The 205,348-nt window shown below is 50.7% G+C and overlaps 15 protein-coding genes, 2 long non-coding RNA genes and 1 pseudogene across 44 annotated transcripts; 10 read left to right on the top strand and 8 right to left on the bottom strand.

The window, feature by feature from the left end:
* The first annotated feature begins 4,195 nt into the window (after window positions 1-4,195).
* LRFN3 (leucine rich repeat and fibronectin type III domain containing 3) lies at window positions 4,196-15,786 on the top strand. Of its 2 annotated transcripts, none has more exons than XM_025421615.3 (3): window positions 4,196-5,341; window positions 6,694-8,149; window positions 10,187-15,786. In XM_025421615.3, the coding sequence occupies exons 2-3, from the start codon at window positions 6,710-6,712 to the stop codon at window positions 10,568-10,570; spliced, it is 1,824 nt and encodes a 607-aa protein (XP_025277400.1). In that variant the 5' UTR covers window positions 4,196-5,341; window positions 6,694-6,709; the 3' UTR covers window positions 10,571-15,786. The 2 variants fall into 2 exon arrangements, with proteins under 2 accessions (XP_025277400.1, XP_025277399.1); XM_025421614.3 differs by having other exon boundaries at window positions 4,273-5,341; window positions 6,694-8,136.
* Window positions 15,787-17,440: 1,654 nt separating this feature from the next.
* Window positions 17,441-33,753, top strand: LOC112643563 (IgGFc-binding protein-like). The gene is made up of 7 exons (XM_035699883.2): window positions 17,441-17,495; window positions 18,008-19,318; window positions 23,305-24,215; window positions 28,044-28,599; window positions 29,208-29,809; window positions 31,538-32,126; window positions 32,706-33,753. The coding sequence occupies exons 1-7, from the start codon at window positions 17,441-17,443 to the stop codon at window positions 33,437-33,439; spliced, it is 4,758 nt and encodes a 1,585-aa protein (XP_035555776.2). The 3' UTR covers window positions 33,440-33,753.
* Window positions 33,725-40,715, top strand: LOC125755116 (IgGFc-binding protein-like). Its single transcript, XM_049110231.1, has 6 exons — window positions 33,725-33,798; window positions 34,064-34,917; window positions 36,869-37,068; window positions 37,235-37,376; window positions 37,498-38,186; window positions 39,726-40,715. The coding sequence occupies exons 1-6, from the start codon at window positions 33,725-33,727 to the stop codon at window positions 40,287-40,289; spliced, it is 2,523 nt and encodes an 840-aa protein (XP_048966188.1). The 3' UTR covers window positions 40,290-40,715.
* On the top strand, window positions 40,324-49,337 carry LOC112643725 (IgGFc-binding protein-like). Its single transcript, XM_025421869.1, has 7 exons — window positions 40,324-40,375; window positions 40,621-41,228; window positions 42,768-43,314; window positions 43,573-43,772; window positions 45,594-45,989; window positions 48,751-49,040; window positions 49,176-49,337. The coding sequence occupies exons 1-7, from the start codon at window positions 40,324-40,326 to the stop codon at window positions 49,252-49,254; spliced, it is 2,172 nt and encodes a 723-aa protein (XP_025277654.1). The 3' UTR covers window positions 49,255-49,337.
* Window positions 49,338-49,622: 285 nt separating this feature from the next.
* On the top strand, window positions 49,623-50,748 carry SDHAF1 (succinate dehydrogenase complex assembly factor 1). The gene has a single exon (XM_025421790.3). The coding sequence runs from the start codon at window positions 49,747-49,749 to the stop codon at window positions 50,101-50,103; it is 357 nt and encodes a 118-aa protein (XP_025277575.1). The 5' UTR covers window positions 49,623-49,746; the 3' UTR covers window positions 50,104-50,748.
* Window positions 50,749-58,339: 7,591 nt separating this feature from the next.
* Window positions 58,340-62,995, bottom strand: SYNE4 (spectrin repeat containing nuclear envelope family member 4). Of its 5 annotated transcripts, XM_049110552.1 has the most exons (9): window positions 62,349-62,537; window positions 62,106-62,243; window positions 61,777-61,828; window positions 61,136-61,279; window positions 60,727-60,921; window positions 60,406-60,654; window positions 59,452-59,556; window positions 58,652-58,707; window positions 58,340-58,558 (listed from the first exon to the last, which is right to left on the bottom strand). In XM_049110552.1, the coding sequence occupies exons 2-9, from the start codon at window positions 62,231-62,233 to the stop codon at window positions 58,381-58,383; spliced, it is 1,107 nt and encodes a 368-aa protein (XP_048966509.1). In that variant the 5' UTR covers window positions 62,234-62,243; window positions 62,349-62,537; the 3' UTR covers window positions 58,340-58,380. The 5 variants fall into 5 exon arrangements, with proteins under 5 accessions (XP_048966509.1, XP_035560107.1, XP_035560111.1 ...); XM_035704214.2 differs by lacking the exon at window positions 62,349-62,537 and adding an exon at window positions 62,857-62,995 and having other exon boundaries at window positions 59,452-59,529; window positions 60,406-60,921; XM_035704218.2 differs by having other exon boundaries at window positions 59,452-59,529; window positions 62,106-62,537.
* On the bottom strand, window positions 62,686-67,773 carry ALKBH6 (alkB homolog 6). Of its 12 annotated transcripts, none has more exons than XM_049110556.1 (8): window positions 67,707-67,773; window positions 67,035-67,060; window positions 66,839-66,917; window positions 66,490-66,558; window positions 64,939-64,999; window positions 64,424-64,575; window positions 64,014-64,218; window positions 62,686-63,126 (listed from the first exon to the last, which is right to left on the bottom strand). In XM_049110556.1, the coding sequence occupies exons 2-8, from the start codon at window positions 67,058-67,060 to the stop codon at window positions 62,825-62,827; spliced, it is 894 nt and encodes a 297-aa protein (XP_048966513.1). In that variant the 5' UTR covers window positions 67,707-67,773; the 3' UTR covers window positions 62,686-62,824. The 12 variants fall into 12 exon arrangements, with proteins under 12 accessions (XP_048966513.1, XP_048966529.1, XP_025277542.1 ...); XM_049110572.1 differs by having other exon boundaries at window positions 64,102-64,218; window positions 67,707-67,768; XM_025421757.3 differs by lacking the exon at window positions 67,035-67,060 and having other exon boundaries at window positions 64,102-64,218; window positions 67,682-67,768.
* A 386-nt stretch (window positions 67,774-68,159) lies between these two features.
* CLIP3 (CAP-Gly domain containing linker protein 3) lies at window positions 68,160-81,162 on the bottom strand. The gene is made up of 14 exons (XM_025421658.3): window positions 81,002-81,162; window positions 80,468-80,693; window positions 77,110-77,249; window positions 76,931-77,024; window positions 76,568-76,729; window positions 76,021-76,139; window positions 74,873-75,109; window positions 72,191-72,326; window positions 71,914-72,042; window positions 71,022-71,165; window positions 70,813-70,936; window positions 70,543-70,607; window positions 70,109-70,181; window positions 68,160-69,717 (listed from the first exon to the last, which is right to left on the bottom strand). The coding sequence occupies exons 2-14, from the start codon at window positions 80,631-80,633 to the stop codon at window positions 69,663-69,665; spliced, it is 1,644 nt and encodes a 547-aa protein (XP_025277443.1). The 5' UTR covers window positions 80,634-80,693; window positions 81,002-81,162; the 3' UTR covers window positions 68,160-69,662.
* On the top strand, window positions 69,716-73,665 carry LOC112643645 (uncharacterized). The gene is made up of 3 exons (XR_007410883.1): window positions 69,716-69,972; window positions 70,082-70,205; window positions 71,814-73,665. It is a non-coding gene; the product is annotated as an uncharacterized LOC112643645 (long non-coding RNA).
* Window positions 81,163-82,684: 1,522 nt separating the features above from the next.
* On the bottom strand, window positions 82,685-97,148 carry THAP8 (THAP domain containing 8). 6 transcript variants are annotated; one of them, XM_025421762.3, is made up of 5 exons: window positions 96,549-96,957; window positions 95,729-95,881; window positions 85,480-85,672; window positions 84,644-85,035; window positions 82,685-83,267 (listed from the first exon to the last, which is right to left on the bottom strand). In XM_025421762.3, exons 3-5 carry the CDS (start codon window positions 85,624-85,626, stop codon window positions 83,123-83,125), a joined length of 684 nt encoding a protein of 227 aa, XP_025277547.1. In that variant the 5' UTR covers window positions 85,627-85,672; window positions 95,729-95,881; window positions 96,549-96,957; the 3' UTR covers window positions 82,685-83,122. The 6 variants fall into 6 exon arrangements, with proteins under 6 accessions (XP_025277547.1, XP_025277545.1, XP_035560093.1 ...); XM_025421760.3 differs by having other exon boundaries at window positions 95,729-95,821; XM_035704200.2 differs by having other exon boundaries at window positions 95,729-95,798.
* Window positions 97,149-97,254: 106 nt separating this feature from the next.
* Window positions 97,255-144,689, top strand: WDR62 (WD repeat domain 62). The gene is made up of 32 exons (XM_025421494.2): window positions 97,255-97,554; window positions 100,432-100,523; window positions 102,389-102,451; window positions 105,376-105,433; window positions 105,656-105,826; window positions 106,613-106,750; window positions 107,161-107,343; window positions 108,857-109,017; window positions 110,371-110,560; window positions 121,287-121,424; window positions 123,547-123,725; window positions 124,906-124,997; window positions 126,591-126,716; window positions 129,382-129,449; window positions 129,530-129,651; window positions 130,970-131,045; window positions 131,827-131,938; window positions 132,040-132,103; window positions 132,765-132,893; window positions 134,352-134,485; window positions 136,852-136,904; window positions 139,295-139,513; window positions 140,558-140,685; window positions 140,931-141,034; window positions 141,384-141,488; window positions 141,800-141,934; window positions 142,221-142,332; window positions 142,442-142,583; window positions 142,666-142,726; window positions 142,911-143,558; window positions 144,074-144,231; window positions 144,337-144,689. Exons 1-32 carry the CDS (start codon window positions 97,378-97,380, stop codon window positions 144,601-144,603), a joined length of 4,605 nt encoding a protein of 1,534 aa, XP_025277279.1. The 5' UTR covers window positions 97,255-97,377; the 3' UTR covers window positions 144,604-144,689.
* A 154-nt stretch (window positions 144,690-144,843) lies between these two features.
* On the top strand, window positions 144,844-151,350 carry OVOL3 (ovo like zinc finger 3). The gene is made up of 5 exons (XM_025421786.3): window positions 144,844-145,828; window positions 149,361-149,532; window positions 149,608-149,672; window positions 150,426-150,627; window positions 151,119-151,350. The coding sequence occupies exons 2-5, from the start codon at window positions 149,439-149,441 to the stop codon at window positions 151,325-151,327; spliced, it is 570 nt and encodes a 189-aa protein (XP_025277571.1). The 5' UTR covers window positions 144,844-145,828; window positions 149,361-149,438; the 3' UTR covers window positions 151,328-151,350.
* Window positions 151,351-151,374: 24 nt separating this feature from the next.
* Window positions 151,375-152,672, bottom strand: POLR2I (RNA polymerase II subunit I). The gene is made up of 6 exons (XM_025421789.3): window positions 152,523-152,672; window positions 152,390-152,444; window positions 152,007-152,080; window positions 151,847-151,921; window positions 151,693-151,744; window positions 151,375-151,482 (listed from the first exon to the last, which is right to left on the bottom strand). Exons 1-6 carry the CDS (start codon window positions 152,579-152,581, stop codon window positions 151,420-151,422), a joined length of 378 nt encoding a protein of 125 aa, XP_025277574.1. The 5' UTR covers window positions 152,582-152,672; the 3' UTR covers window positions 151,375-151,419.
* Window positions 152,673-152,791: 119 nt separating this feature from the next.
* On the top strand, window positions 152,792-162,711 carry TBCB (tubulin folding cofactor B). 2 transcript variants are annotated; one of them, XM_025421774.3, is made up of 7 exons: window positions 152,792-152,930; window positions 153,230-153,354; window positions 153,877-154,020; window positions 157,708-157,804; window positions 158,348-158,539; window positions 162,207-162,279; window positions 162,439-162,711. In XM_025421774.3, the coding sequence occupies exons 1-7, from the start codon at window positions 152,918-152,920 to the stop codon at window positions 162,551-162,553; spliced, it is 759 nt and encodes a 252-aa protein (XP_025277559.2). In that variant the 5' UTR covers window positions 152,792-152,917; the 3' UTR covers window positions 162,554-162,711. The 2 variants fall into 2 exon arrangements, with proteins under 2 accessions (XP_025277559.2, XP_025277560.1); XM_025421775.3 differs by lacking the exons at window positions 152,792-152,930; window positions 153,230-153,354 and adding an exon at window positions 153,577-153,599.
* A 9,245-nt stretch (window positions 162,712-171,956) lies between these two features.
* LOC118351837 (deoxyribonuclease TATDN1-like) lies at window positions 171,957-174,142 on the bottom strand (annotated as a pseudogene).
* A 5,888-nt stretch (window positions 174,143-180,030) lies between these two features.
* Window positions 180,031-189,322, top strand: CAPNS1 (calpain small subunit 1). Of its 4 annotated transcripts, XM_025421770.3 has the most exons (11): window positions 180,031-180,169; window positions 181,077-181,291; window positions 182,154-182,187; window positions 182,461-182,550; window positions 182,706-182,763; window positions 182,862-182,926; window positions 185,409-185,477; window positions 185,569-185,647; window positions 185,789-185,905; window positions 188,519-188,577; window positions 188,756-189,322. In XM_025421770.3, the coding sequence occupies exons 2-11, from the start codon at window positions 181,095-181,097 to the stop codon at window positions 188,780-188,782; spliced, it is 795 nt and encodes a 264-aa protein (XP_025277555.1). In that variant the 5' UTR covers window positions 180,031-180,169; window positions 181,077-181,094; the 3' UTR covers window positions 188,783-189,322. The 4 variants fall into 4 exon arrangements, with proteins under 4 accessions (XP_025277555.1, XP_025277556.1, XP_025277558.1 ...); XM_025421771.3 differs by lacking the exons at window positions 180,031-180,169; window positions 181,077-181,291 and adding an exon at window positions 181,308-181,353; XM_025421773.2 differs by lacking the exons at window positions 180,031-180,169; window positions 181,077-181,291 and adding an exon at window positions 181,481-181,505.
* A 682-nt stretch (window positions 189,323-190,004) lies between these two features.
* On the bottom strand, window positions 190,005-191,823 carry LOC112643625 (cytochrome c oxidase subunit 7A1, mitochondrial). Of its 3 annotated transcripts, none has more exons than XM_025421805.3 (4): window positions 191,589-191,823; window positions 190,791-190,877; window positions 190,576-190,660; window positions 190,005-190,123 (listed from the first exon to the last, which is right to left on the bottom strand). In XM_025421805.3, exons 1-4 carry the CDS (start codon window positions 191,601-191,603, stop codon window positions 190,068-190,070), a joined length of 243 nt encoding a protein of 80 aa, XP_025277590.1. In that variant the 5' UTR covers window positions 191,604-191,823; the 3' UTR covers window positions 190,005-190,067. The 3 variants fall into 3 exon arrangements, with proteins under 3 accessions (XP_025277590.1, XP_048966433.1, XP_025277588.1); XM_049110476.1 differs by having other exon boundaries at window positions 190,485-190,660; window positions 191,589-191,743; XM_025421803.3 differs by having other exon boundaries at window positions 190,507-190,660; window positions 191,589-191,742.
* Window positions 191,824-195,849: 4,026 nt separating this feature from the next.
* Window positions 195,850-203,034, bottom strand: LOC125755142 (uncharacterized). The gene is made up of 2 exons (XR_007410867.1): window positions 201,393-203,034; window positions 195,850-199,706 (listed from the first exon to the last, which is right to left on the bottom strand). It is a non-coding gene; the product is annotated as an uncharacterized LOC125755142 (long non-coding RNA).
* Window positions 203,035-205,348: the final 2,314 nt, after the last annotated feature.

Raw genomic sequence — 205,348 nt, 5'->3', positions numbered from 1 at the left:
CATTCTGTGAAATGAACCTCTAATATTCAGTTGTGTTCAGGCTTTCATATAGCAGTTTCATATGGTGGCCCATATTTACTGATTTAAAGTTATCAGTATATTCCCCTCCATTCTTTGCAGGAATGTAAACTCTCCCCCATGTTCTTATGGAAGTCTTCTTCCAGGCTGACAGCTGGAAGTCATTAAAGCAGACCCTGAGGGTTGCGTTAGGTCTTCCACCATAGTTAAGCAAAGCCTCATACACAGGATGTTGTGGTTGCCCTGTAGAAGTCAGTGTTTGCCTGGAACCCATCAGTCTGATTTAGGGTGGTTAGTGTAAATGTTTTGGGGTGGGGAGCAAGCACTCATCTTCCTGTCCATCTCTTTTGACCCATCCATATGGGAATGCGCTTTCAGACCTAATCTTTTTTAAAAAGATTTATTTATTCATGAGAGACACACAGAGAAAGAGAGAGGCAGAGACACAGGCAGCATGCAGGGAGCCCAATGCGGGACTTGATCCTGAGACTCCTAGGCAGGCGCTAAACCACTGAGCCACCCAGGGATCCCAGACCTAATCTTTAAAGTGAGTTCCTAGGGGCGCCTGGGTGGCTCAGTCTGTTAAGTATCTGCCTTTGGCTCAGGTCATGATCTTGAGGTCCTGGGATGGAGCCTTGTGTCCTGTGTCAGGCTCCCCATTCAATGCAGACTCTGCTTCTGTCTTTCCCTCTGTCTCACCCCCCACACATATGCGCATGCACTCTCAAAAAAATCAAAGTGGGTTCCTGGTCCTCAGTACCAATTCGTGTGCTAATTACAAAGCTGAGCTAATTCCAGTGAACCCCACTGGCTGGACTTTGGTTAGTAGGTACTAGTTGAGGATAAGGGGACACCACCTCCATCCATAATTTCTCAAACAAACCCCAAGTATAAAGGGACCTAAATTTATAAAGTGACTTTTTGACAGACTGACTTCATTGATTTGAATGTCCATGTGCGTGTGTGAACGCACCTGTGTGTGTGTACCTCTCCCTTGCAGGTGTTTGATATGGCTTCCTGAATGTTTATGTATATGTGTGGGAATGTGGCTCACACGGGCATGCAAGAGAGAATCTATGCAGAGTGCTTCTACACATATGATCACTCACATCTGAGTGTGAGTCTGTGCATGTGTGTGTGTGACTAAGTGTGCACTTGTGTGTGTCCCCTGTATGTGAACGTGAAGCAGGTGTATATGTGTTCCATGCGCCTGCTGTGCCTCTGTTCTGATGAGCCTCTGAGTACGTGATGTGCATGTATGAATATGGATGTGTCCCCCGTGTGTATTTGTGTATATTCAGGCAGATTCTGCCTGTGCCTATGAGCAGTCCCCTTCCCCCTAAGGCCCCCTCAGCTCTCAGGCAATTCAACTTCATTCTTCCTGCCGTGGTTCTTTCCACTGCTTTTGTCCCCTTCTCCAGATGTTGTAATTAAGTAAATGCAGCAATTAAGCAGAGCCCCCCAAACCACCATCCCACCAGGATCCCCTTGCAGGAGCTAATGAGGGATTACAGCACATGCAGACACACGCACGGTACTATTCAGGCACTGCAGGGACCCCCGGGCTGTACATGCTGTAGCATGAGGGCACACAAACAACACAGAGGTTCCCCTTGCCCACCTGCTTTGTTAATACTCATCCTTCAGGTCTCAGCATACAGGTCCCTTCCTCCAGGAAGCCTCCCTGACTGGGGGCTGGTGGGGGGGTGGTGCTTAAAGGGTTGGACTCTGCCGTTTGGACCCCACACCCCTCTGATTCCCCCATCAGAGCCCTGACCACTCTGGCCTGTGCTTTGCCATCAAAACCCTTAATTACTTTGCCCTACGTGTCCCCTATCACACCCTGGCCACTGTGGCCTGGGCCTGTGTCATGCCAGTCCCAGGCTGTCTAGCCCAAGCTTCTCCCAGCCCAGCCCTGATCACTCTGAGCTGTATCTGTTTTGCTTTTGAAATTTGAGCTAAGTGAAAGCAGGACCTGACACTGCCTTGGTCACACTTCTGCTGCAGTGTCATTTAGCACACAACCATGGCCAGAGATCTACAGCAAATGTTGAACTAGCATCTTTGTCCTTCTCTGTTTCGGAACCCCTCTTTATGTCTCTAAATATGTTGGTTTCTCTGGCACGCACTTAGAATGCCAAACCCCCTCAGCCGCTTTTGGCACAGCTATAGTGGACAGTTCCATGCAAGTTGCAGATGTCCTTGGTTTAGCCCAGTGGTTCTCAAAGTGTGATCCCTGGACCAGCAGCATTAGCATCACTTGGGAACTTACTAGAAATGCAAATGTTTGGATCTCACCTAGAAGTACTGAACCAGAAACTCTGGGACTGGGGCCTGGAGATCTATAGTCAAGGTGATCCCATAAAGTGTGAGGACAGCATATTTAGTTCATGGGAGGCATTCCTCTCTGCTCTTCTGCCTCAGATCTCAGATAGCTCCCAGTTCCACCCCCTCCCACCAAAGAGACAGCCATCACCCAAAGGAATAAGAGCTAGTGTATAAATGTGGCTGCAGGGGGGAGAAATTTTGCAGGGCGGGGGAGGAAGGGGAGGAACCATAATTCAGATGTGTTCTACAAGGTTCCTTAATGTTCCCCAGCTGAACTGAGGCCCTGTTGCCCAGGGGGGTAATCTGCTCTTCACCTGAACCATCTATTAACTTTTTCCTCCCTTGCTTCATTCTCTCCCAATCCCTTGCCCATTTCCTGGGGTCACCCCCAAATCAGCCAGTTCCACTGAATTCTAATCCCAATTTGCTCTTGGACTGTCTCTAGGTATTTCTATCTCCCCACCTCCACCACTTCTGTAGTATCTCTGAGACTTCTGCAGCCTTTTTCTGAGTGTCTGAGTAACCACTATCCACTATGCTGGGCCAGAAGCACTGATGAACTTTGCTAATGATCTGGAAAGGCGTGCCCTAGAGCTGAGTTAATTTTAGCTGCAATTTTTCAATACACATGAGTGGAAGGAGCCAAAAGTCTGTTCTGAAACCTTCAGCAGAGCTAGGGATGCCAGGGTGATGTGCATGTATGTTCCTAGGCCCAACAAGGTTGCTTTGCTCCTCTACTGAGAAGAAGGGTGGTGTCCCTGGGGATGGTATGTGACCATTCAGTTTCCCCCAGGGTTAGAGCCATGACCAAAGAGCAAGACTGTGTTCCCTTCAGACCAGGGGGTCCCAAAGATCAGGTTCCCCATGTTGCTATAACCAAGTTCCCAGGGAAGGCTTGTAGACCACCACCCACATCCCTCTTCCTTCGGTACCATGTGCCAGGAGACATGTGGAACCCTCCACCGTCCCCTCCACTACCCTCTCACAATGGTTAGGACAGGCAGGCCCCACTCCTGATGAGTCCTGTGTTAGTACAGTTCTGTCAGAGTCCTCTATAGGGCCTCTGGGTCAATCTGTCCATCCCCCTGCTTCTGTCCCATTTCCTATCTTTTCCAACCCCCATGGGATATCCATCCAGTGCATCTTGAGGTCTAGCTGTAATTCCAGAGGGCACAGGTTCTGGGAGCCAAGTTTTCCCTTGCAGCCAGGGCAAGGAGGCTTGGGAAGGAGCAGAGTCTCCTCTCTGGACTGAAAGATCAGGCCTGTTGCTGCCCGGGGTCCAAGTAAGGAAGCTCCACCTAGGGAAGGACATTCCAGGGAGGTGGTGCTGAGACAAAGGAGCAGGTGACAGGCTTGGGGGCCAGAGGCTCTGGGATGGAAAGCCACATGCAAAGAACTGAACACACACACAAATACACATACCCATCCTCACAGATGAGTTGCCCCTGTTCAGTCTCTGCCACCCCCAGCCCACCCGTGTCTCTGTCTCTTTGACTTTCTCTATGTCTCTGTCTTTGTCTCTGTCTTGTCCTTGTCTCTCTCTCTCTGGGTTTCCCACCGTCTCTGTGTATTTCCATCTCTCCTTGAATACGTGTCTTTCTCTCTGCGTCTCTCATTCTACTCTTGTCTCTCCATCTAACCCTGCCCATTTTTTGTCTCTCTCTCAATTTGAGTGTCTCCTCGTCTCAGTCTCTGTGTCTCTCTGTATCCAAGGATTTTTTTTCTCTCTCCCAAGCAACGCCAGGGCCGCTCCAAGAGAGGTGGGGCCCGACGCGCGCCTTTGAGGGGGGTGCCTACACCTTTAAGCGCGGGCACGCGCGGGGCCTGCGCCTTTAAGCGCGGGCGCGCGCGAGGCCCTGGGTTCCCGGCGAGGAGGCCGCGGGAGCGCCCGGACCCGGCCCGCCTGCCCGGCCCCCGCCCGGCCCCCGCCCCGGCCCCGGCGGGGGAGGGGTCTCTGAGCGTGGCCCCTCCCCCCTGCGCCCCCACCTGCGCTGCGGTGCCTCCACCCCGCGTGTCCCTGCCTGTCCGTCTGTCCTCGCCCAGGCCTCGCCCCACCCCGGCCCCCGGGGCTGCCTTGCCACCCCCCAACCGCATCCGCCCCCCTCCCTCCGGCCAGTCCCCCGCCGCAGCCCAGGAAGCAAGCCGGGACCACGCCGCCCCAGACCCTGGGCCCGCACCCCGACACCGGGGGCCTGCACCCTGAGGTTGGATCCAGAGATCTGGAAACCTGAGCCTGAGACCCTGATCTGGGGCTGGGACCCCCAAGACCTGGAGCCCGAACACCTAGTGTCTGGGGCTGGAATCTCAACATCAGTCTCGGGAACCCCAAGACTTGGAATATGGACCCCCAGATTTGGAGCCTGAACCTCAAGATTTCGCATCTAAAACCCCAAATCTGGAACTGAACTCTGAATGCTGTGCCTGGGACCTTGAAATCTGGGACCAGATTCCCATATCTGTAACTGGAACCCACTAATTGGGGCCTGAACCCTGAGATTTAGGCTTCAAATTCCAAGATCTGAACCCTGGCATTCCAAGGGGCCTAAACCTGGGTTTGAGCCTGAAGTCCTTGCTGCAGACCCGAATGCTGAAATTGAGAGCTAGAGACCTCCAAATCTTGACTCGGAACCCCAATATCTGAACCCAGCACCCCAGTATTGGATCCCTGGACTGGGCTTGAGACTCAGACCCTCAGCTCTCCATTTGGCTGTTTAGTATCCCAAGCCCAGAGCTAGGAGACACTGGCTCTGATCAACCCAAACTGGAGCCTGGGTCTCTAAAATTGGACCCTAGAGGTCCTGTATTTAGAGATCTAGGACCCCAAGTAATAAGGTCTAAAGACTCCATGGCCACAGATCTGGGCTGAGACACAACACAGACCCTCTACAGAGGCCTTGGGGACAGAGAAGGCATGACCAGGCCCCCCCTCCAGAGCCCTGACCCCTGACCCCTTGGAGCTTGAGGACTCTGCTCCCTGGGGCGGCTTCCAGCTCAGGTAAGGCTATTGGGGGACCCCCATGGTGGGGAGGGACTTGGGAGGAACTTTGGGGCTGGGGGTGGAGGTAAGTGAGGACGAGGTCCCCCTGGGCACCCGTGGGGTTTGCCCAGGACACAGATATCCCGCCCCCCTCCTCCAAGGGTTTGCCTCCAGCTCCTGCTGTGCTTCACGTACTCTCTGGACATTTATTTGACCAGCACTGCCCCTCTCTGACCTCCTCTTCCCCAGTTGATGGCACCTCCAGGTCTCTGATCTCTCACTCTGTTCCCCAGTTTCTTCCCACCACCTATCTCATCTGACCGTCTCCAGACGCCTCTCCGGGCCACCGCTCCTCTCACTGACCGTCTCTGTCACTGACCATCTCTGTTCACCACTCCTGGCTCTGATCACCTTTGCCACTGCCATCCACCACCTCTCTCCCAGGCCACCTCTGTCTGCTGCTTCACTCAGTGACCACCTTTGGCATCTCTGCCCGCCCTACCTCTCTCTGATCATCTTCCACTAGCCCTCTTGCCCTTGCCCACCCCTGACTCTCTCAGCCCTGGCCTGCCTCTGACCATCTTTTCCCATTGCTCTCGGCCCCCTCCCTCTGCCTATCCTAACTGCCAGTCTACGACCATGCGACCATCTCTGACCCTTACTGACCACCTCTCTTCTCTCCGTCTCTCTTGAGCCCTGGAGTTCTCTAATCATTTCCAGTATCTCTGGCTGCCTTTCCTCCCTCTGATGACCTCTCCTGGCACCCACCATCCTGACAGCTGTCCTCATCTCCAACTGTTTCTGACATGTCCGTCCTTTCCTCCTCTATCTGACTACCTCTCTGGCTTTTGACCATCTCTGACCATCTCTCTCTTGGATCTGACCATCCCTGACCATGTCCCTTCCTCTGTCCACCTCTCATCTTCTGGACCACCTCTGACCACCTCCCTTCTCTGGTCATGTTTGACGACTTCTAATCATTCCCACCACACTGACCGCCTCTTCTCTCTGGCCGTCTTTCACCGTGTCTTTGACCACGTTTAAAGCCCTCTGGCTTCCCTTCTGCCCACTGATCAACCCTCCCAGGTCCTCTGTCTCTGACCATCTCTAATTACCTCCTTTCCTCTGACTGTCTTTGTTCATTTCTGCTCCCTCTGTCCCTCCACGACACCTCCCTCTGAGTCTTTGACCATCTCCTCTGCTTTTTGATCCTTCTGACCACTCCCACTCCTCTGCCTGACCATCTTTGACTCCACTGTTTTGCTCTCAGCCCACCGTGACCTTCCCTCCTGGCCTTGAGCCACCCTCATGCCCTCTGGCACCCCTCTTCTGGCCTCCGCCTGCCCTAATGCCCCCCTTCTTCCCTGTAGGCCGCCCCCGCCCGCAATGGCCGTCCTCCCACTGCTCCTGTGCCTGCTGCCGCTGGCCCCCGCCTCGTCTCCGTCCCAGCCAGCCACAGCCAGCCCGTGTCCCCGCCGCTGCCGCTGCCAGACGCAGTCGCTGCCCCTAAGTGTGCTGTGCCCGGGGGCCGGCCTTCTGTTCGTGCCCCCCTCGCTGGACCGCCGGGCAGCCGAGCTGCGCCTGGCGGACAACTTCATCGCGGCCGTGCGCCGCCGCGACCTGGCCAACATGACCGGCCTGCTGCATCTGAGCCTGTCGCGTAACACCATCCGCCACGTGGCAGCCGGCGCCTTTGCTGACCTGCGCGCCCTGCGCGCCCTGCACCTCGATGGAAACCGGCTGACCTCGCTGGGCGAGGGTCAGCTGCGCGGCCTGGTCAACTTGCGCCACCTCATCCTGAGCAACAACCAGCTGGCGGCCCTGGCGGCCGGTGCCCTGGACGACTGCGCCGAGACGCTCGAGGATCTCGACCTGTCCTACAACAACCTGGAGCAGCTGCCCTGGGAGGCCTTGGGCCGCCTGGGCAACGTCAACACGTTGGGCCTCGACCACAACCTGCTGGCCTCCGTGCCCGCCGGCGCCTTTTCCCGCCTGCACAAGTTGGCACGGCTGGACATGACCTCCAATCGCCTGACCACCATCCCGCCCGACCCGCTCTTCTCCCGCCTGCCGCTGCTGGCCAGGCCCCGCGGCTCCCCCGCCTCGGCGCTGGTGCTGGCCTTCGGCGGGAACCCCCTCCACTGCAACTGCGAGCTGGTGTGGCTGCGGCGGCTGGCCCGGGAGGACGACCTGGAGGCCTGCGCCTCCCCGCCGGCTCTGGGTGGCCGCTACTTCTGGGCTGTGGGTGAGGAGGAGTTCGTGTGCGAGCCCCCTGTGGTGACTCACCGCTCCCCGCCGCTGGCGGTGCCTGCGGGCCGGCCAGCTGCCCTGCGCTGCCGGGCTGTGGGGGACCCCGAGCCCCGCGTGCGCTGGGTGTCACCCCAGGGCCGGCTGGTGGGCAATTCGAGCCGTGCTCGTGCCTTCCCTAACGGGACGCTGGAGCTGCTGGTCACCGAGCCGGGCGATGGTGGCATTTTCACTTGCATTGCGGCCAATGCTGCTGGCGAGGCCACCGCTGCTGTTGAGTTGACTGTGGGTCCCCCCCCACCTCCCCAGCTAGCCAACAGCACCAGTTGTGACCCCCCGCGGGACGGGGATCCTGATGCCCTCACCCCGCCCTCTGCCGCCTCAGCCTCCGCCTCCGCCTCGGCCAAGGCAGCTGACACTGGGCCCCCTCCCGACCGTGGTGTCCAGGTGACTGAGCACGGGGCCACTGCTGCTCTTGTCCAGTGGCCGGATCAGCGGCCTATCCCAGGCATCCGCATGTACCAGATCCAGTACAACAGCTCAGCCGACGACATCCTCGTCTACAGGTGCAGGGTCCAGGTAGCGGGCAGCATGGGTGGCAGACTGAGTTGGAGGGAGGGTTGAAGATACATCTTGTTGACACCCCAGGCTGCAACACAGCTGAGAAAGGAAGCGGAAGGGTACAAAGGAAATCAGACAGCAAAAGTAAAAGAAATCAGGCAGAGAAGGTAAAAGAAATCTGGCAGTAGTGATAAAAAGAAATAAGGCAGCACAAGAAAATAGTAGCAGATATAAAAAAGTAATCAGTCCAGAAGAGTAAAAAGCTAATCAGGGGGCGGGGGAGCCAGGTTGGAGTCAAACTGAATATAAAGGTAAAGAGGAACCAGGTGTTTCCAGAGGCTAGGACTAGATGTAAGCTAAGTTGCGGGAAGGAAAGGAGATCAAATGGGAAGGTAGAGAGTTCATGGGGAAAATGAAATGAGGGGGCCGTGCTGCAAAGGAATTCAGACCAGAGGTTAGAAGGAAAATGAGGAGGAGGCTGAACAGAGATCAGGCTTCAAGTTTGTAAACTGCTCCACATGTTTAGAATTCTAATATGGTGACGTCTCAATTTTTTATTTTCTAAGTCAAATTATACCTAGGAACATTGAATTTGCCCACCCACTGTTAGTGATTCCCTTCTCTATTTAATTGTTGCAAATAGTAGAAGAAAATCTGGGGCTTATACACTCTGAGAGGTGGTCAATACTTCTTCTGCCCCCGAGCTGGAGAGCATTTGGAACATCTGCTGTGTCTGGCCACATGTGGTCAGTAGTGGTGGCTCTGATCCAGATGCTGCTGACATTTCTCACCCAAGTCTAACCTTGCATGGATGGCTGTGGATTGTTCGCTCTTGTCACTGCCAGGCGAGGCCAGGGGTGCAGTCCCCAAGGCCTGGCTGCAGAGGACTGGGCCTCCCAACACCTGGGCTGTACACCCTATAAATCCAGTACCTGGGTCCCCTTTCCTTCTTGAGGGGTCCACACCTTAAGAGATTATCAGTTGATTTCCTTTTTCAGTCCTGGAAATCTAGCAAGCTTATTCTGTTGCCTTTTTCAGATGGCAGTGCTCCCTGGAGGGGGAGTAGGCTCCATGGAGGGCCCACACCTGAAAATCCCACAAAGCCTGCCCACATTACCTGGCAGGGGATGAGACAAATGCTCTCCTAGGCAGCCACCTTCTCAGAGACAATCACAGAGTTCCCTGTAACTCCCTCATTAAAGCAGTTTAGGAATAAGATAGATTATAAAACAAGTTAAATCTCCAGCAGGGTGCTCTGCTGCAAGAGAAAATAAAGTGGAATGGGTGCTAAGGATAAAAGGAAATGGGAAAGGTAAGGATAAATAAAAACCAGGCAACAGATAAAAAAAAAAAAAAGGAATCGGGAATCGGAGCTGGAAGAAATAAGGCAACAGGGAGAAAAATCAGCTGTGATGGCTGAGGCACATCAGTTTCATGAGAGCAGAATCAGCTGAGGGCTCACTGGCTGTAGATACAGTAACCATAATAAGGCGATGGGGCTGGGGGGACATTCACTGGCAGGGGAGAAGGAAAGCAGGCAGCAGCCGTGTGGGGGTTCAGGAGGTCCGAGGAGGGAATGCTAGCTGTACACTTGAGGATAAGGGGGCAGCTGGAAAAGGGAAATCAGGCCCCAACTGAAGGAGAGGCGGCCCGGGAACTGGGGAAGGTGGGCAGGGGTCTAGTGGGAGACCTGGAGGTGGTATTGGAGGGAAAGTTGCACCTCAGGGAAGTGGGGCCGAGAGGCTGCGGTGAAACTGGGCGGCAGAGCAGAGATGCGGTGGGCAGCGGCCCTGGAGGGAATCTGGGCACTGGGCTAGGAGGAGATTAAACCGGGGGATTGAGCGGCAGGCGCCGGGATGCTAAGAAGACCCGCCGATGGGTTATCGCGCAAGAGGCTGACCAGGGAATTTGGGGCAGCGGTGGGCAGGAGCTCAGGGGCGAAGGGCGGGCTGGGGGGAAACCTGCCAACCAGCGAGGGGGCGCGGAGGTGGGGGCAGAGGGCAGGGTGCGGCCTGGGCAGCCAGAGACCTGACCCCCGCCCGCCTGTCCCCCCAGGATGATTCCCGCCGACAGCCGCTCCTTCTTGTTGTCGGACCTGGCGTCGGGCCGCACCTACGATCTGTGCGTGCTGGCGGTGTACGAGGACGGCGCCACCGGGCTGACGGCCACGCGGCCCGTGGGCTGCGCCCGCTTCTCCACCGAGCCGGCGCTGCGGCCCTGCGGGGCCCCGCACGCACCCTTCCTGGGCGGCACCATGATCATCGCCCTTGGCGGAGTCATCGTGGCCTCGGTACTGGTCTTCATCTTCGTGCTGCTCATGCGCTACAAGGTGCACGGCGGCCAGCCCCCGGGCAAGGCCAAGGCACCTGCACCCGTCAGCAGCGTTTGTTCGCAGACCAACGGCGCCCTGGGCCCCACGCCGGCGCCGCCCGCCCCTGAGCCCGCTGCGCCCAGGGCCCACACCGTGGTCCAACTGGACTGTGAGCCCTGGAGGCCCAGCCACGAACCCACGGGACCCTAGCCTCGGGCCCACCTCCACGGCCCTTCTGGCCCCAGGGGTGGGAGGACCCAGGCGCCCCGTGGGACCTGGCCTCAGACTCACCAAATCGCTCACGGTTTTTAAAACTCTGATGGGGAGGGTGTCGGGGGCACCGGGGCACAACAAGAAAGTCCTATTTTTCTAAGCTTGGGCCTGGGCCCTTGCCCTTGTCTCTGTCTGTGGGGGCTGGGGAGGGATCGTGCAGGGGTCTGGAGTTGGGAAGGCCTCCTCTGGGGAGAGACCACCACTCTGTTCTGTCTGAAGTTCCTGGGATGAGGCTGAGGATGGTCATCCATTCAGTCAACAGAATGCCAAGAGCATGCCTTCTGGGTGTGCCCTGTGCTGGGTGACTCAGATGGCCCCAAGCCCTGCTCGGACAGTGAAAGTTCATTGTGATCAGAGATGTGGTGATGAGGGATGCTTCGGAGGTTGTGGAAGCCCAGGAAAGGTGCCTGACTCAGCCTAGGGTGTGGTCAGGGAGGCTTCCTGGAGGAAGGATGAGATCTGAGCATGACATCAGAAGGAGATAATTGGGCAAAGAGCAAAGGGAAAGCTGTTCCAGGCAGAGGGCCCAGCACAAGCAAGAACTTAGTAAATGCCAGAGGCTGGGGGTCTGGTGGTAGAGGTAAGGCAGGAGGGGCAAGCAGGGTCCAGGAGCTCCAGGCTGAGGAGCTCAGACTCTGGCCTGATGATAGTACTGGGGAGCCATGGAGGGTTCTATGCAGGGGAGGGTCAGAGCCAGGAATGGGCTTTGGAGGATCTCTCTAGCTATCGTGAAGAGGATGGACCGGGGGGGAAACCGAAGCTAGGAGCCTGAGGGAAGCCAAGGTGGGTAAGGACAAGGACAAGGCAGGACCGGGCCACGGCTGGGGGAAAGGTGAGAGAAGTGAGTAGGGGGTAGGTGAGAGAGGAAGCTGAATGGATGGGTTATGGAGCTGAAGGGCTGTGGGGGAGGAAGGTATCCAGAGTGAGGCCCAGGGCTCTGGCCAGGGGTGGGGACTGTGGAACCATCTGATGCAGGACCAGGAAGGAGATACAGGTTAGGGAAGATGCTGAGGGCAATGGGGGACTTGGTGAATGGGGGTGGGCAGAGGATGTCCAGGAGGTGGTAGCCAGGAGGCAGGCCTCAGGACCCTGGTCTATGAAGAAAAGAAGGCTATTATCAGCAGAGATGGGGAATGAGGCCAATGGGGTGATGAGACAGCTTCTGGGACTTTCCATGTTTAAGGGACAGGCAAAGAAAAACCTGACAAAGACTAAATAGGAACAGCAGATGGAGGGACAGAGTGAAGCAAACCAGTCAGGTCAAACCCAAGTGACTATTGTGTTTAATGTATCAGGCCATGGTGACCTCCTCAGTGAGAGTGGTGTTAGGGGATTGGTTGGGTAGGTGCCAGATTCAGCTAATTTGAGATTTTTTTAAAATTTTTTTTAAATTTATTTATTTATGATAGTCACAGAGAGAGAGAGAGAGAGAGAGAAGCAGAGACATAGGCAGAGGGAGAAGCAGGCTCCATGCACTGGGAGCCCGACGTGGGATTCAATCCTGGGTCTCCAGGATCGCGCCCTGGGCCAAAGGCAGGCGCCAAACTGCTGCGCCACCCAGGGATCCCAGATTCAGCTAATTTGAGAGTAGGAGCTAAGAAAGTGTAAGTAGGGAGCATAGACCCTGTGATTCTGTGGGTCTAGGGCCTGGTTTTGGTTAATCTGGACCAATCAGCACTACATCTCTGCAAGGCTGGTCCTCACTCTGTCTTGGGCCGCCTTAGATCCCCCTCAGACACCAGACCTGGAGGTTTGGAAGACCAAACTCTGGGCCTTGGTAACACTGGGGCTCATTGGAGATCCAGGAATGGGATAGGCAGTAAGAAGAATAGTGTTCTCTGACCCTACGCCTCCTCTGGTGGTGGGTCCAGGGACAGAGAAGATGGGGATGGGGGAGATGGGCTTAAGTCCTGTGAGGGTTCTCTGGAGTGATGCTGGTGTGAGGGGCATGGTGAAGAGGGCCCAAGACTGGACTGGCCATTCTCAAGACCTGGTGCACATGACCTTGTCCTCATGGGATAACATCCTAGATTCTGCAACGGTTTTCTTGGTGGGTTGTAGGCTTTGAAAACGATCTTCCACCAGCTATAGGAACAATCTGAGTCCCAGGGACCTGGCCTGACTCCAGAGTCCTCCACAAGCATAATGAGGTCCTTCTTGTTTGTTACCCTTGGTGGCTGAGGTCAGGTGAAGCCATCAGGGTGAGGGAGGCGTCTTGGCAAAAGGGTAGGCGCCCTAGGGAGTGGGAAGATTGGAGATCTGGTGCCAATTTCAAAATGCCAATTGCTGCCACAAGGCGGAGACAGAGTGCACCATTCCTTAACCCTTATTTTTCAATTTGAACAATTTATTGTGTGCCTATTTGTGCAGCATGCTGGGAATTCAATACTGAGCTAATACAGGCACAGGTCCTGGCCTCACACATCTCACCATTTGGTGGGGAGACAAATGTTGAATAATCACACAAGCCAGTATAAAGCATCTGTGGCGAAGGCTGTTGTGGGGATGGAGCATGTAGGAGAGATACATGGGACTGGGAGACCCTATAACCAGGAGACCTGACCCGGGAACTGGCGTTGAGAGAGGCTTCCTGGAGGAAGTGACATCTCAGCTGAGCTGTGAAGGATGCTCAGGTTGGAGTTAACTGCACTGGGGGGAGGGGAGGTGGAAAGGGCATCCCATGCAAATGGAACAGAATGTGTAGAAGTTTAGGGGCTGGGAGAGGGCTGCTGAGATGGGGTGAGGGAAGGATGCAGTGTTGAGGCTGGAAAGGGGGCAGATGATACAGGACCCTGTAGGCTGCTGGGATTTTATTATAAGTGGCATGAGAAGCCACTGGAGGTTCTGAACAGTGAGGAGAATAGTGCTCCCTCCTCTTCAGGAAGCTCCAGTGGTCGGGTCGGTCTGTTTGCACGTGGGGGACGAAAGTGAAGAAGGGAGACCAGGGAAGGGGCTACTGCAATGGTCCAAGCAAAACACTGACCCCAAATGAGGTTGGGACCTGAAGTGGATGGGCTGGAGAGAGATTTGAGACTACCTCACCAGAGGCCTCTGTCCCCTATACAGAGGAGGACAGGGTGGACCACTATCCAATGATCTGGCTCTCAGGCAAGATTGCAGAGACTGGAAAGAAGAGCTGTGGGACCCCCCTGGTGTCTGATATCCAAGGATCCATCCATTAGATGAGGAAGCAACCGTCTCTGTAAGAACTTTTTCCAGGTTCAAGTACCGGGCAGATAGTGGATGTTGGTTCTGCAAAGCAGAGACTGCGGCTGATTGGGGAGAATGTGGACACAGGAAATGCAGGCCTGGAAGGGGGACACGCTAATTATATGTCTGGAAACAAGGAGTGTGGGAGGGGATACATGCGGGCAGGCTAGTTCCTCTAGCGTGGCCCCCTTGGCCTCCCCAACAGGGTGCCTGGATCATCCCTCACCCCCATGCAGGAACAATACTCCTATGGACATATGATCACATGTATCTCGAATTTAAAGTTAAAATCCAGCCCTGCCCAACGGAGTCCACCAATTTCCTGAGCCCCGGGAGCGCTACTGCTCCTTCCACGGTCCCTCCCCTGTGTGGCTTTGAGAATGCCTTTGCACATTTTTGAGGCCAGGTTTTCTGGAACCAAAGTTCCAGGCTACTGGAGCGTTTTCTCGAAGTAACCGTAGTCCTGATACCAGGATGCTCCCCTGTCTGCGCATTGCCACATCCCACCTGTGTGTCTGGGTGCGGCTAATCTGCCCCGGGGCCTGAGTGTCTCGGTGTCTGTGATCCCTTCCTTACAAGGCCTCAGCTAATGCCAAGGTTTCACAGCTCGTTTCCGTGGGCACATATGTGGGAGAGTCTGATAAAGGGGTCCTCCGGAAAGGGTTGCTTCTCTTCTGGGTTGAACCCGACCATGGCCTCTGCCTCTGATTCCTTCCTGGTGCCTGTGCCCTTTCATGCTTCCCAAAAGCAAGGACGGGTGTCAGTGCGTGGCGTTGCCCTGACTTGTACAGAGCAATGCTGGGAACACATCGGTGACCAACCCAGCCCCAGACCCCACCTTCACAGAGCTCCAGTCCAGTGGAGGAAATACATGCTCACCAAACAATGACACCCCAAAGGGGAGATGGCTGGGATAAGGGAAGCACAGGCAAGACTGATAAGGGGCTGTCTATGTGCAAGGGATTCTGGGAGCCCAGAATGGGCTCCTTACAGAGCCTGGCTTGGGAGGTGGGGTGAGTCCGTGATTTCCTGAATGCAGGGCCAGCTTCATGGCAGTGTGACCTGTACAGTCGCACAGCACCTCACATTAAGAAAGGCCCTGCGCTTGGTTGAATGCCCTGCTGTCGCCATCGTGAAATTCTTAATAATTTTTGAACAAAGGACTCCACATGTTCATTTTGCACTGTGCCCTGCATACTTCAGGGATGTACAGAAAGAGCCAGAGGAAGAGAGAGTCTTCCAAGGACAGAGAACATTGTGTGCCAAACACAAGAAAGGAAGAGAGGATCGTACCCTTGAAGAGCTGACCGCAGTTCTGTGTAGCTGGAGCACGGAGAGGAAGGAGGGTGTGAGTGAGGGGTGGGCTCAAGAAGTTGCTGGATGCCAGCTGCTGAGCTGACGGCTCACGAGTTGGGACTCCATTCCAGAGGCACTGGGGAGCCATGGTGGAGGGACAGGGTCAGGTTTGGACTTTAGAAAGATCCATCTGTCTATACTGGGGAAGGTGGCCAGGGGCACACGACCGAAAATAAGGTCGGGGTGGGAGGCTCGGCTGCCTGTGGGAAGGGTGAGAGTGTCTGGTCACTGTGGGAGGGCGTATGAAGAGCCTTGAATACTTGGGTGACAGACACCTAATACACCAGGAGACTGGCCGGGGGGGACCCAAAGCCACAGGCTGAATCCAGAGCTTCATTTTCACTTGAAGATTTTTCACTGTTGGGTGGGTGCACAAGGGTAGGTTAATGGGTGTCACTGGTAAGTACTTGAAAATCTTTATATGAGAACTCACATGGATAGACTGATGAAAGTGAATGCAAAATTGGCAAGAATTTAGAGTATAAAATGTAAGACTTCAAAGGACTTTATTCTGGGTATATTCTGGCTTCAACTCTGGAACCCCTGGAGTGCACTTCACTCCTCCCCAGTCCTCCGGATGAAACATCAGATCTTTGGGAACTTCTTCTTTATCCACAGCCCTAAATGCTGTGGCTGATGCCCCCAGGGCTAGGAACTGACCCCCTTCCTGCTCCTCCACTCACCTCCTTCTGAGGCAGCACCTCTCCACCTGCCCCCAGGCTTCTCTTTTCTTTCTCTGCTGAAGACCCCCATATATCTGTCCCCAGCACGGCCCCTCTCCCAAGCCTGGCTTCCCTCAGCTTCCAGGACAGCCCCAGGCCTCTCACATGGGGGGGGGGGGTTGCACATTGACCTTAGCTTCTTCCCATACCTGTCCCTCTTCCTGGGTCCCCTCAGAGCAACCCTCCACTCAGCCTCCTGGCAGCCCTTCCACTTAGCCTTGCTCCCTTCTCTGGCCCCAACCACCTGGGTCCCTGCATCTCCCCCGCACCCCCAGGGGTCCTGGCTTCAGTTTCCCACTCTGGTCCAGAGAATCTTCATAAAACCAAACTTGACCCTCCTCTGCATAGAACCCACCATGGCTCTCCTGGGTTCCTGGACAAAGCTCCAGCTCTTTAGCCTGGCTGTATAGGCCTTGCCTGCCCCCCACTTACCCCCAACTCCATCTCTAGCACATAGGAGATTAGCACTCCCTGAAAAGCCCACCCTTTTACACACCCACGTTGTTCCCTGTGCCCTCAGGGGAGCCTTCCTTCACCTCCTCTGCTTGTGTTGAAGAGCAGGGGAAGGATCTTAAGCAGGTGAGAAATGAAACTATTGAAAGAATTCCTTCTTGAATTCTCCCCCTACTCTCCGTACCAAAGGCAAAGGTTCTTGGGGGGGGGGGGTGAGAAGGGGCTGGAAATTGTATCCAAGGTCCCTTGCCTTTCCTTGTCTGGAGTCCCAGCCTGTCCTTTGTCCAGGATCCTCCAGGTAGGGTTCGACTCCATTGTTCTCCAGCTCAGGACGTTCTGGAAGGAGGAGAGTCATGTGGAAGCCATTGTCTTCTCTTGGGGCACTCCACCCCATATCCTCCAGGCCTCCTCATCCAGCACATGGTGTCCTCTCCTGCCTCTGTCTAGGAGATCAAGTCCCCAGTCCTTCCTCCCTCAGACACAGAAGTCCAGCGTCTCTTCCCCCTCCTTCCTCAGAACCCAGCGGTCCAGGCTTCTGGGCCCCTCCTTCCCAGGGCCCCAAAAGTTTAAGCCTGAAGCCTCTCTGTCCTTGGCAGGCTGTGGAGTCCTGTCCCGATTTCCTGGGAAACCGTGGTATTCTTGCCCCGCCCCCTTTGGTCTCCCGATTCACCTCCCCCTACCTGTCCCTCCCCCTCCGTCTCTGATTCTGTCCCGTCTCCCTGACCCCACCCACAGGATGAGGCCTCCTTACAATCAATGACATCTTGTCAGACTGGAACCAGTGCTAATGGGGACATCCGGTGCACTGACCCAGGGAGGTGAGGCCTCAGGCTCTGGGACTATAAATACTGGCACACAGTGGCCTCTGCACAGCCCCTGCAGGTGGGACACCCAGCCTTGCCTTTCCCCCTGCGCTCCTCTGCTCCTGCACTACAAGGGCTGGAGGCAGACTGGCAGGAGAGCCTGCCCACCCCCTCCCCAGCCATGGCTGCCCTCCCCCCTGCCCTGCTGTGCCTGGGTGCCCTGGACTTCCTGTGGGGTGAGTGATCCACGGGGCATGCAGAAGACTGGTGAGCTGGTCTGGATCTGCAGCAGGGGACTGGTTGTGCTGGCTGGGGCTTGGGGTCGCCTGGCATGGTTCTATCACAGGGGATTGGCCACGGTGGAGCTTCTGGGGACCGGGCCCCGGCCAGCTGGAACCAAGGACTATTTGGGTAGACTCTGGCCGGCGATTGGCCAAGCCAGTTGTGGGAAGGGGGCTGAGCAGGCCTTTCTGGGACACAGATGGTTCAGAGGAAGCAACTTTATTTTAAGTTAATATTTACCAGACATTGTTCCACGGCCTTTACATATATTATTTCATCTAATCTGTCACAGCTCTGCCAACACTCCCTTTTTACAGATGAAACTGAGGCCCGCAGGTGGTACCTTGCCCACGTAGACGTGGCTAGAGCGGGGCGGTCAGGATTAGAATCTGATGTGTCCGGCCTCAAAATCCAACAGATTATGCTGACTCCCTCCTCTCCCCCTCTCCCCTCCGGGTTCCCTCAGGCCCTGCGGTTGCCTTTGTGGATTTCCAGGGTCGTTACTTCGTCACCGCCTTCTTGGAGAATGGGGGCGCGGAGGAGCCCAGCTTCCGCCTGTACGTGTCGCCCCCGCCCAAGGGGCCCCCGACGGCGGTGCAAGTGAGGGCGCAGCCGGTGGGGGGACCGCCTTTCCGGCGCGCGCTGAGCCTGCAGCCGGGCGCCACCGCGTGGGTGCGCCTGCCCAGCGCCGTGGAGCTGCGGGGCTCGCGGCGGGCGGCGGGGGCCGCCGTGCGCTTGGCCGCGTCGCGACCCGTGGGAGTGACGGTGGTGAACGCGCGTGGGCGCACCTCCTTGGACACCGCGCTAGCGCTGCCGCGCCGCCTGCTGGGCACTCGCTACGTGGTGGTGACGCCGTCGCTGCGGCCCCACGACCGGCACAAGGAGTTTGCGGTGGTGGCCGGCGCTTGGCCCACGCGCCTGCGCCTCACGCCAGCGGTGCCCATCCTGCTGGATGGCGTCGAGCGCGCTGCCGGCCGGCCCTTCCTCGTGCGCCTGGAGCCCTTCCAGGCGCTGCAGGTGCAGAGCGCAGGCGACCTGTCGGGCACCCGCGTCGTGGCCACTCATCCCGTCGCGCTGCTGGCTGGCCACAGTTGCCTGCGAGCGAGAGATAAGGCCTGTGGCCACGTGTCCGAACAACTGCTGCCGCAGGATTACTGGGGCCGCGTCTATGCCATACCGCCGTTCGCGCCCGCGGCTCCCGGACCCAGAGACCAGGTGTTTGTGGCGGCGGACAGCCCCGGCAGCCTGAGCTTCTGGGGGGGCGGCGCCAATGGGGCGCGGGCCGTGCGCCCCGGAGCCGTGCTGCACTTCGCGGTGGACCCAGTGCGCCCCCTGGTGCTGCGCTCCTCCGCCCGCCTGCAGGTGCTTTTCCTGGCTGCAGCCGCGGCCCGCGGGGGCGTCGCCTACAATCCCTTCTTCGCTCTCTTGCCCCCGGTGGACGCGTTCAGCCGCAGCTTTGCGCTCACTGCGCAGCCGGGCTTTTCCAACGTAGCGGTGCTGCTGGCGCGCGAGCCCACCCCGGTGCTCCTAGATCGGCAGCCGCTGCCCAACCTGTACTGGCGCCTGATTCCCGGCGGCCCAGAGCCGCGTCACGGGCAGCATCCTGGTGAGAGCCGGGGCCCCGCTCAGGGTTTCGTCTGGACCGAGGTGGCATATGGGCCTGAGCCCGGAGTGGTGCATTTGCTGGAGACTCGCGGGATGCCGGTGGGCGTGCTTAGCTTCGGCACCGCCCCTGGAGCGGGCTTCGGGACCCAGGCCATGGGGCAGCCGAGCGAGGGTGAGCAGCGCTGGGGCCCGAGACACTGGGAAGATGAGCCGGCGATGGGATTCCAGATCAGGGACGGGGAAAATCATACTACCTGCAATTCCTCGCATAGAAGACCGAGAAGCAGGGTTGTTGTTGTTTTTTTTAAATGCAAATCATTCCCTCCTCCACTCAAAATCTTTCCACGCAGTTATTATTACACCCAGCAAAAGCAAAGTCCTTACAGTGTTTAATGAGGCCCCATACAATCTGCTCTCATTACCCCTCTGGTCTCATCTCTTCTCACTCTTGGCCTTCCTTCAGTCCATTCCAGCCACACTAGCCACACTTACTTTCTCCTCCCAGCTCCAGGGCCTTAACACTGACCATCCCCCTGATATCTTTATGGATCTCACCCTCATCTCCTTCAAGTCTTTGCTCAAATGCCATCTTCTTACTCAGGCCAAATTGACCACTCAATTTAAAATAGTAATTCCCCATCCGTTACAAACTCTAGCCCTTTCCTGCTTTTTTTTTTTTTTCATGGCTCATATCACTTTTTTAAAAGATTTTATTTATTTATTCATGAGAGGCACAGACAGAGAGAGAGAGAGAGAGAGAGGCAGAGACACAGGCAGAGGGAGAAGCAGGCTCCATGCAGGGAGCCGGACCTGGGGCCCGATCCCAGGACCCCAGGATCACGCCCTGGGCTGAAGGCGGCGCTAAACCCCTGAGCCACCCGGGCTGCCCTCATATCACTTTTTGCATGCTTATTCTCTTTCTCCCATCTGTTCCTTGAGGTCAATGCTTTTTTTTAAAAAATTTAAGGATGGCTAGGTGGCTCAGCAGTTGAGCGTCTGCCTTAGGCTCAGGGCCTGGTCCCAGGGTTCCGGGATTGAGTCCCCCATTGGGCTCCTCCGGCTCCTCGCAGGGAGCCTGCTTCTCCCTCTGCCTATGTCTCTGCCTCTCTGTGTGTGTCATAAATCAATCAATCTATCTTTTAAAAAATAATAAGTTTTAAGTAAGTTCTAAGATAGAGTTAATGCAATTTTAAAAAGATTTTATTTATTTATTCATGCGAAACACACAAAGAGAGGCAGAGACACAGGCAGAGGCAGAAGCAGTCTCCCTGCCAGGACAAATCCCAGAACTCTGGGATCATACCCTGAGCCGGAGACACTCAACTGCTGAGCCATCCAGGTGTCCTTAATTGTGCAATATTTAGGCATATAGCCTGATGAATTTTTGCATATATACATACACATTTGTAACCATCACCTAGATCAAATTATAGAATATTTCCATCACCCTAAATAGCCCTATGAGGTCAAATTTTTACAAAAATCTTTTGTTTACTGCAGAATCACCAGCTTCTAGGACAGTCCCCAACCCTTAGTAAATATTTGTGGAATGAATAATAATGGTTATAAGTTGTTAAATGTGCACCAAATCATATGCCAGGCACTGGGCTCAGAAAGGAAGTTATTGTTGAAGGTCACAAGTTCTTTTTCTTTACTACAGCTTAAAATATAAACAATGGGGTCAGGGGAAGGGATAAAATAGCGGCTGTTTCACCTTCCCACTTGTCTTTAAGGTTGACTGTATCACAGTATTGTAATAATTCCTTTTTCCTGGGGAGGGGAAGGGCTGGGAATCAAATCTTTTGCCAAGTTCACACAGCTGGAAAGTGGCTGAGCCAGGATTTGAACCCAAGTCTTGTTTCCAGAGCACAAGTTTTGTTTTTTTTTTTTTAAGATTTTATTTATTTATTAATGAAAGAATGGGGGTGGGCAGAGACACAGGCAGAGGGAGGAGCAGGCTCCATGCAGGGAGCCCACTGTGGGACTCGATCCCGGATCCCGGGATCATACCCTGAGCCAAAGGCAGATGCTCAACCACTGAGTCACCCAGGCATCCCCAGAGCACAAGTTTTTAGCCACTGTTTTGTTTTGTTTTATTTTGTACTGCTTCACACATAGTCTAGACTTATGTGCTAAGTGGTAAATACTTTTATATATAATGTATGTCCATTATGTAATGCATTCCTCACAGCCACTCTGGAGGTCTCTATTCTCCCCATTTTTCAAATTATTTATTCATTTATTTGAGAGAGAGAGAAAGAGAGTGGGGGGGGGAGAAGAGCTGAGGAAGAGAATTTTTTTTTTTTAAGATTTCATCCATTTATTCATGAGAGACAGAGAGAGAGAGGCAGAGACACAGGCAGAGAGAGAAGCAGGCCCCACCCCGGGAGCCTGATGTGGGACTCAACCCCGGGACTCCAGGATCACGCCGGGGCTGAAGGCAGGCACTAAACCGCTGAGCCACCCAGGGATCCCCTGAGGGAGAGAATCTTAATGCAGACTCCCTGCCCATTGGAGCTCCACTTGGGGCTCAATCTTAGGACCCACGAGATCATGCCCTGAGATGAACCCAAGGAGCTGGATGCTCAACTGACTGAGCTATCCGGGCACCGCTATTATCCCCATTTTATAGTAGAAGCAGTTAAAGGTTGAAGGCAAGAGATCGCCATCCAAAGCTACACAGTGAGCAAGCCGTAACTGCAAACGCAAAACTTGCTCAGGCTGCTGGGAAAGAGGCTGGTCGCCTGCCAGAGTGCAGCGCTATGCACAGCGGAGTAGCTGGACGCTGACCATGGTTCTGAATATAGTTTGCTACTGTGTAATCCTGGAATCAATCTCCTCCAGTTCCAAAAAAACAGTGGGAGACCAGGGAGATGAGAGAAAAGTGGGTATAGTCAGAGAGGCTAGGATTTCTTAGAAATGAAAACATGGACTTCAATTCGTTTATTAAAATTGGCTCACAGCTGGATTCTGGGGACAAAAGGCCTGGATTCAAATTCTACTATAAGCTGTGTGATCTTGGGCAAGCCATGTCATCTCTCTGAACCTCAACTTTCTCTTCTGCAAAGTGTGAATAATAATCTCAACAACTTCATAAGGCTGTTGGGACATTTTAAAAAATGAGTTAATAGAAGGGTGCTTGGCACGCAGTAAATGCTATTATTAATTTTCAACATTTTTTTTTTTTTTTAGATTTACTTCAGGCTAGGCCATTTCTAGGCACTGGAAATGCAACAAAGTACAACATACAAACATTCCTATCCTAGAGAGCTGATACTTTAATTCATATTCTAATCTATCCCGAAAGTGTGTATTATGTTTTGATAGAAAATATGCAAACCCCTGGGATCCCTGGGTGGCTCAGGGATCCCTGGGTGGCTCAGCTGTTTAGCGCCTACCTTTGGCCCAGGGTGTCATCCTGGGGTCCCGGGATTGAGTCCCTTATTGGGCTCCCTCTGTGGAGTCTGCTTTTCCCTCTGCCTGTGTCTCTGACTCTCTCTCTCTCTCTCTGTCTCTCATGAATAAATAAATAAAATCTTTTAAAAAAAAGAAAATATGCAAACCCCTACAGAACAAAGTTACCTCTTAAAAGTTCATTTTTTAGGTGTCTAGCATCATATATCAACAGCTATGAAAAAAAGCTCCCTTCCCTGGGAAATGGGGAAGTTATATCCCCACAGAACACACACACACACACACACACACACACACACATTCTTAAGGCTGCTTAACATGGCAAACTGGAAGTCCTCACTGGCCAAAATCAACCCACAGAAGTATTTAGACTTACTGGCTCACAGATTTTTTTTAAATCTTTTTTTTTTTTACTTTTTTATTTATTTATGATAGTCACACACAGAGAAAGAGAGAACAGATTTTTGTAATAACCAATATGGTGTCCTTAGAGTCTATGCTCTCCAGCTCATCACAGCCCTATTGTATACCCACACTGTGCTGACCATTTCTGTATTGTACTTCAGCCTCACCCTCTCTTTCTGATTATATGCGCCCACTTCATTTTAGATTGGGAACCATGCTAGCTTATGCACGTTGAGTCTCCAATGATCCTGGAGACCTAGGGCTTGGAGGCAGGAAAGGGCTGAGACCAAATTCTAGGATCCAGTTCTGTTGCATCATTTCATCTCATCTCATCTCCAGATATTCTGACTAAGGAAGATTGGAACCCTTCCACAGAATCCTATCCCCTGCTAGAGTCTTCCCTGATGATGCTACTCCAGCTCCCAGGATCCTGTAAAGACCATGCATGTTCCAATGGGACCATGTGTCACCTTGTGAAGCACAAACCTGAGTGTGTAGCCAGCACCCAGGCCACCGAGATCATGTTCAGTCCCAAGACAATCTCTCTCAAGGACTCCAAAACAGCATCCATCTTCAGCTCTAAAACCATGGCAATGACCAAACCAGGATCAGAGAGCACACCTGAAGCAGAACCAGGGCTTGTAACTGTGGCCATAAATGAACATCAGCCTGAATCTATGGTTTTGATTAAACCAGAATCTGAACCTCTGGCTGTAAAAGAACCAATTCCTGAAACCCTGGTCGTGTCTGAACCAGCACCTGCATCTTTCACCCTGACAGTACCCATAGCTGAACCTGAATCTGAACCCAAGACCGTGTCTAACGCTAGGTCAGAAACCATCTCAGTGGTCAAGCTGGGGCTCCAGGTGGTGGCAGTGACTGAACCAGGCTTGGAGGCTGTGACTACCATGGCAAAGCAAGAATTTGAAACTGTGTCTGACTCCAAAATGGTGTCTGAGGCCAAATCAGAGACAGAGGAGGTCCCTACTAAGGGTCAGGAGAGCATCACAGGAGGTACCTGCTGGGCTTCCGGGCTACCATACATCTACACTTTTGATGGCTACTCTTTCCCTGTGCCTGGGGGCTGTACCTACATTCTGAGCCATTGCCCCCAGGCCCTCCCTGGTGGCCTTCCTGCATTCCAGCTATGGATTGCCTGCTCTGGAGAGAGGCAGCCTATGCACTTTGTCACAATGCGCATCTTTGGAGTCACCATCACTGCTCTCAAGCATGAGTTTGGCTTTGTCCAGGTAAGAATCATTTTGTATGGAATCCTGGGAAACTGTATCCTTCTCTGTCCCTCATTTTTGTCAACTCTACAGTGGAGGCAATTATATAAGTCCACAATCCCTTATCCAGAATGCTTGGGGTCAGGTACATTTCAGATTTTGGAATTTCAAGTGGTCATATCATGCAAATGCTATATATTATAATAATCCCAATAAATCCCAATAGGTGTTACACAATTATAGACATTAATACCTCTGCAGTGAAATGTCTGACTATTCACACTAAGTAGGATAAACTAAGACGATAAGTAGCCATACCATGAGTTCAGGTCAGCTTTTGCTGCCAATTATGTTCTTTTTTTTTTTTTTTAAGATTTTATTTATTTATTTGACAGAGAGAGAGCGCAAGCAGGGGGAGCAGGAGAGGGAGAAGCAGGTTCCCTGCTGAGCAGAGACCCCAATGAGGGGCTCAATCCCAGGACCCTGGGATCATGACTTGAGCCGAAGGCAGGTACTTAACCGACTGAGCCACCCAGGTGCCCTGCCAGTTATGTTTTAACGTCAAATACACAAAACATCTTAGTCTTCAGACCACTTTTGCATTTGGGGATTGCGGATAAGGGATTATGGGTCTCTAGCACCTATGCTAACAGCTTCCTGTGCAGTGGGAATGAGTTAACAGTGTAGAAAGCACTTGGAACAGAGTCCATCTCATCATGCTAAGTGTCATCTGAGGAGTGTTTGCCATGTTTATTGTCCCCTAACACTGACAACTAGAACCTCTAAATTCTGCAAGCTTTGGACTTATCCTAGGACCACGTGCAGCCACTAGTATGTCAAAAATTTCTCCTCGGGGAAGTTTTGGATGCATTACTCTGGAAGGTTGTAGGGACTAGAATATGTTTAATCAGAGTTGCTAGAGGGAGCAAACCTATGAGGTTATGGATATACTAACACACTCCTCAGCACCACTATGGAAAGACAATGGACTCCGGAACCTGATGGCCTGAGTTCAGATCCTAAGTTGACCACCTGTGATCTGTGTGACCTTAGGCAAATTATTTACACTCTCTTGGTCTTAGTGTCTTCATCTGTGAAATCAGGTTGATGAAAAGATTGAACTCATCAGACTGGAGTGAGGATCAAATAGGCTAATATATAGAAAGCTCAGAAGTATAAGATGCTAGGACCTGATGAATAAGCCCATGATGCCCCATACTCCCCTCCACACACCTCTTGGGAGCTCACCCTGCCACTGCGGAGTCATCGAGTCTTCCAAGTGCTCTTATGGCTCCCCAGCAACAGCACCCCAACCCATAGCGCCTTTAAATTCTCAGGGCTCCAGATTTATACTCTTATCAAATGAACCCCTTTCTTCCAAGGACCCACCACTCCTGAGTTTCTTCATTGATTAAGAAATGTTTTATTGGGGATCCCTCGGTGGCTCAGTGGTTTAGTGCCTGCCTTTGGCCCAGGGTGCCATCCTGAAGTTCTGCATCAGGCTCCTGGCATGGAGCCTGCTTCTCCCTCTGCTTGTGTCTCTACCTCTCTCTCCCTCTCTATGTCTATCATGAATAAATTTTATTTTTTTATTTTTTATTTTTTTAAAGATTTTTATTTATTTATTTGTAGAGACAGAGAGAGAGAGAGAGAGAGAGAGCGAGAGGGAGAGAGGCAGAGACACAGGCAGAGAGCGACACAAGCAGGCTCCATGCAGGAAACCTGACACGGGAGGACTTGATCCCGGGTCTCCAGGACCATACCCCAGGCTGCAGGCGGCCCTAAACCGGGCCTAAACCGGGGGCTGCCCTATCATGAATAAATTAAAAAAAAAAAAAGAAATGTTTTATTAGTATATACCAGATCTTGCTTAAGGCCCTGAGGACACATCAATGACAGAGACAGACAAAATCCTTGTTTTCATGGTACTTATGCTCTAGTGGAGAGAGATCAGCAATAAATACAAATTATTATGTAGTGTGTTTGAAGGTGATACATGCTAAGGAGGAAAAAAATGGATCAAGAAAGTGGCATTGGGGGAGCACCTCAGTGGCTCAGTGGTTGAGTGTCTGCCTTTGGCTCAGGTTGTGATCCTGGGATACTGGGATCAAGCCCCACATCAGGCTCCCCATGGGGAGCCTGCTTCTCCCTCTGCTTATGTCTCTGCCTCTTTCTCTGTGTCTCTCATAAGTAAATAAATAAAATCTTTAAAAAAAAAAAAAAAAAAAAGGAAAGTGGCATCAAGATGTCTGAGAGTAGGGCAGCCTGGGTGGCTCAGCAGTTTAGCACCACTCTCAGCCCAGGGCAAAATCCTGGAGACCTGGGATCGAGTCCCATGTTAGGCTCCCTGCATGGCGCCTGCTTCTCCCTCTGCCTGTGTCTCTGCCTCTCTCTCTCTCTTTCTATCTCTCTCTCTGCCCCCTTTCTCTTGAATAAATAAATAAAATCTTTTAAAATACAGATGTCTGAGAGTATAGCTTTAAGTAAGAGGATCTCTCTGAGAAGATGAAACTTGAACAAATTTTTTTTTGAGCCAAGTTTTAAAGGAGGCGAGGGAGAGAGCCATGTGTACATCTGAGAGAAGAACATTCCAGGCAGCAGAAACAGCCAATGCCTAAGGTGGGAATCTGACAGTCACTTTAGAGGAACATCAAGAAACCCAGGCTGAAGTGGAAAGATTCTGATACAGAGGAGAAGGAGAGACCATGGGGATCACATTGTGTATCACCATATGGGCTCTTGCAACAACTTTGTCTTTTATTCTGTATGAGGTGGAAGCCAAGGAAAGATTGTGTGCAGAGGAGGGATGAAATATCACATGAGTGTTAACAGGATCCCTGCGGCCGCTGTGTGGGGAACAGACTATGGGGCTTGTGAAGGATGCACCAGGAGACCAATGAGGAGGTTGCTGCAATTGTCCAGGCAGGAGATGATGGTTGGACCAGGGTAAAGATGGTGAATGAGAGTAAAAGTGGGTTGGTAACCTTGGTGGGTGGAGGCAGAAAAATGGAAATCATGGAGATATATGATCTAGAAGCTCTTGGTGGAGGCTCTTGGTAATTGGGGATAAGACACTGGGGTCCTAGCTGAAGGCTCTCCTATTAAGTAACTGGAGACTCCTCAGTAGACTTACTTACCTAGATTCCTGAGGGAAGTCTTTTTTTTTTTAATATTTTTAAGTCAAGGATTTTTTTTTAAATTTTTAAAATTTTTATTTATTTATGATAGTCACAGAGAGAGAGAGAGAGAGGCAGAGACAGAAGCAGGCTCCATGCACCGGGAGCCTGACGTGGGATTCGATCCTGGGTCTCCAGGATCGCGCCCTGGGCCAAGGCAGGCGCCAAACCGCTGCGCCACCCAGGGATCCCTCCTGAGGGAAGTCTTCTGAATTTTGCATGAGGTTACATCTGGGTATTAGATATAAGACTCCTGGTTAAATAAATAAATAAATAAATAAATAAATAAATAAATAAATAGACTCCTGGTTAGTCCACAGAGTGACCTTCCAACCAGAACAATGCCTGTGGAGAACATTCCCTGAGAAGAAATTTCAGACATGCCAGTAACTGCATGTGGTCCTAGGATATGCTCAAAACTCACAGAATTTGGAGGTTCCAGATGTCAGTGTTAGGGGACAATAAGCATAGCAAACCCTCCTCACATGAACCATAAGGTGGACTCTATTCTAGGTGCTTTTCCTATGTTAACTCATTCCCACCTTACAGCCCCAAAGCCCCCACTCCCTCCTATCCCCAAATCCAACCCCTTCAGCTTCCATCCTCCATCCCTCCTCAAATGCTCAGGAACGCACCCTTTCTGGTGACTCCTGCTCTTGGGTCCCCCCTGCAGGTGAACCAGCAGCGGCTTCGGCTGCCGGCGACGCTGCAGGACGGGAGGCTGCGGTTGTATTTCCGCAGCTCCGAACTGTGGGCAGAGGTAGGGCTGGAGCAGGAGCCGCCCGCGCTGCGCCTAGTGTACGACTGGCAGCACGCGCTGTCTCTGCAAGTGAGCGACGGCTACCGGGCGCGTGTGGCGGGCCTGTGCGGCAACTTCAACCGGGACCCGGCAGACGACGTGGACGGTCCCGACCCGCGCGCCTTCCTGCGCTCTTGGGCCCTGCAGCCGCCCGGTGCCCCGTGCCACGCCCTCTGGGCGGCTCCCTGCGCCCAGCCAGCGTCCCCACCAGCGACCCCGGGGCCCTGCGCCGTCCTGGCTGCTCTGAACGGGCCGTTTAGCCCCTGCCACAACGTGCTGCTGCCTGCGCCCTTCGAGACCAGCTGCAGGGCTTGGATCTGCCCCTTTGCCAACTACCGAGCCGCGCTTTGCTTGACCCTCCGGGTCTACGCGCGTACATGTCAGCGCCTGGGTGTCAGCATGGACTCCTGGAGATTCCAGACTGGCTGCCGTGAGTGAGCCTTAGATAGAAAAGGCTATGGGCTACTGGGGAAGGGGATTCTGGGACTCAGGGAGTGGCACTCCTTGATGCTAGAATTGATTCTTGGGGCAAGCATGCAGGGTCCCTTGGGTGGGGCTGCAGAGTACCCAGAGATGGGGTTCCTTGGGTCTGGGGATGGAGACATTCCACCTTAGGGGTAGGATGGATTTCTGGTTTCTAGGAGCTGGAACACATACCTCACTTAGGCCTTTAGGGCCTAGGGTGAAGGCTTCCAGGCCCTGGGGTCCAGAATTAGTTAATTCTAAAAGTCAGGATTTCTGGATTTGGTGGATGGAAAAGTCCTCTAGGTGACAAGCCCTTCAGGGTCTGTGTCCCAGGGCAGACTTTTATATTGTGGAAAGGGGACTTCTGGCTTCTGATGATAGAAACTTCTTTACTCTGTGAGATGGAAATTGCTGGAAAGCCTCCATCTAGGGATCCTGGGGATGACTCTTGGAAGCTGAGGGTGAGGAGGTCTCCCTTCCAGGGGTTGCTGAATATTTAGTCTCTGAAACCAGACTGGGAGGTCCTGATGTGAACACTGTCTCTCCTCCACCTTCCTCTCCCCCTGCCCCCAGCCATCGAGTGCCCCCAAAACAGCCACTATGAGCCATGTGGCTCCTCCTGCCCAGAGACATGCCTGGGTCCGTTGGGAGCACCGTGCCCACTGCCCTGTGGGGAAACCTGTGCCTGTGATGCTGGCTATGTTCACAGCGGCCCAGCCTGCGTCCTGCGGCACCCAGGTCCTGGTGGCTGTGGCTGCACACACCAGGGACGCCTGCTGGCACCGGGTGAGACTTTATGGGAGGGCGTGGGCTGCACCCGCCGCTGCCTCTGCCCAGCCTCAGGAGGGAGCGTGATCTGCACTGAAGCTGATTGCAGGCCAGGCAAGCGCTGTGTTCTGTCACATGGCCTGCGCACATGTTTGCCCTTGAGCGTGGCCACGTGCGTGGTGGCCGGAGGAGGCCACTACATCACCTTCGACGGGCGCCGTTTTCGCTTCCCTGGCTCTTGCATGTACCTGCTGAGCGGCCTTCCTTCTCCAGCACTGGTGCCGCAGGAGCTCACTGACTTCCGTGTGCTCCTGGGCACTGGTCCTGATGGCGTCCCGAGTAGCCTTGAAGTGCACATGTCTGGATGTCACCTGAGGTTGGACCCCAAGGAACCCGGTCGTGTCCTGGTGAGAACATCCCACCCCTACCCACACATGCACCCAGGGATCCCACCTTATGACCTCTGACCCAGAGTCCTCACCTCCTCACCTCAAGATTCCCAATCCTGATCCCAAGATTCCCCTAACCTCACTCTAGGGTCCTTCCTTGAGTTTTTGTCTATGATACTGGACCCTCAACCCAAGGCTCCTACCTCCTTCCTCTTGCTGCCTGATCTCTGACCCAGCCACTTAACTTTAACCCCCTAAAGCTAACCTCCAAATTAGAACTCAATCCTTAACTCATTATGATGAAACCCTAAGTCCAGAAGCCCCTTACTCACTCCACCATAGCTTCTTGTGGCAAAGGAAAAGAGCTTGTAGTGCTGTTGGAAAGGCTACATGGAAGGCACTCATTAGGTGCCAATATCATCACGCATATTGCACAAGAGTCCTCATCTGGAAAATTGGCATTGCCATTTTCCAGATGAGGAAACTGTGACTCAGAGAGGTGAGGCCATTTGCCCAAGGTCACACAGCAGAGCCGATATTTAAACCTTGGCATTTTGGCTCCAAGGTCTGTTATGCTGTCTCTGCAAATGGTCAAAAAAATATATGACCTCAACTACCTCCTTTGTGAAACATAATTCAGAGTCCCCAGTGACTCTGACACTGCTTCAATGTGGCAAATTTTCTCAACAAGGTAGAAAAGTCTGGGAAGAGACACTGGGAGAGTACCTATGGGACTGTGGGGACGAGTATTCACTGACCAGAGGACAGGACCCAGACACTGTCAGTTATTTTACATCAGAAGTTTGCCTTGGCAATATTTTTAATTTGTTACTGAATTACAATTTTTTTCTTTTGAGAGGATTGCATTGAATCTATAACTCAAAGTGGGGAGACTATTGAGTTTGCCAGTCCACCAACATGGTATATTTTTGCTTTTCTAAGTCTTTTATTTTATTTTTTATTTTATTGCATTTAAGTTCGATTAACTAACATACAGTGTATTATTAGTTTATTAGAAGTAGAGTTCGGTGGGGCAGCCCCGGTGGCTCAGCGGTTAGCACCGCCTTTGGTTTTTCAGGGCTGATCCTGGGGACCCGGGATCAAGTTCCACGTCAGGCTCCCTGCATGGAACCTGCTTCTCCCTCTGCCTGTCTCTCTCTCTCTCTCTGTGTGTGTCTCTCATGAATAAATAAATAAAATCTGAAAAAGAAGTTCGGGGGCAGCCTGGGTGGCTCAGCGGTTTAAGCACCTGCCTTCCGCCCAGGGTGTGATCCTGGAGTCCTGGGATCGAGTCCCACATCGGGCTCCCTACGTGGAGCCTGCTCCTCCCTCTGCCTGTGTCTCTGCTTCTCTCTCTCTCTATGTCTATCATGAATAAATAAATAAAATCATTTAAAAGAAAAAGAAACATGTAGGGTCCACTTAACCGTGGATTCTTTTAAAAAAAAAAAAAAGAAGTTCGGTGATTCATCAGTTGTATATAACATCCAGTGCTCATTACATCACATGCCCTTCTTAATGCCCATCACACATCCCTCGACCCCCATTGACAGTTCTCACCAAGTATTTGTTGGAAAAAGTATCAGCACCATGGACAGCATCCCAAGCCGCTTTCAGGTCATTGTAGACAGACCCTTAGTCCCTCAACAAGGTCTTCTGGAGGCCCTGCTCTTACCTAGAGCCATAGGCATCCTTGGTACTGATACTGAGCCTAGAGCCCCAGCCTGACATACCCTCTTCACACAGGTGAATGGAGACTGGGAGAATCTACCATTCCAGGCTATGAACAGCAGTATGCTCATCTTTCGCCGTGGCTGGGACACTGTGGTCAGCTGCCCATTTGGCTTGCGTGTGACCTATGCCCCTGGGATCCGAGTGGTACTGGATCTTCCAGCAGCATATATGGGCCATGTGATGGGGCTGTGTGGTGACTACAATGGGGATCCCATGGATGACCTCCAGGTGCCTGGAATTGTGCTGGGCACCAAGCTGCCTGAGGATGCATTGGCTTGGGCCTTCGGCCATAGCTATCTGGTGGGTTCCCCGACTGGGTGCCTGAATGCTGCTGACAAGATGCCGCCACTGCCACCATCCTGTGTCACCCTGCTAACCACCAGCACCCCAGCCCACTTTGCCAACATCTGTGACATCCTCTTGGATCCCCTGGGTCCCTTCCAGCTGTGCCATGAGATGCTGGCACCAGGCCCCTATGTCCAAGATTGCATGGTGGATGTATGCCTAGGCATTGGACCCTGTCCCATGCTAAGCCTCTACTGTGAAACTTGCCAGCTGCTGGGTGGCGAAGTCTTCCCCTGGCGGAAGTCGACTCTGTGCAGTGAGTGCCTAGGGCTTCAGTCCAGCCTCTCCATCTTTGCTCCTCTGGGAAACCTGGCCCCACTCCTGACTGAGGCTCAGCTCCTTGGCTGCTACCCGTCCCAGAGTGCTAGCTCATCCCTGCATAATGTATCCCTGAGACCCTGTACTTCCCACTGCACCAGCCTCCACCCATCCCTCCACTCCCCACCAAACCCTTAACCTTTCTTTTGCCCATCCTAAAGTGTCAGGCCTACTCTGACAGAAGGCCAGCCCCCAGCTCTCATCCTTCCATCTTCTCAGCCCTGATTATGGTCCAACCCTTCAGCGCTTACCTCTCAGGGACTCCGATCTGTTCATAGCCCAGCCCCCAAGCCCTTACCCATCCCAAGCCTTACAGATTAGCTATTCCTCAGATCCACTGTTAGCCACCTGGTCTGTTGCTATCTGAAGGTTCCTGCTGCTCTGCCCAGGTAGAGCTTTACCCCTGCAAGGCCCCAGATGCCACATCGGAGCCCCAGAGGCTGGGGGGGCGGGGGACGTGAGATTCCCAACAGCACATGCCTGCCTTGAAGTAATCCTCCATTCCTTGTTCCCGCAGGCCCGCTGTGCCCCGCACACTCCCACTATGCGCTGTGCGCTCCTGGTTGCTCAGCCACTTGCGCAGGGCTGAAGCCACCACCTGGCTGCGACAGCGGGCTCTGCCGAGAGGGTTGCGTGTGCGACCCAGGCTTTGTGCTGAGCGGCGCCATCTGCGTGGCCCCGGCTCAGTGCGGCTGCCTGAGTGCCGGACGCTACTTGGAACCCGGCGTGCCGCTGCCGCCCCCTTCCCCCACCACTGGCCGCTGCTGCCGCTGTCACCCTGGTGGCCGAGTGGCCTGCAAACCCTGCCGCGCAGCCCCAGGTGGCCCAGGCTTCTGCCTCGCCTCAGAGGGACTCTGTTACCGCACCTTCGACGGCACCACCTTCCACCTCCGGGGCACCTGCACCTACTCATTGGTGGGCACGAGCAGGCGACGCCTTCCGGGTGTGTGGCCCTTGGAGGTGGTGCTGGAGAAAGGCCCAGGGACGCCCAAACTCCGCAGCGTGCTGCTCCGCGTGCTTGGCCACCGCTTCCGCCTAGCCTTGGAGGACCAGGGGTACATCACGGTGAGCCCCCGCACTGGGGTCCGCCTCCTCTGGCTGCCTCATAGTCTCTGTTCCCTTAGGATGCCGCCTGATGCCCTCCTCTCTCCCCAGCCTCATTGCCACTCTCCTCCTCCTCCCTTCTCCACTTCCTCCCTCTCCTGCCCCTTCCCCTTTCTTTTTTTTTTTTTAATTTTTATTTATTTATGATAGTCACAGAGAGAGAGAGAGAGAGAGAGAGAGAGAGAGAGAGAGGCAGAGACACAGGCAGAGGGAGAAGCAGGCTCCATGCACCAGGAGCCCGATGTGGGATTCGATCCTGGGTCTCCAGGATCGTGCCCTGGGCCAAAGGCAGGCGCCAAATCGCTGCGCCACCCAGGGATCCCTCCCCTTTCAATTCCTCTCTCAATAGTTGGGTCTGCGCCTCCGTGTTCCATGCGGCTCAAGCTCCCAGTCTCTCCCACTTCCCTCCTCTCTCTCTTCACTACCCACGCCATGCCCACCCCCCCCACCCCCATTGTCACCTCTGCCTTTCTCTCCTCTACCTGGATCTCCGTGGGCCCTCTCCTGCTCAGGATCTATCATTAGCTCTTCCCCAAGAGGCCCACTCAGCCTTCCCTGACCCCTGCTCCCTTCTTGGCTGACCCCCTCACTGGTGCCCCTGCCTCACCACTGCTTTTCCTCTCCAGGTCTCCCCCTTCTTTTCTCTCCCCCTCTCTCCTCCTCCTGTCCCCACATCCCCTCCCTCCTCTTAGCCGGCTCCACAGACCTCTGCTGCCTCCCATTCCCCAGGTCCGTGGATGCTCTCAGGTGTCTCTCCAGCCCCTGAGCCAGAGGTTTCCCCTCTACCGGGACTCCAGGCCCACCTCACCACTCTCCTTCCCCTCACTCTCCTTCCCCTGCCAAGTCTCCACACACCTCCCCAGATACCTACTCCCAGGCACTGCCTTCAACGCCCCTCGACTCCTCTCCTTCACCCCACGCCCCTCATCTCACCCCAGCAGTCCCAGTCCACTCTTCCCCTGTTTTGGCACACCACCTCTCTTCCCCTTGGCACACCCCCCCACCGCCGCTTCACCGCTCCCCCCACCCCCCAGTCTTCCCCCAGTTCTCTCCAGACCCGGACCTCCCCCCTCACTCTAGGCTGCCCCACCCCTGCCCGCAGGTGGACGGCGTGCGGCGCTCCCTGCCCTTCGCGCTGACCAGGGGCCGGGTGTGCGCCTTCGCGCGGGGCGCCTCGGTGGTGCTCGCCGTGCGGGGGGGCCCGCGCCTGCTTTTCGGGCCCGGCGGCCACCTGAGCGTGCAGCTGCCTGCGGCCTACCGCGGCCTCACGCGCGGCCTCTGTGGCAACTTCAACGGCGACGCCGCGGATGACCTGCAGCTGCCGAGCCCGGGGCCCTGCGCCGCGCCAAGTCCCTGCCCCGGTTCGGGCTGTCCACCGGCCGCGGAGCACGCGGGCGCAGACGCAGCGGGGCGGGGCGCTTGCGGCCTCCTGCGGGAGCCCACCGGCCCCCTGGAGCCCTGCCACGCGCTCCTGCCGCCCGAGCCCTTCTTCCAGGCCTGCGTGGCCGACGTGGGCCGCGCCCGCGGGAACCGCAAAGCGCTCTGTGCCTCCCTGCAAGCCTACGTGGCTGCCTGCCAGACGGCTGGTGCGGATATGCGGCCCTGGAGGGCTCCCAGCTTTTGCCGTATGTGCCCCCTCCAGAGGGCTTTCAGAGCTGGCCCGGGGGTGAGGGGGGCCCGGGGCGGGGCACCTCGGTCTGGTCTTCACTCATAACACACGCGTTAGTTGAGGACCTACTATGTGTCGGGCCCACGCTAAAGATCCAGCATCAAACAGGACAGAGTCCTGCACACATTATGGTTGGGAAAACAGATTTGATTTTATCCCTTAGCTAACATTTACAAAGCACTCATTCAATATCAGGTGCTGTGTTAAAATTGTTCTCTCTGGACCAGCAGCATCGGCAGTACTCAGGGCTTGTTTACAATGCAAACTCTGGCCCTGTCCCAGACTTACTGAATCAAAAACTCTGGAGTTTTAACAAGCCCTGGGGGGAGACCTGGACCTAAGCTGGGTCTGAGAACCTGTTTTACCTGCTTTTAAGTCAGCTCACTCCATCTGTGAATTGCTCTAGGAGATAGGCACCACTGTCTGCCTCCTGTAATTGAGGACACTGAGGCACAGAGAATTTTCCAGATCTCACAGCCCATAGAGCAGAACTGGCCTTTCCACCTGGTTTCACCATCCTCTCTCTGATGCCCTATGCTATAATTTGTCTCCCAACAATAATGTAAAAATTGTTCCAGTAATAACATGAAAAGAACAGGTGACTTTACTGTGTATATGCTCGGTGCTAAGCCCTGAATTCTACCAACAGCCCCATTAGGCAAGAACATTTTGTGGATGAGGGAAACCAAGGCATAGATGGCTAAGGAATTTGCCCAGCATCACACACCTAGAAAATGACTTAGTAGCGGGCATCTGAATATTTGTTTATTTAACAAATTCTCATCAACTTCAAATTTCTCCGTCCACACGTATCCTCCAGATCCTCATGGACTCTCAGCCCCATCTTGACTTATCATTGTGGTGTCAGTATCTATCTCTCTCTGACCTCTTTCTGCCTCTAGTTTCAAATGATCCTGGAGGGAATCTGTAGGATTGTTCTTTACTTACAGACCCTCCCCCTCTGTCTGTCATGCTCATTTATCCAGCTCTGGCCCGACCAGCTGGTCATGGATATACAATGTGGCCACTGTATCAAGCAAGACTTTTAATGGCAATGTCAGAATCCTAGCTCAAACTGAAGAAAGAATGAAGGATCTGGAGCACATATAACTGCAAAGACTGAGGGTATTTCTATCCTCAGGCTTAGCTGGATTAAGAATTTTCAACTGTCCATTTTTCTCTTTCAAACCATCCATCTCATTCTTCCCTTCCATCCTCTCTCTCTGTTAGCTTTATTCTCAAGCAGATTCTCCTCTTGTGGTAGCAGCAAGGCTTTGGCAACTTCAGGCTGACAATTCAACCAGCATCAAAGCCTTTGCAAAAATGTAATACCCTTTTCCCAGCAAAACTCCCAGGGTCACTACCCACAGGCTTTGCCTGTCCAGTTATTGTGATCCAGAGGAGGGAAGAATGATCTGATTAGCCAGCCCTGGGTTCCGTACACATCCCTGGAACCTGGATGTGAAATCACCTCAGTCTACAAGTTGAAAGTAAGGATGGGTAGTTGCCAAAAAGCAAGTGGAGGTATTATTATTATTAGAAGGGTAGAGAGGGCAAGAAACGACATGTACCACCAGAATCCATCGACAGGTTCCTACAGACCCAAACAAGCAGGATAGGAGGTGGAATCATTTGGTGGTTCGAGTAATGGTCAACCCCTTCAGCAGGGTCTGGGATCGGGAGGGAACACCCCACAAAAGATAAAGAGCAGGGAAGCCGTGTTAGTCACATCTAGGATACATTAAAGTAGGTAGCACACTGCATGTATGCAGACACTGCTCAGTCACTGCTGGTTGTTTTTGCTGTTGTGATTAATCCAGAAGGGGGAGGTCTGCAATCTGCTGGTGCTGGGTAAGCGGAGAACACGCTCCTGGCTTGCCCGAGTCCGACAAGCCACCTCTCCACAGCCATGCGGTGCCCCCCCAACAGCCACTACAGCCTGTGTGTGAACCCCTGCCCTGCGGCCTGTCCTGGTGTTCAGGAGGTGGTGCAGCTCCCCACTCCCTGCGCCGAGGGCTGCGAGTGTGATGATGGATTCTTCCCGGCCGGGCGTGACTGCGTCCCTGTGGACCACTGTTCTTGCTTCCACAATGGCCAGTACTTCCCTGTGAGCATCCTCTTGGGTCCTTGTGAGAGCTTCATTTTTTCTTCTCTTCCTTCCACTTTGCCTCTGATTTCCATGCACTTCCTATATGGGTCTCCTCTCAGAACCTCTGGCTGCACCTCCCCTTCGATGCTATCTCACTTTTCACCCTCCCTTCCTTCCTCCACAGCCTGGCCAGACTCTCCTCCTCAAGAACTGCTCCTCCTCCTGTACCTGCCAACTAGGGGAGGGTGTGGCCTGTGTCCCCTTCAGCTGCCCTATGAAGGAGGTCTGTGGCATCACAGATGGAGTCCTAGGCTGTCGATTGCAAGGTGCCTAGGGCTGTGGTCTGAGGGGTCAGAGATTGGGGGCATGACTCCTAAGTCCTGGGAAGGAGAGGACTGGTGACCCAGACTCCTAAGACTCATAGGTGCCTGATCTCTCTCCCCACAGCCACCTTGGCCCCTGCCTTGAGCTCTGTGGCCTCACCACTGGTTTCTCCACCTTCCCCACCCCTCCCCAGCCCCAGCCCCCAGTGCCCAGAAAATTCCCACTTTGTTCCATGTGGCTCTGCATGTCCAGCCACATGTGCCAACCCCTCAGCCCCAGAGCACTGTAGCCACCCCTGTGCTCCTACTTGCCAGTGCCTACCTGGCCACCTGCTGCTAGAGGGCCAGTGTGTGCCCCATGCCCACTGCTTCTGCTTCCTGCACCAAGGCCGTGCTTTCTGGACAGATAACTGTACTCAGCAATGCCACTGCCCAACCCTTGGGGTCCTGGCGAGCAAGCTTCCCCAGTGTTGGCCTGACAAGTGCCATGGTCACTGCAAGGCCTCCACGGGTGGTTGGTACCATTGCCTGTTAGCCCAGCCCCCACCCAGGCCCACTGTCCTGGAGAAGTCACTGGTCTGCATTGCGACTGGAGACTTCCACTTCCATACATTTGGAGGAACCCACTATGAATTCCCTGGCTCCTGTGTCTACCGCTTAGTGGGTCTCTGTGGCACAGCCCATGCCAACCTTGAGCCCTTCAGCCTGGATTTGACCCCACTGCTGCGGCCACGTGGCTGGACCAAGGCCCTGACCCTCTTAGCCTGTGGCCTGAGGCTGGACATGAGTCCAAAAGATCTCAACCGCATCCAGGTAAGTTTTCAAAGGCTCCAGATCAACCTACTATTCCTTACCGTCCCCACTACCCACACGTAATGTGTAGTGACCCCTTTTCCTGCTGATGAACCTTTTATCGACCTTGACTGGTCCTCAAGAATGCCCTCCAATTTCCTGGTGGCCCATTGACTTGCCTGTTGACCCCTTCCCACAGACTCTCTATTTGAGACTCCTATTATCTTTGAGTCTCCTATTACCCTCTCATTAACCCTCCACTGAGTCCTCAGTTGGCTTCCTTTTAATCACCCTCAGCCCTGATGTTCCCATTGATCCTTCCTTTCTCCCCCATTGAATATCCCTGGAACCCATTCATTGCTTCTCCCCAACTGATCCTACAACTGTTATGTTGACTTGTCCATTAATCCTATTTACTGTCCTCTTGACCACCCCACACCCCACAGTTCTGTACTGAGCAAGCAATCAGTTGATCTTCCTACTAATCTACTGACTGGCCCATTAATGTCATTTATGTCTCTATGCATCTTCCCATTGAGCTCCCACGCCCTTCCAATTCTCCCATTGAGCTTCCTATTGCTATTGACTCCTCCATTGAATCTCAGGGCTTTCTATTAACCAAGTGAGCCTGTCTTTGACTCCTAGTCTCACCCACTGAGACTTCCTTAGGCTGTCCCATTAAAATTCATTGACACACCTTCTGATTCTACCCCCATTTCCCCACCTGCTGAATCTCCCCATTGCCACCCAAAGCCACCTAAGCATTTTTATTTATTTATTTATTTATTTATTTATTTATTTATTTATTTATTTATGAGAGACACACACAGAGAGAGAGAGAGGCAGGGACACAGGCAGAGGGAGAAACAGGCTCCATGCAGGAAGCCTGATGCGGGACTTGATCCCAGGTCTCCAGGGTCACTCCCCGGGCTGAAGGCGGTGCTAAACTGCTGCGGCACCCAGGCTGCCCACACCTAAGCATTTTCTTGATCTTCAGTACTCCTTGTATTTGTCCATCCACTTCATCCAATTATCCTTCTTGATCCTCCCATTGATTCCTCTCTACTGACTCCCTAGTTATTCTTTTTACCCTTCATTGGTCTCCCACTGACCCCTCATTGACTCTTATCTAATCACTCTACCGTTGACCTCCCCACCCCCATGCAATGAATCCTTCACTGACACTCCATTTACCCTCCACGGATGGTCACTGAATCCCCTTATGATTCCTTTTTTTTTTTTTAATTTTTATTTATTTATGATAGTTACAGAGAGAGAGAGAGAGAGAGAGAGGCAGAGACATAGGCAGAGGGAGAAGCAGGCTCCATGCACCAGGAGCCGGATGTGGGATTCGATCCCGGGTCTCCAGGATCGCGCCCTGGGCCAAAGGCAGGCGCCAAACCGCTGCGCCACCCAGGGATCCCCTGATTCCTAATGACTATGCAGGTTAACCAATATTTCCCTTGATCCTTCTCTGATCCTTCATTAACATTTCCAAGAATTTCTACTGACAGCCACTACTTCTCCCGCTGTTCTCCCACCTGCATGCCCTCCCTGTAGGTGGATGGAATTCTGGAATCCCTGCCCTTCTTTCATGGCCGCTGCCTCCGAGCCTACTACCAAGGCCGCCAGCTCTGCATAGACACGGCCTTCGGCCTCTCACTGACCTACGATTGGGACAGCCTGGCTCTTGTAACACTGCCCAGGTCCTACGGACCCTACTTGTGTGGACTCTGTGGCCAACAGGGCCCAAGCAGCCCCACCGTGCAGGTGCCCGACACCTGGAAGGTGGCAGAAGTGCCGGGCTGTGGTCCAATCTGCGGCCCCCTTTGTCCCGGCCCGTGCCCCGGGGCCAGGCGCACTCGATTCGCTGGAGACGAGTACTGCGGCCTGCTGGCGGCGGCCGACGGCCCCTTCAGCCCATGCTACGCCGCGCTGGACCCGCTCCCGTTCATGGACAACTGCCTGGACGACGCGTGCCGCCACTACGGCGCTCGTCACATCGTCTGCCGAGCCCTGGCCGCCTTCGCTGTCGCCTGTCAGGCTCTGGGCGTGCACCTGCGCCCCTGGAGGACGCCTGACTTCTGTCGTGAGTGCGCGGGACTTCGCAGGGATAGCGGGTGAAGCTGGCAAGAGCTAGAATTTGGGACCCCAGGGGATGGAGGGGAGCGGGGGCGGGGGAGGCCCAACGGAGAAGTTCAGGCCTGGGGGTGGCGCCAGGAGGAGGGGGTGGGGCTTGCAGGGGAGTCAGACGTGGAGGGCCTGCAGCCCAAGTAACGACACTCCTGGCTGGTGCCCGTCTCACTCTCTGTCCCCCTCTCTGTGCCCCACTACCTCACCTCGGGGTCCCATTCTCTGTCCCTCGTTGTCTCCCCGCCGTGTGGCTGCCCCGTCCGTCTGTTCCTCTCTCCCGGCTTGCCCCTTTGTCCCTCTGTCTGTCTGTCTCTCCCCGCAGCTTTGCGGTGTCCGCCGCACTCGCACTACGAGCTGTGCGGCCCGTGCTGCCCAGCCACGTGCGCGGGCAGAGACAGCTGCGCCGGCCGAGGCGCCCGGGGCAGCCGCTGCTGTGAGGGCTGCGCGTGCGACGCGGGCTTCGTGCTGAGCGGCGCCGCCTGCGTGCCCCTGGCCCGGTGCGGCTGCTTCCGCGGCGGCCGCTACCGAGCTCCGGGGGCCGCGTGGTACCCGGGGCCCGGCTGCGCTCGCCGCTGCCACTGCGGCGCGGGGGGCGCGGTGACGTGCGCGCCGCGGCCGTGCGGGCGCGGGCGGGTGTGCGGCCTGCGCGGGGGCGAGCGCCGCTGCCTGCCCGAGGGCCGAGGCGCCTGCGCACTCGCCGGGCCCGCGCACGTGCTCGCCTTCGACGGCCGCGTGCTGCCGCTGCCCCCGCTCCCGCGCGCGCCCTTCCGGCCGGAGCGCTGCGAGCAGGTGCTGGCGCGCGCTGCGAGCCGGGGGCCCTGTCGCTTCGGCGTAGTGGTGGCCCGCGACGGGGCCGGGCCGCTCAGTCTGCACCTCAACCTCTCCGGGCACCTCCTGCAGCTAGACCGCTCCCGCGTGGGCGTCATCACGGTACGCGCCCCCGGGCCCCGCCTCTTCCCCTGGAAGTGCCTCAGTTTCCCCCACCCGATGGAAAATGGGCGTGTCTGTCCCTCGAGCCTTAAGAGATGGTGCCAGTATGTGACCGGGTAGAAGCATTGCCGGGAACACAGCAGCGGCCCACTAAAGCGTAGCTGTTAGATACGCGTTCTCACCTCCTACCCGGGAGTGGGTAAAATCAGTCGTTCGGGAGGGATCATTGCGGTGAATTGTATGGAGGGTCTCTCCGAGGTCCAGGAAAGCCTTGAAGGATTTGATGGTGGGCAGGTCCTGGGCGAGCTCACATTCGTCCCAGGGAAACAGGTGGTAAGTAAATAAATGAGGACAATAAGTGGCACATCAGATGATGGGTTTAAGAACTACAAAGAAAAATAAAACAAGGAAGAGAGAGAATACAAAAACAGAATAGTGACGTTTAGAAATTTTTTTTAAGATTTTTATTTATCTATTCATGAGAGACAGAGAGAGAACGTGAAAGGCAGAGACACAGGCAGAGGAGAAGCAGGCTCCACGCAGGGAGCCTGAGGTGGGACTGGATCCCGCGTCTCCAGGATCAGGCCCTGGGCTGAAGACGGCGCTAAACTGCTGAGCCACCCGAGCTGCCCTAGAATTTTAAATAAGGAGGAAGAACCCACTGAGAAAGTAACATTTGAGTCAAGATCTGAAGGAGGCCATGTGGATATGCCATGTGGATATCTGGGAAGGAGTAAACCAGGCAGAGGGAACACAAAATGTAAAGGTCAGGGAAATGGGATGGTGCCTGGTGTGTTGGAGGAACAGGTGGTCAGTGTAGCTTTGTGCTAGGTGAGCGAGTAAGAGAGGGGTTGAGGAGGAGATGGTGACCTCAGAAAGGTGATGGGGCCTAATCGATCACTAGGGCCTTATAGGGTGGGCTGTGGTGAAAACTTAGGCAAAGCAGATGCAGGGAAATCAGGAGTGCAGTGAGATTCAGCAGCTAATAGTAGAGAGAGGCTTAAAAAGCAGTGTGGTGAGACTTCATGGGAAGATACAGCCAGAGAAAGGGCCCTGGGATTTATGTGGTGCTTATTATGATGCTGGCACTGTTCTGAGCACTACGTGTACGATCTCATTTAATCTTTATAGCAACTATAGCAACTGTATTAGTCAGCTAATGCTGCATAGCAAACAAACAACAACAACAAAAAACAAAACCCAAAAACTTACCCCAACCAGCTTTCTCAGTCACATGTCTATGAGTTGACTGGCATTTGGGTGACCTTGGCGCAGGTCATAAGCACTTATCTTATGCTGAGTATTGTTCTAAGCACTTTTTGTTCATTCATTTAATTCTCCCAACGACCCTATGAAGTAGGTACTTTTATCCTCTCATTTTACAAACGGAGAAACTGAAGTTCGGAGAGGCAAAGTTCCTCCACCCAACTCTCACAGCTCATTTGTGGAACAGCTGGGAGGGATATCCAGGTTACTGGGAGACATGGGAGCAGGGTCAGCCTTCATAGCCCCGATCCTGATCCCTTTCCTCCTCCACAGGTGGATGGTGAACACTGCCGGCTGCCCTGGGTACTGCCAGGGGGCAAGGCCTGGGCCACATTGGAGGGCCGCCATGTGGTGGTACACACAGCCTGCGGACTACATCTTATGTATGACTGGGGCAGCCAGGTGCACCTAACTGTGCCTTCCACCTTCCACGGCCAGCTGGTGGGGATCTGTGGGGCCTTTGGTGGCAAAGATGGCCCCCTTGACCCCCCTCTAGACAAAAGATCTTGGTTCAAGGGCCTCATCACTAACCCCTGCCCACTACCCCAGCCCAATCTTGACTTTACCATCAGCTGCCCCACGCAACCTCCGCAGATCTACAATGCCCCCAAACTGTGTAGACTTCTACAGGCACCAGATGGTCCCTTTGGCCGCTGCCTGGACCATATCAGCCCTAAGCCTTTCCTCAGGATATGTCTGCAAAATATATGTCATACCCATGGCCAGCACCTGGGTCTCTGTGATGCCCTCACAGCCTATACTGCAGCCTGTCAGGAAGCTGGCATCCCTGTGAAGCTCTGGAGGGGCCCCAAGCTTTGCCGTGAGTGCTCTGGCTGGGTCTGGAATGCATTTGGGGCAGGTTGCAGACCCCTTATGGGGATCAGAGAAGTCCTGACATAGATGGAATTTGTTAAGTAGAGTATGTGGGGAAGGGCAGCCAAGGGAAAGAGAACTGTAACTGCAAATGAGTGAAGATTGGAAAATACCAAAGGGAAGCTAGCCTGACTGGGGCAAGAGGCAACAGGATTGGAGAGGGAAACTCAAATCCTAAGCACTGGCCTTTGCCATTCACCTGCAGCCCTGACTTGTCCACCCCGAAGCCACTACAGCATCTGTGCACGGACCTGCGATGGGGGCTGTGTCCAGCCTACCAGCCCCGCTCACTGTTCTACCCAGTGCTATGAGGGTTGTGAGTGTGACCCTGGACTCATTTTTGATGGCAGAGACTGTGTGTCTCAGGACCGCTGTGGCTGCTTTTACAGTGGACGCTACATCCCTGTAAGAGAGGTCCCCAGGCATGGGCGGATGGGTGCAGAGTTTCCCATAGCTTGTCATAAAATGTTCCCTGGACCACACTGTATCAGTCAGCATTTGCAGTTGTAAATGATGCCAAATACCTTAAATACAACAAAGATATATCTACTTTTAATTGCTTAAATTTGAGGCCTTCAGGCATGGCTGGATCCAGGGACTTAAATGATATCACTAAGACCCAAGTTTCTTCCTGTCTTTCATCCCTGCCTTTTTCCTTTTTCTCTATTAAGTAGGCTGTGGGTCCAAATGCTCTAACAGAGGCTCAAAATTACAGTGGCTTAAACTCGATAGAAACTTATTTCTCTCTCAAGAACAGTCCAAGAATAACCAGGTTGGCTCCTCCAAGTCAGGGACACAGGCTCCTTCTATCATGTGGTTCTGCCTCCCCTATCGTATTGAGATTACCTGCTTCCCACCACATCTACATTCAAGCAAAATGGCCAGGAAAAGAGCGGACAGGGAGGTCAGGCCTCCTCTCTTTAAGGGGATAACCCACAAGTAGCATACACATCCCATTGGTCAGAATTTCACAGAAGGACACCATCTGGTTGAAGCCAGAGGGTAGGTATACCATCCAGCAAACCCCACAGACTAAAAGTGGGGCTAGTTCCCAAAAGAAAGCAGAGGCTTGAGGATCTCTGGGTAGCTCAGTGGTTTGGTGCCTGCCTTTGGCCCAGGACGCGATCCTGGAGTCCCGGGATCGAGTCCCACGTCGGTCTCCCAGCATGGAGCCTGCTTCTTTCTCCCTCTGTCTCTGTCTCTCTCTTTATGTCTATCATGAAGAAATAAATAAATCTTAAAAAAAAAAAAAAAAGCAGAGGCTTTTACCAGAAGACCATGGTTGGACCCTCAGCAGGCAAAGCATTCCCTTCAAGGTTTGGAGCTCTTGGAGTCCAGTCAGAAGTAAAGGAAGGACCTCCAGGATGACTGACATAGTTGTCTTAGAGATTAGGGGCCACTGGATAGGAAAAAACATGAACGTTTAAACCCCAGACCAACCCTGGAAATGAAGAGATGCCCACACCGGGAGGAACAGGGCATAAGACCTGATACATCTGCCATTGCATGTCCGCTCCACACCAGCACTGACACTAGCCACTTATCAGAATTTGCAGAGAGCTCCGTAAGGCTTTTCACACACCAATGAAAGGCAGGGGGGTTGTCCTAGAATAAAAGAGACTAAAAAATCACAATAGTCAAATGAAGTACACAAAGCTCGATTAGATCCTAATTCCAAAAGTACAGTTAATAGATATTTGGAGAGACAATTGGAGAAACTCATCAAACTTTTTTACTTGTGCCTATCTCATAGAGGAAGAAAGACCTCAATGGATTTTTTTATTTGTATTTTCTTATTAGATGTTGAGCATCTTTTCAAATGCCTAAGAAACATTTGTATCCCTTTTTTAAAAATTAACTTTCTGAATAGCCTCTGCCCATGTTTTTTAAGATTTTATTTATTCATGAAAGACATACAGAGAGAGGCAAAGACATAGGCAGAAGGAGAAGCAGACCCTCTGCAGGGAGCCCTATGTGGGACTCAATCCCAGGACCTTGGGATCATACTCTGAGGTGAAGGCAGACATTCAACCACTGAGCCAACTCAGGCATCCCTGTCCATGTTTTTATATAGATTTATCAGGTTTTTTTCTTTTTGATTTCTGGGAACTCTTTATATATTAGGGAACTTAGTATTTCATGATGTGTTTTACACATGTGTTTTGTGGATTGTTGATATTCATAATGGTTTTTTGAATCTGATTTTGAGTCTGTCTGTCTCTGCAGGTGGGGGATGCACTGGTCCTGCCTGGCTGCCAGGAACGCTGTATGTGCTTGCGTGGTCAAGGCCTCCAGTGCCAGCCCTTTTCCTGCCCACAGGGCACAGGCTGCATTCTGGATGGCGGTGTGCGGTGCTGTGAGGCTGGGGAGGGTGCTACATGCCGCCTAGAGCTGGGGGGCCTCTTTACCACCTTTGATGGCTTCAGTGGGCTCACACCCATGCCTGTTATGTCCTCTGCCTATGAGCTAGCCACATTGGTGGGTTCCAGGCCTGAGGATCCCGACTGGTTCCATGTCATTGTTGACTTCCTGCCCTGTCCTGGCTGTACTGCTCTCAAACCACGAGTGATTGTTGGCTTCAGGGATGGCTGTGCAGCTGTGGGAACCAATCAGGAAATATGGGTAAGGGACTTCCTTAATTCTATCAAGACTCTTTTGTAACCCGGCTGATCCCTGGGGCCTTTTGATCCTTCATTGGTCTTCCATAACCTTTTATCATAGAACTCTCCCATCACCCTGATCTCACATTGACCTCCATTTGGCTATATGTGCCATGACTCTCTAGACCCCACATAAACCTCACCCTGGACTTCCCAGGACCCACTGACTCCACCCTGACTCAAGTCCTGCTGAACTCCTGGGAACTACTGACTGAGTGATCAGAGCTCTAATAGGGGAAGCCCAGACAGAGGTATCAGGGCTGGAATGGGGGAAGCACAGGTAAACAGTGGAAGCCCAGAGGAGGTACCCTCAGTTTAGGAGACCACTGAAGGCTTTTGGAGAAGGTGACAAATGAGTGGAAACCTGATGTTAGGCTGGGGAAGAGAGCAGGGAGGAGTGTTGCAGAACAAGGCCAGAGAAAAGGAGGGACCATATTTGGGGAATGGTGGTAAAAAATCAACTACTGGGATCCCTGGGTGGCGTAGCGGTTTGGCGCCTGCCTTTGGCCCAGGGCGCGGTCCTGGAGACCTGGGATCGAATCCCACATCAGGCTCCCGGTGCATGGAGCCTGCTTCTCCCTCTGCCTGTGTCTCTGCCTCTCTCTCTCTCTCTGTGACTATCATAAATAAATAAATTAATTAAAAAAATCAACTACTAAGTTTATTATATTTTTTTAAGATTTGAGAGAGAAAGTGAGTGAGAGAGAGCAAGAGCTGTAGGGAGGGGTGGGGGGAGCAGACTCCCCACTGAGTAGGAAGCCCTATGCTGGGCTCAGTCCCAGGAGCCTGGGATCATGACCTGTGCTGAAAGCACTTAACCAACTGAGCCACCCAGGACCCCCAACTATTGAGTTTCAAATAGCCCACTAAATGTCCCTGGGCTTAGGGCCAAGGAGGTTGTTAGTAACTTAAGATCACATCAGGGGGGCAGCTCCTGGATTGCAGGTTTGAGGAATACCAGGAATACACACCTCTCTTGATGAGTTATACATACAAACTCCCCTTGCCAAACAGATGAGACTAGAGATAAGCCAGGAAGAGGCAGAGGGCAGAGCTATCTTAGAACTGATTTACCACTATGATGTTGTTATGGGAGAAACTGAGGGATGTTTAGGTGTGATGGGAAGAAGCCAAATAAGGAGAGGTTGGAAATCCAGCAGAGAGAGATGCCCAAGTGGAGAACCCCTGGCTCTCCAAAGGAACAAGGAAGCAGGAGAGCAGCAGAATTGGAATCTGGGCAAATGGTTAGTGCTTATAAGAGGAAATCGAACCTGAAACCCCATGCTGAGAAACAGAATACAGCTGTGCGGTGGAGGCTAAATGTAAGAGTGGGAGGATGATCCAGGAAGAGAACTGGGATATCTGCCATAAGCTGGCAAGTAAGCTAAGCCAGAGCCTTTGGTTAAAGGGTCAAGGACTCCATGTGTCTCCTAAACTTCTAAGGTAACTATGGGCAAGTGACTCAGCCTCTCTATACCTCAGTTTGCTCAACCACAAAAAGTGCCAAGAATAGTACTCACCACCTAGGGTAGCTGTGAGGATTCCTGCAAAGTGTGTGGCATCTACTAAGGGTTCAGTAAATAGAAGCTGTCTTTAGGGCATCTGGCTGGCTCAGTCAGAAGAACTTGAAACTCTTGAACTTGGGGTCATGAGTTTGAGTCCCACGTTGAGTGTAGAGATTACTTAAAAGTAAATAAACGTAAAATTTTAAAGCTGCGATTGTTCCTGCAGCCACTTTTATGTTATTAATGGAGAGACAGTACATATAGTAGAATGGTTAAGACCATAGGTCATGAAATCACTCCTTTGGTTCAAAACTGGCTCTGCCACTTACCAGCTATGTGAACCTAGGCAAACTGCGGTACTTCTCCGGGTCGCAGTTTCCTAATCAGTAAAAGGCAAGGGGCATATAGGCATATAGTACCGATATACCTTGTCAAAGTGTTAGTGAGAATTTAATATAGTTTAAATAATTTAATATCGGCCAGCCTCGGTGGCGCAGCGGCTTAGCGCCCCCTGCAGCCCGGGGTGTGATCCTGGAGACCCGGGATGGAGTCCCACGTCGGGCTTCCTGCGTGGAGCCTGCTTCCCTCTGCCTCTCTCTCTCTCTCTGAGTAAATAGTTAAAAAAAATCTTTAAAAATATTTTTAAAAATAAATATCAATTACATAAAATAATAAAAATTAGGTGACAATATATTAAAATATCTATTGCATCACATACTGCAATATACTGTCACACATTATCTTATAAATAACCAAATATTATTTGTTTACTTGGAATAGTGCCTGGCACACAGTATATGTAAACAGTTGTTAGACTGTGAAGACACAGGTGATAGAGATGCGACAAGTTCCAGAGGCTTTTTGTTCTCTAAAGCTCCCTTTTAGGAAAGAGTTTATTATGGAAAATCTCAAGCATCGAAAGAGAAGAGAGAGGGGTGTTATGAAACGCTGTTACAGTTACAAATATTTTGCCATGCTTGCTTTCATCTTTTCCTCCCACTCTTTTTTGCTTTGTTCGCGCTGGAGGGTTTTTTTTTTTTTTTTTTTTTTTTTTTTTTTGCTGGAGGGTTTTAAAGCAAATCCCAGACCTTATTCCTCTAGCGAAGACCTGGATGAGCGTTTGTGATAGAGACGCGCAGCAGGATTCACCGCGGCTTCGGAGCCGCAGCCTGGGACTCAAGCCCTAATCCCCGCCCCTGATCCGCCTCCCCTCTGCAGGTGAACGGGCGACCCGCGCGGCTCCCAGCCCAAGTGTGCGCGGGCGTGGTCGCACGCTGGGCTGAGGGCTCCCGGGTTGTCATCGAGCGGCCCCCCACGCTGCGGGTGCTGGTGGGGCCCGAGGGTGCCGTGGCCTTACGGGCCTCTCCCGCGCTGCGAGGACGCCTCCGGGCGGCCTGCGGGGACTACAACGGAGTTGCAGCCGACGACCTGATGCTCCCAGGACGACTCCGGGGTGCCAGCCTAATCGACGTGTTCCAGGCGTGCCGGGCTCCGGGCTTCAACAACTGGTGGGGACCCTCCGTTCTCCTGCCCGGGTACCTGGCTCACATCGGCAGAGGGCGCGATCCACGTAACTCCCTGCGCCCCACGCTGCCTCGGGGCACTTGGGGGCTCACACCCTCGCTCTGGTGGTCTTCCCACAGCGCCGAGAAGCTGGTTACTCCAGCCGTGACCCAACACTTCACCGGCCGACGCCGTCCCTCTGAACGTCCCCATGGCTAGGACCTCCCGACGCACACCTGCCCTGGCGATGGGAACCCACGGACCTTCCCGAGATTGTTTGAATAAATAACTTAACGACCAAACCTGCTTGTGCCTGTATCTTCCCAGTGGCCCCCCCCCCGCGCCCCGGGGACGCAAAGTCCCAACCTCTAGTTCCCCGTCTCCCAGGGTCCGGGAGTGAGGTCGGGATCCTGGTCCCTTCCGACCCAAAATCTGACCCCAGCGCCTCGCCCCGCTCCCCCTCCGCGCAGTCGGCTCAAGGACACGGACTCCCCGCGGGGCAGGCCTGGGAACCAGCAGCCCCGCCCCTGAGCCGCAGCGTTGTGACGTAACTGCATCGACAGCCAATGGGACAACGAAGGAGGAGGCGGAAGTCTGGGAGTGCGCGGGCCGGAAGTGCCTGTTGCCGGGCTCGGCCGTTAGGCCCGGGGGCGTCGCTGGGCCGCTGCTCGCGGGGCGTCCCCTGCGGGCGCCCGCGGCCCAGCCGCTACCATGAGCCGGCCCAGCCGCCTGCAGAGGCAAGTTTTGAGCTTGTACCGCGAGCTGCTGCGCGCTGGGCGGGGGAAGCCGGGCGCCGAGGCGCGAGTGCGGGCCGAGTTCCGGCAGCACGCCTCGTTGCCACGCTCCGACGTGCTGCGGATCGAGTACCTGTACCGCCGCGGGCGGCGCCAGCTGCAGCTGCTACGCTCGGGCCACGCCAAGGCCATGGGTGCTTTCGTGCGCCCGCAGGGGCCACCCGAGGAGTCCAGCGGCGCGGGGGCCTCGGGAGCCCAGCCTGACGATGGTGGTGGTCTGAGAAGCCCCCTCGACAGCATGGGGTCACCAGAGACCCCTCCCGATGGGCGGTGACAGGCCGAGGAGCTCACCCGGTAGCACAGGGGAAGCGGGGGCCCTCCTGACTGCGTGGGGGGACCAGGGAACCCACTTGCTGGAAGGGGAGATGTCTTGAGAAGACCAGCTCGATGGATTGGGTGAATTGGAGAGCCCTCCTCGGGACGTGAGGTCCTAGAGACCCCGATGATGGATGCTGAGAGGTGCCTGACCTTGCCCGATCCATGATAACGGGTCGAACTCTCCCCGTGAGGGTTTGGGGCGGCTTGGTTGCCGGCTGGCTGAGCTGTGTCAAGCTGAGAGCTACTTAACCCTAAAGCATGGGGAACCAGGACGCCCGCCGTCAGACAGAAGACGCCCTTCTCCTGACCCCGGGCCCCCCTCTCTTGTGTTTAACTCTGAAAAGAGCAGACTTTTTGCCGAGAACTTTGAGAAGATACCCTGATGGATGGTGAGAAGCCCCGAATCCCCCTTTGGAAAACTTTCTTCCCATTAATTGAGGCAGTCTAGGACCTGGGAGGAAGGGGCTGGGGTATCTTAGCTCCTCTGATCAACTAATGACCCCTCAAGACCTGTACTTGATAGTTCTAATGGGGAACGCTGACTCCTGCACCCTTCTTCCAGGACTGTTGGACAAAAAGAATAAAATTGGGGATGTGATTACTTCCCTGTTGATGGTCTTAAAGATTTCACATGTTTGGGGATTGTTGGAAAGGGCCTCACACACCAGGAAGTGGCTCTCTGGGAGGGATAGGTGTGGAGAGCTGTCTCTTCCTCGCTGGAGCCCTCTAGACTAGAAAATTGGTTGAAGGAGCCTAGTTCTTGCTCCTGGGCAAATCCTTGGGACCTGCCTGGTTTGGGACCACCCTGGTTTGACCCCAAAGAAACCCCAGTTGACCCCCTAATAGAAGGTAGTGAGAGGGGAGAGAAAATGGTGGAGCTGAGGAGACCTGACTAGTAACCCCTGAGGCAGTACTGAGGACCTCAAACCTGGCTGAAGAGTCCAGCCTCAGATACACGCTAGGGTCTTTGTTAGCAAGGCCCGGGGTGGGAGAGGAGAGATGGCCCCATAGACCCCAGGCATACCTCCTCCCCTATCCCTGTATTGATCTTCCCTAGACATTCTCTGGGATACTGCATTTTGCAGCACTGAACTGTATTTGCCACCATGTCGGTTACGTAAATGGAAAGCAGACGAATTCTTAGCAAACGCCATTGGTAAGAGGAGGGGAGCCCAGACCTCTGACCAATGAGAGGATAGATGGAAGAGAAACATGACTGCTCTAATCCCCATAGGGGAAGCAGGTGCACCAAGAGTTATGAAATGGAGTTGAAATTTGAAGAATTATAAGGAGTTTCCCAGATGGTAGGGTTAGGCTTCTAAGCAGGAGGACCAGTGTGGTCAAAGGCCTGGAGGAAAGAAAGGCAGGGTCCCAGCAGGCACCTGGAGTGCCCCCAGAGCATAGGCTGTGTGGCTTGCACACCTGGTTTCCACTACAGCTGTCTCGGCTTGCTCATCTCTCTTCAGCCTCAGTTTTTTTTTTTTTTCTTTTATTTATTATTTATGATAGTCACAGAGAGAGAGAGAGGCAGAGACACAGGCAGAGGGAGAAGCAGGCTCCAAGCACCGGGAGCCCGACGTGGGATTCGATCCTGGGTCTCCAGGATCGCGCCCTGGGCCAAAGGCAGGCGCCAAACTGCTGCGCCACCCAGGGATCCCAGGTTTTTTTTTTTTTTTTTCATCACGGTGTTCCTGTTAATCTGGGTCTGACTTCATCTCTCTCTGTCCCCCCCCCTTTTTTTTTTAAGATTTTATTTATTAATCATAAGAGACACAGAGAGAGAGGCAGAGACACAGGCAGAGAGGCTCCATGCAGGGAGCCTGACGTGGGACTTGATCCCAGGTCTCCAGGATCAGGCCCTGAGCCAAAGGCAGGCGCTCAACCACTGAGCCATCCAGGCATCCCTGACTTCACCTCAGTAAAAGCCAAAGTCATGAAGTGGCTGATAGGTTCCTACCATCCAGCCCTGTATCACTCACCTCTCCCTCTTGCTCACTCCTGGCTCTGAGGATTTGAGTCCTAAGAAGCTCCAGGATGGGAGCTCCTGGCAGAGCCATAGGGTAGTGAGCAAGTTCCCACTGGAGCTGGGTGACCTGGGAGGGGAGACATTCTACCCAGGTATACAGATGGGTAGAGTTTGTATGGTAGAGGGAATGAGAGGGGAGTGCCTGATTCGAGGGAGGAGATTGTAGGTCATTGGTGATTAAGAGCATGGACTCTGGACCTAGAATGCCTAAGTTTGGATCCCAACTCCAACATTTACTGACCATATGATCATGGGCCTGTGATTTAACCTCTGTTCCTCAGTGCCCTTATCTGTGAAATGGGCATCATACTAGGGCCTCCCTCATGTAGCTGTTACAGTGGATTAAATATGTGGCGTGGCAGCAAATGATGTCCGAACTCCGTGACCCTCTTGCCTAGTTGGGTCCACTTGGAGCTGAAGAAGTGGGATCCCAGGAGACTGCCAGCTTCCTGCCCTGAGTCTATCTCTGCGCCTTTGCCCGAAGGCTTTCTGGGGGTTATGGGTTAACACCCTTGGGGGCAGTCCTTCAGCCTGTGAAAGGACAGCAGTCACTGCATGAGTGCAGCAGCCTTCCTGTTTGGTGAGACAATTGCAATGTCTTTTCACAAGGTGCCTCAGCAGTCCCACTATGGGATTGTGCCCAGTTGCCCACAGCAGTTACCAGTCCATAAGCACCTTTAAAAAAAAAAAAAAAAAGAGTCAATTTATTTATTTATGAGAGACACAGAGACACAGGCAGAGGGAGAAGCAGGCTCCTGGCAGAGAGCCTAATACAAGACTCGATCCCAAGACCGCAGGATTACGACCTGAGCCAAAGGCAGACACTCAACCACTGAGCCACCTGGGTGTCTCCCAGAATCATCTTTTTTGGCATGCCCCCTAGCCTGTCTCACTCCCCCCTACTCCAGGAGTCTCCAAGAGACTCCTGTCTCTTGGGATCATGTCCCACAGAAACCTTCCTGAAGTCCTTGGCTCAGAGTATGCCAATATTTACACATGGTTGATACTCTCTGTGTAATAGTTTACTCTGCTAAGGCACAGGGTCAGTGCTTCTCAACCCCCTGGCCCCGTCAAACAGGAATCTCCTGATCTAAGAAAGTGGCTATAAGGGACTGACGGATAATTTGGAGTCTGTATTGTGGATTAATAACAGAATTGAATGGGGATGCCTGGGTGATTCAGTGGTTGAGCGTCTCTGCCTTAGGCTCAGGGTGTGATCCCGAGGTCCTGGGATGCAGTCGCACATCAGGCTCCCTGCAGGGAGCCTCTCTCCCTCTTGTCTCATGAATAAATAAATAAAATCCTTAAAAAAAAAAAAAATTCAATGGAGTTGATTTTCCAGATTCTGATAACTGTACTCTAGTGTAAGAGAATGCTTTTGTTCTTAAGAATTATATACAAAGTGGGACGCCTGATTGAGCATGATTGAGCATCTGTCTTTGTGGGTTTTTTTTGTTTTTTTGTTTTGTTTTGTTTTGAGCATCTGTCTTTGGCTCAGGGCAGGATCCCTGTGCCAGGATCGAGTCCCACATCAGGTTCCTGCGAGTAATCTTCTTCTCTGCCTATGTCTCTGCCTCTCTCTGTGTATCTCTCATGAATAAATAAATAAAATCTAAAAAAAAAATTATACAGAGTATTTAGGAGTAAGGAGTCTCATGTCTACAACTTAGTCTCAAATGGGTCTAGAATATATGTACATAAATAAATATATTAGCAAGAGTGAGAGTGGTGAAGCACCTCTGGTAAAATGTTACCATTTGGTGAATCTGGGTAAAAGGGTCTATGGAAGTTTGCTGAATAAGTCTTAAAAGTTTTCAGCAATTTGCAACAAAGTTACAAAAAAATTAAATGTCAGTGGTCATTCATATTTGGGCACTAGAGATCTTTATACACAGGGCACATTTTTACAAGAGATTTAAAATCTGTAAAGCCTGTTTTCTGAGACTATGCATCTTTTTAAAAACAGATTTTATTTATCTATTAGAGAGAATACAAGTAGGGGGAAGTCTGGGAAACTCACAGTACCTGATGAGGAGCCACTAGCCACACCAGCAGGTTACCAACACTTTTTTTTTTAAGATTTTAAGTAATCTCTACCCAACGTGGGGCTCAAACTTACAGCCCCAAGATCAAGAGTCACATGCTCTACCAACTGAGGCAGCCAGGCACTCCACATTACCACCACTCTTGCTCAGCTCCCTCCCTCAGACAGCATTGGATGGCCCTGGATATGAATGATAGGGAAGAATGATTAGGATTTTCTTTAGAGCATAAAAGTACTGTGATTTGATTCTAAAACAGTCCTAGGGCAGCCCGGGTGGCTCAGCGGTTTAGCACAGCCTTCAGCCCTGGGCGTGATCCTGGAGACCCGGGATGGAGTCCCACGTCTGGCTCCCCGCATGGAGCCTGCTTCTCCCTCTGCCTGTCTCTGACTCTGTCTCTCATGAATAAATAAATAATCTTAAAAAAATAATAATCCTGATCTGGAGATTTCACAAATTGCTCATGAGTAAAAGGATATGATGCCTAGGATTGGCTTCAAAGTAATCTAAGGAGAGGGGAGTGGGTGCCTAGGAGGATTAAACAGGATTGGCTCTAAGTTGATAATGACTAGAACTGGTGATGATTCCATAGAGACTTGTAATAGTGTCCCTTCTCCTTTTGTACAAGTTCAAAAAGTATCATATTAAAGTTGGGAAAACAAAACAAAATGTAGTGGTCTGGGGGACCTAACACGGATCAGAAGCCTCACCTGATCTGGCCCCATCACCTCTCACCTCATCTCTTCCCACACTCCCCCTTCATGACTCATGCTCCAGCCACATTGGCTTCCCCCATGCTCGGCACACTTCTACCTCAAGGCCTTTGCACTTTTCCCCTCTACCTGGAATGCTCTTCCTTCCTGTCTCCACTGTCCAGTATGATAATGGGGAGCAACTTGGGATGTATTTGAAATGTGATGACTCAGAAGAGCACATGACTCTTGATCTTGGGATCGTAAGTTCAAGCCCCACACTGAATGTAGACATAACCTAAATAAATAAATTTTTTTAAAATGTGATTAGGGACTAAGGAATTTTTAAAATTTTTAAATTTTTTAAAAGTTTTATTTATTTGACAGAGAGAGAGAGCACACAAGCAGGGGGAACAGCAGAGGGAGAGGGAGAAGCAAGCTATTTGCCAAGCAGGTTGCCCAATGTGAGGTTTGATCCGAGGACCCTGGGATCATGACCTGAGCCGAAGGCAGATGCTTAACCGATTGAGCCACCCAGGCGCCCCTTATTTAGTAGAAATTTGAAAATTAAAGCAACTACTGAAGATGGATATTTGGGCAGCTACTCTGCCCAAATGCCAGAGATTTGTCATTGTCCATCAGGACAGGGGTTTGGGGGTATGCTGGTGGTGCGCGGTGTAGAGGCTGCTTTTAGGCAACAGGCTTGAGCAATGAAAACTGGAGCAAGGCAAAAGGGCCCACTATGGCCCCCAAGCTGAATGCAAAAAGGCTCATTAAGCAACCCCCCTGGAAATAATCATAGGCCCTCCCTGACCAGTGGGCTGCCCTCAACCAGGCCCAGTTACCAAGAGGGGAGAATGCCATACATTCCCATAATGCCTCACTCTGTCCTGTAACTAGAGCCCTGCACCACCGCCTCTTGGTGGACAGTCTCCTTTCCTGTCCTGCCCACTGTTCCCTTGTGTAGTCAGTAAACTTCTATTTCCTTTAAAAAATATATAATAATAAAATTATATTTGTGCCTCACATTATATCTGTCTTAGCACTACTCTAGGAGTCCTGGGGCTTGTTTCCTCACTGCAATTTACTATAATCACATAATGACAATATCATGACCTAATTGTCTCCCTGATGCCTTCTCCAGCCACCCTAATTAAATTGTGTCCCCTTTCCTTTTGCCTACTTCCGTTGTCTCCTTGGTGCTTAATCACCATCTGACCTATAACATTTTACCTAGTCCTCTTATTTACTGCCGATCTCCATTAGAGTGTCTGCCCCACCCCCATGGGGACAAGGATTTTTAGCTTGGCATGTTCACTGTCATAGCCCTGGTCTTTGACCAGTAACTGACCCAAAGCAGACACTCAACTTTGAAAGAATGAATGAATGAATGAATGAATGGCACAGATCTGTTCCATTACCCAGTCGGTTGGGTTAGCATTGGCAGGACTCTGCCCACCCTGTTTGTAGTGACTCTGGGGAGACCATGGCTCTTCCTTGGTTGGGACAGAGACTTGGTGCGGAAACAGGACAGACCCAGGTTTGCATTCTGGTTTTTCCCTGAACCTGGGGTCTCAGGATCTGCTGCTTCCTGCCTCCCTCCCTCTGTCCATTCCCCCTTCTGGTGACAGCTCCCTGGTTTCTTTGGAGACCCACCCCTCCCCCATTTCCAGTACACATGATCCAGGCAGGGCTGACAGCAGCTGCCAAGGAAGCAAGTGACACTGGCCAAGGGAGCCAGCTTGGGGACTTTGGTGGGAACTGTAAGGGAAGGGTGACTGTTGTATTGGCTGCTCAATTGGTGGGGTGCTTAGAGGCTTTGAGGGGCACTCGGGCTACCATTAGATAAGAAGCCAAACCAGTGGACAGAACTGAGAGATGGAGATTCCGTGTGTGTTCCTAGCTCAGCTGGGCTTGCAGCCTGAACTTTTCAGTTATCCACAAAAATCAGTTCCCACTTCGGCTTAGATCAGTGGGAATTGGGCTTCAGCTGCTTGCTCCCTGTGTGGCCTTGAGCCATGGCTTCCCCTCTGGAGTTTCAGTTTCCCATTAAGCAGGGACACACCATTGGGTGGTCGTGAGCTTTAAAGAAGGGACATGGGGATCCCTGGGTGGCTCAGTGGTTTGGCGCCTGCCTTCGGCCCAGGGTGTGATCCTGGAGTCCCGGGATCGAGTCCCACATCAGGCTCCCTGCATGGAGCCTGCTTCTCCCTTAGCCTGTGTCTCTGCCTCTCTCTCTCTCTCTGTGTCTCTCATGAATGAATGAATAAAATCTTAAAAAAAATAATAAAATAAAGAAGGGACGTGTGTTTAGTGCACATCCAGGAGCCTAGCACAGGGCTCTTGTTCTTGAATCTAGTCCTGTTCCTCTTGTCCTGATTGCATACACTCTGAGGAGAGGGTAAGCTTAGACACCTCAGGCTGAGGACTGGACTCAGGACACAGCCCTGGCAATTCAGCTTGGTGAGGTCAAGACCCTGGGGAAAGGAGGATTTCGCTATCCTATGCCAGGGACGGCCCAGCCTGAGAGACTTGCAGAATGTTTGGCAGTGCACCTGTATGCCTGCCAGACAGGGGCCTTAGCAGGTGTTGGCAGCTCCCCCACATTGCCTGCATCCTTCCCTACACACCCCTAGCTTCCTGGTGCAAGCACCCATGCCTCTTTGCCTGAGAAGCCTTGACAGACAGGAGAGGCTGGAAGTGTAGGGGAGTTAGCATCTCCAGGAATAGTCCCCATTCCAATGAGATATGGAAGCTGGAGCATAAATGTCACAACTTCTTCACCCTTTGGTTGTATTCTCCCAGAGGCCCCTAGTGGGGTGGAACCCCAGGAGCCCAGAGCAGCAACCAGCTCATTAGCTGCCTTCCCTGGCTCACTTCCTCACTCCCCTGTTAATCTGCCTAGGGGGTCACCTCCCTAATGAACTACTTGTGCTAGAATCTTTGTCTCCGGGATCCCAATCCAAGATGGGGTGATTCAGTTCTGTGTTGTACACTCAAAGCGAAGGGATCTGTGGAGGGGGCTGTCCAGACATCAGAGCTGGATCCCAAATTCTGAACTCACACACCTAATATCCTCACGCATTCCGCTGTGGTCTGTATGTTTGTGCCCCCTCAACCTTCATGTTGAAATCCTAACCCCCAATGTGATAGTATTAGGAGGTGAGGCCTTTAGGAAGTGATCAGGTCATGATGGTGGAACCCTCATGGAAGGGACTTAGATCCCTTATAAAAGAGAGAACCCTGATCCTTCTGTCACATGAGGAGACGGCGAGAAGGCGACCATCTGTGAAGCAGGAAGCCGATCTTCATCTGCTGGCACTGTGACCTTGGACTTCCCAGCCTCCAGGACTGTGAGAAACGAACTTCTATTGTTTATAAGCTACCCAGTCTGTTATTTTGTTAGCAGGCCCAATGGACTAAGACACGTCCTTTGACAGTGACCATTTATTACATATTTCCGGGCTGTGTACTCAGATTGGTGGGGGGCCATTGACGTAGCTGAGCACCAGGTAAGGTGTCCTGGCCAGTCGGGCAGGAGAGCAGCAGGACCCTCCTGTCAGTGGCAGGAGCAATGTGGCACCCACCAGGAGAAAGAGGAGGAAGAGAAGGAGGAAGGTCAGGGACTGCCTGGAGGCAGGAGGACGGGCTCTGTGGAGGGAAATATGGTGTGAAATGCAGTGTTAAACTGCCACCTTGAGCCCTGTACCCCACACCCCCAGAGCCATCTCCCAAGCATCTCACCCAGGGTCTACCTCCAACATCACATCCTGGAGACTGGGAGGCGTTTGCTTCTTGTCCTAAGAGGAGACAGCAGCCAGCAGCAGAATGGATGGAAGTAGCACTTAGTCTGGATCCTTCTTTACTATAACAGACCTACAGGGCTGAGTTTATTTTTCCTCCTTTCCTGGCACGTCCTGAACCCTCAGGACCCAACCACATGGACTTGGAACATCTCCTAGTGTGGTGGGTATCTGTGTCTGCCCTCCATCCAGTCTTCCTGTTCCTGATGACAGTGGCTTAATGAGGGCAGGGGCTGGAGGCCATCCTGCCTTCCCACCCACAGGCCTTTGGGTGCTTGAGTAGCTGACCCCACACGACTCCACTTCCATGACTGGGCATGTAAGCCAGATCTGGCCAATGAGAGCACTCCATCAGCTTGGCCACCGTGATTGTTTCAGGGTGTAGGCCATGACCCAAGCTGGCCAAGTGGGAATCAGCCCTGGACTTCACTGCCAGTAGGTCGGTGGCACTCTGCTTCTCCTCGGGTGGGTAAACCAGTGGGATGTGAGTGTTTAGCTGCTGGGCAGCCATTTGCTGAGAAGAAAACCACCTTGGAGAAATAGAGCCCAAGAGAGGGAAGGGCTGAGCCCTGGATAGCACCTGAGATCTTCTCAGCAGCACCTGGACTTTTCAGTTACCTGGACTTTACCAGTTTACCAAAAAAATATCATCCATTTTTTTGTGTAATTCAATTTGGGTTAGGTTTCTGTCACTTGCCATCAAGATTCTCGAGTGATACCCCTGGCTGAGGACCAGCTCACCTGAGACTTCCGGAGCAGGGAGCGTCTTCGGTGACCTGCTAAGTGTTTCCGGTGGCTGAAGCCCGACATGAGCATGTCCTGCGGGGAAAGAGAGGTGGGGGGGTCCTTGGAGAACTAGCAACAGACAAAATTGGTCAAGGGCCAAGATGGGCTTGTCATAGAGATGAGATTCTGGGGGAAGAAAAAGGTCTCAGGGAGAGATGAAGACAGGGGCAGAGACGAAGAAACCAAGAGAGAAGAGATATTACTTATTCATTCATTCAACAAATATTTAATGAGCGTCCATTACATGCCAGGCACTGTTCTAGAATCTATAAACTGGCAAAGTCCTGGTGTCCATAGAACTTATTTTCTAGCAGAGAGACCACACATTCATAAATAAATGTACAATGTCAAGATGCGATAAGTGCTGCTAGGAAATAAAGAGCTTACGGAGTGATCATGTCTGGAGATCAGGGCAGGCCTCTCTGAGGAGGTGACATTTCGGAGGGCACCTGGCTGGCTCAGTTGGCAGAGCATGTGAGTTCAAGACCCATGTTGGGCATAAAACTCAGTTAAAAAAGTAATAAAATTTAAAAATTTTTAAAAAGGTGATATTTGAGGAAAGACTGGAATGAAGTGAGGAGATGAGGGAGGCATGAGTCTGGGAGCTTTGGGAGTGGGAGTGAACTGGGAATGTTTAAAAACCAAGAGGTTAATGTGGCTGCAGAGTGGAGAGTAAGGAAGAGGGAAAGGAAATGAGGACACGCAGATAGAGACCATAAGAGGGAAACAGAGATAGAGAAGTCCCAGAGATCAAGAGACAGGAGGAGGGAGGGAGGACAACACTGAGACAGCAAGAGAGAAAGAGACCCAGAGAGACAGAGCCACCAAGACCCCCTTGAAAGGGAAGTACCCCAAAAGAGGCGTCCCAAGGGTGCCTGTGGGGGAGGGGTATCCCCCACCTGCTCTCACCTCAAGGTCTTGTCCCCTGCCCTGGGGGCCTCTATGGCCACACAGCTCACAAGGAGCTCCTGGCATCCAGGCTGTCTTTCGCCCCAAGGGCCTGAGGCCTCCAACATCCCCTGCTGGGTCCCACTCCAACTCTGCGGGAATGGGGAGGCTACTTGGCGCCCAGGGTCCCCACACCCCACTAGGTCCTGGTCCATCCACGTCGCCCTCGACTTCCAAGTCCTGGTCCAGTGGGTTGGCTTCCTCAAATACCTGGGCAGAGGACAGAGTCATGGGGGTTGTGGAATTGGTTCCTGGAGCGGGGACTGCCAGGGTGGGCCATACCAGGCTATAGGTGACCAGCTGGGCCTGCAGCCACCACAGTCGCCGAAAGATGCTGCCTCGGTGGGCTCTGAGGGCCCTCAGGACCTGCTCCAGGGACGCCCGGGCCTGAGGCTCACTCCGCTGTGCTAGCCCCTCACCAAATGCCAGCAGTGCATCCACACGCTCAGCTGCCCCACGTAGGTCTGCCTGTAGGGTCTGGGGGGCACAAGGTTAGACACCCCCACACACACACAACATACCCATACCCACACACAGCAGGAGCTCCAGAGATCTGGGACTTGGAATTACATCCCTTCTCTCCTACCCAGACATCTGGAACATGGAATAAACCCATTTCCCACCCTAGGAAGCTGGTACCCATTCGAGAGGCCCTGCCCTCCCTCCCACATTTTGGCCTCCCGCTGCCCACCTGCAGCTGGACCATCCTGCTCTGGGCTGATGCCCAGGGCCCCAGGCCTTGCTCTAGGTCCTGCAGCCGGAGGCCCAGCCCCAACAGGCATAGCGATAGACTGTCCTGCTCAGCCTCCAATACCTCCTGGCCAGAGATGAGATGCTGGGGAACACAAGGGGCGGAGTTAGGGCTGGTAGGCTAACAAAGACCTTGCCCCTACTCCCATTGCCACCCATCTCCTGCAGGCTCCTCCTGTAGCAGCGTCCCTCCCTGGGTCTGTACCAGGGCGGCTCCCACCTGGAATCCTTCCTGGTGGAACCAGGCCTGAAGACCTCTAGTTCAAAGCCTCCAGGTTTTCAAGGCTCCTAGAAACATGGACATACGGGGTCTGGGGGCCCAGACAGGGAGGGGTGATGGTGATGGAGCTGGATATCCCCACAAGGAATAGGACTGTACAGGGTCAATGATGAAACCATTCTCTCCCAGTCGGTAAAATAATGAAGTGATTATAGTGATTGGTAAAGAATAATTTCCTAGAACATTCCCCTCACCCCCACCCCCAGATGCCCAATGCTTTCCCAGACTCATCATCTCATCCCCAGATTCTGGGGGAGAGAAAATGGGGGCTGGCCCAAGGGCCCTGGATCACCTCAGCTTACCTCCCGGTGTCTGCCTCCAGCTGGGTCCTCACTGGAAGAGGGTGTTGGCCATCTGAGAGGACCAACAGTAGGCTCAGTGCCCCTCAACCCACCCTGGAAGTATTTGGGAGGATCCAAGGAGTCTGACCCGTTTCTGGGCTGGAGGTATGAAGCACTGACAGGCCTCTGTGTGAGCCGAGGTGCCCGTCATCCACCCTACCTACCCCTGTCCCCAGCTCCCTCTGCCATGTCCCTCGGTGATTACAGCCACAGTACCTCTCCCCCTCAAAATGCCTCTGCTACTGCCCCCACCCTTTTGGGGCCCAAGTTTCAGAAACCCCAGCCCCTACCTGATTCTCTCCTCTCCAGATGCAGAGCAGATGGTGCATCCAGCAACGTCCAGTTCCCTAGGGGCTCCAGGGGGGTGGCTGAGGGGCTCTGAGGGGAGTCTAGGGCCCAGGGATGGGGGCAGGGCCATAGCTGGGAGCCTGAGGACAGAGTCAGTGAGGATCCCCAGTGAGAGCTCTTTTTCTGGCCAGGGGTATCCCCCCAGACCTCCTCAGTAGGACTTACCCAGGCAGGTAAGTCCTTACCTTAGGCCGGAGGCAGCCAGAGGCCCAGGAGCAGGCTCAGCTCCACCTCCTTACCAGTGGAACCTGGACTCAGGTAATTTGATGCCCAGCTCAGGTGAGAGCAGCATTTAACTCCTTCCTCTCTAGCGGGCCAGTTGGCTGAACCTCCCAGGCTCACCCCATTCATCCCACCTAAGGGGTTTCCACATAGGACCCTGACCCCTCAAGAGCCCTGGACTCCACCCCACTCAATGACCCCCATACACCCAGACCCAGGGCCCACACCATCCAAGGTCCCAGACGCAGTGCCCCTCAGGAACTCATGCATCTGCCCCTCTACCCAATCCAAGACCAAGGAAAGATTTTTGCTGGTTTATTTGAAATGGGACCTCTTCCTGTAGTTCCCACAAAGTTACTGGGAAAATATATAACCCTGGGAATGGGGGAGAGGGGAGCCGCCTCTGCCCCAGGGTTCCAAGGTCACAGGGTCGCAGATATCAGGAGGCGGAGAGCCCCAGAATGAGTCCACCTGGCATCACTTGCTGAGCAGGAGGCCGGTGCGCAGCACGCGGGGCACGCGGCGGATGGTCAGCGAGACGCGCGTGCCACGGACCAGGCTGGCTCCGGGCCGCGCTGACGGGCAGGCGGCGGCGTTGGGTGGCAGGGAGGTGGCGTCCAGCGCGTCTACGCGGGCAGCTGCGATGCCGTGGAGGAGGCGCGTGTAGGCGGTGCCTCGGAGCACCAGCAGGCTGCGCGGTTCCAGCAGCAGCGAGGTGGCTGGCCGGGGCGGGGCCCGAGGCTGCGGGGCGGGCTCAAGGTCAGCGGGTCCCCAGAAGTCAGGGGGCTAGGTTGGGGGTGGGGAGGGGTTAGTGAGTTCTAGGGGCAAAGGCTGAGGGGCAAGCGTGCTCCCAGGGATAAGCTCTGGAGTGCAAATCCTACGGGGGTCTTGGCTAGTCGGGGAGGATGGAGGGCAAGACCAGCAGGCCCTTGGAAGTGGGCATAAAGTTGGCTGCAGCTTGCACCCAGGGATCAGCAGCCCTAGGAACTGGATGGAACTGGACTGAGGGCTTGGCCAAAGTTAGGAAGTGGGGCTAGAGGGATGAACACAGGCGACGAGGGTCTGGTGTGGTCTGGGTCTGTCTGCAGACATCAGGATGTTTGAGGACACCAGCACAGTAGAAGGGGGTGTCAGCCTACCCAGGAGCATGTAGGGCTAAAAAGGAGCAGCTGGGTTTCCTAGGGAGTTTCTGTGAACCGTGTGGTGTCAGAAATGCATTACTCAAAGGTCTGGGAAGCTGCAGTCATGCGCAGTCCTCGCAAAGGGAGTCAGTGTATCTGGGGCGTCCTTGAGCAATGAGTCATGGGTTGACTCCCCAAGGAGAATCTGAAGTGTCCTACCAGGCGGATCTACACTATTGGAGTGGCAGAGAGGTCTGTGTCGGGGTGCCCTGTGCAGTGGGCAAAGAGGATGCCTAAAAGGAATATCAGAGACACCCCTGAGTAAATGGTGTTGAGGAATCTGAGGATATCAGTTATCTACTGGACTGTTGGGGAGTCCTGCATAAGGTATATGGACCTTGGGCTATTGGGGGCACTCCGAATATGTGGGGCCAGGGGATCTGTAGGGCATCGGGGGATCCACTTTGAGGGGACTGGGGAAGGTGTCTGGGAAAGTATCAGGGGTACCTTGCAAGTAGGAGGGGTTGGGGCCCTCTTGGAGGATGTGGATTGTCAGAATGCCCACGAGTGGCTGGGGCAGGGTCTCAGGGCCCACCTGCTCGGCAGGGTCATCATCCTTTGGCTGCCGCGGCTCGTAGAGGTCCAGCATGGTGTGGGAGCCCAGGCTGATGGTGCTGACGGTCGGGTAGTAGAGTGGCCCGTCCTCGTGGGGCTAGGGAGTGGGCACCAGGGCTGGACAGGGCAGGAGTCCACACCCCCCACCCTCTGGGGCTCAAGGAGGGCGCCCCAGCTTGGGATGGGGAGGTGAATGCCTGCTGGAGGTACGTGGCTACTGAATGAGTAGAGGTGGGTCAACATGATGCCCTGTCCCATGGTGGATCAGAGGTCTGGGGATTAGGGTGAAGGTGTGTGGTTACCATGATGCCCTCCCCAGGCAGATACTGGTTCACAAGGACGTGGTTGGCTGGGAGACCCCCAAAAAGGCTGAGGTCAGATACTTTGTCCACGTAGCGCTGGAGCCACAGAGGCAGCCGCTCAGGAACCATCCCCCGGGGATGGGGGAGCCCACCTGGGAGAGGGCAATGGGGTCCTGAGGACACCCAACCAAGGAGCCCTGGCACCTGGAGTCCCCATTAGGGATATCCCAGTGGCTGGAAGCACTCTGACCCTGGGGAACCTCCGACTCTGGAGATCACTACCCGATGCTTCCAAGGTGTCTTGACTTCTTTAAACTTCTGGACACTGCGAGATATCCCCAACTCATCAGGAAATCCCTAGTCTCTCAGAATTTCCACTCACCCCTCAGAATCCTCCTGGCCTTTTGAATCCCTTTAACCCTCAAGAACCCACCCAGTGCCTTGAGTATCCAATCTGAGCCACCTGCCCCAGTGTATATCCCCAAATTGCCCATGCCCCTGGTAGGGACACTTACCCCAGTTCTGTAACTTCCTCCCTGAGAGCTGGGTCCACTTTGGCTTTGGGGCATTGAAGACCTAGGAGGTTGGGAGGGGTCAGTCCTTTTTCAGGATCACCCTCACTGATTCTCGCACCCAGGTCAACATAGGGCCCTCTACCTGGGGTTGAAATGGGTCATCTCAAAGTCTGTGGGATTGTTCTCTGATACAGTGTTCCCAGGCCTGTGTTATTTGCCCTCTTCCCTGTGTCCAAGATCAGGAAAGGACCCACAGCTACACAATCGTGGTCTGAATCTACTGAGAGCTCTGGGCTAGACTGAGCTCTTTTAATCCAGCAAATAGTGTGCACTCTGTAATTTCCTGAATCCTGGGCTCTCTCAGCACAGCCTGACTTCTGGAACCTCTTTGTTCCCAGCACCCGGGGGGAGGAAATGTGCTAGGCTGGGCTATCTCAGCATAGCAAAGAGAGTACTTTGAAAATTCTCCACTGCCAAGATCCTGTGGGTCTCGAATGGGCAATCTCCAAGAAGTCTGTACTCCACTCAATAATCTCATTTCTTTCATGGTTATGGGGCTGGAATGGGCTATCTCAGCACACGAGTGTGTTCTGTGGGGGACCTGGGTGGCTCAGTTGGTTAAGCACCCGACTGATTTCAGCTCAGGTCATGATCTCAGGGTCCTGCATCAGTCTCTGTGCTCTCCCTCTGCCCCGCCCTCTCCCCCCGCCCCCCACCACCCCGCTCAGGCGCTCACTATCTCTCCCTCTCAAATAAATAAACAAAATCTTTTAAAAACAACAACAACAAAAAGTCTGTGCTCTGCAGCTAACTTATTCCTGGGACTCAAACTAGACAAGATTACTTGGGGTAGCACAAGGAAGCTCTGTGCTCTGTAACTAAGTCTCTGAAGCTGCAAAAGCTCTGAGCTTTATAAATTCTATCCCCCACCCCCCACCCCGAATCTTAAGAATAGAATATAGAATACTGGGCCATTTCAGCACAGGTGATCTGTGCTTGGTAACCTTGTTACCAAGACTTTGGGTCTATGCTGAGCTATTTCAGCAGAGGGAAGAGGTTACCCTGTAGCATTCTGATGCCTGGGTTATGTCAGCACAGAAAACTGAAACTGCAAAGTCTTAATTCCCCAAACCTCAAGGGCCTGAACTGGGCTATCTCAGTCTATATGTATAATCCCCCTTTCTCTATGATAGCAGGATTGGGCTCTCTTAGTAGAGAGGGTATGAGGTTTCTAACTTCCTTGTTTCTAGCATAAGGAATCTGTTTTTAGCAATAACATCTGTTTGGAGGCCATACTGGGCTATCCCAGCACAGGGAGTCTGAGCTGCATAATAACTACCTTTCTAAGAATCAGTTTGGTTTCCCCTAAGCTGCCTGGGAAAGGCTCTTTCTGATAGACCCAGCAGGTCCTGCGAGAGCAGCAAGTAGGGAAGAGGAGGGATGGGTGCTGGGTGGCACTCTCCTTCCTGCCAAGATCTTCACTGTAGCCTTAGGGGTTGGGGAGGGATCTGAGAAGGAGGGAAAAACACGACAGAAGGGTGTTGAGGTTACCTGTCGAAGCAAATACTCTTCCTCTTCCTTGGAGATGAAGTCAGGGACATAGTAGATTACAGGTGGTGCCTAGGATAGAGAACCCCTTGAAAGTGCGGCCCTTCAACCTACATAGGAGCCCTAGTAGCACTGAGCAGACCCTCCCTCTAAGAGAGGCTCCAGATGTTTGTTCCCAGACAGATCAGGGCCTGGCGTCAAAGGACTAATGCCCATTTGGGGGGTGGGAAGTGGGGAGTGGGAAGCGAGCAGTCCCAGCCCACAAACCCAGGAGTCAGCCTATCTATCCCCACTCTTACTCTCCCACCCTCTAGTCCCCACCTTCACCCTCTGCACCCCCAGTCCTGACAACCTGCTCCACCCTGTACGGTTCCAGGGCGGGGACCCTGGCGTCCTGATCTTCCATCGACACCAACTCCATGCACCCAGTCCTGTGGGGAAGGGGAGGACACTCTGAAGTCACCAAGCTTCCCACCCTCAGGCTATGACCCCATTTTCGGCTTTATCAAGGGCCAGGGCCTCACCTCAGCTCTACAGGGAATACTCACTTGGTTTCCACCTGAGTCCTCGGCATCTCGAAAGCCACCCAGACACAGTGAGCACCCAGAACATTGCCCCGCTGCCCCAAACTCCATCCACAACGTCTCATCCAACGGCACACATTTTTGCCCTCTTAAGCCTCTCACGGAGAACATCCTCTGACCTCACTGGGAGCCGTTCTCAAGAGCTCCACGCAGGGCCTCCAGGGCTGCACCCCAAAGCCCCTTCAAAGAGTTTGAGACTCCCTCCTAACAACTTCAGACTTGCAACCATGAGTCTGGGTCTCCAACAGTATTCACGGTCACCATGCGCCCTCCTCCTGCCTCCAGCCCTTCAGACGCCCCATTCTGAACACCCGCGTGCCCCCGATCCGAGTCTCAGGAAGGCCCACTCTCCGTCTCCTCGGATCCCCCCATTCTGGACCCCTTCACACTTCTCCTCCCGAGCGCCCCTTCCCTGCAGCAACCTTAGGCCTTTAGTCTGAAGCCTGGCTCCTCTCCAACCTTCTCTACCTGAACCCCTTAGACTCCCCACACCGAGTCTTCTAGAATCCCACGCTCTGAGCTTCCCTGGAATTCCCACCTGAGCTTCCCCAGGTCCCCGTTCTCAGCCCTCTCGGACCCCATCTCCGTCCCCAGCCACCCCCAAAACTGACCGTCCACCAGCGGCCCCTCCAATACCCGAATTAAACACCCCCATTCCCTTCCCAGCCACTTCCGCCCACGTTCCTGACGCAGTTTCCTCAAACCAACGGGAATTCTCAAAGGTCCTGAGGGTCCGCCTTCCACCCAATCGGCGCTCTCGCCCTGTATTGTCCCGCCCCCCCACCCTCGCTCAGTGATAGGCCGCGCCTCCCGGGCTCTGAGCCAATGGGGATCCTCCGGAGACGGGTCTTTATCTAGCACCGACCAATCAGGCTCCAGAACCTGCGCAGTGGGCCCAGATGGGAGGGGAAGCCTTCGAAGAGCCCAGATGGGAGGGGACGCGGCAGGAAGAAGCCGGATTGTTAGAAGGACTTCCCGCAGGCGGAATCATTCAATGCGCATTGATGGAAGCACTTCCTTTCTCGTCCTCTGTAGTAAGGGCTACACAGGCAGGCCCGTAACTCCCCAAATATTGACCTGACGCAGACAAGCCATAGAAACATCTTTATTGAAGGGGATAGGGGTCATGCTGAGTTCGGGGACATGCAGTGAAGGGGCAGTCGTGAGCTGTCCTTGGTGGTCAGGGCCCCAGGTCCACCCTAGACCCCCTGGGCCTTCAGGTTCTCCCTCAGGCTGTTGGTCTGGCCCGGGTGCTGTGAAGTCCTTTGGGGCCAGTGACTCAGATTTGGTGTTTTGGACCTGTGACCAGAACGTAGCTTGAAATAGGGTTCTAGGATTTGGGATCCCCTCAAGGCCTTGGGGCCCTTCATGTATTAGAGATGGAGGCTTTAGGATTTGGGGTTCCCTGGGGGCTGGGGCTCTTTGCATTTGGGTGTCTTGAGATCCATCGACTCAGGGCATTGAAGTACTCCGGTTTCCAGGGATGAGAATTCCTGTTTGGGGTCTCCTGGTGCCTACCAATAGGGCTTGAGGTGCCCTGGGAGCCCGGGATGCATATCCTGACTGCAATTTCCTCCATCCCAGGCACAAGGACCTCCATGATTGGGGTTTCCTGGGGGCTTAGGATTTAATTTTTAAATTTGGGATTCCCTGGGGATTTGGGGATTCTATGATTTGAGGATCCTGGGAATTAGGGCCTTGGGGTCCTCTAGGGGCTGTAGGACTTGGGAACATGGGGGAATTTGGGACATGTACTCTGGAGCTTAGTATCCCCAGAGTCCCAGAATGGGGCCTCCAAATTTTGGGGTCCCCCAAAGGGGGAAGTCGTTACTTAAAAAATAGAGAATTTTCTGGGAGCCTGGCCAGCACAAGGGCTGTGGGCCGTGTCGGGTGGGCTTCATACAAGGCACTGGGGGTTTCTTGAGGGCGCAGAGGGCAGGAAGACATAGGGGTCCTGTAATTAGCACTTCCAGGACTGTTTTGGTGTCTGTATATTGGGGGTGACAGTGGGCTGGTTAATGTGGGTCTCTTCTTGAGGGGTAAGAGTAGGGATTTGTTAATGTAGGGTGTCTCTGATTGCAGTGTAAGCTTTTGGGGTGACCATGGGGGTCACAACATCTTGAGGGGACTGATGTTAAATGTAGATCTGTTACTCTTGCTCTGGAGGTAAGACCTGTGTTTATTTCAAGGGGACTTGATGTGGGGGGGGGAAGGGTCTTTGTTAATGGGGGAGGATTCTGATCCAGTGATGAATGACTCAGGAATGTTCTGCTCTGGAGCTTTATGTAGAGGTCACCATTATTTGAGGTGATGTGGAAATGTTATTGGGAGTCTGCTCTGAGGGGTTGGGGACAGGAACTAGCCTGAAGGTGCTACACTCAGGGAATCTCTTTCTGGGTACCATGGGGTCTGTATTTGGGGGTTATCATGAGGGAATCTGTTAATAATGGGGCCTCAGTGATCGAGGGCTGGCTAATGGGGTCTCTATTCTGGATGTGTTACTGGGAATCTCTATCTCAGGGTGACTTGGGGGCTCCTGTGTCAGGAGATGCTAGAGGGGACTCTTTGACTCTCTGTCAGATATCCAGGCCTCTAAGACTGCATCTCCGCCCTCAGCATCCAGGGAAACCAGCAGCAGAAGAGCAACCTGGAAAGGAGAATCATGTCTGTCACACCTTGATGCAGGATGTGGGGACATCTGGGCTCTTCACCCCCCACCCCACCCCTGCTTCTCCCCAAGTGTTTGGGATTTGGCCTTTCTGAATTCTGCCTCTACCTATCCAGCTATGCCTTCTCAGGCTCATGTGAAATAGAAGCTATTTTGCCTCCTTTACCTGCCCCTTAAGAGTGGAAGGCACCAGAATTCATTGTGGGGACCTCACTCCCTAAGAACTGTTTCTGGGTAAGCTGACTAGTCACAAGTTTTCCTAACCTCTATTTCCGGCCCCAACCAGAAGTCCAGATCCCTGTGTCCAGTGGCCCTGTGCAACCTCTCCCTGAATATCCCACAGGACGTAGGTCAAGGGTTGGCTACCCACCTGGAGATGGAGTTCTCTGATGCGATGTCCTTTGGGGTCCGGACTGTCGTGAAAGTGCGTTTGGGCTGTGTCACTAAAGGGGAAGGCAAGATCTCAGGTGAGGGGATGACAGACCCTCAATACCCAACTAGTCTCCTTGTCATTGATACTCATCCATGTCCCCAATACCTACCTGGACCCCACATTCCAATACCCATCTGGATCTCTTGTAATATTCCGTGTCCCCCAATACCTACCCATGTCCCCAGTGCCTGCCCAGAGCCTTGTCGCTAACATCCTCATACCCCATGGCACCTATCCTCATCATTTTCCTGGACTCTGTGTTCCCTATTAAATACTGTCACCAACACATACCTGAGAACCCATGACCTCTCCTCCTGTCCCCAAACCCTTACTCCTCCTCCTCTATCTCCTACACCTCAGTCCCAACTCACTTGTCACTTGATGCACTTTTTTGGCTCCGACATTGTCCCCAGGGGGGTCAGTGGATCCACCAATCCTAGGGAGACATAAGAAGAATGGGAGGAGTCAGAGTCACAAGATCCCAGGGGAGCTGAACCCACAGGTCCCACGCAGAGAGAGCTAGGGTGTGGAGGTGGGTATCCACACCGTCCTGCTGGTCTGAGAGGGAGAGACACCTGAAAGGGGGGCAGGGATCAGGGTTCTGGGAGGTCCCCTGGGTTGGGGTCGGGGTTTGGGCTCACCTCTGAATTCGGGATGCTGGCGCAAAGACTCCATGCCGTGGGGGGCAGGTGAAGTACCGGACACCGAAGACAGAGCCATCATGCTTGCCAGTTGGCTGGTCTAGCTCAATGCCATACCAGTAACCTGTGGCAGTGGGGTGTCAGCATGCCTCAAGTCCCGCCTGCCCACCCCATCCCCCACCTCCCACCCCCCAGATCACTGTCCTCACCCGGGGCAAAGTCTGTCTTCCCATAGAAGCGCACAATCCCTTGCTTCTGGCCGGCAACAAGGACTTGGTCTCCGACCTCAGCCTTGGCTCCCTCCCGCTGCTGCAGGCTGCCCAGAGACGGGGAGGACGGGGGCTTCTTCTTGCCTAGGGTAAAGGGTATAAGGGGAGGGAGTGGGGCCCCCAGATGCCAGCCCTGGGGACCTCATGCTACCCAGAAAGACCAAAGGTAGAAACTCTGTCCTGTCTCTAATCAGGAACCCTAGAGCATTCCTCAGAACCGGGGTGTGTGGGGGGGTGGGGGGGCAAAAAAATCAATTAATTAATTTTTAAAATTAATTAACTAATTAATTTTTTAAAAAAGAACCAGGAAGGCTTTGGGCTTGGAAGGAAACAACCTCAACTGCCAGAAAACTGGGGGGGGGGGGGGGGGGGGGGCGGCAAGGCCTGAGGGGAAACTGAGTCAAGAACCTGGAGAACCCAAAATCCTTTCTCAAAGCTGAGGTTATTTAGGCCAAAGGAAAAACTGAGTCACAGAAGTCAGGAGCCCAGAAATTCTCCTTTTAAAATGAAGGAAGGAGTTGGGTGTGAAGATAAATCAAGTCCTTAAAGCCAGGAACCCCATAGATTCTTTCCTAAAACTGGGGGGAACCCCTTGGACCTGAGGGGAAACTTAGTCATAGAAGGCAGAGAACACACAGATCCTTTCAAGAACTGGGTGGGGGGCCAGTACTAAGTCAAAGGAGAAATTGAGTCATAGAAGTGAAGAACTCAGAGATTGTCCTCTTAACACAGGGACCTGAGGAGAAACTGAGTCACCAAAGTTGGGCTACCCACAGAAAATCCTCAAATTGGCTCTCCTCACCCTCCTCACCCAGAAGACCCCCGCTCTGACCTTTGTGTTCCCTGCGGCCTTTGCCAGTGACACGGGAAAAGTCCATCCGAGGAGTCCGAGGTGTGGAGGTGACAGAGGAGGGGGGTGCGTCCACTACCTTGGAGATCTTGGACACAGAGGCAAAGAGACCTGGGGGGACAAAGCCTGGGCTGGGAATTGTCCAAGCCTCTGCCCTCTGCCCGGCTATCGTCTCCCCTGCCCCATCACCTAGTCAACAGCATCAGAACCACTGAATAGACACCACCCCCACCCCTTTTGAGCCCCAGGTGGGACTGACCCTGCTTGGGAGGGCAGATGAAGTACCGGACGCCCCCAACACTGCCATCATTCTTGCCCTCAGGTTCATCCAGCTCCACGCCCACCCACTGGCCACTGGCGAACTCCGTGGTCCCGCAGAACCGAAGTGTGCCCGTCTGAGGAAATAAGGGAGGATATGGTTTGGGTGGGTGAGTGGGGAGTGGTCCTTGAGAGGCCATGATAGATGACTGGCACACAGGCAGCATGGAGAGAGGATGAGGGAGCCCTAAACTCAAATCTATTTGGACATCACCATTTACTGGCTATGTGACTTAAGTCACTGTGTCTCTGTGTCCTCATCTATGAAATAGAACTAGAAATCACACCTACCTTAGAAGTTGGTTATAGAACTACCCTGTCCAATGCAGTAAACGGCCATTAGCCACATATAACAATTTAAATTAACTGAAATTAAATTTAAATTTAATTTCCCTGGTTGCACTCACCCCATTTCAAGGGCTCAATAGCCACATATGGCTTATGGCTATTTTGTTGGGCAACACAGACCCAGAATATTTCCACCACCACAGATGGAAAGATCCATTGGACAGGGCTGTGACAGCCTCAGAAGAGGGCCTGGGGCTGAGTGAGGGATCAGTGAGTGCTGACTATTAGTATCTTGCACTTTGGTCAAATGACCTTTTGGGCCTCAGCTTCATCTGTAAAATGGAGATAGCAAAGCACTTCATAGGCTGGCTGTCTGATCGAAACATTTGGAATATATGTAAGTTCATTTGGTTGCAGTGATAACAGCCTCAGTGAGTATGGCTGTTATCGTGTGAGGCTGCTTCACTCTCTAAGGCTCAGTTCCTTATCTATAAAATGGATGAATAGTGCCAACTCTGGAGGCTTGGTGTAGAGATCAGAATAGTGCCTGGCACACAGAAGAGCATTTGTGATGCACCAAGCCCTATTCTAAGGGCTTTACTGATTTTAATTAATTTAAGCCTCATACGACTACTTGAGGTGGGTACCATTATTAGCCCCATTTTAGAGATGAAGAAACTGATTCCTCAGAGATGTGGAATCAGCCCCATTTTAGAGATGAAGAAACTGATTCCTCAGAGATGTGGAATCAGTGGCCCCAGGTACCACAGCTAGAAAATAGCAAAGCTGAGATTTGCCTGAGCTCGTAACCACTGTGCTATGCTGTTTCTCTAAGGGGCAGGTTGTTACTATTGTTCTTATCTTCAGACAAAAGGTTTCGCCTCTTACAGTCTTCTGGGTTGTAAAATGGGGAGAATCAACCCATTTTGCTTTCAAAATTGTCATGTAGGGGATGGCTGGGTGGCTCAGTGGTTAAGCGTCTGCCTTTGGCTCAGGGCGTGATCCCAGGGTCCCAGGATCGAGTCCCACATCGGGCTTCCTGCAAGAAGCCTGCTTCTCCCTCTGCCTATGTCTCTGTGGCTCTGTGTGTGTCTCTCATGAATAAATAAATAAAGTAGTGAAAAAGAATTGTCATGTGGATTTGATCAGATCATGTACAGAAAGTATTACAGATGGGGCTGATGTATGCAAAACTCTTGATCAGAAAACAATGTGATTTTTATGGTTTCTCACTGTACAAGCAACAAAATTCAAATTCCTTCCGGTGGCCTGCAGGTCTGGTGTGATCCAGCCACTGCTGTCCTCTCCACTTCCCCCTCCAGTCACACTACCCCTTCTCTCCTCCTGGGCTCTATACCACCATTTCCTCTGTCTCCATGTTGTTGCAGGTGAGCTCCTTCCCCTCTTGGCTCAGACATCAGCTTCTCACAGAAACCTCTGGAACACCCAGGGGCAATTTACTAAATCCAAGCTTTTTTTTAAGTCAAAAAAATTTTTTTAAAGTAATCTCAAAAAAATAAAAAATAATAAAAATAAACAAAAACAAAGTAATCTCAATGTCCAATGTGAGGCTCAAATTCACAACCTTGAGATCAAAAGTCCCATGCTCTACTGACTGAGCCAGCCAGGTACCCCTAAATCCAAGCATCTAATGGTTTTCAAAGCCCTGGTTGCTACCAGGTTTATCTTAACTATGGGTTTACTTTATTGGCTGTGTCTTCTTCATTAGAAAAAAGCTCCATGAAAGTGGGTCTGGGCTCACACAGCCCTTTATTCCCAAGGATGGGCTGGGCCCAGCATGGAGACTGAGGGACATCTGATAAATAAACCAAAGTTGGAATACCTGGATGAATAAAGATTCTCTCTGCCCTCTGAGCATTTACCTGCTCCCTCTACATGGGACTTCCCTCCTCCTTTTATTCTTCTGGCTCATCCTTCCTATCTTCAAGCGGGTGCATCCGTCCTATCACACCCTTGACTGTTGTGATCTGTCCTTTTTGTCTCAAAGTACTAAGCACTGTGGGAGCAGAGGTGGGCCCTGAGTGGGGATCACAAAGCCCCAGGGAACTCAAGTGCAGAGCTGCCTTGATCAATCTGCTTATGCTTCCTCATAACAGCCATGACTGTCCTGGGCTGTCACTGTCAGGTGATAGATCTGTCTTCCCCCCCTGCACTGACAGCTCAGCCCAGGGTGGGACACAAAGGAAACAGAACAACTGTGGGAATGCCTGGGAGGGTGGGTAGCCAAAGGAGAGTGTCTACGCTGTGCCTGAGGACCCAGCTCTGAGGCGTGAGGGCTGAGTCCTGCCCTCCCCTCCTCTCCCCAGTCTCTGACCTTCTGGCCATCCAGCAGCACGCGGTCTCCCAGACGCAGGCCCAATGCACTGAGCATCAGATTGCCTGGGACGTTGTCATAGTTCGGTAGTGTGACCTTGGGGAGGGCACAGGAGAGTGGCACGGCCTCCTCCAGCAGTGTTCGCAGCTCCTTGGCCACCAGTGCTGCCTCTGCCTTGTCCAGGGACATGTCCATGGGGTCTGGGACCACCTCTGCTGGCACTTGACCCTTTCGGTTCTGGGGCCAATGGGAAGAAAGGAAGTGAGGATTCAGTGGCACAGGCTCTGCCTTCACTGAGCCTATGCTTCCAGAGACCCCTAGTCTAGGTAAAGCAAAGGTAGAACTAGGTCATACCCTAGGCCAATATGGGAATAAGAAGGGGTGAGGCATTAGGATATAGCCCATGTCCCCATGTCCCCTGGGACATCCACCCTAAATCTCAGGCTGGGGATTTCAAGTAATTGAGGGTGGATCTATGGGTAGAGCCAAGGGAATAAAGGTCACACTTCAGTCTATAGGTCATGCCCTTAGGGAGGCCATGCCCCAGGAGATCCCAAGCCTGGAATGAGACCATGTGAGGGATGAACCCTGAAGATGGTCTCCTGTGGTCCTGGGTCAGGGTCCAACTGGACCAAAGGAGAATGAGGAGAGGCAGGGCTTCAGAAACACAGGCCATGTCCCCCAAGATATCTGGGCCTGGAATAATGCACAGTAATTGGTGTTAGGAATAGGATCTGGAAATGGATGAGTTGGAGGTCAAAGATCATGTTTTGGGCTTATGGGGGGGACCCACTCTTCTCATTCACTGAGAGTCTCAATTCTTTTCACGATCTTGAAATATTGTCTACATACAACCCAGGGTCAGTCAGCATTGAGAGAAGGTATTCCTTGCTGAGTAACCCTGGAAATATCACTCTCTTTGCCTCAGTTTCTTCATTGTAAAACAGGGTTCATAATAGAGTTCACCTGATACATCATGAACCCTAAGTAAATACCAGCTGTCACTTCACTTGTTGAATGTACAGGTGATTTTTGTAATGAGCTCCCAGAAACGCAAGTGGTCCTAGAACCCCCTCATCCTCTGCTGGCCCTAAAAGGGGTGGGAAAGGAAGAAGGAAGACACCGGGGGCTGGGCCAGGGTGCAGTACCCGCAGCGCAGGGTTGGCACCATGCTCCAGCAAACATTTGGCGGCACCCAGGCACAGGTTGGAGGCTGCGATGTGCAGGGCTGAGCCGTGGTTGAAGTCACTGCACGTGGAGTTCACCACTGGGTTGTGGGTGAGAGGAGGGTTTCTGGTGAGTGGCCTCAGCACCCTGCCTCCTCGCCACCCTCCTAACCCACGCCGCCACCACTGCCTTACAGCCTCCCCCAATCTATCTCTTAACCCACAGGCCCCAATGTTCCCCACAGGCGGCAAGCGGAGCCCCACCCCTCCCTCCCCTTCCCTTCCCCTCCTCCCCACTAGGCCCCGCCCCTCCCAAACCGGCCCTGCCCAGCCCTGGGGATGGGTCCTGGATGTCTGGGCCCCATCACCTGCACCTCCTGTCTCCAACCTACCACTGTCTTCTCGGATCCCGGCCCCCTCTCCCCTCATTCACCACCCCACAACACACATCCAGGGCACCCTCCTCTTGCTTCCAGCCTCCTCCTTAGCCTGGGTCCCATCCCCTCCCAGCCCGGACTCTCCAGCTCACCTCTCGGCCGAGCACCCTTAAGCAGCACTCGCACGAGGTCGGGCACGTCGAAGTAGGCAGCGTAGTGAAGCGCATTCATGTTGGTCCAACGGCTGCGCAGTGTTACGTCGGCGCCCAACGCCAGCAGCTGCTGCGAAAGGCGCACAGCCGCAGCGGGGTCCCCTGCGCAACAGCCCAGGTCAGCTTGCGTCCCCTCCTCCAAAGCCTGGGCCCAAGGCATAGGGAAGGCCCTGTGCCTTGGGGACTGTGCTTTGGCATCTTAGGCTGCGGGCTCAGGGTGGGCCAGGATTCTGAATGGTTTTGAGTGTGTCCAGTCCGGGGCCGGATGTGTCAGGGCTAGTGGTTTTGGGGTTGGGACCTTACCAACTCCGTGGGCCCCAGCCTTGCACGCGTAGTGGAGCAGTGTCATGTCGGTCAGCCCATCTCGATCATTCACGTGGCAGCCTCGACGCAGAATCTGGGAATACCAGGGGACCAGGGAGGTTTACCCAAACATGTGAGGGACCCTGTCCTCTCCCTCCCTGGCTTCCCAAGCATCTTACCTCGTTGCCAATAACATCGATCTTGTGCTGGACTTGGGGCACCCACTGGCGCACAATGGCGAACAGTTCAGGGATGGTGGTCTGGGGGTCAAAAAGAATCTCCTGGCACGCCGGGTCATTGGGATCGAAGAATGTGAAGGCTAGGGTAGTAAGAGGTCCAGAGTCACCCCAGGCAAGCTGAAGCCCTCTTTCCATCCTGAGGCAGGGCAGCTCTAGGCCTTTGCCTTTAAGATCCTCTATTGCATGGTCTCAAACCATGGTGCAAGGACCACAGACATTTTCTGTGTGGCCAGCATGAGGCTTCAGAATCAGGAGGTTTCACATAAAACTCCAGATGCCCAGTGTGTCTTGAAAAGTTGGCAGATCCAGCAATCCTACAGAGCAACAAACTCCACTCCTTGATACTAGAGTGTGGAAGCAGCACAATACCTTGAATCTGCATGCCCCCCGGGGTTGGGGGCAGCGGAGCTGCTAGTGCTTCTAACACATTGCTGCCCTGGTAAGTATGGGCACAGTCTGGCTAAATCTCAAGTGAAAGAAAGAAAAGAAAGAAAAGAAAGAAAAGAAAAGAAAGAAAGGAAAGAAAGGAAGAAAGAGAAAGAAAAAAGAAAAATGAAAAGCCAGAAAACTCGGTTTTTAAGAGAAATCTCAATTTTTCAAATACTGTGCAGGACACATGAAAGTACCCATGGGCAAGGTGAGGCCAAGAGGAATTTCCATCTGCCCCTATTAGGCTCTGATGGGTGCTGCTCCTGTAGTATTGCCAACTGCCAGCACAGGGCCTGGCACATGGCAGGAGCTCAGTGCATACTGAATGAATGAGTAAATGAACACCCAGATAGATGACACCTGGCTGGGAAAGTGGCACAGACAGAGCGTCTCCAGGAATCAGCCTGTGTGCTCCTTTTTATACCCCAGTCACGCCACAGCCCTCCTTGGCTCAGAACCCCACCCTGGCTCCCACCCCACTGTCCTCCTCACATCCCACGAGCCCTGCACAAACTGGCCTCGTCTGTCCTCTCCCCCTCATTCATTCTACCCAGCCACACTGGCTCCTTCTGTCCTTCTAACACGCCGGGCAAATTCCTGTCTCAGTGGCTTTGCACTTGCTGTTTTCCTTGCCTGGGCTGGTCTTCACCCAAGCCTTCTCAAGGCTTTGCAGGTTTTCCACAAACGTCACCTCTTCGCAGAGGCCTCCCAGACCACCCTGTGTAAATCAGCACCTGTGCCCTTCTCCATCTTGGGCCCTTTTTCCTTTCTTTCACCACAGCACATACTATTTAACATTAACTTTTTTAAAAAAAGATTTTATATTAAAAAAAAAAAGATTTTATATATTTATTTGACAGAGAGAAAAGACGAGTGGGGGAGGGGCAGGGGAGAAGCAGACTCCCCACTGAGCAGGGAGCCCCAAGTGGGGCTGGATCCTAGGACCCTGGGGTTGTGACCTGAGTCAAAGGCAGATGCTTAACTACTGAGCCACCCAGGCACCCACACTTAACATTAACTTGTTTACTCTCCCTTCCCTTTCTCCTTCCCTTTCCTTTGTTTCTCTTCTTCCCTCTTTTTTCTTCTTTTTCTCTCTCACTTGCCTCCCTCACTAGGATGAAAGCACTAGGTTTCTGTGCTGCCCATTCGCTCCCTTCTCCCCAGGGACCAGCATAGCAGCTGGCATGCAGTAGGTGCTCAATCCATCTCTACTGAGTTAATGGCACACATTTAATACACAAATACACAAGTTCTCCTTGGAGTCCACCTTAGCCCTCTCTCTCTTCTAGACCACATTTCCAGATTCCTTCACGTTCTGTGACTAAACCCTCCTTGTTCTACAAACAAGATTCTGAGGGAGGCAGGGGTGGGGCAGAGAGGCAGCCTGCACCCTCTGACTTCCCACCAGGCCACAGGCCCCAGCCCCATCTAGCCACATTTCCAAAAGAAATTTTCCAGTTTCCTGGGGTGGATTCCTCACACCAGACACCCAGATAACCTTCTTATTTTTCTATCAGACTGAGCTCAATTTGTAGCCTCTCTGACCCACCTCTAGTGGGTGACTTGGCCACAGATGCCATTCTCCAGCCCTATCCTACTGATGCCTACTCTTTGAATCTGATGTCTAGTTTCTAAACTTACAGCTGCTGGGGACTCCCAGCCAACACCTTCTAAAAGCCCCCTCCACCTCTGTAACCAGTAGCCAGAGGGAGCTTTTAAAAATAGAAATCAAAAATACAAATCAGATCCACCACTCCTCTGCTTTTAAATATCTTCCCACCAACTGCTCTCCTCTCATCACACTTATTCAAAGTTCTCACCATAGCCCCTAAGGGGCCAGTATCTAGTCACGGCCAAACCTTCACCTTAACTCTCATCACTCCCTAACTACAGCTCCAGGATTGTCTTCTGTTCCTGCCTCAGGGCTTTTGCACATGCTGCTCACAGCCTGGAACTTTCTTTCTCCAGCTCTCTCACAGCTGATTCCTCATGCTCTGGGTCTCAGCCTAAATGCCACCTCATCAGAAAGACCCCCTCGGACCACTCCATCTCAAGGTGCTGCCCCCTAACCCCCCCCCCATTATAATGTCCATCTTTTAGTTCTTTCATAGCATTCACTCTATCTGAACTTATCTGATTTAACTGTTACTTGCTCTCTCCTAAGAGTAGGGGTCATGCATGCCTGGATCACTCACCATTAAATCTCTATCACCCAGAGTAGTACCAATGGATAAATATGCTTGGTGAATGATTAGACACTTTCAGTTTCTCCAAAAAGCCACCTTCCCAGCTCCACAACTTCCTACCTTGGAGCCTTTACTCCTGAAGTTATCCCTCTGGGTATTCCCTTCCCCTCGCCCTTTTGCTTGTTAAACCCCAACTCATCCTTGGGTCTTCCTCAGATGTTACCTCCGCACGGAAACCGTGTCTTAAAAAGCTCCTGCAGCATCCTATTCTTGGCAAACACAATTCTCATCATGTCTTGCAATTATACATTTATATTATGTTACATTGTTATCTGTGTAGGTTGTCACTGAGGCCTGTAAGTTCTCTCAGGGCAAAGACTCCGTCTGGCTCCATGCTTTGCCCCAGGCTCCTAGCATTGAACCAGGTCCAAGACAGCCTTTTCAGTAAATGTTTGTTGAATGACTAAATGATTGAATGATGTGTCATGAATCAAAGGTTAGGCTTATGCTAATTCCATTCTCCAATGGGTGAATGAATAAATTAACGAAGGGGGCATCCAAGGGCCAAGACTCCCCCAGACCACTTTCAAAGTGAATCAACCCACCATCACCATCAGAGCTCAGCCCAACCTCCCTGGCCACCCAAGGCTCCAGACCAAACGCAGGGTGGGGAGGGTGGTTACCGTAGTCCTTGGGGAGGGGGGCAGGTGCCGAGGGGTGCACAACAGGCTTCTGCCGGCGCTCCTGGGTGGGGCTGGGGGCCTCGGGGACCAGCTCATCCTCCTCCTCCTCTTCTTCTTCCTCCCCCCGGAGTGGAGGGGCCATCGGAGCGGGATCTGTCTTAGTCATGGTCTTCAGTGGCCCTCCGGGGGGCGGGTGCAGAGTTGGGGGGCGGCTTTCAGGCAAATCCTGAAGACAGCGGTCAGTTAGAGAGGGCGCCCCATGGGGTCCAGGGTGTGAGCCCCCAGAAGCCACCCCAGCGGCTCCCACGCCCCCAGCTCCGGATTTTGGGAATCACAGCGACGACCATTACCCCTCGGAGGACCCCGGCGTGTGGGCCCAGCGCCCAGCACGTCCCCCAGGTCCAGCCCCCATTCTTCTCCTCCCCGCGTCAGGCCCCTCGGTCTAGGCCGCCCCCTCCCCGGGTTTGTTTATCTCGGGATGCAGGATGCTTCGCCCCTCCCCTTCCCCGCGGGCCTCCCCTCTGCCCACCTCACCTCGGCCGATGGGGCTGGAGACCAAAGCTGAGCCTGGGGAGCCTGGAGTACTGGGGTGTCTGTGTCGGGGGAAGTGATGCGGGAGGAGAGGGAGACAGAGGGGGACGAGGCCCAGACGCCGACTGGGGATGGGGGTGGAGAGGGAGGGGCGCTGACGGCGCATGCGCAATGGTACCCCCAACCAGGCGCGGGGGCGGAGATACTGGGAGGCTCCTCGCTTTGATGAAAAGGCTCGAGGCAGCGTCGTGAAGGGGACAGACACGGAGGATGGAGAGAGAAAGGAGACGTGGCCACAGAAAGGGATGTGAGGCATCAAAAGAGAGATGAAGCAGAGACAAGGGGAAAAGGAGAGGGATGGGAAAGCATCCCCGACATAGAGCCTTCCCGCAGGCCCAGAACCAGGCCAGCCAGGGCAGGGGTCTCTGTGGTGGCGGTGGTGTTTTCTCTCTCCGATCTCAGACCTAACCCCTTCTCCGTGCTCGCCGTCTATCAGGGTGTCTCAGAGTCGTGATTCTGTAGACTCTGTCCATCCTCTGCGGCCACCAGTCATCGTGGGTAGCACCACAGTGCTCACAGAGCACATACCAGGCTCAGAGAGGTTAAGCCACTTGCCCAAGGGCACACAGCAAATAGGGGATGGAGCTGACTTGAAACCCGACAGCCTGGCTGGAGAGTCAGGGCTTTTAATCACCATGAGACATGGCGGTAGCAGTGTCTAGGGTACAGATCTGCCAATGAATGCCTCCAACCCTATCTGAACCTGTATCTCCCCTAAGAAGACCTGGAGCCAGCCCAGGGTCCAGGCCTTCCTGGCTCCATCATCCTGGTCTGGCTGTCATGCCTGCCTGGCTGTGGCCTGCACTGCCCAAAACCCCAGCCCAAAGAGGACTGGGTTGACTTTGCCTTCCATCCTTCAACCTTCTAATGATCAAGCCTGGTGATTCCATCTCCAAAATATTCCCAGAATTTCATGCCCCACCCCACACCCAGGTCCTCATCCTGGTCTTTCATCTTCTCCCACCTGGACTATGGCAGCAGCCTCTTTCCCGTTCTCCCTCCTCCTCTTTACCCCACAACTTGCTCTCTGTAATGCATCCATAGGGACCTAACACATACCCCATCAGGGCCCTCCTCAATTTGGAGACATCTGCTTGCTGCATCTCATTCTAGATTTTTAAAAACCCATGTTGTCAACTGCAGCCCACAAGGCCCTAGGTGAACTTTCCCTGATCATCTCCAGCCTCTCCTCTTCTCTCTCTCCCCCACATTCATTGTACTACACTGGCTCCTTGCTCCTCCTCAGTGCAGCACCTTTACACTGGCTGTTCCTTCTGCCCAGAATGCTCCTCTCCCAGATACCTGGTTCCCTCTCTCCCCTCATTTTTTACTTATTGGCACCTTTTCAGTGAGACCTCCGCTCTATCTAAAATCGCACCTCCCCCCACACACACACTCCCTTCCCCGCTTCAGTTTTTGCCATAGCAACACTGCCCTCCTCCAGCTGACACCCTAGGTGTTGGGCATTTGCAGGGGCTGTTCTCCACGGAGGATCCAGCCCATATGCCTTCCAGGCCAGCTCATCCTGGAGTCTGCGCACACGTTGTCTCCTTAAAGAGTCCTCTTCATTCATTCATCCATCCACCACCCCCGCCCCATCACATTTTCATTTAGTCTTTTCAGCACTTATCACAATCTGACATTATCTTGTTTATTAGTTTACTAGTTTATCTTCCACTTAAGCAGAATAGGAGCACCATGAGGGCAGGATTTTGTCAGCTGTGTTCACTGCTGTATTATTCCCAGCTTGGCACCAGACTTGGCCAATGGTATGAGGTACCAGGTACAATTTTCCCCCAAATAAACAATCCTTGTTCTGCTCTGAAACTGCTTTACTGACTACAAAAGTTCAAGTGAGGAGTAGCAGGGACCTGGCATCAAGGGAAATAAGCACTGATGTGGCTTGGGCCCAGGTCAACCCCAAGGTTCAAAGGGTCCGTAGAAGGAGGAGCCGCAATGGCCCAGGCACGGGTAGTGGGACAAGGCAGGCCCATGTTTGATGAGTATCTCTTCCTCTGTTTTCTTTTTTTTCTTCTTCTGTTTTCTATCATCTGTCCCACGACATTATCTATCCTGGTCCTTAGCACTGGGGGTCTCAGTGTCCAGGAGCTCAGGCTTGGCATCCAGTGTGGGAGGTGTAGGCCTCTGGGCAATGACCACAGCTATGTCAGGCCCTCCACAGATGATGGGATTCCTCACATCCAGGAAGCTGGGCAGTCCCAAAGTGACAGAGATGGAACACATAAGGGAAAGAGGGAAGAGAAGGAGAGAGGGAAGGAAGGATGAGGGGGAGAAATGGTGAGGAACAGGAAGGCCGAGGTGGAAGGGGGACATCAAGAGACACAGAGAGATTTGTGGGGAGACAGGAAGAGATGTGGAGCCAGAAAGACATTCATGGGGGAGTAAAGAGGTACAGGGAAACAGAGGAAAATGTGGGGGACATGGAAAGACAGATATGGGGACAGGCCAAACAGGGGAATACAGAGGGCCAGTGATATGAGGGACACAGAAAGATGCAAGTGAAGAGAGACGTGAGGAAATGGGGAGACAGATGGGGGGGGCAGAGAGACAGGGTAGCAGAAATATAGAGGTGGAGATGGGAAGAAAGAAGGACATTGAGAGATGGTGATTGAATGGGTCAGGAGAGGCAGGGAGAGACACTGTCAGCCCAGGGGCCCTGGTGGGCTTCAGGAAGAGTCCTAGGCCTGTCCTGCTCTTCTGTACACTTCCCTGAGCCCCAGCATAGTCAGGCCCTAGTCTCAAACATAGAGCCTCCAGGGGTAGCCACACTGCCATCCCAGCTACCTGCCACGAACTGTGAATATGGACCCAGTGCTGCTAGATCTGCTGAGCTTCCAGGAAAGACCAAAAATGACTATAAAACACTGTTGAGGCCAGAAAAAATCAGATCTCTGAGCCATGTGCAACCCACTGGTTGTCAGACTGAGAAACCTTAGCTACAGGGCTACTTCAGAGAGGCTCCTTTCTGAAACCCCTTCCCACTTCCTTGTCCAGCTGGGGCTGAGAGCTATGGGACCCCAAACTTGGTCCTGGGGTCTTAAGCAGGGAAACGGCCTGATCAAATTGATTTTTCAAGACATGATACCCTCCTCCAATACTTGGTAGTAAAACATAGGGGCAAAAGGGCCTTTAGATGGGGCTGGGGAGACTCTGTGAGGTAGGCTGCAAACTCAAGCTCTATTAGGATTCAGGCAAGGAGCTCTCCAAAAGGAGAGCACTGGCCTCCTGCGGAGTCAGACACCTGGTTTGAATGTTGACTGGCTGCCTGACTTTGGGCAAGTCACTGTAGCATCCTGGTGCCTGTTTTTTCATCTGAAAAATGGGGACCACAGCCACATCAAGGTCATATGAGTTTTAAGTTATTAACTCTGTCTGGCACAGAGTAAGGGCAGCCATTACCATGCTCTGACCAATAGTTGGTAGGCGTTGACAGATTGACTTTTTTTCCCCCAAGAAAACTCAGAAGTTTGGAAACATGAGTGAAATGTTCTGACTTTTAAATACTGGACCCTAGCACTGAAAATGAAAATACATGTGCTCTGGGGGCCAGGTGGCCACACTCACCAGGCATAGCAGGCCCTGGAGCGCCTAGCTGGCAGGCCCTCCTTGCACAGCTGCTGTACCAGCTGTTCTAGGGCCTGCAGCTGCACCTGATGCTGCTCATGGTGCCGCTGCAGCCTCCACACCCGCTTCTGCAGTGCTCCCAGGACACTGCCCAGCCCAGCCAGGGAGTTCTGGGCCTGGACTCCAGGCTGTGGCCTGGCAGGAGCAGGAGGAGGGGGCAGGGAGGTCAGGAACATGGTGGCCGTGGCTTCAGGGCCTCCAGATGCTGACCCCAGTACCGCAAGATGCATAGGGCCAGAGGCTGAGACAGTTGGATCCGGAGACAGGGGCATGGCCTCTGGTGAAGAGGGAGACTCGACTGGCTTCTCAGTGCTTCGGGAACTCTGCTGCCTCTGGAAGAAAAGGCATGGGATGAGAGGCATCAGGGTCAGACTTTAAGGGGTACTGTCCTCAGGGATCCCTGGGTGGCGCAGCGGTTTGGCGCCTGCCTTTGGCCCAGGGCGCGATCCTGGAGACCCAGGATCGAATCCCACGTCCGGCTCCCGGTTCATGGAGCCTGCTTCTCCCTCTGCCTCTGTCTCTCCCTCTCTCTCTCTCTCTCTCTCTCTCTGTGTGACTATCGTAAATAAATAAATAAATTAAAAAAAAAAAAAAAGGGGTACTGTCCTCAGATAAGGCCAGACCTCAAGGAGGAACTTCCTTGAGGGGAGGGCTGAGGGTCAGACTGCAGCAGGGACTTCCCTCAGGAGAGGAGGGCTGAGGATCAGACTCCACAGGTCATTTCCAGGTGGGGAAGACAGGGTCAGACTCCAACAGTGGGACCTCCTTTTGCTCACCTTAGCAGGTGGTGCTGGGGAGAAAATGGATGGCACTGCATCAGGCCGCAGGTAGCGCACACCCCAGCGCCACTGGAAGCAGGAAGGTGTGAAGTGCTCACTGCACAGATGGTGGTGGCAGCTGGGCACCCAGTCCTCATGGCCCATGTGCCTCAGCCAGGCCTGCAGCCGGGGGCCATCCTTCAGTGGGAACCTGCCAGGGACAGTGGGGTTACAGGGTCAGCAATATCAGGTCAGTCCCACCTCTCTCTGGGGACATGCACACTCAGAGGTCCCTGGGCTCCAAACTTCTGTCTACCTAGGCCAGAAACTGGCCCTGCCTCTTACCCAGAGTCTCTCTACCACCAACCTACATCCCAACCTTCAGCTTCACCATTCATTCATTCATTTTAAAGATTTTATTTATTTATTCATGAGAGACACAGAAAGAGAGGCAGAGACATAGGCAGAGGGAGAAGCAGGCTTCCTGTGGGGAGTCTGATGCCGGACTCTATCCCAGGACCCCAGGTTATGCTGTGTCAAAGGTAGACACTTAACCATTGGGTAGACCCAGCACCCCAAGAGCCACCCAGGGATCCCTTTTTATTTTTTATAATGAATTTATCTGAGACAGAGAAAGAGAGAACACTTGCCTGTGCGTGAGAGCACGCACAAGTGGGGGGAGAGGCAGACGGAGAGGAAGAAGGAGACTCCTCACTGAGCAGGAAATCGGAAGTGGGGCTCAATCCCAGGATCATGACCTGAGCAGAAAGCAGATGCTTAACTGACTGAGCCACCCTGGTGCCCTCAGCTCCAGCTTTTTTTTTGTTTTTTTAAAGATTTCATTTATTTATTCATGAAAGACAGAGAGAGAGAGAGAGGCAGAGACACAAGGCAGAGGGAGAAGCAGGCTCCATGCAGGGAACCTGATGTGGGACTTGATCCGAGGCCTCCAGGATCACACCCTGGTCTGAAGGCAGCGCCAAACCACTGAGCCACCCAGGCTGCCCAGCTCCAGCTTTTAAACACCCAACATCGGCCTACCTCTCCCACCTCTGCTGCCCCTCCCTTCCAGCATCCATACTCTCCTGACTGGACTTTTACAGCAGCCTCTTTCCCAATCTCCCGACCCATAGCCACAATCTGTTATGAAACTGGGCAAATCTAGAATGTGTCCACATTCATGGGGACGGGATGGGGATGGGGGGGAGTAGGGTGGGGTTATAGATTAAAAGAAATGTAAGAAACATCCAATTGCAGATTGTGGTCCTCATCTGCAACAAACCATTTCATAAAAAGACATTTTAACACAGTAGGGAGAAAACTGAACATAAATTGGGTATTGGATAGCTGTAAGAAACTAATCTTGCTAGGTATGATAATTGTATTGGTTTATGCTTCTAAAATAGTCATCCGTTGGAAAAACATTCTGAATATTTATGGGTAAAAGAACTAATATCTAGGATTTACTTTAAAATCATGCATTAGGGATCCCTGGGTGGCGCAGCGGTTTAGCGCCTGCCTTTGGCCCAGGGTGCGATCCTGGAGACCCGGGATCGAATCCCACATCGGGCTCCCGGTGCATGGAGCCTGCTTCTCCCTCTGCCTGTGTCTCTGCCTCTGTCTCTCTCTCTCTCTCTGTATGACTATCATAAATAAATAAAAATTTAAAAAAAAATAAAATAAAATCATGCATTAAGGGACACCTGGGTGGCTCAGTGGTTGAGTGCCTGCTTTTGGCCCAGGGTGTGATCCTGGGGTCCCAGGATTGAATCCTGCATTGGGTTCCCTGTATGGAGTCTGCTTCTCTCTCTGCCTGTGTCTCTGCCTCTCATTATCTCTCTCTCTCTCTCTTCTCTCTCTGTGTGTGTGTGTCTCTCGTGAATAAATAAAATCTTTTTTAAAAATCATGCATTACAGGGTGGGAGCAGATAAAAAAGATTAGCAAAATGTTGACAATTGGTGAATCTGAGTGACTATGCATGAGAATCCATTCATATAACTTTTTTAAAAAGATTTTTATTTACTTATTCATGAGAGACACAGAGAAAAAAAGAGGCAGAGACACAGGGAGAGGGAGAAGCAGGCTCCCTGTGGGGAGTCCAATGTGGGATTCAATCCCAGAATCCTGAGCCAAAAGCAGACACTCAACCACTCAGCCACCCACTGTCCCCATATAACTCTATTTTTTGCGTATGCTTGAAAACAATCGTTAAAAGGTTCTTGAACTCAACAACAAAAGTAACACCATTAAAAATGGGCAAAGGACTAGAACAGATATTTCTCCAAAGAAGATATACAAATGGCCAACGAGCATATGAAAAGATACTCAATATCAGTAATCATTAGGGAAATGCAAATTGAAACCATCAGGTATCACCTCATAACCATTAGAATGGCCACTATGAAAAACAAAACAAGGGGCCCTGCGGGGCTCAGTAGGTTGAGCATCTGACTTCAGCTCAAGTTATGATCTCCAGGTCCTGGGAGATCAGCTTCCATACACAGCGAGGAATCTGCTTGTCCCTCTCCTGTTGCACACCCTCTCCCCCAGCTTGTGCTCATGCTCACGCACGCTCTCTCTCTCTCTCTCTCAAATAAATAAATAAAATCTTTTTAAAAAATAATAAAAATTAAGGGCCCCTGGGTGGCGCAGTTGGTTAGGCGTCTAACTCTTGGTTTCTGCTCAGGTCAAGATCTCAGAGTCGTGAGATCAAGCTCCATGTTGGACTTTGAACTCAGCGAGAGGTCTGCTAAAAGTTTCCCTCTCCTGGGATCCCTGGGTGGCGTAGCGGTTTGGTGCCTGCCTTTGGCCCAGGGCACGATCCTGGAGACCCGGGATCGAATCCCACGCCGGGCTCCCGGTGCATGGAGCCTGCTTCTCCCTCTGTCTATGTCTCTGCCTCTCTTTCTCTGTGTGTGACTATCATAAAGAAATAAAAATTAAAAAAAAAAGTTTCCCTCTCCCTCTATCCTCCCTATACTCAAGCACATACACGTGTGCTCTCTCAAATAAATAAATCTTTTTTTAAAAAAGATTTTATTTCATTCATGAGAGATAGAGAGAGAGAGAGAGAGAGAGAGGGAGAGGCAGAGACAGAGGCAGAGGGATAAGCAGGCTCCTTGCAGGGAACCCGACATGGGACTTGGTCCCAGGTCTCCAGGATCACACCCTGAGCCAAAGGCAGGCGCTAAACCTCTGAGCCACCCAGGGATTCCCCATAAATAAATCTTTTAAAAATAAATAAAATAATAAAAAATATAAATATAAATATAATAATATATAATATAAATAAATAAAATAAAAATTAAAACCAAACGTGTTGGTGAGCATGTGCTGAAACTGGAACCCGATGCACTATTGGAGGGAAATGTAACATGGTGCAGCCACTATGGAAAACGATACAGTACCTCATCAAAAAAATTAAAAATAGAATTTATGATTCAGCAATTCTATTTCTAGGTATGTACCTGAAAGAACTGAAAGTTGGGTCTTGAAAAGATATTTGCACACTAATGTTCATTACTGCATTATTCACAACAGCCAAAAGCCAATATTCATCAATGAATGAATAGGTAAGGAAAATGTGGCATATGCATACAATAGAATATTATTTAGTCTTAAAAAGGAAATTCTGACACATGCTATAACATGAGTGACCTTCAAGACATTATGGAAAGTGAAGTAAGCCAGTTACATACACACGAAATACCACTTATATGAATTATCGAGTTATCAAATTCATAGAAAAAGAAATAGAATGGTGGTTTCCAGCAGCTGGAGGGAATAGGAAATTTGAGTTTGTTGTTCAATGCGCATGGAGTTTGTTTCGCATGATGACAAAGTTCTGAAGATTGGGTTGCACAATAATGTGAATATCCTTAATATTACTGAACTGCATATTCAAAAATAGTTACAATGGTAGATTTTATACGTATGTTACAATTTTTTTTAATTCTTTTTTTTTAAGATTTTATTTATCTATTCATGAGAGACACAGAGAGAAAGGCAGAGACACAGGCAGAGAGAGGAGAAGCAGGCTCCCTGCAGGGAGCCTGATGTGGGACTGGATCCCAGGACTCCAAGATCCTGCCCTGAGCCAAAGGCAGACGCTCAACCACTGAGCCACCCAGGCGTCCCTATATGTTACAATTAAAAATTAAAGTTAAAAAAAATGAACTGAATAAAAGATTTCCCTGTGGGAATGAGTGGGGATTATCTGAGACTCAAGACTGTCCACAATGAAGACCTCATTTTCCGGCTTCCTTTGCAGCCAGGGGTGGTCACATAATTGAGTTCTGACCGGTCTGTCATGCAGCAGCAGTCAGAAACTGTGACACATTAACTGTTTAAGTGGTTAAACTTTGAGATGGTTTGTTATGTAGCATTAAATAACTAATATAGTCAGTCATCCACACTCCATCTGCACAGTGTCTTCCATATCTGTCACATTATATACTTAATATTTTTCTTAAAATTGACCAACTTTAAGTATGAAACAAAGATACCTCGAAGAGAAACTTTACACCACAACTGAAAATGGAAAACCAGTTACCAATTCCAGGAACAGAAGTTGACCAAAAAAACAGCTGGATACTTTCTTCTGCTGAGGGCTCTGAGGCCTCTGTCTGTTAAAAGGGCAGAGTAAGGGGTGCTAGAGCGGAGGATAACACCATCTATAGGAGACAAGGTAACAAACCCAGGCACAGGCACACAAAGGAATACCATACAGCCCTAAAACAGAATATGGAGGCACTCTATGAACTGATGTGCTATTTTCAGGCACATGTATTACCTGAAAAAAAAAGGTGCAAACAGCTTTTAGTAACTGTGGCAGGCTCAGTAATGGCCCCCCAAAGATATCCATGTTCAAATCCCTGGAATCTGCAAATACTATGTTGCATGACAAAAGATGAGATTAAGTTAAGGATCCTGAGATGAGGAAGTCATCTTAGAACATTCATTTGGGCCCTACATCCAATCCCAAGTATCCTTGCGAGAGGGAGGCAAAGTGGACATTACCACAGATGAAAGCAGAGAAGGTGATGTGACCACAAAGGCAGAGATTGGAGTGATGTGGCCCCCAGAAGCTGGAAGAGTCAAGAAACAGATTCTCTCCTACAGCCAGCCTCACTGGGAATGCCATCCTGCCAACACCTTGGTTCTGGCCCAGTAAAACTGACTTGCACTTCTGGTCTCCAGAACTGGGAGAGAATAATTTCTGCTATTTTAAGCCATCAAGTTTGTTTCAACATTCACAGGAAACTAATATAGCAATAGAGGGGAAATTAGAACATGTATTCAGATTTGCTCATATCTGTATAAAGAAACTTTTGGAAAAGACACGTTAAGAAAGGAGGTGGGCAGGATGAACAGAGATGGGTGCAGGAGCAGGACTTCCCAGCCCAAAGGCAGACAGACAGGGCAGGTGGGGGTGGGGTACAGCTGGTAAAAGGACACGGGCTGACTCAGAAGAGCTGTGGCACCCAAAGAGCAGAACCCCAGGGCACCCAGCCAGGAGCTCTGGCTGCTGTAGTCCCTTTCGCCTCTGTTTGGGATCCAAATCTTCTCATCAACCCCATTCTGCCTGGACACACACAAGAACTCTCTCGCAGCAGCATTCCCCAGCCCCTCCTCCTTGGCAGAGACTGACAACTGACCACTCCACATCCCCTTTCTTTCTTCCTTACTAACAAAACTCCAACTTTAGTTGAGGTCATGATGTGCCTCGCTAGAAGACTGTTTCCCAGGTTCCTTTGTGTAGGTGGGGCCACGTAACTAAGTTCGGGCCAGTGAATACTTTTGTGTCGTGTGAGAAATCTGGCAGGGTTCCTTAAAAATGCGAAGGGTCCTCAAATGGATCAGGGCACCTCAAGGGGCAAAGGAGGAAAATATCATGAAAAACTTCTTCCTTGGGCGCCTGCATGGCTGAGTTGGTTAAGTGTCTGCCTTGGCTCAGGTCATGATCCAGGGGTCCTGGGATCAAGTCCTGCGTCAGGCTACCTGCTCAGCGGGGAGTCTGCTTCTCTCTCTGCTCTTGCCCCCTGCTCGTGATCTCTCTCTCTCTCAAATAAATAAAACCTTAAAAAAAAAAAAAAAAACCCACCTCTTCTTCACTTGGTCTTTTTCTTACTCTCTTTTGTTCTTCTGGATGGCAACACATTTACAATGGCCTCTCTAAAAATCTACTTTAAGTAGTCAGTGTCCTCCTTTTCTCTAGAATTGTTTAGTCTTGTTGGTCATCCTTCTAGATCATACACTGCTAGAAATTCTTCTTTAAAAATGGGTGTGTGGGGTAGCCCTGGTGGCGCAGCGGTTTGGTGCCACCTGCAGCCTGGGGTGTGATCCTGGAGACCTGGAATCGAGTCCCACATCGGGCTTCCTGCATGGAGCCTGCTTCTCCCTCTCCCTCTGCCTGTGTCTCTGCCTCTCTCTCTGTGTCCATGAATAAATAAATAAAATCTTTTAAAAAAATGGGTGTGTGTGTGTTATTTTCTGGAGCTCCTGGGTGGCTTATTCGGTTAAGGATCTGCCTTTGGCTCCAGTTATGATCCGAGAGTCCTGGCATTGAGCTCCACATCCGGCTCCCTGGTCTGAGAGGAGCCTGCTTCTCTCTCTGTCCGCTGCTCTGTCTGCTTGTGCATGCGCACACTTTCTCTCTCGTTCTGTCAAATAAATAAAATCTGTTTTTTAAAAGTTATTTTCTTCCTTATTAACAATGAATTCAAAATTTCTTCAGGGTGGTTAAATGCCCTGCTAAATTATCCTTTGTAGTTGGGTTGACCAATGATGAAGAACTCACCATCAGGTGGGGTTTCTGGGAAGGATTTATAAGGGGCTAACTCCACTCATGGTTAGAGCCCCTTTTGCTCTTCCTTCCTTCTCTTTTCTTACCAGGAATGGTGGGCCTTGATGGTTGGGGCACTTGGCAGCCATCTTGCATGGGACTGCATGCTAAGGATGATAGCACAGAAAAATAGGAATCTCAACCCTAATGATTTGTGGGCCTGCCACGCCAGTGCTGGTCTGTCAACCTCTGTATGTGTGTGTGTGTGGTTTTTTTTTTTTTTAAGATTTTATTTATTTATTCATAGAGACAGAGAGAGAGAGAGAGAGGCAGAGACACAGGCAGAGAGAGAAGCAGGATCCATGCAGAGAGCCTGACGTGGGAGTCGATCCAGGGTCTCCAGGATCATGCCCTGGGCTGCAGGCGGTGCTAAACCACTGCACCACCGGGGCTACCCTCTGTATGTGTTTTATTCAAGAGAAAAATAAACCCTTAGTGGATTCTATTATTGTTCAAGATATTTGCTGCCCTTCCCCACATGAAGATCACATATCTCTACTGCACTGACCCGAGGCTTGCCACAGACTTGCTTTGGCCAAAGGACTGAAAGTGATGTGGGCCACTTCTAAATATAGAATTTATGAGGAGCCATTGGGTGATTCTCCCTATTTTCACTTTTACCCCTTCTACAAGACCAGAAGTTTCCATGTAGGGGAGGCTCCTTCAGCCTGAGTCTCGGGTTAGGATACTATAGAGTAGGTCCATAAATGGTCTGCAAAGGACATATTGTGAATGAGAAATAAACTTTTGTTGCAGTATGAGATTTTGTGTCTGTTATTGCAGCTATATCCTATAAACTCCATAATTTTTTTAAAGCCAATAATATTTCAGGACTTTCTTACTGCCAGCCAAATGCAATTCCTAACTTCCCATTAGACGGCTTCCCATTAGAGCTGACTCTGATTTTCCTGAAAGGGCCAAAAACAAATGAATGTTTCCTCTGGCTGCCTGGCAGGCCCTTACGTTATTCCCCTGCAGCTACTTCCCTCTATATGATTCACCTTGTTCCTTCTTGCCATCCACACCTTCTCCTGAATCTCCTTTGCAAACAGCTCCTCACCAAACTCTTAACTATGTGGCTTCTGCAAGACTGACTCAGGGATGAGCCTTGAGGAAGAAATGGGTTAGCTTGTGTGAAGGACGGTCTGGAAGCCACTGGTGGGATTTAAACAACACAGACAAGAACTAATTTTTTATAAAATCATCTGGATGCTCTGTACAGTTGTTATTGTTCTCATTACTATAGGTGAGGCACTTAGAACAGTGCCTGGCATAAGTGCTCTCTAAATAAGTTGTTCTTGTTGCTCTTGTCAGGGACACAGAAGCGTAGGCAGGGAGGCCAGCAAGCAGCTATCACAATGTTTCATTGACAGATGATGGCAGCCTGAACTACACCATGAGAACGGAGGTAATATGAAGTAGGCTGGAAATGTAGAGCTTTTTGTTGTTGTGGTTATTTCCTAATAGTTTAGTTAGGATTTTCCCATTTGCATTTATAACTCTACTGCCAAGGTATGAAGGATTTTGTTGTGATTGTCACAGGGTGGGGATGTGTTTGGAGGATAAAGTCAAAGGATGGGTTGATGGACTGACTGACAGCAGCAGTGCTGAAGAAAAATTGGGAGTGACTCCCAGGTTGTGTGTTCAGTTCTTCAGTATTTTTTTTTTTTTTTTTTTTTTTTTTTGGTTCTTCAGTGTTTGATGCTTTACCTATCCATGAGCTTTGTCCGGACAGGACCTGTCAGGATCCTCTGTGTCTAGCAGGGGCTTCCATACTCCAGGAGACACTCAGAGTTGCTGAATTAATAAACACTGCCAGAGCAATGTATCTTTAAAAAAAAAAAAAGCAAATCTGGACACACCGATTTAGGTTTAAAGACTCCTCTGCATTACTCTTACTCTGCACCAGGGTCCCTTCAAGGGACAGGGATTGCTGAGTTTCCTGGGGGAGGCCATCTGAAATGCATTAATGAAATTCAGCCAACAAATATTGCACTCCCTATGCAACAGGCATTATTTTAGGGTTGGGGAAATGACAAAAAAAAAAAAAAAATTCACTGACATTCTAGTGGAGAAGACAATAAATGAATACATCAAATATGTGATATGCCAAATAGTGATAAGCGTCAAAAGGATAAGTAAAGGGATCCCTGGGTGGCTCAGCAGTTTAGTGCCTGCCTTCGGCCCAAGGTGTGATCCTGGAGACCCGGGATCGAGACCCATGTCAGGTTCCCTGTGTGGAGCCTGCTTCTCTCTCTGCCTGTGGCTCTGCCTCTCACTCTCTCTCCCTCTCTCTCTCTCTCTCTCTCTCATGAATAAATAAATAAAATCTTTTTTTTTAAAAGGATAAGTAAAACAGGAGGTAAATAGGGAGAATACCTACAGATCTGGGAGAGGATTATCGTTTTACATAGAGTAGTGGTCATAAAGGTAAGACCTTTCCAGGTAGAGGAAAAAGCACAAGCAAAGTCCCAGGGGCAACAATGTGCCTGGAGTGCTAGGGGAACAGCATGTTGCCAGTGACACTAGAGCACAGTATTAAGGGACAGGAGGAAGGAAATGAGGTCATACAGATACTGGGGATCCAGCCCCTGTAGGGCTTTCTGTCTACTCCAGTCTCACCTTCTTATCTTGTATAGAGTGAGGTGGGAACCAGGAGAGAATCTGAACAGAGGAGGACTCTGATCTGACTCAGGGGTACACAGATACCTTGTGTCTGTGTATGGGGATCAGAGTGTGGGAGCGACTTGACTAATGAAGAGGCTACTAAAATAATGCAGTTAGGAGGTGGTAATGACCAGAACCTGAATGGAGGCAGAGAAGGTTAGAAGTGGTCAATTCTGGATAGATTTTAAAGGAAGAGCCAACAGGATCTGCTGATGGGCTGGATGAGGAATGTGTCCTACCCCATTTAGACTAAGGCCAACAGGGATACACCTGTCATCCCAAAGAGTCAGGTTTATTTACCATGGTGATGAGGAAAATTGCACACCAGAAATACCAGAAGTGAGGAGTCTCAACAAAGGAAAAGACAGGGTTATTACTTGAGTTTGGGAGAAGGGTGAATTTTAGGTGAAATGTAAATGAAACTGTTTGGATAGGCTTAAAGCAAAGCAGACCTGGGTGTAAAGGGATAGATACTAGGTTTGGGTTGTGAAAGTGAGTCCAGGGTCCTGTCTCCTTGAAAGCAATAAAGTTGGGATGCCTGCGTGGTTCAGCGGTTGAGCATCTGCCTTCGTCTCGGGGTGTGATCTTGGGTTCTGGGGATCAAGTCCTGCATCAGGCTCCCTGCGATGAGCCTGCTTCTCCCTCCCCCTGTGTCTCTGCTTCACTCTGTCTCTCATGAATGAATAAAATCTTTTTTTTTTTAAAGCAGTAAAGTTTAGGTAGATGTGGAAAAACTACATCCAGAAACGCCTTACCTGAAGCTCTGCACCTGGGCAGAGCAACTGAGGTTGCTTCCCTGTGTCAAAGCGACAACTCTTCCAGGTGCTAAGCGAGATGCTTCATTATTACTGATAGAATTCCAAATGACAAAGTTTATGATAGTCTACGATTTTAGACAACAAAGTTTCCTAGCAAAAAAGCAGCAGTCAGTCAAAGAAGAAGGATTATTTTTCACTTTATATCTGCAGCATCTGAGAAAAATAGAAATATTTTCTCTTATTAACTCTTCAGTCAAATTTTCCTGTGTCTTTTATTCCAGCTGGGGAATAATAAGTGGGAGGACAGATTTTTTTTCCTTCCCTTTTTTTTTTTTTTTTTTAACAGTTCAAGCTCATTTTTACTTTCCCCAATGTGAGGAAAGAAAAGAGGTAGGTATGACTCTTAAGATTTCCTGCCTGAACAACAGGAAAGATGGAGCGAGCTCTTAACTGAAATAGGAAAGGCTGTGGAAAGTTTGGGAGAGAGACAAGATCAGGAGCTCAATTTTGGATGTTTTGCATTTGAGATAAATTCGTGGAGATAACAAGTGGGCAGTTTTAGGGTCCTTCCCCTACACAGTCCCACTTCTCATGCTCGCTGCTTTCACTACCTGTAGTTTATCTTCCACCCCTGCGTTTTAACACTTCTGCACCTCTGCGTGTGCTGTGTTTAGGGCTGAGAACACCGTCTCTTCACTTTGCTAGCCCTGCTTCCAGACACCTGCAAGCTGGACCAGGCGCGCGGGCACAGCTGCAGTTACCCTCGGGCTCCGCCCCCAGCCCCGCCCCCCGAGCCCCGCCCCGCGCTTGCGCTCACTTGTAGAAGCTCACGGGGCGGTTGTCAGCGCCCAGTCGGCCCGCAGTGTTGGAGCAGTTCGGAGCCCGGCAGTACTTGGGCATGGCTGTTCCACCCCGTTGAGTCCTGCCCAGTCTGCAGCCGCACTTTGATCCTCGCCGGGCGCCGCCGAACCCCACCCTGCCCGCTCTCCGCCGACCTCACGTGACGGCCCTTGATGCCTCATCACGTGCAGGGGAGGGAAGAGAGCGCCTGCGCACTACGCGCCCAGCCGCGTTACCACAGTTACGCCCTGGTCACGTGGCGAGCGGGGAAGCGCGAGGACGTCGGCGCAAAGCCAGTTCTTAGGCATCCGGACCTTACCACGTGTTGGGGGGGAGAGAGGGGGGAGTCGCGGCTTTTCTGAGCATGCGCCGAGTGGTCGGTCTCTTTGGACTCCACCCCATCTTACATCCGGGCGACTGCCAGCCACTGCGTGGGTAGTTGCTGGGGGTGGGGAGTGCGGCAAAAAGCGAACTGGAGGCTTTGATCTTCGCTACGTAAAAAGTTAACACCTAAATGCTTGTTAATGGTGAAAACAGACCGCGTTAAAAACGCCACTTCCTTGATCAGGCATCAAGTAGAGGAGCTCCGGTTCCACCCGGCCGTAGGCTTCGCTCCGCCTCTCGGCCCTCATTGGTCAAAACCGCCTCCCGGCAGCCCTGACATTGGCCAGACCCGGGCCTGCCGCGTCCAATGGGCGGCGGCGCCGGCTTTCCCGCGGCCGTTTGCTCTTCCAGTGGGTCGTGGAGGCGGCGGCGGCGGCGGCAGCGGTTGAGGAGCCTAACGGTTGCCCGGCTCCGGCGCGTCGATGGCGGCCTTGGGGCCCGGAGGCTACGCGCGCAACGATGCAGTGGAGAAGCTGCCGTCCGGCGCGGCGGGGGTTCCGGCGCGGAGGGGCCAGTGCTCTCCGCCCCCCGCCCCGCCGCTCTGTCTCCGGCGGCGGACACGACTCTCGACGGCGCCGGAGGACACGGTGCAGAACCGGGTGAGGAGCTGTTTGCCCTGCCCACCCCAGTCCCGGGGTTCGGCGGCCGCCCCCGGCCCCGCCCCCGGATCGCCGGCCCCGCCTCAGCCCTCGGCTCGGCCCCTCGGACTCCGGTCTGGCCCGCGGCGTCTCGCAGGCCCCTCCCACCCTCCCGTCTCCTCTCCCTCAGGCACTGCCCTTCAGACCCGTCCCAGCTCTCCCTTCCCTCGGAGGGTATTTTAGTTCTGATCACCCTCGCCCTCCTTCCTGCCTCTCCCTTCAGTCACCGTTAGATGTCTCTCTGGCCCTTCATTTTTGTTGACCCCGCCCTACGCTGGATCTTTAGGGTCCCCACCAGTCAGTGTGCAGTCCCGAGCGCTACCCACCTCGTCTGTCCCTCAGCTCATTCCACCTTCTCGCCCCACCTGCCCGCCCTTTCCTTCCACCCTTACCGACGTGGAATTCTTGGCGCATGTTGCCACCCCAGGTTACGGACACTGTGTGAGTAAATGTAAAACCTCAGCAGTGCTTCCGAAGTGGGGGTTGACATACAGAATAGTCCCCGACGTCCTTAGATAGAAAATCAAAGACGATTTTAGAGTAGGTACAAGGAATTCTCTTAGCACACCAGCGATTTAAGAAAATGGTTCTCCAGCTCTCCGAGCTACAAAGTCTATTTTTATAAAAGAGAAGTTGACAGTAATCATGCCACGGAGTTGCAGGGAGCAGAGATGAAATCGTGACCATGACCTGCTCTTGGCAGAGGCCAGATAGAGGGTGGAAACACGGTAGATCCTGGTGGATCTTGTTTCTGCCACCTGGCGTCCTGCTGCACTCTGATTATATCACCCATTCCTGGCTGCAAGGCCTAGCTAGGCAAGTGGCCCCTCCCCACCTCTCTGGCTGTACCTCCGTTGTCCTCTCTTTTTATCAGTGTTAGGTCACATTAGCCAGCTGTTTTCCCGAGGCTCCCCAAGCTCTTTACCTCCTCCCAAGTGTTTGCTGAGTCTTTTGGGCTTTTTTGCTGCAGTCCACCTGGCTGGGTCCTCATTCCTCAAATCTCAGCCTGAATATCCCTAGCCTGAGCCGCCTTTTTGAACCCCCCCACCTAAGATAGACACCTACTTTAATCTCTTACCTAGCATGCTGTACTTCATAGCATTTCTCTTGTATGTTCCTGAAAGTACTTGTGAGCTCTAAACTGTGTGTAACATAAAGGAATAGCAATGGGGATTTCAGAGAGACAGCAACGTGGTTAAGCGGCCTCTGGACCCAGACTGCCTGGGCTTAAACCTTAATTCTGTTCTTGTTATGAACTTTTCTGTGCCTCAGTTTCCTCATCTGTCAAATGATGATAATAATATAAATATTCCCTTGCAGGGTATTTGTGAGGATTAAGTGAACTCACGTATCTTAAGCATTAGAACAATACCTGGCACATTGCAAGTACTCTTATTAGTGGTAGCTACTACTGCTTTGATTGTGTAACTTGGATAATTGGTGTCATTTATTTATTCTTGTTTGGTGGCACAGAGTCCATCTGGCTTACAAAAGATGTACTCTAAAAATGACCATTATATTATATTAATGCCCAGTAATGCTGGTTGACAGATAGAAAAACAATGTGAGTGCCATTGTTTGATTGTTTGGAATAGAGTCCTGCTGCTGCTCCTTCCTGGGTGGGTTACCTCTCTGGGCCCCTTTATAGCCTCATCTGTAAGATGGAGATGATGATGATGATGATAATGACCGCAGGGTTATTGTGAGCATAAGTCAGTACAGGTATTTAAACAGTGCCTGGCTCCTGGTAAATGCTCAAGAAGAGCTAGTTATTATTATCCTATGTTTGCCTCTCATTTCTAAAGCCAAGGACTTGCTTGAGAATGTTTTGCTTTATAATAATTTGAAACTAGGGGATCCCTGGGTGGCTCAGCAGTTTGGCGCCTGCCTTCGGCCCAGGGCGTGATCCTGGGGTCCTGGGGTCGGGTCCCATATCGGGCTCCCTGTGTGGAGCCTGTTTCTCCCTCTGCCTGTGTCTCTGCCTCTCTCTCTCTCTCTCTGTGTGTGTGTGTCTCTCTCATGAATAAATACAATCTTTAAATTTAAAAAAATAATAATAATTTGAAACTAGTATATTCAAAATATGAAAATACAATTCTAATAGTTCATATTCTAAACAGTTTCAATCAACCATGATAGTGACTTGTTCATTTAAATTACTTTGCTTAGAGAATTTTAAAATTTTAAGTGTGACTATTCATTTGTTTCTTTACTTGTTGAACCTCTAGACTATGAATTTGCTGAGGGAACAGATGGTGTCCACTCTTGCTCACTGCTGTGTCTCTCCTTCAGGGCCCAAGGTACTGGCTTTGGAGCCAGAGACTAGCTGGGTTTGTATCCCAACCTTGCCATTCCACAGGTGTGGGGATTTTGAGGCTCAATGACCTCGCCTCAAAATCCCCACACCTGTGGAGTGATGACAGTTGTGCCTTCTTCCTTGGGTTGTGGGATTTCAAATCTTTAATCCATATAAAATACTTAGAAATGTACTCAGAGGCCGCCTTCTCAGTGAGGCCTCTCCTTCCCCTATACTCCCAATCTTCTTCCCTGCTTTATTTTTCTCTCTTGCTCCTATCATCATCTGACATCTATTTTACATATTTGTTCTGTATATTTTTTATGTCCTCCATCCCATCTCCACTAGGGCAGGGATTTTTGTCTGTCTTCCTCACCATTCTGTGTCTTTCAAAGGAATCTCGAGAACAAATGTTAGGTGTTGGTGGCATGACTGTAGAAGCTCAGTGTTGTATGTAACAGGCACTGAATGGGTGGCTGAGGCACTGGTGCCACAAAGGACCTATTGGGAAGGTTCTTCTGACCTGGGCTTTTTCCCCACAGGTGTCACTCGAGAAGGTACTTGGCATCACAGCCCAGAACAGCAGTGGCCTAACCTGTGACCCCAACACAGGCCATGTGGCCTACCTAGCAGGGTGAGTGAATGAATGGGACTTGGTTTTTCCATCTGTAGAATGCAGATGAGCTCTCTACCCCTGAGGGCTGTGGAGAGGATTCCACAGGCCCATCTGTGTCTAGAACAGTACTGGCTTGTGGTGAGCACTATGAAAGCCCTACTGTAACTGCAGGTGGCATGTGGCAATGATTCTCGGAAAGACCCAAGCCATGGTGTCAGACAGCCTGAATTTGTGTCCCAGCTTCAACATGTACTCTTCTGCGAATACCTCCTTTTCCTTTTTCTTTTTCTTTTTTAAGATTTTTATTTATTTATTTATTTATGAGACACATAGGCAGAGAGAGAAGCAGGCTCCTCACAGGGAACCTAATGTGGGACTTGATCCCAGGACCCCATATCATGCCCTGAGCCAAAGACAGATGCACAACTGCTGAGCCACCCAGGTGCCCCAGCACCTCCTTTTTCATTCATAAAACAGAACTAATGATATCTTCCTCTTAGGTGGTTGAGAGGACTGAAAGATATCCTCCTACTGTTTATTCCACAAATACTGACCTAGTCTATTCTAGGGCATGACAGACCTGTGGTCATTCCTGATGAATTGTATCTGTTATTCAGTCTTTGGGATGCCGTCTAGGGGTGGACTCTTAAATCTGATAGGTGTGGATTCATATTCCCACTCTGTCCCCGACCTGCTGGTAGCCCTGGGCAAAGGATTTTCCCTCTCTGGTTTTCAAGTTTCCTCATCTCTAAAAGGGAGACTAAGATGTCCAGCTTCACCTGGTAATTGTCACAGGATTTTTTTATTTTTTTAAAGATTTTATCTGGGATGCCTAGGTGGCTCAGCAGTTGAGCGTCTGCCTTCGGCTCGGGGCATGGTCCTGGGATCCGGGATCGAGTCCCGCGTCGGGATCCCTGCAGGGGTCCTGCTTCTCCCTCTGCCTGTGTCTCTGCCTTTCTCTCTCTGTGTGTCTCTCGTGAATAAATAAATGAATCGTTTTTTTAAAAAAATAAAGATTTGATCTATTTATTCACGAGAGACCGAGAGAGATTGGCAGAGACACAGGCAGAGGGAGAAGCAGGCTTCCTGAAGGGAGCCTGATGCAGGACTCAATCCCAGACCCCAGGATCACGACCAGAGCCAAAGGCAGATGCTCAGCCACTGAGCCACCGAGGTGCCCCAATTGTGAGGATTTAAAGAGATGGTGCACATAGATCTTTAGGAGCCTAGGGCCTGACAGAGGAAATGTTGGTTTTTATTTAAGAATATATTATTTAGGGCAGCCCGGGTGGCTCAGCGGTTTAGTGCCGCCTTCAGTCTAGGGCCTGATCCTGAAGACCCAGGATCGAGTCCCACATCCAGCTCCCTGCATGGAGCCAGTGTCTCCCTCTGCTTGTGTCTCTGCCCCCCCCCCTCTCTCTCTCTCGTCTCTCATGAATAAATAAATAAATAAATAAATAAATAAAAATAAAAATAATTATTAAAAAAAAGAATATATTATTTAGGGGTGCCTGGGTGGCTCAGTCAGTTAAGCATCTGCCTTTGGTTCGGGTTATGATCTCAGGGTCCTGGGATCAAGCCCCACATCGGGCTCCCTGCTCAGGGGAGAGCCTGCTTCTCTCTCTCCCTCTGCCTGCTGCTCCCCCTGCTTGTTCTCTCTCTCTCTCTCTCTCTCTCTCTCTCTCTGTCAAATAAAAAAAAAATCTGTAAAATAGAATATATAGTACTCTAGAATTCTCAGCATAAATACCTGGAGGGAGAAGAGAGAATCTTCTGTCCAGAGGGAGCCTTATTTATATATGGGCTCTTTTGTTGGGAAGAGAATCATCCCTGGACCCCCATTACTTCCCTTAGTTTTGACACATTTTCCTCTTTCTCCCCAGCTGTGTGGTGGTGATTTTGAACCCCAAGGAGAACAAGCAGCAGCACATTTTTAACACTGCCAGGTATGCTGGGGCCTGGGCATTGGGTAGCGGTGGGACTGGGGTCCTGGCGCATGCCCCCTTCCCCATGTTGCTTGGAAGCTTGAGGTGGGTGACTAACTCATTCACTGACACATGGGTTCGGCGACATTCTGTTGCCTTGTGCTAGGTAGTGATCCAGTGCTCATGATAGCGAACAGAAAAAACTGAGAATCTCTGCTCTTGTAGGGCTGACAGCTCATCGTTGGAGACAGACTAAACCAGTTGGCAAACTACTAGCTAACTTTGACCATTGCTGTGGAGGAAATGATGAGGATTAGGGCAGGTGTGCGGGCACTGACCAGTGGGGGAGAAGGGAGCCACGTCGGAGGGCCCAGGGAGGGCCTCTCGGAGGCTGAGACCTGAGAGGAGTAAGGAGGTGACCCTTGTGCAAGTGTGGGGAGAGTGTTCCAGGTAGAGGGAGCAGCAAGGGCAAAGGCCCTATAGTGGTTACAAATCTTGAGTTTTTTGAGGAGCAGCCCAGGGATTCCTGTGCCTGGAATGGAGGAGTGAGTGAAGGCGAGGTGAAGCAGAAACAGAAACCACTGCTGGGTATTGGCAATTTTTTGACTTTTTATATTGCAATAGTTTTAGACTTTAACGAACCGTACAAAGAGTGCCTGTATAACCATCTATATAGGTAATTTTTTTTCCCAAACCATTTGAGAGTAAGCCGCCGACAGGATGCCCCTGTACCTCTGAATGTTTCAGTGTATATTTCCAGGGAGGGAGGGGTTACCATTCAAAACCACAATACACTCACCAAAAGCAGGAAATTAAAATTGGTACATCACTACCATCTAGGTCTCTTTCGAGTTTTGCCATGTATCCCAAGAACGTTCTTTTTTTTTTTTTTTTTTTAAGATTTCATTTATTCATGACACACACAGAGAGAGAGGGGGGCAGAGACACAGAGGGAGAAGCAGGCTCCACGGGGACTGTATCCCGGGTCTCCAGGATCACGCCCCAGGCTGAAGGCCCCGCTAAACCGCTGGGCCACTGGGGCTGCCCCCAGGAACATTCTTTATAGCAAAAGTATTCTGTCCAGAATCACGTGTTTTATTTAGTGGTCTCTTTAGTCTTTTTCAGACTGAAGCAGTTTTTTCATCTGTCCTTGACATTCCTGACCATGACACCTGAGGAGTATGGGCCAGGTATTTTGTAGAATGCCCCAGCCTTCGGTGTGTCTGATGTTTCCTCATAAACTGAGGTTCTGCAGCAGAAGGAGTGCTACTTTCTCCTTAGTGCATTCTAGCGGGAGTGGCATGGTACTGGTATCTCCTGTGACCAGTGGTGTTCACTTGGGCCCCTGACAAAGGTGGCATCTGCTTTCCCATCGTGGGGCTTTCCCACCGGGAAGCCTCTCTTTTCTTCCAGTGATTAGCGAGCATCTTGTGGGGAGCTTCTGTGAAACTGCAGATACTACCCTGTTCCTCCCCAGACTTTTGTTTACTGGTCATAGCACGGCTTTGACATATTTCAAGGCTCTGCAGAGAATTCTGATGTGTGAACAGTGCACTGCCCTGTCAGGTTAGATAACTTGGGCAGGACTTCCCTGTGTTGAGGTCTCTTCACCTCAAAACTGACTCAGAGTCCTGACTTCGAGAACGCGTCTGAGGAATCAGTGCAGCGATGCCCATATAGCATTTTGCAGAGGGCCGGGCATAGGGTCAGGGCATGCGACAGGTTAGGAGTGGCTGCACACAACAGAAACCCACAACAATCATGGCTTCAGACACAAGGGCATACTCTTCTTGCACAATGGTGGGCACCCAGATGGCTGGTGTCTCTGTAAGCATCAGGAACCCCAGTGTGCCTGTCTTTCTGTTCCACCATGCCTGTTGTGAGGCTTCTTGAGGTTGTCTCATGGTCCAAGATGGAGTTCTGGCTGTCACGTCCAGAAGGAGAACAACTGGGGATCAGATCGAAGAATCCCCTTTGAGAAGCTTTTCAGGAAATCCCACCCAGCATTTCAGCTTACCTCTCACTGGACAGAATAAATCAGGTAGCTGTGTAGCTGCAAGAGAGGTGAGGAATGTACTCCTGCTGGGGACACTGCCATCCTAATTAAAATTTGGGTTCTGATCCAAATTGGACAAGGAGGGGCAAGTGGCTATCCCATAGGCAGCTTGCCTTGTCTGCCGCTGGAGGAGTGATGGGAAGCCACCAGAGAGTTGAGGGGATGCTGATAAATGTTCTATGAGGTTGTCAAAGCTTAGAGCATTTACTTAATTATCTGCACACTAATTAACTCATGTGAGGGAGACAATCATTGGACAATTAACATAGATAAAAGGGAGAGGGAAGAGGAAAACAACAGTGTAGTCTGGGAACCATGAAACTTGCTGCCAAGAAAACGTGCAAACTAGTCTAGTCATTCAGCCCTTGTGCAGGCTGGAGAGAAACATGTTGATTGTTCATGGGTTTTCCAGAATACCTTGTGTATTTAGCAATGGAGCACATGCTGCAGGCTGTCTCCTGTGCTGTCTGCCAGGCTCCTCCCCTTAGTGCCACTCCCATCATTAGGCCAGATCCGTACCATTTCCTCCTGAATTTCTCAGGGATACAGGATGGGTGGGGTCTCAGGGAGCCCACCCCCTGCTGAGGGAGAGAAAAGGAAGGTCCCTGTACAGTGACCACCCTATCTGGGTTTGGGGCCTTTGCTTTTTCCCCCATTTCCCTTTGCCACTGCCCCCCTACTGGCAGCAGGTAAAGCAAGGAACACACTGTGTGCTGTGCTGAGCACACAGGCAGCATTGGCTCTATGGGAGCTGCTGGCACTCCCCTCTCCTGGCCTCTTTCAAGGCTTGGGAGCAAAAGGTGGGCAGAGTTGTAGGAGCACAGCCAGATGGGAGTCTGGCTGCCTGTCCTCCTTGAAACCAGTGACCAACCCCTTTCCTTACCCCCAGGAAGTCTCTGAGTGCTCTGGCCTTCTCCCCTGATGGGAAGTACATAGTGACAGGGGAGGTGAGTTGTGATGGTGATTGGGTGGGAAGGGATCTTGGGACCGCTCCTTATACCCCTGCCTTATACCCTAGAATAGCTTCTTCCCAGGCCAGAAAGCCCCTTGGCAGTTGGGGGTGGTGGCTTTTGGGCATGTCCTGGGGCAATGCCAATTTCAGCCCTAATAGCCCTTCTAGCCCTGCCTGGTACACAACTTATCAGCAGTAATGGCCCCACCTTCCCCAGAACGGGCACAGGCCTGCTGTGCGCATCTGGGACGTGGATGAGAAGAGTCAGGTGGCAGAGATGCTGGGCCACAAGTACGGCGTGGCCTGTGTGGCCTTCTCCCCCAATATGAAGCACATTGTGTCCATGGGCTACCAGCACGACATGGTACTCAACGTCTGGGACTGGAAGGTGAGATGGCCGGTGGGAGTATGGGCAGGTAACCAGCTGCCAGAGCACCCTGAGGCTCAGGCATTCAGCAAACGAAATGAGATAATTTGGTAAAGTGTTCATTTATCCAGAAAATATTTATTGAACACCTACTGGATGCTGGTCCCTGTTCTAGACATTGTGAGGCATGTGATGAGCTCTCAACTAGTGGAATTACATATTTATTTTCATGTCAACCAGCTGTGACCTTGAGCAAATGATTTGACTTCTCTGTGAGTCATCCTCATGTGTAAAATGGATATACTAGTATCTACCTTATCGAGTTCTGAGAATTCAAGAAGTTGATACAAACTGGAAGACTGGATGTTGGAACAGCTAGGGGAGGACTTGGAGGTGCAGAAATGGGTACCAAGTCCTGGCTCTCCTCATAATCTAGTGTGTGATCTTGAGCACATGACTCCACCTCTCTGAGCCTGGAAGAGGTGGGGAGAAGCACCTTCCTAGCATCTAGGACTATTGAGAGGATTACATCCTGTGAAGGCTCAGCCATGTATGAGCTATAGAGGTTGGACTCTTGGGGAGAGCTCTGGAACTTACACGTGGAAACCTTTCCAAGCCTCAGTGTCCTCTGTATTGGGAATGATATGAGTGCCACACATAGGTTTTCCCATAAAGCAGCTCACTGGAGGACTCAAAGAAAAATGACTTGGAGCAGGGGAGGGTGGGGAGATGCAGGGCTGAGGGCAAAGGCACAAACGATCCAATGGGTAGGTGCTAGAGTGAACTTCTCTGCATTGATTCTTCCAGAAAGACATCGTGGTGGCTTCCAACAAAGTATCATGCAGGGTCATTGCTCTCTCCTTCTCAGAGGACAGCAGCTATTTTGTCACCGTAGGGAACCGACACGTGAGGTTCTGGTTCTTGGAAGTCTCCACAGAAGCAAAGGTAGGTTTCTGCCCCTGCCCCCTTAGCCAAGCCTGGGGAGTAACCACTGAGGGCAGTATGGACTCCTGTTTCTACCTGAGATTTAGAGGCTGTGGTCTCAGAGGCTTTCTGGCCTCCGGTTCAGCTTCTGCTTCTGGGCCTCTCTTCAGGTGCTGTGGGGCCCTGCTGGGAAATATCTTCCCCACCCACTGACCCTGGGACCAGACCTCTTTCCTAGACTGCTGCCTTCCAGCCACTCTGCCTGGAAGTGTGTGCTGTTTTTTCTTTCCTTCTCTCCCATTTGGCAGAATGTCTCAGAGTCCTTCTATTTAGCTATGTGTCATATTCTCTGGTCGGGAGAGTTCCATGGTGACCTTGCTGGGGTCTAGGCCATGTGGACAGTGTCTTACTGTGCCCTGTTATGCCTCCAGGTGACGGGCACAGTTCCCCTCATAGGGCGTTCGGGCATCCTGGGTGAGCTGCACAACAACATCTTCTGTGGCGTGGCTTGTGGCCGGGGCAAGATGGCAGGCAACACCTTCTGTGTGTCCTACTCGGGCCTCCTTTGCCAGTTCAATGAGAAGAGAGTGCTGGAGAAGTGGATCGACTTGAAGGTACACCACCCTCCCTCCTTGCCATCAGTGGGGAAAACACTCTTCCCAGGACATGTCTCAAGGGACACTCAATGATATCCCTACCTGGTAGTTGGTCCCACTAGCTCTGGGTTTGACTGCTCAGAAGTTGTGCTTGTGAGACTCTGGGTGAGTGAGTTTCCCTCCCTGGGACTCAGGTTCCTCATCTGTAAAATGGAAAATGTAAGACACTTAGCACAGGTTCCTCATCTGTAATCTGTAAAATGTAAGGTGCTTAGCACAGTACCTGGTACCCTATAATGGGGTCAAGGCTATAATTGCTCTCCCATGACTATTAGATCCAGTTCCCATTTCTCTTCACTGAGTTCTCTTAGCTGGTGGGATGACCTGATTGATTGATTGATTGGATGACCGCATTTACAAAACAAACTAAGGGGGGATCCCTGGGTGGCTCAGTGGTTTGGTGCCTGCCTTCAGGCCAGGGCATGATCCTGGAGTCCTGGGATGTCCCACATGGTGTTCCCTGCATGGAGCCTGCTTCTCCCTCTGCCTGTGTCTCTGCCCCGCCCCACCATGAATAAGTAAATACATAAAAATATTAAAAAAAAAACAAAACTAAGGTATTATTGACTTAATGTTTCAGTCAAAAAAGACTATTAAAATATGTAACATTTTCTTTTTTTAAACATTTTAAATTAAAGACTGGATATATCTCTAAATTGCAGAACCACATTTCTTCAGGATCTGAGGGTTTGAATCCACACTTTTCTTGTGTTCCCTCCTTTTCCTACTCCTGCTCTTGTGGCTCTCTTCCAGAACTCACCTTTAGGGCTAATGGCACGGTGTCAGGCCTGTGGAAGAATTTGAAATTTCGTCTGTTTTTCCTAGTTGGTTAAACATCATTTTTTTTTTCTCATTTGAATCTTCTTTTTAGAACTTTAGCAGCTCAAGCAAGTCCAAAGCTTCCAACAGATGGACGGTTAGCCCCTGAGCAGTTGTCTTAAATGACTTATAAATTAAATCCCTCTAGATTTGGAAAAGCTCCTCTAATCTGTGTCCAGAGGTCTGGCACTTCCTGCCCCTTCCATCTGTGTATCCTGGCGGGATAGATAGTCTGATAGTCTTTTCTGTATATAGTAACATTTTTCTGTGTTGCTTTGAAGTATCTCTATGAAGTTGTTTTTAAACAGTAGGGGAAAAACATAAGCCTCAAATTCAACCCTGGTACTGCATGTTACCTATCTGAAGTCACAAATTGCTGAACAGATTATTTTCCACAGACAGCTGAGTTCCTCTGTAGACCGTGATAACAGTTCTGTCACAGTTTGTGCCTCTGTCTGCCTACTGGCACGTTTTCTCCAATAGTGACTGCCATCTCCTGACTTCAGAAGTTTAAAATTTGCCAAAATGGGCTCCTCAAACCCAAGGAACTCTAAGGCTTCTCAGAGGCTGAATTCTGCTCTGTTAGTCCCTATGTCTCTGAACTGGGCCACATGCAGCACCAAGTCCACTTGAGTCCCCTTTGCCCCCACAGGTCTCCTTATCTTCATGCCTCTGTGTCAGCCAGGAGCTCATCTTCTGCGGCTGCACAGATGGGATCGTCCGCATGTTCCAGGCCCACAGCCTGCAATACCTTGCAAACCTGCCAAAACCACACTACCTTGGGGTGGACGTGGCCCAGGCTCTGGAGCCCAGGTACGGCCTAGCACAGGGTAGGAGAGGGGCCCACGCAGAGTCTGTCTCCCGACATCCATTCGTGCATCAAGCTTCATGTACCTATCTGGCTGGCCCTGCACTAGAAGGATAGAGCTATTACAAGGCAGCAAAATCTCTGCCACCATGAAGTCTGCAGTCTAGTGAGGGAGCTTGATGCCAAACAAGTTTACAAACAAGGTCATTTGAGATCGTCATAAATGCTTGGGTGAAATAAACCAGGAACTCAGGAAGGAAAGTGCCTAGGGGTCGGGCTATGTTGATTGGGAGCCAGAGGAAGTCTCTGGTGAGGAGGAGCCAGCTATGTGGAGAGGTAGGTCCTAATAGCAAGTATAAAGACCTGAAGGGGAAAGTGCCCTGGGCTTGGCGTGTTGCAGGTACAACTAGAGGCTGCATGGCCAGAGCCCAGTGTGCCAGGGAGAATGTTAGGAGACTGGTCTGAACATTGATGGAAGCCTGCAGGGGAGCTTATAGTCTTTTCTGGGGTCATTGGGCAGCCACTGGAGATTGCAGGCATTGGCATCAGTTATATGGTTGGCCTTAAGCATTAAATCTGTCTGGCTGCCATGTTGAAAGCAGGTTGAAGGGCTGAGCTATGGTGTATCTTCCCCTTTGTTGTAAGGCTATTGGGGGCAAGGGCTACCTAACTGGGTGCTGGGTGCCTGGGGCTGCCTGTTTGTAAATTGCTGGACACTACCTCCTGGGTACCTTTTCTGAGTGACACACAGTGTTGTGTTATAGTGACCAGGCTGCCCAGCCCCCCTGCCACCTTCGCCGTGTGTGCTTTAGTTTTCTCATCTGTGAAATATAGTACCTACCTCTCGTGGATACCAAGGATTCGGTAGCTAAAGCTCTCTAATCGTCGCGTAGTAAGTGCTCAGTAAACTATAGCCTTTGTAGGGAGGCCCTAGGCCAGGGGACAGCACCCCAGCCCTGGCATAGGGACTTTTGGTCATGTGTTGGTGAGGCCAGTGTGAGAGAACTAAGGTACATACATGCCCATTATCCTTCCATGCTCAGAAAAAGGATGGAGCTTGGGTTGGGTGAGATGAGGGAAGGTGAAAATTCAGATGTTCTCAGGGGCCAGGCAGGAACTTCCAGTTAACAACCACTGTACTAGAAGCAAAAGCAAAAGAAGAAGGAGAGAAGAAGTAGAGTTGGAGTGGGAGATGAACCACACCTCAATTATAAGGGATGGCATTGCCAGGCAAGAGGCAGCTTGAGTGTCCCCAGAGGCAGCTGTCATTGATGGCAGCTTGAGTGTCACCAGAGGCAGCTGTCATTGATACTCACACTGCCATTGATGGCGACTGATAACCCATGTGGCCTTGTTAGCTTCCTCTTCTGCAGGAAGGCAGAAGCAGTCTACCCAGATACAGTGGCGCTGACCTTCGACCCCATCCATCAGTGGCTGTCCTGCGTGTATAAGGACCACAGCATCTACATCTGGGACGTCAAAGACATCAACAAAGTAGGCAAGATGTGGTCGGAGCTCTTCCACAGCTCCTACGTCTGGAACGTGGAGGTGAGCCCCTCTTCCTCTCTGCCCCTGCTCAGCTCCCATCCGGGGCTCAGCTGGGGAAAGCTTCTGCAGTTTGGGGAACCCATTCAGCCATTCCTTCACAGGATACTCATGGGCCCCAACTTGGTGCCACGTGCTGTTCTAGGTGCTGGGGACATTCGTTGGGAAGGAAACTGACAAATGTCCTGCCGTGGTGGAGCTCACATTTGGGTGGGAGAGTAATCTCATACACATCATCAGTGACAGCCAAGCAGCACTACCTCTCCAAAGAAAAATAAAACCAGGGGAAGAGAGACCAGGGGTGCTCTCTGAGAACTTGACCTTCAAGCAGAGACCTGCAGGGAGTGAGGGGCAGAGGCATGCAGCCACTTGGGAGGACCGTGGCAGGAGCGTGTATACCTCATAGAGCTTGCTGTGGAGAGCTATTTGTGTAGGTTAGTGCTCTTTAAAGTGTTGAAATTTTCGGAGAATGAGTCTTTGGGGGTGTTTTCATTCTCTAAAGCTGTTCTAAGTTTTCCTTGCAGATAAGACAACTGGTGGGGAAATAATTGTATTCTACCTCTTTTCCCTCCTGAAAATTTCATACTGTGAGGAACATTTGTCCTAGAGAAATTATGTTTTCAGTGGCCCAGTTCAGAATTAGGAGAAATAACTCGATCCTTTTCAACAACCATTATTCAGCCCTTTGTTCGGATCCATCTGCCTTTCATAGATCGGACATTTCTGTTGATAGCACTTTACTCAACAAGAATGTTTTTTAAGTAACTTTAAAATTTTATATATAAATATATTCTCCTTGAAAAAAGGGTGAAATGTTTCAAAGCTAAAGTCTGTTTTGATCTGCCCACCCCCCAATCCTGTTCACTTTCACCCTCACCTTTGTTATTAGTTTATTATGTTTTCTTTCAGTTCTTTTCCTTTGCATTTGCCTATTATTTATGTGTATCTTTCTCCTCAACAAAAATATCTGTGGGTGCATCTTTTTATCAGTTCTGGAAAGAACAGCCAGTACAGATTTAAAAATTGCCTCTACCCCATTCTTTCTCTTCTTCTGCAACTCCTAATGTCCTAACCCTCTTTGTCCTTCAATTTTTTTTTTAAATAACAGATCTAGAAAATCACACAAAGGAAATGTACAGTTTATTGATAATTGTTAGGAGCTATTGATGCTCAATGCCTAGATCCATCTATTCCTTGGGGGTTGCAATATGGTGATATTCTAATTCTATCATTTCTTTTTATTAGTTGGACTACTTATATGAAGAAACACTTCCCCTCATCTACCATTTGGTCACCCAGTGGTACACTTCATATAGGAAAGGCAGGATAAATGCTTGATTCTTTCCCTTTATTTACCAGTTTTCAAGATAATGAATTGGTTCCCTGTCCTCTAAAGGTAACTAGTTGTTTTTATTTAATATCATTATACACTCATATGTAAATATATTGGATATATTTTAATCCATTGCAATTATTAACATTATGGAAGCTCAAATTGTCCCATCTTTGACCATTGGGAGCCTCTTCAAGTTGGCTTCTGAGTCCTCTGGACATGACCCTTGTAGTCTTTCTTTGGTAGCTACCTTTTGTTTTTTGAGATGACAAGATATTCCAGCTTCATCTTGTACATTTCCTATCCCAGACTGGAATCAATCATTTCTTAAAGAAGCCCTAAGTTTTGATTTCAAGTTGAATTGGTACTTCAAATTCATAGTCTGAGTGTTGGGGATGCTCATAGGTATTAGACTGATCCTTCCAGAATGCTAAAGACACGGGGGATGATGGAATTAGAATATCCCCGTTAATCATTTATTTATTCTCACATTATGTGTACAACAGTCTAAGAATGACAATTACTCAATTTTAAAAAGAGTTAAAACAATTTTTTTGTATATGTTCTCCATTCTCTCCCAATTTTAAAAAATAGTTATTCAACATCTATGTGACCTGCTCTTGTAGCCATTATATACCATGTTCTCTTCCTTCTGACCCCATTTATTTAGGGGAGTGTAAGTGTACATATGTATTGTGTTAAAATACAGATAGCATAAAATTTGCCATTTAATTTACTTGTTTTGAGAGAGCGTATGCATGCATGCATGCACGTGCAGGTTCAGGGGAAGGAGCAGAGGGAGAGTGAGAGAGAAAATCTTAAGCAAACTGCAGGATCAGTGTAGAGCCCAATGTAGGGCTCAATCTCACGACACTGAGATCACAACCTAAAACAAAATTAAGAGTCAGACACTTAACTGACTGACCCACCCAGACCCCCCTAAATCATTTTAAAATGTACAATTCAGTGGCATTTAGTACACTCATAGTGTTGTACAACCATCCCTATTATCTAGTTCTAGAACATTTTCATCACTCTAAAAGGAAACTCTGTACCCATTAACCAATCACTCCCTATTCCCATTCCCCCAGCCCTAACCTGCTTTCTATTGGTATGGATTTGCTTGTTCTAAATATTTCATACAAATGGAATGATAGAATATGTGGACTTTGTGTCTGGCTTCTTTTCTTTAGTATGTTTTCAAAGTTTTGGGTCTTGGTTTTTAAGACTTTTAATTATTTGAGAGAGAGAGCACAAGCAAGGAGAGGAGCAGAGGGAGAAGCAGACTCCCCACTGATCAGGCAGCCCGATGTGGGGCTCAATCTCAGGACTCTAAGGCCATGGCCTGAGCTGAAGGCAGACACTTAACCAACTGAGCCACCCAGACACCTCTCTTTTTAAGGTTTATCTGTGTTGTAATGTTTCAGTACTTTATAAGGTTGAATAATATTCCATTGTGCAGATACACCACATTTTATTCATCTGTTCATCAGTTGGTGGACATTTGTGTTGTTTCTACCTTTTGGCTATTATGAATAGTACTGCTATGAATGTTCATGTATAAGGTTTGAATATCTGGTTTCAGTTCTTTTGGGTATATACCCATGAGCAGAATTGCTGGGCCATATGGTAAATCTTGTTAGCTTTTTGAGGAACCATCAGGGTATATACCCATGAGCAGAATTGCTGGGTCATATGGTAAATCTTGTTAGCTTTTTGAGGAACCATCAAACTTTTCCATAGCAACTGCACCATTTTACATTCCTTTTTTTTTTATTTATATATTTAAATAATCTCTGTACCCCAATGGGGTTCAAACTCACGGCCCTGAGATTAAGAGTCATACACTTCCTTTTTTCTTTTTAAAGATTTCATTTATTCATGAGAGACAGAGACAGAGGACCAGAGACAGAGGCAGAGGAAGACACAGGCTTCCTGCAAGGAGCCTGATGTGGGACTCAATCCTGGATCCCAGGATCATGCCCTGAGCCGAAAGTAGATGCCCAATTGCTGAGCCACCAAGGCATCCCAAGAGTGATACACTTCCAACTGAGCCAGCCAGGCACCCCTCACCATTTTACATTACCACCAGTGATGTAGGAGAATTCCAATTTCTCTACATCCTTACCAGCACGAGTTTTTTTGATTTTTGCTTTAAATTATAGCTATCTTAGTGTTTGTGAAGTGGTACTATATTGTAGTTTTGACTTGCATTTCCCTAATGGTTAGTGATGTTGAACCTCTTTTTTTTTTTTTTTAACCTCTTTCATATACTAGTTGGTAATTTGTATATCTTTGAAGAAATGTGTATTCAAATTTTTTGCCCATTTTTTACTTGGGTTGTTTGTCTTCTTCCTGTTGAATTGTAAGAGTTCTTTATATATTCTGGATACTAGACCCTATTAGATATATGCTTTGCAAATATTTTCTCTCATTTTTTGTTATCTTTTCACTTTTTTTGATGGTATCCTTTGATGTACAGAGGTTTTTAATTTTTTTTTTTTAAATCCCAGGGATCCCATAGGTTTTTAATTTTGATGAAGTCTAATTTATCTATTTTTTTCTTTTGTTGCTTGTATCTTTGGTGTCATAGCTATAAAGAACCGTTGCTAAATCCACAATCATGAAGATTTGCTTTTCTTTTAAGAGTTTTATTGTTTTAGGGGCTCCTGGGTGGCTCAGTCAGTTAAAAGTGTCTGACTCTATGTCTCAGCTCAGGTCTTGATCTCAGCGTTAGGAGTTCAGGTCCCATGTTGGGCTCCATGCTGGAGCACTTAAAAAAAAAAAAGTTTGGGGGATCCCTGGGTGGCTCAGTGGTTTAGTGCCTGCCTTTGGTCCAGGGCGTGATCCTGGAGTCCCGGGATCAAGTCCCACATTAGGCTCCCTGCATGGAGCCTGCTTCTCCCTCTGCCTATCTCTCTCTGTCTGTCTCTCTCTCTCTCTTCCTCTCTGTCTCTCATGAATAAATAAATAAATAAATCTTCAAAAAAATAAATAAAAAGTTTCATTGTTTTAGCTCTTCCATTTATGTCTTTGATCTCTTTTGAGTTAATTTTTTTTTTTTAAGATTTTATTTATTTATTCATGAGAGACACACAGAGAGGTGAAGACACAGGCAGAGGGAGAAGCAGGCTCCATGCAGGGAGCCTGATGTGGGACTCGATCCCAGGTCTCTAAGATCATGCCCTGGGATGAAGACAGCGCTAAACTGCTGAGCCACTGGGGCTGCCCCTTGAGTTAATTTTTGTATATACTTGATGCAGAGGTCCAACTTCATTATTTTGCATTTGTTTTGTTTTTTAAGATTTTATTTATTTATTCAGGAGAGACACACAGAGAGAGAGGCAGAGACATAGGCAGAGGGAGAAGCAGGCTCCCTGCAGGGAGTCTGATGCAGGACTCCGTCCCCAGATAGGAATCACACCCTGAGCCAAAGGCAGCTGCTCAACCACTGAACCACCCAGGTGTCCCTAACAACTTTGGGATTTGTTTGTTTGATCAATATTCATTTGAGTATTTGGGATCTCTTACAATTCCATATGAATTTTATTTTTATTTAATTTTTTAATTTTTTTTCCATATGAATTTTAGGATCATGTTTTCCATTTCTGGGGAAAAGAAAAAAGACTGTTTATCTCCATTGTAATCTTTATTTTCTTCTTCCTTATAGCTTTTGGTTTAGTTTGCTATTGTTTTTCTGGTTTCTTAAGGTGAGACATTCTTGATTTAAGATCTTTTTTTTTAAGATTTTTTTTGATTTTGAGAGAGTGCACACACAATGGGAGGGGAACAGAGGGAGGGATAATCCCAGAGGAAAGGAGAATCTCTGGGCCAATTGTGGAGCTCAACATGAGGCTCCATCCCATGACCCCAAGATCACAATCTGAGCCAAAACCAAGAGTTGAACATTTAACTGTGCCACCCAGGCGCACCTGAGATGATGATGATGATGATGATGATGATAACCATTATCTTTTTTTTAAGATGGGATTTTTTTAAAGATTTTGTTTTTTTATTTGAGAGAGAGAAAGAGAAAGCATGGGCAGGGAGAGGGGCAGAGGGAGAAGCAGACTCCTAACTGAGCATGGAGCCCAGTGAGGAGCTCAGTCCCAGGACTCTGGGGTCATGACCTGAGCCAAAGACAGACACTTAACCAACTGAGCCACCCAGATGCCTGTTTTAAAAAAAAAATTTTTTTTAATTCATTAGAGAGAATGAGCTAGGGAGGGGCAGAGGGAGAAGCAGAACCCTGCTGAACAAGGAGTGGACCCAGGACTCTGGGATCATGACCTAAGCTGAGGTAGACACTTAACCAACTGAGCACCCAGGAGCCCCAATCTGCTTTTTTTTAAAGATTATTTATTATTTATTCATAAGAGACACAGAGAGGCAGAGACATAAGCAGAGGGAGAAGCAGGCTCCATGCAGGAAGCCCAATGTGGGACTCGATCCCAGGACTCCAGGATCACATTCTGAGCCAAAGACAGACACTCAACTGCTGAGCCTCCTAGGCGTCCTGTCAACCTGCTTTTCTAATGTAGGCATTTAGAGCTGTAAGTTTCTCTCTGAGCGTTGCTTTTGCTGCATGCCATAATTTTGGTATATTGTGTTTTCATTATCATTTGTCTCACAGTATTTTCTGATTTCTCTTTGATTGCTTCTTTGACCCATTGATTGTGTAAAAGTGTATGGTTTAATATTTATGTATTTGTTAATTCTCCAAATTTCCTACTGTTATTTGTAATTTCATTCCAATTGTGGTTGGAGAAGATTGTATGATTACAGTTTTTTTAAATGTATTGACTTATTTTGTTACCTAATGTGTGGTCTGTTCTGGAGAATGCCCCATGTTCACTTGAGAACATGGATTTTGCTGTTATTGGGTGGCATAGTCTTTATACATTTGTTAATCTGTTTGGTTTATAGTGTTTTTTGCAGGCCTCTGTTTCCTTATTGATAATTTCCCTAGAGCTGTCTTTTTTTTTTTTTTTTTTTTAAGATTTTATTTATTTATTTATGAGAGACAGAGAGAGAGAGAGAGGCAGAGTCACAGGCAGAGAGAGAAGCAGGCTCCATGCAGGGAGCCCGATGTGGGCCTCCATCCCGGGACTCTGGGATCACTCTGGGATCCGAAGGCAGATGCTAAACCGCTGAGCCACCCAGGGATCCCAAAACTTTTTTTTTTTTTTTAAGGATTTTATTTATTCATGAGACACACAGAGAGAGGCAGAGATATAGGCAGAGGAAGAAGCAGGCTCCCTGCAGGGAGTCTGATGTGGGACTCAGTCCCCAGATAGGGATCACACCCTGAGCCAAAGGCAGACACTTAACCAACTGAGCCACCTAGGTTCCCCCTCTCCTTCATGTTTATTTTTTTTTATTTTTATTTTTTAAGATTTATTTATTCATGAGAGACACAGAGAGAGAGAGGCAGAGGGAGAAGCAGGGTCCATGCAGGGAGCCCGATGTGGGACTCGATCCTGGGTCTCCAGGATCATGCCCTGGGCCGAAGGTGGCGCTAAACCGCTGAGCCACCTGGGCTGCCCGCTCCTTCAGGTTTATTTTATTTTTTTTTTAAGATTTATTTATTTATTTATGATAGACATAGAGAGAGACAGAGAGGTGCAGACACAGGAGGAGGGAGAAGCAGGCTCCATGCCGGGAGCCCGACGTGGGACTCGATCCTGGGACTCCAGGATCGCGCCCTGGGCCAAAGGCAGGCGCCAAACCGCTGAGCCACCCAGGGATCCCTGCTCCTTCATGTTTAAAGGGTAGTTTTGGAAGGGAGAAGAAATGTGTGGGAAATATCAGAAAGGGAGGCAGAACATAAAGACTCCTAACTTTGAGAAACGAACTAGGGGTGGTGGAAGGGGGGTGGAGGTGAATGGGTGACGGGCACTGAGGGGGGCACTTGACGGGATGAGCACTGGGTGTTATTCTGTATGTTGGCAAATTGAACATCAATAAAAAATAAATTTATTATAAAAAAATCTAAAGGGTAGTTTTGCTAGGTACAGAATTCTTGGTTAACAATTTTTTCTCTGTAGTACTTTAAATATGTTGTCCCACTGCCTTCTGGTTTCTATGGTTTCTGTTGAGACACCAACTGTTAATTTTATTGAAGATCCTTTGTATGGAATAAGTCATCTATCTCTTGTTGCTTTCAAGATTTTGTCTGGCTTTTGGCTTTCAGTAATTTGTGATGTGTCTTGACATGAATCTTTTTTAGTCTGTTTATCCTGCTTGGAGTTTTTTCAGCTTCTTGAATGTGTTGATACATGTCTTACATCAAATTTGAGAAGTTTTAGCCTCTATTTTTTCAAATATTTTTTGTGCCTCTTTCTTTCTAGACTTCTATGTGTGTATGTTGATGTTCTCTGTGGTCTTCTATAGGTTCCTTAGGTTCTACTCATTTTTCTTAAAATTTTTTCATTCTGATCCTTAGACTGGGTAATTTCAATTGACCTATTTTTGCTTCACTGATTCATTCTTATGCTCACTATATTTGCAGTTGAACCCTACTGAATTTTTATTTTAGTTATTATACTTTACAGCTCTAGATTTCTATTTGGTTCCTTTTTATAATTTTTTTATTGATATTCCATATTTGATGTGACATTGTTCTTCTGGTTTCCTTTAGTCCTTTGTCCACAATTTCCTTGATCTTTTTCAGTATATTTAAGACAGTTGATTTAAATTCTTTGTTTAATAAGTCCAATCTGGGCTTCCTCAGGCAGTTTCTCTTAATTTCTGTTTTCCTGTGAATGGGCTGTGCTTTCTTCTTTTCTTCTCTTTCATTATTTTTTGTTGAAAACTGGGTATTTCGACTATTATAATGTGATAACTCTGGCAATCAAATTCTCCTCCCTGCTAGGGTTTGTTATGTGGGTTGTAATTGTTTAGTGATTTTTCTGAACTACTTTTGTAAAGATTGTATTCTTTTTCTTTTTTTTCTTTTTTTTCTTTATGATAGTCACAGAGAGAGAGAGAGAGGCAGAGACACAGGCAGAGGGAGAAGCAGGCTCCATGCACTGGGAGCCCGACGTGGGACTCGATCCCGGGTCTCCAGGATTGCACCCTGGGCCAAAGGCAGGCGCCAAACCGCTGCGCCACCCAGGGTTCCCTGTATTCTTTTTCATGTGTGGTCACTGAAGTCTCTTTTCCATTATCTGAGTAGTCAGCTAATGATTTGACAGTAGTTTCCTTAAATGTCAAAATTCAGCAGCTTCTTTCTTTTTTAAGCTCCTCCTGGTTATTGTAAGTTAGATTCGGGGTTCTGAAAAAGTTGATTCTGATAGTTTTTTTCCAGCTTAAGGTTGCTTTGGTGGAGGGATAGTTTTTGGAGTTCCCTACTGTGCCATTTTCAGTGATGTCACTTGACCCATATTTATTCTTTGTTCTACAAGTAACAGATATTTACATATAGACATTTGTTGACATCTCCAGTTGTTTTTGTAGTTCAGAGTTCATTCTTTGGAAGACTTGTCAGGAACAGTTCATGAGCCACCCAGGGATCCTTTATTTCTGGTTTTTCTAATTGTGATTTAGGTTGCTATCCATATCTCAGATCATTTTCTTAATGTCTTCTAGCTTATCTTGAAATAGTAAGTTACAGTTTTGATTTGTTTTGTGGAAATATGTTTCTGGTGTGCTTTCTTTCTTTTCCTTTTGTTTTAACTTTGGGACTTGAGTTTGGTCCTTTTTTTGTTTTCCTTTTTATGTAACACTAGTTTTTCTGAATTTTTAGAAGTTGGTATAGTTTGTGGCATGCCTGGCATGAGACTTCATCTGGGGATTGTGAGGTTGAGCTCCATCTTGGGTATAGACATTCCTTAAAAAAAAAAAAAAAAAAAAAACACACAGAAGTTGGTGTTCAAAACATTTTCCTACTTCTCAGGAAAAAATTCCATCTTCCATGATTTTTATACTGTTTAAAAAAATATGGCAGCTTGCCTTTTGATATTTCCTTGTTATGTTCCTGTTTATGTGTACCTCTACTTTGTTCTAAGCCTCCCCTTTACTCTGGCTCTCCTGGCTCTCTCTTGATCAGTTTTGTTTCCACTCAGTAGTTTGCCCTCAGGATAGGCCTTTGTCCTCAAAGAGAGCCCTGGCAGGTCAGTTTTGAGAGTTTATGGGCTTCACTGCTCCAGACTTCTAAATGCCAAACCTAGCACTCAACTACTATTGAAGAAGATGAAACCCTCCTGATTTGATTCACATCTTAGCTCCTAAAAGCTCCCTCACTGACCTAGCAATATCAACTATTTCTTCAAACTCCCCTTCAGACCTAACTGCCAAACCTTGCAGTTAAACCACTATTGGAGAGGATAAAACCCTCCCAATTTAAACTGTTCAGTTTGGCCTGTTGTACCTTCCCATGAATACCTGTTGGCTACTTTGGGTTATCCTTTGTTGGATCTGTCAGGGTCTTCATTGCTTCCCTCTACTTTCTCTCATACACATGATGATGTGTAGATCTTATGACTAGAGGTAGTTTGTCCCTACCTGCTTATCTTTTGGGAGTTAAGAGAATATCTTATCACCTAGTTTTGCTGTATTGTTGTTCATGTGGTTTTGGTCACTCATTTTTATGTGGGGATTTTTTAAATTTAATCATTTAGAGAGTGCATGTGTGCAAGTTGAGGGAGGGACAGAGGGAGAGAATCTTCAAGCAGACTCAGGCTGAGTGCAGAGTCTGAGGCGGGGCTCGGCCCTATGACCCTGAGATCATGACCTGAGCCAAAACCAAGAGTCGAATGTTTAACCAACTGAGCCACCTAGGTGCCTTGTGTGGGTTTTTTAGATTAAAAAAAATCTATGCTGCTGCTATTATCATCTCAGAACTCAGTGTTCCATATTTTGAAATTCCTTTATATGTTATTTCTCTGACTCTCTGAGCTGTATTTTGTTTTTAGAAATAGTTTTGTTCTTTTTCAGGTTTGCTTAGTTATTCTTTCTAGTTTATGGTTGACTACTCTTACTTTTGTCAAAGTTCTTCTATTTCTTTAAACACATTAAACAGAGTTATTTTATATTCTGTCTGATTTTCCAGTATTTGAAGGTGGACTGTTTTTTCTGCTGCTTCTTGCCCATGGTACCTTGTTTCCTTTTTTGCTTAGTGATTTTTGACTGGGCTGCCCATTTGCCTTGGAAATTTATGTGCGAGGATGTTTCATGACCTGGGCTGAAGATGGTGCATGGACAACATATGGTAGCATGTAGTGTCTTTTTTTTCTTGTTTATTTTTAACATAGAAGACATTACACTATGCCTATTTATCTGCAACATGCCTTTTTTTTTTTTTTTTCCCCCACCAAAATACAATAGAATATCCCAGTGCTGTCATGGAAATGGTTGTAATGAATCACTCTTTGCCTTATTCTCTGGGAACTGTAGGTGTATCCTGAGTTTGAAGATCAGAGAGCTTGTCTGCCATCAGGATCTTTTCTTACTTGTTCCTCAGACAACACCATCCGCTTTTGGAACATGGATAGCAGTCCCGACTCTGAATGGCAGAAGAATATCTTCAGTAACGTGAGTGGCTTAATTGTGAACCATATTTTAGGAGAAACAGAGATGTGCTTTAAGCTAGGATAGAGGGGTAGGAGAGAATCCTATGGACCTTGGTGTTAAGCTTCCCTGGATGCAGGGACCAGGAAGCACTCTGTGTCTCCCTCTCTCGTTTCTCTCTCTCTCCTTTTTTTTCTTTCTGAAGTAGCATGGTCTCTCCTCTTCCAGTCAGCTCCTGCCCTCCAGGTATGTGTCAACACAGCTACTCCAGGCAACTTGCCATATTCAATAGAAATGAAATTGTTCCCTAAGTGTTAAGTCAGAACTTCCTGGAAGAGCACCTGGTGGACCAAACCAGGGAGAGGCTTCCCCTGTCTACCTTACTGCCAAACTGTGAAGCCTTGGGTGAGGGTGCTGGCAGGACCCCAAAGAGAGCCATGATGGGAGAATATAGAGAAAATTTTGCTGAAGAAATAGTTGATATTGCTAGGTCGGTGAGGGAGCTTCTCTTAGGAGCTGAGATGTGAATTGTGCATTCATCTTCTCTGCAGATGCTTATTAAGATCTGCACTATGGGGCAGCCTGGGTGGCTCAGCAGTTTAGTGCCGCCTTCAGCCCAGGGTGTGATTCTGGAGACCCAGGATCGAGTCCCGCATCAGGCTTCCTGTATGGAGCCTGCTTCTCCCTCTGCTTTTCTCTCTCTCTCTCTGTGTCTCTCATGAATAAATAAATAAAATCTTAAAAAAAAAAATCTATGCTAAGCACTGTGCAGTGAACTAGTAACTGTACAAATTATGATATAATCATTTTTAAAGATTTTATTATCTAAGAGAGAGAGAGAAAGAGAATAGGCAGGGGAGGGGCAGAGGGAGAAGCAAACTCCCCACTGAGCAGGGAGCCCAACGTGTGGCTCGATCCCAGGACCCGGGGACCATGACCTGAGCCAAAGGCAGTTACTTAATCGACTGAGCCACGCAAACACCCCATAAATAATCATTTAAAAAAATATTTATTTGAGAGGAAGAGTGATAAGGGGCAGAGGGAGAGAATCTTCAAACAGACTCCTCACTGACCGCAGCACTCAGTCTCACAACCCTGAAATCATAACCTGAGCCAAAATCAAGAGTCAGACACTTAACCCACTGAGCCGCCCGGGCGCCGCCCCTATGATATGATCACAAACATGATAATCACCATGAAAGAAAATTGCGAAATGCTAGTAGGATATATAAGTGTCATCTGATTTTACCTGTGGTGTCAAGGGCAGCTTCCTAGAGGAAGAGGCAACTGAGATATGGAGGATTGGAATGAGTAAAGAGGGCAGGGGAGAGTGTCCAAGCCAAGGGACTAGCCTGTGCAAAGGCCCTGAGGTGGAAAAGAGTCTGATGAGTTGAAAAACCTGAATGGTCAGTTTGGCTGACCCTTATGCAGGGTGTGTATAGCAGGTGCCCCTTTACTCCCCTCATCCCCTTCACCTAGTATTACTAACTTCTTTTCCATACCTGTGATATGTTACATTTAGGTGCATACAACGGAAAAATCCAAAATAAGAGGTAAACGTTTGGTTTTCTGACTCCTAAATAGCCTGGAGGTAACCAGTCCAAGCTGTTTTGGCAGCTATAGGAAGTCCTTAGAGACCCAAGAGCCTTCAGCTCTCCACTCTGTCATTTTGGAGTAGCCCTTGACCATGTCATCCAATATGGCTGCTAGAGCTCCAGGTAGAAGAACAAAGGAAAAGGAAGCAGAAGGGTTCTCACTTGTTTTATATCTCATTGACCAGAATTTATTCACAGAGCCTCATCTAGCTGCAGGGGAGGGTAGGAAACAGTTATTCTCAGTAGAGAAGGTTAAATTTGGAGTTCTGGGGGCTCCTGGGTGCTCAGTGGTTGAGTGTCTGCCTTTGGTTTGGGGCGTGGTCCCGGGGTCCTGAGATTGAGTCCCACGTCGGGCTCCCTGCAGGGAGCCTGCTTCTCCCTCTGCCTATGTCTGCTGCTCTCTGTGTCTCTCATGAATAAATAAATAAAATATTTTTAAAAAATGGAGTTCTGTTACTATGAAGAATGAGAGCCTGGCTATTGGGAGACAGAATTGCAGATGTGCTTCAGACCTTCCCAGAGCACTGACCTCAGCCCTCTCCTCCCTGCAGACCCTGCTGAAGGTAGTGTATGTAGAGAATGACATCCAGCACCTGCAGGACATGTCCCACTTCCCAGACCGAGGGAGTGAGAATGGAACACCTGTGGATGTGAAGGCTGGGGTCCGAGTCATGCAGGTCAGTCCTGATGGCCAGCACTTGGCTTCAGGCGACCGAAGTGGAAATCTGAGGCAAGTAAGCCCTGGCAGATGACTAATGTATCTTCCCAGCTCAGGCTTGGGTCCTGAGGGTGGTGTGAAGGAGCCCTGACTTGGGCACCTCTGCTTCCCCACTGAGAATGAGGGACTGTGAATGGCAGTCTGGAAACCAGCCATCCCTGAGAACGTAAGCTAAGCAGTGTCTTCCAGAGGGCTGAGATAGTGTAGCTCCAGGACCTCAGCAGCTGGGGCTTGCAAATAGTGCCTGCATTGTAGATGGGCAAACTTGCACAATTACAGACTAGGGTGACACTTTCACCAGCCATGTAATACTGGTGCTGAATAGTCAGAGGGGATGCCAGCTGGGGCATGAGGGGTCCTGGTGGCGCAGGAGGGGGGCCAGGAGGATGGGACATTGGAGAGCTCAGGCTGTTTACCCCCACTATGAGATTTTTTTAAGATGATACTGGCCCAGTAGCTGCTGACAGAATATGATGGCTGTGACCCCCTGGGTGCCGAGGCCGTTGAGGAATGGAAGGCCGTTGAGGGGGGGGAAGGTAGAGAGCACATGCTCCATGTGGCCTGATACTGCATCAACCAACGTAGTCATTTCACCCACCTCTGATGCAAGTGCTGGTATTAGCTCCATGTCCAGATAGGTTAATGACGCAGGAGAGGCCGGTGGCTAAGCTAAGGTCACACAGCTAGAGTGGAGGACCTGGGATAACTGGCTCTTATATCATCCTAGATAGCCTGTAGGTGGTTTGATTTCATTTGGAGAGAACGAGGAAAGTTTAGATTTGAGAGTCTTTAAGAATGAGAGATTGTAGTGAAGTATTCCCCACCCATAGGTCCTATCCTTAGTCTGACCTCTGACCTCTGACCCCCGGCCCCTCCCCCACCCCCAGGGATCTCCTCTGACACCACCCTGCTCCACTCCTCTTCCCCCAGAGGACTATCCTAGACCTGGCCCATGGAGCCATAAGTGTCTGGGTGCCCACCCACTGAGGTGGGCAAACCATTCTCAAACCTTTGAGAAAGGAGGTTTCTAGAGGAAAAGAATGGTTAGGCATCTCTCGACTAGCTGGCCAGGGCAGAGAGTCCCCCATGTTGCCTCGCGGGCAACATTCTGACATTCTCTAGCAGTGGCAGAGCACCTAGAGCCGAGGGGCGGGGGCTCTGGGTAGGGTACAGTGGACAGTATGTCTCCCAGGATCCACGAGCTACACTTCATGGATGAGCTGGTCAAAGTGGAAGCCCATGATGCTGAGGTGCTGTGCCTGGAGTACTCCAAGCCTGAGACAGGTAAACCTATACAGGGTAGAAGGGGGAAGGCAGGGGAGCAGGGCCCCCAGCAGAGCCATAGAAACGGGTAGTTGATGTCTGATGGGGCTGTGTAAGCGCCCCTGTTGCTGGGCCCTGAGTCAGGGTAGCTGGGATTCTAGAATACAAGAATCTGGAAGGCAGGACTGGGCTGGACTTGCCCTGGTTCTCAGCGCCCCAAACAGCGCTCAGGTTAAAGAGGTGAGTGCTGAATGAAAGAATGTGTGGATGAGCTCGTCCTCCACTGGAAAAGATAGATCAACAGTTATAGATCACATATCAAACATATTATTTTGAAAAAGTTTGATACCTACAGAAAAATCCCATGAGTACTAGAATGAATACCCATGTTCTCTTCACCCAGATTCCTCAGGGTTTTTTCTTTTCAATTCTGTATGACCCTATAACTGTGTGTATGACTTAATCTGCTTCCCCATCTCCATTTCTGTCTCTATGCATGTGTGTGTACATATACTCATGCTAATAGAATACTAGCATATTCATTTCTTTTTTTCTGCTGATTTCTTTGAGAGTAAAGACATGACCTTTCACTCTCCAGTGGGTCTGTGAGCATTTCTTAGGAATGAGGACATCCATTTACATGGCCATGTGCACATCAGTTGTGGAGGTTTCACTTTATCCTATAGTCCTCCCTTTTGTGGTCTTTATTCCTATTTTACTGGCTATCCCAGTATTGTCCTCTATAGCACCTTTCTTTTCCAGTCCAGGTTCACACTTGAGTTTTCATAGCTCTTTTGTCACCTTTTTTCTGGAACATTCCACAGCCTTAATTTGTCTTTATGACTTGGCTTTCTGCAGAGTATAGACCAGTCATTTTATGGAATTTCCTTCGATTTGAGTTTGTCTGTTTTCATCATGATTTCATTTCGCTGATACATTTTTGGCAGGAATAGAACTTAGGTGGAGTCGTGTCCTGATATGTTAGCAATCTTCCCACGCTCTTTCCTCCTCCATTTCCTCAAACACCCTGTTCCCCCACCCTCCGCAGTTCTTTAGATCTGTCTTCATTCAGTGCATCCTTCCCAAGCTCTCCTCTGCCTCCAGTCATGTGTTAGCCCTCAGACATGCCAGGCGACCAGGGTACCACTGTCTGAGGGGTGTACTGGCAGAAGTGTGGCAGCGGGTCATCAGTAAGACCTGGTCGAGACCCAGAGAGCCAGAGCTCCGGGAGTGAGGGAACAGTGTTCTGGGGAGCCTGAGAAGTTGGCAGGGCTTCACATGGGAAGCCAAAGAGTTGGACTTGACAAGAAGGAGCTCTGGGCTCTGCTAGGATATCTGCTATGGGTACAGGTGGCAGAGTGTCCGTATGTACGTGAAGATTCATCCTCCTGAACTGGTGGCATGGGGTGTGAAATGCCAGGGTTTGGGGGCCCTGGGGCAGGACTACAGATAGCTGAGGAAATTGTCCCTTCCTGGGTTTGGGGTAAGTTGGCTGCAGTTACAGAACCAAAGACCCCTTCTTCAAGGCTGGGGAAGCCCAGTCTCATTGCCATGTGGGAGGCCAAGGCATTGAGCAGCCTCCTGGGAACCCAAGGCTACCCTGTCCACTCACAGGGCTGACCTTGCTGGCCTCAGCCAGTCGGGACCGACTGATCCATGTGCTGAATGTGGAGAAGAACTACAACCTGGAGCAGACCCTGGATGACCACTCTTCCTCCATCACGGCCATCAAATTTGCTGGTGAGCCCCTCCCTTCCTGCTTCCTCCACCTTGTTTGGCGCACTCCTTTGGCTGCAAGTAACAACAGTAAGACTCCCTTTAGCTTAAACAAGAGGGGAAAGCAAGCTCTGGATTCAGGCCCAGCTGGATCCAAAGGTTGGTTGGTTTATTTGTTTATTTAACCTTTCAAGACTGCCTCTGTCAGCTGTGCCTTTCTGTGATGGGCAGCATCTTGGTTATCACTGTGCCACTGAAAAGAGATTTTCCCTCTTCCTGTCTATTTTGGCAGAAATTGGGAGCTCACTTCCCTTCTGCTGGCTTGAGGCACGTGCTCTTTTCAGAACAGCTCTCAGTGCCAGGGCTTTGGGATGTTTTCTTGGACCAGGTCTGACTCATGCACCCCCAGCCCATATCTGCCTCTGCCTCCAATCCAGGAGGACCGGAATTAGATGAATGTTGCTCCCCTAAAGGAAACCAGGGTGCCAATCCTGTGAGAGGGCAGGGTGGGCACCGGTGTCCTTGGCAGAAAAATAGGTGACCATGAAAATTGCTGGAAGCTAACTCTGTGCTGGGGAGGATCCTCGCACTTACAGCTGGAGTCACAGAGCCAGTGCGTGCAGGCTTAGGATATTGTGCAGGGCTGCTGACAAAGCCCACACTCAACTAGGAAATCAAAGGGATTTCCTCTGGACTCAAAGGATTCAGTATAGAGGTCCTTGGCCCTAAAGGATTCCAAGGGGAGGGGAGGTGGGTCCTGTAGGGTTAACTGATCAGAACCGAAGAGCATATTCAAAACGATGTTCCAGAAGAATATATTCATGGAGAGAATATACCCATGTACTTTTCTAAGTTCTTGACTATGAAGAGGTTTTTTTTACCTGTAATCTTATGACTGAGAATGTACTACTGTCCCTTGGTCCTCCCTACCTCCTGCCCTACCTCTCTGTAGCTAAAGTTAACAATGTTTGATGTGTCAATGAAGACAGCCAGATTTGACCAGCTAAAACTTCTCAGACATCTTTAAAAACCTATTCGTTCCACGGGATAGAGTTGGAATAAGTCAGCAAGTCTAGCAGTTTGGCCACCAGTGACCTCAGCTTTAACAAACAGTCTGGATCCGAGAGCAGTGATGATGACCCAAGGGGTAGCCCAGGAGTTGGTCCTTAAGGCCACCTTCTACATTACAGGGTGTAGGCTTTATCAGAGTTCCCAGCCAGTCTGACAGGACATGAATCCTAAACCCAGCTCTTGGGTGCTCTGTTCCAGCTGGGCTATGCTCACAACATGGACAATTTTATTGTCAGTATAAACTGGACTCTAGCTGGTCGAAACCTGATGGTCACTGCCATGCTAAAAAAGGATTCGGTCTTTAACAGTGTTATCTGAAACATATCCAAACAAATGAATACAATATGTGTAGTTTGCAGAATAATACGTTGAACTTCCCCATCAAGGTTCATAATCAGTGGGTATGAACTAGAACAGACACACCTATTGTTTATAACCAGTGACTGTTCTGATCGCTTGTGTTCTAACATTGCTAAGCATGTGGGCTCCCCACCCCAGGTTAAGAAGCAGAACATTACCAGTAACTTGCAGGCCTCTCTGGGTCCTTCCCAGGTCACGCTCCCTCCCCCACATGGGACTCATTCCCTTCTGTGGGCCAGTGACTCCTGCTTGAGTTATATCTTGTGTGTCAGGCCCAAGCTTCTCCGGTATCCTGCCATGAAGCAGCAGGTCTGTGGTACCAGGGCTCTAACTGTTTTATATCTGTTATGTCTTTACATCCTCAACACAACACTGAGGTATCTGTGCTGTTATTATTTTAATTCTATAAAGAAAAAAGAAGAAAGGCAAGAATATTTATAGTGCTAACCAGGTGGCAGCCACTGTTCCACAGGCTTCACAGAACTCCATGGGGTGGGGACTGTCAGGCCCTTTGTCTTTCTGACATGGCTTTCTGCAGGGTATAGACCAGTCATTTTATAGAATTTCCTTCAATTTTGTTTTCGTCACAATTTCATTCTGCTGATACATTCTTGGCAGGAATAGAACTTAGGTGGGGTCATGTCCTGACACATTAGCAATCTGGCCTGTTGGAATCAGAGGCATGGAGAGGAAGCCAGGGCTTAGAGCACAGTGGTTAGCCAGAAAACGTCTGGGTCTAATCCTGACCCTGTCCCGACTCTCCGTGCGCCCTGGGACCAGGACTGTGTGACTCTAAGCCCCTGGTTCACATTTGTACAATGGAGTGGGCTGTGAGCCGTCAAGGGGGAGGCACCTATGTTACGGGGCCTGGCCTGAGGTATGTGTGGATGCTCTGATTGCTCATGATGGCATGAACCTCCCAACAGTCTACCTGTCTTCACTTGTCCCCTGCTTTGGTCCCGCCTCCACTCTGTCACCCAAATCACCTTTCCAAATCCCAAATCAGAAGTGGTGCCCGTTCTGTGTCCCTGGCCTGTTTCCCTCTCTGCCCTTGGTCTGCAGAGGCCTGCCATGCCACTGCTCTATCTGTACCACCTCATGCACACAGCTCACATCTTAGGATACTACTTACACCTCCTCCAGGGATCCCTCCCCAGCAGAGTATACTTGCAGTAAGTTCCCTAACTAGGGACCCTGACCCCAGTCAGGCTCAGCAGTGGCCCAGCCTTGTCTAATGTACCACCTCCTTCTCCTCCAGGCAATAGAGACATCCAGATGATCAGCTGTGGGGCTGACAAGAGCATCTACTTTCGCAGTGCCCAGCGGGTAGAGTGGGTTTCCTCCTTAGGGGCTGGGGAGGGAAGCTTGTCATGGGTGTCCTCTGAAGGCCCTGCCTGTCCTGCCAGACCTCAGATGGACTACACTTTGTCCGTACCCACCATGTGGCAGAGAAGACCACCTTGTATGACATGGACATTGACATCACCCAGAAGTATGTGGCTGTAGCCTGCCAGGACCGCAATGTGAGGTAAGGAGCTGCCCTGGGCTCTTAGTCGGCCTGGCCTGGTTTCTTTTTTTTTTTTTTTTTTTTTTTTAAAGATTTTATTTATTTATTCATGAAAGACATGAGAGAAAGAGGCAGAGACACAGGCCAAGGGAAAAGCAGGCTCCATGCAGGGTGCCCGACATGGGACTCAATCCCAGGTCTCCAGGATCACGCCCTGGGCTGAAGGCGGCGCTAAACCCCTGAGCCACCTGGGCTTGCCCCTGGCCTGGTTTCTTTTTTTTTTTTTAAGATTTTATTTATTTATTCATGATAGTCACAGAGAGAGAGAGAGAGGCAGAGACACAGGCAGAGGGAGAAGCAGGCTCCATGCAGGGAGTCCGACGTGGGATTCGATCCCGAGTCTCCAGGATCGCGCCCTGGGCCAAAGGCAGGCGCCAAACCGCTGCGCCACCCAGGGATCCCCCTGGCCTGGTTTCTGAGTGGGACCCGTATGAGACCTAGTTGCGTCTGTGTGCTCATGAGGTGTCAAGTCTCTTTTCCCCTGCCCATTCGGTCCCTGAGGCAGCTGGGTTGGGTGGAAGGACCTAGTGGGTGTTTCTTAGGAACGGAGCTCACCCAGGCCTAAGCTCCAGGCCAGAAGGGGGTTCCTTTTGGCCCTCTGGAAGCCTATGTGGGGTGACTGAGAGGGGCTGATGTGGCTCAGATGCATCCATTCACCTACATTCCCTGAGCACCCATCTGGGATGGGTAGTATAGGAGACACAGCAGTGAGCAGGGCAGCCCCAGGCCCTGCCTTCACGGAGCTCACAGTCCAAGGAAGGAGAGATGGATGCCTCACTAGACAGTGACAGCATGGAGCGGTCAGGGCTGGGAGAGGCCGGGACTTGGGGGGTCCTAGGGAGATACCTGATCCTACCTGGGGATCAAGCAGGGCTTGATGGAGAGAACATCTGAAGTGAGACTGAGAAGGATGTGGAGTGAGCCAGGAGAGGGGAGAAAGGGAGTGTGCATGGGGAGAGCGTGTACAAAGAGGTTCTCCACCTCTTTGCCCTGCTCATTCAAGTTGAGTGCCAGCATCCTGCTTGCTCTGTAGCAGGGAAGACAGACATTAACTCAGCAGACAACTAACTCAGTGAATATCCAGTATGTAACCTCCATGACGTCAGCCTGAGACAGCATCATTCCCTGAGATGGGATTTCAGTCCAGGCATCAGATGGGGATAAGAGGTGACAAGGGGCTTCCAGGGGAGAGGAAGATGGTTGGTAGGGCTGGAACCACATGTAAGAGGGGGCAGGTGGGCAGGGCCGCGTTGGCCACGTTATGCTCCCACCTCCCCAGAGTCTACAACACCGTGAATGGAAAGCAGAAGAAGTGCTACAAAGGCTCCCAGGGTGACGAAGGGTCCCTGCTGAAGGTGAGTAGCTAGGATCTCTAGTGTGAAAACCACACATGTTCCCCCTGTCCGTCTGCCACCCTGATGGGCCACCTGAGACCTGTGGCCTCCTGGGCACCTGATCAAAGGATCACAAGCTGGCCAGCACCCAGTCTGGCCTAGCTGACCAAGATCGCTTGGGAGCTGAGGGCATCACAGACTGTTTTACCTTTATTTACTGAGCCCTTCCCCAAACGGGGACATTTAAGTGGTTTCTGTTTTGAGTGGCCGTAGTACGGTGGAAACAGTCAAAGAGGCCTGGGCTCCTTTACTAGGCTTGCCCCCTGCCACGTTTTCAGGACAAGGTTGGGGATCCTTCTCAGAGCCCCTGAAGTAAGGGAGTTGTTTTGAGTTTAGGCTTTAAGGTCAGACTCTTAATAGCTCTGTCTCAGGCGGTGACCTTGGGCAAGGGTCATCTCCTCTGAAGCCTGTTTCCTCATCTGTAAAATGCAGATAGAATCTCTTAAAAAAAAAAAAGAAAGAAAGAAAGAGTCTCTATCATAGGGTTCTTCTCTGGAAGAAATCAGTTTGCATGTGTACAATGCTTGGCACGGGGGGTGCTTGGTAATTTTTTCACCTGTGAAGTGGGAACAGGAGTTCCTATCCTAACCAGGGTGTATGTCCCGAGGGCTGCCTGGGACAAGTCAGGTGCCAAGTGTCCGGCATAAGAGGGTCATCCATCAGTGGAGGCTGTGATGTTTGACCCGGGCCTCACCACAGCGAGGAAGCAGCCGCACTGTCATGTGGGTCCTCTTCTTGGCAGGTCCATGTGGACCCCTCAGGCACCTTCCTGGCCACTAGCTGCTCCGACAAAAGCATCTCGGTGATTGACTTTTATTCAGGCGAGTGCATTGCCAAGATGTTTGGTCATTCAGGTGGGTGTGCCTCCCTCTGTGGCGGGAAGATACCTCCCCATGTGCCCCCACACAGCCTTCTGGGTCAGAAAGCCAGCACAGCTTCTCTGCTCTGCTTTCAGAAATTGTTACCAGCATGAAGTTCACCTATGACTGTCGTCACTTGATCACAGTATCTGGAGACAGGTGGGAAAGGCCTAGAGGCCACCCCTGGCTGGCCTCCCTCCAGTACCGGGCAAGACCAGATTGCTTTGGGGAGTGCAGGGGCTCAGACAGCAGGAACACCAAACTCCAAACCTGTCCGTTAAGAGAGCTCTACTATGGGTTCCAGCTTACTATTCTTTCCTTTGATGGCGTGTACCTCGGTGTCACACCAGCCCTGAGTTCCAATCCCAGATCTGCCTGCCATTTACTTAATTGGCACCTTGAGCAGGTCATTTCCCAGTGCTAAGCCTCAGTTTGCCCCTCTGTAAAAGATGACCCCCATGTCTTTGACAAACTGCAGTGAGGATCAAATAAGATAGTGTATAAAGTCCTTGACATGTGGCTGGTGCCCAAGGAAGTCCCTTTTGTCACTCCCTTTGATTTATTATGGTCCTTCCCCAGACCCCTTCCTTGAGTCTTGAGGTCTTCAGAACAGGTCCTGGTTTCCTGGGGTGCTCAGAACCCTGCCCAGGATGTAGACCCAGTGTGGCCTGGAGCCCTTGCACTAAGCTGCAGAGATTCGTTTTCCGGGAGGGGCCAGGGAATGAATGGGGTCTTGGCTGTGGTGACCTGGGTGGCTCCAGGTTCCGCTGGCCTCATGTTCACTGTTCTTGCTCCTTCCACATCTCTCTTTGGCCTCCAGCTGTGTGTTCATCTGGCATCTGGGCCCAGAGATCACTAACTGCATGAAGCAGCACTTGCTGGAGATTAACCACCGGGAGCAACAGCAGCAGCAGAACAGGAAGGACGAGAGGTGGAGCAGCCAGCCCAGGTCCTGTAGTCACTTGGCTGTCCCCCGTTTGTCTGCTAGAGAAAAGAAATGTCTTCCCGCCCTGGGCCCTGTGAGGACTAATGCTGAAGAAACAGCCGTGGCCAGGACAGCCTTAGGCCCTGCCTCTGCACACTCGCAGACTTTTGAGTACAAATTTATGATAATACATGTGAGAAGGGTTTTGAAGTAGAAAAACAGGGTGCCTGGAGAGCCTGTGCACACTGTGGTGGGGACACTCCAGGGGACTGTGGGGACCAAGGGGAGGCTCTGGACCCAGTGTGCAGTGGGGAGGGACAGAGTCGGAGAAGCATCCAGTGGAGTTGACGTGTCTTATTCCTCAAAGTCTTTCTGCTGCAAGACCGGTTTTATTTGGCATGAATTCATATTCTAATTTTTGTTAGGGATTTTAGTATAGAGGTCTAAGTTGAGGGGGAGATTTGGGGATTTATCCTCTCTTCTGCCTCTGGAGCCGTCCTTGTCCTCTGCTTTGAGGCTTTGCCACTGCCTCCCCACAGGGACCAGGCCAGGCCATGAGCCTCTTGTCCTATGTAGCATTGGAGGTCTTACAGAACTAGGTACCAAGGGAATGGGCGACTCCCCTTGGCTCCTGGTTTTGGGGCTTACACTCTGCCTTCGGTGTCCTCCACTGCCCACCTCTTGTCAAGCGTGTTTTAGGCTCCTGTACCCCAAAGAAGATAAAACCTCATTGCTACCCATCCTACCACGCACACTCACACTCACACACACACTTTCCAGAACAGAATGTGGCAGCTTAGTACTCAAGCCCCAATCTCTGCTTTGCTTTCAGTTACATTGCTATGGCCCTTAGAGAGTTTGTCTTATTTTTTGAGCCCAGGCTTTGTTATATCTTACTTATTGTGTTGGCATTTCCAGCAGAACAGATGTGGCAGGTGAGATCTCCCAGCACCATCATTTTTTTTTTTTAAGATTTTATTTATTTTTTTATTTTTTAAAGATTTTATTTATTCATGAGAGACACAGAGAGAAAGAGAGGCAGAGACACAGGCAGAGGGAGAAGCAGGCTCCATGCAGGGAGCCTGATGCGGCACTCGATCCTGGGACTCCAGGATCACGCCCCGGGTTGAAGGCAGGCGCCAAGCCACTGAGCCACCCAGGGATCCCTTTTTTTTTTTTTTTTAAGATTTTTATTTATTTATTTATTCATGAGAGACACAGAGAAGCAGAGACACAGGCAGAGGGAGAAGCAGGCTCCCCGCAGGACTCTATCCTAGGATCCCGGGATCATGACCTGAGCCAAAAGGAGATGCTCAATCTCTGAGCCACCCAGGTGCCCCTCCCAGCCCCATCCTGACCAGAAGTCTATAATATGTTCATATGGAAGCTAGCACAGGGCTCAGCCCTAGGCAGATCCCTATCCATCCCACCCCCACCCCATTTACCTATTTCTCTACTTGCTGCCCCCATTCCTGGCCTCAGGCAGGAGACCTATACATCCATGCCCAGCGAGATTTGCTCCTTAAGCCCTGGAGAGCAGACGGAGGAGGAGCTGGAGGAAGAGTGTGAATCGGAAGAGTTGCTGAAGACCCCGTCCAAAGACAGCTTGGACCCAGGTTGGGAAAGGCACCTATCCAAGGGGGCCCTATTTTGGACTCTCAGTGTAAGGATTGTTGCTGGGTTTCGCCTACTACTTGGCTTTCAGAGCCTGGAAATGTAGCTCAATAATCCTATCAGTCAGAACTCCTTCAGTGTAATAGCGACCAGACTCATTAGGGGAGAGAGAATTTATTGGTTCATGTACCTGAAAATCAGAGCATTGGCTTCAGGCAATGGCCAGATCCTGGTAGTCAGGTGATGTTGAAGGAATATATTTTTCTCTGTCTCATGGCTCTGCTTTTTTCCATGTTAGCTTTGCTTTCAGGCAGACTCTCCCTTTCCTGGGGGCAAAGATTACCCCAGCAGCTCTAGATAATAAAACTCGATAGAAAAAGGAGCATCTCTTTCCCAGTAGCTCAAGCAGAATCCTGGGCTTGTGACTCTTGGTTCCGGTGTGAGACATGGTGCCCAATTCTGAGCCAGTGGCTGTGATTGGCCAGGTCTAAGTCATGTGGTCTTCCTTGAAGGGGGAGGCTTGACTCAGCTCCACTGGGACCACCTGACCAAAGAGGGTGGGCGGGGGTGCAGGGGATGGCCCAGGGGAAAAACAGGGCGCTCTTCCCCCGAAGACAACAGATTCTGTTGTTCAGGCAAAAGGGAGAATAGGGGATCCCTGGGTGGCGCAGCAGTTTGGCGCCTGCCTTTGGCCCAGGGCGCGATCCTGGAGACCCGGGATCGAGTCCCACATCGGGCTCCCGGTGCATGGAGCCTGCTTCTGTCTCTGCCTCTCTCTCTCTCTCTCTCTCTCTCTCTCTGTGACTATCATTAAAAAAAAAAAGAGAATAGTAGTAACTCAATGACTTTGTAGCAGGCCAGGCTTTCTCTAAATTTCTGTCCTTCTGTACATCCCCTGGGCTTAGGCTTCATGGTTGCAAGATGGCTGCTGCTTGCATAGGATGGTCCATCCTATAGTCTCCTTTAGAGAGGAAACTTGCCCAGAAGCCCACTGCAGGCTTCTCTTGGGTCCCATTGGCCTTGATTCTCCAGCTGAGAGAGGCCAGGTGCTTCAGTGTGGAGTGGGGGCCTTGCCAATAGGAGCTGACTAGACAGTAGGCAACATGAATGTAAGTATTCAGCCTTGGGGGGGAAAAAAAAAAGAATTCAGCCTTGGAAAAAAATCAGAGTGAGTGAATTTTCTTTGTTGCCACCCTCACACCCAATCCCATGTCCTCTCCAGGGTGACCACTTCTTTCAGTTTGGTATGAATCCTTATAGGCCTTTTCCTGAACTTTTGTATACGTATGCACACAGCCTTCGGAACATGTCAGATTTAGGTACATAAATTATATTCTGCAGACATCATTCTGTATATTTTTTCTCTCAGAAATATGTTGTTGGGGGCCACCTGGGTGGCTCAGTCAGTCCAACTCTAGGTTTTGGCTCAGGTTGTAATATCAAGCTCTGTGTCACCCTCTGCGCTCAGTGTGGCGTGTGCTTGAGATACTTTTTCTCTTCCTCTCTCTCTGCCCTTCTCCATGTGTGTACCCTCGTGCTCGCTCTCTCTCTCATAGGTAGGTAGGTAGGTAGATAGATAAAATCTTTAAAAAAAAAAAAAAAAGAAAGAAAGAAACCTCAACCTGTATGTTAGTGGATACAAAACAGGGGCCTCCCTCTTTTTTTCTTTTTTTAAAAGATTTGATTGATTGATTGGTTGATTGATTTAGAGCAGGACCATGAGCAGAGGGAGGAGAGGGAATCTCAAGCAGACTCCCCACTGATCAGGAGTCTGACTCCCAACATGGGACTGGATCCCACGACCCTGAGTCACAACCTGAGCCAAAATCTAGAGTCAGATGCTCAACTGACTGAGCCCCCCAGACGCCCTAGAGGCCTCCCTCTTTCAACCAACAGCATATAGTAGGATATTTTAAGGTATTCACCTCTGGATGGACATTTAGGGTTTTGCCAACTGTACACCATTGTGAATACGGCCTTGTTGACTGCTCCTCGGCCTCCTCAGGCACACGTGAGAGTGTTTGTTCAGGACAGAGGCAAGGGCTGGCACTCCCAGGCCATGGGGTTAATACACACTTTATTTCAAAAGGGAACCCCAAGGACCCTCCAAATCCAGTTACTGCCCCACCTGGCAGTGTGAAGCCCTCTGTCCTGCCACGCTTTTGCCAATGCTTGGTAATATGAAGCATGTTAGTTTTGATGTCCTATGGAAATTTACATTTTCCTGACTGTTTGTAAGGCTGAGCATCGTTTATTATGTCTCTTGTTTTTTGTATTGTCTCTTTGGAGAATTGCCTGTTTATGTATGTTGCCCATTTGTCTTTTGGGTTGTTTAGTCTCTTTTCATGGATTCCATGTCTCTCTCCAGATCCTCAGTGTCTCCTGACCAATGGCAAACTGCCACTGTGGGCAAAGCGGCTGGTGAGTCTGCCCGGAGACCAGGACACTAGGGCTGGCAAAGTAGGGGTGCTGTCCTTCATGCTTTTCTTCTGGGAGCCCATATCCCTCTCCCTGTCTCTCATTTCCCTGGAGAGCCCCATCATCCTTCCAGTCTCAGCTTAGACACCCATTCATTCATGTGACACCTGTGCCAGGCTTGTTCTGACCCTTACATATGGTAGCAAGGCAGACATTTTCTAGTGTGGGAGATGGACAGCATCCATATTAAACAGGTAAGATGCATAGTATTTGGGAAGTTGATAAATGCTGCAGAGGAAAAAAAAATGAGAAGGAAAATAGCAAGGGTTGGGGGGAGGGGGCAACAACTTTAAGACAAACAAAAAAGGCCTCACTGAGATTATATTTGAACAGAGTTGAAACAAGGGAGAAATGCAGGTCCTGGGAAGGAATGTTCCAGGCAGAGAACAGTAAGCAAGACAAAGGCCATGAGGCAGATTGTGCTTATTAGCATGTTCGAAGTGCAGGGAGACCCAGCTGCCTGGGTTGAGTGTGAATGAGGGCAGGGTGGGGAGAGAGGGGCTTAGAGAGGTGATGGGGGCCAGATGGCATGGCACCATTTGGGCTGCACTGCGTTCCTCAAACACTCCTTATTGTCCTCCCCACTTATTTTTATCCCTGGCACTGAGTGAGATGGAGGCAAGGGAGGGCTCTGAGCTGAGGAAAGCCATGATCTAATGCAAAAGTGAACATGAGGGGCAAGCAGGGGTCCAGGGAGGAGGCTGTTAGGCTCATCCAGGAGATATTGGAGGCTGAGCTGGGTTGGGGTGTGGGCAGTAATGGGTGGAATTTTGGTGGATTTTGAGGGTGGAACCCAATGACTGGATGTGAGAGAAAGAAAGGGACGAAGATGATACTAGGATTGAATGAATAGTTGTTTACTTGGGGGAGGAGCAGGCTAGGAGCTGGTGGGTTAAAAGCTGACAGCAGAGTGGCAGCCGGGTGGCTCAGTCGTTTTGCATCTGCATTTAGCTCAGATCATGATCTCGGGGTCTGGGATCTAGCCCCGAATTGGGCTCCCTGCTCAGCAGGAAGTGTACCTCTCCCTCTGCTCCTCCCCGCTGCTCATGCACATGGTCTCTCTCTCTCTCTCTCACTCTCAAATAAAATCCTTAAAAAGAAGAAGCTGGCAGCAGAATCCTACATCCTAGGTTGGACAATTTATTTCAGTAACAGTGTTAGTCCTCAGATCAAAACCTTTCCCTCAGGGAAATCTCTGCCATCCGCTCCCCTGCAGACCAGGTCTCAAGACCTCAGGCTCCTCCTATCAGTGACTACAACAAGCGGAATTACAGCCAGTGAATATGCGTAGCACACTTGACTCTGTACAGGCTCTGTTCTAAGTCTTTTTTTTTTTTTTAAGATTTTATTTATTCATGAGAGACACAGAGAGAGAGGCAGAGACACAGGCAGAGGGAGAAGCAGGCTCCATGCAGGAAGCCCGATGTAGGACTCGATCCCGGGACTCTGGGATCATGCATTGAGCCAAAGGCAGACACTCAACCGCTGAGCTACCCAGGCATCCCAGTTCTAAGTCTTTTATGTGTATTATCTCACCTGATCCCTGTTTCACAGATGGAGAAACTGAGGCCCAGAGAGGTTAAGTAACTTGTCCAGGGTCACACAGGAATTAGTGAACAAGGGCTGCTCCAGAGCCTGAGTTCTCAGAAACACCCACCCTCCACTGTCTCTCAAGCCAGTCTTCTTCAGAGGCCACACTGGGCAGGACCAGGGTGAGAGAAGTAGCCATATCTTGGATGCTGTTGGGATAGCAGTGCTGAGAGAATTGCTGAAGAAATACAGTATGGAGTATGAGGGACAATAGAAGGATGAGAGGTGATCTCCAGGTTTAGGGCCCGAGCCACCAGTGGGAATAGGACAGAGAAGGCTGCAGCAGAAGCTGATCTGGGGGAAAGATCAGGAGTTGCTTTCAAATGCCTACTTTGAAGTATCACTAAGAATCCATATAGACGGAAAGCAGTTGCGTATGCACTTCTGTAATTGAACAGAGGTTCGGGCTGGAGACGTTTATCTGGAAGTTGTTGCTGAGTGCTATTTAAAGCCAAGAGACTAGGGACGCCTGGGTGGCTCAGCGGTTGAGCGTCTGCCTTTGTGATCCCGGGGTCCTGGGATCAAGTCCCGCATTGGGCTCTCTGCAGGGAGCCTGCTTCTCCTTTCTCCTATGTCTCTGCCTCTCTCTGTGTGTCTCCTGTGAATAAATAAAGTCTTAAAAAAATAATAAATAAATAAAAAATAAAGCCAAGAGACTGGATGGAGTCCATGCAGAGTCCCTGGGCCCCATTAGAGTTGGTGAGCTCTTGGCCAGCTGTCTGACCATCCCCTGTCACCCTCAGCTAGGAGACGACGATGTGACAGATGGCTCAGCCTTCCATGCCAAGCGCAGCTACAAGCCACATGGCCGCTGGGCAGAGCGGGCTGACCAGAAGCCCCTCAAGACCATCCTGGATGCCCAGGACCTGGATTGCTACTTCACCCCCATGAAGCTTGAGAGCCTGGAGGACTCTGTTCTGGATACAGTGGAGCCCCAGAGCCTGGCAGGCCTGCTGAGTGAGGTACAGATCGCCCAGCCCAGCCCACAGGCCCTGCACTGTGACTGCCCACCCTGGACTCGGGGCCTCGGCAGTCTCCTTTTGAAAATCAGGCTAACCCGTCCCACTCTAGGGGGTGAAAGATGATTACATGACATGGTTGGGGGCGAGAGGGTGAGGCCCTGGGCCTGGGGTAAGTGAGACTTCCCAGGGCAGACTAGGAGCCTGGGGGTGGGTCGCTTGAGGGTTAAAAGCTTGGGCCCGAGAACAGGCCTATACCTGGCTGGGGGCATTTGAGCGATAGAGCCCTGGCCCTACCCCTTCCTGGCTGTGTGGTGACTTGTCACAAGGCTTGTCTAGGCTTCTGCTGTTAAAAAAGAAATGGTCATTTAAAAAAAGATAACCAATATATATATAATATATATATTTCTAAAAAATAGTCATAAAAAGAAAGCCTTCAGAGGGCTTTGATAGGAATCCAGTGCTGAGAATAGGGCCTGGGCCCTCAGAAGTCCTGAAGCAACTTTAGCTCTTGTTCTGTTATTTTCCAAACAAAATTAGTTTTTATTCTGTTGTACAAACTTTCTTTTTTTATTATTGTGGAATAATACACATGCGCTTTTGTGTACCAACCCTAGGTATACAGCTTGGTGAATTATTACCTATGTATGCACCTATGTGCCCCCCACCCAGGCCAAAATATAGAGTCTTTTCTACCTCCTGGAAGACCCCCCCCCCCGTGCCCCTCCTCATCAGTACCCCCACCTGTGGTGAGCAGTCTTCTCATCTCTCACCAAGGATTAGTTTGTTCTTAAACGTCATTCAAACAGATTCTTGGAGGGTTGGAGCCATACCAATTCCTTACGTGTAAAGGGGCTGACTGATGGTCGTGCAGAAGGAGCACAGAATGAGCTCAAGATGAGCACATAAGGGGCCAGGCCCTGGCTTCCCGTGAGTGGCCAGCACATCTTTCCTGTTATTGTGGGTGTTGGTGGCCCATTTGCTGGCTTTCAAAGGGCCCCAGTTGCCATGGCTACCTTAGATGGCTGTGTTCTCTTCACCCCACAGTCGGAGAGCCCCCAGGAGAATGGCTGTGGGCACCCCTCCTTCTTGCCCCTACAGCGGGAGTCCTCTGAGGACAGTGAACTCATCATCTACTCCCTGGAGGCAGAGGTGACAGTCACAGGGACAGACAGGTGGGTGTCCTTTGCACCAAGGGAAGCCTTACGGTATTGGAGAGGGGAGGCCTGGGCTGATAGGCATGCCCTGGAAGAATTGCTCTCTGCACTCCCAGTAGGCCTGTGGGAGTGGAGTAGGCCTGGGTTGCGCAGGAGGCAGGAGAGGCGAGGCCGTGCTCCCAGTAGGAGCAGAGCACAGATGTCTGGGGGTTCAGGGTGGGGGCCAGCTCTTTACTACTAGTATGTTCTCACCCCCACTGCAGCGATTACTGCACAAAGGACATGAAGGGGAAGCCCAGAGACCAGCAGGGTGACTCCTACCTCAGAGGCTCCTCCATTAGCTCAAAGGATCGGAGCCCACCCGAAGGTGAGTGGGGATAGGCAGAGACCCTGCAGCAATCTGTTGGTCCAGCCAGGCCCCCTTCTGGGTGTTAATGGTGACCTGACTCCGTCTTCCTGAAGTTCAGAGTCTATCACAGAGACAGGCATGGGTCCCTTCTGTTACCTGAGGATTCTGGAGCCCTATTGCCCACTGGCAGGAGCCCAGCTCTGCCGCTTCCTCAAAGAACTTATTGGTCCATAAAAATGGAGAGAGGATATTATTAACCCCCGTTCTCCAGATGGGAAAATTGAAGCCCTGGGAAGCTGAGCCACTTACCTGACTCACCCAGTAAGGGCCTGGCTTTGGACTCCTGACTCCCGCTCTGCCCCTCCAGACTCGGGGGAGTCAGAGGCCGACTTGGAGTGCAGCTTCACCACCATCCATTCGTCCCCTCCCCGGCCAACCCCTCGGTTTAACATGATGATGCCCCGCACACCAGGTAAGCAGGGGCCAGATATGGGGAAGACGAGGTGTGGGACTGGCTGGGGGATGGTCATGAGGTATAATCACTTTCCCCACATCAGCCCTGTACTTGATGACCACTGAGCCTCCATTTCCTCGCTGGGGAGACAGAGCCATTAGCCTCTCCTCGGTCTAGTGGCAGCAGGGTGTGTGATGGGCCAGTCCAGCTCTCTCCATTGTTATGCGTCTAGCTTGTTTGTCTGGGCGGCTGCCATGACTCATGGTGTTGACGACTCTCTCCTGACTCTCTCCTGCCCGCCCCCTCGCCTCCCCTTCGCCTCTCCCCAGGATGCCCAGGTACCACAGAAGAGTTATCCCAGCCCGAGGTGCTGGGCATATCCAACGGCTCCCTGCCCCAGACCCCTGAGCAGGAGAAGTTCCTCCGCCACCACTTCGAGACACTTACTGACGCACACCCCGAGGGTAGGGCCCTGCCTGGGCAGGCCATCCAGTGCTGGGCAAAGCATGGGTGTTTCGGGTAGGGTGGGTAGGGCTTCCCTGCATGGCTAGCAAGGGTGGAGGAGGGCTTGCGTTTTATCCTCAGGACTGAGCCACGCAGGCTCTTCTCCATGCTGTGTTTGCTCCCCAGGCATGGGTGTGTGCTCTTGAGGGCGTTTCTGGGGATCCACCTGCTGGTCTGTGGGTCTTCCTGGGCTCAGGGCTGGGCGGCTGGAGGGATTCTGAGGGCTCCGTTGGCCTCTTCCTCTAGAGCTCTTCCATGGATCCCTGAGAGACTTGGAGGCCCCTGAGGCTGAAGACTTCTTCAATCCCCGGCTTAGCATTTCAGCTCAGTTCCTCTCACGTCTCCAGAAAACATCCAGGTAGGAGCAGGTGCCCCTCCTACCCAAGCTCGCTCTCTCTCGCAGGACAGGACTGTGTCCCCTCAGGAGCCCCCAGGCCAGCCACAAACCCCTGCTTTCCTTCCCACAGGTTTACCCACACCTTCCCTCCCCGACTGCCCCTGCACCTGGTGAAGTCCCCAGAGGTCAAATTCACGGACCTTGGGTGCAGCCAGCCCAGGGCAGAGCCTCTGAGAGTAGGCGCTGGCTACACCTCCCCAGGCAGAACCAGCGTGAGTATGGGGCCACTTCTTTCAGGATTTAGGGCTGGGAGCAGGAGGCCTTCTTGTCCCCACCTCCTGGTTGTGCTTGCAGGTCCTCACTGGGAAAAAGGCTGAGGAGCCCCTTGAGACACTGGAGGCCTGGTTCCCACTGAGTGAGTGCCCCCATCTGCAGATAAACAGCCCTGGGCATCTCAGCAAATGGCCCCGGTGCCCATCTGAACTATGGGGCAGTAGGGATGGGCAGAGGCCACTCAGCCCCTGCAGCCTCCTGGGGTGGGCCCCTCACATTGGCTCTCTGGCTGGGGTGTGAGAGTGAGCTGGCTGCTTCCTTTACAGCCCCCTGCCTCTCAGGCCTGGCATCCTGTGCCCCCTCCTCAGTGCTGCCTGCTGACAGGAAGCCTCTGACGCCCATAGCCCTGCCCACTCCAGGCTTGACTCAGGGTGTCCACAGCCCCTCCTCCCACTCCTACATGGCGGCTGCTGCGAGCTCCCGCGCCAAGATGTCACGCAGCATCTCCCTCGAGGACAGTGAGGGCCCCGTGCTGGCTGAGCTGGCCAGGCCCCTCCCCAGGCCGTCCTCCGTTGGGGAACTGGTGTCCCTGGGCCAGGAGCTCCAGGCCATCCCCACCGCGGCAGCACCGGGCTCTAACAGCGAGGGCCGAGAACCTGCCTTGCTCTCCTTAGGGGGCAACCACGAGGCCCGGGCCAGCCTGAAGCTGACCCTGTCAAGCATCTGCGACAGGCTCTTGTTGCCCCCTCCCCCGTTGGATCCTGTGGCCACCCAGCCCAGCGTCACAACAGCCACCTTCCCAGTCCCCAGCCCCGTGGATGCAAGCTCCCTGGGGCTCCACAGTTCCACCTTTCTCCCGAGGCTCCTGGTCCCTGAGTCCCCCAACACCCCTGCCCACCCCAACAGCACCTCACTTCCAGAGACCAGGCCCGGGGTCCCTGGCAGCGTCACCTCCCTCCTGGAGCCCGCCCCTGGTGAGTACCACTCTTAGGCAAGGCTCATCCCTTGTACAGCTGGCTTTGCTCCAACGGTGGGCACTTGACCTGGCCACGGGGGCTGCACCATTCGTTCACTTAAATCTTTAGCGAGCACTTCATACATGTTGGGCTTTGTTCTAGACCCTGGGCATTGGGGCACAGTGGTTAACAAGACCACAAAGAATTGACCCCTTAACTGGGAAGACAGCCAGACATGAAACAAAGTGTTTAGTGTGTCACGAAGGAGTATGTGCTAAGGACAGAAATAAGAGAGAGGGCTTAGGGAACAAGCAGGGGGGCAGTGGTTACAGTTTAGAGAAGGATAATGAGAAAAGTCTTCAATCTGGAGAAGGAGGGCACTTGAGCAGAGCGGGAGGAAAGTGAGCCTCAGGGGACCGAGGGAAGTGTTCCAGGCGGAGGGACAGCAGTTGAGAGCAGCCAGCCATCCTGGCCTTTCTGAGACCAGCTGGAAAGCGGAGGTGTCTTTCTCATTCCCTCCCCTCTAACCCCAGATGCGCTCAGTCTGGTCCAGGGCGGCCCTGGACACTGGGAGGACCCTGGGGGGCCATTGAGGTTCCTGCCCCCAACTCCCCTTGAACTAAGCAGTGTGAGCACCATCGTGCACAGACTGCAGACTGCCTTCCAAGAAGCCATGGACCTTTACAACCTGGTGAGCCGAGCCCCGGGGTCAGAGGCATGGGCCAGGGGGCTCCCTGGGACAGCCTGCCTGAGCTGGCTGGGTGGTGGCCCCTGACAAGGTCGGTACCCCTCGCAGGTGGTCTCCAACGACCAGATGAGCACTGATCAGCAGCGGCAGGCACGGACTGAGCTGGCCTCCACCTTCCTTTGGATCCATAGCCAGTTAGAGGCCAACAGCTGGCTGCTGAGGAGTGATGTGGCCCCACCCCAGGCCCAGCCTGGCCTGGGCTCCCCCTCCCCACCGACACTGTGCCCCCTGGCCAGCCCAGACTTGCACGCCCTGCTGGAACATTACTCAGAGCTGCTGGTGCAGGCTGTGCGGAGGAAGGCCCGGGGGCACTGAGGGCTGGCGCCTCCCCCCCACTCCCAAGACAGCCTGGCCACTTCAGAGGAAATCGGTGTCTGAAGCAAATAAACTGACAACTTTGAGGAATGGTTCCTGGTGCCTGTCAGGGTGCATCCGCAGAGCTCCCTCAGGCGGATGCGGGGAAGGAGGGCAGTGTGGACTGCCCAGGGAATACAGGTGGATAAACCCTGGAAGGGGTGAAATTTGTGTGCCGTAGGTGTTGGCTGCCCAGCATTGTACCCTCACCTGCTTGTCCCCTGCCTGTCTCCCCTGGAGGATGTCAGCCCCAGTGCCCTGCCTTGTTCCAGGACTCCGTCAATGGGACCAACATTCCCAAGAAATACAGGAACTGCAGTAATGATGATCCCAACAGCTGGATCCCATGTCTCCCATCTCTGCTGAGCCACTATGGGATCAGTTGTGGTCCTTGCTATTCCCCAAGGTGGGGCCTAACTATTCCCCAAGGAGAGGGCACACCCTTCCTCTGCCCCTTACCAGTGCCCCAGAATGTACTGGAGCCACTGCCGTCACCAGGTGCCAGACCCTGGCTCAGGACACACCTGCTACACCACTGCCAGGCCAAGCCCAGGCTTTTGTCTCCCATCTGTGACAGGGGGATTGAGAGACCAGCAAGCCCACTGACTGGACAGTCGGGCCGCATGCCCAGGCCATCCAGCAGCTGGGACAAATTCTTCTTTGTCCAGTGGGAAGACTACATCCAGATTCATCTCCTAAGCTGCCAGCTCTGGTACCAGCTTCCCCAGGCGGCTGGCATCTAGCCATGTGGCATGTCTGCCAAGAAGGCCACTCTTGTGACCACAAAAGCCCCCACTGCCCCAATTCTCTATGAAGAGGAACCCAGCAAGGGCAGGGCCCCCTCCTAAAACACAGCCTTGCCACGTGGCTTGCTGTGGCCTGAACCACTACTTGCCTGACTTCCTCTGCTCAGAGAGAGCCAGTCTTGCCCCGGATTCCACAGAGCTGAGACTCAAACCTGGACTTGCCTAGTGCCAGAGCCAGACCCTTCAGCATAAGAACATGGTCCTCTGCTGTCTCCCTAAACACTGACACACATCAGCACCAACTGTACGTTCAAAAAACTCTGCTGGGTACTTGTATCTGTCTACATCTACAGGATAAGGAACAAGACCAGCAAAGCATCTCCCCTCATGGCATTAGCCTTCTAGAGACCAAATAGGAATTAAAATATCTGTGGAACTGGGTAAGCTGAGGGAGTTAACTGCTGGTTGATGGGCCGGCGAAGGCCTCTCGGGGTGACCTTTGAGAGAAGGCACAGGTCACATAGACATCTTGGGGAAGTATCCAAGCAGACAATAGCCAATGCAACCGCATTGAGGGGGTCAAATGTATGTGACCGGAATGAAGAAGGCAAGAGAGGAGGTGGGAGGAAGAATGGGGTTCAAGGGGCGGGGTCTTCATTGCTTTATGACATTTAAATCCAAGAAACTTTCACAGCACAATTTCCCCCCCTAAATCAGATGCCTGATCTTGGTATTTAAGGAGATGCCCAGTATTATTTCCTGAAGTCCCTCTCCCTGCCCCACCGGAGACTCCCTGCCCAGCCCCACAGGTTACAGGCCACTGGGGACCCATTCTCCTTGCCCCTGTCTTGCCTGGCCACAGTCCTCTAAGATCCTTGAGGCAAGGCTTGGCATCTAGGCCCCTGAACACCCAGAAGACCATCTTGAGCCTTTGTGGAATGTACCCCTCCTCTCACCTGCATCCTTCGAGTCCCACGTAGCAAACAGCTGGCTTGGGGGGGGTCCAAGCTGTAGGGATACTTGTTATTCTTGATTATGTTCCTGCTTTGTTACCCTATGAGTTGGAGTTCCACCTCCAGCTTAGGCCCTCCTGGCCGCCATACGGCTGCCATACCAGCACTCAGCAGTACGCCCTCACCCAACCAGGCCCAAAGGAGGGCAGCTGCCAGGGTAGTGAGGAAAGTCCTAAGCCTTCCTAGACCCTTCCCCTTCTAGAGTAGTTGGGGGCAAAAAGAATGGAGATTGCTTTGACTTGCTTGGACCAGCCATCTGTCCTGGACATACCACTGTTCAAACAAAAGGGTTCTCAGCCCAAGAGGAGGGGGGCTTGTAGAGAGGACCCAGTGTGTCTACCGCTCTCCACTTAATACTAAGCTCTTCAGGGATCCCTGGGTGGCGCAGCGGTTTGGCGCCTGCCTTTGGCCCAGGGCGCGATCCTGGAGACCCGGGATCGAATCCCACGTCGGGCTCCCGGTGCATGGAGCCTGCTTCTCCCTCTGCCTGTGTCTCTGCCTCTCTCTCTGTGTGTGACTATCATAAATAAATTAATTAATTAAAAAAAAATACTAAGCTCTTCAGCCCTGGAAAGACCAGACTCTCCTTGGACAAATTGGTTAAGAAGCCACTGCTGATGAATGTGTGCGCGTGCAGTTTGGGGACCCAGGGTCCCAGCAGGAAGAGGCCAGCATGCTCACACGGGGTATTTTTTAAAGATTTTACTTATTCATGAGAAACACAGGAGAAAGGCAGAGAGAGAAGCAGGATCCATGCGGGGAGCCCGACGTGGGACTCGATACCGGGTCTCCAGGATCACGCCCTGGGCGGAAGGCGGTGCTAAACCGCTGAGCCACCCGGGCTGCCCCACACATGGGGTATTTCAAAGACAGTTTGGTGAAGGGATCATTTGCAAAGAAGTGGGCAGGGAACCAGGAAATCACAGGGCTGGTACAGTATCCTGGACTGGTACCCGGAGAGCTGGAGCCACAAGGGGGCAAAGTGGGACCCAGAAGAGCCAGGCCTGGAGAGCGGGCTGCCCTAAGGGGAGCCGAGTGCCTGGCAACTCCATAGGGAAAGAGTTGGGGGAATCTGCTCCCCCATCTTCTAGGGGGCTCCCCATTGTCCAAGTCCTCCTGGGAGCCAGGGGCATGGGAGCCCAGATGATGTGGCCCACCCCAGTCAGCCTCCCAGGATGCAGAGCGGGGAGGAATGGGACAGAGAGGGCCTGGGGGCAATCCAGCTCCCCAGCCCTGGATTTCTTCCCTAGTGTGTTTTCAGTATTATAGGAACCAGCTGCCCCAAGAGACATGGTGCTGGGCAGGGAGACCTGGGCACCTGGAAAGAGACAATGGCTCCCCCCAACCATTTGCCAGCTCATCAGTGTGACTTCCGCCCTGTGCTCCCACGCTGGACAGCCACGGCTGTGTGAAATCCACAGTTGTGAGATGGAGACACTTCAAACCCCATTTTCCAGATGGGCTGATTGAAACTCAGATGCTTGCCTAGCTACCCCTCAAGCCTTCCTAACAACCACCCTGTTCATATGCTGCATGCTAAGCATTCTCCCCACATGATCTACATGGATCTTTGACACAAACCAGTGATAGGGAGACACATTTGTCCCATTTTCCAGGCGAAGAAACTGAGGCTTAGCAAGAAGTGACTTGCCTGGGTCCTGTAGAGATAAAGTGGCAAAGCTCTGGGCTGATAGGCTGTCAGTTCTGCCTCCCTTGTTGCCCCAAATGAATCAGCAGGACTGACGCTTAGGGAGTGTGAAGAAATAACACTGCTCTCACCACTGAACCTTTGTCTAGACTGTTCCCTCTGCCTGGAACACCCTCCCCCTTTCACCAGAAACCTCATCCTCCAGAGCTACACCCCAGCAGTCATCTCTGAACATTTAGGCTGGATCAGGAGCCTCTTCTGGGCTCCCTTGAGCCCCATGAGTTTTCTCTATTGCAGTTGGAATCACTTTGCCTGTGTATCCCCCATCATAACCTGTCATTCTGGGCTGTTACTGGTGTGTCTCCCCCGTGGGCTAAGTTATGTGCTCGTTTTTAGTGCTGAGCTAGCCTGGCCCATAGTTGGAGCTCAGGAAATTGCTGACTGGATAAATGAGAGGAAGTAACTGCACAGAGAATATTAAAAATCCTTAACCACTGGTTAAGAAGTCAGACAACGATCAGTCTAGAACAAGACTCACTCGCTAGTGTGTGGGGGTGGGTTCTGGGAGGCCCTGGCTGTGTCAGGTGACCCCCTCTGGCTCCTGGACTGTGGGACAGTGGGGAAGTGGTGTGGCAGGCAAGCACTAGGAGCTGGGCTACTAACGCACCAATATTTTATTTATTTATTTTATTATTATTATTTTTTTAACGCACCAATATTTTAATACCTGCTACACCTCAACAGCTTCTGGCCTGAACGTCCGCTCTGGGCGTCTGAGAATCTGAGAAGTAGAGTCTCCTGTTGGAAGATGCATAGCCTCTATCCTCCCTTTGTCCTTACCTGCTGGACCCTACTGTCCCTCCACCCTCTGGGGCAAGCAATCACAGCACCCCACCCCACCCCCTCAGCTTCCTCAGACAGCTGCTGTGATTTGAATAACCAAGCAGGCTGTTGGATGTCCGATTGGCGGCTGATTTGCCTGGCAAACAGACCCTCAGGTCCTGGGCCCTGCTGCTACTTTGAGAAGACAGCCCCTCCCCCCCCCAGTCTCTTTTTTCCCCCTTCCAGGAGCTGTCTAGGCTCCAATCTTGCCCTTGCTTATGGTCTTGGGGGGTCCTAGCACTTGGCAGGCCCTTGGTGGCAGGAAAGTGCCCTCAGGAACCTGGTGTAGAAGGGAGAGGAACGGTGGGTCCTGGGGCAGAGGTAACTGGAGCCAGCTAAGTCAGCTCCCTGGGCTGGTCACAAAATTTGCATGGAGAGAATGAGGTTCCTCCAAGGCTCCCTCCTCCCTCCTTCCCTTCCCCCTCCTAGTCATCCTGGGGCTGAGGTGTGCCTGCAAGTGGAAGAGGCAGGCATCCGTCTAAGGCCATCTCACCATTCCTGGAGGTGATGCCCCGTGCCTTCCTGGTCAGGAGTCGGCGTCCACAGCCACCCAACTGGGGCCACCTGCCTGACCAGCTTCGAGGAGATGCCTATGTTCCAGGTGGGCCCCTCACTGGGCCTGGAGGTGAAGGGTAGGTGAAACACAAAGCATCACCATCTGGGTTTCTCTCCTCAGACTGCAGCAACCAGCAGGGCCCACCAGCACGCCAATCTCCTGGCCTCCGGGACTCTTGGGCGGCGGTGAGTCTGCAGCTGGACCACAGGACCCTGCTCAGTTTCATCCCTGCCCACTCTCAGCTAAGACAGAACCTGACTGCCCCTTACTTCCTGAGCCCATTTGCACATGCCTCTCCAGCCTCAGGACCTTTCCATCTATTGTTCTCTCTGCTGGAAATGCCTTTCCTTTCTTAATAGAGCTCACTGTTAGGCTTCAGCCCAGGCACCATTTCCTGAGCGGGCAGCCACATTTCCTACCCCCAGAGGTCTCTCTGTCCAGTGGGGCAAAACAAGATTCAAGCCAAGTGGATGGTGATTTGCTTTATGTCAGATCAGACAAAAGTGACAGGAACAAGATGGGGGGTGGGGGAAGGCTGGGGACCCTCTGAAGGGGTATTCAGCTGTGCATGACCTGGAAGAAGGAAAGCACTAGCCAGATTATATATGTGACTGAGATTATATCAGTATTTGTTGAAAGCCAGGAACGGCTTTCCTCAATGGATATTTACCAGGAATGAGACAAAAATTCATTCCTTCCTGGAGCTGGTGGGGGCTATAGCTATAGATAATAAAATTAGAAAAATATATATTATGTTGGAAGATGTGCTATGGAGAAATGTAAAGGCAATGGGGAAGGGCCAGGGAAGGCCTTGGAGAGAGCGTAGCATTTTCACACACAAAGAACAGTCTCGGGCCTTCCCAGACCTCCTTGGTTCCTGGTTCTAGGTATTCCGTTTGCCCCACCCAGGGGGTCTAACTCCCATGTGCCTCCCACAGCCGAGGCAGGGCAGTCTGGCCTCCAGTCCCAGGGGCCCCGGGACGCTTGGCTGCCCACTCTGCCCCAAGGCCTTCCCTTTGCAGCGCATGCTGACACGGCACCTCAAGTGCCACAGCCCTGCACGTCGCCATGTGTGCCGCTGTTGTGGCAAAGGCTTTCACGATGCCTTCGACCTCAAGCGTCACATGAGGACTCACACTGGTGAGGAGGGGCAGGGATAGGGAAAGGCGGTTGGGCCCCAGGAAGGTTGGGAACAAAATAGGGAGAAAGGTCCCCAGGATGTGGAGTTTCCAGCATTTGTGTTTTTGGGGTGGAGACTCAGCCACCAGGAGGCTTGGAAAACCTATTTAAGGATCCCAGCCAGTAGGTATAAGGTGGTGCCAGGGTAGCAGCCTGCTGAGGGGTACAGATGAAGACCGTAGTAGTTACATGATTTAAGTCCTAAACAGAAAGATGTAAGGCAAAGCGTCCTTCCTTCTACCCCCGGGGAAGGAAACTCCTGATGAGCAGAGGGGGAACACACGTGTCTGGCCCATGTTTGCACTGGGTGGAGGTAGCACACGGGACGTGAGCAGAGGAGTCTGGACAACTAGGATTAGGGATGCAGGAATGTTCCTGGAAGGCAGGGTGGGAAGGCTTTGGTTTGGAGGCCACTCCCCTGTCTGTCCTCCCCCCTCTGCCCTTCTGCACAGGGATCCGGCCGTTCCGCTGTGGAGCTTGCGGGAAAGCATTTACACAGCGCTGCTCCCTTGAAGCTCATCTCGCCAAGGTGCACGGGCAGCCGGCCAGCTATGCTTACCGTGAGCGCCGTGAGAAGCTGCATGTGTGTGAGGACTGTGGCTTCACCTGCTCGAGGCCCGACACCTACGTGCAGCACCGTGCTCTACATCACGCTGCCTGAGAATGTGCATCCCACACAACTCACGAGAGGCAAATAAATGCAGGAAATGCACGCACAAAACACAGTATTTATTACACACAGGGGAGGATAGTTCACTCGGTCCAGCGGTGGCCACAGTGTGGGGCCGTGCACACGTAGTACAAGCGCATGGCGTCCTGGCAGAAAGGTTGCAGTTAGGAAGGGTCTGGACCTCACAGAAGGGTACAACACAGAACATCCAGCAGACCCTCACTCCGAGATAACAGGCAAAGGGGCTTTCCCCATTGGGAAGGGGGACACCCGGAAGGGCAAGGTTCCCCCCAATACTGGCATCCCTGCCCGGGGAGGGCCAACCCTGCGACGCGCAAAGTCCTCCTGCCACTCACCTCAGCCCGGGCACTATGTGACTGGAAGAACACCGCCTCCTTGTGGCCACACCTGGGAGGACAGGCAGCCACTCAGCCTACCATACCCTCCCCTCCTCCGTCCACCCGTTAAGGACGAGCCGCTCTCCATCCCCAGCACCAACAGCGCGCTCACTTTTGGCACGGGTGGTCCTCGGTCCGCGGCAACGTGGGGTCCTGGGACACGTCGGCGATGATCTGGGTCAGTTCGCTGGGGGAGCAGAAGTGAATAGTTAGGCCCAGATGAGGCTCCCCAGCCAACAACCCCGTCCCCAGGCTCTAGTCCTGCCACTCACTCCACTTCGTGCGTGATCTTGTTGACATAGATGCAGCTGTTGTCGGCTTCCTGCTGGTAATCGCAATTCCGGCACTAGAGAGGGCGAGCGTGGCGGGAGGGGGTCACGGAGAGATCCGGGGGGGACTGGAAGGGAAGGCTGGGCCTTCCCCGGAGGCGATGACTAAATCACGGGGTCTCCAAGTTGGGGTAACGGAGTATGTTGGGAATCACCTCCGGGATGGGCCACACAAGAGACTAGGGTTCACCCAGGGGATAGAAAAGGAGACCAAAACACGAAGGGGGCGTAGAGAGGGGTAAGGGGCACGTGGAGTAGGTTGGGGCCACGCCGAGAACCGGGGACCGTTCTGGGGGGACCCCGTCGCCGCGGCCGCCCGCGCTCACCGCGTAGAGCAGGATGCGGTTCTCCTTGTCCTCCTTGGGATAAAGCATGTTGTTACTGCGGGGAGGAGGAAGCCAAAGGTCAGTCCTGGGGCCGTTACTTGCTCCCCTTGCGCACTCGCAGCCCCGGCCTCACCATTCCTGGCAGAATCGAATACCCACGAAACCGGGCTCGTAGGTCCCGTCTGGCTCCATAGCGACGCCGGGCCCGTCGAGCCCTGCGCCCTGGCTCCGCCGCGCGACGGGTCGCGGGAAGGGTCACGCCTAGTTGCTTCGCGCTACGGCGGGGCGGGGCTAACACGTGCACCGGCTCCCAGTGGCTTTGTGCTTGTCTCTCTGCGCCGAGGTTCCATTAACAACTTGCTTTAATTTTTCCGATATCCTGCGGTAATTGTTTCCGACTTTCGAGCCTCGCTTCCCCAGTTTGTAGAGCAGTATGGGACGAGAGCCAGGAACACGATGCTTCTCGTAATAAGCAAGGCGCGGAGCATGAATGAAGCCATTGCAGTCCCTGGCTGACGGCCAGTGCACATGCGCGGACGAGGTAACTCTTGCCAGTCCTTCCTGGGGGCTTCAGCCTCCGTCCGCCGGGCCGTTTCCCGGGCGGCTATTGGAAGAACTGTGCTCCATGGAAGGCCTCTCGGGATTGGCTGGGCCCACCCAAGAGCACGGGGGAGGCCTCTTCCTGGCGTGGAAAGGGACGGCGGCGATTGGCGGGCCCTGCTCGCGGGAGGGCGAGGATTGGCCGGGTCGGGAGCAGGGGGCGGGGCCGATATCCCAGAAGCGGCGGCGGCGGCTGCGGAGCCGGTGTGAGGCGACCGACCGGGCTGCGGACCCCGGCAGGGCGCGGCGAGATGGAGGTGACGGGCTTGTCGGCGCCCACCGTGACCGTGTTCATCAGCAGCTCTCTCAACAGCTTCCGCTCTGAAAAGCGGTACAGTCGCAGCCTCACCATAGCGGAGTTCAAGGTGTGGCCGTGGGGGCGGGGCCCGGGGGCGGGGCGTAGGTGTGAGGGGGCGGGGCGAGGAAGGCACGGAGGGGCTTCCCGACCGCGAGGAGGGGCCGGGACCAACCCGGGTTGAACCGCCTGGGGGCTGGGCCGCGGGCGGATGGGGCGGGGGCGAACCTGAAGTTCCAGAAATGGGGGGCGAAGCCAGGGAAAATTAGAGGTTGCATAGGGCGTGGCCAAGGATAACCGGGTGGCTCCTAAATGGTGGGTCCCTTGAAGGAGCGGGGATGGGGTGATGGTCGTTGCAAGGGGCGGACCCTCGGGGCGCCTGGCGGGCTCAGCTGGAAGAGCTGGCGATTCTCCATCTCGGCTCGTGAGTCCGAGGCCCGCGTTGGGCGTACAGTTTACTTTAAAAAATGTATAAATAAATAAATTCGCAAGTACAAACCTGCGAATGTATGTAGCGAGGGGTGGAGCCCCCGGGCAGAGGGTGGGGCCGCTGACGGCTTCCACCGGCTTCCACCGGCTGCTCCCCGCGCAGTGTAAACTAGAGCTGGTGGTGGGCAGTCCTGCGTCTTGCATGGAACTGGAGCTGTATGGAGCTGACGACAAGTTCTACAGCAAGCTGGACCAGGAGGATGCGCTGCTGGGTTCGTACCCCGTAGACGACGGCTGCCGCATCCACGTGAGACCCCCCTCATTCATTTATTTATTGAACAAATACTTGGCTGCACGTTGCTCTGTGTGATAACCAGGATAGGCCCTCCCCTCGTGGAGCCCCCAGTCCAGCAGGGAGAGACACCTAGCCATCTCTGGACAGTGACAAGCAGAGGGGGCCGATCCGGGCTGGGAAAGGCCCAGGGAACTGGGGGCGCCCAGAGAGGTGCCTGACACTCCTCCTAGAAGTATCAGAAGGGGCCTCCTGAAGGAAGGGATGCCTGAGCTGAGACCCGAAAGATGAGGAAAGGACAACTTAAGATAAGGAGCGGGAGGGGCATGCCAGGTGGAGGGAACAGCATAGAGTGTGAGGGGGGTCAGGGTAAGTGATGAGACTGGACCTGTTGGGAGAAGTTGGAACACGGAGGGCCTCTGCATGCATCAACTCACATCCTCCTCTCTGTCCCCCCCTTACTCCTCAGACATCCCAGTATCCCAGGTAACCTCCACCTTAGGGCCTTTGCATATGCTGTGTACCCCACACTCGCATCGTTCTTTTTTATATGGCTTCACATGGCTCACCCCACCCTTCCAGTCTTTTTTTTTTTTTTTTTCTTTAAGATTTATTTATTTGAGGGAGGGAGAGAAAGAGAAAGCATGAAAGCATGAGCAGATAGAGGGAGAAGGAGAAGCAGACTCCGTGCTGAGCAGGGGGCCAGATGTGGGGCTAGATCCAAGGACCCTGGGATCCTGACCCTAGCTGAATGCTTAACCAACTGAGCCACCCAGGCGCCCTCTCCACTAAATGTCACCCTCCAAATGTGAGGCCTTCATAGATCTCAGTATGAAATTTAAATCTTCTCTGTTTTCCACTTTACTTGATTTTTGTCCTTAGCTTCTAGCACCCTGTAACATACTGTACATTTCCGCCAGCAGCTGGAATAATGCCGAGGACAGAGAAGATGCTCAATGAATCATTGTTGAATACTGAACTGAATCCATAAAATAAGACTCAGAAAATGGTGTAATTAACTTCATTTTGCAAAATAAAAAACTTAATGAAATTTATTTTCCTAAGAATGAACTATAGTTAGAATTATCGCCTCAGTCTGCATGACTGTGGGAGTCAGTATGCTCAGAGAACTGGTTCCTTTTTTACCTCCTAGGTGTTTTTTGAGCATTTGTGTCATGCCAAAGGCCAAGTCTGAAGAGGTCTCTGTTTTTAGCTCTGTCCAGTGTGTGAGGTAGATGTTAGCAAGATATTCACAGGAAGAAATATGAAATGTCAGAGACACGGGGGCCATTAGGAAGAGATCACAGAGCCGAGAGAGCTGATACTGGGGGACTTGACCTATCAGTGAGGTCTGGGAGGACTTCCTGGAAGAGGTGATGCCTGAGCAGAGACCTGGAGAATAGGAAGAGTTAACTGAAGAAGAGAGGGATCCCTGGGTGGCGCAGTGGTTTGGCGCCTGCCTTTGGCCCAGGGTGCGATCCTGGAGACCCGGGATCGAATCCCACGTCGGGCTCCCGGTGCATGGAGCCTGCTTCTCCCTCTGCCTATGTCTCTGCCCCTCTCTCTCTCTCTCTCTCTCTCTCTCTCTCTGTGTGTGTGTGTGACTATCATAAATAAATAAAATTTAAAAAAATATTAAAAAAAAAAAAAAACTGAAGAAGAGACAAGAGCACTCCAGGAAAGGGCCCAGCATGTGCAAACATGGGGTGGAAGGGAGCTCAGTTAGGTACAGGGGCCTCTCCTCTGGCAGGGGGGAAGTGGGAACCAGGGGAGGCAGGGGAGGGCTCCGAGGCAGCAGAGTCCTGGCCTGACTCAGATGTTCGTAGGCTCCCTCTGACTGTGTGTGGGGAGCCGGCTACAGAAGACAAGAGGAGTAGGGAGACCTGGGAGGGGGCTGCTTCCACCGTCCAGGTGGTGCGGTGGGGCCTGGATCACAGTAGGAATGGGTCAGGATAGTGCTGGGCACAGGACGGAGTCCCTGGGCTGACCGGGGCAGCCTCAGCCTCTGCACGCTGGTGGGTCGGGTGTAGGTCATGGCATCCTCCAACAGGAGGTTTTCACACATGGATTCAGGTGTAGACATGCCTTTAACTTCTGAGGTCATTTGAGGAAGGTTTCCCAGAGGCAGAGCCTCTGGGGAGGTTTTTTTTGTTGTTTTAAATTCTTTTTCTGTTTATAAATATTACCTATATATTTGTTTTTGTTTGTTTGTTTGTTTTTTTACCTATATATTTGAAGTGCCAGACTGGCTCAGTTGGTAGAGCATGTGACTTGATCTCAGGGTTGTGAGTTCAGGCCCCATGTTGGACATAGAGATTATTTAAAATCAATTTAAAAAAAAAATCTTATTTATCTATTCATGAGAGAGAGAGAGAGGCAGAGACACAGGCAGAAGGAGAAGCAGGTTCCATGCAGGGAGCCCAAGGTGGGACTTGATCCCAGAACACCGGGATCACGCCCTGGGCCAAAGGCAGATGCTCAACCGCTGAGCCACCCAGGCGTCCCAACTTAAAAACAATTTTAAAATGTTTATATATATATATGTGTGTGTGTGTGTGTATATATTTATGTGTGTATATACACACACACGTATATAACGTATGTGTGTATATATATATATAACGTGTATATAACATTATCTACGTTTTTTGCTTATAATAATACCCACATCAAATTCACAAGATCTTTAATATAGAAAGTAGAAATTCTTAGTGATCCTGACTAGCACTCTTCTCCCCCACTGCCCCTGCCCTGGCCCAGCCTCCATCCTCTCACCCCTGGGCCCTCTGCAGTCTGCTCCCCAGAAGGAGCCTTTGATGCTCCGAGTTGGGTCAGGGAGCTCCTGGCTCAGCGCCTCCCTGGCTGCATCTCGATCTGGGTGAAAACCAAAGTCCACAGTGACCCGTTGTGTCTCCCACCTTCCCCTGGGTCTCCACTCCAGCTACGATGGCATCCCTGCTGTTTCTGAAAAGGGCTAAGGTCATTTCTGCACCAAGATTTGGTGCCTGTCCTTCCTTCTCGGCCTTTGGGCCTTGGCTCAGACATCCCCTCCCTTCGGAAACCTACTCTGACCACCCTCTCATGCTCTTGAGCCTCTTGGTGGTATTTATCTACGTAGCACCTTGTCATCTGGTGTTTAGTACGTGCATGTGTTTGTGGTCGGGCTGCCAGCAGATGAGCTTGTGTCCCTAGCACCCAGCATGGAGCCCAGCTGGAGCTACAGAAGAGCATAGCAGCAGTGAGTGAGTGAATATTGGGGGGACAGACAGGAAGAGATGCTTCAGGGGAGGCTGGAGGTTGGGTCCAGCTTAGGAGGGTCCCAGAGACTCAGAGAGGGACAGATGTGCTGCCCAGAAGTCTCATGAGCAAGACTTGAGCTCTGTCTTCCATTCCAACGATCTTGGACCACCAGTGATGTTGGCGGCAGCATGTGGGGATTGTCTGGGTCCAGATCCAGCCTCTGAGGGCTTGGATGGGGGCGAGGGAGGGGAGATGGCCAGTGTGGACATGTGTTCTCACCCCTTCTGCTGGGCTCAGGAGAGGAGAGGAGCCCTGGGTAAAGGTGAGGGTAGAGGAATATGGTCTTTCCTAGATGGAGAGACTTAAATCCCGGGAATGCTCCAGTGTGCAACCCCTGCCTCCAGCATCCCAAGCCTCCCAGGCCAGGCTGGATCCCCCCTGACATCGCTCCCCTCACTACAGGTCATTGACCACAGTGGTGCCCGCCTTGGGGAGTATGAGGATGTGTCCAAGGTGGAGAAATACCAGATCTCACAAGAAGCCTACGACCAGAGGCAAGGTACAGGCGCAGGAGGTTGGATGGGGGCCTGTGGGGGCCAGAAGGAGTCTGTGCCAGTGGACAGAGGTGGGGGGCAGACAGGGGAGGGGGGCCGGTGGTGTGGGCAGTGGGGACAGACAGACATGGCAGGTGGAGGGCGTGGGATGGGTTTGTTGTGGGTACAGATAGGGCTTGCAGGGGCACAGGGCGTGGGGTGTGAATGGGGGCTGGGAGGTGTGAGGGAGTGTGGGCAGGCAGAGGGAGCATGAGAGGGGAGTCTAGGGGGGTCACACGTAGCGGGGGAGTTAGTGTCACACGGTGGCATGAGCAGAACAGATCAGATGTGTAGCGGGTGAGACGAGAGGCTGGGTGGAGGGAATATGATGCTGAAGGGACGTGGGAAGGTGGGGTCATGGGAAGACAGGAGGCAGCATCTAGATTGTGGGGAGGCCCAGGGGGCCAGAACAGAAGAGTTTCTTCTGAATGTTGGCCCTGCGTGGGTGGCAAGTTGTCCCATGAGACCAGGGCAAGCAGTCTAAGCCTTGTCCCCCACCCCGCCCTCAGACTCCGTCCGCTCCTTCCTGAAGCGCAGCAAGCTGGGCCGGTACAACGAAGAGGAGCGGGCACAGCAGGAGGCCGAGGCCTCCCAGCGCCTGAACGAGGAGAAGACCCAGGCCAGTGCCATCCCCGTGGGTAGCCGCTGTGAAGTGCGGGCGCCTGGGCAGCCCCCTCGCCGGGGCACCGTCATGTATGTAGGTACGTGGCCCACTGAGGCCTTGTGCTCAGCCCTGAGGTGGGCGATGCTGGAGACTGGGCCCCTCAGGGAGATCCCAGGCCGGGCCGGTCAGGAAGACAGACCCAGCAATGACAGTGACGGCCCAGAGTGTTCCTGGCAGGGAAGTGGGGGGCAGAGGCAAAACAGTGGGGTTGTGAGAGGAGGTGGAGGCCAGAGGGGCTGGTTCTGAGGTGAATGGTGAATGCACAGGGTGCAGGGTCAGAGCTGAGATGGGGGAGGCAGGGGCCCGGGTGATGAGGGTGGGGCTGTGTGAGCTGAGCGGCAGCACCTGCTCTGCCCTGCCCTCCTGTGGGTGATGGGGGGAGCTTCCTGGGAGGGGGGGTGCTGTGTGAGAGAAAGGGTGAGGAGGGGGTCCAGTGCTCCCGCCAGAGGGCATGGTGAGTGCAGAGGCCCAGAGGCCCAGGAGCTAGGACAGGCTGGGCCTGGCTGGGCCCATCCAAGCGGGAGAGAGGAAGTCAGCGGGAGTGGGGAGGACATGGGGGGAGAGGTAAGACGTGAGGTCTGGGCAGGAGCACAGGCACGTGGACGTGCAGGGCCTTGAAGACAGTGGGGAGCAGGGAGGGGTTTGTTTTTATAACAGCTGCATTGAGGTGTAATTCAAATACCGTGAAACTTAAAGTATACAAGTCGTTGGTCTTTTTTTTTTTTTTTTTTTAATTTTTATTTATTTATGGTAGTCACAGAGAGAGAGAGAGAGGCAGAGACACAGGCAGAGGGAGAAGCAGGCTCCATGCACCAGGAGCCCGATGTGGGATTCGATCCCGGGTCTCCAGGATCACGCCCTGAGCCAAAGGCTGGCGCCAAACCGCTGCGCCACCCAGGGATCCCCAAGTCGTTGGTCTTACGTGTGCTCACAGAAGTGTGCAGCCGTCACCAGTCTTAGAACATTTCCATCTCCCCGGGAAGAAAGCCCATAACCATTAGCAGCCACTCCCCATTTCTGAAGCCTCGACTCCCCCAGTCCTGGGCAGCTACTAGTCGATGTTGACTCTGTAGACCTGCCTATTTTGGACGTTTCACATAAACTGAATCCTATAGTAGGCGGTCTTTCGTGACTGGCTTGTTTCACTTCGTTCTCAGGCTTCATCCGTGTTGTAGCCTATGTCAGGGTTTTGTCTCTCTCTTTTTTTTTTTTTTAAGATTTTATTTATTTATTCATGACACACACAGAGAGAGGCGGAGACACAGGCAGAGGGAGAAGCAGGCTCCATGCAGGGAGCCCGACCGATGTGGGACTCGAACCCGGGACTCCAGGATCATGCCCTGGGCCGAAGGGAGGCGCTCAACCGCTGAGCCACCCAGGCGTCCTGTTTTGTCTCTTTTTATAGCCAAATGATGCCGCATTGGTTGGGTACACCTCATTTTATACATTCGTTCATCAGCTGATGGATTTTTGAGTCCTTTCCACTTTTTTGTCTATTATGGATAATACTGCTATGGACATTCTTTTTTTTTTTTTAAGATTCTTATTTATTTATTCATAAGAGGCAGAGACATAGGCAGAGGGAGAAGCAGGCTCCCTGTGGGGAGCCCAGTGCGAGACTGGATCCCAGGACCCTGGAATCACAACCTGAGCCAAAGGTAGATGCTCAACCCCTGAGCCACCCAGGTGCCCCTGCTGTGGACACTGAATAGGTTTTTGTGCAGACACATATTTTCATTTCTCTGCAGAAGGAGTGGAATTGCTGGGTCACACGGTAGCTCTGTTTAACCTTTGGAGCAGCTGTACCACACCATAGTTCACCAGCAGTGTGTGAGGGCTCTGGTTTCTCCATGTCCTCATCAGCACTCTTCCCTCTGTGTGCAGGCACATCCCCGGTGTCTGTGTGTCCGAATTTCCTCTTTATAAAGACACCAATCAGATTGGATTATATCTCTCACCCTAATGGCTTCATTTTAACTTTACCACCTTTTTAAAGACCTTGTCTCCAAATACAGTCATATTCTGAAGTACTGGGGGTTAAGATATCATCGTGTAAGTTTTGGCAGACACAGTTCAGCCCTTACCTAGTTTTAAGAATTCTTTATATATTCTATTTTTTTAAAAAGATTTTATTTATTTATTCACGAGAGACACAGAGAGAGAGAGGCAGAGACACAGGCAGAGGGAGAAGCAGGCTCCATGCAGGGAGCCTGACGTGGGACTCGATCCCGGGTCTCCAGGGTCACGCCCTGGGCTGAAGGCAGACGCTCAACCACTGAGCCACCCGGGCTGCCCTCTTTATATATTCTAGATAAAACTCCCTTATCAAATATATGATTCACAAACATTTTCTCCCATTCCTTTTTTTTTTCCTGCCGTTCTGTGGGTTGGTTGTCTTTTTACTTTCTTGATCGTGTCCTTTGAAGCATAACATTTAAAATATTTTTGGGGGGGATCCCTGGGTGGCGCAGCGGTTTGGCGCCTGCCTTTGGCCCAGGGCGCGATCCTGGAGACCCGGGATCGAATCCCACATCGGGCTCCCGGTGCATGGAGCCTGCTTCTCCCTCTGCCTGTGTCTCTGCCTCTCTCTCTCTCTGTGTGACTATCATAAATAAATAAAGATTTAAAAAATAAATAAAAAAAAATAAATAAATAAAGTAAAATATTTTTGGGGGCAGCCCGGGTGGCTCAGCTGTTTGGCACCACCTTCAGCCCAGGGTGTGATCCCGGAGACCCAAGATTGAGTCCCACATCGGGCTCCCTGCACGGAGCTTGCTTCTCCCTCTGCCTCTCTCTCTCTCTCCCTCTCTCTCTCTCTCTCTCTCTGTGTCTCTCATGAATAAATACAATCTTTAAGAAAAAAAATTATTTTAAAGTCCCAATTTATTTTGTTGTTGTTGCTTACACTTTTGGTATTATATCTAAGAAGCCAGGGCCTAAGATAAGGTCACAGAGTTTTACTCCTGTATTTTCTTCTAAGAGTTTTATAGTGATGTGTTTTGCATATGGGTCTTAGACCTACTTTGAGTTAATTTGCATGTGTGACATGAGATAGGAATCCAACTTCCTTCTCTTGAGTGTGGATATCTAGTTGTCCTGGAACTATCTGTTGAAAAGGCTGTTCTTTCCTCATTGAACAGTCTTGGCACCCTTGTCAAAAATCATTTGATCGTAAGCAGTGTGGATTTTATGCCGAATGGGATGGGCGGCCTTTGAGGAATTTGAGGCAAGGTAGCAGTGCTGTTTCCTTTAAATTTTTACAAAACTCCTCTGAGTGAGGATGTTGAGTAAATAGCGATCCTGAGAAGGGCAGCCCGGGTGGCTCAGCAGTTTAGCACCCCTTCAGCCCAAGGCGTGATCCTGGAGTCTCAGGATCGAGTCCCACATCAGGCTCCCTGCGTGGAGCCTGCTTCTCCATCTGCCTGTGTCTCTGCCTCTCTCTGTCTCTCTCTCTCTCTCTCTCTCTCTCTGTGTCTTTCATGAATAAGTAAATAAAATCTTAAAAAAAAAAAAAAGTGGATCTGAGCTAGGAACAGTGAGACCAATGAAGGAGGCTATCATATTAGTCTGGGCAGGAGATGGAGGTGGCCCTGGGTGCTAGCAAGGAGTGGTTTTTGCCAGGATAGGCTTTATACTGAGTCAGTGGGCATGAATCTGGGATGAACTGCAGCTAGAAGTTTCATTGGGCTTTCCTCCCTGGACAGGACTCACAGATTTCAAGCCTGGCTACTGGATTGGCGTCCGCTATGATGAGCCCCTAGGGAAGAACGACGGCAGGTAATGAACGGTCCCATTCAGGCATCTATGTGTGCATACGTGTGCTTCTGCGTCTAAGTGCATTTGGATTGAGCCTGCCCATCCTGGCATCCCACCCATCCCTGGGTGGGAGCCGTGTTGGGGCCCCTCTGACCACTGCCTCCCCACGTTGCCCTGCAGTGTGAATGGGAAACGCTACTTCGAATGCCAGGCCAAGTACGGCGCCTTCGTCAAGCCATCGGTTGTGACAGTGGGGGACTTTCCTGAGGAAGACTACGGGTTGGATGAGATGTGACACCTGAGGAAAGGCATCCCCCAGCTCCAACTAACTGGCCTACTCATTGCCCCTCCCTGTGTGTGCCCATGGCCCTCTTCCCTGAGCCCGTTTTTATTTTATTCACCTTGCTATTGACTTTTGAGACTCATGCATTAAATTTCCTGGAAACCTGAGAAGTGTTGGAGGACTTGATGAATGTGGCGTGGGGGGTGGGGATAGGTGAGGGTGAAATAGGCTGGATGAGGTAGAGGTTGGGCAGGACGAGGCTTTATTCCTTACCTGATAGCTGGGGGCCCATGAGACTGTTTTTTGTCCTTTATTAGTTACTGTAATGCTTTGCGGCTGTAACAAAGGAGCCCACAATAATAGTGGCTTAAATAAGGCAGTTTATTTCTCATGTAAAGTCTCGTGTAACCACCAAGAGCTGGTATGGTGATCCCTCTGTGTCAGAGGCCAGTCTCCATACATGTATCTTGTTGCTCTTCCTTCTTGTAATTCCCACATCGTCAGCTCCAGGCAACATCGAGAGGGGAAGGGGAAGGACACCTCTTGCCCTTAAGAAATATGTGCAACTCAGAACATGTTTCTGTTTCCTTGGCCAGAATTTTGTCTCCTGGCCACTTGTAGACCGGGGAATGTAGTTTTTATTCTGGGCAGCCATGTTCCTCTCCAAATATCAGAAGTTCCTATATCGGGCAGCCCCGGTGGCTCAGTGGCTTAGTCCCGCCTTCAGCCCAGGGAGGGATCCTGGAGACCCGGGATTGAGTCCCACCGCAGTCTGCCTGCATGGAGCCTGCTTCTCCCTCTGCCTGTGTCTCAGACTCTTTCTCTCTCTATGTCTCCCATGAATAAATAAATAAAATCTTTAAAAAAAAAAAAAAGTTCCTATACCGCAGAAGCTGGGGAGAAGGAATATTGGGGGTCAGTAAGTAGTTCCACCACAGTTCCTGTGGGTGGGAGACCTTACCTGTTCATGTAATACTTTTATTTTTATTTTTTACAAAATATTTATTTGAGAGAAAGAGGCAGAGATAGGAAGAAAGAGCATGAGCAGGAAGGAGAGGGAGAAGCAGGCTCCCTGCTTAGCAGGGACATGGGGCTCCCTCCCAGGACCCTGGGATCAAGACCTGAGCTGAAGGCAGATGCTTAACTGACTGAGCCACCCAGGCGCCCCTTAATAATACTTTTAAAAAGAAAGAAATCAGAAGACTAGAAGTAGCATGAAGCCCCCCCTAGGATTATAGAGCTGGGCAAAGTATCTTGTGCCCTCAGCTGTGTGACTTGTTCGCAGGCAGTCCCTGCCCTCCGGGGAGCCTGAATCCCACTGTGTGTGTGTGTGTGTCTGTCTGCAAGGAGCCTCGTTAGCGCTTTAAAGTAATTCCCAGTGGGGTGGCTGTCTGGGAGATTCCACTTAATTGTTGCAATTAATTATAGCTTCTGGAGAGGGAGCTGGCAGCAGCAGGCGGGGCAGGCACAACCATGCTAGGAAGAATGAAGTTGAACTGTTTAAGGGCTGAGGGGATCCTGGGGGGGTACTGCTCACATCCTCAAACAGCCTGCTGTATATATACTCTGACGCCCTCTGTAATGCACACAGTTGCTTAGATACACAGAACACTCACACTCCTGGACTCACAGACCCTGGAGACACACACTGGAGGCTCACACTCAGACATGAGAGGTTACAGTGCACACAGTCTCACACAGGGAACACTGAGATTCACATCACACACCCACAGTAATAGATACACACCTGGACACACACACACATACATATCACTGAAATTTTCAATGTCAATGAGGAGCCTTAGGGGGAAGGTCCCCCAACTTCCCCCCAGCACCCACCAATTTAAGTTCATCCAGAGTCCATGGGCCTTGATTTCAGAAGTCTTCAGGTCATTGCAGATGGAAGACGTAAATATCCAACCCTCTGTACAGTTTATGAACACCCCCCCCCCCCCCCCAGTGGATGTCAGGCCTGATACTAGGGACACATTCATGAATCGGACACAGTCCTTGCTTGGGAGTTAAAGGGAGACAAAAAATTATCAATAAATTTCTCTCTCTCTCTCTTGTTTTTAACTGTGATACTTAATTATGAATCAAGTTGCTGGCAGTGGGGGAAGGAAAACAAAAATCACCAAATCTGCCGGATGGTGCTGGTATGAGAGAAGGAATGGGGATAGGGACATTTGAATAGCAGTCACCTGAACAAAAAGGGACAAGGCTTTGTAGGCCTGAAATAATCCCTTTGGTGATCCGGGCCCATCAGGAACTTGATCCCTGTGCTAACCACAAACTTAGGCTGAATGCCACCTTTGTGCTGAAGCTGAGCTAAATCAGTGACTGAGCATGCTTAATGGCTTGCTGGAGTTGATTCACATACCGGTTACAAATTTGGGATTATTGAGGTTGGGAGAGTGTAACACTGAGGAAGAGCACGGACCCGGAAGCCAGGCAGCCTGGGTTCAAACCCCGGCTGTCCTGCAGGGTGACTGAACAAGTAAGTGTTCCTTCTCTCTGGGTCTCAGCTTCATTCCTATAAATTGAGGCTGATGACAAAACGGCTGCTGTGAGCATTAAGTGAGCTAAGGCATAGGAAGTGCTGAAGTCGGCTGCAGGTAAATGCCCACTCGGTAAATATTAGCAGTAGGTATAAGAACTACTTTCAGCCAACATTGGGAACGCTTTATTTAATCTCCACGGCGGGACCTGCCCCTAATTTCTTAGCGCCCCCCACCCCTCCGGAGATTCCCAGAGGTTCCCAGGTCCCTGCGACCTCAGGCGTCCCCACCGTCCCAGACGCGTGCAGTAGCCCCTCAGCCGCCACGTGGGGGCAGCAGCGCGCTGCTCAGCGAACCGCGCGCGGCGCCGGGTGAAGCGCGGAGTCTCGGGGGCGCGGGGCGGGGGCGGGGCGGGGCGGGGCGGGGCTCCAGCTTGGCACGCGAACTGCATTTCCCAGAAAACCATGCGAGAACCTCTGCCTCATTTTGCTCCACGCAAGCTCAAACGGAGGTCGCGGGGGGTTGTGGGATGAAGGGATTCGGGCTCCTCCGCGGCGGGCGGCGTTGCGCAGGCGTGGACGGCTGCCGGGCCCCGCGGGGTGCAATCCCGGGGTGGGAACCCACGTCCTGGCGGGGGCGCCCGAACCTCTTGGAAAAACCCAGACTAGGGCACTTTGTGGCCTGGGGCGGGCGGGGCCGTCTTCCCTCGCTCCTGCATCTCGGCGGGTCGTTCAGCTCTAGGCTTGCTGGCCGGCAGTCGAGCCGGGTGAAGGCGCTCACGTTTTACATGAAAAAATATCCCTTTTTTCTTTTCTCTCTTCTAAACAGCTAAATCTCTCCCCCCCCCCAACATACTAAGAGAATTTTAAATTGGAATAGTTAAGGATTTCCCAAGGACCCATCACCCAGCTTCTGTAGTTCAAACATATGGCCAGTCCTGTTTTATTTATTCTGCTCCCTCTCCTCTCTCATTATTTCAAAGCAAATCTTGGGCAATATGTCATCTCATTTGGAAATGTTTCTGTATGTATCTCTAAAAGGCGTTTCCATCACACCAAAAAAAAAAAAAAAAAGCCATCCTTTAATATTATCTAATATAGGTCAGTATTCAGAAGTTCCCTGTTGTTTCATAGATATCTTTTTTTTTTTTTTTTTTTTTTTTTTTTTAAGATTTCATTTATTTACTTTGAAAGACAGCATGAGGAGGGCAGGTGCAGGGGCAGAGGGAGAGGGAGAGAGAATCCCAAGCTGACTCCAGGAGGAGCTGTCCACCGGGCTGGATCTCATGACCCTGAGCTCATGACCTGAGCCGAAATCAAGAGTTGGTCCCTTAACTGAGCCACCCAGGTGCCCCTCATAAATATCTTTATACTGTTGGTTTGTTCAAATCAGAATCCAGATGAGGAGAGAAACAAAGGTAAGAGAGAAATGTAGCTTAAATTAAGTCTCCTTGCAGCTTGCAGCCCACTGATAGATCCCTGAAACACACAGAGCATGACCTTCCTCAAATTCATGGCTGGCTTAGTTCTTTAATGTTTGTTTTGTTAAAACCTAAAGGTAATCTTATCTTTTTTTTTTTTTTTTTTTAGATTTTATTTATTTATTCATGAGAAACACACAGAGAGAGAGAGAGAGGCAGAGACACAGCCAGAGGGAGAAGCAGGCTCCATGCTAGGAGGATCACACCCTGGGCCCAAGGCAGCCCTAAACCCGCTGAGCCACCCGGGCTGCCCAAGGTAACCTTATCTCAACAGCAGCTATAGCCCCTCTAGGCAGTGTAAGCCTTGCTTCCAAATTCCTTAGAGACTTCTGCTATCCCTAAACCCCACTAATTAACAAGTGTATAATCAGACAATCCTAGCGCAGCTTTCTGCCCACAGGTCCTACTCCTAAGCTATAATAAAATCACCTTTTTGCATCAAAAATATCTCAAGAATTCTTTCTTAGACATTCGCTTGTAAATCCAAAAACTTCCAAATTTCATCGCAGACAGCGTTTACACCCTATATTTGATTGGCATCTAAGTCTTTTTATTCTCCAACATTCCTCCTCCCTCTCAATCTCCCTGTGGGACTTCTTACAGCCCGACTTGGCTGGTTGTACCTCTTGAATCCTTCACTATAGTCTTCTATTCCTGTATGTTCTATAAACTGAGAGATTAAAAAACTGTTTTGTTTTGCTTTTTACAGTTTAATTTTCTGGTAAAAATATGGGTGGTGTTCGAGTTCCTCCATGAGGAGATACATATATGCCTCTTGAGTTTGCAACCCCTGTTGTGGTTTTAAAATATGTTCCAAGTTAGGGGCGCCTGGGTGGCTCAGTCAGTTAAGTGTCCTCAATTTGGATTATGGTCTCAGGGTCCTGGAATCCACCGTGTGGTGCTCTGAGCTCCATGGGGAGCCTACTTCTCCCTCTCCCTCTGCCCCTCCCCCTGCTTGTGCACACTCTCCCTCTCTATCAAACAAACAAACAAACAAACAAACAAACAAAATCCCTAAAAATAAACGTTCCGAGTTCTTTGACACTTCTTTTTAACAGCCCTTCCTTTGAGTGTGGACTTAATGCCGCCTTCCCCTGAGGCTGGACTTCATGCCTCGCTTCTAGAAGTAATGGTGTTGACTTCTAAGACCAGATCATAAAAGGTATTGTATTGGGATTACCTGCTTGGGGAGAAGCCAGCTGCCCATATTGTGCTGACACTTGAGCAGCCCTAAAGGGAAGTCCATGTGGTGAGAAACTGAGGTCTGTGAAAGTCTGCAAGGAACTGAGGCCTCCTGGCAGCAGCCCTCTGAAGTGGGCCAGTTTGGAAGCTGCTCCTCCACCCTAGTCAAGACATGAGATAAATGCAGTCAGTCCTGACCAACAACCTAACTGCATCCCCATGAGTGATCCTGAACCAGACCACCCAGTTATGCCACTCCTGAATTCCTGACCTAAAGAAAATAAGACCATGTTTTTTTGTTTTCTTTAGACTATTTATTTATGAGAGAGAGAGAGAGAGAGAGGCAGAGACACAGGCAGAAAGAGAAGCAGGCTCCATGCTGGGAGCCCAATGTGGGACTCGATCCCAGGACTCCAGGATCATGCCCTGGGCGGAAGGCAGGCATTGAACTGCTGAGCCACCGGGCGTCTCAAGACAATGTTTTAAGCTGTTAGATTTTGGGGGTGTCTGGCTGGCTCATTCAGAATTGCATGCAGCTCTTGATGTCTGGGTTGGGAGTTCGAGCCCCACATTGGGTGTAGAGGTTACTTAAATAAATGAGTAAACTTGAAGCTGTTAAGTTTTGGTTTTAATTTGCTAGCTGCAACAGGTTCTTAGTATACCTGTGTTTCAGTTACCCATTGCTGGATTAAGTATTATCAAAACCTCAACTTAAATCAGACATTTTGTTTTTCCTGCCTTTTTGTAGATCAAGAGTTTAGGAAGGGTTTGACTCAGGATCTCTCATGTATATGAGTCAGAAATTGGCTGGGACTGGAGTCATCTCAATGCTTGACTAGGTTGGATGTCCAAAGTGACTCAGCAAATTGGCTGAAAGTAACGCTGGGTGTTGGCTGGGAGCTCAGCAGGATCTAAAACCAGAGCACCTCTGCATGGCCTTCTAGCATTGCAGTCCCAGGGTAGCTGAACTTCCTATGTGACAGCTGGCTTTCTACAGAGTGTTCCACGAGAACCAAAGCTGCAAGGCCTTTCTGACCCAGCTTCAGAAGTCACAGTGTCACTTCTGTTGCTGCCTCTTGATCAAAGTGAGCACATGCCCACCCAGATTCAAGAGGAGGCCACATAGCTCCCAATTCTTTTTTTAAAAGATTTTATTTATTTATTTATTCATGAGACACACAGAGAGAGGCAGAGACACAGGCAGAGAGAGAAGCAGGTTCCTGGCAGGGAGCGGATGCAGGACTGGATCCCGGGACCCTGGGATCACCACCTGAGCCAAAGGCAGATGCTCAACCACTGAGCCATTCAGGTGCCCCATAGCTCCCAATTCTTGATGCAGGGAATGTGAAAGCTTTGGTGATCATGGTTTTGGTCTGTTTGTTTTTTAAGATTTTATTTATTCATGAGAGACACACAGAGAGAGGTAGAGACACAGGCAGAGGGAGAAGCAGGCTCCCTGTGGGAAGCCCATTGTGGGACTCTATCCAAGGGCCCCAGGATCATGCCCTGAGCTGAAGCCAGATGCTCTACCCCTGAGCCACCCCGGCGTTCTGGTGGTCAAGTTTTTAAAACAGTTTCACCTTGCTATACAGAACATTCTTTCTTCTTCATCTTCGTCTTCTTTCATCTTTTAAAGTAATGTCTACACCCAACATGGGGCTTGAACTCACAATCCTTAGATTAAGAGTCACACACTCTTCTGACTGAGTTAGCAAGGTGTCCCTATACGGAATATTCTATAAGGCACTAACTTGGATCCTTTTCTCTCCTCATTCTACACATTCTCCTCTGATCTATTCTTGTGACTTTGATCACCATCTGCATGCAATTCTCAGATCTATCTCCAGCCTAGACCCTTTCCTGATTTACACAGTGGTTCCAACAGGACAGCTTCCTGCTCCTGCCTTAGCTGTTGCTTAGATATCTCAAAAACCAGGCTGTGCCAATTTAAATTCCTGAACCGCAGAATCATGAAAAATAATAAAAATTATTGTTCCTTTAAGTGTCAATTTGGGGATAGTTTGTTATACAGCAAGAGCTAACTGATAAAAGATTAAAGAAATGTTTTCTAGCTACCTATGGGCTTTGCGGAAGGGACTATATGTTTTTCACAACATAAATAATCACAATACCACACAGGGACTGGCATATTGTATTCATTCACCCGTCCATCCACTTATTCAATCACATGTTCATTTACTCATTCATTTCATAGATATTTATTGAGATCCTGCCATGAACCTTACTAGGTACTGTTGCTACTGCAGCAACAAAACAGACAGAGTCCCTGTCCTCATGGAGTTCACGCAATTTAAAGTGTAGTTTTAGTGTAAGAACAATCTACTGAATGATGTAACAGAATGGTTGGCCAGACTAGAGAACATAAGAATTTATAAGAAGCATTATGTCACATCAATTGGATTGATCTCTTATTTATTTGGGGGAAAATACCAGTTTAGAATCCCATCTTACATGACATAACAAAATAAATTCCAGTTGGATTTGAGTAATATGTGTGTGGGGGAATTGCATGGTGAAAATCTAAAGGAGGCTCTTATCAGCAAATATTGAACAAATTCTGTCTGGGGAAAGATGTTCTGAACTTCTATGTAGTGGGGGAAACAAAGCATCAAAGAGAAGACTGATGAAGTAGGCTGTAAAAGAGCTGGATATTTTATATGTCCAAAAAGGGCATAGGCAAACTGAAGTAAATATACATTAGAGAAGTATATTTGCAACAAAAATGATAGACAATTGGGTAACATCCTCAATGATTGAAGGTATTAACAAAGTAATGTGAAATTAACATGAAAACCCAACAAATAAAAATGGGTATAGAATATGAAAAAATGGGATGCCTGGGTGGCTCAGTGATTAAGCCTTCCAGCTCAGGGCGTGGTCCCAGGGTCCTGGGATCGAGTCCCACATCAGGCTTCCTGCATGGAGCCTGCTTCTCCCTCTGCCTGTGTCTCTGCCTCTCTGTGTGTCTCTCATGAATAAATAAATAAAATCTTTTTTAAAAAAGAATATGAACAGACAATTCATAGGGATGCCTGGGTAGCTCAGCAGTTGGGCGTCTGCCTTTGGCTCAGGTAATGATCTCAGGGCCTTGGGATAGAGTCCAGCATCTGGCTGCCTACACAGTGGGGAGTCTGCTTGTCCCTCTGCCCCTCCTCTGGCTCATGCTTCCCCCCCCTTCACAAAAATAAGTAAATAAAATCTTTTTTAAAATTAAAGTGTTCCTTGATAAAAGAAATGTAGATTTTGGTGGTTTAAACAAAATTAGATGAGCTGCTTTATTATAAGACTTTTCATTAATGTGCTAGATTCCATGATAACTGTACAAGAAGGAATCTCCTAGGCATTATTTTCTGAATCTATTTAGTCATGAAGCCTGTATCAGTTAGCTACTGCTGTGTAACAAACCACACCAAAATTTGGCGGCTCAAAACCATTAATAAATAAATAGATTAGTTGACGGTTCTGCTGATCTGGGCCTGGTTTGGTGGATCCTTGATGAGGTGGAGCAGAAGGCAAGTTGGGGGAAAGCACAAGTTGACACTTGCAATCCTCATGCACCTACCCACCCAGGTGGGATATGTGTGATATTCCTTGGGCATTCCTGGCTGCCCTAAAGCAAAGGGAAGGGAAAAATAAATGGTTAACAAATAGAGATGAAGAGATCACAGTCCTGGAAGACATGAGTCTCCTTCAGTTGACAAATATCTCAGTGAAAAAAAAAATCTCAGTGATTTATAAGAAAAAAAGCATTCTTGGGGTACCTGAGTGGTTCAGTCAGTTAGATGTCTGCCTTTGGCTCAGGTCATGATCCTAGGGTCCTAGGATTGAGCCCCATATCAGGTTCTCTGCTCAGCAGAGGCCTGCTTTGCCTCTCCCTCTACTGTCTCTCTCTCTCTCCGAGGTAAATAAATAACATATTTTTTAAAACACTTAAAAAATAAATAAATAAATAAATAAATAAATAAATAAATAAATAAACACTTTTTTTAAAAAAGAAAAAAGCATTCTTATCAATAACCTAACTTCCAGAAGGAGACTCCCAACTGTCTTTTTTTTTTTTTAAGATTTATTTATTTATGATAGACAAAGAGAGAGAAAGAGAGAGAGAGAGAGAGAGAGAGGCAGAGACACAGGAGGAGGGAGAAGCAGGCTCCATGCAGGGAGCCCGACGTGGGACTGGATCCCGGGACTCCAGGATCGCACCCTGGGCCAAAGGCAGGCGCTAAACCTCTGAGCCACCCAGGGATCCCCCTGACTCCCAACTGTCTTAATGTTTATGCTTTACTAGACGGAAAAATAACGTGTCAGGAAAAAAAATTAATGATGTTATATAGTATATTGGCCAATTTGAGTGGATTTTGCTTTCTTACTGTTGACATTGTCTCCAGTATTTGAATTACGTGACAGGGTTCATTCCTGTCTTTATATTGTGCCCATTTTCCCACTTCTTTTTGGTAGAAAATGAAGTTTTTATATATTTTGATCCAGCCTGTGTACTTTGCACTCCACACCAAAGTGCGTCAGCTTCAATCATTCATTTTTTCATGAGATATTAACTTCAGAACTTCCAAATTAGCCTCAGTTTTCAGTGGGCCTCAGTTTTCATTTAATCCTATGTAGAGGGTGCCTGGGTGGCTCAGTGGTTGAGCTTCTGCCTGCGGCTCAGGTCGTGATCCTGGGGTCCTGGGATCGAGTCCCACATCGGGCTCCCTGCATGGAGCCTGCTTCTCCCTCTGCCTGTGGCTCTGCCTCACTCTGTGTGTCTCTCATGAGTAAATAAATTTTAAAAATCTTAAAAAAAACCCTATGTAGAGATCCAAGTCAATCAAGAAAGCTCCCGCTTCCTTTGTACCATCAAATGAATGCACCGCTCCACCCACACACAGGTCTCTATTTCTTTCCATAATGTCCAAAAATTCATCATGCGAGTTCCAACAGTGAAGAAACATTGGTAATTTTGTTTGTTCTGCCAATTGAAACTTTTTTCAAAATATTTTTTTAACACCAATCTGGACCACTTTCTCTATTATGTCTTGTAAGTCATCTTAAAGCTCCCGACCTCCCCTATAAATTCCTCTGAACATCGGATCTGTCAAGTGCTTACCGATATCCACAAACTTGAAGCGACTCATGTCTACCTCTCGGGCCCCACCCCCGGGAAACAGTTTCGGTGAGCAATTAGCCGATCTCTGCCCTACATTTTGGGACATGCTATTATCTGAAAATAGAGATGGGTTATGTTTGTTTGCCTGTCTCCCTCTGGATTATGACTGTTACATCCCCATCGCTGGTCCAGGGGCCTGGATATAGAAGCACTCAATAAATAAGTGTTGAATAAGTGAATGAAACATTTTCAGGTGATGGAATATTCTGGACACACCAAAAATTATATGTTTAGGGACATGGGAATTGTTCAGGGCATGTCGAATAGGCACTGAGGGTTAAGTGGCATTTAATATAACCCCTGTAACAGAACTCAACGTGGCAGCAACTTAAATAAAATTGTTCTTTCTTCCCTGTAAGTGGTGCAGGGCTGGTAACAAAACTTCTAGTATCAGACACACTTTGACTTATGGCACTGCCATGCCTAGCGGCGTGCCCTGGCCCATGTGGCCCAAGGTGGTTCCCACCACGTCTAAGTGCCAGGGAGCAAGAAGGAGAAAGAGGAAATGAAGCCTCACTCCGCTGCTTCTTCAGAGCATAACTGAGAAATGAAATCCTAGCTTTAGTGTTTAATTTCTTCTGCCTTATGGAGTGTGAGAGTCATCTCTTTGGTTACTTTCCAGGTCAAAGAGCTGATGCCTAACAGTGAAGTCAGGTCACAGGTGAGCAGTTGAAGGGACTATAGCTGCTTGTCCCAGGTTCATACAAGTTGTTTGCAAGTTGATGGGCGGGATGCAAATTGCATATACAAATTTTATATATTATTAGAAATCTAAAAAATCAAGCAGGAAATATAACTAAATAAAGGTTGTCTTTGAAAAGCGGGTGAATTTTTCCTTTTACATTTTCTCTTGCTTATTTTATATATTTTCTACGATGAGCAGGCATTACCAGGTATTTTAAATATTTTAAATTATGAAATATAGCACACCTACAGAAATGGAAAATAAGGATGCACAGTGTACAGGATCATTATAAAATGAACACGCAGGCCTCAGGGTGATCAGGTTGGGATAGGGGAACCCAGAAGCCTGTGAGATGCCAGAGAAGTTACCTGATTTAGCTGGAGCAGGAGGTGGGAGGGAATCACCAAGGAGAGCTTTGTGGTTTGGAAGGATGAGGAAGTTTTGTTGTGAGATCATGAAAGCACATACTCTACTGACAGATTCTGTTCTGATGAGGAAGTCTGAATTATATCAATAATCCCCCAAAGGATGATGACGAAGATAACTAAGAATTACTGACCATGTATCCCATGTTGAGCCTTGGGCTGGGTGATGGTGGGGACACAGTGGTCCCTGAGATAGCCCTGCCCACCACCTAAGTCCCCCAATCCAGTCCAGGAGACAGACATTATTGATCACTACTGATATTAATTTGTTATGCTGTCCTGGGGAAGAAGTTTTGGGACTCCTAAGAGTATATAAGAGGGCAACCTGCCCTAGTCTGTAATAGGGGAGGTCAATAAAGACTACTTTGATGAGGTGCAATCACCAAATCACCTCCAAAGCAAAAAGTGTAGGAGAAATGTTCCTGCAGAGACACAACCTATGCAAGAACCTGGCAGCAGGGAGCCTGGGAAGAGGACTGGGGATAGAATGATGGTTACTTTTTTCCATCTATTTGACTGGGATACAGAGTGCCTCTGAATTTGGCTAAATGTTATTTCCAGGTGTGTGTGTGAGGGTGTTTCCAAGCAAGATTATCATCTGGACCGGTAGACTGACTACGGCTGACTGCCCTCCCCAGTGCAGGAGGCATCATGCAAATCTCTGAGGGCCTGAACAGAACAGAGTCTGAGGAGGGGATAAGTTGAGTTCTCCCTGACTGTGGTGCTGGAACATTGGTCTTCTGCACTCAGACTGGGACTTATATCATTGGTTCCCCCTGGTTCTTAGATCTTCAGACTTGGACCAGGACTCAAACCACTGGCTTTCCTAGGCCTCCAGCTTGCAGACAGCAGAACGTGGGACTTCTCAAACTCCATGATGTGCCAATTCCTTATGATAAATCTCTTTCTCTTACTCTGTATATTCTATTGGTTCTGTTTCTCTGGAGGACCCTGACCAATACACCATTAAAGAAAGGGCAGAGTACTTGGGTGGCTAAATTGGCCTTCAGCTTAGATCATGATCCCGGGGTCCTGGGATTGAGTCCTGCATCCAGCTTCTGCTCTGCAGGGAGCCTGCTTCTCCCCCTGCCTGTGTCTCTGCCTCTCTCTCATGAATAAATAAATAAAATCTTTTAAAAAAGAAAGGGCTGTGGAGGGACATTCATCTGGATTAGGTATCACATAATCATTTGGCATCAAATAAGGTATAGATTTAGACCTCGTTATCCCATCCCCTCAGGCAAGTGACACCATCTCCCTGAACCTCCACCCCGTGTTAGTTCCTTTAGGAGAGAGTGAGTTGTGAGTGCCTTTGCAATACCTGCCGGTAAAGCAGTTACCTCAGCTTGTTCATCAAGACCTCAGGAGGCATCAAGCTCAGTTAGTTATGACTATTGTCAACTTATTAATTGATGGCATTGTAACATGAACATCGTTAAAGCAACAAATTGTGAGGATTAGAAGCATGAGCTACAGAGACAGCCTTCCTGAGGTCAAATCTTTTTTTTTTTTTTTTTTTAAATAGGTAGGCTTTACAGGTGCACCTGGGTGGCTCAGTTGGCGAAGTGTCTGCCTTCAGCTCAGATCATGATCTCAGGATCCTGGGATGAGCCCCATGTTATCGGTCTCAGCAGGAAATCTGCTTCCCCCCTCCAGTCCCTCCCTCCCCATGCTTGTGTGCAAGCTCTCTATCTCTTTTAAATAAAAAATGAAATATTTTTTTAAAAATCTTTTAAAAAATAGGCTTTATGCCCAACGTGGGCCTCAAACTCACAACCCCGAGATCAAGAGTTACATTCTCTACCAACTGAGCCAGCCAGGCACCCCACTGAGTACCAATTTTGATTCTGGTACTTACCAACTGTGTGATCTTAGACAAGTAACCCCATCTCTTTTCTCATGGGATAATAGTAACAACTTCTACCTGCATCAGTTGGAATAGGCTAGGTTATGTTGTGATAACAAATGAGCCCTAGACCTTAGCAGACTAACTCTTCAATTTTTATTTCTTGCTCATAGAAACAGTCAGATTTCCTCCATGCCATGGCTCAGTGAGCCAGTTAGCTTCCTTTATTTGGCACCTCTGTGCTTGCCAGGCTCCCAATGTTACCTAGGCAGGGGATGAGAGAATAGAGGATCCTTCACGGGCCTTTATTTTTATTTTTATTTTATATTTTTTAAAGATTTTATTTACTTATTCATGAGAGACACAGAGACAGAGAAAGAGGCAGAGACACAGGCAGAGGCAGAAGCAGGCTCCATGCAGGGAGCCCAACGTGGGACTCGATCCTGGGTCTCCAGGATCACACCCCGGGCCAAAGGCGGTGCTAAACTGCTGAGCCACCAGGGCTGTCCTATTTTTAATTTTAAAAAAATATTTTACTTATTTATTTGACAGAGAGAAAGAGAGAGCACAAGCAGGGGGAGCAGCAAGCAGGAGAGGAGAAGCAGCCTCACTGCTGAGCAGAGAGCCCGATGTGGGGGGACCCTGAGATCATGACCTTAGCCGAAGGCAGACATTTAACCAACTGAGCCAGCCAGGTGCCACCTGCACTGGCTTTTAAATTCGACATTTAAAAGTGACACTCCCACCAGACCTGGCTGGCTTAATCTGTAGAGCATACAACTCTTGATCTCTGGGTCATGACTATAAGCTTCACATTGGGCATAAACATTACATAAGGGGCACCTGGCTGGCTCAGTTGGTGGAGCATGCAACTCTTGATCTTGGGATTGTAAATTCAAGCCCCACACTGGGTATAGAGATTACTTAAAAATAAAATCTTTAAATAAATAAATAAATAAATAAATAAATACACTCCCGATATTTCCATTCACATTTTATTGGCCAAAACAAGTCATAACCATGTCTGAATTCAAAGGAATCTGGAAGATGGTGGAGGACTTTAGTATGCTTGCTGTACTATCTCCCCTAAGGTGTGCTAGGCACTGTTCTAGGAACTCAGTACCCAGCGGTGAACAAGACGGACAGCAATCCCTTGAGCAGCTAATATTCTAGTGGGGGAGAAAGATAAGGAACTGGATAAATGAATAAACTATACACCATGTTAGCAGGTGATAAATGATAAAGGAAGCATGTGGGTGCAACGGGGAGTGTGGGGGTGAAATCAAAGATCTGAAAGGATCTTCCTGAGACCACTAGATGTGCAGACTTGAGGCACTAAGGTGTGGCCAGAGAGGGCCTTGGTAAAGGGGTAGCAGCCCTCAAGGGCACCAGGAGATGGGCTCTTTGGATATTGCTGCACTTGCAGGGCCTCCAAGGGGGCTGGGAACAACCAGGTTGAGGTGCCAGTAGTGCTTCTTCTCACTTTCTTAAGGAGGAAGAGGTGAGGTCAGAGAGGTGACAGTACAGATCACTAGCATGGGTGACCATGGTGAGGACTGACTCTTACCAGGAGAGAAGTGTGGCCAGGAGAGGGCCCAGACCTGACTCAGGGTATCACAGGCTCCCTCTGGCTGTGGATGGGGAGCAGACTGTGCGGGCAGGCAGGGAGCACAGAGCCCAGGGAGGAGCTGCTGTGGGGTCAGGTCAGGGAGGATGGAAACTGTCCCGGGCTGGGGCAGTGTTGGTGGAGTCAACATTTCCTGACGGGTTGGCACGGGTGCGGAAAAGAGGTCAGGATGATCCTGGGCTGTGCAGTCTCAGTCACTGGAAGGACAGAGGTGCCATCAACCTAGATGGGGAAAGGGGGGAGGGAGCAGGTTTGGGAGAAGTTAGAAGCTCAGTTTAGGATGTGTGAAGTTTGAGACACTTCTAAGACCCCTACAGAGAAGGTGAATAGAATGCAGTTTGTAGGAGCCTGGAGGTGTCTGGATTGAAGACAGAAATTTGGATCTTAGTAGCCTAGAGATGGACTGTACACCCCGAATGTGGGGGGAGATCCTCTATGGCATGAGCGGATACAGAGGAGGACCAAGGCCTGACACCTGGAGCCGGCCAGGGTTAAAAGGACAGGGAGACTGATCTAGATGCCAGTGAGTGGCAGCGTGTTAGGAGAGAGTGTAAGTGGCAAGCCAGCAACTGCAAGCCTCACCCAGTCTCAGGTCGGGGTGGAGACAGGGAGTGCTTCCTAGAAGAGGTGAGTCCTGAGCGACCTGAGTACCTACATCACCAGGTAAAAAAGGCGGGAGTGTTTCAGGTTGAGGGCATGGCCCATGCAAAGGCCTGGCAGGGAGCCCTGGAGAGGGCAGGCAGTGGAAGCTTTCCAGAGTGGTAGGGAAGGGTGTGGTAAGAAGGGAATTTGGATTAGTCGTCACCAAGTTTTGACTTCAGCCAGGCCCAGATTCCTACCTGGTTCTGCCATCCTCTGTGACCTTAGGCAAGTGACCCACCTGGCCTCCATTTTTCTCTCCTGTAAATTCCTGCCTCATAGGCAAGGCTTGTGTAGCAATTCCCTGGCCTGGCTGCTACTACAGTTTTGTCTGATGTGATCTTGTTATCTAGGCTATTATCATATTAATTATATTATTTTAAGTTTATTCCTTTTAGTAATCCCTATACCCAATGCGGGCTTGAACTCATGACCCCGAGGTCAAGAGTTTCATGCTCTTCCAATTCAGCTAGTCAGGAGCGCCAATATTAATCATATTGGGCAGCCCGGGTGGCTCAGTGGTTTAGCACCGCCTTTGGCCCACCCAGGGCGTGATCCTGGAGACCCTGGATCGAGTCCCACGTCGGGCTCCCTGTACGGAGCCTGCTTCTCCCTCTTCCTGTGTCTCTGCCTCTCTCTCTCTCCTCTCTGTGTATTCTCATGAATAAATAAATAAAATCTTAAGAAAAATTAATCATATTATTGAAGTCAATGCTTTAGGGTAGTGGTTAAGGTTACAGGCTAGGGAGTTTACCCTCAGTCAGTTTACTTGTAAAATGGAAATACTGCGTACATCCACGCCATAGGGCTGTTACAAGGGCATGTGAGGTTATATGTAAAGTGCTCAGGAGAGTGCCTGGCCCTTATTTTTATCAGTATCACCTAAGGGTAGGTCAGTCAACCACCTGAGGAATCCAGGTGGGCTACAGGAGGAGGGAACAGCAGCATGGGTACAGGCACACAGTTTCCTCTTTACTAACCTTATTTACCACTCAATTCTGAGGGGGAATGGGAACCTTTGTTTCTCATTTTACAGATGAATAAATCCTTGCTAAAACGAAATGAAACAAAACAAAACAGCCTTGCTCAGAGCCCAAAGGATCCCAGTTATTAAATGTCAGAGCCAGGGTTCAGACTCAAGCTAAGTCAGCCTCCAGGGGAGAGTCGAAGGGGGCCAGACTTTCCAGAAGGCCTGGGAGCCAGATTAGCTCCCTCTGAGGAGCCCTGAAGTTTGGAGGCCGGAGGTCCCCAGAGGGGCTTCCGCTGCCGCCCTTTGCCCTGCCAGCTTCTGCATTCCCCACCCCCTACTTCTCCGCCCGATCTTGGGGACATCTAGCTTCAGAAACCAGGCCAGAGAGACTGACTGTTCGGGTGCCCAGGCCCCTCTTTAGTGATGGGAAGGAGGAGGCGACACTTGGCGCCGCTGACTCGGGGTAAAAGGATGCGGGGGGAGGAGGCACAGGCAACTTTTGTAGGCGGGGAAGTCCTTCCTGCAGTCTGACCGCCACCTGGTTGCTGCAGGGCCCCGGGAAAGCTAGTCCAGCCTTAGCCCCTTGCCCCAAATGCGGGCGCCGGTCCCCGGGCTGTGGGCCGAGCATCCGGGTCTCCAAATGCTTTGTGGCGACAGGACTAGGATCCGGGGCGCGGGCCCGAAGTCCCCTTCCCAGCGGACCGAAAACGGCACCGCGGGGCGCACGGGGGCTCGCTGTGGGGCCAGGATTCACACTGCAACACTAGGGGGGGATCCCGGGCACGGCGACCGCACTCCCTCAAGGACCGGGAAGACCTCGGATCTCGGAGCGCAGGGCGGGGTCCGCACCCACAGCTCAGGAAACGCGCGGGGCGGAGCCGCGGCGGCCGCTCGGGGTCACGGGAGGCGGGCCCGGCGCGCGCAGGCGCAGCTCAGGCCGGCTCTAGGACCGCGCGGAGGCCGGTCGGGCCGCCCGCAGAGCCCAGCCCCGCCCGCAGCCTGAGTCACCCGCCCCGCCCTGCGGAGCCGGACGCGGCCGGAGGCCCGGGAGCAGCGCGGACGAACGGATCCACGGACGAGTGAGCGAGGCGGTGAGCGCCCGATCTGGATTAGCCCTGTACTCCGTAACCCCGGTCCTTGCGGCCCCCATATCCAACACCCTTAAGCCCTGGTCTCAGGGGTCCCCCCCCCGACCCATGATCTCAGACTGGAAGCCCCAGTTATGTCCGGCACCAGGTTATCCCCCCCTCCCCCGCCGGGGACTCTTCCACCCTCTGCCTCAGGATCTAAAGTTCGAGCCCGTGGATTTGAGAGGTACTCCTACAAATTATGCTCAGGGTAGGGTCCCCAGAACCACGATCCTTAGATCCGTTCTTCCAATTCTAATGGGCACCCCGTTATCCCAGGCCCCGGGATTCACACCCACAGTCTTAGACCCGAGCCCGCAGAATCAGCGGCGACATTGTAACCCGCTGCTGGGAGTATCGAAACCCTCAAGCTCACATTTCTGGGTTTCCTGAACCCTGCCCCAGAGCCTTCCAAGTGGAGAATCTCTGATCGGCGCCCCTGACCCGCCCAAGACCCCGAAACCCAGCTCTGGGGCTCGATCTGACTCGAGTACCTAGACATGTCAAAGATGTCTTGCACCAGCTTGGGGCCCCCACCTGGAGAAGCCCCCAGACCTGGACCCTTACCCTGGATGATGCCTATGCACTATGGACTCAGTCCAGGGGCCCTCAAGCCAGAAGGAGATCCTTTGGACCCAGAGGGGATTTCAAACCCGATCCTCAGTCCCTGTCCCACCCATCCGAAAACTACCCTCCCCCAGAACCCCAGACCCCATCCCAAATGCACCGTCAAGCCCGAGCCGGAGCATAAGTCCCTGCCCGGAGGCCTCATGTTACTCCCCAAGTCCGGCTGCCAGAAATGCGTATTTTTGTGTGGAAGGAGCGGGCTCCGTGGCGATGCGGCCCCTTGACCCCCCCTTTCCCCCCCCAGGAATTTTAAATCGCAGCCATGTTCCTGGTTAACTCGTTCTTGAAAGGAGGCGGCGGCGGGGGAGGCGGGGGCCTGGGCGGGGGCCTGGGGAATGTGATCGGAGGCCTGATCAGCGGAGCTGGCGGCGGCGGCGGAGGAGGCGGCGGCGGCGGCGGCGGCGGCGGCGGGGGCGGAACGGCCATGCGCATCCTGGGCGGGGTCATTAGTGCCATCAGGTAAGGCGGGGCCTGAGGGGCGGGGCCCGGCGGAGGAGCATGTCCCGCCTGAGTAGATGGAGGTAACCTGGGGCCTGACCTGCCGTCTTCGAGGCTGGGCCACCCGCCTGGAGGGCGCGGGCCGTAGCGGGGCCGCTGGCAGTTCAGGAGGCGGCGCTTGACGTGGGCGGAGTCTGACGGCTGAGGGGCGATCTGCCGGGCGCTGCTCGGGGAGGTGGGGCTTGGGGGGGCGCGGCCTGCCTCCCGGCGGCCGGGAGACGAACGTTAGGGGGGCGGAGCCGCTGAGCCCGGCCGTCTCTTCCCGGGGCCAGGCCTGCCTTGCGGGCGCGGCGTGGCCGTGGTCTCGGGTCAGTGAGGCGCTGGACCCAGCAGAGGCCGAGGCCGAATGGGATGCGGGAGATGATCCTGAAGGAGGTGGATCTGGCTAGAAGTACGACCTGGTCGAGGTGGAGCGGGTTGTCACCAGGGGCCTCATTAACCGTGGCCCCCCTCGAAGGGGTGGGGACTCCTGGAGCTGGTGGGATGTTGGGAAACACGGGTGTTCAGGAAGCCACAGGACGGAGCAGGTTCCTAGACAGAAGGGGCCTGAGGAGGATGGAGCCCCAGGAAGCTGGGTCAGAGCTTCTATGAAGTGATCTGTTGAGGAATCTGTCACTGGGCAGGTGTGCCCTGGCCTGGCCCTGGCCTACCGTAGGGCGGGCCTCTGAGTTTCCTGCCAGGTGCAACCAGGGCAGCAAAGAGGGACCGTTAAGGCGAGCAGAAGGAGCCGGTGGGGAGGGTGGTGGGCTGGAGTTTGAGGGGTTGGGCACCGTCTTTGGAGGCTCCGCACACTGGCGCTAACTCCCTAACTCTCTCCCCTCAGTGAGGCAGCTGCGCAGTACAACCCAGAGCCTCCGGTAAGCCACCCTCTATAATCGGAGACCCTGCTTCTCACTCCCAGGCTTTTTTCCACACCCATCATTGTCCCTTTGTCCCCCTTATGAAATTCCACTCATTAAATCTCTCCCTTGCCAAGGTCCCCAAACTTAGCTATAGCCACTCCCTGCTTTCTGACCATCTCTCATTTCTTTGATCACCCAGCCACTCAGCCCATTCCGACTTTCCCACCAAGGGCTGTCCTGACCCGGGCACCCCTCCACCACTTGCTCTGAGATCTTTTCCCTCTGCAGCCTCCACGCACCCATTACTCCAACATTGAAGCCAATGAGAGCGAGGAGGTCCGGCAGTTCCGGAGGCTCTTTGCTCAGCTGGCTGGAGATGTAAGTAACCCTGGGCCCCTATCTTTGTCCTAAGTCTTCCACATCTTCCTTTGGGCTGCCCTTGCACACACCCCCAAAAATGGCAATCCCCAAAGAATCCCCATTCTCCTTCATGACATTCTTCCCTTGTGACCATCCCTGACTTTTCCCCACAGGACATGGAAGTCAGTGCCACAGAACTCATGAACATTCTCAACAAGGTCGTAACCAGACGTGAGTTGTTGGGCTCAACACATAGGACAGGTTTTGAGTCATGGGTTGCTGGGGTAGTTGTGACCTCTGGCCTCTGACTTTCAATCTGTCCCCCACAGATCCTGATCTGAAAACTGATGGTTTTGGCATTGACACATGTCGCAGCATGGTGGCCGTGATGGATGTATCCTTGGGGGCAATCTGACTGAAGCCTTGGGTGAAGGAGTTTTGTGAGAGCACGGTTAGGAGAGCCAGGGTGTAGCTTTCATACACACAAATGTGGACATACATATATCAGAACACACACTCACTACCACACACCCAGACGTGTGGCGATAAATAGTAACCTCAGCTATCACAGCTGGCATTTCACAGCTGTTCTGTTAAATAGGCAGAATTGTTTTAGTCCATTTTGTAGGTCAAGAAACTGAGACTCAGAGAGAGGCAATCATTTGTCTGAAGGTTACGCCTTACAAAGTAAGTGGCAGGGTAGGAATTTGGACTCAGGCCTTTTAGGCTCAAGAACCCAAGCTTATTTATTTTCTTTCTTTCTTTCTTTCTTTCTTTCTTTCTTTCTTTCTTTCTTTCTTTCTTTCTTTCTTTCTCTTTCTTTCTTTCTTTCTTTCTTCTTTCTTCTTTCTTTCCTTCTTTTCTTTTTTTTTCTTTTCTTTCTTTTTCTAAATAAGTACTACACCCAACGTGGGGCTTGAACTCCCCAATCAGAGATCAAGTGTCACACACTCTACTGACTGAGCCAGCCAGGTGCCCCAAGAACCCAAGCTTATAACTGCTATAGGTATGCCTATATACATGATGCACATATATGCAAGGGTACACTGTATAGGTGAAGATATGTGAAGGCATGTTCACAGGAACACACATGCATGTTTGCACATGGGCCAATCATTAATTGATCTTGGATACATGCATGCTCAGCACATAGGGGAAATGTAGACACCTATATATGTCATGTGATCACATACATATGTAGCACAGAGTTCTACATGCTTGGCTGTGCTGTTTAGTGAGGTTATGGAGCCTCTCTGTGCCTTAATTTGCCAGTCTATAAAATGAAGTGAATGATAATAGTGAAACTGAATTGGAGCTACATGCAAAAGGTTTATTTAGGACAATGCATAGCCATAGCACATCGTAAGTGGTTGTACACATTAGCTGCTACTATGATCATAGGTAGAGTTTCATCTTTGAATTGGTTTCTTTCTCTGACTGGGGAATAATACTGGTGAGGCTGGTGTCTTAAGGACTTAGTGAGAAAAGTGACGTTCCTGCGAAGCTTAGCACTACTTGGCATGTACTAGGTAATTTGATAAGTCTTGGCCATCATTGTTTTTGAGAGTTTGTCAAATATTAGCCCCTGAGCTAAGGGCTTTATCTCATTCCGCTTGTATCACAAACCCAGCAAGTCTTTTTTTTTTTTTTTTTTTTTTTTATTTATTCATGAGAGACACACAGAGAGAGGCAGAGACAGGCAGAGGGAGAAGCAGGCTCCATGCAGGGAGCCCATTGCGGGACTTGATCCTGGGACTTCAGGATCACGCCCTGGGCTGAAGGCAGACACTCAATTGCTGAACCACCGAGGTGTCCCATCCAGCAGGTCTTTACTATCATCACCTTATTTCCTTAGGGTTCCAAGATACCCTTGTTTTTCCCGTGTGCTGACCTTCATGAAATTAGACTGCTGTTAAGAATTTTATAGGGGTGCCTGGGTGGCTCCGTGGTTGAGCATCTTCCTTTGGCTCGGATTATGATCCCAGGGTCCTGGGATCAAGTCCCACATCGGGTTCCCTGCAGTGAGCCTGCTTCTCCCTCTGTCTATGTCTCTGCCTCTGTGTGTCTCTCATGAATGAAATCTTAAAAAATATATATATTTTTTTAAGATTTTGGTTTTTTTTATTTATTCATGACATTGAGAGAGAGAGAGACAGGCAGAGGGAGAAGCAGACTTTGTGCAGGGAGCCTGATGTGGGACTCGATCCCCAGTCTCCAGGATCACACCCTAGGCTGAAGGCGGTGCTAAACCCCTGGGCCACCGGGGCTGCCCCCACAAAAAAAGAATTTTATAAATGAGTTAGTTACTATTTTCAGGTGAGGAATTTATAGTTTAGAGAAGTTCAATATAATTCCCCATGGTTATGCTTATCGATTGATTTTTAATTATATTTTACTAAAAAATATTTAGGGGGATCCCTGGGTGGCTCGGCGGTTTCGCGCCTGCCTTTGGCCCAGGGCGCGATCCTGGAGTCCCGGGATCGAGTCCCGTGTCCGGCTCCCAGCATGGAGCCTGCTTCTCCCTCCTCCTGTCTCTGCCTCTCTCTCTATCATAATAAATAAATAAATCTTTAAAAAAATATTTAGTAATCTTTACACCCAATGTGGTGTTCAAACTCATGACCCTGAGATCAAGAGTCATGGGCTCTTCCAACTGAGCCAGCCAGGAACCCCCAAAATAAAATCTTAAAAAAAAAAAAAAGAAATATGAACTAAACTATGTGTGGATAAAAAGAAAAGTCAAACCATATCCAAGATGACGTGACAGCTGGGATAGGAGCTGGGGTTTTAGCCCAGGTTCCCCTGCCTGGTCGTTTTGCATACAGTGCATGTGTCTGGGTACAGCCGTCACACTATTCTTAACACACTTCCACCAGAGTGACACCACAGGCAAGCTGGGCTTCCAGGAATTCAAGTATCTGTGGAACAACATCAAAAAGTGGCAGGTATGTGGTGACCTCAAAGTCCTAGCACCAAGACCCTCAGGCCGTGCCCCATGAAGTTCAGTTTAATCCTTACCTGTCTGTCCCCATGCAGGCTATATACAAACAATTTGACGTTGACCGTTCAGGCACCATCTGCAGCAGTGAACTCCCGGGGGCCTTTGAGGCAGCAGGTACGGCTGGCAGGGAGGTGGCCTGACTGGGGGTGGGATTGGTACGGCGGTCCCCAGTGAGCTGGTCTGAGCCTAAATCTTAGGGGTGGGAGCGGGTTGGGCCTTGTGGCCTCCACACCTGAGACATGAAACCATTCTCAGGGTTCCACCTGAATGAACATCTCTACAACATGATCATCCGACGCTACTCGGATGAAGGAGGGAACATGGATTTTGACAACTTCATCAGCTGCCTGGTCAGGCTGGATGCCATGTTCCGTGAGTGATACCCCAGCTCTCTTCCCAGGTGGGGGTTTGCTCCACCTCCTTTGGCCAGAGTCTCCTTCGAGACTGATCCTGAGGCAAGCAACGCCAGGGACCACAGCAGCCCCAGCCCCTGCCCTCACATCACTCACGATCTAGCAGAGAAGAGGCAAATCTCCAGGCAGTGACAGCCCCGAACGGTTATAGTTGGGGCAGGGGAAGTGCAGGGCAGTGATCAGGCCTGGGAGGAGCAGTGGGTGTAGATTTGTGACTGGGGAAGCTCAGGGGGCTATTTGAACCTAGGAGGCACCTGATGCAGAATAAGGGGTCAAGGAGGGCTTCCTGGAGGAGGGCATGTGTGAACTGAGGCCTGAGGGATGAGGAGGAGTGACCCCAGGGAGAGAGTGGAGATGAGTGTTGCTGTGGGAACAGCCTGTGCCAAGGTGCTTTTGGTGTTTGCTGAACTCAGTTCTGAACGCTGAAGGGGTCTGGGGAGCAGAGCCATAAGGCTGGAGGAGTCAGTAGGGGCTGGATTGCAAGGGCTCTTGTGGACACAAATGCATTCAATCCTTAAGACCACCCTGAGAAAGTGGGAATTATTGTCGCCATTTTCTGGGGGAGGAAACTAGGGTTCAAGGAGGCAACACTGCTTGCTCACAGCCACTCAGGCAGGAAGTTGCAAAGTCAGAATTTGAACTCGGATCTGAGAGAACTGTGGGAAAAGAAGCAGGAGCAATGGGCACGGTCAGGCCATGCACGGCTGTGAGTGTCATGTTCAGGGGTGCTCAGACATTTATTGGGAGCAGTGGAGAGCCATAGCAGGTTCTAGTCAGAGAAAGGTCAGGGTCAGTTTTGGCTGAGGAAGAGCCCAGGGAAGGCAAAGCATTAAAACCATGGGTAGAGGGGATCCCTGGGTGGCTCAGCGGTTTGGCGCCTGCCTTCAGCCCAGGGTGTGATCCTGGAGTCCCGGGATCGGGTCCCACGTCGGGCTCCTGCATGGAACCTGCTTCTGTCTCTGCCTGTGTCTCTGTCTCTGTCTCTCTGTGTCTCTCAAGAATAAATAAATAAAATCTTTAAAAAAAATAAAATAAAACCATGGGTAGAAAAAACAAATAAATAAAACCATGGGTAGAGAAAAAGGGGCAGGTATGTCAGGGACGTGAAGAGAAGTCACTTATGAGAAGGTCTAAGAAATGGCCATTGGATTTACCACCAAGAGGGCCAGTAGGAACTACAGAAAGGAGCGTCTGGGACACCATGTATGTGGACACCCGAAGGTGGTAAGCAAGAGAGGGAGCAAAGACAGTGTAGGCCCAGGTTTGGCTGTGGGTGGGGAATACAGAGTCGGGTTTCAGGACGTGAGTGGGGACTACTCCGGACAGTAGGAGCAGGAAGTGGAGCCTGTAGAGCCTCCTCCCAGTAGCCAGTTGAGGCTGGAACTGGATGGCTAGGTCCTCAGAGGTATGTAGGAGGCTGGGGCTTGGGCAGAGGTGGGGTACATACAGGTCAGTATATGGAGGCCACTATCGAGGGGCTCACAGCCTGGCTTCCAATCCTCATGTCCCTGGACCACATCACTTCAGTTCTTCACATCACTTCACTTCTCTGTACCTTGTTTGTTTGTTTATTTATTTATTTATTTATTTATTTATATTTTTATTTTTTTAAATTTATGATAGTCACACAGAGAGAGAGAGAGAGAGGCAGAGACACAGGCAGAGGGAGAAGCAGGCTCCATGCACCGGGAGCCCGATGTGGGATTCGATCCCAGGTCTCCAGGATCGCGCCCTGGGCCAAAGGCAGGTGCCAAACTGCTGCGCCACCCAGGGATCCCTGGAATGCACTTTATACAGTGCTTGGCACAGAGTAAGAACTCAGTAAAGTGCTAGCCATTATTTTATTATTTTTTCATATTATTTGAAAAAAAACTATTAAGTAAACTCTACATACAATGTGGGGCTTGAACTCATGACCCAGAGATCAAGAGCAGCATGCTCCAACTGAACAAGACCCGTGCCCCAAGTGCTAGTCGTCATTATCATCATTCCATATGTACATTTTTATCCTTTTTATTTGTTTTTTATTTATTTATTAAAGGTTTTATTTATTTATTCATGAGAGACACACAGAGAGAGGCAGAGACACAGGCAGAGGGAGAAGCAGGCTCCTCGCAGGGAGCCCGATGTGAGACTGGATCCCTGGACCCTGGGATCATACCCTGAGCCTAAGGCAGACATTCAACCACTGAGCCACCAGGCCGCCCTATTTTTTTTCTTCAGATTTTATTTTTATTTATTTTTATTTTTTAAAAGGTTTTATTTATTCATGAGAGACCCAGAGAGAGAGAAGCAGAGACACAGGCAGAGGGAGAAGCAGGCTCCATGCAGGGAGCCTGACGTGGGACTCAATCCCAGGTTTCCAGGATCGTGTCCCCCGGCTGAAGGTGGCACCAAACCGCTGAGCCACCTGGGCTGCCCCAAGATTTTATTTTTAATCTCCACACCCAACATGGGGCTCAAACTCACAACCCTGAGATCAAGAGTCGCATTCTCTAGCAACTGAGCCAGCCAGATGCCGCTGCATGTTTTTATCCTAAAAGCCAAATCCCCCAACCCTTTTCTTCTCTAGGTGCCTTCAAATCTCTTGACAAGAATGGCACTGGACAAATTCAGGTGAACATCCAGGAGGTAAGAGCTCTCATTCTGAGATGTGGGTGCCCAGCAGGGGACACCCCCCCTCCCCTCAGCCTCATGTACCAATTGCTCCCTCCCTCCTATTTCCCAACAACCCCTGGGGGAAGGACAGAGAGAGGTGTCAGCTATTCCTCAGTTCCCTGCTCCTCACCCTGTGCCTTCCTCTCCCCAGTGGCTGCAGCTGACGATGTATTCCTGAATGGGAACCCCAGACCTGCCCCCTCATCGCCTCGCTATAGGAGTCACCTTGGATTCTTCTGTCTCTCCCAGGGCCGAGCCAGTCTGCAGTCTCGTCTTCATGGGTCCTACTGACCCACAGGTCTTTTGGTTCCCCCAGCCCTTGGCACTTGGCTTCTCAGCCAACAGCCAGGGCCCAACATGCCCCAACAAGCCATGCCCCAAGTTACCCCTGGCTCTGAGACACTCTAACACACCTTGTCCTGAGGGTCACCCCACCCTCGGCACACCCATCCCACACCCGCTCCGTAACCCCTGTCATGCACCTGTGCCAAACCCGGTAGTTATGTTGCTTCCACACCCCAAGGGCCCTTCTCTCAGTCTCGGGAAGATCACTCCAGTCCCTACACACTCTGGCACACTTGTTCACAGTTACCACCCTGGCAGCCAAACTCCAGGCCATAACAGGCCCGGGCGCCACCGTGCCTTTGTCTGTACTCTGCTCTCAGCCTGCCAGGCCCAGGAGGAAATAAAAGCACCCCAGTTGCTGCTCTCTCTAAAATCTGCCTCCTGTTCTGAGAGTTGAGGGGGAGGCTCTGTCCCTGTCAGGGGCAGAGGGAAGTCGGGTCCTAGCGGCGGGGGTGGTTTAGTCTGTATCCCCAGGCCTGGATCTGCATGTTTCCTAGTCCTTTTCTTGTCTTTGTCCTTTTTCCCATACTGGATTCTAGTTGAGCTATACTCTTTTCTTGCTGAGCTCCCTGTGGAGGCTGAGACTGGGACCCAGAAGCCTGGACAGTCTCTGCTTCTGCTGCAAGATCCAGGCTCTTGGGAGATGTCAGTACCCCCCACCCTAGCTCTGTTCCCCAAGGCCATGCTTGCTCCCTCTTGGCTCTGTCCTCACTTGCCTCTGCCTCTGTTGTGTCATGGATCCTGTTCAGTATCTTCCTTCCTACTCTTGAGGGTCTGGAGGGAGAGGGGCTGCCATCCTAGAATAGAGCCCCCTCTGGAATTCCAGGACGTGATCCCAGGCCCTAAGAGGCAGCCCAGGGGGACCGTAGGGGTCCCTAGCTCCTCAGGAGGGCTGAGAGGCAGCAATATCCTGGGAGTAGCTTTGTAGTTGTAGTAATCCTCTAGCACGAGGGGCTCAGGGCTGGGGCAGTGGGCTGTCCTGGTGTCGCAATCCCTTGCTGGTGGGAGGATGGGCTTGCCAGGGGCGGGCAAACAAACGGAGGCCACAGCTGGGCTGGGTTCCCCAAAAAGCCAGCACATTTATTGATGCTTGTTCAGGTTCTCCAGGCTTCTTGGTCTCACTTCTTATGAGGGAAGGAGGCCCAGCCAAGGAAGTACAGGCTATAGACAGTGCCTAGGGAGGGAGGAAGGTGACACAGGGTGAGATCCTAATTGCCTCCCTGGACTCTATCTCAGCTTTTTAAAGCCCCTCTGCAGGCTCCTCAATCACCAGTCTGGATCCCAGCCCCAAGTCAGGCTCCAGCTCCCTTCCCAAACTGCACTTAAGGTGGAGAATCCCATAGTCTTGATCCAGACTAGGCTGCGGCTTTCTCCACAATTCCTGCCTGGGCCCCCACTCCTGGGGCAGAAGCCCAAGCCTATGTGTCCCCTCCATACATGCTAGCGCCAACTCCTGGACTGTCCCCAAACCTGGTCAGCTCGCAACCCAATCCCCTTCCTGAGCCCCAGCCCAGCCACTAGCCCTCTCCGCAAACCTCAGCCTGGGAAGCAGCAAACCTCAGCCTGGGAAGCAGCGCGAGCCGGCCTCCTCCCCCAGCAGCTCATGCGGTGGCAGCCGGCACTCACCCCCCAGACACAACCCCATGGTCACTCGGTACAGGATGTTGTCCGTTCCCCCGCCCTTCAGGTGCACCGGGAGGTCATTGTCCGCCTGGGTGGTGGAGGCATCGGGTGAGAAAGGGGTACGGTGGACTGCACCCCGTCTGTCCCTACTGTGTGTGCTCCAGGACCAAGCCAGGGGTCTGGATTCTTCCCCTCGCCCCGCCCCCGGCTCCTCCTACCTGGAAGAGTTTCTGTTTCTCAGCCACTCGGTTCTGGAAGCGGTTCCGGGCAGTTGAGCTGAAAGAGCGAACCAGCGCCTGGGAGACCTGGCGGGGAGGGAGGGGATGGGTGTCGGAGACACCAGAAAGGGTGCCCCCAAGGGGTCTGGCTGTTGGGGGGGCGGGGTGAGGGGATGGGCTCTCAGGCCTGGACGTGGGGACGGCCCTTCCTGTGTCTCAGCGGCAAGATCCGAACTGCCACTACCAGGCAAGGCAAGGGTTCTGTCCAGAAAGGCCCAGAGAAAGGGGACTCGCGCCGAGTCTGGCTTAGAGGTTTCCCGGTTGTTTAGAGGGTCTCGGAAGAGGAGCAGACCCAGAAGGAGACTTGTTCTGCGGGTCCAAGCCCCGAGATTTTTGTTTTTATTTATTTAATTTTTTTAAGGAGGGAAGCTTTCCTAGATTAACGGGAACGCTCCAGCCCTGGGTCCGTGCGCCTACGGGGGTTTGCATAGTGCCTGGGAAGGCCGCGGAGGGCAAGGGCGTTAGGTTCCCAGGGCCTAGTCCGGAGATGTTAACGCGGCCCCGGATGAAGGGCAGGAGCTCACTCCGCGGCGCTGGGCCGTGTTAGGGGCCGCGGCGGTCTCGCAAGCCCTTGGGTTAGCAGCCGGGGTTGAGAGCCCCGTGCTGTTTAGGAGGGAGCCCCGAACCCTGAAGGGGGCTCACGTTCCAAGGCCCCAGATCCCGGGAAGTTTAGTGAGTCTCGCATCGGGGCGAGCGCTTCCAGGTTGGGTTCCCCGGCCGGCCCTTGGGGGCCCTCACCCGCAGGGCCCTCATTGTGCGTCCTCCTCTTCGGCGATGTCACCTCCCCTCTCAACCCAAGGACACACGGAGCCCTCCCCTCCCCGGGGATCCCAGGCCACGCCCTCGGCGCGCCGCGTGACAGCTTTGTCCCGGGGTCGTGGCGGCTGGGGGGGGGGGGGGTGCGGGGGCGGGAAGATTCGCGTTCCTGCCGCAGGCGCGCCGAGAGCACGCTCCAATCCCGCCCCCGCGCCTAAAGCTCCGAAGCATCCGTTACTCGGAATTTCTTTGGTCCAAGTGGGGAGGAGCACGGAACTAGGGAATGCATTTTTGGTTTGTTTCTGCGGAGAAACCCGTCCGGGGCGAGTGCAGTTCCTCTCCCTGGGTCTCAGATCTATGCCTACGGGAGATGGTATTGGAGAGCGAGTGAGGGCGCAGATAACCGGGTTCCAGCTTCTCGTTCTGTCTGCCTAGACTGGGTGATTGCACCTTCGGAGCCTTAGTTACCGTGTCTGTAACGTGGGAGCTAAATCAGGATCTTCCTCAAAGGTTTGTTGTGAGCATTAAATGAGCTCATAGAACAGCATAACTGAGCCAACCAACCGTTATAATGGTGGTAATAACTTGCACAATTATTGCATAACTGAGCTGATAACTGCACAGAAGCAAATGAGAGTCCTTATTTTTACTACTTTCTAGCAATAGGCTTGTTAAAAAACAAGTTTAGCCCAGTCAATGTGAAGATCTGAAAGATTTCATTAAATGATTCGTGAATTGGGCAGCAACCCCATCTATCGAAAGGAAGGGAGCTCCGTGGAGCTACAGAAAAGCAAAGGTTTTGAAAGGCCGCTGGGGAGAAAAATTAAAAAAAAAAGGGGGGGGGGAATTAGCAAAGAATGCACTGTTTTAGGCCCGGTCTGTCTCCTAAGGGGAATGGATGGGGTTTATGGGATTACCTCCTAGTGTTGACCAGTGAATTCCAATTTGGCTGGTTAACGGTTATATTCCTGGGGGTGTTGAAACGGCAGTTAGGTTAGGTATTCAGTCTTGGTTTACTGAAGTGGGGCCCTAGCACAAGTGACTGTATTAAACCTGTGATTTTTCTTTTTTTTTTTTTTTTTTTTTTTTAAATGTTTATTTATTTATGATAGTCACAGAGAGAGAGAGAGAGAGAGAGAGAGAGAGGCAGAGACATAGGCAGAGGGAGAAGCAGGCTCCATGCACCGGGAGCCCGACGTGGGATTCGATCCTGGGTCTCCAGGATCGCGCCCTGGGCCAAAGGCAGGCGTCAAACCGCTGCGCCACCCAGGGATCCCAATGTGATTTTTCTTTTAATGGGTTTATATACCAAGTATTTTTATACTTAATTTTCCTTTTTACCATGAAAAATTAAAAACAGAAAAAAGGGAGAAAGGACCCATCCACCACCAGCTTCAGCAATTATCACCATTATAATATATTTCATGTATTTGCCCCCATTCAACTCCTTTTTTCGCTTTATTGAAGTATTTTAAAGCAAATTGCAGCATCATAATTCATATTTACATATGTGTCTCTAACAGATGACTTTTAAAAAAGGAAAAACCTGATGATCCCCAGTTTGTGGATTGAATCTGGGATTCAGAAAGATCATTTAAATTTTTTTCTTTTTATTTGTAGGACAGTGGGTGAATTCTTTAAAAAAAAAGTCTGTAGATTAGACAGTAACATTGTGTCAGTGTTAATTTCCTGATTTTGATGAGTGTGCTGTGAGTATGTAAAAGGATGTCCTTATTTTTAGGAAACACGTGCTGAAGTATCTGGGAGTAAAAGGTATCATATCTGTAACTTACTACCTTAAGATGGTTAAGAGACAAACTATATTTCTATATTCATGTCTTTTTGATCCTGATGTGCTGCCAGTTAAGTACAGTTGCCCTCATGGTTTAGTCATGACTGTGGCATAGTCTAAAAGGGTTTAACAATCTCTTTTAAAGAGGGCTTTTATAACAACTACATTCCCTTAACACTTTCAAACTATGCTTGTAAATTTAATACGTTAGACTTTTCCATTTAAGAGCTACAGTAGGCCAATTTAACAGATGACTCTTTGCTTAATACTTAACATAAGTTTTATGACTTTAGAATTATAAACTTATAAATGCATCAAATCTTATATTCCACTAATTGTTCCAATAGTGTATGTAAATAGTAAGGTTTCAACTAACAGTAAGTCTTAGTTACTAACTGGATTCCATATTTTAAATTGGAATTATAAAATTGACTTCTCATTTGAACAAGTTTTGTAATATTAAAGTTAATAAATAATATTCACAGGTTCCTTAAAACAAAAAAAGTTAATACCATGGTTTTGTCCATCTTAAGTATTTCTTTACATGATTTTTTTAATTTATTTTTTAAAGGTTTTATTTATTTATTCATGATAGACATAGAGAGAGAGAGAGAGGCAGAAACACAGGCAGAGAGAGAAGCAGGCTCCTTGCAAGGAGCCTGATGCAGGACTCGATCCCAGGACCAGGACCCCAGGATCATGCCCTGGGCCAAAGGCAGGTGCCAAACTGCTGAGCCACCCAGGGATCCTAATATTTCTTTTTTTAAAAAAGATTTTATTCATTTGTTATTGAGAGACACAGAGAGGGAGAGAGACAGAGACATAGGCAGAGGGAGAAGCAGGCTCCATGCAGGGAGCCTGATGTGGGACTTGATCCCGGGACTTCAGGATCACACCCTGGGCCAAAGGCAGACTCTCAACCACTGAGCCACCCAGGCATCCCTTTACATAATATTTCTAAATGTAATTTTTATTAGTGAATTCAAAATCTTCCCAAGGTTATATCGTGCTTATTTACACCATAAGATGCTCAATATCACACCATCAAGCATCATAAGGGGAAGTACAAATTAAAACCACAATGAGATACCACTACATACCCACTGGATGGCCAAGATTAAAAAGCTGACCGCACCAAATGCTGATGAGGATGTAGAACAATTGTAAGTCTCATACATTGCTGTCCAATCAGGAGATAGAAACCACCCAACAGATTAAACAGGGACATTTAATATAAAGAATTATTAACTATGATAAAAGAGTGTAAGAAACAAGGAAACCCTTTATAGTACCCTAGTGTTGAGACTACCGAAGAAAGGAAAAAATTGGAAGGGATTTAGACTTTTGCATGATTTGACCATTAGACGACAGAGAAGTTTGCCAGCTTAGCCAGGCAAGACTAGTCTGGAGTCGCTGGATGAATAGACAAGCCTCTGGAGTGTAGGCAGGGGAGCAGACGTTCAGTGACTGGTAGAGTGGACATGCAGTGGGAGTTGGTGCTGGCAGAGGCAGGGGCCTCCATGGCATGCAGGTCATGGAGGATGGGAAAGCTGTTTGCAGAAGGAATGACTGCTTGGTGTATGGCCCTTTGGACCACAGGTGCTTGTGTGCAAGCTACTTGGGCTTGCCGAGGGAATCCAGCAGGTAACAGCCTGTTGCATGGGGGTTCTGAGGGAGTCCAGGTAGGTGGCTGTGTGGGGTTGAATGGGGGCTCATCAAAGGAGTCTGGGTAGGTGGCCTTAGAAAGGCTGTTGCTGGGCTGAGGTTGGGACAGGTTCTGTGGGAGGTCCTCACACCCACACCATTGGATGCTGGACCCCAGCCTGCCTGCACTGAAAATTACAGGAAGCCTCTACTTTCCTGCAGTGTCTTTCAGTGTCCTCTACTGAGAAAGCCTAAGAATGTGCTATCCTTTTTTTCTTTTTTAAAAGATTTTACACTTAAGTAATCTCTACACCCACTGTGGGATTTGAACTTAAAACCCTAAGATCAAGAGTTGCACACTCTATCAACTGAGCCAGCCAGGCAGCTGTAGTGTGTGCTGTCTTTAAAGCAGAAATGCTTAAAGGAATTCCGTTGTCTATCACAGAGCATATGTTGAAGTGTGCATTTGGAGTTGGGATGCAGTAAAACTGTCTACCTCTCTGCCTACTCAGCTTCCATAGGCACCCACCTAGACACATTTGAGCTCTCTTACAGTAACAATAAAACTATTTTTCCCTATCCTTGGTCCAGTTGAAAGAGTTTTACTTTTCCCCAGAATAAGAACCAAGGTCCCAACAGTCACTGTATCTATCACAGCCAATACTAATCACTTCTCTAATTCTGTCACAATCCCACTGAATATTCTGTTATCCAAAGACTAAATTGCAAACCTCCAATAAGAACTTTTAATATCTAAAAGTCTTTTTTTTCAATTTTTATTTATTTATGATAGTCACACAGAGAGCGAGAGAGAGAGAGAGAGGCAGAGACACAGGCAGAGGGAGAAGCAGGCTCCATGCACTGGGAGCCCGACGTGGGATTCAATCCCGGGTCTCCAGGATCGCGCCCTGGGCCAAAGGCAGGCGCCAAACTGCTGCACCACCCAGGGATCCCTATCTAAAAGTCTTTTAAGGGGCACCTGGGTGGCTCAGTTGGTTAAGTGTCTGCTTTCGGCTCAGATCATGATCCCCAGGCCCTGGGATCCAGCCCCAAGTAGGGCTCCCTGCTCAGCTGGGAGTCTGTTCTCCCTCTCTCCTTGCCCCTGCCCCCCCACATGTGTGCTCTGTCTCAAGCAAATAAAAATCTTTAAAATAATTTTTAAAATAAGTCTTTTAAAAGAGGAAGGAGAGAAGAGATTGGTTAGAATAAACACTTGCATGTAACAAGTGTAGAGGAAATAATGCAGTTTTCCTTTCCATAGTTGGTCAGATGGTCAGAGTTGATGTCCAAAGCTTCCTTATTTAATTACTCTCTCCATCTTTCCCTGGCTCTCAGCCACAACCTCAGCTGCTGTGGGTTCTTTATGTGGTTGAGTTGACCCAAACCTTCATTCCCAAAAGATTTGAGTCCTCAGGCATCCTGTGTTTTATCAGTTGTAGGTTTTTTGTTTTTTTTTTTTAAGATTTCTATTTATTCATGAGAGACACAGAGAGACAGAGGCAGAGACACAGGCAGAGGGAGAAGTAGGCTTCATGCTGGGAGCTGGATGTGGGACTCGATCCTGGGTCTCCAGGATCACGACCTGGGCTGAAGGCGGCGCTAAACCGCTGAGCCACCCAGGCTGCCCAGTTGTAGTTTTATATTAAACTTTACTATTGGGCATGGAAGTACTAAAAGGCTCCAGAGAATCCCCTGGAATCCAGACTTAGTTTTTCTTGCCTCCATTGTGTAGAAGCAACCCAGTTTTACCTGGGTAAGGGATCAATCATTCCAGCTGCTTTGGCTTTTGTTGCCTTTTGGTTCTGTGGCATAGTGCCCCAAAATGTCCAGGTGGAAGTCTTATCTTTTTTTTTTTTTTTTAAGATTTTATTTATTTGACAGAGAGAGGGAGGGAGTGGGGGAGAAGGTGAGGGAGAAGCAGATTTCCTTCTGAGCAAGGAGTCAAATGCGGGGCTAGATATTAGGACCCCTGGGATCATGACCTGAGCCAAAGCCAGATGCTTAGCCGACTGAGCCACCTATATGCCCTGGAAATCCAACTCAGGAATTAAGTGCCCCCAGGGTAAGCATTCCTCCCCGTGGGGACTAAGATCTCCAAACTAGCAGAGCTTGAAATTGTTGAGGAGAGAAGCAAACATTTTTCTAGTGAGTTACTAGTTATTATAGTGAGACTCACTTCCTTCCTTTGATTCCCAGACCCATAGATTCTGGCTGTGGGACAAACAGTACCATGTAGTGGTCTCTGATTCAAAGCATACAGTGCATCATCCTGTAACACAGACAGGGTGTTGTTTCCCACTTGGCCCTGTGACCAAGTCATGAAGTCATTCTACTTTTTTTTTTTAAGATTTTATTTATTTATTCATGAGATACACACACACACACACACACACACACACACACAGAGGCAGAAACACAGGCAGAGGGAGAAGCAGGCCCTATGCATGACGTGGGACTAGATTCCGGGTCTCCAGGATCAGGCCCTGGGCTGAAGGCGGTGCTAAACCGCTGAGCCACCCTGGCTGCCCATCATTCTACTTTTCAATTAGGTCTGTTGATACTAGGTATACGGGTGTCTGTAAGACCAGTGTATTCTATGGGCATGAGCCTATTGCTGTATTTCCTTCATTTTGAAATGAGTTTCTTGAACTGACATGATCCTGTGTAGAATGCCATGATTGTAGATCAGCACTTGAGTCCACAGACAGTGATGACAGCAAAAGCTTTATAGGCGAAGCAAGTCCATATTCAGAATTTCTGTTGATTCCAATGAAGACAAATCTTTGCCCCCTTCATGATAGTAGAGGTCCAATGTAATCAGCTTGCCACCAGGTAGCAGGCTGATTCTCCTGGGAATAGTGACATTTGGGACTCAAAATGACTGTTGGTAGATTAGGCACTCGACAATGGCAGTTGTGGCAAAGATTTTCTCCTTGACTGAATGGTCAGGCTCCTCTGAGCCCTCTTCTTGACTAGGCTTGATCTTGAGCTTCTGTCTCTATCCTTACAGAGTCCAGTTTTAGCAAGAATCCTGCTAAGTCAGTTTTGTCAGAATCTCCTGAAACCCCACTTCTGATCATCCTTGACATCTGACCAAATTCATCAGCCCCCCAACCCCCCAGGCAATATTTGATCACCCTGACCTGCCTTCAGCAATAATTCTGTTAGATCTATTTACCAAAGAATTTCCCAATCCTCTTAGTAATTTTCCATCCACTCACCTTACTCCCTTTGGCTCTGAATCCCACTTTTCCTGATATTCAGAGTTGAGCCCAGTCTCTCCCCCTTACTGAAAATAAACTCCTTTGCAGTAGTCCCTATATTGTGATTATCCTGAATAGAGTCCACCTTAGCATTTTAATAAGTGTCAGAATAACTTTTTCTCTAACAGTAGCCAAGTCAGCCTTGGTAAGGAGATGTCCATGTTGTTGAGCCCATCCCTGCCACCATGGCCACTTTGTTTGTTTTGTTTTTTAAATACTTTATTTCTTAAGTAATCTATACACCGAATGTGAGGCATGAAACACCGCCGGCCCCCCCCCCCCAAGATCAAGAGTTGCATGGTCTACCAACTGAGCCTGCCAGGTGCCCTGGCCACTTTGTTTATGGACACACTGAGCAAATGTTGGGGTAGCTTGGAATGCCCTTTGGTGGGCATTCACATAGAACACAGTTGGTGCATATTCTGGGAAGTCCATCCACATACTTCTTCCCAAAATTCCTTGTCACTAATCTTTCAATCTTGTTCCTTCCAAGTTTTGACCATCCACTCGGACCATGAGTACCTGCCTATAAATTCGTATACCTCCATACTCTTGACCACTCCAGACAATGGACAATCAAATGTCCCTTTTGCAGTTTTGACCTCTGTCCTTCAGATTCATCCCTGCAGCTGTCCCCCTTCAGGCTGTACCAGCATATTGTGAAGACTGTCTGTAAACTAGGTTCACATTTGTTCTTCCTCAGTTGGTCGGGACATTCCCATTGGAGGACAATAGGCTTGGATTCAGGGAGAGGAGGCGATGCAGTAGGAGATATTGCTGGATCTGCGCTAGCAGTGGGGCAGCTTGGCCTACAGCCTGAACTTAATCTGCATCCTGCTCTTGTTCTGGTCCTCGCTCAAAGCAGTCAGCCTTACGGGTGAGTCTGAAGATGGATCAAAGAAAGTAGCACACTCAGCTAAGTTCTAGCTGCTAACATCCCCCAAACAGGGGCAGCCTGGGTGGCTCAGCAGTTTAGTGCCGCCTTCAGTCCAGGGCCTGGTCCTGTCCTGGAGACCTGGGATCAAGTCCCACATCAGGCTCCCTGCATGGAGCCTGCTTCTCCCTCTGCCTGTGTCTCTGCCTCTCTCTCTGTGTGTCTCTCATGAATAAATAAAATCTTTAATAATAATAATAATAATAATAATAATAAAATCCCCCCAACACCTACCAAATGTTTTGCTTCTTTCTTTGTGGTAGGTAGTGTGAGTTGTAGCAACTGTCTTACCTTAGAAGGGAAATCTTGGGGCCATTTGGGTGGTTTAGTTGGTTAAGCATCTGCCTTCGACTCAGGTCATGATCCCAGGGTCCTGGGATGGAGCCCCGCATCCGACTCTCTGATCAGCGCAGTGCCTGCTTCTCCCTTTCCCTCTACCTGGTGCTCTGCCTGCTTGTGCTCTCACTCTATCAAACAAATAAATACAAATCGTAAAATAAAAGGGAAATCTTTTTTTAATAATAAATTTATTTTTTATTGGTGTTCAATTTGCCAACATACAGAATAACACCCAGTGCTCATCACGTCAAGTGCCCCCCTCAGTGCCTGTCACCCATTCACCCCCACCCCCCGCCCTCCTCCCCTTCCAATACCCCTAGTTCGTTTCCCAGAGTTAGGAGTCTTCATGTTCTGTCTCCCTTTCTGATATTTCCTACCCATTTCTTCTCCCTTCCCTTCTATTCCTTTTCACTATTATTTATATTCCCCAAATGAATGAGACCATATAATGTTTGTCCTTCTCCGATTGACTTATTTCACTCAGCCTAATACCCTCCAGTTCCATCCACGTTGAAGCAAATGGTGGGTATTTGTCATTTCTAATGGCTGAGGAATATTCCATTGTATACATAAACCACATCTTCTTTATCCATTCATCTTTCGATAGACACCGAGGCTCCTTCCACAGTTTGGCTATTGTGGACATTGCTGCTGTAAACATCGGGGTGCAGGTGTCCCGGCGTTTCATTGCATCTGTATCTTTGGGGTAAATCCCCAGCAGTGCAATTGCTGGGTCGTAGGGCAGGTCTATTTTTAACTCTTTGAGGAACCTCCACACAGTTTTCCAGAGTGGCTGCACCAGTTCACATTCCCACCAACAGAGTAAGAGGGTTCCTTAAAAGGGAAATCTTTATATACTTTAGACCACTGAAATCCCAAGACTTTGCTGAAGTGTGGGGTCTCCAAATTTCAATGGCTTTTCTATCTTCTCATTCTGAATGCTTTACTAAAGCATTTAAAGTACTTGCCACTTTTTACTCATCAGGGCCAATCCCCAGAATGTCGTTCTTACAGAGGGCCAGTCCTATGGTTTGTGAAAAGTCAAGGTGATCAAGATCTTGGCAGACAATATATTTTTTAAAAGATTTATTTATTTATTCATGAGAGACACAGATTGAGAGGAGAGGCAGAGACATAGGCAGAGAGAGAAGCAGGCTCCTTACAGGGAGCCCGATGCGGGACTCGATTCCGGATCCGGGGATCACGACCCGAGCCAAAGGCAGGCACCCAACCGCTGAGCCACCCAGGCATCCCACTTGGCAGACAATATTATGGCAAAGAGCAGGAGAATTCACATAGCCCTAAAGACACTACTGTGAAGGTACATCCCTTGGATTGATGGTTAAAAGCAAACTTCTGGTGGTCCTTGAAAATTGGTACGGAGGAAAAGGCATTAGCCAGGTCAACAGCTGCATGCCAAGTCCCAGAGTCTGTCGTTTTGCTCCAGCAAAGATACTAACACTGGGGATAGAGGCTGTAGTTGAAGTAGCTGCCCGATCAAGTTTCTGATAGCCCACAGTCTCCAAGATTCTATTTTTTATTCTTATATTACCTATTGATTTATTTTAATTATTGAAGTCTAGCTGACACATCATGTTACGTATTTTCAGGTGTACAGCATAGTGCTTTGACAATCCTATATTACTCATGCTCACCATTTTTGATACATTTTTAAATAAATTGCAAATATCAATATGAACCCCCTAAATACTTTGTTGACTAGACTACATCATTAACTTGATTGCCTGGATACTTGAGGGTATGGAGATGAGTGTTATTCTATATGGCTGGGAGGGGTGTAGATTAGAACCCACCTTTCTGGCAGCCCGGTGGCGCAGCGGTTTGGCGCCGCCTGCAGCCCAGGGTGTGATCCTGGAGACCTGGGATGGAGTCCCACATCGGGCTCCCTGCGTGGAGCCTGCTTCTCCCTCTGCCTGTGTCTCTGCCTCTCTCTGTGTCTATGAATAAAAAAATAAAATCTTTAAAAAAAATAGAACCCACCTTTCTAACAGTTTATCAGATAGCTGCTGTGGTGTCTAAATGGGGTGTCTGTCTGATTGGTTGGGGATCCCGAATGTGGGGCAACAATTGGTGGAAGCCAGTGGCATAGGAGGTGAAAGGAGTCACCCAAGGCAGAACAAAGGTTATCGAATACACTGCAAGGGAGAAGCAGGCAGGACAGCAGAGGAGAGGCCATCTGCAAGGAGGCAGAGGGTGGGGGCTGCTTTTAAAGGGGGAAGATGAGGAGTTATTGCGAGGGGTCATTGCGACGTATGGAATTTCCCTTCTTTGGTAACTGTGCCTGGTTGTAAATAGCCCATTGGTCAGTTAGGGCCTGTGGATATTTTGAGGCTGGTCGCTTACTAGGCTTGTCTGTATTCAGCCAGAGGGTCGCTGTGGGCCCTTTCTACATTCCATCCCTCAAGCCTGTTTGCCTACAAGCAGCCTCTGTGGCTATGTAAAAATAGTAAACACTACATCTGCTTTGCTACAGGGCAACAATCAGCTGTAGCTTCAGAGCAGCTGCCCTTTTAAATAGGAGGGGCAGATAGCAAAACAGGTGCCCCTTTGCAGTGTGATTCTGCAGCTTATTCCAATTTGGCCACCCTTGTAACCTGAGCTTGGCCATATGACTTGCTTTGGCCAAAAGCAATAGTACTACATTAGCCATTTTGACACTAACAGGATTGAAAAATATTTGTACACTGAGACTTGTCCTCTTTTGCTACTCTTGTGAGCTCTGTGACCCCCACTGGGTGAACAAGCCCAGGCTAGCCTGCTGGGTGATGAGGCAACAGGCCAGGCACTCCCCATTGATCTAGCTGAGACCAAGCCAATCACTAGACATGAGTGACCACCCAGCCCCAGCTGAGTCAGATCAGAACTGTCCAGCTAACACACAAAATCATGAGAAATAATAGATGCTTAGTATTTGAAGTTACTAAATTTTGAGTAGTTTGCTACAGACATAGGGACATGCATTTCCACCCACTAAGGTTCCCACCAACCCCTAATATCTTATGCCTGTTTACTTATGCATATTCCTTGCCCTATCCTGGTAGGCATTCGGATTTGCCATTCATGGGACAGGGCTTGGTGTGGTCAACTGGTTCCAGTTTCAGCATTGCTCTCTACTTCCCCATTCCTACTTCCTGGGGAGGAATCCTGCGTCTCTCACTCCATCCACCTCTTTTCCCCAGCACCTTCACCCTGGTCCAGCCCGCCACGTCTTCTCCGTCTTGGTTCCACAACACTAGTTTGTTTTCTGTCTCCCTGCATAGATCTGTAAACACAGGGCTGCCCCCTCATTTTTAAGCAGGGAAAAATTATTTTTCGTGGTCTCTTGCCAATGGGCTACATAGCTACTCACATAGGACAATTTTTTTTTAATTGGAGTTCAATTTGCCAACATATAGCATATCACCCAGTGCTCTTCCCGTCAAGTGCCCCCCTCAGTGCCCGTCACCCAGTCACCCCAACCCCTGTCCACCTCCCCTCACAAAGGACAATTCACCTATCTTTCATCACATTGCTCTAAGAGTAAGGGACTGGGGAAAAACGAGCTGATGCCCTTACTCAGTTTGAGGTTTTTTTTTTTTTTTTAATTTTTATTTATTTATGATAGTCACAGAGAGAGAGAGAGAGAGGCAGAGACACAGGCAGAGGGAGAAGCAGGCTCCATGCACTGGGAGCCCGACGTGGGATTCGATCCCGGGTCTCCAGGATCGCGCCCTGGGCCAAAGGCAGGCGCCAAACCGCTGCGCCACCCAGGGATCCCAGTTTGAGGTATTTAATAAGAAATCTGTCTCTAATCCATTATACCTCTCATGCACATTCTCAATAAAATTAATAAAGATGAATATTAACAACCCAACGATGTGATTCAGTCACATTCCGCATCGTCTGCTTCTTTCTGTCCTGAAACCAACAGAGTCTGATTATTTATAATTTCTGCTCCCCTATACAATCAGCTTGTAGTTATCTCTTTAGGGACCCTATGGCATGACCTTTAAATTTCAAATTATGTTAATCTACTGACCAACCTTTTCTATAGTTTTTGTTTAAAATGTTGAGAGACAGGACTTGATCATTTCAGATCCACTTTCTGTGCTAGGCCATGTCACTGTCTCTGGCAGCCTAGGCTTGAAGGGCCACGTCCAGTTAGCATTGACAGGATGTCTCAACTACTAGGCAGCAGGAAAGCTGGGGGCACGGGGAGGGGTGTGTGGGGGGGAGGGGTGTGTGTGTGTGGGGGACAAACCGGCAATGATTTGCTCCTTCCTCATAGTAGAGTCTCCTTTTACCTGGATTCTTTCAAGTCAGTGCCTGAGGTGAAAATAGTGTAGTTAAAATTTCCCTTGAAAAATATCTTAAGATGGCTGTCACCCAGTTACCCCATCACTTCACTTACCTCCTCAACAGCAACCCTGTTTCTTTCTCATAGTTAAGAGTCTCTCATGGTTTATCTCCATGCAACTGATGAATTACTAAACTCTACATCTGAAACTAAAGATGTACTCTATGTTGGCTAATTGAATTAAAAAAAGAAAACACCTTAAGATGACACCAAATTGGAAGGTAAGATGCCATCTTTTCTTTTATCTCCATCTTTCATTATGTCAAGCAGTCCTTTTTCCTTCCATTTTGTTTGTTTGTTTGTTTCTAAATATTTTATTTATTTGACAGAGAGAGAACGAGCCGGTTGCTCATGAGGGGTTGAGGGAGAAACAGGCTCCCTACTGAACAGGGAGCCTGACGTGGGGCTCCATCCCAGGACCCTGAGATCATGCATGACTGAGCTGAAGGCAGATGCTTAACAGACTGAGCCACCAGGCACCCCCTTTCCCCTCGCATGGTAAAACAGATTGCTGTGGCTTTGGCTAACCATCAAAGTTAGATTTGGATTTAGGGGCCATGTTGTATGAAAAATACACTCAACTCACACGCATCCAGGTGAGACATGGGAACCAAGGAAGCCGTAGTTTATGCCCTTATCTTATGCTCATTCAGGAGCATATGCTGTTCACTCATTGAGTGGAATGGAGGGCAGAATAATTTTCTTTGTTTGAACAAATATTTTTTGTGATCCCTTGGTTTATTGTGAATTCATGTAGTTGACTCTGGATTTATTAAACATGCATCCAAAATGACTCAGCTGGGGATCCCTGGGTGGCTCAGCGGTTTAGAGCCTGCCTTCCACCCAGGGCATGATCCTGGGGACCCAGGATTGAGTCCCACGTCGGGCTCTATGCATGGAGCCTGCTTCTCCCTCTGCCTGTGTCTCTGCCCACCCCCCTCTCTGTCTCTCATGAGTAAATAAATAAAAAAAAATCTTAAAAAAAAATGACTCAGCTGCATAGCAACTGTCTTTGCTGCTTCCTGTCTTACCTCTGCCTCTGCAGTCAGTTTTTCACCCTGGAAAGGAAGGTAGTTGTTCTATTTATCTATCTGTTGACTTAGACTCTATTGCATTCCCAGCATCTGGTACATGGGTGGATTTGATAAATATTTGTTGAAGGAAGGGTAACCCAAATGTTTTCTAATTTGCTCACTCCCACTCATTTAATAAAGAAGGACCTCAGTTGCTTCTCTTACTTTTATCTATCTTCTAGATATTTCTGGGCATCCTCAGGGAGTGTCTGCCCTTGCACCACTCACCCAGTTGTTCCCTGTTATCTGCAGCTGAGGCATCAGTGTTCAGGAAAGAAAACAGAAATCTATCTAGGCTGGGCAACCCCGGTGGCCCAGTGGTTTAGCACTGCCTTCAGCC

Source organism: Canis lupus, chromosome 1, assembly GCF_003254725.2.
Source record: "Canis lupus dingo isolate Sandy chromosome 1, ASM325472v2, whole genome shotgun sequence".
Taxonomy (NCBI): domain Eukaryota; kingdom Metazoa; phylum Chordata; class Mammalia; order Carnivora; family Canidae; genus Canis; species Canis lupus.
This window is presented reverse-complemented; position numbering and strand designations above follow the sequence as displayed.

Excerpts from the sequence above, each read along its gene's own strand:
- SDHAF1 (XM_025421790.3), top strand. The coding sequence starts at position 49,747 with ATGAGCCGGCCCAGCCGCCTGCAGAGGCAAGTTTTGAGCTTGTACCGC.
- LOC125755116 (XM_049110231.1), top strand. The coding sequence starts at position 33,725 with ATGCCCACCCCCCCCACCCCCATTGTCACCTCTGCCTTTCTCTCCTCT. Across the intron at positions 33,799-34,063 it reads ATCTCCGTGGGCCCTCTCCT|AGGTTTCCCCTCTACCGGGA; the intron begins GCTCAGGATCTA and ends CCCCTGAGCCAG. Across the intron at positions 37,377-37,497 it reads CCTAGGCTGTCGATTGCAAG|CCACCTTGGCCCCTGCCTTG; the intron begins GTGCCTAGGGCT and ends CTCTCCCCACAG.
- LOC112643625 (XM_049110476.1), bottom strand. Across the intron at positions 190,661-190,790 it reads AGAAACAGAAACTCTTCCAG|GCGGACAATGACCTCCCGGT; the intron begins GTAGGAGGAGCC and ends TCCACCACCCAG.
- LOC112643725 (XM_025421869.1), top strand. The coding sequence starts at position 40,324 with ATGGAGGGGAGCGGGGGCGGGGGAGGCCCAACGGAGAAGTTCAGGCCT. Across the intron at positions 40,376-40,620 it reads GGAGAAGTTCAGGCCTGGGG|CTTTGCGGTGTCCGCCGCAC; the intron begins GTGGCGCCAGGA and ends CTCTCCCCGCAG. Across the intron at positions 45,990-48,750 it reads GAACCAATCAGGAAATATGG|GTGAACGGGCGACCCGCGCG; the intron begins GTAAGGGACTTC and ends TCCCCTCTGCAG.
- CLIP3 (XM_025421658.3), bottom strand. The coding sequence starts at position 80,633 with ATGACTAAGACAGATCCCGCTCCGATGGCCCCTCCACTCCGGGGGGAG. Across the intron at positions 77,250-80,467 it reads CCCCCTCCCCAAGGACTACG|CCTTCACATTCTTCGATCCC; the intron begins GTAACCACCCTC and ends TTACTACCCTAG. Across the intron at positions 72,043-72,190 it reads CATCTGCCCTCCCAAGCAGG|GTCTCTTTGCCTCTGTGTCC; the intron begins GTCAGTCCCACC and ends TTGTCCCCCCAG.
- LRFN3 (XM_025421614.3), top strand. The coding sequence starts at position 6,710 with ATGGCCGTCCTCCCACTGCTCCTGTGCCTGCTGCCGCTGGCCCCCGCC. Across the intron at positions 8,137-10,186 it reads GACGACATCCTCGTCTACAG|GATGATTCCCGCCGACAGCC; the intron begins GTGCAGGGTCCA and ends CTGTCCCCCCAG.
- POLR2I (XM_025421789.3), bottom strand. The coding sequence starts at position 152,581 with ATGGAGCCAGACGGGACCTACGAGCCCGGTTTCGTGGGTATTCGATTC. Across the intron at positions 152,081-152,389 it reads ACCGCATCCTGCTCTACGCG|TGCCGGAATTGCGATTACCA; the intron begins GTGAGCGCGGGC and ends CGCCCTCTCTAG. Across the intron at positions 151,745-151,846 it reads GAGGACCACCCGTGCCAAAA|GTGTGGCCACAAGGAGGCGG; the intron begins GTGAGCGCGCTG and ends CTGTCCTCCCAG.
- TBCB (XM_025421774.3), top strand. Across the intron at positions 153,355-153,876 it reads TCACCATAGCGGAGTTCAAG|TGTAAACTAGAGCTGGTGGT; the intron begins GTGTGGCCGTGG and ends CTCCCCGCGCAG. Across the intron at positions 158,540-162,206 it reads GGGCACCGTCATGTATGTAG|GACTCACAGATTTCAAGCCT; the intron begins GTACGTGGCCCA and ends CTCCCTGGACAG.
- SYNE4 (XM_035704214.2), bottom strand. The coding sequence starts at position 62,233 with ATGGCCCTGCCCCCATCCCTGGGCCCTAGACTCCCCTCAGAGCCCCTC. Across the intron at positions 61,280-61,776 it reads CTGGAGGCAGACACCGGGAG|CATCTCATCTCTGGCCAGGA; the intron begins GTAAGCTGAGGT and ends TGTGTTCCCCAG. Across the intron at positions 59,530-60,405 it reads GCAGGGGACAAGACCTTGAG|GACATGCTCATGTCGGGCTT; the intron begins GTGAGAGCAGGT and ends CTTTCCCCGCAG.
- OVOL3 (XM_025421786.3), top strand. The coding sequence starts at position 149,439 with ATGCCCCGTGCCTTCCTGGTCAGGAGTCGGCGTCCACAGCCACCCAAC. Across the intron at positions 149,533-149,607 it reads AGGAGATGCCTATGTTCCAG|ACTGCAGCAACCAGCAGGGC; the intron begins GTGGGCCCCTCA and ends TTCTCTCCTCAG. Across the intron at positions 149,673-150,425 it reads TCCGGGACTCTTGGGCGGCG|CCGAGGCAGGGCAGTCTGGC; the intron begins GTGAGTCTGCAG and ends TGCCTCCCACAG.
- ALKBH6 (XM_049110554.1), bottom strand. The coding sequence starts at position 67,135 with ATGAGACGTTGTGGATGGAGTTTGGGGCAGCGGGGCAATGTTCTGGGT. Across the intron at positions 66,918-67,034 it reads AGGACTCAGGTGGAAACCAA|GACTGGGTGCATGGAGTTGG; the intron begins GTGAGTATTCCC and ends CCTTCCCCACAG. Across the intron at positions 66,559-66,838 it reads AACCGTACAGGGTGGAGCAG|GCACCACCTGTAATCTACTA; the intron begins GTTGTCAGGACT and ends TCTCTATCCTAG.
- CAPNS1 (XM_025421770.3), top strand. The coding sequence starts at position 181,095 with ATGTTCCTGGTTAACTCGTTCTTGAAAGGAGGCGGCGGCGGGGGAGGC. Across the intron at positions 181,292-182,153 it reads GGGGTCATTAGTGCCATCAG|TGAGGCAGCTGCGCAGTACA; the intron begins GTAAGGCGGGGC and ends CTCTCCCCTCAG. Across the intron at positions 185,906-188,518 it reads CAGGCTGGATGCCATGTTCC|GTGCCTTCAAATCTCTTGAC; the intron begins GTGAGTGATACC and ends TTTCTTCTCTAG.
- THAP8 (XM_025421760.3), bottom strand. The coding sequence starts at position 96,631 with ATGCCCAAGTACTGCCGGGCTCCGAACTGCTCCAACACTGCGGGCCGA. Across the intron at positions 95,822-96,548 it reads CGCCCCGTGAGCTTCTACAA|TAATAATGAAGCATCTCGCT; the intron begins GTGAGCGCAAGC and ends GAATTCTATCAG. Across the intron at positions 85,673-95,728 it reads GCCCAGGTGCAGAGCTTCAG|GTTCCCACTGAAGGATGGCC; the intron begins GTAAGGCGTTTC and ends TGTCCCTGGCAG.
- WDR62 (XM_025421494.2), top strand. The coding sequence starts at position 97,378 with ATGGCGGCCTTGGGGCCCGGAGGCTACGCGCGCAACGATGCAGTGGAG. Across the intron at positions 131,046-131,826 it reads ACGAAGGGTCCCTGCTGAAG|GTCCATGTGGACCCCTCAGG; the intron begins GTGAGTAGCTAG and ends TCTTCTTGGCAG. Across the intron at positions 143,559-144,073 it reads CCTCCTGGAGCCCGCCCCTG|ATGCGCTCAGTCTGGTCCAG; the intron begins GTGAGTACCACT and ends CTCTAACCCCAG.
- LOC112643563 (XM_035699883.2), top strand. The coding sequence starts at position 17,441 with ATGGCTGCCCTCCCCCCTGCCCTGCTGTGCCTGGGTGCCCTGGACTTC. Across the intron at positions 17,496-18,007 it reads TGCCCTGGACTTCCTGTGGG|GCCCTGCGGTTGCCTTTGTG; the intron begins GTGAGTGATCCA and ends GGGTTCCCTCAG. Across the intron at positions 19,319-23,304 it reads CATGGGGCAGCCGAGCGAGG|ATATTCTGACTAAGGAAGAT; the intron begins GTGAGCAGCGCT and ends TCTCATCTCCAG.